The sequence below is a fragment of the Glycine max genome, chromosome 17, assembly GCF_000004515.6.
Source record: "Glycine max cultivar Williams 82 chromosome 17, Glycine_max_v4.0, whole genome shotgun sequence".
Classification (NCBI taxonomy): Eukaryota; Viridiplantae; Streptophyta; class Magnoliopsida; order Fabales; family Fabaceae; genus Glycine; species Glycine max.
In genome coordinates this window covers 1,373,764-1,658,347 of record NC_038253.2, presented here as the reverse complement: position 1 = coordinate 1,658,347, position 284,584 = coordinate 1,373,764, and the positions used below count along the sequence as shown (strand labels likewise).

Sequence of the window (284,584 nt, the reverse complement as noted above, 5' to 3'; positions counted from 1 at the left end):
ATAGTTTTATATAAATGAGAAATGCTGAAAATATATTTGTTGGTTTATTATTTTGATATTATATATCACTCTTATTTGATAAAATTTATTGAAAAATATAAAATTATGTGATCTTATATTTAATCTAATAAATATTTTTTCATTTTTTGTTCACATATTGAATATCTTTCATAATTTTATAATTTTTAATAAATAAAAAAAGTGTGTTAGAAAAAGTTTGTTAAAGGATATATTATTAATACTTTTCTCATATAAATATAGATATTTTTGTTTTAAGTTCTTTGATTTTTTTTTTATCCATGCAAAACCCATACATTGTTATTTATTTATTTTGGTTTTCGCTATATGTTGGTAAATTTAAAATAAAAACAAATCACCATATTTTGCTCGAAAATAAAAAAAGTGCAATATTTATTGAGGCTAAATATAGAGATTATTATATTTTATAATAAGATAAAAAGAAAATTAATATATATATATATATATATATATATATATATATGGTGATACTTTGAGATTCCATCAAGTAACTAAAGGTCTTAATTACGATGATTATTATAAAAAAATAAAAACCAAAACTTACTATAATTTTAAATATATAAAAAAATCACAAAAAAAAAATTAAGACAGAGATATAAAACATTCAACTCTTTTAAATAGAATGCAAAAGCACATAAAATACAATATTTTGTAAGTTATTTTAGTTTCTCACATATATTTTTCTTTGGATGCAATATTGTCTGACACTCAGATACGATTAAATACTAAATATAAACTTTTGTCTCAACATATATTCAAATTTTAGTTCACTGATCCCTTACAAAACTCATACTAACACTTTTAATTTGTTAAAATAAAAATAAAAATCCTTATACTTAAATCAGCAGACATTTGTTATATAACCTAGTTTTTGGTTGATTCTTTCCCTTCGCCGAGCATTAGAGTCTGTCTCCAAATGTTTGATCACTCGGGTATATATAATCAAAATGTCAAATCAATGGCCTTAGTAGCTTAATAATTTTTAGTTGATGTATAAAGTTATGGGGAGCAAGATAAAGAATGTTAGTAATATATTTTTATATTTTTTTTATTCGCTAAAATTTATCTAAGTTTCATTAAATAATTAGTCACAATTTTTAATAATAAGGTAAGATGATATTTTATGTAATAGCAAAAATATATAGTTGAAAAAATATTGTTTAAAATTATATTTGTCCTCGTAATAGTGAAAAAGAACAAGGAAACTATCACAGGGTCCTTATCCAAATGGGTTGGCGGAAGTTGAATTATTGGTCCCTCTTACTATTAGGGTACCTACCACAATTCAGACTTTTAAATAGAAGTTGATGGAGATCATCCTTAACCCTCACCTCACCAAAAACAATAGCTTTCAGCGAAGAAGAAGCGTTTATACCCAATTCTATTAACCGCACATTGATAATTATGCTGCATAATCATAAGTATGTTTTTGAAAACTCAAAATTGTCAATGATGTCTGTCATCTCATCATCCCTTTGCTTTATAGTTAGGGTCCCAACTTGTTTCTCTTCCATCAACTGAGAGCATCTTAACGTTAAACTAAGTTATGTCGATATGTAACATCAAACATGTTATGCCATTTTATCATATTTTTCCAGGAAAAAAAATCATATCAGGAAAATCATTTATCCTATAAGTTTAGTGTAAGAATAAAATAAAATAAATTTTCATGCCGCTACTAAAAAGGTTTGAATCTTTGTTGTGAAGTGAGCCCACGTTTAATTTCATGCGATGTCTTGAACATAATTACTTCCAAAAAAGAAAACTTGTATAAAACCAAAAATTAGTGTAAATAATTTGACAATGTTAACCAATATCAATTACAATTTATCTCAAATATTTATTTTAAAGCAGTTAATATAAAAGTAAATAATTTTTTATATATAACAATTTGTAAGTGAATGGTAATATAAAAAAAATAAATTACAATGAGGGTTGTATTTCTAAGTAGTGTCTCTATAAACTAAAAATCTGACAATTGAATGCACCAACATATGTGTGTTGAAAAACAACTATTTCAAATGGATATGTACGTCTTGAAAAACAAATACAATGAGGGTTGTATTTCTAAGTAGTGTTAAATTTGAAAGAGAAACTTCGCATTAACAACTAAAATTTGTTGTCCGAATGTATTTCAAACAAGAACAAATACAGCACATACAAATTGTTTCTATTAATTAAACATTTTATTATAAATATATATACATCTATTTTATTTTAGTTAATCTTTTAACACTTTTTTCATTACATCCCTAATTTATTTATCACTTTTTTCTTTATCTTTTGTTTATTTTTTTCCTACTCACTTCACCCTAAAATAGGACGTAGGTTTAGTATTTTTCGTTAGTTTAATTAATGAATGTCTTGAGAAACAAATACAATGTATGTTGTATTTCTACTTTCTAGGTAGAGTTTAATTTTCAGTCAAAAAAAGAGTAGAGTTTTTTTTTTTTTTTTTAAAGGAGGTAGAGTTTAATTTGAAAGAGTAGTATACAAGTATTTTATTTCAAGGCTTCATCAAGCCAACAAGGCTTGTCGTTAACATGTGATGACTAAAAAAGTTAAAAACTACTTTTTCTTCCAACAAAACGTTGACCCACTTGCAATCTCAATTCTCAATCAACGCCTCCCCGTTGTATGCCGCAATCTTGGTTTATTTTTTTCTTTCTTAATTTTTTTTTAAGAATCTTAAATATGTTTTTTTATAATTGTAAAATAGTTTATTTTTATTTTATTACTTAAACTATTGTTTTTTATTTTATTATCTAATATTTTTTATGTTTGATTTTAGTATGTGTTGTTTGAAAGAATCCATTAATCAATTATGTGTTATTTTAACTTTAATCAAAATATGCACTTAATAATATAAAAGCTTTGTTTACTTTACATTGACTTTTTTTTTTTGTTGAGAATTTGCTTACATCAATTGTTTAGTTGGATTTTTATTTTTCAGGCCTACTAGTGTTTATCGTTAGCCAGGCTCTGTCTTAAGCCTAATAATACTTGTGCGTAAATTGATGGGCTAACTGGACCTATATATATGGCCGAACCTAGACGGGTATTACTTAATGCATTTCATTATTTATTTTGATGCACCTCAAGTGTATTATAAATTGTCCAATTCATAATGTACTTGTGATGCACCAAAACAAAGACGGGCGTTAAATAATTACCAACTTAGACACATCTTTATACACCAAATAAACCCATGGGCCAACTGGAGCTATATATGTTTAATCTGAAGTACTTTTAAAATCTTTTAAACATTTAGACAAAAAAAAAAAACCATTTGAACTAGAAGAAATAATTGTTTAAACATGTTTTCAGTCAACAAAATATTATCATTTTTTTTATCAAAAAAATATTAATTGTTAGATTTTTATTTTTTTAAAAAAACTACAAATGATGTACATCATTAAACTATGTATGGAGTGTATGGTCAAAGCGGTGCATTTTATTTCTTATTACATTTTTTTATCTTAATGTGGTGTGTATTTTTATCCTAATTTCGAGTGCATATGTGCTTTATTCTTTAAATTTTTCTTCACAAAGACAACCCAAAATTGTTAGTTCATGCTTAAGTTACGTCTGTAAGCCATGAAGTTACGTAATTTATAGAAGAATATTTGTTGTTACTTATCTGTTAAAGATGCAATGGAATTATTGTCATAATTAATTAACAATTCAAACAGCTACACAAACATACATGCGCTAAATCGTTAGCTGTAACAAGAGCAATTGAATTCACTTTGGATACCAAGAAACTTTGAGACGGCTTTAAATTAAACATAGTTTTGGAAAGACATCGAGTTATGATTTCTTTAAATAGATATTTCGCACGTTCTAATGCACAAATGTAGAAGAAAAAAGAAGAATAAATTGACATTAAATTCAACTGATCATATTTCCAAACACACACTCATTTGGTAAAAGCTGATTACTAACTTGTTAAAATATTTTAATAATATTTTTTAAGCTTGATATAGCAGTTAATAAGAATTTGAATTTCCATACTAATTTCTAAAAAAGAATTTCCATACTAAGATTGTGAAATGTCCATTCACGATGCTTAATTGAATCACCTATATTAAAAGTAAAAGTTAAAACGAACAAGATGCTGAGTTACTTCGGCAACAAGGGAACTTAATGTCGTTGAAACCGGAATATGGTCAAAAGGTAGTAACTTTTAACATTTTTGTTTTTGATTCAAGAATTTTACCCCACATGTTTCCTTAAACTTACAATCTAAATCTTGAATTTACACAATATATACCTAGTTGGAGACACGTAGCAAGCAATAAAAAAGCAGCTTTTTCCTTTCTCTTTTCTTTAATACAATTTTAAAGCTTTATTTGACTTCTGAATGTGTAATAATAATAAGACTATATATTGCTGGTTCTTTCGAAATATTGAGATGGAAGTTGGAACTAACGCACGAATGACTTTTGTTCATTGCTAAACCAAGAAAAAAGACACTCACTTGAATTTGTACCATTTCATATATAAAAACTTTGGATCTTGTTCATCTAAAACGAGTAATTCATTTTACAAGATAAAATAAGTAATTGCAATTATTTCTAAGGAAATTAACTGTCAATATTACTTACATAGTTACATTTGCGTGACAAATAATAAAGGTATATATAGGAATATCAATTAATAATTTTCATTAACAATTATTATTATTTACTTTACCCTTATAAATTAAACTAAAAAATCCATACTACATGGCGCTACTCATGTAATAAACAGTAACCAGCTACCTTCATAAAAAAAAAAAAAAAAAAACAATAAGCAGCTACTTGGCTTTCATGAATTGAAATTAAACATACTACTCCGTGATGTTTTACTTTCCTCCCATAGTACTTGTCTAACCTTTACTATAGATTTTTTGTTTTCAAAAATTAAAAACAAACATCACAATCCTAGTATAAAATTGTTAAATAAATATATCATTTTTATTTTATAAATCACGGGAATTTTTCATAGAAGCAATATTGTTTAACCAGATAAAACTATTATGAGTAATAAAATTCTTTTGAATATTTAACATAGTTGAATATCTAAATCTTAAACTTAAAACAATTGATTAATTAAGTTAGAAAATCCCATATCAATTGATGACCCATGTTAAATAAGTATATATTGAAAGCAAAAAAACGTATATATTGATGCAAAATAATTTAATCAAACTAGGATAAACTTTGAAAGTTCACCAAAAAAGGGTAAACTTTGAAGCAATCTGATCTAGTAATAAGATTATAACGGATTTCTGCAAAATCATTTAATTACAAACTTTTTTTTTATAAAAATTACAAACTTTTAAAGTGAGGTTTTTAATTTATATTTAGAGGGGAGAAAATAAAATAAAGAGACCCAACATTTTGTTCATGATTAAAAGAGATCAATGTCATAAATTGACCAACAAATGAGGCCTACATACTCCTTTGAATTCATGTAATTATCTTGACTTACCATCCTTGCTAACCAAAGCCAAAGAAGATTCGTTGTATCATAAACCATATGCCCCAACACCATAATTAACTCAATTTCGTTAATGACAAAATAAAACATTTGGTGGAGGAGGATTTCAAACCAACCACAGAAAACCGAGTATATATTTTGGTGGAGGAATGAGGATGTCCTCATGTCCCTGGCATTCACCAATGAGCCTGGTGGGTCCTGCTCACTCAGCTAGTGCATGTTTGGGGGTTTCCAAAAGTTAAAATATGATTAGGAGTTTTTAAAGGATTGTCTTTTTGCTTATTTAAAGAGGAAAAAGTATTACAACGGGAAGATAATTTTTCTTTCTTTCTTTTTTTCTTGAGTTGTAATGTTTTCCTTTTATCATATCTTAGTTTCTCTGTAAACAATAAAAAAAAATATAAAGTTGATATTTTATAATACTTTAGAGTTTAGGTTTTAATATCTGAAACAAATATTTATGTACCTGCTTGCGATGGTGGTGGACGATTCCCCAACAATCGATTAAACGGGACAAGTATATTGTCGTTTCTAAGTTCGACAGCAATAATGGGATTGTTTCCATAATGAAGTTGCCCCTCTGGAAAGCATAATGGACTCTGTTCTGTATAAACAAACCCTCCGATCCATTCAAGAGGTGGAGAGGAGAATAAAATAGAATCGATAAAAAGAAAGCCAATCGAGGACCCACTCATCTATTGAGATTCTTGTGTTTTTTCTTTTCTTTTCTTTCTTTCATCAAAAGTATTTTCAGAGATTGTTTTCTTTAAGTTATTAAAATTATATACTTGACTAAGAATTAAGCCTTTATCAACAACATATTAAATTCAAAAAACAATCAACAACGTATTTAAATGATTCAGCTAATTATCAATTTTATATCAGACTTTATTAGTTGTCAATTAGTATTCATTTAAAAATTTTAATAACCCAAAGCAATAAGCAGACAATCTAAGGTCCTAATATACTCGTAACTAATCATATCCTACAATCTTTTGTTACAGATACGGGAATATTGTGTGTACTAAAATGTCGTGTACTATGTAGTACTTAAAAAAAAAAATCCTTACCATGGATATTCGTGAATAAAATTTGTTATGCACAAATGATAAATATTTTAAATAGATATATATTATTTATGAATACGGATATTTTTTTATTCATTATTCATTCAATAATGGATAGGACATGAATATCATAATATCTTAATCGTGGATACTCACTACTCATGAAATTATAGCCTATAGATCCTCTCCAATCAAATAAATTTGGAGAGTGTCCAGTTTAAAAAACATGAATTGTTGGTTAAATTGAATGATAAGATTTGGTCATGTGTCCAATTCAAGATCTCTTCCACCCTTTTGCTCGTTCTCTCAACCTCCTCAAACTACCTCTTTAAAGCTTTGGTTTCTTTGTTCTTCTCAAGCGTTTGTCATTCGATTCATCGGTGAAACAAATAAAGAAATAATGTGAGTGATAATAATGGGATGAGAAGGAAATTGTGAAAAAAACATGTGCATAAATAACATGTTCACGGTCTACAATAAAAAAGAAATGCGAATCAAAAGAGAAGGAACAAAAATCAAAATCAAAGCTAGAGGGTGACCTCAGTTGCACTTACAGTGACAGATTCAAAGAACACGAGGTTAACTTAAGCTAGTTTCGGATGGTTATTTGTTTATGGCAATAAAAACAAATTTGCAATCCAAAAATCAAGAAAATGAAGAAAAGTAAAAGCATTATAACGTAACTGGAAATTTTTTGTCCAAATCAAAGTCTAAGATATTGTTCCAGCCAAGTTGTAGTCATCGAAAGTGAAGGTCCTAAAGGTGAAGACTTCGCCCGTGTTGATTCAGTAAAAGAAAAGGATAAAAAAAACAAAAGATTAAGAGTTTTGCTTAGTTTAATGAAATGGTGAATTTTAAAAATTAGATGTCAATGGTTCATTTTAATCTAATGAATGACCCATAATAGTTAAATTGAACACTCTATTGCTAGATTCGGTTGGAGAGGATCTATATCCGAAATTATAAGAGTATCATTTTATCAAAGGAAAGAATCATAATTCCTAAATCTATTTTTGATATTGTTTCAGGTTTCATCCTCATGCTCACATTCACCCTTATATATATAATGTATTTTTTAATTTATTTGTTAAATTTATGCTTTGAGATATTATAATTTTGTTTGTAATTTAAATTTATGTGTATTTAGCTTAAGAGATATTTATCTCATTTAATTCTATTGTATTAATGTTTTTTTTTTTTACTTTTGGTTTTTAAATCATTAGTTTTACTTAAGGTTGAAAATCACTTTTTTTTAAAAAAAATTGAAATATCCATCGATATAAAAAAAATTCATAGATATTTTTCAAAGAGATACTCAACAAATAGTGAGTAAATAACAAGCAAGAATTTTTTCTAACGGACAGGTAGCGAATAACGCATACCCGACTGCCCATTGTCATTTCTAGTACTATGGGTATTTAAATTTTAGCGATTTTAAGGATACATAATTTCTTTTGCATCGAGATCTTGTTGATGGCAATGCACGAATTCATGAGATTTTTATTTTTTTATAGTCTAGCTCCCTTTCATACTTTACTTTTTTACACAAATTCTATTTGATTTCTAAAATATACGCAAAACTTTCTTATTTTATAACTCATACAATTAACCATCAAGTATAAAACTTTGCAAAACTACACTTATTATAACTACAAAAATCATAATAGAAGGTTCAACAATCGTTTAAAATTTGATTTCATAATAAGACATAATTTAATGTTATTGACCCCCTTGGTGAATACAATATTACCTAGCTAATAATAAAACAGTCAATCTTAAAATTAATTCTTATGCCTAAAATATGATTATTAATATTATTTTTTTGAATGGAGTATGCTCATATTATTTCAGAGGATAAAACCTCATAACTTCACAAATATGTTTATTAACATTAAAATAACGTTGCATCCACAGTCTTATTCATATAGTTTTATTCTATACCAAATTACTTATATATTACTCATCATCTTTTTTTATCTTTTTCTATGCGATCATTTCTTTTTATATAATTGCTTATAAAAACTATGCATGGCATTATTAACAGGATAAATTTAAAATAGAAAACATCTGGTCACATACAGCAACGAATATAATTTTCCTAATGCTTCACTGCTGATGTGCCACACGTGCTCAATACGTCAAGTGATGTAAAATAAATAAATAATAAAAATTGTCATCACAGTTACTCATCATGTCATGATGTTCTCACGAGTCACGGCCATGTTCACTGTTCAGTACGGTGCTCTTTATTATATATGAAAATAAAATATTTAAAAATAAAAAAAATAATTTATTGATTAAATGAAAATTAGCACTGTTCATATTACTGTTCATTAAATTATTAATTACATGATAGTTAAATAATATAAGTTAATAAATGAAAAAAAACTCAAACATAAAAAATTGATAATTATATTTTATTTTTAATTATAAAAGTAACTAATTTCCGCCAATTTCATACATATGAAAATATAGGGATTTTGATCACGTTTGATTAGAAGTACAGGAAAATACATTTTTTCCTTTAATAAAATAGTTGAAAATTGTGTACACTAGCTAATAAATTCATAAGAGCCAAATCAATTTTTATTTCAGGTGCACAAATAACGATAAGGAGTGATTTCAATTTTCTCTCTTTTCATAGAAATTATATGCACTTAGTTCGGAAATATATTTCCTTTAAAAAAAAAAAGTTCGGAAATATAAAATACCATGCATGCAAATCGATCACTTGTTGTTTGACATGCATCCATGTATTTAAAAGTTATATCATGCAGGAATATATCGTAATAGGTTACCAGGAATGATGCATACGAAATCATTAGTAATTGAGAATTTAGGTCATTTATATGAAATTTTAAGTTGAAACCACCTCGGAGTCCTATAGAAGAGGGAAACCAAAGATGTTAATTAAGGTGGTTATAAATAAAATAAAAATAAGAAAGAAAGAAAGATCACGACATGCACCTTAAAATAAATAAAAGTTTGAATTTGCTAAATAACTAGTGAGCTAGACAAGTATATATATATATATAATGCATTACTCAAATCTAACCGACAGTAAGTATGTCTGGACTTGTGTTCTGAGTGAGGGGCAATTGAATCCTGGGAGGTTATCCTGTTGGTTAAGTACGAAGAAAATATTCACCAGCAATATCTAGCTAGCCATCCTAATAGGTGCAAGTTTCAAATGGCTTCAAGCTATATAGGATGTCAACTTCAATCACATTCAACAAAAAGTCAAGAAGGTGGTAACCCATGGCTAAATTAACTTTCTAGTTGCGTATTAGTTCAACCTGTCTCGTGCAAATTAGTTTTAAAAAGTTAAAGCCTTGCCAATAAGAACTTTTAAGTGTATTAATTAATTAGTTAATTAATCATTTTTTATTGAAAGTTATTATGAGAGTGCATGTGTTGTTAATATTATTTCCATAAAAAATTATTCTTTGATCAATACTTAATGCTTCGTTCGAAATATAGAAGGAAATAGAAAAAGAGAATTAAAAGTGCAAAAGTGCTAAATTGGATGCATTTTCAGTAATTTGGAATAGAAGAAAAGCACGGAGAAAGAAAAAACCACCCAAGTCCCACACAAACATTTTTCATTCCATAGTAGCTTAAGAAAGTGTAGTCAATAGGCTTTTATATAAATAGAGAGTTAAATTTAATAATAAAAGTCATGATTTTATAAAAACTCCATGACTTTATAAATGATTACTAATATTAAATCTTAATCGTTTATATTTATTCTAAAATTTTATTTTAATTTTTTTACTTGACATAGAAAATATTTTTTCTTGTAAAATATGTTCTATATATATATATATATATGAAAGTTTAACAATCATCACCTTGTTGTTTGAGTTTACAGTTTGAGTTAGATCAGATATTTAAATTATATGATATTAAATTTTATTGTACTAGTTGTTGTTGGATTTATTAAATTACATGTTATTAGACCGTTATCAAATGACTCACAAATTTTTAGTTTTACAAATTTTATATTTTAAATGTTTAATCTTTAATGCAAGTCTAAAAAAATATATTAAAAATCTTACATTGAATAATAATATTATTTAAATAAAAATAATTCTCAACTTATAAATCAATTTTGTAGAATTTTATAAAATTGAGTAAATCTTTAAGACTCAAATGGTAAGAAAACATACATGAACAAAAATACATTTTTTTCACTAGTGATAATATTATATAGTAACTAATGGATCCCATCCCACGTAATCACGTTTGTAGTAACAGATTGTAATACTAGATTTGAAGGATGGAAAGAAAGGGTAACGAAAAAAGTAAAATCCGACAGAATGATGAGGTGGGGCAGGGGTGAAGTGCGAACAAATGTCCCCCTCTTCTACTGGCTTTGGCATGCCAAAAAGCAAGTGCTCCCTACGTTGCAAACCTTCATCATCAACCCTTTCATTTCATCACACACCTATGCCTATCAACACGATTCCGTAAGTATATATATATACATAAATGGTTACCCTTCCCACCTTTCTCTTTCCACTCACACACACAGTACTACTCTCTTCTCCATCGTAAGTCCTAACGAAGCAAAGCAACCATATCTCAGTTCTCAGTTCTCACATGCAACAGTAGTTGGAAATTGGAATGTGAGAAATAGATAGGTGGGGGGAGCACGTGCAAACAATCATTCTTCTGTTTCTTCACTTCTATGGCTGTGGAAGCATTGTATTTGTATGATAAACTAACCACAGTCATGACCTCTGATCATGCTTCCGTCGTCTCAATGAACCTTTTTGTTGCTCTTCTCTGCGCTTGCATCATCATCGGTCATTTGTTGGAGGAGAACCGATGGATCAATGAATCCATCACTGCCCTTCTCATTGTGACTCACTCACTTTCTTTATCTCTATTACTTGCCTTTTCAATATCAAGAACGTGAATTTGAAAGTAGCTAGCATTTTTTTCTTTGCTAGGGTCTCTGTACTGGGGTCTTTATATTGTTTACTACTGGAGGAAAAAGCTCTCATATACTTGTCTTCAGTGAAGATCTTTTCTTCATTTATCTTCTTCCACCCATCATCTTCAATGCCGGGTTAGTTCACTACTCTTGCTTCTTTTTTATTATTTTTCTTATTTAGCTTTCATTTACATGCTAAACTGCATAATATAAGTTGCATTATGATTTGTTGGAAACAATGATTCCAACAGTTTAGGAAAATGAACTCATACTTCAATCAAAATGGATTTAATTGAATGGCTATGCTTGCTTCTCTTAGACTGACTTTAATTTCAATTTATTCTTTAACCGTTCCAGGTTTCAGGTGAAGAAGAAACAATTTTTCCGCAATTTTATGACTATAATGCTCTTTGGTGCAGTTGGTACTTTGATATCATTCTGCATAATATCACTAGGTAATTGAAGTCATCAATTAATGCTTCTTTTATAAATTACATTACAAAGTAGTAACAATTTGTATTTGGTATTCAGTGCCTTTGTGTCCCAATTTGATTATAAATCTTATTTATTTTGAATAGGTGCCATACACTTTTTTCAGAAATTGGACATTGGTTCCCTGAAGATTGGAGATTTTCTAGGTGTGCTTAAATTACCTCCTTCTTTTACAGTAATTTGTTGGACTTAAATGCAAACTTGGAACAATTCCTTCTTCCTTCCTATCTCTACTTACCTGAGTCAATTGAATGCAGCAATTGGAGCAATATTTTCAGCAACAGATTCTGTTTGCACGTTGCAGGTATAGATCTCAAAACAAACACATCAAATTTTTGTTTTAATTTTCCCTTTATTGTACTGAAAATAATGATGTGTATGTGGATGCTTCAGGTTCTTAATCAGGATGAGACTCCCTTACTATATAGCCTGGTCTTTGGGGAGGGGGTAGTAAATGATGCTACCTCCGTAGTTCTCTTCAAAGCAATTCAGAATTTTGACCTTTCTCACATTGACTTAACCACTGCCTTGCAATTATTAGGGAATTTTTTGTATTTATTCATTGCAAGCACTGTGTTGGGAATCTTTGTAAGTTTTCATGCCACTTTCTAATTCTGTCCCTTCTTCTTTTCTGATGTTCTTGCAATTTGCTTAGGATTATTGATATATATTTTTTTGGTATAATTATGTTTTTCAGGCTGGATTGCTCAGTGCATTCATTATTAAGAAGCTCTATTTTGGCAAGTTGATAAGGTTAATTCTAAATTCCATTACTTTTGAATATGCTTAACCACAACAATGAAATATCCCAGTACACTGTTGGCCATTATTCCCTAATTCCTTTACTGACAAATCCCAGGCATTCTACAGACCGTGAGGTTGCTCTCATGGTACTCATGGCATACCTTTCATATATGCTATCTGAAGTAAGAAAATTCTCTGAAACTCGACCCACCACCTTTGTAGTGTAAAAAATTCCAATGCTAACCAATTTATTTCTTTGGCAGCTATTTTCTTTAAGTGCCATTCTGACTGTTTTCTTCTGCGGCATTGTTATGTCTCACTACACGTGGCATAATGTGACAGAGAGTTCAAGAGTGACAACCAAGTACGTGAAATTCTTCAACACATTCATGAGACATGTACAAGATTGCTACTAATGATACTACTTAACTGATTAATTTCCCTGCTGCAGGCATGTTTTTGCCACTTTGTCATTCATTGCTGAAATCTTTATCTTCCTCTATGTGGGGATGGATGCATTAGATATAGAAAAGTGGCGAATTGTAAGTCAAAGGTATAAAGATTTCAAGATGAAATTAAACCGCCTTGAAACTACTTTCTTAGCTGTGAAATTAACATTTTGACGATTTGATGTCTTTATTAGCCCAAGAAAATCAATTGGGGTCAGTTCGTTGCTGTTGGCACTTATCTTAGTGGGAAGAGCTGCATTTGTTTTCCCTTTGTCCTTCTTATCCAACTTGCTTAAGAAGTCTCAATCTGAGAAAATTGAGTTAAAACAACAAGTATGTGCTTTCCTCCCGTTTCCTTGTCAGGGTCTTGAGCTCTTGATAACTGAGGTGTTACATTCCTGCGATGATCTTGTTTCACAGGTAACAATTTGGTGGGCTGGTCTCATGCGTGGTGCTGTCTCTATCGCACTTGCTTACAATCAGGTGAAAGAATCAAACTTCATTGCTTTTAATTCTTCATCTCTTGCCACTTTCAAGTTTTAAATACTGTTTTCTAGAACATTTTCACACTATTCAACAATCAATTTCTCATGAAAAATCTATCAAATTTTGAAATTTGCTTCCAAAACAAGTGTTTTAAAAACAAAAAAACAGCTGAGAGATGTTTTCTCATCATTTTCTTTTGTTTTCATCTTGTTCAACAGCTCCCTCAGCCACACTCTTCTTTCTGTCTTGCACCACCCTCTACTAGCTGGCTAGGCAACTTTGTTTAGTTGTATTTTGAAAACTAAAAGCAGCTTTTAAAATAAAAATCAAACGCGTCCTTAGTCTTTTAGTATTAATAAACTACTTTTTCACACGCAGTTTACCAGGCTGGGCCATACTAAACTGCGGGAGAATGCCATCATGATCACTAGTACCATCACTGTTGTACTCTTCAGCACATTGGTTAGACACTAATCTTCTCTTGATAAGCACGGTTTGTAGTGATTATGCCATGCCCCAGATGTTCAATTATCATACCACTGGTTGCTTGAGGACGAGAAATAATTACATGGTCTGGAACTACTGCCTATTTATATTTCATCTGATCTCCATGTGACACATAGTTGAGTTTTTCAATTTACAAAAAGAAATTAACAAATTCAGCTACGTGACACATAGAAATTGATCAAAACCATGAGGTGGTGGAGCTCCATGCAATAATTTCTCCTCGAGGACAGTGTTGGTATGATCTTGAACCCAAATAAACAATTAGTGATATGATGTTTTCCCAGTGTGATAAAAGTCCCCACTAACTAGACATGGAAAAACAATGTTCGTTGGTGGATTTGGAGAAGTGTCATTTTCTTATTATGTAAAGGAAATGGTTGTTTGATACGTGTAATTCCCCCATGATAACATGGGAAAGTAAAAAAAGCCACCAATAATGGTTTTCGAAATGAATAATGTACAGGCGTTTGGGTTGATGACAAAGCCACTTGTGAGACTATTGCTTCCTTGGTCTAAACACGTAATGAGCTTGCCGTCCCCACCATCGACACCAAAATCATTCACTGTGCCACTTCTTGGCAGTCAAAATGGGCCTCCACCAAGCACCTTGAGGATGCTCCTAAGCTGCATTCCTACTCGTGGAGTTCACCACTATTGGCGCAAGTTTGATGATTCTGTAATGCGACCCGTCTTTGGTGGACGAGGTTTTGTACCCTACGTTCCCGGGTCACCCCTTGAACAAAGTGTTCATCAGTGGCATTGCACTTAATTAGAAGATATATATATATACACACACACACAGATACTGATTGATTATGTGATGGATGGTGTTGTTGTGGTGTAAAATTGGCTTGGCTTTGGTTGTGTGCACTTTTGTCAATAGTTACAACATTTCAACTTCATTACATGATACTAAAAGAGAAGACAAGGTGTTAGGGGAAGAATTTATGTCAACGCAGGGCATTTTTTTTGTCCCCCTCATTTTGTTGACATAGACAGAGGGGGTTGCTTGCTTTGCTTTTTAGTGTTACGTTGTAACTTGATGCTCTGTTAAGGTGATTCGAATTAATTTTGTGTGTATACATGTTATGGATGGGAAATTCTTGACAGTTAATATAGTTTTTGTGTTGCTTGGTTGTATTTATTGTTACAATTTTTTGAAGGATAATTTTGTGGGCTTTGAACTTGGAACACTTGTTTTGCGATCATATACTAAATCATAGTACGATCTTATTTGCTTCTAAGGCACAAGCAATATTATACGAATGATTAAGCTTTCGATGTTTTCCTTGGCATGATTCTTCTCATAACAGTACGCACAGAATGCTGATAGATCTAGCTAGCTATCAGTGCATAGTCACTCAAGTGCCAGTTTTGTATGGTTTTAGCCGCAACAATGGTATACATATATTCTTCTAGAAAGAGATATACCATTATAATTTTTGAGAAAGAAAAAAGTATCCGAATAGTTTGCACAACTTCATGACTCAATCTCACCATAGCAAGAAATTACCAAGGTTTCAAAATAAAGCGCTACTGAACTCATGATGTCATAATTTTAGTAGGTAATTGCAGTGGTACCCGCAAATTTCAGACGGTATCAGCACCCTTCATTGTTTGGAGCAATAACTGTTTGGGCCAATAACGCAGCAATGTGCATGCATATAAAAAAAATACAACATTAAAGTCTATTTTACTTTATATATATTACCCTTATAATGTATGCATGAATAGAGTAAAAAAAAATTTACATTGTAATTCAATCCATTATAATAAATTTATGAACTTTTATAATTATTATCTAAACATTATCACTAATTATTATTTCTAATTTATTGACAAGATAATCTTTTTAACTCTGATAACTAAAAGTGATAAAATAGGTCGAACTAGGACTCACTACATAAAATGTAAGATTTTGGCTTAAAATTTGGAAAATTCAAATAAAATGTCGGTCTTTTTAGTCCAATCCAACATGACCCTGAGTTAAGCCAATAAAAACCCAAAAAAAAAAGACTTTTTGAGGAATTGAATTTCATCGAGCTTTTTTATTTTTATCCGTTCACTATAACATGCAATATGAAAAAAAATCCTAATTTAAGATGATAAATTTATGAAATAAACTAAAATATGAAAAGTAGTAATTATTTTTTGGATATATATATATATATATATATATATATATATATATATATATATATATATATATATATATATATATAATCATTGAATTTCAAGTTATATCCAAATAGTTGATATCTTTCTTATGTAATTATATATATTAACTAATTTAACAACTAATTTTACCAAACTCTTAATTCAATCAATTAATTTATCAGCTCTTAAATTCTAACTTTCAGCTAATTTATGTGCTAGTTTTGCAACGTCTTACGTGTGATTTCCTTTAATAGAAACAGAAACTAGAAATTCAGAAAGGTATTTGGAAGAATATTCTTCCACTGATGTGTCTCTCTCAGGCGGATTCTAAAGGAAACATTTCTAAAAAAGTTAATGAACAGGCCAATGATTTTGAAAGGCTTATCAGAATCAGAATGCTGCTTGTGATACTTCTATTGAAAGGCTTAGTTCACTTCACATGCAATTCCATAGCTTCCCACATCACATATTAACATCTGTCCAGTAAAACCATCACAATAAACAAATGAACCATCCTCTATCTAGTCATTACGGAGAAACCCATGATTTTAGAACGTCTGCCATCAGCTATCCTATACACGCAGTTATCTCCCTTATGGATGAATATAATATCCAACTGCCACACTGATAAGAGCAACCATGCAAACAAACAGAAATGGAAAACCAGCCTGATTTCCTTTCGTATTGATTTGCCTCTTCAACACCTCCTACAAAACATGAAAAAATTGATATCACTAAATAAATAGCTCAATACTTAATTGCATTGATTTAAAGAGACGGGAGATGAAACCCACTGTTGGAATGCAATGCCAATAAGAATCACAATACAATACTATTAATCAGAAAATTTTAAATGATTATCTGTATAAGAACATCCCACAACTGAAAACGCATTTTCATGCGGATCTTTTTTCCATTAGACTTATAACATGGAACATAAAAAAACAAAAACATACCAACTCTTTCTTAAGCAAATCTTTTTCTTGAGTGTTCCTGCGCCTCTCCTCATTCAGCTTCGTGATGGTTACCTCAGCCTGCATAGATTATAATCATATGTTGATTGCTTCCATCTTTGAAGTTTAAAACAAAAAAGTAAAAAAGATGCAACTTCTTAAGGAACTAACTTCAGGTACCATAAGCTGAGACAACATCTTTATGAACTAAACTGACATGGCATAAGCATATTACAACCTTTAGTGCCAACTTATGGAACTAGAATACAGGAAAAAGATGGTAACTTCAATGATACTGAAGACGGTTTGACATTTTTTCTCTTTTTTTTGGCTCTATGAGAACTAAAACAAAATGGTATTATCATATTATTGCCGTGGCCTTATTTTTTATAAAATAGTAACATGGTCAGTTAATCAAATATATTAGACACCTTGAAAACAAACATTATAACTCCATCAATTCCCATTTAAGATAGTAGAGTAATCAAGTTCAGATATTTTGGCAGCAAAATAGTGAGTGAAATATAACAAAGTATAAGTGGAACATGGAGTAGAAAACTCGACATAAAAGTGACTGCAACAAAGTCTAATCTAAATTCATGAGCTCTAACCTCTCTTAGCTTTGAATCCATTACACTAAGTTTTGACTTCAATTCCTCAGATTCATTGGCTAAATTCGACTGCACATCATCTTTTGCTGGCTTCATGTCACCAACATTCTCAGCTTGTCTTGGGACAATATCCTCATCTGCTCTATCCTCCTTCATATCCTGGGCTGGTTCCAAACCTTTAACCTCCTCGGAAACCTGATACGTGGGAATAATAAATGGTATAGATTTATTATATATCAAGCAATGGAACAGAACTTCAAATGCTACCACCATGTTGAACTAAAATTAAAATGTTTCAGATTTACATTAGGGTGGTGGTTATTGGATAGCTGACACACACAATCAAAATTAACATTGTCATGCATAGTATACTACAACTGCAAGTCTACAATATATATCCACAAAAAATAGATACTGTATCTTCATATCAAAGCAAATTGAGAGAAAGAGAGAGATTGAAGTTTGAAAGGGGAATGATGAAGGAGAGGAGCTCACTTTACGAGGGGGAGGTATGTTTTCAACTCCACTGGGCAACCTATCTTTTTGCACATTAATTTCGTTGGATGGATCATGCTTCATATCACCATTTACTGGAAGCAACACCGGAGAAGATGGTGGACTGATGAGGACTACCCGTAGTTTCTTCTCCTCAATAAACTTTCCACTGTCTTTTGCAAACTGTTGAAAGAGAAAAGGTCTAAAATCATTCAACCTACCCAAAAAATAAATATTTTAAAGGAAAAAAAACAGAAACAAGAGAGTTGGACTATTGAATTATATCTTTCTCCTTCCCATATATCCCTGGCATCTCAAAACAGGGAGAAAATAGATAAATAATGAACTCTGATTTATAGACACTCAGAACGACATCTACACCTTTTGAGTATCTGTATTATAAACATACAAAATACAAATTCATCTCATTTTCACCTCATTTTGTTCTTATCTCTTCTTTTTTTTAATTTTAATACATAATATATTAATATTTATCAAATTTTCTTTCTATTTTCTCTTTTTATTTCCTATCTGTCATTCCATTTGAGACCTTTCATCTCTCACTCTCTCTTCCTTATTTCTCTTGTGGTGTCTACATCGAAAGGGATTGTGTACCAAACAATTTGCATAAACAATCAATATAACCTTACCATATCAGAGGTGATGTCATCTTCTGTGGTTCCAACCGGGACAACTGTGCTCTGAATAAGAAATTTGTCTTTACACAGCATATCAGGCGGTGCCATGCGCTGAGCTTGCATAGTAACTGCATCCAACACACACATATAAAAGGACACTAAAAATGTAGAAAGTGCATGCATATATATATGTGTGCGTTAAAATGTTTAATTGAATGCAGTAACGGAAAAATACCAGTAAAATCACATTTATCATTGGGCTTGATGATGCCTATGTTGGGCCTGACGCAATATTTTTTGGGTGAAGTTGTTTTTACCTGCGAGTTGTGTTGTGACATTGGCATTAGATTCATCTGGTTTTGGTTGTTAGATAGAAAAGAAAGGGGAGAATGCAAGAAGGCACCTTAAAGGCAAGAAAGTGATCAGTGTTGTTGGCAAGTTGAACCAAACATGAACTTTGTTTCTTCAATTCAACTGAGAGAGAGAGCACATTGTGATGATGTGATCATGGCAAATCATTGGGAAGAAGAAGAAAGGAGAGAAGAGTGACTTACAGACGAACCGGAGCTCGGCGGGTTCGATATGAAGAAGGTGAGTAGCCATGGGAAAATGAGAAAGTGAAATGCAAAATGCAAAGCCCTAATTGGAGAAGAATGAATGAAATGTAGAGAAAGAGAATGAGAAGGGAAGAAACAAGTGTCGTTGAGTTGTTACTTTGGAATGGGATGGTTGGCGTCGTCGGTTACGCAAGTGGGCCACACACTCACACTCTGCTCCTTTCCCCTTTCTTAATTCTTATATCCATCCTCACACGTCATTTTTTCTTTCATACCATGCTTATCATCCCTCTAAATGTTAACCATCTAACAAATTTATCATCGTTATACTCCTCCTGATTTGATATCAAGAACACTTTCAGGGCACTTAATTAAAAGGAACTTTACTTGTTGTATATATTAAAACTCTTCTTTAACCCAATAGCCTAATACAGAATTACTACAAATAAATAAAAAGTTCTTACATTATAAAAGTGCCATACACTGACTAATAAAAAGCTGTAAAAGCATTAGTCTTATTTTCACTAATATAATCTTTTAATATAAATATAATAATGCTTGTTTATGCTAACATGCATGTGATTTATCATTTTGTTGATATCAAATTCCTATATATATCAGCTTCAATATATATGCAACCACTGACCGCTGTATTCACATTTCACAAAGCCACTGACTTCAAGTGGATCACATGGAGATTTCTTTCCCTCGAAGTTTTTAGTTGTCTTGCTTTCCGTTTAATTAATTTCGTGTTTTTTTTTCATTTATGAGGCAAAAAATCCTATATCAATGCAATTGCTTATTGATATAATACGTGTGTAATCATATAATTAATTTTTAAAATATTTAAGACAACATTAACTGTCAATTAATTTAAAAGGTCACATTACAGATATCAATCGATACTACGTATTTTCCCACAAAGGCATGAGATCACCGTCGTCGGCCACTAAACATTTGAACTTTAGTTGTTACGTTATGAGAAATTAGTTTCTTATTAAATAACTATTATATATAAACTTACTGTATATATAATTAAATTTTATTTAGTATCCATCTTCCATGTAAAAAAAATTCCGGTATTTCTCAATAAAATTACATGTCAAATAAATTATACTCTAGTGATATAATATATCAACTAAATTCATATAATTAAAATATTAAGTATTAAAAAATACTTACCTGGACAACAACTTTTTCCATAAAAAAAAAAGGCAAGATAAATTTAAAATGATATAAAATTTTAAAATAGCGCATAAAATAAGTTATATAGAGAGATACAAATGACTTGAGAAATTAACAACAATATATAAGTTTGGTTTTAAAGAAGAGTTACTTTGGAGATATGACCCCAGGAAGTAAGATGGTGTTCATTCAAAACTTAAATTTGCATGGAGCGAAGGGGAACACGACGAGTCCTACAATGTCAGCCAGAATCACGTTGCTCGAGTGCAGCGCAAGGCGATCGATCATTCCCCACCATTATTATTTACTTTTTCGTGTAAAATCTAAAATATTCATCACATACTCAAGGTAGGCGGAATGAAATTGAGAGTGGCAGAGAAAAAGGAGAAAGGGTTGTTGATATGGAGATTTTGTTTGTTGATTTGAGGAGTGCGTAGGATCTTCCTGAGTTCTTTTCCTGGAATTAAGGAGGAAACAAATTTTGGTAATTCTGTTTGATGCATGTTTAACTTTACCAAACATTTTTAAACAATTTTTGAACCGTCTTAGCATAATAAAATAATAATAAATTTAATGTTACTCTGTTAGTTGATGATAAAATGACTAAAACTTGGTATGGAAATAAGTTAAAAATTTTGACGAGTAAAAGAAAAATTTTGAAAAACCTAAAATATAAAAAAATTATGAACTAAAAACATATTTTATTTTTTGTGTTTACTTTATACACAAAATTTGTTTTTTATTGAAAGAAAAAGAGTTATACGTTGATGATATAAAAAATTTTACACAATCATTTAATTAGTACGTCCATAATTAATTTGAAAAATATATTTTTTTTTATAAAATAAAATAATCATGTTCATAACATGATAAATATAAAAAAATAAAGAAAAAATTTAGAGAAAATAATAATTATAATTATTCATCCCAAAAGGAATAACATATTCATGGATACAAGAGTAACAGAATAGTTTCAACCACAAAGTTATTCATAACAAAACAAAAATATTTTTGCTCAATTTTTTTTTCTTAAGAATCAAACACCAAGAATTTGGCATTTAAAAAGTAATTACCCTTTTTTGTCACTCCTCCTTTTCTTTCGTTAATGGTGGGTACTGATGTAACCGCGTAGTAGAAAATCAGAAACGGAGAAAATAAAAAAGGCAGGGGTAAATTAAATCATGAATAAAGCAGGGAACACAAGCTAGATGCCTCGTTGTTTTTCGTTTATTCGATTTGTAATTTTGTGTACAACATGACAGCTAATCGATTGAATAACAAAAATCTCACAAAGATTATTAATTGATTTCTTTTGATTTTTAGTTATGATTTTAACGACTTTTTTTTTTATTCCACATAATCTTTTACAAAGTAAGTGAATGAGAAATTGAGAATCACAGTATCTCTCTCGCCATATTTGATTTCCATATTTCATGTTTCAATTATATTTCATTTCAATTCTCGCGAAAGATAACATCTTACAAATTGTAGACAAATCATACTTGTTCCAACAAATGTTGTTTAGTGAACAAGCATAAGTTTCTTATCATTTCTTTATTCAGAAGAGATTAAGAGGGGTTGCGCGCGCGTTCATGCGGAGAAACAACCAAATAACATATCAATTAGGTTTGAAGGGGTACGAAATTTCAACATGTGAAAATGAGAATACGAATTTGAATTTCTATAATGCAAATTTGCTGGGGATGTCACATGCATAATTCTCGCACTCCTAACGGCGCATTTACTATAAAAGATCCCACTTGTATCGCTGTCACCCATTTCCCACACATACTCTTCGTGGCTTCCGCCCTTTGCTCTCTTCTTCTTCCACTCTAATCTTATGGCGTCCATCACTGTAACCTCATTCAACCAAACTCATACACTGGTACGTAATTCATTCCAATCCCTTATGTTTTCCTTGTTATTTCTAATTAATTATATTCACTTACCACACTAATCATTTTTTTTTTGTTAGATGAAAAAAACAGGTACCTGGTTGCAGGAATATCTCTAACTCCACAGTTCAGTTTTCCTTTCAATTAAGGGGAGAACTTTTCCATCTGTTACTTTGCGGCGTAGAGTGCCTCGCTTTCAAATTACATGTGCAGTAAGTCTTTCATGATAATAGATAATTATCATATATAAATTTTCATTTTCTGCTGTGATTGGTGCACGTGTTATTGATGTCCTAAATTTTTACAATGTACATTGATCAGGCCAAACCAGAAACTGTAAAGAAGGTGTGTGACATAGTCAAGAAATAACTGGCACTACCAGATGCATCTGCTGTCACCGGAGACTCCAAATTTTATGCACTTGGAGCTGATTCTCTTGACACGGTATTTTCATTTTTATTAATTTTAACTATATATATATATATGAGTTATTATTTTATCATACAAATTTTCACAATACTTATTAATTACTAACTCTCTACAAAGTGTATGCCCCCGTAATTTTTTTACTTTTTTGGTTTTAATTGCTATTAGTTTTAGCCATTCTACTTGTTAGAATTCCACAAACCATATTCTACATTGGATCGATCAAACCATGGCATATTATGAAGACTTTTTTTGGTTTTAATTGCTATTAGTTTATAATAAATTTTAGTGTTATAGAAAATAAATATTTTATTTATCCTATATATTCCGCATGTTAAAATGCTAGTGATATTTTCCCCATCTAAATGAAATAATAAGAAGAATGTAACCTCAAAAAAGAAAAGAAAAGAAGAATGTAGTTGCACTTGCAGGTGTATATTTCCTTTTTCTTTTGGAGTAATATTACACGTCGTGGAGTTCACACGGAAAAGGCCTTGGCACTCGTGTGAAATATAGGGGGCTCTTCTTCTCACTGTTTCACGAGAAAGAAAAGGGGTTTCGTCTTCATAGGCAGCGTGAGAGTTAAGACGAGATTTTACGACTTCTCTTCTCTGTGAGTCTATCTATGTAGGTGCATCTGACCTCGCTTCACTTCTCGGCGTATCCGAGCCTCAGGTAATCCTCTATGATTCTCAAGCCATACCTCTTTCCAATTCAATCTCTCACACCGCAACGCAATTTCAAATCTCGACCTACTTTTTTCCTTTTCGCGAAATTCCTCTGCGTTTTGTTTAGATTCGATGATTGCAAAGCGTGGCCGTGTAGGGTTCAGCTGGCATTTCAAGGTTTTAGGGGATTTTATGTGTTTCGCAGTGTCAACGACGTGTTTGTGTCCCCCCCTCCCGAGAAATTCGTAAATAGGCGCTGTATTTTGGGGTAAGGAACGAAAATGGGGTTATTCTGTACCATGATGGGTTTGGGGATGAAATGAATACCCAGTGTTAGGTTTCGAAGGCTGTAAAGAGTCACTTAACAACAAAAGCCTTTTTCCATGAGGTGAGGTCCGCTACATGGATCACATGTCTGGTATGGGACCATATTGTTTACCATGAGACCTTTCCCCAATGTCCTTTCTTGGGGTAAATTGTATCATTGCTAATTGTAGCTTCTCATAATTAGCGTGAAATGTTAGGTTGACTATCCTGAAATCTCCAGCTGGTCAGAGTTTATCTTGATATCACAATCACGATATTTTGCTTGTGCAGTTCAGAGGAGATGGCCTCTTCACATAATGTTGAATTGGAGGCTGCTAAGTTTCTGCATAAACTTATTCAAGATTCTAAAGATGAACCAGCCAAGCTGGCTACTAAACTCTATGTGGTATGTGTTGTCTTCTCTTAATGAAGCTCTTTAATTGTTCTTTTTCTGCTTATAAAAGAATTGGTTTACTTGTGACTAACTTGATGAATGTTTCAGATACTACAACACATGAAATCAAGTGGGAAGGAGCATTCAATGCCATATCAAGTGATATCAAGGTTAAACGTCTGCAGCTTAGCACTCAAACTCATTCATATGCAGTTATTTAATTTTTTTTTGTTTGTTTAGCCCTGCTCTCTTGAAGTGAGCTAAGATAACAAAATTGAATATCTGATCTGATTGTCTTCATCAGGACACATGGTTACTTTTGAACTCTTCCTTTCATGGTAGTTAAGATATTAACCAGCATTGCCATTTGTGTGATGGAAAATGAAATAATCATGGGACCGGTTTGTTTAATTGCTTCATATTTGGTTTGAACTTTATAGAAAGGTGAATGGTTTTTTTTTCCGTCTCGACAAACAGAAAAGGTTGGATTTATTTAGTTGTTTTGTGTAATTTGGCTTGGGTAATATATGCTTGAAACTGTTGGCTACTTCCCTTGTAAATACATTTATTTGATTGACTTTGCAAATGGATCATAAACTTAATTCTCAAGGTATTTATGAGGCCCATCTTGTGGACCTAGTTTTCATTCTGGTGCCTTAGTGATTGTAATGAAGCTAATACGTGTCATTGTTAGCACTGAAACTTTGTTAGTGTAGGTAATTTGACCCAATATTTGGTTTCATGCACAATGGTGTTTCTTCTGACTTGATGTTGTCTGTTATAGGGCAATGGAGACTGTCATCAACCAACACGGTCTTGATATTGAAGCATTGAAGTCATCACGTCTTCCTTTGACTGGTGGTCCTCAAATAGGTAATTATGCATGTTTACCTAATGCAGAACTGAATATTTGAGATATTTTTTTATGTGATTTTGATTTCATTGTTTGATAATTTATGCAGGATCTTCTTCACAGTCAGTGAATGTAACAAAAGATTCCAGAGTGGGTTTGGCTGAAAATGAGGTGTCCAAAATGGACCCGTTTGCTTCAGGTCGGCCACCGGTTGCCCCAAGTGGTGGAGCGCCTGATTATTATCAAGGATCTGTGGCACAGAGGAGTAGTCAGTCTTTTGATCAAGGAAGTCCATCTAGTTTGGATTCTAGGTCTGCTAACTCTCAGTCACAAGATAGACGTGATACTGCCAATTGGGACAAACAGGTGAGTCAAAAGGATGGCAAGAAAGCTACAACAAAGAGAAAGAGGGGAGATACATCATCACCTGTGGAACTGCATGTTGACAGTCCTTCTCAGCTGGATCCTCGCAATACTGGTGTTAATGCAAGGAAGGGGAAAATAACCAAGGCTGAATCATCAGATGGTCTTCCAGTTAAAAATGGTGAACTAACCAACTTTAACATGACTCCAAATAGTGGTCAAATGGAGAATGTTTCGGCTTTGTCTGGTAGCATGAGGACAATGCTTAGAGCAAACCAAGAAGGCCATCATTTATTGGCAAAACAAACTGATTTGACAAAGGTTGGCAATCCGATGGTGCGAGCACCTAATTCAAAGTATGCAGAAGACACTGAAGTTTCCTCTGCACATATTGCTTCAGGGAAGCAGCAAGGTACTTCCTTACCTTCTACACAATGAGATTAGAGGTCGTATGTAATCAAAATAAAGACAGATTACCATTTTATTCCAATGCATCCATTAATACCTCCATCCATTGGTCCTAGTAAGGAATTTGATGACAGAAATTCCAATGCATCCATTAATACCTCCATCCATTGGTCCTAGTAAGGAATTTGGAGAATTTTCAACCATAAGTTGTTGGAAAAGCCGCCTTAATTGCAGTCTCTATGGGGTTGCCTGAAGTGCAACCTTGAGGGTGGTGGTTTAGTGGTTTAGTTCCACATCAGCTAGTGATATGACCAAAATAGTGTAAATAAGTGAGGGGCAACCCTCACCTTACAAGCCGGTTTTGTAGAGTTGAGTTGGGCTCAAATCCACATTCTAAGATGGTATCATAACCTATCTTAGATCCATTGTTGGGCCACCTTCATTTGACACACGTCAGGTTGGAAGTCTTGGGTGTGAGGGAGTGTTGGAAAAGCTGCCTTAATTGTGGACACCCCTTAGCACGCCTTAGTTGTGACCACTTTGGTGCTTGTCTGAAGTACAACCTTGAGGGTGATGGTTTAGTGGTTTAGTCCCACATCGAGTAGTGATATGACAAAAATAGTGTATATAAATGGGGGACAACCCTCACCTACAAATCGGTTTTGTAGGGTTGAGTTAGACCCAAACCCGCATTTTAAGATAAGTCATGATATGACTTGATCCAACTATGCTCCATGGTTTGTGAACTGCAAACTATTTGGATTAATTTTACTAAAATGCCAATGCCTAATATTTGAGTGTTGAAGTTTGACAACTCCTGGGTTTGAGAACGGCAAACAATTTGAAATATTTATACTAAAATGCTATTGACTAATATTTGACCGGTGAAGTTTGACAAAAGACTTTCTAGAAGAGCTTATGTGTAAATATAATCATTGGAATGGAAAAATTTATTTGTGTAGAGGTTTTCTTTGACATTAGTTTTTATATCAGTCACAGCTGTTACTAAATTATTTTTGAGTATACTTTGCTGTTGGACACTTCACAATGATTAGCTCATTATTGAGAGAACGACTGAGGAAATATCAATTTTACTTAGAATTAGATGTAGTCAAAGCAAAAACAACTATAAATTTGAATTTCTTGTTGACAGTTATTGATAGAAAATAATTCATATTGAATTTCAGGTGCTTATGCAAATGTTCATGGAGGGATGTCGCTTGCAGCTGGTGCATCTTCAATGGTTGAAGCTTTCTCAAATTCAATGCAATATGGTGGTGCAGTTGAGCGTGACAGGGGAAGTTCTACTACTTTATCTGATGGGCATAAAATTGTTCAGGTACTTTCTATTAACTAAATTTTGTCTATGCATTTATCTCTAAGCTCTGCACCCCCCCGCTATACTCATCAAACTTTAAAGTTATTATATTTGTATTTTCTGTTTTGACTATGTGACTTGTATATAGTCACTTGATTATTTGACCAGGTAATTTTATTGACAGGTTGGCAGGCAAAATAGTGGCTCGGAAATGAATATGCTTAGACAAGGTGTTTCTCCTAGAGACACGGGAAAATCCACTGTTCCTGCCATGCCTTTCAAGGAACAACAGTTAAAACAGCTTCGAGCTCAGTGCCTTGTTTTCCTAGCATTTAGGTAGAAAGTTCTGCTATCACCTTTTTGGATTTGTAAAAAATGTACTTGAATAATATTTTGTTGTGAAACTTTGTTGTTCAATGTGCAGAAATGGTCTAGCACCAAAAAAACTACATCTTGAAATTGCACTTGGAACTGCCTTTTCTAGAGAAGGTGACTGGTTTTATATTTATTTTATTTAACATATTAAAGATCTTCATTGACTAACTTATGAGCAATGTGATGGTAATACAGATGGTTCTCGCAAAGATCTAATTGACCTCAAAGGAAAATCACAATCTTTTAATGAACCAGGTAACTCATCTGGGGCCATGATGCCATTTGGAGGTCCCAGCAATGCCAGACAGACGGATAAAAACCTTTTGGGGTCCTCTTCAGTTGGCAAAATTGTGGAGGCTGATTCTTTGTCAAAGGGAACTGAGAGCCCAAGAATGTTGGAGGACAAAGGTAACCTACATGTCACAAAAAGAGGAGAGGTTGATAGACGAATTCAAGAAAGAGTGGCTTCACAAGCTTCCTCAGCCACTTCATGTCAGCAGCAAGATTCTTCAAGTACAAGGGGTGCTTTAGTTGGTAATAATCATTTAGATGATGTTGACATTGGTAATATGCAGGTTGGAAGATCCAACCAATCTTCTGTTGCTGGCCCAAATAACTGGGCCGGTTTTGCTGGTGCTAATGAGGCTTCAAAGGGACCTCCTCAGGTCTCTGCTATTCAACATGAGTTGCCTATAGAAAGAAGAGAGAATATTCCTAGTCAGTTTCAAAATGTTGGTAACAATTGTGGTTCACGGAATCAAAATTCTGTTAATCACTTGTCTTTTTCTTTAAAAGAGCAATGGAAACCTGTTCCAGGGATGGACAGTGATCCTCATGGAGCAACCATGATGAAGGATGGAAATGTAATGATAAAACATGTTTCTCCAGGTAAAAGCCATACTCAATAAAACATGTTATTGCAATCAGTCTCTTTAAAGCATGTTTTTTGCCTTATTTCAAGTGTCAATAATTGATGGCTTTTTGAATATTAATTGGGATTACTCTCAGATGGCTTCAAAACAGTTCCAGTTGATAATGCATCAAAGCATGGCATCTCTTTTGCTACAGAGCAAGATGGGAATGAGAGGTTGGTATCAGCTGATTTTCCACCTTCTCCAAAATATACAATGTCAGAGAGATGGATCATGGATCAGCAGAAAAAGAGGCGTCTACTCGAGCAAAATTGGATGCTAAAACAGCAGAAAACAAAGCAAAGAATGGCTACAAGTTTTCACAAGTTGAAGGTTTGTTTTACTTTCAACTACCACTTTTTCTAGTTTAGTGCATACTATGTTCTCCTTATGCATTCAAATTATTTTTGCACCCCATACATACACAATGTGTTTCTGGTAATGACTACATGCTGCATAAAAATCATTGCCTGAGCTTCATTCCATGTATTGTAGGAAAATGTGAGCTCCTCTGAAGATATTTCTGCTAAGACCAAAAGTGTCATAGAGTTGAAAAAACTTCAACTATTAGAGCTTCAACGTCGTCTCCGGAGGTAATTTGTGCTCCTGTGTGAATAAATGTGTTATTTTCTTCAATTATCAGTTTGACAGTATATTCTCCCTTTGTGGGCAGTGATTTTCTGAATGATTTTTTCAAACCAATTGCAACCGAGATGGAACATTTAAAATCAATTAAGAAACATAGGCATGGTAGGAGGGTCAAACAACTTGAAAGGTTTGAGCAGAAAATGAAGGAAGAGCGTCAGAAGCGGATTCGTGAGAGGCAGAAGGAGTTTTTCAGTGAGATAGAGGTTCACAAGTATGTGCTCTTTCTGTCTATTTTTATTTTCCTTTTCTACCTCTTCAATTTTTCCAATGTATTGTAGTAGATAACTATGAATTGGTGTTCTCCTTAATCCTTTCCTCAAACATGTGCACTATTCCTTGAAATCTAGGGAAAAACTTGATGATGTATTCAAAATCAAGAGGGAACGGTGGAAGGGTTTCAATAGATATGTGAAGGAGTTCCATAAAAGAAAAGAACGTATTCATCGTGAGAAGATTGATAGAATCCAGCGGGAAAAGATTAATTTACTGAAAATAAATGATGTGGAGGGCTATCTTCGAATGGTGCAGGTAGGTTTATTTTCTTATTTTATATAAATAGATACAAGGCTGATGTATTGCATGCTTAATGCAATTTTCAATGGTACATTAGGATGCAAAATCAGATCGTGTAAAGCAACTACTTAAAGAGACCGAGAAGTATCTTCAAAAGCTTGGGTCCAAGCTACAGGAAGCAAAGACTGCAGCAGGACGTTTTGGGCAGGATGTTGATGAGACAGGAAATGTCAGTTTTCTTGAGAATAGCGAAACAGAAAATGTGGATGAAAGTGATCAGGCAAAGGCAAGTTCTCTTCACGCATTTCTTTGTTACGTTTAAATCTTAGGGGGTTGTTTGGTTTGAGAAAACATTTTCTATTTTCTCTTGTTTTCATTTTCAAAATTTTAAAGTTTGAAAAATGTGTTTGGTTAAATTTCTTATTTTCTGTTTTCAGAAAATGAAATTATTAAAAATGTGTTTGGTTTAACTATTTTCAATAAAAAGCTCATGAAATGATTTTAGTATAAATTTTATAAATAATTTTAAAAAAATTATAATATGTTTCCTCAATAATAATTATTAAAATCATTGTACTATTTATTTCTAAGAAAACATATTTTCAAATGAAACATTCAACAACAACAAAGTGATGGATGATGCAGCTTTTCTACTCTGGACATGGTTAAGGAGTTGGGAAAAGGATTTTGGGATAAAACACAACACTGGTCGAGCAATCTTAGATCAGGATTTATGTATTAATGGAGGATAGAACAATATAACAGCAGTAGTAAATATACTCATTACTGTATTCAGCATTTGGTTTCTTCTAAGACTACATTAAGTCTGTTTTGAAACCAACTGTCTGCTCTTTTATTTTGTACACTTTGTACCTCTGGTACTTATATTAATATATAGTTATCTTCGCTGATAAAAAAAAAAATTTCTAAAAAAACATAAAATTAATATTGTATCTGAAGTCTCACAAACAAAACAAATATACACATAATCACTAAATACATATTAGATAAGAATATTTTGAATAACTCAAAAGTAATATTTACTATTTCATATAACAAATAGAAATAATAAAAGTTTACACAGATTTAAAAAATTCTTTTTAAGTTACATTATATAGTAAATAGAAATAATATTTATCGTCTCCCACAATTTAAAAAAATTGAGCAAATTAGGTGTAGAATAAGTGAAAAAAAAGTGAAAAGATATATCCACTACGTTGCAGGAAACAAATTCGAGAAAGTGCAGCAGTGGCACAACTGAAACTGCTGTAACAATATGCGTATGCGAATAATGGAAGTATCAAATATTTACATCCAATTCCACCGCGTTTTCAATATAGTAGCTCCCATTTCCGTGAAAATGCGGAAAACGTTGATTTTTTATTTTCAAAATCCAACTGTTTTTTTTTTAAATATTTTCAATAAATTGTTTTTCAAAATTTGAACCATACATATTTTTAACCCTGTTTTCTATTTTCACTGAAAATGAAAACAGAAAATGGGCAAACCAAACTACCCCTTAAATTGTTCAGTTTGTGACTTATTTGTTCCATTTTTTTTACAGCATTATATGGAAAGCAATGAAAAGTATTACAAGATGGCTCACAGGTATTAGTTCTGCACTTATGTACTCTTTTAAAAAAGGTTTCTTGGTACTGTAAGTTGCTTATCTTGTATTTTTGCTATTAATGAAAGGAAAAGCAGCATAGGATAATGGGGAGTTTACTGGTTTAGTTTTAGTTTCAAAGAATCAAAAGTGTTCATAGTCCATTGGTTCCATTAATCTATAAATATGTATGTGAAATTTCTACTGTGTTGAGTAGTCCCTCTGCTTCATTCTATGATTTTCCCTCCTGCAGTATAAAGGAGAGCATTGCAGAGCAGCCATCTAGTTTGCAAGGCGGGAAATTGAGGGAGTAAGTTAAACATTTGCCTTTTTTATAATGCATGTTATTTAGTTGACTCATATGCTTGTGTCTTGCAATGAATCCAAGTTTTTGTATTGCATTTAGTTGAGCTGTAGGATTTTTTTTTTTAATTATGCATTTTCTTTGTCTCAGTTGGGATTTTATCCTTCTCACTTTACATGCTTTTTTGTCAATTTTCCTAAATCTTGTTTGTCACAAAAGGACTTTGGACTTTCATTCTCTATTATTTTGAATATAAGGACTTATATTCTTTCTGATTGCATGTTTTGTCCTTAGATATCAAATGAATGGCCTGAGGTGGCTGGTTTCCCTATACAACAATCATTTGAATGGAATTCTTGCTGATGAAATGGGACTGGGTAAAACAGTACAGGTATTCAATTTTTGTGAACTGAGGAACATAGTATACTCAGTTGGATTCCTATTTAGTTCCATTGTCTTTGTTAATTAGCATTTTTGGTAGTATGTTATTTGCTGTTTTTATCACTGCTGAATAATTTGTGCTTTTTTTGGGATTTTACGTTTATTACAGTAAATATATACATGCTGAAGATCATTGACCAAATTTTGCAATAAAAATATTAGAAGAACTTTTCTATCTATACAATCCTAATGCCCTTTTTTATAGGTTATTTCTTTAATTTGCTATCTGATGGAGGCAAAAAATGATAGAGGACCGTTTCTCGTGGTTGTGCCCTCTTCAGTTCTACCTGGTTGGGACTCGGAAATAAACTTTTGGGCTCCTGGTGTTCATAAAATTGTCTATGCTGGTCCACCAGAGGAAAGGCGTCGGTTATTCAAGTAATTGGACATCAAGATATCAACCCCCTTCATCTATTTGATGCATATGTCTTGGTGTGTTCCTTATTAGTTTTTTCATATTTTAGGGAAAGGATTGTTCAACAGAAATTCAATGTTCTTTTGACTACGTATGAATATTTGATGAATAAGCATGATAGACCAAAGCTGAGCAAAATACATTGGCATTATATAATAATTGATGAAGGCCACCGCATAAAGAATGCTTCTTGCAAGTTGAATGCTGACTTGAAACACTATCAGAGCTCTCACAGATTGCTGTTAACTGGAACACCTTTACAGGTTTTTTCTTCTTATTTTTGCCATTTAGTTTTTCAAATATACACGTGCTTTTTCTTGGGAATAACTGAGTTTTTTCTTAACCCTTATTGGAGGCTCATGCTATATCCTTTGTTTCACTTTTGCACTTAATTTTATAGCATTAATGCTATATGCTTGCTGGTTTCATTATTTTATAATTTATTTTTATATGCAGAACAATCTTGAAGAACTATGGGCACTACTTAATTTCTTGTTACCAAACATATTCAATTCATCAGAGGACTTCTCTCAATGGTTTAATAAGCCATTTGAGAGTGCTGGAGATAGCTCGCCTGATGAAGTAAGTTTTGGATTATTTCTGTTTATATCTATTAAGTTTACGTAGTCTTGAGTTTTAATTTAAGCCTCATTGATTTTTATGTACTTATTGTGTTATTTTCTATCTATAAATAGGCTTTATTGTCCGAGGAGGAGAATCTCTTGATTATAAATCGTCTGCACCAAGTTTTGAGACCATTTGTACTTAGGAGGCTGAAACACAAGGTTTTTAATACTCAACTTTAAGCTTATTAAAGCATATATTAGCTAATACACAAGGTTTTGTAATTAAAAGTAAAATTAGAAAACATTTTCTTAAACAAAATAGTCCCCTAGCTTGTCTGCCTTAAAGATATATTAGCTTCTGAAATCAATTGTGTTACTGTTCTTGCATTATCAATTTATTTTAGGTTGAAAATGAGTTGCCTGAGAAGATTGAGAGACTAATAAGATGTGAGGCCTCATCATATCAAAAACTTTTGATGAAGAGGGTGGAAGAAAATCTTGGTTCTATTGGCAATTCAAAGGTATCTTTTCTAGTACTTTATTCTGTGTTGAATGATGTTTCTTAACCTTTTGATACTGCACTAAGAATTTATGTCCTTCTATTTTTGTTTTAGATAAAGTAGCTTCCCCGCATAGTCTACATATATATACTTACTCTGCTGGTCTATTTAAAATTTATAATTTTTAGGCTCGATCAGTACACAACTCTGTCATGGAGCTTCGTAATATATGCAATCATCCATATCTCAGTCAGCTTCATGCAGAGGAGGTATATTCCAATCTTATGAATGGTTTTTTTCTGAATGAATGCATTTTGTGAGTGATTTTAACTGCTACTCAGTCAGAAAATGGATTTTAGGAGATTTAAATTACGGTGTGATACCTTTCTTATGTGAAACTGAAAGATTGAAAAATGTAGTGTTCTATTATATAAATTATGAAGCATCATCGCAGGATCATTTTCTAAATATGTAAAAGCTGACAAAGATCATAAACAGTCATACATGGTTGTATAACTTATAAACTACAAAGTAGTTTGCATTTTATTTTGGGTTTCCCTGACATGAGACTCAACCAGGAATTCTGTTGTGACTTGACAAGGAATTTTCTAGGAGATTTGTGGTGGAAGTGGAGGGTTGTATGTATGAAATGGAGACCTGTAGAGTGAGCAAAAAGCTCAGCATGAGTGATTGGAATTATTGTGTTGGAATTAGGTTTTGTGTGTTGAGCGGTGAGTAATGTTCAATGATTGTAAGGAATTGTGCAAATGTAGGCCAATAGTTTGGTGTAGGTTGAACCACATTAACTTTATGTTTATTGCTCTTCTGTCTTCTTCATATTGTATGTTTGCGGATCCAGTTACAATGTAAGGTTTGTGTATAGTTTTTATCACTTTCCAACTTCAATGATGCAGCCTGAAAGTAATAAATTTCTTTGCAGAGTTCATAACTTTCACTTCCAAAATGGGCATGTTATCTGTCTGAAGTAGTCAACTTTGTTTATTTGACTACTAGCAAGCAGTCAAGTTTTATGTGATTATGTATATTTGTTATTCTTGACTTTTGGTTATGCTACAATTTGACTTTTTTACTGCAGGTGGATAACTTCATACCTAAACATTATCTGCCACCAATTATTAGACTTTGTGGGAAGCTTGAGATGTTGGACCGTTTATTGCCAAAATTGAAGGCGACAGATCATCGGGTACGAAACATAGTATATAATTTTTGCTGGATGACTACATTTGACTTATTTCGTGTCGGTAGTGATGTGAGTTGTTATAAGGTTTAATTACTTTTTTGGTCCTCTAATTTCTTTTTTAGGCTCAATTTAGTCATTTTGTTATTAAAATGTTTAATTAGATCCTGTAATCATTAAAATTGGTTCAGTTAGGTCCTTTTATTTTAAAAAATTCAATTAGGTCCCTTACTTATCAGAATGAATTCAGAGAGGGTTTTGTAATCAGGGGGGAATTAGGATTAGGTGCTGGGATGATCTATGTAACCTATACAGTCGGAATTTGGTTCCTTAATTCATGCTGAATAGTTTGCATTAGGGAACCAAACCTCTGCATGGGAGACTAATGTTTGAATATATAAAAGTACCCCTTGTATTGCTTAATATATACTATTATTTTTGCAGATAAAAAAAATGAATTCAATTTGGTCCCATTTAAAACCAAATTTAGTCATATTAACAAAAAAAATTGAAATAGGTGGAAGAAAAATGAGACCAAATTGAACCCATTTTAAAAATATAAAGGACCTAATTGAACATTTTAAAAGTAAAGTGACCTAATTGAATCATTTTTAAAAATTACAATATCTAATCGAAGCTGTTAGCCTGTTAATATTAAGAGGACCAAATTGAACCTAAAAAATAAATTAGAGGACCAAAATAGTAATTAAACCTTGTTATAACTGTGAAGATATTTTGTAAACTTATTTACCATGCAGTTTGTTTTATAAGTTGTTGTCTAGTTGGATAGTTGCTCCTTTGGACGCTGAATGTGTTTACAGTTCATTTTCCCCTTGCTAAATCTATGAAACTAAATTGGTTCTTAATTTAATGAGTATCTTACTAATGATTTATTTTGGAAATTTAACTTTTAATGTCTGATATAATACTGTCAATGCCTTTTCAGGTTCTTTTCTTTTCGACAATGACTAGGCTTTTGGATGTTATGGAGGAATACTTAACTTTGAAACAGTATCGGTACCTCCGGTTGGATGGGCATACATCAGGAGGTGATCGTGGTGCTCTGATTGATCTATTTAACCAACCTGGTTCCCCATATTTTATTTTCTTGCTCAGGTAATTTTAATGTCTACTAGTGTATTAGGTCAATTAAAACATTGAATTGTGGGGATTTTTTTTTTATTTGGGTGGGGGGTTTCCAGGAAATTTGGCTGAATTCCTCCTATTGACATACCTTTATTTGTTAAATTAGGGGACCCTTGTCCAAATTTTAATCTATATTTTATGATTGGCATTACATAATGAATTTTAGGGTCTGTTTGGTTTGAGGAAATGTTTTCTATTTTTTCATTTCTTGTTTTCATTTTCTGAAAACAATGTACATTTTCAAATTTTCATGATCTAGAGGATGTTGATCTTTTTTTGTATTTTCATTTCTTGGTTTGGTAACCATCTTTAGCACCATTACCCAACCCATCACCCAATACCTTGTTACAGTCACTATACTGTAGCCACAGACTTTGTTGCCAAATTAAAACCATCAAAGCCCAGACAACCACTGACTTGCCACCAATTTGAAAGCATCAATGTCATCCCCGACTCCTCACCTTCAAAACCATTGACTCACCATCAAATTAGAAGGATAGTAGTCATCCCCAACTTTGCCATTGTAAACACTGATGTTCCCTCTACCTCATTGACTCCCACTGCCAGTCCTTGTTGGAACCAACCATACTCCTACCAGCTTCCATCCACACCAGCTCCCATGAATCATTGCGTGTGACTGCTAGTAAATGATAAACACCCCATTTGTGGAACCCTCCCTTAAAAGCTAGCTGTTAAAGGGGGGGGGGGGGGAAAGAAACACTTAAATACTTCACTGAGCATCCACACTACTTGGTGTGGGACTTAGGCACCCTATGGAGATAGAAATTAGAGGCAAACCAAATAGACATTTTCTATTCAGACTTATAGAGACTGACTCATCCCCCCCCCCCCCCCCCCCGGCACAAGCACACACATGCAAATGATGGGTGATGCAAGTACTCTTGTTTTAAAAAAGAAGCCTCACATTTACATGGCTTATTTATAACTAAAGGATTGTGATGATTAAACTGAAGCTGATCAGCTGGAAATTCATGAAAATAATGAGAGTTGTAGAGTATCAGAAACATCAACAATTAGGTGTGCATTGCCTTTCTGAATCTGAAATCTGGAAAATTGTCGAGTTGCACCTGTAGCCAAAAATGAATACTAATGTTGAACTGTTGATGAGTGGTAACTTATATAATTGATGTTATGATAATTGCAATCCTGATCCTGCTCCCAGATGCAGTATTTTCAAGATTTCTGTATGCTTAATGTTGAAAAGCCACCGTAACTGCAGTCATCCCTAGCCCGGCTTAATTGTGGACTCTTAGGGTTCTGTCTTAATTGCAGCTTCCAGGGATTGCATTTAGTCCCACATCGCCTAAAGATATGGGCTTAAATAGAGCTTATAAAGCTTGAGCAATCCTTGCCTTACAAGCCAGTTTTGTGGGGTTGAATAAGGCCCTAAGCCAAAATTTTAAGACTTTTCTTGATTTCACTTCTAGATATCTCTTGATGAAAGCCATTTCACTGCTGTAAGTTGGGAATGATTGGATTGAAGTTGTCAAGTGTCTTCCTGTGATTGAAAACTTGCACATAAATGGATACAAGTTAGAAATATTTCTTGCTTTCTTGTAATTGTTTGGAGGGAGTTGGTTTTGAAATTTGTTTGGTTGTTCTTCCCCCACATCTTTTTTCATGATTTTTAGATATAACCACAAGTACTTAGCAAGTCAGACCTAGTTCATTTTGTGTACTTGATAATCTTGAAGTTGTATTATCTTTTTATTGCTGACATTCATCTATTGTCAAAAAAAGCATTCGGGCTGGTGGTGTTGGAGTGAATCTTCAGGCTGCTGACACAGTGATCTTATTTGACACTGACTGGAATCCACAGGCAAAGAATTTTTTTTTTATATGATTTTTCTAAATATTTTTTCTTTTTCTTTTTCTTTTTTGGATTTTGTGGCTAATTGTTATGATCTCTTCATTTGTTGGAATATTTTCAGGTTGATCTGCAAGCTCAAGCAAGGGCTCATAGAATTGGTCAAAAGAGGGATGTTCTTGTTCTTCGGTTTGAAACGGTTAGTGCTTTTCCCTTTAAATTGTGGTTTGTCATGGGTGGGAATTTCATTGATATACTTATATATATGCTACGTTAAAGCAACATGAATGTTTTCTTGGTAAAAAATTGTATTACGAAGAGAATAAGTTTTAAGGAAAGTTTAGCTAGGATGTCTGGTCCATGCCACACTGTTGATTCTTAAACAATTTGCCATATTATCGTTGTGCTCCTTACTCTACAGTGAGAACTAAGAACTGAAATAATATTCAAATCTCACGTCATGTGAAATGCATCTTCTGTACCTGTTGTGTGGTGGTCATAAAATGTGCTTTTTTACAAATTCATAATATGGGAGTCATAATGTCAAATTGTTTTATTAATACTTGATTTGGGAGTTATCTTTTCCCTGTAGAATAGTTTTTAATGCTGTTATGTTATGGACCTTGTGATCCATGTATTGATTGATAGGGATAGCCTGTGGTGATGAGTACTAGAGGTGAACTCAGCTTAATTTTGTACTGCTTTATGCTCAAGATTCTTTGCTGTTAAATATAATTGCTTTGTTTCTTTGGAAAAAACTTCTATTTTGCTCTTTGAAGGCATTGGGAATTTTTCATTTTGTGGTCACGGCATTGATATTTTATCCCTTTATTCTTGGGGAGTGGGTGATGTTTATCTTGCAAAATATGCTGGCCCCTGCATCTAGCTTGTCTGCTTAATTCTTTGGATTGATAGTAGCTTTTTAGGCATTAATGCTATAACTTTAGTACAAATGTAGTTCTATTTTTTCTTATATGCTAAAGTTGCTTCTTCTGCTAAATGTAACAAGGTTCAAACTGTTGAAGAACAAGTCAGGGCTTCGGCTGAGCACAAACTTGGAGTTGCTAATCAGAGCATTACTGCTGGTTTTTTCGACAATAATACAAGGTTGGTGATGCCATGATATTTCACCTTTTGTTTATTACAAACTTTTTGAGTCAGCTCTGAAGTTTCTGTTATCTGTGTTTATTGCAGTGCTGAAGATCGAAGAGAATACTTGGAAGCACTCCTGCGTGAGTGTAAGAAAGAAGAGGCTGCACCTGTTTTGGATGATGATGCTCTAAACGATGTCTTAGCCCGCAGGTTCTTTTTGAAATTATTTTACTATCTGTCTATTATCCACAGCCTGGTATATGTGCTTATTTTCTGTTGATTAATTGGGTTGTTGGACTTTGTATATCTAATGTGTCAATTTGAGAATGTCAACTTGGTGAGTGCAGTAGGAATTAATGGGAATTCTGGAAAGATATGCATTTGACTCTTTACTACTTTCATTTTAATGAATTATAGAAAATGGTTCCTGATGTATTATTGTCATTTCAGCATTCTACCTCCTTCCTACCATTTGGTGCTAAACCTTTTGATTGTTGATAAGATCTTTTAAGTATTACAACTGCTTGTTGGCCCATTGTAATTGTATTTAAAATAACATTATAAATACCTTATAATTAGTTTTTCCCACTTTGGTTATTCTTCCTTCCACCTAAATTTTGTGTTTAAAGAGAAAAAAAAGAGAGTTGACGTGAATTTTGTTTATGTTGGCAGTGAATCAGAGTTGGATATATTTGAGGCTGTTGACAAAAAAAGGAAGGAAGATGAGCTGGTATTCTATTTATGTATTTGCTTAGGCTTTTCATCAGCATACAAACATACATACATAATTAATCAAAACGCACAATGAAGATCGTATGAATACGATTTTGCACTTCTCGACAAATATAATTTGTTTCTTTATTCTAAGCGGTTATTCTATTCTTGGTAATCAAGAACAAGTTCTAATGACAGAAGAATGGATTTTTTTGTTCAACAGAAAAGATGTTGAGTGCTAACATACGCCTAAATTTTGAGTGGGTGTACATTAGCAACCCCATATATTTATAGTATAGTATAATATCTTTTTAAGTGCTCTTTGTGAAGGGGAGAACCTCACTGGAACTCCAAAAAAATTATTGCAGGCTACATGGAAGAAATTGATGCTTGGACAGGCAGCTGATGGTTCCGATATTCCTCAACTTCCTGCTCGTCTGGTCACTGATGAAGACCTGAAACAGTTCTATGAAGCAATGAAGATATCTGATGTGCCTAAGGCTGAGGTAGAATCTAGTGGAGTAAAGAGAAAGGGTGGATATATTGGGGGCCTTGATACTCAACACTATGGCAGGGGAAAACGTGCTAGAGAGGTTTGTCTATGTGTTTTATTCATTTGGACTGTGCGGTAAATTGTATTCCTTGCTTGCTTTTTGTTCTGTATGAGTATGCTCTGCTTCATCGTACCTTCATATTATCAGTTTTCCCCAGGGTTAATGTATAATTGTGATTTACATACATAACATGTGATGTGCGAAAAGCAGAAGAAAATAAAAAGTTAATTGAAAACATACTCACGTACTACCTTGTGTGCTGGATATACTATCTAATTGCTTATCACCATTTTCATACTGCTCAAAGGTACGTTCCTATGAAGAGCAATGGACAGAAGAGGAGTTTGAGAAGATGTGTCAGGTTGAAACTCCAGATTCACCCAACAAAGTAAAAGAAGTGGCAGAAAAGAGTTGTCCAACAAATACTTCCAGCTCTGTGGTATCTACTTCTAACTTACAACCTGTGCCTGTGCCTCCAGCGGTCCCAACATTGCCAGCTGTGGAGAGTTTGCCGGTAGTGGTACAGCAAGTTAAAGAGATAACCCCACCCGCCAAACGTGGTCGGGGAAGACCTAAAAGAATAACTTCAGATAAGTCACCAGCTGTAGTGGTCTCTCCAGTAACTTCTGGAACTGTTGAAGTAGACACACAGTTACAGAAAGGATTTGGGTCTGGACATTTAGCATCGTCAACTCCTGATTCTGTTGCTCATTCTGCTGAAGTTGTAGGTGTGAATGCACCTGTGCAGCAGTCTGACACAGTAGTTTCTCCTAACTCACAGTCTGTCATTCCTATGCCTACTATTCCACCAAATTCTCAGGTAGCTGCTGTTCCTGTTTCTGTACCTATTCAAGCAAGAGGGCAAGGGAGGAAAAGTCATGGTGGGGAAGGGATTAGACGTAGAGGGAAGAAGCAGGTCATGATTTCACCTGCAATCCCTGTTGGTTCTGTTGGTCCTGATCTAAAGGTTAATGATAAATTGGAAGATAAATTGGTCAGTCCTTCAGGTCAAGCTATATCCCAGAGTGAAACTGTTCCCAGCTTTGCTGCAGAGCCCCATCCACCTTCTGCTTCTTTGAGCAGTGGAAAGGATCCTTTGGGTGTTGGGGTTGTTTTGAATTCTCAAGCACCCCCTCCTTTGCCCTCTAATACAACCTTGGTTCAAACTGCACCCACTTATCCGTCCGTACAGATGCTAAGTAAAGGACAAAATCAGAAGTCACAAACTGGAGTTTCCCGTCGTAGGGGAAAGAAACAGGCAACAATATTAGCACCGGTTCCGGATCTTTTACATCAGGATTTACATCAAACTGCTAATTTGCCGATTTCATCAGGCAGTATATCAGGTGAAAAAGCCACTGAATTAAAGAGCTTGCAAGAGAGCAATGTTCAAGAATCAAAATGTGTTGTCCTGGATCAAGCATCACAGAGCGTAGGTGATCAGGATTTAAAATCACTGGGAGGATCAGATGATTCATCCAAACAGACAGTGATCATGTCTTCATGTCAAGATAGTATGATTAAATCTCCAGGTGAGTTGTGCATTGCAGTATTGAAGTTCTTAACACCTTTTCATTTGTATTAGAAAAGATCTTGGATATAAACTCAAGATATTTTTTTTTTTTTTGCAGGACAAGATCTTGACACGGTTAAAAATCCTGATGCTCATGATTCTTCTGTAAAGGTTGTTAAATCTTCTGAAATTACCTCATCGAAAATTGATGAAGTTTGCAATAACTCGGGGAATGAAACTTTACTTGGCACAACAGTGCCTGTTACTGGGGTGATACAGGATCAACATTCAGGTGGTAAAACTCATAATCAAACTGTTGAAATTTCAAAAACCATCCCTTCAGTTGTTGATACTCCAATTAATTCCTTGACTGACAATGAAACTACACAAAGCATCAACAAGTCTTTAGATCCTGTGACTCCAACGATTGTTCCCAGTACATTAACTACTGTTTATCCCACGCCAGGTTCTGAATCTACTCATCCAGGCTTGGCTGAATCCATTCCCACCAAAAGGCAAGGTCGTAAAACTCAAAATAGAGCAGAGCCACCACGGCGTAAGGGAAAAAAATCAGCTGCAGTGTTACCTGTTGTTCCTGATGCTGTTACTGGTCAGGATCCTAAGTTAAGTCATCATGCACAAAATTCACCAGTAGATTCATTGCCGGGGAAAGCCACTGCCAATATCACTCAAACCCAAGCATTGGAGATCCTTTTACCCAGTGGAGTAGTTAGTCATGATTCAAAACGAAAAGAGAGGGCAACCAATTCTACCCAAAATAAGCTACAGAAAGTTGCATCAACAAGGATTGATGGTGCACCTATGTCCACAGATAAGATTTCTGTGCATGATGTTGCACGGGTAATGAAGGAAGTTTTCTCTGGAACTTGCTTACCAAAGCCTAAAGCTCATGATTCTGCTGGGAGTGAAGATAGGAACACACCTGTTGTACCTGTACTGACTAAAGCTGCAGTGGATGTCGCTTCCAATAACCAGAGTTTGGAGGATAGAGCGTGTTCTAATATAGCAGCTACTGGTGCAGCATGCCTTGCTTCAAATGTTCCTGTGAATGTTAGCGAAAAACAACCAGAAATGGCATCCAATATGGATAATTTGGAGGGTAAAGCAAGTTTAGATATGCCAACTACTGGAGAACATAGCCTGACATCAGATGTTAAAGAAAAGGCTGAACAGATGCAACATTCTGTTGAAAGCTCAACCACGAGTTGTAAAATAGCTCTAGATACAACTCTCAATGCTGTCCAAAAGATCGATGGTTCTTCTGAGAGACTTCCAACTGGCTCTGCTCTCAATGATTTAAATATAGATAGTTCTAGCCATCAGATGTGTTCATCTTCAGGTGCTGAACCTCTTGCAGTACTTGATCGTAAGCTTAAAAACCAATCCGACTCTTTAGAGAAGTGTTCAAGATCTTCTCCTCTTGATATTGGTGGCACAGGATGCCCACCAACTCCATTGGAACCAGACAGTTTTAGCAATAATCCTGTAACTAGTCAGGCTGATACCTGCACTCGGAGCCATTCATCCTCAAACAAACCTCCTGATACCACAGAACACATTTCTAATGAAAAATTGGAACCCTTGCAACCATCTTTGAAATCTTCATCTCTTGCTTGTGTTGACGGCTCTGGGTTATTGGTTCAGACTGAAAATTTGGGTGATCAACCACAAGTGATCCCATCATGTTCTGCAACAGATCTTCCTCCAATGGCGATGATAGTTTCTAGTATTTCAGAATATACTGAAGTTAAAAATGAAACTGAGTCTACTTTAAAACCTTCTACTGAACTCTCATCTGATGAGGGGATTGTTGGGTATAAAATTCCTGCTTCTCAGTTGCTGGAGCCCGAGGATCGGATTGCATTTGAACATAATTCTCAAATGGCATTAGAACCCTCCACGAAACAGTGTTTAGAATCTGCTTCTGAAATGAAAGTTCCTGTGAGTCCTAAAGCTGTTGAAGTTCAGAAGCATCCAGATGCACTAGAACCTGCTGATTTGCATGGTACTCCATTGATTGAGAGTTGCCCAAAATCTCTCTGTGAAGAAAAAAGGGATGATAGGGTTTCCAAATGTGAACAGCTTCAGTCTTGTGTTGTTGAACCTATAAATATTGACCCTGTTTCCCAAGAAAATATAGTATTATCCAATCCTATTAACAATCCAAAGACTGATTCTTCCGAGGCTTGCCATATGGAAATGGACACATCAGACAGGTCAGTGTTGCCACAACCTTCTTCTGGTTTGGAAGCTGTAGGGAATGAGTTAGTAGATATTTCTGGTGTTGGCAGTCTTTTAGAGGGAAGTAAATCCGAAGCTGCAGTTCTGCCCCCGTCAACCTTGATAGAAGAACAAAATAGGGGATCAGCTGTAACATGCCCAGTTAGGAGTTCAGAACCTTTGGAGGAGTCAATGGAGAAGGGTGTGGCTAACAACTCTGCAGTTCAGGAGGAAGCAAAAGTTGATAAAGTAGAAACTGATGTTCAAATGGATTCTTCCATTAGTCAGACTTTGCAAGTAAAACATGAAATTTTTCAAGCAAATGTGAATTTGCCCTCCCATCTGATGGCGAAGGAAGAAAACATAGAAGTCTCATCCTCAAGGCCCCTATCTATCAGTTCATCTCCATCACATGAATTGAAGGATTCTGAACTTGAACTAGGTGATAAATATATATCTCCGGTTGGTGATTTTCAGACTGAATCTAAAGATAATATGTTGAAGAGCTTGGATTTAGTTTCATCTCCTTCCGTTAGGAAGGAAGAAGGGATCAGTTCTACATCTGATATTGATGGTTCTGAAGGCCTTTCGATGTCTCTGAATGTTCATCAATTAATAACTGTCCCAGATGCTGTCGAGTCTTCATCGTCCCAAGTGAAAGAGGAAAAAAAGATTGGGGTATCTTCTGACAGTAAATTAGTTGTGAGGTCTGTATCTGAAAATGACATGGAAGGATCTGGTCTTTTGCCAGAAAACCCTGTGCTGGAAATCAATAAAATGTCATCAGATTCCTCAACGATTGTTAGCCACTCTGTGGAGGGTCAAGTGTCATTTGTGAAAGAAGATAATTCAGAAATTAAAATTGGTGATCAAATGGATGCTTCTCATGTCTCTGAGAATGATTTAGAAAGGATTACTTCTAAATGCATGGATGTACCTTCTTGCTTGCAGATGGAGGGAGATAAGGTTGATATGTTGTCTGACAAGGGCCCTCTTTGCAGTTCCCTTGCTTCTAGTGAACCAAGAGATCCTTTGATTGAGAATAGTAGAGATGGCATCGAGGTAAGTTATTTGTACATATTTAGCACATCTTGCTCTGTATTTTTTCTCCAATATTGAACTGACTTCTTTTACGCAGGATTCTGTTGCAAATCCATTACCACAACAGAAATCAAAATGTTCTGAATCTGGGAAGGTTGATGAGATGAAAACATCTGATGTTGTCAGGGTTGATCCAGGACTGAAGTCCAAAATCGCAGATTTTCCTTCTTCCTTAGTGATGGAGCAAGATAAAGCTGCTGCATCATATGATAGCCCACTGGCTGCTGCAGAACCAAAATATTGTTTGACCGGAGAGAATTGTGAAAATGCTAATGAGGTATGGCATTTGGCACCTATTAGTTTATTGGTAGTCACTATCCTTTCAATTTTACTCTTGTATTCATTTCTTCTGTAACCCATTACAAAACCATTAACTTTACAGGAACCAAATCCTTCAGAAGCTGAGATCGGTAATGAAATGAATGCATCTGATGTAGCTGGGGTTAATACACAGCTTTCATCAAGTAGCATTATTGTGCCATCATCTTCCTTGATGACTGAGGATGATAATATTGTGGTGTCATCTGACAATGGTCCACAATGCAGTATGCAAGTACTCAAGGAATCGAAAGATTGTCAGACTGAAGAGGGGAGCTGTAAAGATGCCACTGAGGTTAGTCATTTTACAGCACCTATATTATGTCTACTGCCATGATTCTCCCTTTAACTTCCTTCATGAATGCATTTCTTCAGGGTCCCTCTACAAATCCAGTACTGCTGCAGGAATTAATTATTAATTCTGAAGCTGAGACATGTAATGAAGGCAAGACACAGGTTGGTTACCCCTTTAGACTCTGCGAAAACCTTTTATCTTGGTTTTACAGTCAATAGGTTTGCTTCATTTTTAAGGTAATCAATTCGAACAATTTTTGTTGTATTCTATTTAAAAGTATATTGTGAAAGGGTAAGAAGTTTTTTCTAGTTGAAAGTTAAACAAATTAAAATTTAAGCTATCTGGATGAGTTTATTATGATTGTACACTTATTTGCAACATCCCACTTTGCAAGAATCACGACTGCATTGTTTCTCTTCTGATGCTCTATATATGGAATCAGTATTAGGCATTAGCACATTAGACAAATTGGGAGATGATTTTATATTACACATACAGCTTTCATGGGTTTGTTTGCATTAAAACAATATCTGTGATCTATTGTTTCCATTACTTCTGGCGTGTGATTCCATCTGTGCATCCCAGATTGGTGGGCTATCTGTGGAAGATGTCACAGCATCAGAGGGAAAAAGAGAGGTGGAGACATTGCCTGATGAGGGTCCACAAGGAATATTGGAAGCCCAGGATGGATCAAGAGGACTAGCTGACATTGAGGATGGGACAGATAGTAAAAGCTGTGCTGCTGAGATGGAAAATGTATCTGAAGTCCCAAAGCCCTCAGTATCAGCTGAGAAGGGGGAAGACTTGTCTAAGAAAGGTATAATTGGCAGCCAAGCAAAAAGGCAGGTATCAGAAGAATCTGAAGCTGTTACGGGAGGTGGAATTGATGTTACTCCAGATTGTTTGGCTGTGCCAGAAACGGCAACTAATGATGGGGCTTCATCTTTGTGCTCTTCAGCAGAAGGGAGTGAACATGTGGACAGCTTGTCTGAGAAGGATTTAGTTGGCAACCCTGTAGCAGAACTTGACACTAAAGTATCTGAAGCTGGTGTTTCTGACCAGGAAAATCAAGTAGTGCAAGAAAATGCATTGGAAGATATGGAACATGAGGAGAACTTGTCCGAGACGGGTTTAGTTGGCAACGCCGTAGCAAAACTTAGCACCAATAAATCTGAAGCTGGTGTTAGTAACCAGGAAAAACAAGAAAATGCATTGAAAGACATTGAAAAGTCCCCTCCTTCTGCAGCAGAGGGCTGTTCTTAGAAGATTTTCAGTGCCTGCTCAGAAATACATCAGGAATCAAAAGAATATGAAGTTAAGGATTGAAGAAACATTTTTCAAGAGTCAGGTTGTAAATGGAAAGGCACCTTAAAGAGCTTGGATGAGAAGAGAAAGTGGATGGAAAAGGCCAAGAATATGAAATCAAGTAATAATGAAATCTGACCTTGTATATATTATATTATATGTAGGGATTTTTGTACATATATGTTGTAATTTTCCTTTTTAGTCCTGCTGCTTATCCTATTACTTGATCTTGGCATATGGTTACAGGGTCCAACAGCATCTGTCTAATTATTGGTTATTTTTGCTACCGACGATTTGTTGAAACGGTAACCCATTACATATATTTGAATAGGATATTTCAATGTTAATCATCAAACAAATTATAGTGGAGTTCTCTTTTATTGGGTTGCTGAACAGGCATTACAACAAAGGTTTCTTGAGTGAATTTAATCAAGATACGACTTAGTTCATGGCTTTGAGCGAGGAAATTGTTTGACAAAAATAAGAAAAGATTGTGGCCAAGGTTGTTATCTCCCTTTTCTCTGCGCTATGTAACATAATCTAAAGACGTAAGAAAGAAAATTTAGATATTCAATTAAGAAATTTAAAAGGTGAAAATCTTCTTTAGTTGAATAGTTAATTAAGAATTTTCTTTATTAGATTTGATTTAGCAAATAAGACCAAAAAAATTGTCTTAAAATGAATGTAGCATTACTCTAAATCAAATCAATTATATCTCATTATATTTTTTAATAGTTTCATTGACTATATGTTAATGTAGTAGTTTTTTATATTATCAACTGGAATCACTTTTTGTGCGAATTTTATACTAGTTATTACGAAAATTTTAAAATAGTTATTATTAAACCTTATGATTGAATGATTGTAGAATCATGAGGAATGCTAGCAACATTTTTAAACACTTTTTTTTAATATTTTATATTTAATTGACCGAAATTTATTGAAATCATAAAAATTGTGGTTTTCATATTTAAATTAGGAGATATAAGTGTGATTCACAGAATCTGAAAATTTTTAACAAATTTCAATCAATTAAGAGTATTTAAAAAAGTCTCTAGAATTTCTCTACAATTTTACGCTCTAGCATTTATTGAATGGGTCTCCCTTGAGATTTTAGAATTTTTAATGTATAATGTGTTGAAAAACAACCTATTTCGGTGGGCCTAGAAATGGCCTTGTTTTTAACAAGGGCATTTTTGACCAATATAAAAACACGGGCACCTACGTTTCAGGCTTTCAGCTAGCTATTTGTAAAACGTTGGAATTGCCACCTGCTACGCTACATATTATTAGGTTGGTCTCATAAACGACAAGACGTTTTGGTGTTTGCAGGTAGCGTGAGTAATAGTCAATTGTGGCATAGCTGCTTCGAATGAATGAATGGCATGCGCTCTTATTTGTTCTGTACTACGTCCAAGATCGTAGAGCTAGCACGTTCAGGTCAAATCTCCGATGCTCGCAAACTGTTCGATGAAATACCCCACAAAGACTCTGTTGCTTGGAAAGCCATGCTAACCGCCTATTCCCACGTGGGACTTTACCAACAGAGTCTTAGTCTCTTTGGTAGCATGAGAATCTCCCCTTCCAAACCCGACGACTTCTCATTCTCTGCGGCCTTAAATGCATGCGCTTGCGCCGGTGCATCCCATGTTCGTTTTGGAGCAACCCTACATGCTTTGGTTGCTGTTTCATGACATTCTTGAGAAGGATCTGGTTTCTTGGAATTCAATGTTGTTTGCATTTGGACTGCACGGGAGGGCTAATGAGGCTATATGCTTGTACTGGGAAATGGTGGCGTCTGGTGTGAAACCTGATGAAGTAACCTTCACAGGGCTGTTAATGACTTGCAACCACTTGGGGCTTATAAATGAGGGCTTTGCGTTCTTTCAATCAATGAGTTTGGAATTTGGAGTTTCCCATGGAATGGACCATGTGGCATGCATGGTGGATATGCTTGGTCGCGGTGGATACGTGGCAGAAGCAACAAGTTTAGCTGAGAAGTATTCAAAGACAAGCATAACTAGGAGCAATTCATGCGAGGTTCTACTAGGAGCATGTTATGCACATGGAGATTTAGGAACCGGGCTAAAGAACTTGGAGCCTGAAAAGGAGGCTGCTTATGTATTGTTGTGCAAGTGGGAAGTGGAGGGAAGCAGAGATGGTCCGGAAGGGATTGGTGGATCAAGGGGTGAAGAAGAAAGTGCCTGGTTACCTCTTTTATATCTGGAAACAATGCAGCATATCCCTACATGCCTGACATATCTAAGATACTATACTTTCTTCAATTGGAAATGAGACATACTATATGGCCTATTAATTTTGATATTGAAGTACCTTTTATAGATTAGTGAAGCATATGGGAAAGATAACTTCATGTGCAATTTTTATTGTCTACTTTGGTGCCGCCAAACCTGAGATTAATTTAGAAATTCTTTCAAACGATAAACTACCACCTGGCCTGGCTTTCCCTCGTGGCTGCCAATGAAAAGGACTTAATTCTGTACTAGCACCACATTCTTCAATACAGTATTTTAAGTACACCTGTCATTAGTATTAAGTAAATATTTTTTTTTTGAAAATCACAATTTTTAAAGAACCTCACTCATAATTTATCATTTCCAATATATTTCAATTAATAATAGTTTTGACTCAAATATAAACAAAATTTTCTCATGTAATTTATCACTAAATATAGAATTGTGTTATGAAATTAAAATAAATTCTTGTGATATTTCTTAATTTGAATCAACTATAAGTTTGAATAAGAATATATAGTTGTGTTGTTGACTTGAATGCTTAAATTATGAAAATATTTCTAATTGTAATAACATTGATTAATATGTTTATAAATTTTTATTAATTAAAAATGAAAAAAAATTACATCTCACTAGAAAAAAATGAATGAAGTGTTGTCATATACCATTTTTTTATGAGACGATAACTTTTTAATAAATAATAAAATTGATGGGGTGTATCAGGTGAGAGAATGCTCATAACAAAAATAAATCTAAACCGTAAAATATTATTTAATGATTACTTGACTACTTAAAATATCACATGATTTTGTGATTATATCTTAGTCATTCATTTTTTTGGGATAAAATATTTATATCATTTTATTAATAAGGAAATAATTGATATAACCCTCAATCACATCAAATGATTTAATGAGTGAAAAAACCAATTTGATGAGAAAGTCATTTTTTCACAAGAATGAAAAAAAAAACAATTTGAATACAATCATATGAATGTGATTAAGATTAAAATCAAATAATCACTGAATTATTGTGAATGTATCTTTTTTTTCGATTGTTATAGATAAAAAAAATAAATATACAATCCTACTTTTGAGTTGGGTTGGATTGAAAAGTAATTTGAACTCGAAAAATACAAGTCCAAATTGAAGACCCAACCCAACCATTATAAGAAATGAATATGAGTACGATGATTTACGATGGTGTCTGTCTCTCTCTCTCACTTTCAGAACCGAGAAGTCATAGCCGGTTCGTTTAGTTTCCTCTCCCTCCCTTCCTTCCTTCTTCCCAAAGTCCGTTCAACTCCATCGCTTAACCTTTCACAATCCTTTTTCGGTTAATGCTTGACCAATTTTACGTTATTTTTGTTTTGCATTTACATTTTTGTCTCTTTTACAATGTTAATGCATGTTCAATTTGTTTAGTGCGTTGTCTGACATGAAGCCCAAAACTGATGTTTTGGTAACCGTAACTTTCAGTTTTTTTAAAAAAATTATTTTCTACTTGACACCTTTTGCTTTATTTTTTTTTCTTTTTCAATTTTGTTTTTCCAATTATTTGTTCTCGAAATAATTAGGGTTTTTGTCTGTTATTTGAGTATGTTCACGTTTTGGAGTTTTAGTGTTACTCATTTACTTGAATGTGTTCGTTTGCATGTTTTCATTTGGTGATGATGCCAATGTAGATTCTAAAGATTCACATACAGCAAGGGGTGGTCACGTACAATTTGTGAGATAGGTTTTTATTGTGATTGCACTGCTGCTGTTATAATGGATTCAATGATCCAAACCATCTATACTTGTGTTTCTATTATGTTTAGATGTGTTTGGGATATCAATGATTCCTACATTCTTTTTAAGACTTGAAGTGAATGATTTAGGATCTAATTGTTGCATGTTATTAAAAATATGCAGGGTGAATCTGAAATCGACTTCTGTATACCGATTGGGGGACTGGTGGGATGTTGGATTAAATGTAGCTTCACTTGGCCATAGCATCCACTATAATATTTTCCCATCTGGATCTTTGATGGACTGCAATAAAGAAGAGGCCTTAAGGGCCAAGGACATTGCTGAAAAGAAGATGGAAAACAGGGATTTTGTTGGGGCTCGCAAAATTGCTCTAAAGGCTCAGCAGCTGTACCCTGATCTGGAAAATATAGCTCAAATGCTTGTTGTTTGTGATGTGCACTGCTCTGCTGAGCAGAAATTGTATGGTAATGAGATGGATTGGTATGAAATTCTTCAGGTCGAACAGACAGCTGGTGATGCAATAATTAAGAAGCAATATAGGAAGTTTGCTCTCCAACTTCATCCTGACAAAAACAACTTTGCTGGTGCAGAAGCTGCATTTAAGTTGATTGGGGAAGCTCAAAGAGTGCTTTTGGACAGAGAAAAACGTTCTCTCTTTGACATGAAGCTTAGAGTTCCAATGAACAAACCTGCTATGTCACGTTTTGATTCTACAGTGAGGAACAATGTAAGATCCCACTCTACAAGCTCAAATGCTCGGCAGCAACAGCAGCAATCTAGGCAGCCAGCACAGCAGCAGCAGCAAAATGGTGACCGCCCTACTTTTTGGACGGTCTGCCCATTTTGTTCTGTTAGGTATCAATATTACAAAGAAATTTTAAATAAATCTCTTTGCTGTCAAAATTGCAAAAGGCCCTTTTTTGCATATGAAGTGAATGTACAAAGTACATCATCACCAGCATCTAATTCAACTCAGCAAGCTTCTGACCAGCAGAAAGATGGTTTGAATCATGGTACTTTCAAGATGGGTGCTGGATCTCATGGCAATTCACAGGCTGAGAAGTCCAATATGGGGCCTTATGATAAAAAAAGACCTAGTAATGTCTCTGGAAAACCATATGGAAAGAGGAAGAGGAAGCAGGTGGCTGAATCCAGTGAAGGTTCTGATTCTATGAGAACCAATGATTCTGAAGAAGATATAGTTGCCGGCAAGGATGGTAATTCTGGAGTAGAAAACCATTCAACTTCAAGAGAAGGGCTTCCACGCAGATCTACACGGCAAAAGCATCAAGTTTCCTACAAGGAGAATGTGAAAAACAGTGATAATGGCTTCTTGAAACCACGTGGTGATGGTGAAAGTCATGGTGAGACAACTAAAATAAATGATCAGAATGGTTTAGCTCCTGAACTTAAAGAAGTAAAACAGAAACAACACTTGTATTCTGAAAGAAATGAGGAAACTAAGACAGATAAGGGAAAAGATGCAGTGGGAGGGTCAACACAGATGGATGGAACTTCAGAGCATTCCCCAGATTCAACCTCCAAAGCAGAAAATCATCCAAATGTTTATGTCTATCCTGATGCAGAGTTCAGTGATTTTGACAAGGGCAAGAATAAAGAATGTTTTACTGCTGGGCAGATATGGGCTATTTATGATACATCAGAAGGCATGCCTAGATTCTACGCTTTAATCAGAAAAGTTCTGTCTCCTGGATTCAGGCTGCAGATAATATGGTTTGAACCACATCCAGATTGCAAGGATGAAATCAACTGGGTAAATGAGGAAATGCCTGTTGCTTGTGGGAAATATAAACTTAGTGACATTGACATCACTGAAGATCATCTAATGTTCTCTCATCCCGTTTTGTGTGAAAAAATTAGCCGTAATACTTTTAAAGTGTATCCTAGAAAAGGAGAAACTTGGGCCCTTTTTAAAAATTGGGATATTAAATGGTACATGGATGTGAAATCTCATCAGCTGTATGAATATGAGATTGTTGAAATCTTGACAGATTATGTTGAAGGTGAGGGTGTATATGTTGCATACATGGCTAAGTTGAAAGGTTTTGTAAGTCTCTTCCTTCGAAATATTAATGAAGAAAATAAATCATTTCAAATTCCACCACAGGAATTATTTAGATTCTCTCACAGGGTTCCGTCTTTCAAAATGACTGGTCAGGAAGGAGTGGGTGTACCAGCAGGATCTTATGAACTTGATCCTGGAGCTCTGTCAGTGAATCTTGAAGAGATTGCTGTTCCTGAAACTTCAGATGTGAAGGTTGGTCATAGTTCATCTGGCCTTGTGAATACAAGTCCTTCAGATAGATCAGAACTCCTTATGACATCTGAGGGAGATGCATCTATTCCCAAGGTTAATTTGGAAAGAAGCAATTTGGCAAGAGAGAACAAGGATTCTGTTGATGACAGTGATAATTGTTGTGCCCCTCCAGTATTAAGCTCAGAAACCATCGAAGTTCCAGATACTCAATTCTTCGATTTTGATGCTGGGAGGGCCCTTGAAAAGTTTCAGATTGGTCAGATTTGGGCATTTTACAGTGATGAGGATGGATTGCCAAAATATTATGGTCAGATTAAAAAGATTGCGACAAGCCCGGATCTTGAATTGCATGTTTACTGGCTTACTAGCTGCTGGCTACCAGAGAATACCATTAATTGGGATGACAAAGATATTCTTATTTCCTGTGGCAGATTTGAAGTTAATAAAACAGATGATCTTCTCAGTGTTTATAGTACTACCTCTTGTGTTTCACATCAAGTGCATGCTGATGCTGTTGGTAAGAATAAGAATTATGCCATCTTTCCGAGGAAAGGTGAAGTTTGGGCATTATATAGAAAATGGACAAATAAAATGAAATGTTTTGAGATGGAAAATTGCGAGTATGACATAGTTGAAGTTGTTGAAGAAACTGATCTGTCCATAAATGTTTTAGTTCTGGAGTTTGTTAGTGGGTATACTTCAGTTTTCAGGGGCAAATCAAATGAAGGATCATCAGTCAATCTACGAATACCCAGAGAAGAGTTGCTTAAGTTCTCCCACCAAATCCCAGCTTTCAAACTGACAGAAGAGCATGGCAATCTTAAGGGCTTCTGGGAACTTGATCCAGGTGCACTACCAATGCATTATTATGGCTTGAAATGAAAGGCCATGGGTGACTGAATATCCCTGTGTTTTCTTTTAATTAGATGGAACTAGTGCTAGTAGCAACATTTTGGTATTGTGTTGACTACCCCTAGGAAATGTGAATTGTTAGTGGTAAAGGCTGCGGATTACTAACGGAAGTGAGGTATACAAACAACTCACTACTCATCGGTGCATTTACTATATTATTATATAAATGCAAGTCATATTATCTTCTTCCCTAAGTTAGATATCTTTCTTGTAGAAAAGACTGACTGCCATGTATGCAGCTGGATTTCTCAATGTACTTTGCTGGAACTTTCAGCCATGGCGAATATAAATAACACATCTCCCTCTCAATAAACGTTTTCTTTTCTGCGTTTTTCAATGAATGATGTGAAAAGCAAATCCAATGCACAAAAATGGACTTAGGCTGTCCTTTCTGGAAAAATTTCTCAATGATTATTTATAATAAGAAAACTTGAGGTGCATTAGTTTTAATTTACGAAAGAAATTTGTTTTTTTTATTCATGAGAAGAATTTGATTTATTTTATCTTGTAGTACTTGTTTTACAAGAATTGGAAAACTTATCTAATCTCGGATGAGTCCACTGGGAAGCAACAAAAGTTTTTTTATTTTTTTTCTTAAATATAATTTTTTTTTAATTATCTGAGTTTTATTTAATGAAACTATCTTTAAAATATTTTTTATTTGGTAAGATTCAAAACCTTTTTTTATATATTTGATATCAAATTTCAACAATAGATAACTTAGAAAAAATATTTATTTTTAATTAGATATGATACAATGAAATTAATTAATTTTTTTAGTAAGTATAAAATATGTTTTTTTTATAATCTACACCAGAGGAATAAGATGCTAACACCTATAAAAAAATGTTTGAACTCCAACGTCATGAAAAGCGTCGAAAGGGGGTGGCTACTGGAACTAAAAAAACTATTGATGATGATCCTTGGATCAGAGCCATTCTTTTTGTATCAATTAATAAGATTAATGTTTTATAATACAAAATGGACGGATTCGATTTAAAACCATTCGGGGTCCTAATATTTTGGGAATGGGAATCATTATAAAGTAAAAGTAGCCGCTAATAGAGTCAAAATGTTGCAGACCTGAAAACATTTGAGTCTTTTTTATTCGACTAAAATATGTTTTTAAGTTTTAAAAAATATTATCTAAATTTTACTTTTAATGTTTCCTAATAAATAGAATGTCATATCTTCAACTAATCACTTAATACACAATCATGGTTATTTTGACAGTGATTGGGATGGTTTCAATTGATGATATAAAAAATACAACAAGTTATTGTTTCAACTTTGGTTCAGGTATGTTTTCTTAGAGTTCAAAAAAGCAAGGCATAATGGCTCAAAGCACAGTTGAGGCAGAATATGTGGTAACCACTGTAGCTGTGAATCAAGCTATTTGACTCAGGTGTATACTGCTGATTTACATATGGAACAAAAGGAGCCTACACAGATTCTTGTTGATAATCAAGCAACTATTTTCATTTCAAATAATCTTATTTTTCATAGCATGACTAAGCATTTCAAAATCAAGTTATTTTTTTAAGGGAAGCACAGAGAGAAGGTGAAATCAAACTAATTTACTGCAGAACTGAAGATAAGTACAGATGTCTTAACAAAAGCTCTTCCAAAAGCTAGATTTGAAGCTTTAAGAAATAAATTAGGTGTCTACAACCATTGAGGCAAGAAGGAGATTTGTTGAAACTGTGACTACAATGACGGCATATGTAGATGTTTTAGTTAATTTTTAAAATTTAAAATTGTCTGTTGCTTAGAATCTATTCTTTAGGAGGTATAATTCTGTTTTTTATCATACTAGAAACTGTTTTAATCATGCCTAAAAATAAGAGATTTTCTGTTTTGTATATTTGACTCTAGCTCTATTTAAAGAGCAAATGAATAACAGCTATGCATCCTTCCAAAATATATATGTTCTTCTCTGTTTTTTCATCTAATCTTCAGCAAACTCCAACGAAGAGATGAATCAGCAAAGCAACTAAACTAATGGGAGAAGACCTTATAAACGTGTCGAGGAACCTTCCGAAATATAGCCAACATGAGATCCAAGTAAAGAGGGAGTTGAACCAACACAAAAAATGACACTGGCAAACATGTCACGGCACATATGAGATAAACTGAGGATTTCATTCCATCTTCAATGATGAAGTAATGTCATGCACAAAATGAGACCAACACTGATGCTATAGATGTCCAGAGTGAAGTCATTCCCATGAGAAGCTTCTTTTGTAAGTCCTTTTCTTGGAACCTTGATGTGAGTATTGAAAGAAACAAAACAAGGGCTGTCACTGAGGAGCAAAGTGCCACAAGTGATGCCACAGCAAAGACTTTGAAAGCAGGTTGTTCACTCAACACTGGCACACCAGTTACCTCATTGGCACCACCTGGTATTGCTGCTGAGTTTGTGAATGCAACCGTTTCAACAAGTGCTGCTACTAGTGAGCATGACTCTGAGGTCTTGGACAGCCATTTCCTTCCCTCTCTCACCAGTGGTTCTTGAGTGATGATGAAAACCTGTTTAGCTGTTTGTCCCTTGTTGTAACGTGCATAGAAATTTGGTGCCATGGAATTCTTAACAAGCTGAAAAGGCACAGCAAATATTTTTGAGCAAGGGAAAGTGGAAACTTGACTCATTTATAGTAATTTCAAACTTATTGGTAATGAAGAATATTTACCTTGTACCACTTATATTCCCACTGCATTTGCATGGCAGCACCAGGGACACGCCAAGGCCTATGTTCCCTATACATGGCAGCAAGGTGCAATGCACTGTTACCTTGATTATCTATATGACGAAATGCACTTTCCTTTACCAAATTCCTCTTTGTGAGCAGCTTGTAGACACGAGGCTGCCTGTTCTCTATTGCCAAAAGAACAACATTCTTGTTGTCAGAATCAACATCATGGATGGCCACTGGGAAGGTATCTAGCATCTTCTCCACCATTTTATTCACTCCCATCTAGGCTGCAATTAAAATTGGTGACACACTTCTCTTTTTCTCTATGGCTTTTTTGTTCATGTGACTATCTTTGTTTTCCATATCATTGTCATGCTCAAAAACAAAGGAGTTTTTCCCAGTATAGTCATACTTGTACAAAGAAGCTCTCTCAATCAATTCATCCATCACTAGCTTAGCCCACATGTGTTTCTCCTTCCTTCGTTGGATTTTGCCTATCCAAGATGGTCCTGTACGTACGTGTGTCACTCAATTTAGAGAAGTAGTAAACATAGAAATTGGTTGTTTATATTATATTAGTCCACTAAACCTCATAATTAGTCCATCTCATGTGGATACTTATTGTATGACAATGAAATGATACATGGTGAATTGGTGATGTATGTATGCTTACCCACTCCAAAAAGTATTAGCAAGGCCTTCATCATAATGGTCAGAAATCGGATCAACACTTTTCAATTCGGAGGGAATCGGTAGAGTTTATTTTCTTTCTTTGCTCGCTCTTGCACTGTGTAAAATAAAATAGAATGTGTCAGAAAATGGGTATTGACTATTCAGAACATCCTAAAAGTTGACCATTTTCACTAGCAGCTAGCATGGATGCTGCGTTATAGTAGTACGTGAAAATGAGAAAATAGAAATTGCCTTAGCTTGGAGTATAAATAACAGTTTGCTAAATGCTAATAAAATAGTAATCAATATAATAAATGCAGCACTTAAAATTCCACAATAGTTTATAAACTCTAATTTATGTTTAGAGTCAGAGGGTAGCACTAACATGGTTTTACAAGAGGAAATGAAGGTTTTTACCATAGTTGGTGTGGGATGATTTTGGGAGATTCTCTTCATCATCAGTTCCAGCTTTACTATGTTTTGTACCTATTGCTGTAACCAAGCATAACAGATTGAAGAGTTATACATAGGCTGGCCATGTACTTGAAATAGGTAAAACAAACTGAATATATGAAACAGGATTCACGCACTCATAACTTTAACAGCATTCTTCAACAAATTTAAGAAGCTGAAGCATGTTCTGTAGTTCATTGGATAGTTAAAATGTGTATCTTCTCTATTACTACTTAGGTCCTCTGTTTCTTCCTTCCACTCATCAACAAGCAAACCTGCCATAACCGTTTGTCAAAAATATACGAGAGACTACAAAACTAATGTGTACCATGAAACTCAATCCTCTATGACAGGTAGGTATGATGAAAAATGTAACTCCGTCCGTACTTAAATATAAAACTTAATTTTTTATCTAGTTCACCTCTAAGAAAGTCGATTAATATAGTTAATTTGTTAATAATTTATATTATTTTGTCAAAATTACCCTTAAGTTTCTTGGGGTTCAATCTCTCTTTAATGTGTGTTATTCTTCTTATTTAATCTTTATAAGAGAGAGATTCTTTTAAGACAAATGTTAATCACTATTTATAAAACTTTAGTTAAAGAATTAATTTTTTTTATTGGAATGCACAAATTATGTTATTCGTGACTTTTTTAACCCTCTTTTATGATTTTGATAATAAATACTTTTTTTTCTTTTAATATCTTAACTAATATCCTAAAAACCCCGACTAAACATTAATAACCACTTGGTTTATGTGCATATATACATGTATGTCCAATAAAGCGCCAAACATTGTGTTATTATATGGTTTGCATGCATCTTCAGAAAATTGCGTGCCTGTTAGAGTAAGCTGAAAGAGGAAGCAAAGATATTATATAACAATTGAATCACCTAGGAGGCAAAAGCTAATCAGAATGTGGAATGAACAAGTAAGTGCTGAAAGTATGAAAGATACATAGCAGATTTTTAGTTTTATATATATTTCCTGTACAGTACTCGGAGCTAACTCAGCTAATTAAGAAACATGCAATATGGGTTATATATATCTTTTGTCCCCCGTGAACATTTTCTTTCTATGCAAGATAAGCATTTTCTTGATGTTGAAAGAGATTTGATTCAATATACCTCGACAAGGCCAAAAGGTTAAATGGCAAAAGGCTTCATGTTCTTTTTTCCCTAAGCTAGAAAATCTGATCTTTTGCGGCCAACCAGGGTGTATACACATCCACACCATTTGCTGAAAGGGAGGGATAAATATAACGAGTGATGTAATAAAAAATAAAGAAGAAAATTTTGACTTCAATGAAATAAAATACCAATATATGCTGATCCAAGTAAATTTGAATTCCGTCTCCTTAAATGTAATAATACTTTTTAAAAAAAAAATATAAACAAATGCTTGATATATATACTAATAGATAGATGCTTGATATAAAGTGATTCATCAAAAATTAGATATACGTAATTATCAAAATTATATTAGATAATTTAATGATTAGCTAGATTTTTCAAATATATATTTTGAAAAAAAGTTATTAGTTAGATTAAGTTCAAAACAATAATAAATTTTTAACCACGATGGAGGCAGATATACGAGGACTTAGTTCAATCTTTAAGTCTGATCCTTACCTTTTATAAGCTCAAGGTATAATAATAAATAAGGATCCTAACATGTACATGTATTATATATATATATATATATATATATATATATATATATATATATATATATTACATATAAAATATTTAAATTTTTTACTCGTAAATATATAAAAATATAATATATTGCATATAGGAGTTTAAAATATTTTTAGAAATTAAAATTTTATTATTTTTAATGCTTGAATAGTTTGAAAATTAGAAATTGAAAGAGTTGTCAAAAAGAGTTATTAACAAGAAAATTGAAAATAATTATTTTCTCACATTAAAGTTGTCCGGCCTTTTTTGGGATCGGACCCTCTTTAATCATGATCCTAGCTTGTGTGATCGCTACCCAAAAACAATCCTCAAAGCCGACTTGTCGATCTTCATCGTCACCATTGTAAAAAATAATAATTATTTGACTATGACAGTGGATAATTTTTCTTTGCAGACATCTTACAAACTTCTATTTCATACACATGTGAAAACTCGAACAAGATCAAAAGTAAATACATATCATTTAGTGTTCAAGAACAAACTTTGAAATCTGAACTTACAGGATATGATATGCCTTATTATTGTTTAATGGCAATCTAAAATATATATTTGGGATTCATGGATACCCCACCGCCATGCAGGTCTCCCAAAATAGTCTATCTTCGGATTCATTCACAATAACTTCATCGATCCTTGTTTCTGCTTCATCTTCTAATGCTGCAACTTCATTGCCACAAAATTCAGCAAATTCTTTATCATCTTCACTATCCTTAGGTAGGCCACGAGTACTAGTCGTGTCACAGCTACATGACTCAGCATCATCCTCATTATCATCACTGATAGCTATGCTGCTGGGACACACAGTGAAAAAGCCATAGTCATCTTCAGAATCTGCACTATCCTCAATTAGTAACAAAGCTGACACATCCATAGTACTATTCATTTCTTCTTCACAGCAAAATTTGTCTCTTGTTCTTAACTAGGCATATTTTTTAAGTATGAGGGGCTGCAGCTTATTTTAATTACTCGCTATTGATTTATGGTATTAATGGTAAGCTGGTCATGTATGTATTATTGTTCACAACTATTGGTAGATCTTTTGCTGGCATGCGTCTCTATTGATGTCATTTCTTGTCAAACAAAAAATTGTTGTAATTGGTTGTTGGTTGACATATCCCAAATTGATAGTGGGTTTCATGGTTATCCATACACTTCATTATTTACAAGACTTACATATATCCTTATCGTTTTTTAAGTGCCAATTCTTTCCTTGATTGTGTTTTAATTTAAGATAGAATCTATCCATACGGTGATTACGCTCATTAGATTGGACATTTTCAATGGTGCAATTATGGTAGAGCTGTTTAACTCATTTTTTGTGAATTCCAGAATGTTATATAAGATTTAAGAACTTCAACAAGTTTTCGTAAAAAGTTTAATAATTTCGTGAAACTATGTAAAAAGTAATTATTAAGTTTAATAATTTCGTAAACAATTTTGTTAGGAAATTGCAAATTTCAAATGTACATGTGCTAATGTTCTTGCAAATTTCAAATGTACATGTGCTAATGTTCTTACATGTTTAATTGATGGATAGCTAATGTTCTTACATGTGCTATCATGCAAGGATCTGCCGACGCTTGCTATAGCACACACACACACACAATAATATGCAAGTAAAAATTACCATTTTTTCAAGAGTGGTAGTTAATAACAAAATTCATAGCTCATAAAGAAAAGAACATATAAAATTAATTTGATAATAAAAAATGAAAACTGGGAAAAATAGATTATAAGTTCGAATTTTCTGCTAACAAAATTAACATACTATTGAAAAACGTACCCTTAAAAAATATTTTGTATGAATATGTGATTGAAATAGCTAGGCTTTAGTTTTTGTTTGGAGCCACAGAATAGTGGCCGTCAAAAGAAAGTGAGCAAGTAGATCTATGCCTACGTGCGTTGCTTAGATTTGGAGGGGTTGTGCATTTTTGCAGGATGGATCTGTGTACCCAATATTCCTCTGAAATAGAGCAGTAGTCTTCTCTGAAACACTCTTCACAATGTGCAACTCCAATTGTATGTGCCCCGCAAAATGCATTTTATATACATTTTGTTAAAGAAAGTGTGTACATGTAATAAGAGTGTTATGTCACTGTGAAAGGGATCGAATATTTCTGACACAGATACAAGATCAATTGAGGCCATGGCTGACAAACTGATGGGTCATATGGGCTTCCTAAACGGCTCTGAAGTCCAAGTTATTTTTAATAAAAAAAATTCATCAAACCATCAACTAAATTTTATGACTATTATTTTATTTATTATTATTCAATTTGTATGAAAATTTACCAACCACTTTATCATTATATTATCTTCCATTAATAAAAAAAATCAATGAACTAATTTTCGTATATCGATAGTTTTAAAAGTATTTGCACTTTATAAAATTTTACACCAATAATATTTATCATTTATGCATTTTATTTTCCAAAACGTACTTATTAATTTATACAATACAAACCTATTTTAAAAAAATAATTAAAAGTTGAGTCATATTTTCCCATCATCAATGAGGTAGAAGATATTATATATTCCAAGTGCCCATTTTTCCCCACTGATATCATGTTCTTACCTTAAAAAAAAATTATTTATTTATTAAGCCAATTTGACTTTAGGAAAAAAGCAATATAAATCTTCCGCGTTCATGTGCATATTGGTTGAAAAATATGTTAGATGAAATCCAATGTATATTTTTTCCTTTAACATGAAAATCCAAAGTGTATATAGTTGCAATATCTAAATGATATATCAAGGCTGCTAAAATTCTAAATCAAATATAATATCCCACATTATACAATCAAGCGGAAGCCAAAAAAAAGTAAAAACAAATAAGAAAGAGTAATATTTAATAATATAGTATTTTTAAAAATTATAATTTGAGTAAATAGGTTTTTTCATATTTAAGTAAATAGTCTATGCATTAAAAATATAAAAAAATTTATAATTTATATTTTTTATCTAATTATAAAATGTTATATGTTATAAATTTATTAATTTTTACAATAATTATTATAAAAATCACATCAATAATAATTTTTAATTAATTAGATATATAAAAACATTTGCATGGTACATAAAAATTAAATTATTATAATTTAATTAGAATATACTAAAAAAATTTAAGATATTTATGAATTTAATGTTTATGCAATAATAATATAAAATAATTTTATACTCTCATCCCATCATTATTTAAATCATTTTAAGATAATTATTCTAAAAATCAAGAAACTTATATATCCCACATGATAAATTATAATTGAATGATTGTATAAAAGAAAATTTCTATGTATCATTATTACTTTGCAAACTGAAATGATTGTTTATTGATCAAACAATAAATTTAAAAAATAAAAAGGGTAATATTTAAAAAAAACGTACTAAATTCCGAAAAACTGTGTCCGAAACAGTGATCATAACAAAGGTATCAACCGTCATAACTAACCGTTCCCACGCAACCAACCAAAATAAAATAATCCCTTTCATTGTCTGTTTGCATGACAGTGTTTCAGTTCCATGGGCAAGAACAAAAAAGTTGAACAACAAAACAAAGTAATAATTGTAGAATACAAGGTTTCAATGTACTGCAATGCATGTGAAAGAACTATTGCCAAAGTCATCTCCAAGTGCAAAGGTGCGAATTCATCATCTTCTCTTAATTTATTGTTTATGTGTGTGTGTGTGTGTATAATTGTGTAACTAGTACGCTTTTGTTAGGAGTGGAAAAGTTCATTACCAACATGAACGAACACCAGGTGGTGGTGACGGGTCGGATTGATCCCATGAAAGTATTGGAAAAATTGAAGAAGAAAACGGGAAAGAAAGTGGAGATTGTGTCTAAGATGGATGATCATGAAGAGCCAGACGACGAATCGGATAAACTTGTTATAATGCATCAGTTCGCGCCTGAAAATGATAGTTGCATAAACATCCAAACCATGATGATGTTCAGTGATGAGAACCCAAATGCATGTGCAGTAATGTAGGGGTTTATTAATATTAGATAGTTTCGATTATTCATATCATTCTTTGATATATAATGCTGTATTTGTAAGGTCATCCTCTTCGATCTCTACGACTTTTAGAGTCAAATAAATTAACGCCATATACGTGATACTGTATAAAATCATTTTACTTTTTATCATGTTCATATATGTACCTACATCAAAAAAGATATATATGAAAATCAAGGGAGGCTACTTTTGTCGTCCCATATATTTTTTAGGGAAAGAACTAAAAAGAATTTTGTCGTCCCATTTTTATTCAAACAGAAATAGGTGATTTATCCTTCTTATTTTTTTTTCTTTCACCAAACTCAAACCAAGACTTTATTTTAAAGAAATAAACTCCTTTCTAATTGTACCATATGACATGGTAGTTGACATCTTGATTTGTTTATTTATAGATGTAGCTTTTTTTCTTCTTTTTTTTGTTGGCATTGAAGGATTGGGACACATGTGATGCATTTCATGGGTTGTCCACTTGTCCTCCTCATGTTCTTAATTTACGTGTGCAAAGTTTTAGCCGCGCGCTTCCTACTAAACTAAAAAAGCGCACTAGATTAGCACCAAACTGAACATTAAGCTATATGCACCGCACATTAATTCATAGTGCACTTTGTCATCATGTCATACATATATATCTCGTGAATGCTTTTAAGGTCAAGAAAAACTTCTAGCCTCGGCAAGAATTTATAAATTACCTATTAATAAGAAATTTTTGAATTTGAATCCAAGTTACTCAATTATCGTGAACCAAAAAGGTGACTAAGACAAAAGAATTGTAAAGGATTTCATAGGTATAATGTCAGCATAGAAATATATAATAAATATAACTTACAGACATTATGACTCAAGTACTAGAAACTACAAAGATGAAATAACTAATCTCATGGTCCATTTTGGTCCAGTTTGAAATATGTTAATTACAACTAATTAGACCATTGCAGAATTATCTTTAATATTTATTTGCAAATTATTATGTGTGCTAATGAATTTATCATGTCAATTAAAAAAAACGCCTTTTTTTTAAACTTAATCGGGTTAAGTATAAATAGAGTCCAATCTCTAGAACAGATAAAATAAGAGAAGAGAGGGCAAGACAAGTATGCTTCTTAATTTGTGAGATCCTCATAATATTTCCATCATCTTTGTTTTAGGTGGGGGGGAAGAGAGTTATTTAATTTTATAGGTGACGAAATCTGAAACTTCGATAAGGTCAATTTTATAGGTCAAGCTTTGACTCTGGCAGACATTTATACCAACAAAGACAAAGGCAGTGTTTGTTTGCCATGAACCAATTTCCACAGCAAATTAGCAATGTTTGCTTTCTTCATCTTCACGTCAGATTTCAAATTCAGTTTAGACCATGTCAGAAAGGCTATTCTTTTGCACTTACATAAAAGTTCAGATTTTTCTCCTTTATAACTAGTTGTTTTACCATATGACGACCTGCATCATATACTTCAAAATTTCACAGTATTACATTACTTTTTCATATTATATTACACGTGGTGAATCATGTTATGCATTGTACATCGTGTAAAGTGAAAAATTGAACCCCTTAATATTTCTAAGACATGACCTCTAGTGCCTCTCTTGTTTGTCCTAGTATGTTGAACACTGTTGCTGCTATGTGAGATGGTGTAAGACCGGCTAAAGACAATTGGTCAGCAGGTGATCCATGGTCGATATAACGATCCGGAAGAACTATTGGCCTCCACTGCATAGATGTCATGCAAAGCTTATGAGTTTTGGGCAGCTAGTAAAATGTTCATAGAAAATTCAAAGATGCACAATACTAATAGTTCACAATGAATTTTTTTTTTTGGTTCCTTACCTTCAATTTGCCATCTATAAGGCCATCAAGGGCCATGAACTGAGCAACATGAGAACCAAATCCTCCAATTGATCCTTCTTCAACTGTAATCAAAACCTCATGTGATTTTGCCAGGCTGCGAATCAGGGAACGATCCAGTGGTTTGCAGAAACGTGCATCAGCAACTGTTACACGCAAACCATGATGTTCCACTAAGGAAGCTGCAGCCAAACAGTTCTGAACAGCTGATCCATAGCCCAAGAGAGCCACTCTTTCCCCTTCAATCAATATCCTACCTTTCCCAATCTGATACAATATGATAACAAAAACATCAAATGGATTTGCAAAACTATTCCTAATAGTCTCTACGAGGATGTGTATGGGGATATAATCCTGACTTTACCTCAAGAGGAGTTCCTTTATTTCCAGTTGGTAGTTGAACACCAATGCCATTTCCCCTTGGATATCGGAAACAACTAGGTCGATCATTAATGGCTGCTGCAGTGGCAACCATGTGGAAAAGTTCGGCTTCATCAGAAGGAGCCATCACCACCATGTTAGGCAGGCATGCCATAAATGTGACATCAAAAGAACCACAATGTGTGGGACCATCTGCTCCAACTAATCCAGCCCTGTCCATTGCAAATCTTACAGGCAGCTTCTGCAAATCCACATCATGCACCACCTGTAGAATGGAGATGGAACACATGCTTTCAGAATTGATTTTTAAGTTAATGTTATGGTGGTATATTGATCATGTCTTGACCACTAAAATTCATTGTCTTATCATTTAACAGATCATAGAGCAGAAATTTTTCCTATGTAAGGAGAGGAGTAGTTATCCTACCTGGTCATAAGCCCTCTGCATGAATGATGAGTAAATTGCACAGAAAGGTTTAAGACCTTCACAAGCCAGACCTGCAGCAAATGTAACAGCATGCTGTTCTGCTATCCCCACATCAAAGCATCTTGTTGGGAAACGGCGATGGAAGAGATTCATGCCAGTTCCACCTCCCATAGCAGCATGGATTGCAACAACGTCTTTGTCAGCTTCGGCTTCTGCAATCAAAGCTTCAGCAAAGTATGTTGTATAAGACCGAGTGGTAGCCTTGGATTTGAATTGCTTCCCAGTTGGTGGATCAAACTTGGTAACCCCTGCAAAATCAAACCAAGTCATATGTCCGTGAGGAATACAGCAAGTCAAAGCCTATAGGTAACAAACATTTTTTTTCAGATTATGAAAATTAAAAATTTAGTAATTCTTCCTTTACCATGGTATTTGTCAGCTGCCTTTTCTGCATATGGGTATCCACGGCCTTTTTCAGTGATAACATGGATCAATACAGGACCGGTTGTGTTAGTGCTTTTAACTTCATTGAGAATGGCAACAAGATCATTTATGTTATGACCATCAACAGGACCAATATAGTAGAGTCCAAGCTCTTCAAAAAGTGATGATCCAGAACCACTGATCATGCCACGAGCATACTCGTCAACTTTTGCAGCCAATTCATGCATAGGACCTCCAATTCGTTTAGTAACTCCCTATAAAATATCATTATGTCAAGACTCAGTATCAATAATACTTTGTGGCTGCACATCCCTCGTTGATAAACTCATGAACTTGCATCACTCACCTTGGCAACCTCTCTCAATTCTCTAAGAGGCCTATTTGATTGTAATCTACTGAGAGCGCTACTCAAGGCTCCTACAGGTGGTATGGGTCCGTCAAGAGTAGCAGTTGGTAAAGAGACCTGTTTGTTGTCATTTAGAATAACAATCATGTCAGAATCAAGATATCCAGCATTGTTCATGGCTTCATAAGCTTGGCCTGCTGTCATGGCACCATCACCTATAACAGCAACCACGTTATTCTTTCTTCCCTTCAGATCTCTCCCAACAGCCATTCCTGTTGATTCGATAAAACTTCAAAAGTTAAAGCCAAATCACAAACTCCCAATGTTAAACAGGAAAGAACAAGCCCATAATACCATCTTCCAATTATATCATTCATGTAATATTTTGAATTTAATTTGTATGCACCATTAATGTAAAAGTCTTTACACAGTTAACCAGTCAAAAAACACGATGATAAGTATGAGTTTTAAAAATAATTATTATAAAAGTCAATAAATTTATCCTACATCACAATTTGTAATTAGATGATAGTACATAAACTGTCTTACTCATTTTTTTTATTTAAGCAATTCTTTAATTGAAAGTTGAAAGACAGAGAGCAGACAGAATGAGTACCAAGTCCGGCTGAAATAGTGGTGGAGCTGTGACCAGTGCCAAAACAATCAAATTCACTCTCGGAACGTTTGGTGAAGCCAGACAAGCCATTTGTCTGCCTCATGGTATGCATCTTGTCCCTCCTACCGGTGAGTATCTTATGCGGGTAAGACTGCAAAATTCAAACAAGGTTGTCCAATTTAGAACAAGTAAAGCAAAAGTAGCAGGAAGTTGACAACCAAACCAACCTGGTGACCAACGTCCCAGAGTATCTTGTCCTGAGGGGCATTAAAGACATAGTGGAGTGCAACGGTGAGTTCCACCACACCAAGACTTGAGCCCAAATGGCCCCCAGTTCTAGAAACACTGAAAATAACATCAGAACGCAGTTCATCTGCGAGTTGTTTCAGCTCCTGCATCAATCAATCCTTTGACATAACCATTATATAATATTATAATGTAGATGGGTTTGAGTTAGAGTGAGCAGCGTACATTGGTAGAGAGATTTTTCATATGAATAGGATAGTTGACGGTGTCTAGTAGCGGAGTTGGCGGTCTCTGGGAATAATACTCTCCTCTCTCTCTCTCGGATAGTGATGCATATACCCCACTTGACCTTTTCTTAATCTAAATATATATACACCCATTGACTAATTCAGCAATAAACAAAGGTAGTTATAAAAGAGGAGGCATTGCATTCATAAATGGCAGTAACCTGGTTGAGCCTGTGAGTGTAGGAGAGGAAATGAAGACCCCATTGAGGAAGTGATTTTCGAGGATCAGAAGGTGTTACTCCGACAGTGCGGTATGAAGAGAGTGAGGAGAGATCCATGAGAAGCAGAAAGAAAATAAATTGAAGAACGCAGGAGGGATTGATTTGATTCTACGTTTGCTGCAACAAATAAATAAGAAGCGTGGTGCTGAGTAGTGATGTGATGTGTTGTGTCATTGGGCCATTGGGCCACGCCACCGGAAATCATAAGTGGATAGATTCATTGGATAGACGGATAATGGGTATGCCAATTTCCCATGCCGCGTTTCTACACAACACATCACATCACTCACCGTCCTTCTTTGTTCCTTTCCTCACAATGCACCATTTTTAATGCTTCTTTTCTTATATGTCGTGTGTACGTTCAACTCTTCATATTCTATAAAAGTAAAAAATTATTTGTCTTTTTAATATCTAATTCGATAATAATTGCGCTCTTAAAATATAAAATTTATTTCATAAAAATGTAAAAAAAACGATAAACAAAATCAATCATTAATTTATATTAGTGGAATTAATTTTACATGTTCTTATTAGGTACTCCTACGCTTCCAAAATACTAATATTATACTTAATTTCTTTTATATTATCATAAACATTTCATCACAGTTCTATAAATTACAATTCAAATGATGGATACATAAAATGTAAACAAAGAAAATAAATTAATATATATTGACTAGTATAATTAAAAGAAAAAAAATTTAATGATATATCTTTGATTTATATTTGACATTCACCTATTTTTTTTTTCACTGTGGATCAAGTAGTACCTTCCATCACAACTCCATTCTCAAATCAAATATCAAATTCCAAAGAGACAAGTGTGAAACCACCTGTGCTTTTGATAAAATAAAAAATAAAAACACTTCTTTTGCATTCCAAAAAAAAAAAAAACTAGATTTCGGTTTATTTTTTCCGGCAAGGTGTCTAAAAGAGTCAAACTGAAAATTCTTGTCCACTAGGCAAGGTTGACTACTCTAGTCATCGTGGCTACGTACGAATTATAAAGTTCACTCCACTCACCCAATTAGATTAAACCTATCATAATGTTTGTAATTCGCTTAAATATGACTAAGTTCAACATAAATTAACACTACTTACACCAATAGAGTGTCTAAAATCCCATGCATATGCACGGAAAAAACAAATACAGTTAATCAAGGGGGAAAAAGAGTAAGCAGAATAATGAAGTATTTTCATTTTCTTGCAAGAATAATAATGAAGTATAAAACCAACAAATACATAGTAACATAGGACGATTGATAAATTAAAATTTACTTTTTAACATTATTATGAACAATGACAAGTCATGCACTATTGCCACTTGCTAAACCAGGACATTTGTGCTCTCCAAACTCCCAGCGTAAATAGATAACAAGTTAGAAATTTAGTTTATGATCAAGCTTTTTTTCAAAAAAATTCAAAAGCAGCCTGTTAAAAAAAAACACCATTCAATTACAAATCATCATCATATATATTAAATTTGACTTTGATAATAATCTCTTAAAATGCATGCCAGGACTAATTAATAGTTTAAAATTTTCCTTACAAAGGGTGCATATCTATTAAACTCTTTACTTCCATAAAAACAAAAACTCAAACAAACACATTTAATAAACCTTAAAAATTGATAATCTTATATTTTTATTAAAAAAATGGAAAAAATGTAACTTCAAAACTAAGTGAAATAACTTGAAAGAAAGAAATAAAAATAGAAAACTGCACACTTGAGAACTCCTAAGAAACTTTGGAATAAGAAATACTTTCTATTTTATTTTTAAAACTCTTCCTTTAAACGTTAACTTTGAAGTAGAAACATTTAAGCTTATAACGATGAACCAACCATATAAATAAATATAGAAATAATCCATGAACAAGTATCCGAAAATTTGTAAACTGATGAAAAAGTCTAATCTGAGTCATCCAAAATGACACACCAAGTCAAACTACCTTCTGATGGGGGTGTCTGTCACCTACGGAATACTAATATTAACATCACAGACTTTGCTTAGCTACAATTTTTGTATCTTTCAAAATGTCTGAGTTTTAGCTACAGTATGTGGTCACAGGAAAGACCGAATTAACCACATTCCACATTCCACATTCCAATCTCTGCCTGCTCACAAATCAGCGTGGACTGCAGAAGGAGAAACAACTAATCAAAGACTGATTTCAATTTCAATGAGGCTTAAAATACAAATCCGTGTGTAATTCTACAAGATATCATTTATTCAAACAAAAAAATAGTGTTTGCTTCAAAAATAGAATAGAATAGGCATATTTGAACTTCAAGGCAAACCAATCTAAAAAATACATGTCCGATTTCAGAACATGAATTTCCTGATGAGTGATTAATGTACAACATTCTGACAAAATATTCATTACTAATATACTAACAGCAAACTTTAACTTATAAAAGAGTTAATTATTAGTGTTTAGCCTCAGAAGGAAAGAGAAATGACACTTGTTAGTTTGTTTGTTTAAATGTTTTACATTTAGTACTAAAATCCCCAACTATAAAGTGCTGTAGTCTCCAATATTTGAGATTAAGTACTTAAAAGTTAATGAGTCTGATTCTAAAATCTAAAGTGCAAGGATTAATTAATGATTATATTCATCTCTACTGTTGAGGAGTCTTATTTGTAACTATGTGACCCTACTACCTGATTATATTTCCAGAATTCTAACTGCTTCAAACTCTTAAAGATTGTATTCTGACTAACAGAAATTTGATGTAACTATAATTGGAATTATGCCATATATTCAATCAATAAAAATAAAATTCATACCTGTATGACCGTGAACGAGACCTTGAAGGACTACGATCATTGCCCCTAGGACTCTCGGATCTGCTGGGTGTCTGATCCTTCTTGTCATTAGGACTCCGACCATTCTCCCTAAGACGAGGGGACTTCCTGTAGTCCTTCCCACCACTGGGAGAGAGAGACCTAGAATAAGATCTTGATCGCTCAGGAGAATAATAATCATCCCTACCCCTGCCGTCCCTATATGTCATCACGTCAGTGAGGATTCATCATTATCCAAACCAAAGTTAATAAAAATAGCTAAAACAACACAATTACATATACCACACATTAAAAAGGGAGAGAATACCAACCATAAGCATCTTATAAATCAATAGAGATCTGAATATGTGCAACTACAAGTTTTCAACAGAATACACATAATTAAGCACACAATCACTCAAACCAAAATTTTAATTTGTTTCATAAGTGATAACTAATACTTACTTCCTCTTCAAAATCTAATTAGCCAAAATATGACCTGTACCTGTACCTTTCTTTCCATAGTTTCTGGACAAATATATGACACTTGGATCCAAACACTGAGAGTTATGAATGATGTACTGCAAGATCAGCATCTGGTAACTTCATAGCTCTCTTTGTCCAACTTTCTAAAATCACAACTATCTTTCTTGCACAATGTCATCATATCTCTACCCGTATAAACTTTGGCTTCCATTCTTTGAAGATGTGATTTTCTTTGGCCAACTATAAGCTTTATATTCTTTCTTAACTGGATAGTATACGCAAAACAAGATATTAAACTAAATAAAATCTTCCTCACAGAAATTTTATAAAGGGAATCGGAAAAGAGTACTCATTTGAACCATTTCTTCAGCCACAAACCAAATACCACAAAGTAGGGAAAGCCCATGCCACTGGCACAAAAAGGCAAATTTGATATGGATATTTCTTATGGAGTCTTTGATAGCTACATAAGCAAGTAGCGCATCACTTTAAGCCTCTTTACTCGTTAATCTTTATTAATCCATCTTTAAAGTCTTCCAATTTCACTTTATTATCTGCATAAAGAAGACCATAAGCAGATATCATTCAATTCATTAAAACACATTCAAGGACTGTTGTCAAGGTCAAATGATTGGAAGCCGTTCTAATTGTAAGTAAACCTGCAAAGTATACTCTAGTTGAACAAGGGAATGGCACAATTATCAACATCAACATAAATCAGCTAGTCACTTTGAATGTCTAGCAAAGGACAAGATTGAAAGTTGGCAACAAAACAATATAAATGAAATACATCTATGACTCACACCAAAAGACATTAGTTTCATTCCATTGTGCAGCAACCAGTGTTGTCAAATAGCGGCTATCGCGGCGCTATCATGCTATAGTGTAGCAGGTTTTGGAGAAAACGCAATCGTGATGGCGTCACGGAACCACGTTGGGTCACGGCTGTACATAGTCAGTTTCCGACAAGGATGAATCCGGAGAGAAACTGCATCAACAGCGACGGCAACTGCACATTTAGGGTTCATCGTGCTGACTGCTGAAAGAGGAAACAGGGTCGGAGCAGATGCGGAATTGGGGCAGTTCGGATTGCAGTGGTTTTGGGCTCGCAGAATGCACACAAGGGCCCAACAGTAGCCTTACTTATTGACTTTGTTAAAAGTTAAAATTCATTTTACTTTTTACTCTATTCTTTTTACCTTTACTCATGGACTTGGGCCCAACACTACCATTTCAACTTCAGTTCTACTTCTACTTCACGAGTTTTTTCAAGAGCATTCTAGAACCTCCCATTTCCTCTGATGTAGCCTTCTTCTTCGTCCAGCCTCTGTTTTTTTACAGGTAAGATAACTTTTTTTCTCTTTTGTTTAATACTTCTTTCTTCTTCTTCGTCCAGCATTTTAACTTCTTTCTTCTTCTTCTTCCTCTGTTTTCTTGATGCTGGGGCAGGGGCAGGGGCAGGGGCAGGGGCAGAGCACAATGAATAGATGTTTTCTTGACACTTTTAGCTTTTTTTGATTATATGCCTTATTGGGACTTTTTAGCTAATTAGCTTATTTTAATTATGTGCCTCACTAGGACTTGTTTAGCTAATTAGCTTTCAGCTGTTTATAGCATTTTTTGATTATATTGGGAAAGGGGCAGAGGAGAACGAACATATTTTGTCTTGAACAATTTAACTTTTGAGATAATATTATGTTAATGTTTGCCCAGCTTCTTTTTTTTGCATATAGCATGCTTTTTTTATACATATTTAATTGTTATATATATTCTATTTCAACCGCTATGTGGCTTCCGCTATATTCTATAGCAGATTTTCAGCTTTCTGCTATTTTCTGCGATCCACTATTGACAACACTGGCAGCAACATAAACAGCTTAAAAGTAAGGTACAATGCACCAGCACCATTTACAATAAAAAAGAAGACATCCAGTTCAAAGAGATATTTAAGGTGTGTATGTTACAGATAATGTATTACTCAAAGGCCTAAAACAGATTCAGGTCAGTAAGAATATCATATAATCTTAACTTCAACAGACAAATAAGTTGCAACAGAAACAAGAAATCTATAAAATAATAGTGTGATAAAATCAGCTAGCATCTACCAAACTCCAATTGGATAGTTTTTATTTACACTAAGAAAACAGGAAAAGGGTACAAACAGCAGATCTACTTTCACCACCTACAGCTCTCTGAGCAACTTTGATCATAATTCAACCAAACATCTCATTAATACATCAATCACTTGTGGCGATTAGAAAACTGTCATATTGCAGCTCAAATAAAAACACTCAATGCTAAGAAAATGCACGTATTTTCTTAAGTTCTATAAATAATATTTCAGTACCTAAATACTAGAAAATGTAGCACCACCGTCATTATAGTGAAAACTAGGCATTGATTCATACATAATACCCAAAAATTATGATATTGCTCAGTAATAAAATTTGGAATTTTTCACAATTTAAATTAATTAGCTATTTATTGTGTAAAATTCATACCTTGAATCATCCCTAGCTGGTGATGGAGACCGAGAATATGCTGCAAAAATAACATGTATGATAAACAAGGAATAGCTTCGAGTAGAAAGATTAAAACCCAAAATAAAAACTGAAAATTATTACAATATGAAAATGAAATAGAGATGGGTAGTTAAACTGACAACGATATCGGCGTCGTGGGGATCTAGTATGATTCCTCCTTCTACCACCTCCATATCGACCACTTATAACAAACACAAAAAGAAAGGTTCAATTTTAAAAAGTCCATCGGAGTAGATTTCCAATATTGCAAAATTGAAATCAATTAGCAAATCAAACTAGTCACACCTTCCTCGAGTGTTAACACGCATTTCTTGAGGAGTTTTCCTGTTTTCCTCAGCGAAAACAATCCTTATTTCACGTCCACCAATGATAGTATGATTAAGATGTTGCTTTGCCTCAGCTGCATCTTCACCATATCGATATTTCACAAATCCAAAGCCGCGAGGCTCACTACAAAATCAATTCAATTGAATTTCAAAGTTGTGAAAGCAAAATGCATTTATAAAAAAGCAATGTACGAGATAGGTGAGAGAGCAACAAGCCTAGCAGAAGCAGGTTGTATTGATAGAAAAGCAGAAATTACCCAGTGTAGTAATTTTTAGGTAGATAAACATCCTTCACAGGACCATAGCGCTCAAATGGGATCCTAAGATCCTCAGGCCTGCAATACAAATCGAAAATTTGACTTTGATTTCTTTATTTCCTTCACATTCAATAAACTTAACAGAGTGTGACGAAATAGAAGAAAGAGTTCATCAAGCAAGTACAATGCGATAGTGGAAAGAAGGAAAAAAAGAAAGTGAGAAAGGAGGTGACCTGGCATCAAGGGGAAGATTGCGAACAAGCAAGCCGGAAGGAAGAGGTGAGCGGCGGTCTCTGTAAGACCTGCTGTCACCGTAGCGATCGTCGACATAGCGGTTCCGTCCGCGCGGTGCCGGTGGGCTCCTGCTTCGCCGCCGGGGGCTATAGCTCCTGCTCCGGCTTCGATACCTTCCCATTCTGCCACACGGACAAACCCTAGCTTGCTTTCGGAGAAGACGCACAAGTAAAACCCTAGCCCAAGGGTAGGGAGCGAAGCGATGCGACAAAAGGAAACCACTAGCGTTTGGATTAAAATAACTAAATAAGTGTATTCGACCCGCTCCGGTTTAGTTGACTGACCTCTTGCGGGTCTAATTAAATCCGGGTAATCTTAGCCTTAGGCCCATTCCACGACACTCCCCGCACCGCTTACCAACCTTTTCAAATTTATTGACAAAAATTAATAACCAAAATTATTACAAAATACAAATAACAAATGATTAAACAATTTTTAAAACAATAAATTTTGGACGAAAAATTAGTTATTGAGTAGTATAGAATTAAATTTTTTTAAAAAAAAAAATTGAGATTAAAGAGTGAGAAAGAAATCAAGCAAAACCTTTTTAAATTCATTAAACTTATATTGCATTTTTCAAATACACTTACCTTATAATAAAAATTAATTACAGGATAGATGTTTCAAAACAATCAAGATACATGTTAGGAACCTAAACAGAAGAGGGGAGAGAAAAGCCTAGGAACCTCCAGAGCACAAGAAGGAAGAAATGGAAAAGGAAGTTGTATTTCTTTCTGCCTTTTTCATACAATCATGGCTCAATATATAACCTTCGTTACAGCATTCGAGATGCTACAGAGACACACGCACTACTCCTATAACAGAATTATTCTACCAAGCATATTCCTATTAAATGCTACCCACTCCCTCACTGCCAGCTGGTCTACCTCTAACGGCATTCGATCCTGTAGTGTTTTCGTTCCTATCAATACCATTCAAACCACTAACTTCATAAATTAATAGAAGACCAGTATTTAGATTTTAGATATAAGATTTCTAAAATAATTTATCTTTTAGCCAAACACGTACTATAAATACCACCTCAAACTCGTCATGTTTTTGCATGTCCACTGTGTTAGAGGAGCACAAGGCTGTTGATAATGGAGAAGCCAATTGGATTCAGGGTTTGCAAGATCCCTTCATTCAACATGGGAAGGATGCTGCTGCTGCCTGTAAAGATGTTGAATCTAATACAATAGTGGAAAAGGGATCCATCGGAATGGTTCTGTTTAGCACATTTGTTGCTGTTTGTGGTTCTTTCTCATTTGGAACTTGTGTAAGTATCTTTAAGCTTTCTGAAAATTGTATATGATCGCTAAAACCATGCGAGTCTCTTTATTTTCTAAGTGATAAACAATATACTGAAGTGCGGTGCAAGGCTCAAGAAAGAAAATTTCTGAAAACACTGTGCACTAAATGTCTGTTTCATTTTTTGTGTTTGTTTTCTGGGTAGGGACCAAACCAAAGTTACACTAAAAAATCAAAAGAAAAAAAAAAAGATTGTATCTTTAGCTCAAATTATTATTTTGGCGGGTGGGTTATTCAGCTTCCACTCAAGCAGCTATCAGGGAAGATCTTAATCTATCTCTTGCTGAGGTTAATATTTTTTGTGTTTGTTTTCTGGGTAGGGACCAAACCAAAGTTACACTAAAAAATCAAAAGAAAAAAAAAAAGATTGTATCTTTAGCTCAAATTATTATTTTGGTGGGTGGGCTATTCAGCTTCCACTCAAGCAGCTATCAGGGAAGATCTTAATCTATCTCTTGCTGAGGTTAATATTTTAGTTTCCTCTTCTTATTGACAAATGATTTATACCATATTATCTGAATTAAAGACAACTAATATTGTTTTGCGGGGGATGCAGTTTTCCGTGTTTGGTTCTTTAGTAACAATTGGTACAATGCTTGGGGCTATAACAAGTGGTCGGATTATGGATTTCATTGGCCGGAAAGGGGTATGTGAAATATAAATTCTAGATTAATTTATGCACTTTATAAGGCCTTTCAGTATTCATAAGCCTTGATTTTTATTGAGAAACAGGCAATGAGAATGTCAACAGGATTTTGCATAACAGGATGGCTAGCTGTTTTCTTCTCGAAGGTATTCATCTTCTGCAACAAATTCATCTTTAGAAAAATGTTGGAAAATGGAACTGAGGTTTCACTTGTGTTATTCTATCAACTACAGGATCCTTACTCACTTGACCTGGGAAGATTTTGCACAGGATATGGAATTGGAGTTATCTCATTCGTGGTAAGTGGTAACTAATTATAACAGTATAACCATAAAATTTTGTTTAGTTTTGTTCAAAAAGTTGCTTCTTGATTATAATATTTCAAAGTTGTAAAAAAATACCAAAATGGAACAGGTGCCTGTATATATAGCTGAAATAGCACCCAAAAATCTTCGTGGTGGACTTGCAACAACAAAGCAGGTGGGGGACTAACAAGAATCATCATGTTTGTTTCTTTGACTAAAAGTTAAGTATCATTGAGATGCATTTTGACCTTGACTCTAATTGTTCTGCAGCTTATGATTGTTATTGGAGCATCAATCTCATTCTTATTAGGAAGTTTCTTAAGTTGGAGACAGATAGCTCTAGCAGGTAAGTTATGATATTAGCTTTGATTGTTGCTTTTTAACCAGTTATGGAGGGATAAGGTCTGACACACTGTTGTCTTGGCTTGAACTTTGAAGGGCTTGTGCCTTGCCTTTCGTTGCTGATTGGTTTGCACTTTATCCCAGAGTCTCCCAGATGGCTGGTAAACATTAAGTTAGAATCTAAAACCAAACATTTCCTTTGTTTTCTTCTTCCAAATAAACTAAAAATAATTTTACTTTCAGGCAAAGGTTGACCTCGAGAAAGAATTTCAAGTAGCTTTAAGAAAACTCGGGAAAAGATGTTGATATTTCTCAAGAAGCTGATGAAATTCTTGTACTTCCTAAACTCCCTTAACTGATTGAGCATATTTAAAATGTTCCCTAATCAATTTGACATGCTTAATAAGCTGAGATGACTCTTTTTTGTGAATAGGATTATATTGAAACTCTTCAAAGCCTTCCTAAAACTAAGCTTATGGACCTGTTCCAAAGCAAACATGTGCGATCAATAGTTGTAAGTAACATACTTTTCTAGCAGAAGTTCAATCAGAGCGTGCAAGTAATCAGATGTTTCTAACAGTTTGTAATGATTTCAGATTGGAGTTGGATTAATGGTATGCCAACAATCTGTTGGAATTAATGGAATTGGGTTTTATACAGCCGAGACTTTTGTAGCAGCTGGTAAGTAAGGAAAATCACATACTGATTTTGAAAACTCAAAATAGCTCCTTGTTCTGTCTTATTTATTCCGCTGCTACTTGATTTGCAGGTCTTTCTTCAGGAAAAATTGGTTCCATAGCATATGCTTGTATGCATCTGATCCTTCTACGGATTTCACAGACAATTAATAATCATATATGGTATAATTATATAGCCTCAATTATCGGTTTCAACTTCATCTGATAAAATGAATGCCAGGTTCCATTCACTGTATTGGGAGCCACTTTGATGGATAAGTCTGGAAGAAGACCACTTATAACGGTAGATCTGTTTTTCATGCATTTGAATTTTTAATAGTGCCATCTAAAGAAAGTAAGGGGAGTAAGACGTTTGATGCCTAATAACAAGTGCCTTTATGCATGTAGGCTTCAGCAAGTGGGACATTTTTAGGCTGCTTTATCACTGGAGTTGCTTTCTTTCTCAAGGCAAGCTTTTAATAATAATTTTTTTCTCCAAATATTTAGTGTGAATATCTCAATTCTAAAATTTTGATTTATTATTCCATGGATCAGGATCAGAGCTGATTGCTTGATTGGGTACCAATATTAGCAGTTGCTGGCGTGCTGGTGAGTCTTCTTCTGAAGATGTTGTTGGGGTCATTCAGTAGTTAATTATGTAATCTTTAAACTCAAAGTCCGGTTTAACCTGAAATTCCATCACCTTTTTGGCACTGCTTGTAATCAGATCTACGTAGGGGCGTTTTCAATTGGAATGGGACCGGTTCCTTGGATAATAATCTCTGAGGTACGAGTCATTTGGCAAAACACATTTGAATGGTTTTGAGTACTAATTTTGCATATCTTTATGAACATTCTTTTTTTCCTTTTCCTGTTGATGGTGTTTGATAGGAAAATTCAAGCAATGTTCTAATACTAGTTTTCACATTGCAGATCTTTCCCATACACGTCAAGGGAACTGCAGGAAGCTTGGTGATTTTGGTGAATTGGCTAGGATCTTGGGTAGTTTCATATACTTTCAACTTTCTAATGAGTTGGAGTTCTCCTGGTAAGAAGAGTTTGTTAACATAGTTATTTCAACTTTCCATATGACATTAATAATAATTGGTAGTAACATATATTTCAAATCATTTTGGCCAGGTACTTTATTTTTGTATGCTGGATGTTCTCTTTTGACTATTCTTTTCGTAGCAAAGTTAGTCCCAGAAACCAAAGGAAAAACACTGGAAGAAGTTCAGGCATGCATCAATTCATAGAAGGAAAATAGAGAAACAAAGCTTGGATGGATAAATTCAGCAATTGCCTCCAAATGTTGTTCCCAAATCGCAGCCCGTGCCAAAAGTCCCAGCAGGAGGATCATGTGCAATTACTACTAGTCAAGTTCTTTTAGATTAATTTCGGCAAAAATTTAGTTTTGTCCAGTTTTTTAATGTAGTCATTGTAGTGGTTCACCCAAATGTTTCAATTTAGACAACTAAGAGTTGAGCAAACAAATAAGAATAATTTTCAAATATACTTATAATATCACTTTTCATTATACTTACAAATCAAACTAGTACGTTAAATTAGAAATTTAACTCCTCTAATTTATAATTTTAAATTTAGATAAAACTAAAGTTCTCTTCCATAGGATAAATATTTATTTTATACCCTTAAAATTTATAATTCATAAATATCTTTAAAGATAAAAAAATATAGTTATAATAATGTTATTTTAAATTATTGATATATAGTTATAGATTACCTTTTTTATAAGTTATAATAATAAATAATTACTAGTGACGTGGTAACAAGTATAACAGCAGAAACAGGAAAAGGAGAGAGATAGAGAGGGTTTGTTTTGTTCTTATTGTGTTGTCTAATTGAGAATAGAGAAAGGAATGGGTTCAGCGACATCAAGGATTGTGTTCCGCATTGTGGTGGTGGCGCTTCTGCTTCTTCTTCTCTTCTACATCGGTCGCCCTCTGTATTGGAAAATCTCTGCCACCGTCCACGACATCCGCAACAACAAGCAAACTGTCAGACAAGGTTAGGCTCCTTTCTTCCAAATTCTCTCTCTTTAATTCCCCTTCTCTTTTTTTCCTTCCAATTACCCTTCTTTCTCTACTTCAGGTCTTTCCCAAATCGTCATGGAGGCTCAGAAAACGGTGGGTTGGTATCACGACGAGTCTGACTCAGGGATTCGTGCTAATAACAGAAAGTTGCTTCTTCATAAACCCCTTTCCACAGTTTTTGCTTAGTTAGATAAATACATGTAAGCCAGATTTTCTTTTTTTTTTCCTTTCATGATTCTGTGATTTGCTTATCTGGTTTGTATCTTATACGGACAATAATGAGGTAGACGAATCGAATCTTATTCAATTACATAATGACCATCATATTCTAGATTTAGGGGTTTTCCTCTTTTGTATTTTTAAGTGTTGGGAAGGAAGGGTAATGACGTGTTTGGGTTATAATTTATCCTTTTTCAAGGGGGGGAAAGGGTGAATAATTTGGATTTGGTAATGAATCAATGAAAAAGTTAATCCGTTCAGTCAAATTGTTCATCAAATTGGCATCAGTTATTCACTGACACTGATTGTTTAACTTCGTGTGTGTTATGCACTCAAAGTATTGCAAGATTGTTGATTGAACCTTGGCTTAAAGTTTTAATATTCAGTGTAATCAAACCATCAAACTGTTGCAGTTCTTAAGAGTTACGGAGTTAGTGTGGTTGGATGACTAAAACCAGATTACTGAGAATACCCATGAACTTTATTAGATTGAGACTTCTTAAAGTTCAATAATTTGGGAAGGGAAAGGTTGATTTGGTTCATAGGATTAGGAGTAAGATGGAAATAGGCAAGTCCATCTCATGGACCAATTGTTTCCTTCAGGCTTATGCATTAGAATATCTATTTAGCCTAGGATGAGGTGTTTTTTTTTTTCTTCCTTTAAATGGTTTTCACAATTTTTTGGGTCTCTTCTGCTTCATTCAGATCCTCAAAACTTACATTATAAGTATAGGTTCCTTTCCTTTAGAAGGGAGAAGTATGTCCCAGGATGTAAAAGAGGCTTATACCTTAAGCAGCTTGATGTCAGGGTCTGTTAAATGTGGATATTATCGTTTAGGATTTTTGACAGAGATCTAAGATTCTGTCATCTATTATCACTGCATTACTGGGTTTTTATATTCTGCCTGTGGTGGCATAAATGGAATATGTTTAGCTATCTTGAACGCTGGCTTGGGTTTGGATCTGGTGGCATGCCCAAGGCAATCAAAGTTTGATCTTGTTTAGCCTTCTGCTATGCATTCTTGCATGGTTGGTAGAGGCTGATATGGCTTAGGAGTGCCACCACAAGCTAATTTTCTGATCAATAAATTAAACACGTTGCCAATTTCCCTCCATACGAAACAGAAGCTGACAATGATGATAATCGAGTATAGATTGCTGATGTTGCTGGACTGCTGCAATTATATTGTGTTACTTTATAGGATATACTGACTAACCTTATTTTCTCCCACAAACTAACTACACGTTGTTGGTGGGGGAGACGGGGTTCATGTAAAATACATCATAGTTTAAGGTGAATCCACGAATATGTGGCCCATGATTATCAATATCTGGTTTAGAGAGTTTTTTTTTTTTTTTTTTGTACATACAGACATGTAATTATCAATATCTGGTTAGGCAACCATCTTGCTGTCTTGTTGGTTTTTGTTAGGGAATGGATCATTCATTTCATGTCAAGTTTAACATAAAAATAAAATATACTCGAATGGTGTGCTGATCGAGTTGTGGACAGGAGAATGCTTGAATCTATATAAAACAAAAAAACAAAAAACAAAACCTGGTTTAGATGCATAATGGAAATAGAGGTACGTCAGCAGCTATACTTTTTATGACAATCTTCCTTAGAGATTTACTTTATGATTGGTTAAAATTTATTGAAAATCATTAATTTTGATGAGTTTTACTTCTCATTTATATAAATTAGGAAGAATTATCAAATTAGAAAAACCTATTAACACGTTAGAGAAAATCTTAGAAATAGAGTCTTAGAGAGACAAAGAGTTACTAATATTTCTCATGGAGATATGTTTCCATTATATAATACTAGGGGAAACACATTTCGTGCCTAACTGATTTTTTATGTATTTTTTAAATAAAAAGAAAGATAATGAAAGTTAATGATGGTGTGTGAAGATAATAGTTATTATAGGGATAAAATAGTAATAATGGATGTAGTTATATGGATGAAATGGGTATAAAAATATTTACACCAAAATACTCAATTACCTTTACATATAACTAGGTGAAAAAGAGAGGTACTTTGTGTTTCTATCTTTATTTAAAAAAAAAAAAAAAAAAGTAGTTAAAAAAAGTAGTGATAGTTTTTTTTAGGAAAAAATGACAGTAGTTACATCTTAAAGGTTCATGAAAGAAATAAAAATAGTTATATACAGACATGTAATTCGCTTGTTTACAATTATTAGTGTATTAAATTTTTATTGCTGTCCAAAATAGATACTAGTATTCAGGTCAATAGCTGACCACTCATCAATAAAAATATCTACTTAACATAATTTATAGACTCTCTCCATTATCCAAATATAGATGATTAATGATGATCTCAATAACTTGATTAAATAGAAATATTTTAATCTAAACAAAATATCAATTAATATTTTGTAGTGGATGTACACTAACCTTAAACATCTATTAGTATAGTTTAGTAACAGAGAGTGACGCTCTTGTAAATGCTGCTGTCCATGCAACCCAACCACAGTAGGGGCTTGTTGATCTCCATTAATTGCTTTTTAAAAGAATTAATAGTGAAGTTAATTAGTAAATACTGGAATTTCAATAAATTCTTTACTGATTATTAAAAGATAATTTGAAATTAAACATTGAACTAATTAAGATTTTACAACGAATTACTCTTCGGTAAAAAAAACAACGAATTACTCCTTCATTTAATTATGCACGGAACCCAACGTCAACTATATTTAATCATGCGTGGGACCCAACGTCCAAATATGATCGACACCATCGTTTGCAAAAAGCCTAAACTTAAGTACGTCTCAGTTAGTCAATTTTGACAGCTTCGACTTTGACATACCACCATTTATGGAGCGATGCATAGTTCGTGTCGTGTGTTTGTTTAAGGCGCGTGTCTAATTTGTAAAGTTTTTATATAATCGGAGTAATAGCATATGATCTGGAATATCGTTAAGAAGAATGAATAGTGTTTAAAATACAAAACTATACAGTAAAAAAATAAAAACTATAATGATTAGTTTCTGAAAATCTTCTTTAAAATATGCAATCAAACCCACTGTAAGTTTTTTATTCATGAATAATAATAATAATAATAATAATAATAATAAGAGTGTATATTTAATGTACTGGCAGTTGTGCCCACTGTCCATGTGTATAAAAATGGATCGATTATATTTTGATAACAAAAAATTTAAACACTTAATCAATAATTTTTTTTTCTTTCTATCGTATTACATCATCAATCAAATTAATTATTTATTTTTTATCTCTTTGTTTCCTTTGAAGTTGTACACAACTCAAGGTTATTTCAGAAATGCTTTTCAAAAAACAAAATGTGACATTGGGTCAACAACAATTCTCCTGTATATTTTCTTTTTCTTTTTCTCTTTCTTACTATAGATATAAAATAGCATTGTAAATCCATAAAACATTCTCCTTACCCTAAGAATTATGGAGCCTCCGGAGTTCAATTATGGATCTTCTATGGTATTGAATGGTTTGTATTAATTTACCCATAATTGTTTAAATTTTGTTTACAAAAGAAACTTAATACAGAAGGGTGAATTAGATCCATGCAGTTTCATAAATAAATAAGTGTACAGGACGTAAATGCGGCTGAGCATAATCCTTTTTGCCTGAAAATAGACAGCAAATACCAAAAATTATTATACAAGCGGTTCTATATTTAAATTCCTTAACTATATTTGAAATCCAATTTCTTATTTGTACATAAAGTCATAAGACATTATTTTATTTCCAAATGATTAATTACTGTATTTCTAATTTGGAAAAAAAAAAACAGCAAATGATAGTAATCGATTTCTAGAGAGAATAATAAAATGCTAATATATAGAAATATTTAGGTATTATTAATCTTTCAATTCTTGAATGTGATGATTAGAGTACGAGTCACATGCATCTAATGTCACTTTCACCGGGTTTTTTTTTTTCTCGATGTGGGAGTACATTTTGCGTGTGTGGTGAAAATTGAAGTACCTGCAGTAAGCACGCGAATTATATTTTATTTGTGTATCGTAGCATTCTCATTCTCACATCAGATCTGAGTGCATAGGCGGCGGTAATTTGGTTCCTCCTTATTCAGCAATCTGTTTGGTAATTGGTCACAGTCTCTGCTTAAATATTAATTCTTCTTTCTTTCTTTCTATTACTAAAAATATATTCTCCACGTGAATTTATAGATAGAGAGAGCTTGTTGATGTTTGAACGTTGTTGGCGATGAGGTGTTGGGTAGCAGTAGCAGTTGCAGTAACAGCGTTGATTATTACAGGAGGAGGTAGAGGTTGTGCGCCTCATCGGATTCTTGTGGATACAGATGTTGACACTGACGATTTCTTTGCTCTTCTCTACCTCTTGAAGCTCAACACTTCACAATTTCAATTGGAGGTAAGCCATGCCAATTGCCAATTGCCAATTGCCAATCCTTCAATCAATTAATTCAATATTAACCAATAATACTGTTCTTTCATCTCTTTCTCTCCTCCTCCTTCCTATTAATTTATTATTGTGAATCATTGCTTAGACTTTGAATCTGGTTTAATAGATTTTTAAAAAAATGAAATAAGTTTTTTGTAAGGTACAATTAATTTATACATAAGATAATTTATAGATTTTTTTTAAAAATAATTTCTCTGTTTTTTTATTACTTTATATATAATCTAATTTTAGTTTATAAAAAAGTTCTTTTAATTTCATTAGATAAATTTATACAAAATACAAACTTTATCTCGACTGAGTGAGCTGTGTATTTTAATATTATTAATTACTTCCCAACCAATACAATTGTTCTCTAGCAAATTAAATTGACAAGTTTTTCTTTATTTCTTTCGTTTTTTTTTATCATAAAAGCAATAATAAAAACAAAAGGTGTGTCTTCCCAGTTGTCAATACTCCTCCGTGTGGGCTTGTGTCTCCACGTGCAATGGAAGTCATACATCCCACAAATTGTGGACAAGGAATTACCGAATTACTGCAAATTTTTGGAAATTTAAAATTATAGATAACTCAAATCTTGACATATATTTGTTGGAAATTTAATTAATTTTTTCAGAGATATTGTAACTTATATTATAAATTTTGTAGTTAATTTTATACAACGTAAGCAACATATTTTGGATGAGTTTTAACGAAAAATTAAAAGAAAAATATAAGCGGAAAGCGAAAAAGGTAATATAATATAATGATAGATAAAGGAGAGTAAAAGAGAAAAGCACTCCAACAAAGAAAGATAAAAAGAGATGAAAAGGTAATTAAAAAGTAAGAGACTTTTCTTTTAAAAAAAAAGGTTAAAAAGTTGTAGCCATTAAACCCTAATCTATATATATTAGAAAAATTTATACATAATTTTATCACACGTCACTTTGTTGCTCATTTTCTTTTTCACTAAAAAATTAATGGTGTTTTGGTTATTTTGGTGGAAATATTAGATATTTTGAATGGAAGAGTTTGTTTCTTCCGGGCTGGTTGTGTACCTACCTAGCTAGTTATTAAATTTGGTAACTTGTCTGTACCTAGTTATTAAAAAAAATATGCACAAATTCCTATTTATTTGTTAGAAAATTATTTAAAAAGTGATATACTAAAATATAAAAAGTTATAAATTTGAAGTAAAAGAAAGAAACATTGAGAGTTGAGAGGAAGTATCACGGTAAAATATAGATTTATTGGTTTGGAATTTGGATATTTTATGGTACGTAATAAACCATTTCCGAGTTTGTTTATTAACTAGTTATGGCCACATGCATGTTTGTTCAGGGCATCAGCATCAGTGCAAATGCTTGGACGAGTGCTGGTCATGCTGTTAATCAAATATATGATCTACTTTACATGATGGGTCGAGATGACGTTGCCGTTGGAGTTGGAGGCGAGGGTGGAATACTACAAAATGGTACTATACTCCCTAACGTCGGTGGATATCTTCCAATAATAGAACAGGTATCTATATTCTTGTCCTAAATTATGTAACTTATCTCCAGAGATCTAATTGTTATTAGAATTTATAATGATTGAGAATAAAAATATTAAAAAAAAAGGTTAAATTATTTCGTTCATGATTCTTACTTTGAAAGTGATTTTTGTAGTTATTATAATTTATAGTTTAAAAGTGTTTTTAGTCCTTATAATTTACATTTTAATTATTTTTTAATTTTTGTAATTTAAAAATTATAAAAATTAAAAAAGGTAAAAATCATAAAACTATAAGAATTAAAAAAATTACTTTCAAAATTACATAAACTGAAAGAGAATTAAAATGTAAATTATAAGGACTAAAAAGATTATTTTCAAACTATAAAAATTAAAAAGGAACTATAAGAATCAAATGAAGAATTTAACCAAAAAGAAATATAATAATTATAGATTAATAAATTTAAATTAATAAATAAAACATATTAGAAAAAATATTTAATGATATTAATGTGTGAATTGATTACTGAATCAGGGAATGACAACAGTAGGTGGTTGCAGATACAGGCGGGCCATTCCTGTTGGTCTTGGAGGGCGCTTAGACATCGATGCCAATTATGGCATCAGGAAAGCTTTCCTACCACAGGTACACAGTACAAATATAATTATAATACTGATATATGACCTACTAATTAAGGCAGTGTCTCAAGTTAGTTTGCAAGTTAAATTAACTGAGATAAGTATTTTATGACTAATTTTAACTTTTACCCTTTACAAGAAATGAATTTTCTGTTAAAATAAGCTTTTTTCCATTACCTTGTTATTAATTGCAAGCTTCCCATTTCGTTTACATAACTTTTTCTGTTTAGCTTTATAATTGTACTCTTTTAATATTTTATTGACCTTGAATTCTCTATAGAAGCTTGCTTGTAATTCACTTCATTCATTTGTTTTAATTGTCTATAGCCTAATTACTTACACTCATTTGCTTGCTAAAAATTTATGATGAAAATAGGGAACTAGGAAATACACTCCACTACAGCAGCCAACTGCACAGGAAGTGTTGATTGAAAAAATATCTGCAGGTCCAATAACTCTGCTTGTGATTGGAGCGCATACAAACATTGCAATTTTCCTAATGAATAATCCACACCTAAAGAAAAATGTGGAACATATTTATATAATGGGCGGCGGTGTAAGATCAAGCAACCCAACAGGTTGTTGCCCCAAAAATGCTTCATCTACCTGCGTGCCAAGGCAGTGTGGTGACCGTGGCAATATGTTCACAGATTATAATACTAACCCTTATGCAGAATTTAATATATTTGGAGACCCTTTTGCAGCATACCAGGTCAGACATACATTTCGATATGCATAAAACCAAATCCTTGCTTCAAAAGTAAATTATTAACACACCTTATTAGTTGGTAATCAGATAATTGTGCTATTTTTTTTCTCCAACTTTTTGAGGACATTTTCATTTACTTTTATATATATGATTTTTTTTTAATTTCATTAAATTTAAGATATTGCAAATTGTAAATTGTACATTTATTGTTCTATTTATTGATATTACTTAAGTAATAAATTTCATTTGAAATATCTAACTATATAATAATGCTTACTTTATCCTTGATATCTGCATTCAACTTGGCACCTGTTTATTTGTGTATATTCACGTAGGGGTGGGAATAGGCTAGGTCGGCCTACAAGGGCCTACGACCTGACCTATATAAAGTCTGGCCTGGCTTGACCTATTTAATTAAAAGGTTAGGCTCAGGCTTTTTTAAAAGTCTATTAAATTAAACAGGCCAGGTTTAGACTTATTAAAAAGCCTTATAAGAAGCCTGATAGGGTGACACATATATATATATATATATATATATATATATATATATATATATATATATATATATATTATTTTTTGGATACAATTAATATTATTTTTTAAAAAAACTAGCAGATTTCATTCCTATAATTAAGTAAAATTTTAATTACAAGGTGTGAGTTTCTTTATATTTCTTATTATTTTTATTAGTTTTCTTATTAGGTTTCCTTTATTCTAGAGCAAATAAAAATCATATCCTATCATATCCTACATTTTTATACAAAAATCATATCCTATCATATCCTATTACGTTTCTATACAAAAATCATATCCTATCATATCCTCCTATCTTATAGTGGATATGGAGGAGCTAATAATAAATCACGTTACTCTTATGCACCGATTCTGTTCAAATAGAATGGAGATGTAGGCTTTATTTTTTTATTGTAATAATTAATATGTTGGTTTGGTAGACTTGGATGATACTACCTCAAGTATGAGGTTTTCTTTTGTTTTAGATTATTTTATATCATTTGGTGATTTTTGTTTATATTATTAATATATTTTTAGGACCACCAACTAAATTAACGTTAGATTAAAAATTAAGGCAAATTATATATTAAGGCCTTGTTTAGCCTATTATAGAAGTAGAAGGTGTGTTATTTTATTTTTTTTGGTAAAAATAACTAGGAATATTAAAGATTTAATGTGAAGAAGATTTTTAAATAGGCTACCAGGCCAGACTAGGCTTTTAAAAAGGTCAAGCCGAGCCAAAATAAAAGTCTTTGATAGGCTATAAGCCATGCTCAGGCCTCAAAAATTAATCATAGACTAGGCTCAGGCCTTTTAAAGCCTGGCCTGACCTATTCTCACCCCTATATTTACGGAATTAGTTTTTTTTTATAAATAATTTGAATTTTGAAACACGTTTTAAAAATTTATAATAATTAATTTTTTTTAAAAAAACTCAAATTATTTCAACATGTTTTTAAAAGGTTAGTAAAGTAGCATTTGAAAAAAAGTATTATAAAATTTTTATTTATTTTTAAGTTTATTCAAATACACCTTGAATCAGACAAAAAAATATGTTCATCACAAAAAATAAATATATCCTGATTTTCAGGTGATCCATTCTGGAATTCCTATCACCCTTGTTCCTCTTGATGCAACAAACACAATCCCCATCAACGAACAATTCTTTGATGCATTTGAAAAGAGTCAAGACACATATGAGGCACAGTACATTTTCAAATCCTTGAAAATGGCCCGTGATACTTGGTTTGACAACGAATTCTATTCGGTAATTAATTTCTTTATGAATTTATTTATGCATATTAATTATTTTCTGTTAATAACAATTTAAAATCCACTTTGTTTGATAAGTTACAAAGTAACTAATATTCATAATAACTCATTGGTGGCAGAGTTATTTTATGTGGGACTCTTTCGCAGCTGGTATAGCCGTCTCAATCATGAGTAAGCCCAACAACCAAAAAGGTGAAAATGAATTTGCAGAAATGGAATATATGAACATAACTGTAATCACTTCAAACAAACCATATGGGGTATCTGATGGCTCCAACCCTTTCTTTGATGGCCGAAGAGTTCCTAAATTCAATCTAGAAAAAGGTGGGGTGCATAGTGGCCATGTTCAACAAGGACTTAGAGATCCACTTTGCTTTGTGAATAATGGGAAAGGGAAATGTCAGGTAATTGCTAATTACTTTCCCAACTTTAATTTGTTACGTACACATTCACACCAACATATAGTAAATGTTAACGTGCTATGCATGTACTGCAACATGTTCTATAGGATGGTTACACAGCAGAGGTGAGTGGTCCAGACTCAGTGAGGGTACTTGTTGCCACAAAAGCAAAGCCTAACAAGGATGTTGGGAGCTCACTTGACAGAGAATATTTCATAAGCTTCTTGAATGTATGTTTACTTTTTCAGTATGTTGTTATTCAAACTTCTTGAAGATTAATCCCTTGTACTTTTTTTCTTTATATATATATATATGGCATAAAATGAGCATTTATGTGATAAGTACACTAGAAAATTTGTAAGTGATAAATGTATATGAATCTGACCTTTTGTCTTTTGTCGGGAAAAAAGGTTCTGAAGCATCCACAAAATACTGGGAGGTTCAACTTCACCACACAGTTTCCTTACTACAAAGAAGTAACTTACAAGCCAGATTTTGAAAATAAAACACCGGGGAAACCTGTTGTGTTTGATATGGACATGAGTGCAGGCGATTTTCTGGCTCTATTTTACCTCCTAAAAGTGCCTGTTCAAGTAATCGACCTTAAGGTAATCTTACTTTTCTTTTTTTATTGTTTTATTGATTTACTTGTTGTTCTACATTAAGTCCAATATAGAAACCAAGATAGGAAAGGTACCCAAATGAAAAACTTTTATTGATTTTACACTTTACCTCAATCAGGAAACTTTATACTTTTTAATTTGGGCACTTTAGTTACTTACCACCTTACACTTGACAATCCAAGTTTTATTAAACATACAGCACCTTTAATTCGGGTTCCTTGTACCTTTCACTTTAGGCAATCATTGTGAGCCCTACTGGATGGACTAATTCAGCAACAATAGATGTCATCTATGACTTACTACACATGATGGGTCGTGACGATATCCCAGTTGGTCTAGGAGATGTTTTTGCAATGAACCAGTCAGATCCAATATTCCCACCTGTTGGAGAATGCAAGTATGTAAAAGCCATTCCCCATGGAAGTGGGGGGTTACTGGACTCTGACACTCTTTATGGTCTTGCTCGTGATCTACCGCGCAGTCCAAGAAGGTGATTTTCAGTTACTTTTATGGCTTATTATTATTAAAATCGTGTAAGCTATTCAGAAATGAATTAGACTGGGATTATCTCATAATGAAATTGAAACTATCCACTAGATAAATCTAAAATGCACCACGCCATGTTGGTACACAAAATCTGATAAAAAAATCAACGACTTAGCATCTGTATACGAGTGTTGTTGGTTTAGAACTGTAGAAGTGTTTCCTACCATGAGAACAGATTCATATGCAAAGAAAGTGGCATGAAGACGGAAAAATGTGAAAGAATTATTTCTCTTGAATAGTAGTAGTATTATAATAATATTTCAATTTGTGAAAAGTAACTCTTTTAACTTTATCACTAATAATTGCTACTTATACTTTGTAAAGTATTCCATGCATTCTGTAACTTAGACACCTTGTAACAAGGCTATATATTGGCTTGGTTGCGCTTAAAAATTTCCAGTATTTGTAACCAGCAATTGACAAACACATTATGAACCATTTCAGGTATACAGCAGAGAACTCTGTGAAGTTTGGGGCTCCTCGGGATACAGATCACCCTGAGCTCAGACAACCATTAGCCATGGAAGTTTGGAACTCTGTATTGCAAAGAACTAAACCAAGGTCTAAGATTACAGTATTGACTAATGGACCCTTGACTAATCTGGCAAAGGTTGTATCGGTGAAAAACATACGCTCAAGAATTCAGGTGAGTTATAGTATATCCGCAAGAACAATAATTAAGCTGCTATGTGTGAGGCTTAATTGAGAGTAACCCCAGAAAAAATTTCTAGTCATTTTGGTAAAATTAGCCAAAAGGACACACTTAATTCTGCACTTAAAATTTTGCCTGCAGATGATTAAAATATGCATATTTTACTGATAGCATGGAATAACAATTCCAAATGTTGCAGGAGGTATATGTAGTGGGGGGACACATAAGCAGCAATGTCAATGACAAAGGAGATATCTTTTCAGTTCCTTCGAACCAATATGCAGAATTCAATATGTTCCTGGATCCTTTAGCAGCCAAGATAGTGTTTGAATCAGAAGTTAACATCACACTCATCCCACTCAACACACAGCGCAGAGTAAGATCATTTTCAACCATTATAGGCGAGTTGCGTAGAACACCAAGAACACCCGAGGCTGTATTTTCTGAGCGTCTGCTGTCAAGGCTATACCGTTTAAAGCAAACCCATAACAGATATCAGCATATGGTATGAGTTCCTGTCCACAGCTATTATTTCTTTTTCCCTTGCTTTAAGTCCTCTTTCACATCTTAACTTCAATAGTTATTCTTAAACTTAACTATAACTTGTGACACAAAAAAGGAAAATAACCAACTTTAGAATAATATTAATTAAGAAATTGCATTAGGCAGAACTAGATTAGGATTTCTGCTTTGTTTCTATTATTTAATGGCCTTTGTGTTTGCAGGACACATTCTTGGGGGAAATTCTAGGCGCAGTTGTCTTGGCTGAGAGCCATTCAGGTCTTAATCCAAAATTTGAGGCGAAGGCAGTTAAAGTTTTGGCTGATGGCAATGAATCAAGTGATGGAAAAACTGTGGTAGATGAGAAAGGTGGAAAACTAATGAGAATTTTAAGCAGTGTGGATGCAAAGGCTTATCATAGTTTGTATGCAAAAAAGCTTGGCGATGAGAACCAATCAGCTAAGATAGGCAGCTTTGAGGAACAGCGGAGAAAATGGAGTCATCCTCACATTATAAATTAGAGATCACTTCACTTAGAATGTGATTCATGAATCATTACTCAATTTATGATCCCTTTCATCATCCCGACACTTTATTAGAGCAAGGTTTTCACGTATTCTGGTTGATTCTACTTTTTACATCAATAGCCATTATTTATGGTTTCCACGACTATTTTGTTTTGTTAGTATTAATACTATAAATTATCATCTAAAATGAAATATCCGACGGAGTAATTTCATTGTATTGAAGAAACATTGTTTATTGAAACTTAAAATATTTTCTCAAATGACTGTCATATCTTTCCCCTTCAATTTAGAATTCTAGAGCTGATAAATATATTTAATATTTGACGTTTGATCTCCGAGCATATATACCAATTGTGAAATAACTTGTATAACTTTAAAAATAACCTTTTTTTTTGGAAAAAATAACTTATGTATAAGTTAAAATAATTTTATGGAAAAATTAAATAAGAGAACTTGCATAAATTAATTTATGCATAAGTTAAATTTAGTTTATAGAAAAACCTAATTTCATTCTTTTTAACTTTTCCTTCAATAAACTACGTACTCAAATGATTAAATTTTTCATTTGCTATAGTGTCTAACTTCCCTAAGAGTATATTTTGGCAAATTATTTTAGTTAACTTAACAATTTATTTAATTAGCTAATAAGTATATTTACCAAAAATAAATTATTTAATAAACAGTTTTATCTTATTAATTTATTCCATTTATCCGTGCACTACTTTATGTAATGTTTAAGTTCATAATTTATGACTTTATTTTTTCCCTCAACATTTTAATAAAATTATTTACTCATTTTTTCCAATAATAGTATACTAGTTATGTTTTTTTTTATAAAAATGCTCTTTAACAGTATACTATTTATTTTAGCTATTATATTATTTATTTTAAATTAATAAAAATATTTCTTTTTAAAAATAAAAGTTTGAAATTAATTAAAAATATAAAATTATAACTACTCAAAATATTTTTTATCTATCAAATAGATCTTTTGTTTTATTTTTTAATAATTTAAAATTAATTTTATTCTTATTTCAAATAATTCATAGATCCACTGACCTAAATTGTTTCAACTCAATCAATAATTTCGAATTCAGGTCCATATATGCAGCTACATTTAATATTAAATAAACGAGAAAAGTTTATCATCTGTAATAATTTTAACTAAAAATACATGTGATTTTAAAAATAATAAATCATGTATTCCTCCATTAGGTGTCACTGTGTCATACACGGTAATACCACCGGACACTGGTTTGATTTTGTGAAGCATCATATCTTTTACAGATTCCCCTTTATCTTTGAACTCGAATTTAAAAGAATTTTCTGTTGTCCCTCCCCAGTTTCATATTCCAAAATAAAGTGATTTTATATCTTCACAACACAATCTTCAACCACTATATTTTTTAACCGATGAATTCATGCCAATTAATGACTTATGGTACATTTCCACGTAATGACAACAATGTCACTAGTCTTGGATCTAGCCCCACCGAAACACTTTGCCTGGTCTGGTCTTGCATCACTCACAAGTCTTATAAAAATCACCAACCTTATCCCACTATTATTGTTGAAACTATTTTTAACTTGGCTATATCAATTTAAGGGTTTTAATAAGGTTTATTTTGCTATCCCTAAAGAGTAATCATATTTGTAACGTGCGTTTTCGAAGTTGAAGACTCAAAGAACACAAGTCTTTCCGTGGGAGCGGCTGCTAGTTTAAAATGTGACAACCAAAGGTGTGAATCAGAGATGAAGGAAAGCCATGACTTACACACAGATTTGAAACGGACAAGAGATTTCACCGGCAACCTTAGTAAGATTTGAATGACCAGATCCTGTGGCAGAATCACAGTCTTCTGCATTCTTTGACTGTATCTCTTCATTTTAGGACACTTGATTATCATGTAGCATAATTCTTATATATATATAGAGAGAGAGAGAGGAGTAGAAGACACGATCACTATTGTTCCTTCTCGAGTACTCTTCTCATGCTTTTTTTATTTTTTATTCTTGACTACTTTTCTTGTCTGATCCATCCATCCTTTCATGGAGCGGTGGAGATTTGATCGGGTCAATTGATGGGATTGGTGAATGTGTGCTCTTATGAAACCGTGAAGATTAGGTCAAAATAAGATCTACGAATTGTGGGTTGATCCAACGGTTCAAGATGCAAGTGAGTGTTACTAACAAAGTGTTATGTAAAATCAATTATGTCATCATGCAAAATCGATTATAGGTATAAGTGTTGTCACTTCTCTAGTACTTTTCTGATGCATTTTTATTGTTGACTACTCTTCTTGTCAGACCCATTCATCCCTTCGTGAAGCGGTGGAAATTGGGTCAGGACAATTAATGAGAAAAGTGAATGTGTGTTTTTGTGAAACGGTAGAAATTGGGTTGTGCAATAAGGTCGATAGTATACATAAAGGAGTAGAAGATATTTGTTTACTGTTGATTACTCATCTCATTTAATCCGCCCATCCTTTCATGGAGCAATGGAGATTGGGTCGAGATAATGAATGTGTGTTTTTATGAAACGGTGGAGATTGGATCAATGTGATTAACGATAAAAAGTAGAAGACGCAACCACATTTGTCCCTTCTCTGCCATTTTTCTCATGCTACTCGATGCATATCATAGGATATAGAGGGTTAGGCTGAAAATGTCCGCATTATATTAAGGGTGCTACTGTTGACCCCTACATAATTAATTGCTTTTGGTTCTTACAAAACTTTAAAATAACTGGAAAAGATCAATTCAAATGCTCCAGCACTCTTCCCCCCTGCACACTTCTTCTCCTTATCTCGTGTTAAGTATATAACCGAAACACAATTTTATAGTAATTTTTATTGAAATACACAACAAAATTATATTTTTATTGTATTTTTATTTTTTTATGATTTTTTTATTAATTATAAATGCAAGTTATTTTTTTTAAAATAATTAAATTAATTATGATATATTTATCATTTTTAATAGCACTCAATATTTTTTAATTAAAATTAAATTAATTGGATACAAGTTACCATTTATAAAGGTAATTAAATTAATTATTATAAGAAATGTGATTTCATTGTGTTAAGAGAAGTGCTAAAAAATATAAAAACGAAAACATGATTTTGGTGTAATAAAGCGGGTAAAAAATTGTATAACGACGGAATCATGATTTCATTGTGTATTTTATTCAATAGAATCATAATTCCGTGAGAAGGATAATTCTAAAAAAAAAAAAATTCTCAACCTTTTGATAGGAGCTAAGAGTGATTTGCATGGGATCAATAATAACTCATTTATATTAAAGCTTATAAAATGAGACTCCAACCAAATAAAAGCTCAATTTATACAAGTGTATAGGGCTAAACCCAAGTCAAGACATGATCAAATCGAGTTAAAAGATCCAAAATTAATTAATGTTCAAAATTAAAGTTGAAGCCTACATTTCAATAGTGAGGTTTATTAGACTAAGCCCAAGTTAAGACATGATGAAATCGAGCTAAAAGGTTCAAAACTAATTAATGCTAAAAATTAAAGTTGAAGCCTACATTTCATTGGGCAAGTTTAACTTGCGTCAATCATCGATCCATCTTAGCCCATCTTGTCACCTCTAGTAAAAATTGAATGGAGACGGTAAAGAGTGAAGACCAAGAAGGAAGTAGAGAGAAGGATGAAAAAATGATCAAAATGAACAAAACATCTAAAAATTTAAAGCTAGAAAAACTTTTTTTTATTTACAAATGAGATAAAATGATTTTGAAATTTATTTAAAAACTATTTCAAATCCATTTTATTTAAACTGGTTTTGTTTTGTTTAAGTTTAGAAATAAAAAAATTGGAATAGCCGCTCCAAAAAGTAAGCTTGTAACTGCATTTACCATTACTTGCCACTTAATTTGTAAACATTTTTGCCTGGTGTTGAAAAATACTCCTCTTATTAGTTTCACATTGTAAAGTGAATTACATTTTCTGTTTTTTTAAACATACAAATAGTCATTGCAAATAACTTCCAATTATTATAAGAAATTGAGATAATAAAAAATTAATTTGTATTTGTTATATCGTTTTATACATAGAAAATAACCATAACCATTATAATAATGCAGAATTACTTTACAGTCCAAGAAAAAATAATCAAGAACTAGTTGAAATTTGAAACCCGTGGCAGAGATAACATGTAGTATCTTGGGAAGCATTCAGTAAAATTTCTAACACGACTTGCAGCTTTTCCTACAATAGCCAGGAACGTCTGAAGATCCAATCATATACTCAGGATTTTTAGTGCATTCTCCAAGTGAAGCCCATCTCTCACAGCTTACATGATGATCAGAACAATCACCTCCAGCTCCCACAGTCTTATCAAACGAGTCTACATGAATCCACTTCGTTGCGGACCATTTCTCACCTTCGATTACAGGGCATCCAGCATGGAGACTGCTAGTGTCTGGGGTAGCATTTGTGTGAAGACTGAAGAAAAGAAGTGCGTCCCCTCTATGCGGTTTCACTATACAATGCCACGCAAGAAGAGGAGAACAACAACTTAGCACAAATTGAATGGCAGAAAACATGACATGAAAGTATGATGCAGAGGAAAACCCATAAAAGTAATTACTGATCCAGTTGCTCACCTGCTATTCCTTTCTTGGCACATTCAGAAAGATCACTACTTGTTTCAGTACCTCTGCGACGTGGAGGTTCCTGTAAGCAAAACGAAAATTCAGAAGCAAAATTAGATATTGGTAATAAAAGATAGACACAGAACAAGAAGAAACTAGAGAAGAGGATCTTGAGAATATCATATGGACAAAAGATTGTATCTCACTCACAACCAAAAAATGAATATGTGCAGTGCCAGTGTGCATAATATGTACTTCTACATGTATAGTTAAACCATATACTCCCTGTCCGAGTATCCAGCCAAGGGTTCCCTTAGTCAAACACACAAAACTTTTATCTCCAATTTTTTTTGTTCAGTTTCTAAGGTTTCCATTATTTTGTGTCAGAAATAGAGCATAATATATCAGCATATAGTCAAAATATGAGCAAAAAATCATATGGAAAACAGAATCACTCAATAATTCTGATAAAATATAATATAACAACACTAAATGAACCCAGCTGGACACTAGGGCATTCGATGAAGGAAAGTACATCTTGACAAACTATGACATGATCTTTCAAAGATACACTTCATTTTCTGAGAAAGGCATGCATCAATTACTACTGATTTACTATACAAACCTCGGCAGAAGGGAACACAGTTTCACCACCTTTGGTTACATTAGTGAGATACATGAGAACAGTCGCAATGCGATGTCCACCCCGAGCAATGTTAACTTTATCAGTGAAGTAATCATAATGCGGGTCATATTTCTGGCCATGCTCATACCTCAGTACTTGTATATCTTCCCCATTTTCTGAAATTCAATCACAAAATATAACAAGGACACTGATTAGTGCTTGTTTGTACATATATACACACTTGTGTGTGTTTATAAAAGAATGTGGACCATTTTCATCATTCAACTGGTCATACAGATACACGTTATCAAGGGTATATTAATCTTCTGATCCTGAAATAATGCATCACTTTCAATGTGGATCATCTATTTTAATTTTCTTAATTAAATCATAACAGATTTTTTTTTCTTTTTTTACCAGTTCATCGAATATTGCTAACTTTCTCATTCAGATGAACAACTGAGCGTAGTCATGATTACTTGATTATAATAGAGCAATCTACTTTTTATCTATTACTTCCCTTTTATTAACGAACTTCCTTTTAAAGCCAAGGAAGGCAATTACAAGAACAGCAAGTGATGAATGATGATCACAGAAAATCGTGAAATTTATTTTCATATATTGTGATTTCCCCACACAGGATCATGAGAAATCAAACATTATAGAACTAGAGAAAGCTAATAAACACCAAGTAGTATAATGATCGACTACCAATCGACTAGCAAACAGTGAAAAAGAAAACGCATCTGGAGTAGGAGGAAAGAAAACATTAGTTCATACCAACTTCACAAGAATATCATGATGATTTTCTATATACGGAGTAGTACCTTTTGGAAGAAAGGTCCATGACGAAATCTTGTCCTCAATACCAGAAATAATAGGATCCTATAGATTAAAAAAAAACTCAATAAAAGAAATAATGAAGAATGAACAATTAATTCACAAACAGAGAAAGATAGAGAGGAAAAGACCTTGTTCTTGGAAATGAACATTCCAGAGCTTGTTCGAACATCACTTAACTGGCTCTCTCCAGAGAGATTATCCGCTACGGCAGATCTCTTAAGCTCCGATTTGGCCTAAAGCAACAACCGTAAGTTAAGTTGCTTAACAGAAACAGCCTCATAGTTTTTGCATAGAGGTAGAGATGACTGAATACTCACTAAAGAGATCAAGTGGTCGCATTCCAAATCCGTGAGGAAACCTTCATAAACGAAAGCTCTGCATATATAATAAGGATTTGAAGTTAAAATATGGAATCAGAGAGAAAGAGTGCAAAAGAGAAGAGAGGTTACTACCTTGGCTTCCAGGAAATCTGTTTGACCTTGGAAGGGTTGACGATGGAGCTAGCGGAACCCGCGTAGGAGCCCCACACTTGATGGCATTTCGAGATCAGCAGAAGGAATAGTAGAAACCAAACCCTACTACTCATTTCAGATTCCGATTCCGATTCCGATTGGAACTTGAATTTTCCCGGAAAAATTATTATTCTCTTCTCTTTCTCTTTCTCTTTCTACTCCAAATCCAGGTTGCCGAGCGGGAGGTTGCTTTTTGTTTTCTTACTTTTCTGTGGGACCAGGTTGCTTAACTTAATTTCTTTAATCATTGTCATTAATTTTGAGTAATCATATTCGTATGTACCAAAATATCTACCTCATGTTTTTCAGTTTATTTGATAAACTTGGTTCATAACATATAAAATATATGTGGTTAATTGTATCTGTGGTTAGTTATTATTAAATGTGATTGTCTAATTGAACCGAAAATGAGTTAATTGATTCCATTTTCAATAATGACTAATAAAAATCATACATTTATCTTATTCTAAATTCTGTCATTAATAGAGTAATTATCACATTTAATATATATTAATTTTTTTCATTTTTTTACAAAATCCTTAATTTCTCTCGCATTATTTATTTGTAAAACCTAAAACCTTATAATTATACATACAATATATATTATATATTTTCCTTTATCATACACACCCTATATTATTTTTTATTTATTTTACAACTTATATTTTTATACTTTTAATTAAAAGCTATACTCTATCTATAATATTTTTAATTCACAATTATATTCTTTATCTTCTCTAAAAAAATATAATACTCTTTATCTATAATTTTTAATTAACAATTATAATAAAAATGTTGGAAAAAGATTTAAAAGTATTATACTTTTTGGAAAAAAAAGTACTATACTTAGAAGTCATAAAATAAATAAAATAAAAATAACAAAGGCGTGTGTGATAAAGGAAAATATATAACACATATATTGCATGTATAATTATAAAGTTGAGAAATATTTTACACAAACTAAGGATTCTATAAGAAAAAAGAGAGATAAAAATTAAGGATATATGCATTAAATATGATAATCATTGATGTTAGAATCTAAAATAGAATAAATGTCTAACTTTTATTAGTCATTAAAAATGGGTTAATTAATCTCATGGTGAATTACAGAAACCCTTATTAAATATTTCAATGACTTCATATTACTATTACTATTAATCATATGTGGGTACTTGTGAGTTGTGAAATAAGGTTAATCATATTTATTTATGTAGTCAACAGTATGTAATAATTAATAACCTCATAATACTATTAATCACTTATGATACAAAGTAATTAACGGCGTTTAGTAGTCAATAACCTCGTGACATATTAATCACTTGTAAAATAAAATTAACTTATTTTTTAAATAATTAAAAATATCTAACTAAGTATATTACACACTTCTAAACCAATGCTTTTACCATGCCTGTTAGCAAAACTTAAATATAAAAATGTATTTATTTAGCTATATTTGCACTTGTAAGACTCAACAAAGGTTTTCAAGCGAAGGATAGGCCACAGAAAGAATTTTTCGTTTCAAAAAAGTAAATTAAAAATCATAATTCTCTGTTTGGTAAGATAAATGTCAGGGTTGACAAAATAAATAAATAACAGATGGATCCGAGATCTATCCCACCATACTGTTAACCCATTAAAAAATGAGTTGGGTTATCTTGAGAATGGGTTGAAAATAATAACACACCTTATTTTAAGGTCTATTGACATGTTGACTGGTTAAAAAATTAAAGTAATATCAATTAAACTAAAAAGATATAAATAACGGAATAAATTAAAAGTAAACAAATACTAAGTACCAACGTAACTAACCTCTTACCCATAATGTTAGTATAATTAATTTTTAAGTCATTTCTTTTCATACGGTATGCTTCTAACTTTTTTTAAGTGTTAGGATAAAATGAGGTTGGTTAATGGTTATGAAGTAATCTTTCCTTTATCGATACGACTTGTAGCTGTTGGATAAAGAAGAGAAAGGGGAAAAAAGGAAAAAAGAGAAGAATGAATTACCCTATGCTCAGCATTGAACATTAAAACTAGAGTACCTCCCATCCCTACTGCAAGGAAACCAACTGCAACCTTGTAGTCCTGCCAAGACTGTCATTCGGTTTTCATGTTCAAAAAAAAGTATTGTATTATACAGAGGGGAGAAAAAAAAGTTGCTATAAATAAGGAGACATGCACGATAGTATCCGTTATTACAAATTTGGAAAGAATCTCTTAAGCACAATGTCAATGGAGATTGCGATTAATCAATCCCTCAAATATAGTGTACAGATCCTTGTTTTCAGGCCCAAAAATTTCATCAGCTTTCCGTAGCGTTTCCTGTAATTTTTAAGCAGACAGATATGTATCAATTAACTTTTTTTTGGTAAATTATATGTATCAATTGTGAGAGAAGAGACAAGGCAGGAGGAAATACCTCTTTTGTTTGTTTATGGGAATTCAATTCTTTAACATTAGCCAAGAATGCACCAAATTGCTCATAAGACAAACGGTTCCTAACAATAACAAACAGGAGATAAAAATAGAGGACTCAACTATTTAGCTCAAAAGTTATTTTTCCATAATTTTCAAAGTTTCAAAGATCCCTCACCTGACTTGGCGAAAGAACTCTTTCCCATCCACCCGTGTTCGTCCTATAATACCCAGTAAGAAAATATAAAATGAGGGAAAAAGCTGTAGTCAAATGAAAACATTATTTATAGGGCTGCAATGTTGAAAAATATTAATTAAGCATCTCATTCCTAGAATACATGCAAGATCCAAGAAAATCTACGGATCGATCTAATGAAAACATTTCTAAATACAATGTATTTACACAAGTACGACAACAGCAGAGTTGGAAAAACTCACCAGTTTGTGATCCTGTTCCTGCATCAGAGCTTGATATTGAACCATGAGTTAAGGACATTGAGGAAAACATTGAAGACCTGTCATCATACATGCCTCTTGTGGTTGCAAAGGAAATTGAATGTCGCTGTGGTGATACAGGTTTAGATGTTCTCGTAGGTGATACTGATGCCGACAAACTAGGAGGGGAACCAGGGGGAGTAATCCGAGGGGTGGAACCTTGAGATGCTAAGAGGAGATTCTGTGATACTCTAGGTCTTATGGCTGCAATAATGGAATAGAAAAAAGATACAAGAAAGGTCAGGGTACACATACAAAATTATAGCAGTTCATTTTTCAGCAACATAAAAACAGACACCATACTGTATGGTCTTCGTTAACGCAAAATGAAATGTATGTATATCCATTTCATTACAAGTTATAGTACTCACCATCAGATTCATGATCCTTGGCAAAAGAATTTCCTGTTGAAGAAGATACAGACGGTGGCAATGAAACATCATTATCTGCAATAAAATTAGAATCTCTCAAAGGTGGAAATGAGAAAAGTGCTGCTGAAGGACCTCAACTGTGAGGGTCTATGTGCAAGACCAGGAGGGGGAGGGTTATGAAAGGTGAAAGCTACAGTCCGTACTAAAAATAGAAAGGTTTCCTTCCATTCATCTCCCTATGACCCTATCACTCTCTCCCCCCTCTTCCAAATAGAACCTGAATTGTTTCCGTTCGTGTTCTGTACATCAAATTTAAACAATTTATTGAGGTCAGATTGATTAAAATCATCAAATGGTTTACTTACACAGCTTATGCATTGGATTGTCAGACAACATTAATGACAGAACCAGACTAACAACACAATAAACCATTTTCACTCTTTATTGATCCTCTCAATTTCTTTAGCAGCGTGACAATAATGTGTTGTCCAAATAGGGAAAGATGCAAACAACTCCTATGCAAGATTTGTGACCACCTGCATAGGAAATGTTGTACAGGAAAAACTGTGTTGTTTTCCCTCAAAACATGGCACTATCATGGTCACCAAGGAAAAGGAGAGGATCCAAATCTTAACAGTTAATCGATAACCATTGCCATTATTAAGAGTTTAAACCACTGGAAACACAATATGTGCCAGTGCAGACATCCAAATAATAAGATGCAGACTACATATTCAAAGGATAAAAGTGTTGTATTTAACGATATTTCAGAGTCTTTGGCCAGCAGTTTTCTGAAGTGTATGTATATAGTCCTTACGATAAGGAAATGAGCTTGCAATTATTTGAAGTTGCTACATTGCCTGTAAGTCTATACTGCCAAATAGAACTAAAACTTATTGCAGGAATAAAATAAAGGTTTAAATATCTTTTTAGTCCTTGTAATTTAAAAAAAAGAAAATCATCCTTGTAAATTTTTTATTATTATTTTTAGTCCTTAAAAAAATGTTATCTAAAGCGTTATAGGGACTGAAAAAAAAAACGTAATTTGTAAGGACTAAAAACAAAAAAATAATTTTACAAGAACAACAAATAAATCAAACAAAACTTATAAGAATTAAGAAAATGCAATATACATAGTGCACAAAGAATCAACAGAAATGCAATGTTGTAGAGGTAGATACCATACAAGTTAAAAGTACCTCCAATCTGCGACGTGGAAGTCAAACTTGCTTGACTCTGTATTTTAGCAACAATGTCTGGAGCTGCTCCCTGAGCCAGATATTAGTAAAAGCCAAATGTTCCATAAGTAAATACCCTTAGAAACAGAAAATAGCACAAGGTAGTAGTATCATAAATAATTCAATTCATACAAGACAATGGCTATAATTCAGTACGATATGATGAAGGCATTGATGGGTTAAACTAGTCAATGACACTCACACCAGAATACCGAAGTCTCCTAATCAAATTGAAAGTAAAAAGTAAACCAACACAGAACTTACAGAGTTATCATCCTCCTCCTGAAGTGATTGCATAAGCGTCTTTCTGAAAACCTCCAACTGCATACATACATATATTTACACAAAGTAAGTCCAAAACAACTAAATTTAACAATCCGGCCCTCACTTCATCTACAAATGGGTTACAATCGAAATTGAGTATTTAGAATAACTAAATTACCTTGGAGACATCTCGATTGAGCTTTTTGACGGTGTTGGAAAGCGAAGCATTCTCCTGGAGCAAGCTCTCCTATGACCACAACCACCAAAATATAGTATTATATTATGAATAAGAGAGAGAGAGAGAGAGAGAGAGAGAGATGATTGGAACCTTATCTTGTTCGGTTTGGAGGAGTTTGTCGGCGATTTGGGAGAGGGAAGCGTCGAGGGAGTCGAGCTGAGATTGAAGGTCGGCGATGAGGTTGTCTTTGTCGGCGATCTGGGCGCGAAGCGAGGACAGCTCTGATTCGAGGGTGTTGACACGTGTCGATAGAGCAATGGAAGTGATCTTGCGAGCCACATCGAGCTGCTGGAAGGGATCGGACGGTAGCACTTGCACCACCTCCTCGGGAAGATCAAAGTTTGTCGGCGTACCACCCGATTCCGCCGCCATAGCGTGTTACCTTCCCTTCCCTTTCTCTTTTAATAATACTATTCTTATTATTATATGGTATCGGTAGTTACTAAATTTTTCTTTTTGTTTTCCTCCTTCTTTCGAGTTCTTTTTGTTTATTTTATCTTTGCAGATTGTTGATTTGGTGGTAGAAGAATTGTCTCATCACATGGATGGGGTGTTCTATATAGTTTTTTATTTCCCCTTTAATAATGAAGTTTTTTATATTCTTTAATTTGATGTCAAAATATGTGGCTTTGCAAGGTTCGAGGATGGATAGGATTGGATTCGGAGAAGAGACAAAGGAGATTACTGATTTGCTGGCTTATTACATCTGTCACCTTTGACTCAAAATAATGAAAATATGGGATGACAAAAGAGTTAGTACTACTAATTTGATTATCGTCCATAAACATAAAGAGTTGGATTGGGTAAATGTAGATGAAAGAAAGTTATAAGTGTTCTCCATCTTTTTCCTACTACAATTGGATCACGCCCATCGTAAGCACCGCAATTTTGCACGACATGGGTCTTGAACATTATTTTAAGGTGGGCTGGGCTAAAGTTTTGGTAGGCACCATGATCCCTAACCTAACTATTTCATGCCTGTTAAATATTTAATACATACTTTGACCTAAATAACTATTTAATGCATATCAAAAAATAGATATATACAAACTTTCAACTTTGGTTTGTCACCTGGAAATTTAGACAAAAAAATATATATTTCTCTTCATGTATTTGAGAGTCAAATTCTTCGTCCATTCGACTTATTGATATGGTTAAATGATAGTTATAATTCAATGCATGACATACATCTTAAATGATACGCGTTGGGTTTACTTCAAAAACTACACCACAAAAGATAATTAGTGAGTACTGCTACAACCATAACTTTAAGGCGAGTATTTGGAAGAAAAAAAAAAGCTCAATGAATTAATATCATGGTAGTAGCTAGTTTGCTGATCTTGGCGTCCCTAGCAAGTGCGTGTGGTGTGAAACCAACTAGATTCCTTCATTTCATGGTGGAACTTTTGCAGGTACATGTGGTGTCTAACGATCTACATTATTTCATATAATGGTAGCAATTTTGAAAGCTGCGTGCTATGAAGTAGTACAATTCTAAACCATACAATTAGTGTTTCTTATCCTAGAATGGAGAGTCATAAAATGTTTTTTGACCTGTTAAAATAGGTTGGGTTTGATGAGTTAGGTTGTTTAACCTGCTAAAAACAATATGGATTCGAAAGTTTAGAAGCCAACAAAATTTAGTCCTATTTAACTCACTTCAATTCTATCAGTTGGTTGCTCTTTTTAAAGTTAACTTAAAAAAATTAACTTTAAAACCTATTATTTTGATTTAAACATACTCACTAAATTTGGAAAGATTCGAAATTAGTTTAATGAAATATGAAAATAAATAAAGAAGTTTAACATTTTGGATGTGCACATATATATTTGATTTAGCGGGTAATGGGAAGTTGAAAAGTTATTTTATTAAATTAAAAATATTTAATAAAATTAGTTATTGAAGTAGTTGAATAAAAGTGAAAGAAAATATAAGAAAATAGAAACTAATTTTTTTAATATTTTAAAAAATACTAGAAACTATCCATAAATTATTAAAAAAATTATATCAAATAGTCAAATAACTATTTTAATTAGTAAAAAAAATTAAAAATTAACTAAAATGTTTTCTCAGCATATCCTGAATAAATGAGACATTAAAATAGGATTTTTTTTTTAGCAAATATTACAAGATTGATTTTCATAAAGACGTATATTTAATTAATTTTAATTTTAATTAAAAGTCAAAAGTATCATGTTTTTGTGTTAGGTCAACCGAATCTGAACTCTGAAGTAGCTCATCAAACAGAAACGTCAAAAAAGGCAACTAAGTCCCAACTTCAGAGACTCTCTTTTTATTGGTCAGGAACTTCAGTCTTCCTTTGCGCGCAAGTAACTTCCATGATTCTTCAACTAGACTCTGATTGTTTATTGCAGCAACATTTTTTTTTTTGTCTGGGAGGGTGTTTCCACTACTCCTTTCCAAATAGTTTTATTTATTATTTTTTTTAGGGAGGTTGTGGATATGAACCCAAAAGTATGAGGTATATTCAGCATGTCTATAATTTTTTTAATCAAGGAAAAATTCAGCATGTCTATAATTTTTTTAATCAAGGAAAAAGGAGACATGGGACAAAAGCATACTAGATTTCTTCCCACTGTTTTCTTTTTCTTTTTTGTTACTTTTTTAGTGGAAAATTATTGAAAGGAATCAGTCCACCGGTGGGTGCAGGGAATTACGTATACTATTTACTTGTATAAAAAACACGGAGTTAATAACAACTTTTATGTGTAAAAGTTAACAGATTTTATAGTAATAATAATAATAATTGATTTGATTATGAGTTCAATGATCAAGTATTAATGTTTGACAATGTCATTTTTTTCTCTCTAAAATGTGTTATTATCCATGTTCTCTCTCCCATTTCTCTCACCCTTATATAATTATATTATAAAAATGTGATGTTTGATTTTTATTCAACAATATAAAAATTATTATTATTTATTTGATTTTAAAAGCGATCGTGAAAATGAAAAAGAAAATATAAAAATAAATTAAATAAGAATAGAAAACTTTGCTTTCAATAAATAATTGAAAATGATAGATATTTATTGACACTAAAATAGTTAGTTATGAGATGTTACGATAAAATGAGTTGAAAAATCAACTGAAAGTTCGAGATTTAGTTAGAAGTTTAAAAAATTAGTTGGTAGTTAAATTTTTTTAAGTCAATTTATGAAATCACAAGCGTTATATAAAATTAACTATTAAAATAATTAAAAAATATAAATTGATATATTAAAAAATTTAATAAAAAAATGAATAAATATTTTAAAGATAAAAATAAAATAAAATATAAAAAACTAAAAACTAATATTTTAAAAAATGTTACTTCAAGTAACGTTTAAAGAAATGTTAGAAATTACTTTAAAAGATTATTTATTGAACAATTAAATAATTTTTTTAGATAATAAAAAAATGAAAAATTAATTAAAAAATATATTGTCAAATATAATTTTAATAGGCAAAAAATATCAATTTAGGATTAACCGACATTACAACCACTATTTTAGCTAACAAGAATGATAAAGGGAAAATGTGTAAAAATAATTGAATAGAGCTCGTTATTTGAATGTGTAAAAGCCTCAAGAATAGTGAGATGCGATGATCAAAAGGATTGACAATTAAAACCTTATAAACCATGATCTCCTAGATCCTGGAGATAGTGATTAGGAGTCCAATATGCTATGTAACCATTCTTATTCCTAGAAAAAAAGAGTTATGATGATGTAAAACAAGTCTACGACCTTCAGAAATTAAATTATCCTACTTGCTCAATTTTATAATTTCTTTTATTGTTCTTATTGTCTTTAAATATACATTTTTTACTTTCAAGCACTTTACTTTAGCCATTCATAACATTCCAAAGCCATAAATTTGTTTAGGAGTAGTTTAATATAAAAATCTAAAAAATACATATGCTTAAAAACTTTTTGGAATAAACCAAAAATCCATTCAAATAAAAAAAAAACATAGTCTCTTCTTTCAAATAATAGCTAAAAAAACCGGCTTATGTTAGTTGACATTACAAGTAATAAGATTTCACAACAACAATTTATATAATATAAAATTATTTGTGTTATATATCAACCATCGAACATAATGATGAATAAAAATAAAAATAAAAATTATATTGCGACTCAATTAGTCATATACACAGTTTGCTTATGTTATCCCTTGTATTGCAACAAATGCACCCAAGTAAATTAATTGAAAAAACAGACATGTATAGTTTTTTTTAACAGGCACAAGATTAACGACTGTAAATTCATTGAAAAATCACATACGGACACCCAATATACTAATAGGCACATAGTGAGAAAAACATAAATTTTATAGATAATATGATTTGACATAAAAAATAAAAAATATTTATTAGGTATTTAAAAAACATGAATATTCATATATTATCACTCAAATTCATTTTAGTTAAGTCATAATTGTCATACACGTATTAAGTTTAAATGATTAATTAATTATATCATAACTAACTTACACTATGTCTCAATTAACGTTGCAAATTTAAAAAAAAAAAAAACTTACGCTATCTCTAAGAAAATACAAAGATCCAACTTGGAAAATTGCATTGAAGATAATCACTCAAAAGATTTCTCAATACAACGAGTACAAGAGAACTTTTAACGAATCTTTATGTGTTCAGTAAACGATTTGAACAGGTATACATGAAAGAAAAAAAAAAGAGACAACCTTATTCAATAATTTTAAATGAGCTGAATAAGTCTAAGAGTGAATATGGAATGAATATAACTTTATGATAAAATGGACCTAGATTCTATGAAAATCTGCAAAAATATTCGCAAGCAAAGAGAATGATTATTTATTTATTGAGATTACGAATAAGATGAATATTTATCCATATTTTTTTGTAAAAATAAGTACGGGCACAGTTATTATAGTATCCATCCTGCCTTGTCCCACTCTGCCCCGCACATATGATATATACTATATATTTATGTAATTAAAAATATGATATTGAAGTATATAATTTATATTATATTTATACTTTTATGTAAAAATTAGTTGTATTTTTATAATTCAATTGATATTTTAAAGTCATATTTCATGGTTTCCAATTAAAGTATTGATGTTATAATTGAGATTATTGGACTAAGAATGTGTCATATTAATTTTATTTTATGTAAGTATTTTTAAGTTAGAATGGTGAAATACAACTATGATTTTTATGATTTTTGTATGTAAATTTCATGTTAGCATTTTTATATTAAAGTCAATACTATCCTTATACTTTTAAATAATATTTTGATTTTTGATTGACTTGCAAATCTCGAATATTAATGATATTAGGTTTAACATATATTATATTATATTTATTTCACTTTATTTAATAATATTAAATTATTATTTATTTTTATGTATAAATTTATGACTTTGTTAATAGGTCTTGGAGAAGATTATCATCACATGTTGTTTAATTGAAAATTTTGTTAAGTAATTAGAAAATTATCTTGAAGAATCTTTATGCCGAATAATTTTCTATGTAATGTAGTTTATTTATAAATTTAGATTAATATTTTATGTTTGTCTGCATTAATATTATACGTAGATATTTTTAATGTTATTATAGTTTGTTTTAATATTATGTGTAAATATTTTTAATGTTATATTTAAATTATTTAAGAGTGAATTTTTAATTTATTTATTAATTTTTTAATTTATTAACTTTATGCATAAATAAAATATAAGTCACGAATGCGGTTATATAAGCATATACGTACCCAATAGATATGGAATGAAAATTAAAATTATTATCCCTATAGATATAAAATCGAAATATGCATATTTTTAAAAAAATATGAATATATAAACAATTACTATACATCCCTACCCATCTTATCTATTATGATCACTACAACGTAACTCTTGTTGGTAAGATGAAATATCAAATCACTCGTAACATTACAGTGTTAAATACAAAATGCAGGATAATACATCAAATACGTGCATTACATGATGACTGGTTCAAATATGTTTTCATCTGAACGCTGACGACAGTTAATCTTTTTTATAATTATAATAAAAATCGATTAAGATTTTGTTTCAGAGGAAAAGTTGATCAAGATAGAAGCTGGGCCAAACGTCCGCGCGTAACGATGAAATGCTCGACTAAACTAGCTAACATAATAAGAAAGTTATCTTTAATTATTTTTATTTTTTTATCGGTCAATATTAATTAATAATTTTTATATTCACCAAATTTATTTTATTAGTTTTTGGTGATCAAAATTTAAATTTATAATTTTTTATGAAATCAGTCTTATAATCTTTAACTGTTTTAATTGGTAAGAATTAAAAACAATCATTAAAAAATTTACAACAAATTATAAATTAATTAATAATTAACTTGTAAAATAATTAAATTAAAAAATCAATAAAAAAATATCATATTAATTATAACATTTTTACAACTCTTTTTTTACTCTCGGTGCATTTATTTATCTTTTTACTTAGTTTTTTCTCTAACATTATAATTTTGCTTTTAGTTTTTAATCAACTAGTTGTTTACTAAACAAAAGTGACAAAAGTTTAAAATTAACTAAAAAGGTTAAAAGATATGATTACCCGAAAATAAATATGTTTTTAATATTATTTTGCATTTCTTAGTCAGTTTAATAATTAATATTGTCAAACACTTTTAATTCTCTAAATTAATTAGAAACTTCTAAAATATAATTTAATTATTATTTTTAATTCTCAACTAATTTTTAACTAATTTCTTTAACGCCCAAGATAATACATAAAAGTAAGGGTAAATATCCCTTTCAAGTTTCAACCCTTATTTTCTTTTTTTTTCCTACTATTTTGCATGGCCATTTTAGTTCTTATCCCTTGAAAAATAAGATTTTCTTTTGATTTTGTTGATTATAATAATTAATAATTGATTGAACGAATAAAAATTAGAGCATGTCTTAAGTTAAAAAACAAACGGGTGTGGGCGTGTGACCAAGAAACAGGCAACTTCATATGATATGCTCTAGAAAAACTATAAGAAATATTCAAGGTTCGGTATTTGGAAAGAACAAGCCACGTGATCTATACAAAATCGTTGCCTATATTATTTTTCATTTTATATTAATTATATTTGAGTAGATTGTACCGCTTTCAATTATTATTAGCTCCAAGGAATAATTAATTACCTTAATTAAGCATTTTGAGTCTCGCAGGGTACCAGGCAAGTTGCAACTTTTGAGGTGAGGGACAACTGGGAAATGAAAAGTATTAGTGCGCTCTAACTCACAGGATAATTGGGATTTCGCCATTATCACTCTGATAAAGTTGCTTTCAAATCATGGCAAAAAAAGAAAACAATATGCGAAAATTTCTTCTGAAGTTTAATAGAATTAATCAAGTTGTTGAACATAATTAGAGTATGAATTTAAATTAATTAAAATTTAACATTAAAACATTTCTTAAGATAAAAAAAAGTCTGTATCTGAAGTCACTTAAATATTTGAAAGCCAAACATGCAGTCTCTTGTGTTAGTTTAACAGACAGGTTTCGTAATACGTTTAACAGAAAAAAGATTTTATTAAAAAAATTGCAGGTAAAATTGATAAATTAAAAAAATAAAAAATTCTGGATTTTTCTTCTTCTTGAAAATAAATTTTATAATTAAAATAAAAGTAAATATTTGATGTACTGATTTTTTTATTTGATAATCCGTGACCTGGTTTTAACTTTAGAAAACTGTTGAGTGCCACCAGACAATTTTCCATTGCGCAGGTGTCGTTTTCCTTCTTTTATACTAAGCCAAAGTAGCTTTCTTTTTTGGTACAGGGCCCAGTTTTTTCTTTTTTTGTTCTTTTAGTAAAATAAATTGGTGAATAATAACTGAGAAAAAGAAAAAGGAATATTTTAGTAGGCAACATGAGGCAAGTAAATAATCTAGGCGGAAGAGGACAACTAACCTGACGACGTTACCAATAGCAATTAGCTAAAGCTGGAAGGAAAAAAAAGAAATCATGGTCTCCTCACCAAGGAGTAACAGTCGCCGTTTACAAACGAAGAGCTAGTCTGGTCAGCCAACAACACCTGTCTCTCTTCTCTCTCTTGATTTATTTCACGCGTCATTTTGGTTTATTGCTAGGTCGGTGGCAATCCTACCCCACCCTTGTCTCCTTTCTCATACGCTATATATCAACCCCTTGCTCCAATTCACTACCACCTACCACACCATACTGTGTTTTATTCTTCTCTCCCTCCTTCATTTTCATTTACTTCTCTGGAGGTATATAACTATTATTCTTTTTTTTTTTTTAAACATAAAAATTGTTTAAATCTTTTGCCATGGGAACCCAGATTTTGCGGCCTCAGGACTGTTTCGTAGAACGAATCATGTCTCCTCCCGCTGACTTTTCCCGGCGGAGGAGTTCCGGTAACTACTGTAATTATTATTACCACAGCAACCATGTTGCCACTTCCAGGTCGTGCCGGAAGCCGGTTGCCCGACCCGATAAAAAGAAACGGGTTGTTCCGGCTTCTGGCATGCCGCTGGTGGCGGAGACCTCGGCGGCGGTGTTTAGGAGACCGAGCAGTGATGATTCCAGGGTGGCGAGGAGCAATGGTTTGGAGAAGGTGACGATTCTACGGAGGGGCCAGTCGCTCGATTCGGCTGTGAAGAGCGACGTGTACGCCGGATCGGCGTTCGCTGTGTCTCCGTCGCCGGAAGCGCTTCCTCTGCCGTCTTTTTCGACGAAGAAGCAGGCCTCGGCGGCGGTTGATGACTCCGCCACGCGAGATCTGAGGCGTCTGCTCCGGCTCGAATGAAAACGAGTCGGGTTGCTGTCCCGGATTTGGATCGGGTCGGACCCCGACAAATGATCCATATTACAGTCTCTCTTTCTCACCTTATTATTATCCAGAATATTCTCTTTCTCGTCTTCTCTCCGTAACCGTTAACTTTAAGCCCGTCCCGGTTTGAAGTTCTGACCCGATTGTGATTTTTTTAAACGAAAGGGTGGATGATCTGAACTAGGGGGTGAAATGTTTAAAGGTTTGGAGTAGCGTTTGAAGCCGTGAGGCTTTGATGATGTAACATGTAACTTGTAACATATTTCTAGGGTTGCTTATTAAAACATTAAAATAAATTTTAGTTTTTGTAGTTCAAAGGGGTGGGAAAAAAAATTGAGTAAGAAGGGGGGATAACTAGAGGAGGAACTGGAACGTAGTTTTGTAAAATCCAGAAAGTGTTTGAATTTTGTGTGGGTTGGGCTTTCAGTTTCAGCCATGAACAGTGTGAAGTGATCAACAAGTGAATGGTTCTTGTTCTGTTGTGAATTTGCCAGCTTCTTGTACGCTATTTTTGTAAAGTGGAGTAAATTATTAACTCGGGGAGATTTCAGCAGATTTAATTTATGGGAGAATTTAAAATTTTAAAAAATTTTAAATTTTAGGAATTTTAAATTGAAATTTTTTTATTTTTAAAATTATATATTTGAATAAAACAAATTAAACTTATGAGGTGAAAAAAAAGAAAATATGATTGATATCTTTTTTATTCTTAAGAAGAGAATTTTAATTTTTTAATTTTTAAAAGAAAATTGAAATTTAATATTTTAGTTGTTTAAAATTTTATTTTAAAATTTTAAATTCTTTTCAAGAAAACATCCAAACAATAAATATTCTGTGTTAAATTACTCTCTTTTGTTAAAATTCTTTATTCAAATGCATTTTAAGTTTTTTCTTGTTTTGCAAGGGCATCTGGAGAAGAATAAACAAATGCTTTTCGTAATTTTTATTCGGAATTACTTTTCGTAAATTTGAAATATAGGTCAATTAATATTTGCATAATATATATAAAAATAAAATAATAATATGTAGTGTATCTAGGCATCTTACGTCAAGAATCATGAAGTGAGATGTTACATTATCATGTGAGAATATTTTGTTATATTTTTATATTACTAATAATGTTTTGATCTTAAACTTTAATTAAAATCGATTAATTATTATAGACATTTCATTTTATGTTTGTTTATTTAATGCAGTAATATGTGGTATCGATAGTATATAATTTTTTAATATTAAAGAAATTATTTTTCTAAGTATGAGATGTCCAAATTTTAGTTATAGATATAATAATACTTTTTCTATTTGACAAAATTTATGAATGAAGACAAGTTTACTGATTATATTTTATTTATTTATCAACATATGGTTATTTTAGTTCATATATAATAAATATGGACAAACTAAAGTTGAAAGGTAAACTGTATTCTTGAGGAATCAAGACTAAATAGTTCAGAGTTAATAGTTTAAGAGATATATATTTGAGAAAAATAAAATGTTCTGACAAACTTAAACCTTATCACACTATATATCTGTGGTCGAAAAAAATTGCGGGTTGTGGCGTTTGTAAGATCGCCGCTAAAATCATCGTGTGATTAATCTCTGATTAGTTTCGTAAGTCAGAAACAAGTAATTAATTTATTTTCATATAGTAGTTCGCATAGGTCAAGTAGTAACACTTGTGAAGAAAATTTGAGTTTCAATCTTGAATTGAGAATTAATGCAATGGTCAGATTGAAGTTTGTAGAGATACTTAGCAGTTTTGTCGGAAAGTCAAAGATAGTAATTAGAGTCAATAAAAATAATAATTTATTTTCTTGGTAAATAAACAACCCGACAAATCACAAGTAAGGAAGCAATCTAAAGGTTACTCGAATTGATAAGTTATTGACCCATAATTGGGCTTTGAGGGGAGCCATGTATTGGAAGAATTTATGGATCATAATACCTGAAAACAAATGCCTCAAGCAAGGCCCAAAAGGAATTATGTCAAGCCTAGTGGATAAGATCGACACTGAAATGTCATGGAGTGTATGAGGGAGAAGCAATGTTATCGGTGAACAATGAAAACTGTTTTGTTTTTAGCACTTCATGTTGTCTGAATTTATAGTTTTTTTTTTAAATGTGTAGACAAGATGTATTTTTCATCAAAGTCAATTATGATAAGGAGACAAAAATTATTATGGCCGGAAAAACTTTTTTTTTATAGAGTATTTAAAATATTATATATCAAGATTCAATTTTGAAGTCATTAAGTTAAACTAACTCCATACTAATTGATTTATGGGCTCACTGGTTAGTAAGTATTTTATCTCGAATTTATATAAAAAAAATCTTATGTTTTAGTTTCAAATATAAAGTAAATTTAAATTAATTTTATCTTATTTGAGGAAATCATTTCAAATATATTCTTCATTTAATTAAGATCTTCTTTTTAATGATTTTTTTTTCTTGATATCAAGATTGCATGAAGGATAATTTTTTGGTAATACATGAAGGATAATTTTTAAAAAAATATCATTTTCAGATTAAATTAATACAAATAAATGACATTAGTTAATTTTTTAAATTAGGGTGATTTTTTAAATTTGATTTCAAGACCGGGAAAATACTTGTTTTTTGAGAAGCGTTATATGTAATTCCACTTTTGGGTGAGAGAAAGTGGAAAATATTGAGACCTTCACACCTCTAATTTCTTGTCATTCTCTGTTATTATTTTGTTTGTTTTTCTCTTCATTATTGGAGCCAGGAGGAGGTTCCTCTCCCTCTAGGAAGAAATTACCAAACTCATACGGGCAAAATGGTCAATTCAAGCAGTTAGCTTTATTTCAAACTCCATTTATGAAGATAGCAAAAGAGAGGAAACTTGAAGGAAGCTCACAAAAAAGAAAAAAAGACGCGGACTGGTCACCCATTTTCATCAGGTTTCCTTTTCTTCTATTGTGTTTAGTTTTTCTCTTCACTTTCACACGTGAATCGTCATTTTCTCCATTTTTATTGGATTTGTCATTTGAAGTTTGAACACTTTCTTACTCAAATTTCATCGTCGACGGTAATCAGTGATACCTACCCACCTTATTTAAGTGAAGCCAATAAATAGTCTCATGTGTTAGTCTAAATTAAATAGTCAGGTTTAATATATCGCTCAAGAGACAATTAATACTATTTTTTTTATGAGTAAGACAATACAAATTTTATCACAAGAGAATTTACAAACTTGAGGAAAGATATATTTGTTTTAAAAGGAAAAACAACCACCTTTAATGTGTCTGTTACTGTAAATGCCAATTAATACTCTTCGTATGTGTAATTTTTATTTGACTTAGTGTGTGTGTACGTGTGTTTTTTCCTTGTCAGACTTTTCATTTTGAAAACGTTTGGACTCGTTCAACGAGCATGACATAGAATAATAATGCAATTAACTGTATGTAATAAAAGGTCTTGGTCTTTTTTAAGCTTAATTAATTATGGAGAAGTTTCAAAGCTCACAAATGCAACTTACTATAATAAAAGATCTTGGTCTTTTTAAGCCATTTTGCGTAGAAATAAGCCAATTCCTGCTTCTTTATAAAGATCAAAACGTACAAGCAGCAGGCAGAGCAAGAAAAAAAAAAACACAAGCGAATACACTAAATTGTGTGTGACAAAGACGACATTTCAACTAGAAAAACAGAAAAGCAAAAAAAATGGCCGCAGACAATCCAACTAGAAAAACAAATAGTACCAGCAAAAACGGAGGTAAAGGCGTGACAAACACGACATTCTCAGCATTTGGCAGCCTCATAAAGCTGCTCCCTACAGGCACTGTCTTCGTGTTCCAATTCCTAAACCCCGTTGTGACTAACAGCGGTGAATGCAACGCCACCAACAAGTGGCTCAGCAGCATTGTTCTCGTTGCATGCGGGTTGAGTTGCGCATTTTCTTCCTTCACCGATAGCTACATAGGCAGCGACAACCAGAGGCATTACGGCATCGTAACCCCCAAGGGACTGTGGCCTTTTTCCGAACCAGAAAAGTCCAAGTCCGTTGACAAACTCTGGTTGGGTGACTTCGTGCGTGCTGCGTTATCGTTGTTAGTGTTCGCGGTGTTGGGGCTGTTGGACACCAACACTGTGCACTGCTTCTACCCCGGCTTTGAGGTTACTCAGAAAAGTCTGCTTCAGGTGCTCCCCACGGCTATTGGGGTTTTTGCAGGTGGGGTTTTCATGATTTTCCCCGACAAGCGAAATGGAATTGGATACCCTTTGAATTCTAATTCTGATTCTAATCACACCTCTAATATATCTGATGAAACCGCCCCGATTGACAATGCTTAGTGATATTATCCTTTCTTTTCATAAACAAAATAGTTTGTTCCTTTTTGTTGTTTTTTTTGGTAATTAATGTTGCTGCAGAAACTTGGGCCTCTGAAAATAATTTACCTGCTCGGCATGAAATGTCGTTGTAGTAGTCTTTTCTATTTCTTATAACCGTAAAGTGAAGAATCGTCTTTTGCTTTGCAGCCACTTTGGCTATGATAATTAACTACTGCTTATTGGTTGAAACTTGGGTTGGCGTTGTGTGTTTGTCCTGCTTGCTTTGCAGCGACTTGGACTGTGTATTGCTGTTTATTTCATAGCAGGTTAATCTGTTTCAGATTTAGGAACATTCCAAGGGGAAAATTTCCTCTCTAATACTCCTCCGTCTATCAAAACTCTTTTAATTAATTTGTATTTCTTAAAAAAATAATTATTACATTAAATTTATTAATTATTTATATTAATATTTTAAATTTATCCTTTTATTCTCTTTGTTCACTTAGTTATTTCTTATTAATATTTAGAGAAAAAAATAGCAAAATAAGGTTATGTAGAGAATAAAATAATTAATGTATCTATAAATTATAATTTTTTAATAAAAAATGATAAACAATTTTTTAAAAAAAGTCTTATAATAAAAAATGAACGAAATACTACTAAAGGAACCATTTGGGAGAGGAGGAAAAATGAAAAAGAAAATAAATTGAAATAATTTTTTTAAATTTAAAGTAGAATATAAATGTGTAAATTTTACATTATTTTACTGCTCATTTCTCTTCTTTTAGATTCTCTTCCTCTCCAAATAAACATACCCTAAATTTAGCAAAAAGTCTTTATCTTACGAAAAAAAAACATACCCTAAATTTGTAGTAAGAAAGAAAAATACTCAAAGTCTATGTGTGGGCACCAATATGAGAGAAAGAGTCGCGAGTAATAATTGATGGACAGTATTAATGCTTGTAGGCTCTTGGTGTTCACACATTCGAGGGTGGATGACTACCGATCGTTCGTTGGTTGATTCAACGATTCTAGCCTATTTACGCTTACACGCTCGATACTAGAGAGTACTGTGTACAGTACCCTTTGTTTGTTGACTAGGTCAATGCCTTTATTACCGCGTCATGGTCCAACTCTGCTCGTTAGTAATCCATTCTCCCCTGTATAATGGTAATGATTGTCCAAAGAATTCCATTATAACATTAACGTACTTGGTACTCAATAATATTGATTTATGAAGAGTTAAAAGGAAGATTACTAAGTAGGGGAAGACAACCTCAACAAGAACCCCTAAAATCCAACAAAGAAGGTAGATTACACTTATCTCAATTGAGTACTTTTGGGTTAGGTCTTATAAATCTGAGATGAAACTTAATTAATTACAAGAACAATTTCAAATTGGAGTGAATGGGTGAAGAGAAAGATAGAAAGAAAAGAATAAAGATAAAAAAAGAAAGTAATAGATGATGTGATTAAAATAAAAAGAAAAATAAGATGGAAAAAAAAAAAAGTGCATGAATGTGATTTAAAAAGTGGACTGGTCATTAACACCCCTTCTTCGAAGAAAAATTGAGATTTATATATATTTAACTTAACCTAACTGAAATTGTATGATTTTCTATTCTGGCTATTAACTAACCTAATTTGTTTGAAGCTTAAATCGTCATGGAACTAATATACGAGATCTGGTTGTTTCATGCTTCAGTTCAAAACTAATAAGAAAATGGCAGAAAATATTCAAGGAGTGGAGATTTTCTCAGGAACTAATTACTTCAATCAATGGATTAATTAAAGTTTAATTGAAATTGGCTGACAATTATATCCTTGAATGCAATGGTACTTACCTTGATACATATTAGTTTTCCTTTATGATACTGCAGCGTGACTGAACTTGGAGATATTAAACAGTACTGATAAAATGATCACACAGTGACTTGTTTTAATCTTACAAGACAAATTTTCATTTCTTGAACTTCTTAATATTTATAAAAGAATATTTCTTGAGATGAAAACAAAACCTAGTCGCTGATTAGCTGCGGATTTTAAAGATCATCATCATATGAGGCACTTGAAAATTGAACAAAAGAGGAGTGATTAAAACTTTTCAAGTCTCGTTTAAAAAATTGTCGAGTTTAGACTGATTAAATATCAAATAGTTAAGATTCTAATAATTTTATAAATTGTTATGTATATTATTATATTTTTAATTTTAAGTTTTTAATCAATAATTACATTAAATATATTATTATGTAACTTCAAGTCATGTTTCTCACTTATATAGTTTATCTCAGCATTATCTTTATTCAATATGAGAGTTCAACATGTCTTATTATAAGTGTGAGTCTTGGAAGAAGACAAAAAAAAAAAAAAAAGATAACAAGAAAAGTAAACGATAATTTAAATGTAAAAAGATGGAATTAGAATATAATGATGTTGAAGACTTAGTATATCAAAATTATCTATGATATAATGTAAAATATTTTCTCAATTTGTAAGACTTTTTTATTAGTTTATCTTTAATTAATTTATGTCTACGTTAATTTTAATTTATAGAGAAATTTATTTTATTTTTACATTTTCTTTTCTTTTCTTATAAGTGCTTTTGAATGCAAGTCAAACTATCCTCACACTTAAGCCATACTCCATCGCTGCTATACGACCTCAATCAGCATCAAAGACTCGAACGCAAATTCACGCAATTTAGAAACATGTCCTTTCTCTTTCTGTACCCAAAACGAAGCCATAACCTAGTCTTAGATCTCACACACTATGATTGTATAGGGTATTACTAGTAGTTCATGGCCGAAGTTTTGTGGAGGTGGAAAAAGAGAAGTGGTTGAAATAATAATGTTAAACTTATGACATATATATAGTTATAATGATGCTAAATATATACTATCTTGTACGCTACTTCCATTAAGTTAAAAGATAGATGGAACTGGAAGTGATAGTGAGGAAAATATATAATTAACGTGTAGAAGCAAAAGAATTAAGTAGAAGGATAAATAAAGTTAAATTGATGACAAAGAGATATTTTGTTTTTAAATGAAAAACAACACTTAATTACTGTTTTAGTCATTGAATTTGAAGAATGTTTTTTTTCCCAGAAATTTAAAATTACCTTTGTAGTCCTTGAATTTTGATAATACTTTTTTAATTCCTAACATAATAAATTGACATTTTATGATAATTTTTATCATTTTGTGACAGTTTTTAATATTTTGTGATAGTTTTAAAATGTAAATTCAAGTGGTTGAAAAATAAAAATTAATTTATAACAATTAAAAATTATCACAAAGTAATAATTTATTATTCCAAAAAACTAAAAAGAATAATTTATCAAAATTCTGCAACAAAAAATAGTTTTAAATTTTCGAGACTAAAATAAATACACACCCAAAATTCAGAAACTAAAATAATAATTAAGCTTTATTTAAAATTAATTTTGATACCTTAGATCAATTTTTATACTTATTTTTAAATTTGTTAAAACTAGTTTAACAAGTAAATGAATTGATTTTTCAAATTAAATCATAATACTAATTTATTTTGAATTTCCATTTTAAAATTATTACAAAGTGCTAAAATAATTATCATAAAGTACTAAAAATAAACATAAAATGTCAATTTATTATGTTAGAGACTAAAAAATAATTTATCAAAATTGAAAGACTAAAAAAATTACCAATTAAATTCTTTGCGTGAGCGTGATTTTCGTTAGACTTTTTTGTGTGTGCTTTTATCTGGTCTGATTTTATATTTTTTATTTTTGGAATCGTTCAATAGGCGTGACATTGCATAATGCGATTTGCTATAATAAAAATTCTTTGAAAACAATGCAGAAGAAGGTTCAAAGGTACCGAATGCCTGAATCATTCAAATACAATGAGAAATGAAGCCATTTTACTTAGAATCGAGCAAGTCCCCTATCTCTTCTTTTATTTTTTATTTGTTACACCAACTCCGTATTTGTGTACACAAGCGAATAATACGCGTATGTGCATGTGTACCTGGAAATCTGCAACTGACAGACTCAAGTTTGGAGATTTCGTGCATGCCGTTTTATCCTTGTTAGTGTTTGCGGTATTAGGGCTATTGGATACCAACACTCAGAGGCTTCTGCTTCAGGTGTTGCCCACAGTTATTGGGGTATTAGCGGCTGGACACTTCGTTATTTCCCCCACTAATCGTCATGGAATTCGATACCCTTTAACTTCTGATTCTAACACCACCTCCCCAAAACTCAATGATACCGCACCTCCACAAATTCTGAACGACACTGTTTGGCATTACTTTTTTTTTCTGGTAATGATGTTGTTGGCTTATAGCAACTTGCGCCTTCGAAAATATTGGCGCATGCTGCTACTGCTTGCTATGTATGTACCTGCATCAGCATGGTATGAAATGTTATAGTACTAGGCTTTTTCTATTGCCTGCAAAGTCAAGAATGATCTTTTGCTTTTCTGCGGTGGGACTTGGACTTAGACAGCTCTGTTTATCGATTAAAACTGGGCCGGTCTTGTTAATCATTTTGTGTAGCTAGGGTAGCGCTGCTCAAAAAACCATTTTTTTAAAAAAATAACCAAATTAATAACTAGTTATATAAAAGTACTCATAAAATCATAACCAATTTTATAGAAATAGTTATTTCAAATAATTTATTTTTATTTATCTATAACCAGTTATATAACTTATTTTAGATATAACTTATTATATGATTTATTTGTAAAAATAATAACTAGTTATACCATATTATAACTAGTTATTATTATAGTATTTTCTTAGGATTATAGCACATTTTATTAAGATGAAAGGGTGTCATTGAAGGTAATTATATCATATTACACTAACAAAGAAATCTGGTGAGGATAGTCCTCTATCCAGTATTGTTCATGAAAGTTAAAGAAGCTAGTCCACTACCATATTTCCTGCTTATTTGGTGAATAATAGGGGAAGTTGATAACCTCTATGATTGATGTCAAACACATTCATTGAGGAGACAATTATAATCATTATAACCACTTATAATCTCATTATTTAAATAATCAAACCATGAGCACTCCTATGTGTAGCCAACTTTTTGTATACTAATATTATATAAATATGTAAATCATTTGATCGAAACTTTTTTTAATAATCAATATTTTGAGGAATAATGAGGGATTTGAATCCAACTTAATTATCATCCCACGATAGTAATAACCTCATTTAAATAATGTACAAAAAATACAAATTGATAATTTAGCTACCACGAAAAGGTAAACTGTAGTACTTTAAAACATGCTGGCTAACCAACCACAAGTGATTCTAATAAGACCCAGCTTCTAGAGTCGACATTGAGGAAGTCTTATATATATGAAATAATATTTACACTTGAAATAAGTTTTTCTCAATTCACTTTACTCTGTATCTTGATTGCATCACTCTAATTATCCAATACTTCCTCTCTTTTCTCTTTCTCTCCTAAATTCTAAAATTTGTTGTATAAAATTTAGGTGAGTAGAATTATCCATCACAGTAAGCCAGAAATACTGATTCTTGAGATACATTATTTTTTCATTATTACTTTTTTTTATTAATCCTGAGATATATTATAAAAAGGTATCACTGAGTATGGTGAATAATTTTCACAGAAACTATAGAAGTCAATAATACAGGTAGAGAAAGTGAGAGACTGAAATATCCATACCTAGCAGGAGGACAAATTTATCATTTAAGCTGCTTTGATAATCATCATCAGTAAAGCAAATGGCAGTACCGTGTTGATGTTACAAGAACAATATTGGCTTTAACAACTTCATGCCCTGTCACGGGTGGCAATTGCAGCAAACTCACTGATAAGTTACAATATAAACACCTAATCTCAGTAGCAACCTTCCCCCGGCTAATAGCTCTTTTTCAAATGGTACATACATATATAAAGCCAGCCCATGTAATAATCAGTAATCAGTTTTCTTCCAATCCCCAATAAGTAGAGAAGTTATTCGTTATCCTCTGTTGCAACTTAAGCATTTAAGCCCTCAACCTACGATCCCAAAGATCAATTAATCATTACTGTAAAGTAATCACACATTTTCCATCAACCATCAACAAATAATGCATCAAGGAGGTTTGAAGATGAATTGCCACTCTCAGTCTCATCAAAGAAACCATTGGCAGCATTTTCTCTTCTAGCTTTCCGCTCTTCAATGATAGAATCCTCTGTTTCAGTGCAGTAATTACGTCCACCCTGTTTTACGGGTCTCTCAGCCACAACAAATTTATTTCCATCACGAGATCTCTCAGTAAAACCTGCCCAAACTGGCAAAAATAAAAAAAGAATTTAGAAACTACAGTACTATGCAGAACTAAATATCATAACGAAAATCAGTTAGATTGTGTAACAAAAGGCACTTCGGATACTTTAGTTGATTTAATTGCCTTGCTGTCTGTGTTTCTTTGTCAGAAGCAAATGTTTAGAGTTGGAATGAACCTTCCATAAAGATGGTGAAATATAATTTTCCAAAAGCTTACGGTAACTAAAAAAATAGGCACGGGAAGTACCACTGAAGCAATCATTTTGTGAGAGTCATCAGAAGATGTATATTACAATAGTTAAACCGGTCTCTAATACAATTGTCTTGATTTTAAATTTCAGTCCCAATAAAGAAAATTGTAAAATTTAGTTTCTATACAATTTTTTGTAGTGGTTTATCACCCAGAAATTTTTCGTAGCCATTTTATACTGCAGGAAAGTTTTCCCCATATTAGCGAAGGGGACCAGAACTTAGTTAGACATGCATAAACTTGCAGATTCTCATATAGAGACTAAAACTTAAAATGGGAAAAGAAATATAAGGATGAAATAAATAGTTTAACCTACTAATGGAAATAGGGTTGGCATAAGCAGCAAAGAAGGGCAAATAATAAATAAAATAAGCCAATCCTTATTTTAATACAGACTAATGAGGGGGAAAAGGAACCTCCGAAATGATGGAGAACAATGGAAGCAGCTACAGTAACATTCAAGGAAGCAGTGCCACCGCCATATTGAGGGATATAGACGAAAAAGTCGCATATCTCAATTTCCTTAGGAGAAAGACCAGTGCCCTACAGAGAAATTAAAAAGTGAGAGTAGAAGAGTAAAGAGTGGAATTAGAAATTGAAGCAAAAGAGTAAGAGAAAGAGGCGTACCTCGTTGCCGAGTAGGAATGCAGTGCTCTTAGTAAAAGGGTGTTGATTTACGGGGAGAGAATCGGTTGTGATCTCAACGCCGCAAATATCAAAGTCTTTGTCTTTGAGGAATTTGCGAGCGTCTTGGAGGGAGTGGAAGTGTCGAAATCGGAGGTGGGAGGAGGACCCATGGCTCCCGAAACAGTTGAAATCTCTTCGACCAACGAGGATGAGTTCTGATACGCCGAACGCGGTGGCACTGCGAGCAAGTGTTCCCACGTTGTGCCTCTTTGCTATGTTGTGCACCACCACGAAGCTCTCCCACCCCATTATTTTCTCAGTTTCAAACGCCGCTGTAGTTGCCCAGGGTTCGAAACGGCACAGACTAAATTGAAATTACTAGATGGGCCCAATTGCCCCGCCTCCCCTCAGGCCCAATTATATTGTACCCAACCCAACCCAGTCCAGAAATATTCCCGTGTTTCATTCTTTTCTACGTTCAATCGCATTCAAGCACATACATACGTGTTAAATTAAACGGCATATGCTAAAGCAGCTATTTCAACTTCTTCTTCGTACAAGAATCTTCTATCTTTTAAAGATTTTATTGTGATAAAATACAACATGTACAAGAATCTGTCTTATTTTATGACGAGACACGGTATAAGAGAAACATTTGCATGTACACCATGTTTTCTCTTTTTTATTAACAAACATTTGCAAATTAATTTTCCTTTGCTTTCACTTTTACAATTATATGTTATGAGTTCCATTTCTGATGTATACGGGCTTATGATGAACCAGAGTTATTTACGGTTGTCGAGAGTCAATAATCCTCTCACATGCCATTCATTGGTAACTGCCTCTTAAACTGCAACTTGAGCTGCTGCAAGCCTAGCTATTGGAACCCTGCAAAAGAGTCCTCGGAGTTTCAGTTTGTCAATGGAAATTGCTATATTTTCATTTTCAGATGACGTTGAACTGAAAATCTGACCTAAAAGGAGAACATGAAACATAGTCAAGTCCAATTTCAGCAAAAAATGCAACCGAAGAAGGCTCCCCGCCATGCTCTCCGCATATTCCAACCTGATAATCAATTTAATGTTTTAACACCATATTTGATTTTGTAAGAATAACTTTGATGTGTAACAAAAAAAATTAATTTAAATTTCTACTGGTAACTGCTACTTACCTTTAAGTTTGGCCTAGCAGCACGACCCTTTTCTGTGCATATCTTGATGAGTTGACCCACACCTTTTTGGTCAAGTACCTGCAATTGTTGTCAACAATTCAAATTCAGCAAGCGTCCTTCATATAATGACCAAATGATCAGAGAAACATTATGCAACTAACCTCGAATGGATCATGCTGCAGAATCCCACCAGATAGGTATATAGGAAGAAATTTGCCAACATCATCTCTACTATATCCAAACGTCATTTGAGTAAGGTCATTGGTTCCAAACGAAAAGAACTCTGCTTCCTTTGCAATCTAGATTAACCGAATATAAAATTAAAAAGAATAAATAACAAGAGCGAAATGGGAAAAGAAGACTATTTTTCTTTGTCACATCCTTAAATATTTTGTTAGAGTTTAAGAGTGAATCTTCAAGACATTAGGATACAAATGTTACCTCATCTGCAACTAGTGCAGCCCTTGGAACTTCAATCATAGTTCCAACCTTATAGCTTAAAGAAGAACCCATCTCAGACAACACTTTATCAGCAACATTCCTTATTAAATTCACTTGATGCCTTAATTCCTGCCAATTAAAAATTCGGGGGCTTATATCATGTAGTCCTAACATCAAAGTGGCTTCATTAAGATCAAAACCTAAAATAGTGATTCACATCGTAATTCAAGAGACATATAGTTAAGGAAAAAGGGATACAAGGCAATGATTATTTTCCTCATAAATTATATATGCATAAATGATCAGATACATGTGAAGCAAATTAAAGGACAAAAAACAAGAGAAGAAATAAGCAATAAAAAGGACCAGACCTGAGGTGTACCGATAAGTGGAACCATTATCTCTGGATGAACTGTAATGCCATGGTTACTCACTGAAACAGCAGCCTGAAAGATTGCACGGGCCTGCATCTCAGTCAGTTCTGGGTATGATATTCCCAACCTATTCAAAGAATTTCAATTGCCAAACATGAGGAAATGGCAACCAAACACTAATTATAAATTTATAATTTATCTGTCAGAACACAAACATCATGAGATGGGTCAAACCTGCAGCCACGAAAACCAAGCATGGGATTCACTTCTGATAGTTTTTCTATCCTTGAGAAGATTTCTTCTTCTTTCATTCCTGTGTCAGAAGTTAGTTCCCTGACAATGTGTTCAAGGTCACCCTCTGGAAGAAATTCATGAAGTGGAGGATCTAACAATCGGATTGTTACTGGCAGACCATCCATTGCACGAAAGATCCCCTCAAAATCTGATCTTTGATAAGGTAGCAACAGGTCCAGTGCAGCTTTTCTCTGCTCCGGTGTAACTGCCATTATCATCATTCTCACAGCCTTTATCCTCTCGTCTGAAGCAAAAAACTACAACACACCAAAACATGCAAAAAAAATCATATAATTTGCAACTACTCTGTGTTAATTATTAAAAAAAGGAATGAAAAAGTTCATTTAAGTGTCATGCTCATGCATATGACTAGACAGGTGTTCCAGTGAATGTGTGTTCTTGCTTTTGGATTCCTTGGAGAAAGGTTAAATGAAATTCATTAATTCAATATTTAGCTTATAAGGATGATATCTTTTATTTTATCTTGTGCTCCACATATTTTTTTAAGGAGAACATCGCTGAACTATGTTATTACAGCAAAATCACAATTTAAGAACAATGTATTCACTATCCACATTTCTCATTGATATAACAAGGAGTTGAATGTTTATTTGTACCATATGTTCTGTCCTGCAAAGTCCAATTCCTTGGGCACCATTTTGTCTAGCTGTTACTGCATCTTCAGGTGTGTCAGCATTCGCCATAACCTGACAGACAACATGAGAGAGAATTTATAGAAAACAAGTTTTCTTTTATTCAACTCAACTTCTGCAGCAGATAAAGAACATGCAGCACCTTCAGATGCCTTATTTCATCAGCCCAAGACATGAAAATTTCCAAATCATCACTTAGAGCCGGAGGAGAAAGTGGCTGCTTTCCCAGTATCACCTCACCTGTAGATCCATTCAGTGAGATCCATTCTCCTTCTCCTATCACCTTATCCCCAACTACAAACACCTACATTATCAATTAAGAATATACATAATCACAACATGAAGATCTTTTATTAGTATGTATACTAAATAAATGGAAAATCCAAGTTTACCTTCTCAGCATCATTTACAAGGATGTCAGAGCAACCAGACACACAACACTTTCCCCATCCACGGGCTACAACAGCAGCATGAGATGTCATACCACCTCTAGCTGTCAAGATTCCAGTAGCTGCATGCATACCCCCAACATCCTCTGGACTAGTCTCATTCCTCACCTTCAGCAGTTCAAGAGTGCATTAGCATTTAATGATTGCTAATGCGAACCCAACCATGAATGATACTAAATCATGGACAGCATTTACTTCCAAACCATAAAAACTCCTATCTTATGCAAAGAACTTTTCACCTAAGTCAACTCTGGATTTTCCCAGCTAAAAGAGGACAGGTAGATTATCAAGAAAGGGAACAAAAAGATAAGAAAATTAATTATAAAGGGAAAAATGGACTACCAAGATGACACTCTTTCCTTGTGCATGCCATTCTTCAGCATCATCAGCAGTGAATACAACCTGCCCTACTGCGGCTCCAGGGGATGCAGGCAAACCAACGGCGATCACTTTATCCTTGTAAGTAGATGGATCCTCAAACTAACCAAATATACTTAGAGCAGTCAAGACATTTGAATCTGATAAGTTCGTGGAGAAATATAAATGGAAAATAAAGTTACATATTGATTAAACACATAATGTATGTGGTTCTGATCACTAATATTTTATATTTTTTCTCTAGTCTTGTTTATCCTTCTAAATACAATTGTGCAAGTTAGTTAATGCTCTCAAATTGTTTCCGTTAATGCATTATATATATATATATATATATATATATCAGTTTTGTTAACATCAACCCTTAGAACTGATTTTAAGCACATGAAGTATTAAGCTTTTATGGGAAAAGAAAGCATTCATTACAATACAAAACTGTAATGAAGACTTTCTTTTCTAATAAAAAATTATTGATTTATATGCTTAAAATGAACTCTTAGAACCAATGTCAACATTTCCTTTTGTACAAAAGGAAGTCATATACCTGTGGGTGGAGAAGTTGATCAAGATGCTGTGGCTCTACCATCTTGATTGCAGAACGAATATCAACAAGCCCCTCATTAACCATATCTACAGCTATTTTGAATGCACCTTTACCAGTACGTTTTCCGCTTCGACATTGCAACATCCACAACCTATTTTCTTGGACAGTGAATTCGATATCCTAAAATATAATAGCAATTTCAGAAGCTTTGCCTATCGGTCTATTTGTACAAATAGTATAAACTATAAAAGCAGAAAAATATATACTATGATTGAAATTTACCATCATATCCTTGTAATGTTTCTCTAGAATTTCACAGTTCCCCTCAAGTTCCTTATAAGCATCTGGCATGCAAGATTTCATGACCTCCAAATCTTCAGGTGTCCTGATTCCAGCAACTACATCCTCTCCCTAACAAAAACAATTCGGCATTTATTTGTAGAAACATCAACATCAAAAGTAATTGATAACATTCATAGCATAGATTAACAGAGATGACAATGACAAGGAAGAAAAATAACTAGTAAATCATATGTAACCTGAGCATTAATTAGAAATTCGCCATAAAGTTTGTTTTCACCAGTGCTTGGATTTCTAGTGAAAAGGACGCCAGTTCCGGAAGTGTTCCCCATGTTACCAAACACCATGGACTGAATGTTTACAGCAGTTCCCTTTAGCCCAGTTATTTGATTAATGCTCCGATACTTAATAGCCCTTGGGCTATCCCAAGAATTAAAAACAGCTTTAACAGCCAGTTCTAACTGCTTCTTTGGATCTGTAATTGGTAAAAGAATAAGAAAGACAACAAGATATATATTTGTTCTTATAAACAATTTGGTCAAGAGAGTGAACATGGATCAATGGCTAGGACGACTAGAAAGTAAACAAAACGTGAAGAAGTTGGTGTATTGCTTTCAGCACCTGAGGGAAACTTTTCTCCTCTGGCTTCAAGGTAGACATTCTTGTACTGCTCAACTAGATCTTTGAGATCATAAGTTGTTAGATCAGTGTCAAGTTTAACACCTTTTGTATGCTTTAGCTTTTCTAACTTCTCCTCAAATAACGAGTGTGGAATGTCCATAACCTCAATGTAACATAAAAGAACAGTTAGAACAAAAGCAATGGAAGACAACTATTTTAGTTTGGTTTTCTACTTCTAGAAATAGATACTAACATATTTCGTTGAATGAGGGATTCTAGTTTTTCAATTTGGATAGTTTGTTTCTAAAGAAATGTTGACAACCTACAAAAGTAAGCAAACACAAGCAATGCATAGGGTGTAAAAGAACCACTTACAACATCTCCAAACATGTCTAAGAAACGTCTATAAGAATCATAAGCAAACCGCTCTCCACTTTTTGCTGCCAACCCAGCAACCACTTCATCATTCAATCCTAAGTTGAGAACTGTGTCCATCATCCCAGGCATGGAAATCTTGTAAATGTAAGGGAAACAAGTAAGTTTATACTATAAACATGTTATACACACCACATAAGAAATCAAATGTAAATCAAATCAAAGTACACCTATAAATAGAATTGAATGTTTCAACAACCATAACAAGTGAATTTCCTCACCTACAACTCAAATTATCTTACTATGAACGAAGATCAAAAGAAAAGGTTGCTAAGTACTTAAATTGAGCTGAATCAATGCTAGCAACAATGGAAGTTCATTTTCTTGCATGGTTTTTCCATCATTGGAAACTGATGGCAATGTCAAAATAAGCAGTATGGTTATTACCATTTTTCTGTATGCCCTTACTAAACGTGACTCCAAATTCCAAAGGTGATCCTAGTTTGAGGCAATTAACAAGAACACAGAACAAAACAAAACCAAATATAAAATCCTCTTACCGCAGCACCAGAGCGCACAGAGAGGAGAAGAGGTTTTAAAGGATTCCCAAGAATGGCTCCCATTTCATTCTCTACAAATTGCAAGCCTTCAAGTACCTCCTCCCACAAGCCATCTGGTAGCTTCTTTCCATTTTGTTGATACTCTTGGCATGCTTCTGTTGATATAGTGAGTCCAGGAGGCACAGATAAGCCAATGGTTGCCATTTCTGCAAGGTTGGCTCCCTTTCCTCCCAACTGTATTTAGCACACATGCAATTGTTCATCAATTCAAAGGGAAAATGTAGGCCACACTCACATGAAAAGCAGACAACCTTATTTAGCTTAACATGTGTAAATGTTTTATCATGTCAGAAGAATAATAAAATTCTAATGAACAAGAACATAACAAAGAGAAAATAATTTGAGTTTCCATGTTGTTCTTTTTTAAAAATGTGAAAAGACAAAGAATGCTTACCAAGGACTTCATGGCCTTGTTTCCTTCACTTCTACCTTTGCCAAAAGTGAATACCCGCTGTTTAAACAAAAGCAGAGAAGTTACGGTACAAATGCTGTTGGGAAATCATAGTTCCAGATCACTCTTATAACTATTTATACTTACAGTAACATATGCAAATTTTAAAACAATGGTGGCAAGTTGACTTTTAAAAATGTGATATAACCTCATTAAAAAGTTTCAACTTAGAGCTATGTTCACTGGATGTGTTAATTCATAGCTAACGCCTAACAGGATGTGACTTGTGAGGAAGGGGGAGGGGGCAATTTCTCTTTTATTATGATATATATCATTGTTTAATTCTTTACATGCATTTAAATAAACAACTTGATTAATCTCTTATTTTATGACAGTTTATTCATAAATTTGGTTATAAAGTTTATTATTTATCAGAGTCATTCTAAATTTGATGAATAATTTATCAGGTTTAAATTGTTGAAGATTTTATTATTTTATTTCTATTTTTTGGTCCATTTTTATTTAATTTATATTCAATAAAAATGTAAATATTAAATTGAGAAACCTCCTTTGAATTCTTGGTCCACTTAAATTTTCTTGGTGATGCGAACCGACTTCGGCCTTATTAACAACCTTTGGGCCTCACAATATATTTTGAGGTCTGAGATACTTTTCGTGGTCCAAAGACAAGCTTGTTTTTTTTGTTTTTTTTTTTTATTGAGGTGTCTTGTCAACAACTTTGAACAAAACAAAAATCTAATGAATGATGACCCAAGTTGAGCCATGCGCCCATGCTTCGAATTGGCACAAATAGTTCTCCTAAGCTTTTTTTAGCAGTGAATACTGAATGACATTTTTTTAATCATAGTTTTATAACGAAGTAAGCATATTTTGACATATTATTATCATATGTATGTGATAGTAGTTAATACATAAGCAATTACTATTCGTTTTATACCTTAAGAAAACATCTTGGTTACTTAGATTTGAATCCTTCCAAACTCTGAGGACACTCGTTTACATGACCATTAAAAGCAATACAATCATGGTGTTTAGCGTAAATAATGAATGGGTATACCTTTTTGGTGGTTGGTGGTGTTGCTGGGGTAAGGATGGCCTGGCCACGTATTGGAGGCTGATATGATCTCCTACTACCTCTCTTCCATGTGTTTGATTTTGATCTAAGATGCAACTGCCACTGCACTCTTGTGCTTCTCCTCCCTACAATTTCGCTCTGCTTCTTCAAAACCATGCTATTCTTGCACACATCCGCTGTGCTCCTTATGAATATGCCTTTCACTATGGAAGACATCTCTTATCTGTCTTCCTGCTGCTATACACTAAAACAATCACACCAATACATTCATTCTTCTTCTTCTTCTTCTTCTTTTTTTATTCACTCAACAATTTTTGGTTTCATGCATACAACATCAAAGTTTAGTTGTGATTATTCATATTCACATATATAAGCAAAATCATCATATCAGATTAGATATTCATATTCACTTCATCAGAACACATGCGCGGTTTTTCAATTAACTTAATCCCTGCCTCCCCACCCATAAAAGAAGAAAAAATAATCAAAAACAAGGGAGAGAAAAAAAATATTAGTAACTTTGAGCAAGCCATATTTTCCTTCTTGATCGATCAAAACAAATGACGAAATAAAAAAGATTTACCAATAACTAAGAAGGGGTAACAGATTGTCAATAAGTCACTTAGCTGCATAGTGATTATTCAATCAAATTCAAATACCTGAAGATAGAAAATAACGAGAAAGAAGAGCTTTGTTAATAGTTAATATACAGTGCAGCTTCTCAAAATGGAAATGGTAGTTGTACTTTTCCCTCCCTGTTTTCTCTATGTTTTATTTTTATTATATTTCAATGTTTTAATAGGCAAATATGAAATGGGTATGATGAGAAATGAGTGGACGAAAATACGGTTATGGAACAAAGTCGTCTTCATAACTTAACTTTTGACTTCCGAATGCTTATTTGTTAGATTATGTTATTCATACAATAATTTTTAACTTTTATTTATTTATTATTATTATTATTTATCACATCACTCGCCTTCTTTCTAATAATTGGTTTTTCTTAAAATTAATTTGAAGTTATATGATTTTTGTTTAAATAAATGAATTTGTGAATTTTTTTATAAAAAAAAAACTTAAAGTTGTTTTAATTAACTCGCACTCAATTTCTTAATATATTTTATTTTATGAAAATGAACTTTTTAACATGAAATTAAATATATAAAAATTTACCTAAAATTAATATAACTCTATAAAATTTAATATGAAACACAAAACACACTTGTGTTCCCTTTAGATCTTTCTGGTGATTATAAGAAAAAAAATTATAAAAATTTGTTCAATGAAAACAGTTTGTCTTTGTTATTATGTGAAGAAGAAGAAAGGAGAGGAGCTTTTGTTCTTTTCGGAATTGCCAAGTTTGCCCTTTGTCTTTCTGCAGGATAAGGGTACGTGGCACACAAATCGAAGCACAGGATAAAGGTACCCATCTGTTCCTTGCCCGTAATGAAATGAAACTCTTGTTGTGTGTTTTAAGTGCGTGCCGGGAGAATTACAAAGAAGAAAAAAATAAAAAAGAAAGAAAGGAGAAAATACAAGATGCCGAAGTTTTTCTTTATTAAATACAAAATCAAAAAAGTATTGAAGATATTTTATATAAAATAATGAATAAAATGTGGCTTGAAGAATTCTCATGTAACATGTCGTAGTGAGGAATCTTCTAGATAGTTATCGAACTTATCTTTAATCCCCCCCCCCCCCCCCAAAAAAAAAAATATTCACATCTATTTATCTAATTTTATTAAAGGCCAAACGAAAATTTTTTCACAGAAAAAAACTTGGCATAAGAAATACCAAAGATTAGAGTCAGAAATACAACATCTATTTAATGAAACTTTTTAGCCTTTAACTATTGTATAATTTACAGAAATACTACTGAGAGAGTATAATGATAATGAGTATTGTGGGGATTTCACTATCAATTTTAGGTCGATAATATCAACGATGATGACTGAAAAGTGTTATGGGGACCCAAGAAGCTCAAGTGGAATATACTTTGGATTCAAGTACAGGATGACACGTGGCTAAGACTGAAGACACAGAAAAACACGACTTTTTTTGGAGATGGAAAAGCATAACTACTACTAGTCTATTACCATCCTTTATTTTGGGAATCTTATCTTCTATAGTGTTTTATCATTTTAATTTATATACATTATTAAGCTAAAATATTTTTAAATACTTGGATATTTCTAAGCATTACCATATATGCTATTAGATGATGGTATAAAAAGTATTTACACACATTCTAATTGAAGTAAACGATCAGATATTAATTCTTAATAGCCATCCGTACAAAATGTTTTACACAAAAAAATGTATATAAATCAAACTCTTTATTTATTCTTATAAAATTATGTGTTTTTATTATAATTGTGTTTATTTGCTTTCCATTTACTTATGTATTTTTTACATCCTAAAAATTGAAGATAAACATTAAAAGATTTACAATAATTTATATACTTTGTTCAATTCAATTGCTAAATTAGTGAGTTAGATGTCACTTTTTTAAAAAAGAAAAAAAATAAAGAATATTTCATTTGTAATGTGATTTTAATGTACACAATTATTTTTTTTGCTGGTTCATGATATAAAAAAATGCACCGTTACCAAAGCAATCACCGAATAAATTTTGTCAAATTTTAATAGAAAAATTAAACAAACATTTTTAAAACTTTAAGTACTGATGTGTACTTTAGATTTTTAATTTATATTTGAGTTTTGCTAATTAGTTTCCTAAGGTTAAGGACTTAAAAGAGAATTTTTTTTATTAAAAATCATATAGAAAAGCATTTAAAAATAATAGAAGAGTACATTTTTGTACATTCCACTAAAATACTTTTACTTTTTTAACTGTACACTGATTAGCATTTATCTTTATAATTTTGAAAAGAAAAGAAAAAGTCACTTGCTAGTCATGTGATCAAGTTTCTCACAGACTGATTTTAACGGGAGGAAAATTTGCTCATGTAAGAAATCTGAAGAATCAAAATACAGGATTTTTTCTTTAACGTTTAGAGATTAAGTCAAACATGATTCTTAACTTTAGAGTGATCATTACATTTTTCCCATGATTTTGTTGCTTCAATAAAATATTACATGGCACATGTGATTGGTTACTTATGTTCGTCGTCGCGTGGATGTGTATCGTGTTCACAAGGATTGATGTTGATGATAACAAGTTGCGCATTCTATTCAGGTTCCACACGTTTTCGATCATTGACAAAGGAAGATACTTAGATATCTTCATTCTATTCACATACTTCAACTGTTCGTAATGGAGCTGAGCAGTTTTGACCCTCTTACGAGAAGAAGAAAAAAAATACTAAGAGGGTCATCATGGGAAGCTGACCATTACATACTATCAAACCAGCCAAGAAGACAAATGCAACTTCAACAAAACAAATTCTGAAAAACATCAAAACAGCAGAAGAAAATGGCAGCACCAACCTTGCCATTGAAGTAAAGTAATGCGTCTCAGCTCAAGAAGCATGACATGAATGCATTATTCATAGCATGAATCCCATAGACATTATTATTATTATTATTAAAAAATGCCTAACTCACTCAAGCAAATAAATAAATCAATAGCGTGGAAAGCGCACAGCAATACGCTGTTGGATAGGGCTCCTGCAAGAAGGACAATCTTGCATACCCTGCTTCTCATGGAGCTCATTACATGGTGTGCAAACAACCTGATGAGCACATGGGAGGAATACAACAGACATCTCCTCTGAAAGACACATCACACATTCTCGTTCCCGTTTTACACTGCCAGTTGCTGAGTGGTCAATGACTAGTTCTGAGATGAAAGAAGCCCAGGGTTCCTTCTGAGCAGTGCCATTTTTTATGTCCAAGAATTTTCTGGCATAGCATCCATCAATGCCCATCCTCAGTGTAGCAATTTTTGAAGAGTCAGTCTTCAGTCTTAGTTGGGAAATTTCCTTTTCAAGTTTTTGGATGTCGTCTCTGTAACTTTGCAGATTCCTCTCTGCTTTTAATTTGATCGCATCCTCCTTGGACTTTCCTGATTCCTCAATTTGTTCTCTTTCCTTTCTTATAGAACTGGCCTGCAGGATAAGTTCTTCCTTTGCCTTTGCTTCCTGCTGCCATCTACCCTGTGATATTTTCCCTTAACAATGAGAACAGACCCAGTAACATATCTCATTTAGCACCTATGTTAGATACAAGAATGGTTGCATTTGTGGAATCTCACAAGTGGAGCACGTGTATCATGGATTAAAAGTTTATTAAGTTTCTTGTTGGTGGATACAAGATTACCAAGTACCATAACTGTTTTATCATGTTTCTGTTCAGTACAACTATATTCATGTTAGTTCTGATGATGTCAAAGGTTTAAGGAGAGTTGCAACTACAAGACGGATAGAAGCTTCAAAGAAAAACAAAATAATAAAAGTGTAGGGGAACAAAGCAAAGTTTGAGTCATCATAGAGTCTGAGCAACTGTTTATAAAATAGATCATCAAATGAACATTAATGCCTTGGGGGTTAGTTCATGACTTTTAAAAAGGTGATAAGCTAATATTATTATTACCATGGTCATGGGTATTAGCTAACACTCTTGGCAAGGAGGAAATTGGTTTGAGACCCATATCATTTAACATACAGGCACGGTCCATTTGTTCTACGTTAGAATCAATTGATCATATCATAGATTCATAGTCAAGTGATGCATAGAAATGGACAACAAGTACTAGTGTCAAGAGCATACCAATCCATTTATTTTATTCCGAGAATAAAATGGGAGTGAAGACTGAATACCAATAAATGCCCCAGTCAAGAGAGTTGATCAGACAGTTTAGCCCAGAAAAACTCTCAAGGTGAAATCATTAAAAGGAATTTAAACCTAAGCAGTCTCTCTAAAGAACTGAGTTTTGACACAAAAACAATGACATTGATCCATGTAACTGACCCATCTAGTGAAAACAGGTTTTATTTGTAGTTGTAATTGTAGCAATAAAATGAGAGTGGAAGAGCTAAGAAACTTTACATAACGAACTACTCACTCGTCATAACTTCCGATTTGATAAGATCATAAGAATACACCATGAGACCAAATGCCTTTAAAAAAAACAAATACCATGAGACCAAACTAACCTGAGCCATATTACATTGGTATAGATATCAAGTGGGTGCTTACAAGATATAAAGAAACATGAGAAAGAAGTTGGAATAAACTTAAAATAGCATACCTCAACTTGCTCCTGTTGCACTCTAGCTTGTTCTAATTCATGCAGCAGCTGAGCCAATTTTTGTTTTTCAATCGTTAGCTCTTCCTTAAAGAAGGATTTCTGCTTTTCCCATGACTGAAACTTTATTTGTGCCTTCTTTTCCCTCCTTGAGACCTCTTGACAGCTTGCAGCGGTTTCTGTGGCATGTATCTTAGCAGCCTCCATCTCTTTCCTCAATGCAGCCTTCTCCACTTCGAGCTTCCGGACAGCGGCATTAGCTCGCTCTACCTGCCCACTAACTTTACACAGGGCATTTTCCATCTCAGAAAGCTTCTTCAAGGTATTTTCCTCTAGAGATTGCTTCTCTTTTTTTAGACGTTCAACTTCCTCTTTCTCTTGCCTTAGTGTCTGAAGCTCAGCCTTTTCCTTACTCAGACGACAAGCAGCTTGCATAACCTTCTGATTGGCCCACTCTGTCCATTCTTGAAGCTGATTTTGCAGCTCCTGAACCCTTGGAAACAGTTTTAAAAGCATCTCATCCTTTCCATCCTGTGGTATCCACTGCCTTGGGGACTTAATATTATTATACGGTATTCCCATATAACTACTATTAGGTGCTTCATTATTACTGCAGACAGATTCCGTAGAAGGCTTGATTTTTGAAGACAATGAGAGAGAAAGATCTGTATTGGTAGCTGATAATGAAGCTGGACAACTGAATAAAGGTATAGTATGTGCTGCATTTATTGCAAATGAAGTATTGGTTGATCTACAAACAGCATTAGAAGAATCCACCGGGCTAAATGCAGTGGAGGTAGAAGTCCCAGCATTACTGGAGAAGTTAACATTAATATTGTCTTGAGTAGTATCAATGCCCATTGCCTTACTTATCTGTAAGGATGCACTCTTTAAGTTTATGGTAGAAGATTCTGACACAGATTTAAGTTTTTTATCCAAGACTAAACCACTCAGGCCATTAACCTTTCCTCCTCTTGAAGATCCTTTTAATTCATAAGTACGAAATTTTTTTTCTACGTGAAATGACTTGTGTCGAAGAACGTAGTCTCTCATGGTGCTACCAGAATGAACCTTTCTAACTGTTCCACGCTTTTCTTCCATCAGGCCAGATTGAGATGTTCCTGCAGCACTGAATGCTTTATTAATGCACTCAGATCCACAACTGGCGCCCTCCTTCTCTGAGGTTCCACCAATAATTTGAGAATTCAAGTTGTTCACAACAGGAATTCCAGTCACAAAGGGTTTCTTTGATTGAGAATAATGAGAACCTGCAGGAATTGATTTACTGGGACTTAGAAGACTCAGTTCAGGACATTTGGTTTCTGCTTTTGATTGTGGTTCTGCTTGGCTAGAAGAACCAGCACTAGTAGTATTATCATTACCTAAACTACTTAATGGGTTACAGTCCATTGCACAAGCATGTGACACATTCATGTCACAAATTAACAAACACCACATTGCATCCCCAACACTGAAGAATGGCCTAACCTCCTGAAGAACACAAACTAATTCAGCCAAGACATACTTCTCAAGCTGCACTAGATCTTCAAAATAGTGCTCTCGTAATGTATCAATCTCTTGGGCATTTCTAAGAAATGCTAAAGTATTATCAACAATATTAGACAAAGTATCTTTACATCCATAACAGATGCCAGGTCTTAAAATGGCCTTAGTGGCAACTTCTTCAGTGTAGCCACATGCTACAATTTTTTTAATTGCACTCTTGAGAATGATGTCCAAGTTAGTCAGGACAAGTTCTTCCAGCTGGGCTTCTGTGAGATCGCTCCAATCTGCATCGTTAATTTCATCTGTCTCAGGTTTGTCCTTAGATTGACTAGGCCCGACCTCAGATGTTCCAGGACTATACAATCCAAGGCCAAGTTTCAGTCCATCAGAATGATCTTGGCTAAGACCACACAGGTCACAAGCAGCGACTTGCCTGTGACCTGGGGTTATTTCAAACTTCTCAGCAGAGAATTCATAACTGAGGCACTCGAGTTGAGGTGCAGGAATAAACTTATTTGGCTCCCCTAGAGGTGGATCAGCTCTGAATTTTCGCTTATTCCTACTTCCTTTTTCTTGAGAAGAAACTGAAGGAGACATTTGACTGCTACAACTGGCAAGCAAAGAAATTATTTTAGCTGCAATCCAAAAATAAGAAGAAAAATAGAGGATGAACACACTTGTTAAGTTTTATCTTGCATCTATTCACAAACATCCATTATTTACTTATTCCAGAATCAAATTCCATGAATTTGAAAACAAAAATATGTATATGTGAATAACATTGATGAGGAAAATTCAGAAAAGAGTGCAAATATTGTTCTCCTAAATGAATGAAATTTGCAATAAACTGTATTATGTGGCATTGCAGATTGGCATGCATTTAATCACCTATGAATTTCAGTATTGCCACAAGCAATATTAAACGTCCTGAATGGTCCAGATAAAGGAGGAAAAGCAATGAATAAATTAATCAACTACCCGAAAACATATATGCAGTAATCTCAGCGAAAGGAGCATACCCGGTTGAAAAAATAGGAAATTGAAAGCACCCAAATGAATCGCAATACATATCAATACTCAAAACACATCCACGGATCACAAAAGTAATGAAAACAAAACGTTTCAAATATTATAATAGCAAACGGAGCAACTGATACGCAGAAGATCCCAGATACAAGACTTGTAATCAGTATTAGATGATCGATACGTACCCGATTGGAGCAATTTTTCCAATAACCAAAGATACGATCGACGTAGAAAATTGGAGAATCAGAAAGAAAATTCACACTTTTTTTGTCGTCGTTTTTTTCTCCTTTATTTATTTGTTTGTTTATCTTTCTGCAGATGCTGAGGCTTGGGAGCTTGGAGGCTTTAAGCATTGAACGTCTCTCTTCCTCCCGAATAATAATAATAATAATAATAATAAATGGTAATTTTGGGCTGAACGTATTTCTAATTCTCAATCTCATGTACCCATCAGCCAGATGCCTATCTTACCTTTATGCACTCCTAATTTACTAGTATCGTTAAAAAAAATGTTGTATAAATTGTTATGAGATTCAAAAGTAAATAATACACCAATAAATATTATTAGTAAGAAATTAATTCATATTTCATGAAAATATGAGTTTAATCTTAATGCATGTGAAAATTTTATTAGTGAGTAATTTATAAGTACTCTTGTAATAAATATAAATAAATAAAACCTTGAAAGTTTAAACAAAGATTGAGATGAATATTGAAGTGACGAAGATAAAATCTAAAGTATAAAAGCACTCAAAGAAAATAATGTTTCTTCATCAATTCAATCTAATGTAAATTACAGAAAATAAATCAAATATCATGAAACAAAAGAAATAAAAACTGATTTTTTAAAATTAAATCTAATTTTGAAACTAACCCAATTTAATTTAGACTCTACCTATTTTTTCCCTTAACCTTATTTCTATTTTACACCTTATTATTTTAATATTCTTTGTAAGTTCTAAGTTTGATTTTTTTTTTTTGTCTCTTGATCTCTTTTATTATACTAACTTATGTTTTATATTTTTTTTTTACATCTTTTCAAATTACTCTACCTACTTTTTTGTCTCTTGTTTTTATATTAGAAGATAAGTTTTAACTGTCTCTTGTTTTATATTAGAAGATAAGTTTTAATAAAAATGAATAAGAGATAAAATATGATACGATGTCTTTAATAAAGCCGTAAAATAAATTATAACAAAAATAAATTTGTAACTTAAAAACACTAATTATAAAAATACTTTGAAATATTTTTTTCATGGTGTATTATTAGGGGTGGAAATGAGTCGAGCAGTTTGTCAAGGATCTTTGGTTCAGGCCTATGTAAGGTTCGACTCGGCTCGACTTGTTTATTATAAAAGTCAAGTTGAAGCTTTTTAAAACGTCTGTTTAGATAAAAAAAAAAGTCAAGCCCAAACTATAAAAAAAACTTGTTAAACTTGATAAGCCGGTCTGTTTAACTAACAATAATAATAATAATAATAACTTTATTTTATCAAATCTTATCTTATTCAGATTTTATTCCATCTAGATTTTATTTTATCTAGATTTTATTCCATCTAGATTTTATTTCGTCCAGATTTTATTTCATCCCATCTTATTTTTATCTTATCTAGATTTTATTTTATTTTATTTATGAGCTTGAACTTAACATAGATCGGTAAGCTTTGGGGTTGAGGACTTAATCCATACATTTTTTTAATATTATGCTCTTTTTATTTTCTTTTGATATACTTTATGCTTTAAGGACTTGAATTCAATATAATTTTGTTTATCAATTATTTTTGGATTTGTACATTACTTGTACGAAATTTTATAAGTTTATTTTTTTAGTTAGTATTTCACTAGGTTTTAAAATAATTAATTAATCAAAGACGTCTTTAAGCAAGTTTTTAAATAGACTCGGGCCAAGCCAGACTTTTATGTAAGCCGAGTCGAACCTTAAAAAAAAAAAAAAGGCTATGACAGGTAATGAGTAAAACTCAAGCCTTACATATTCAACTCAAGCCTTATATATTCAACTCCCTAGTAAAGTTTGGCTTGACTCATTTCCATTCCTATGTATTATATAGTTTATTTACTAATATCTAGAATTTGCTTTAATTACTTGTGTTGAATTGAATTTGAAATCAAAACTAATTAGACGGGGAAAAAACATAGCATTTAATCAAATGATGACTTTTCTCTCAAACAATCCAATCCAATGCACTGTTGATAGTTCCATAGTGAATGAAACACAGTCCTGTGGTCAGCAGATGAAAATATACTTACCAGTCATTTCATTTTTTTCCCCACATTTAACGAAGTCCTGAGCATAACAGATGAAAATAAACTACAAGTCTTATCGGCTATTGTCTCAACCCGTGATCCAGTCATGAATTTAAAGTAAGGACGCGTAATTACTCTGTTTTTTGTCAATATGAAATTAATCTTGAAATTCTATCAATCAATAATCCAGACAAAGGTTGGATCCAGCATCTACATGATAATGAGGGCAATGAATTTAAATGCTGAGTAGCATCTGTCTGCCTCCAAAGTTGACCAGCGACCATCCTATGAGTTTCTTCCAGGATTCAATGCAAATGATAGTCACAATTCAATCTCGTTTTATTTCAAGCTCATCATTGATTCCCTTCCGAAGATCAAATATGTAGAGTGGAGGTGCAATGGCGTCACAGGAAGATGAGCACAAGTGTTCTCCTCTGTGATTTTTTACCAAATACCAACTGTGATTTTTAAATTCTGAACAAATTCTTTTTGCTGCCAAGATAATGCACCTCAAACTGGCAAGTTGGCAGCCTAAAATGTAGGGACCAGTAAATATACAACAGTAATGCACAATGCTCAGGAAGATGGAACGTGGAAATATACCACTTGGTAGAAACTGCAAAGAGACTTGGTGAAGCTTCAGTAAAGCCTCTCTCTTCAATCACTATAAAGAAAAGGGGGGGGGGGGGGGAGAAGAAGTAATTATATAGGTCATGATCAAATGATTAATATAAAACAAATCAACAGTGTTCTTGAGATTGATATCATACTCATTCAATTGGTCTTGGACATGCTGGAGAGTGAACCTCTATGACTGCACTCGTCACTGAAGCCGCATCCTGACCGGAGTGCAAATCAGAGAAACTGGTTCTGACTGAACAATAAACATTAGATCCAGGGGTAGCAGATATCTCAGGAGTTCCTGTCCTGAAATTCATTACAGTACCACCATTGATCTCATCTGATCCAACTCCAGATGTACCTGACTACAGCATTGGACTAACAATTAGATAAACAAGTCATTCAATGAAGATAAACGTATTTATTGAACCATCAGTAGCAAAATTTAGATTTTACATCTTGTGAGAAGACCAATGCGTGATTTTACAAAAAAAAGGTTTTTCATAAAGTCTAATGGTGTCAATTAATCAATTCATAACTGACCCCGCTTTATGTATTGAGAGTTTGTTGTTATTATTTTTCAAGGGATAAGATGATCATATAATATTACAAATTTAAAATCTATAAACAAACTAGAATGAAAAGCAAATGAAACTAAAGGAATATAAAGAATCCATACATTAGAAAGACCTTTGATCTGAACAATGATGATTGTTATATCATCTGTTCTGTTCTCAAGTTCCAACCATAGTTTATACGACTTCTCTGCAATAGCTGCACATGCATCATGAGGATCCATATAGCTTGCTGCCTACACCATAAAATAAATCACAGATTTTTCAAAAAGGGGAATCTTATCAAAGTTACAAGCTTATCTATGGTGCTGCAAGTTTGATCAGCAGCAAGCACCAAAATTTGAAGTTTCTCTACTGAACAACTAACTTACTATTACAAGGATTGTGTAAACACTTGGGATGCAAAAGAACTATTCCAATTAGCATTTTTTTACCATGAACCGTATAAAGTTCACATAATTATGACAGTTAATATATATAGTAAGTGGAAAAACCTAACTAAAGCATGTGAAGTGAGCTTAAGCGATACACCACACTCCTATATGATCAACTAGTGGGCCAGTAATTTTTCTTATGCTTTCTATTTCAATTATATTTGTGTAGACATGTGGAAAATGAAGGAATTAAAATATAATATTATAATAGCACTTCATTAGATAAGCCACAAACACAACTTCCACACAAACTAACATAAATTTGTTCAGATTTTCAAGTCAGTCTTTAATTGCAACTTGTATACCTATAACAGATAACATCATTATTTCCATCAACAGAAGTGGATGATAGATTCTGTATTCATTACAACTTAAGTTAAATTAAATCATTCAATCAGTTAGTTAAACCAGTGAAAACATTATCACACAATAAAAGAGCAAGGAGAAAAAAAACTAAGAAAGAAAACAGGTAGCAAGTCATACCATATCAACAACAGTTTGGCTTGTCAGGAATTCAAATATGCCATCACTTGCCACAACAAAGAAAAGATGATTAGGTGTAAGCTGAACCGCTTTCACCTCCGGAATAGCAATGACACCAACAGTCTCCGCCAAACTATCCCCTATACTCCTTGTAAATGCAGTTCCAGGATACATCCCATTAGGAACCCACAATCTAGGAGGATCACCACCCCAACTCTCTTCATCACCCCAATGCTGGATATCTGGATCCTTTAGCCCTTCCACTTGATCAACACTCAACACCCTTGCCCCACAAAGTTTCACTCTCTGATATTCATCTCTCCGAAATGGCGTCTGGTCAGAGGACAAGTCCTGGGCAACAATGTGATTGCCATCCTTAACGGCCAGCACCGCTCTTGAATCACCAACATTAGCAACATAAAGAGTGTCACCAATAACAAGCACCGTAATCGCGGTGGTGCCACTCATAGAATCATCAATCTCACTAGTACTACGCAATTCTTGATTCGTTGCCACGAATGCAGAATTGTAAGCCTGAGCAGGGTCCTCCAACAATGCAGGGTCATTTGACAACTTCTCTACCAACCTATCCTTAACGAAATTGGAACACTGGCTACCAAATTGGCCATGCCCATCATAGACACCAAAGAAATGGACATTGGGGTTACTTTGGAGTTGTGTAGTAATGCAGAAACTATCTTGGTTTTCTTTATCAGGTGAGTCAGGGTAGTACCCCCGCTGAGTGAGAAAAGTGTATTCCAAAATGAAGTTGTGGGAAGGAACAGGAACATGCTTCAATGACCGCTGAGCGAGCACGTTCTTCCTGTGGCCATTAATGAAGTCAAGTTCTCGGTAATCCCTAGAACCATCATCTGATGAAGAACTGTCACCACAGCAACACTTGCCATGGACACAACCCATCTTGGAAACAACAACGACAACAACAACAACAGAAAGCACTCACTGAAGCAGTTCAAAGAGTAATAATGTTTAGGTAAGAACTACAGTGTTAGATGCTTCCGGAACTCCTCCACAACGTGGGAAACAGATTTTGAGGATAGTTCGTTCACAAAACCTAGAGACATAGTCAGGATTTTGAGCAGGGAATTGTCTTGTGCGATTGGTGTGGAGAAAAGAAGTCTAAAGGGAGAAGTCCAGCAAGAAGGTTTAATTTTAGCATTTTAGACGCAGAAAAATGTGTGATGGGGTTATCGAAAAGGAGAAAAAGAATCGTGCTTTTCGTTGGGTGCAGAGAAGGGGGGAGCATCGGATGCAAAAGGAAGAGTCCAAAGACAAGTTTACAAAAAGAGATTGAGAGGGACAGAGAGGAATTGAATTGAGATTCTATTCTTCTACTCTATGGGTATGGCTGCGTTTGCTTCAGTGCCCCCACCCTCCATGAAACTTTGCACAATCAATTTTTAATTAATTATCAAAGACCAGAAAGGGACAACGCTCATTTTTCTTAACATATTAAATAATACCCTGCAGCAGTTATGAGTTTTCATTGTAAAATTTATATCAAGAGATATAGGTCTAAGAAGGTAAAAAAAGATTTTTTTTTCCAGAAAAAGGATTATACGGAAAAAAAATTATACACTGACATTTACTGCGTTTAAAAAATTTCATCTAATCGTAACTCATCATAAAAAGAATGAATGAGAGATATAATAAAAAGGTAAGAAAAGTAAAAATTAAAAAATCTCAATAATTATAATAATAATATATTTGTTTGAATCGTTTTCATAATATTTTGGGCTGAATTTAATACGGAACATGAATTTGCTCAAATTAAAAAAGTAAATTATAATGAAAATACAAATTGCAATAGTAGTTTATACACTAATCTAATAATAAATTATTAATTAGCATTTAGATGTGTGAAATTTAGGAGATTTATTTTTTTATGCATTGAGCGCGTGATGGACCCTGGATATAATGGGTTAGTTTCTGGGTGGATTTTTGGAGGGTTCTTAATTTTCACACTGATGAACTTGGACCAATCCAAAAAAGTTTTTGACTTGGCCCTTATAATTTATAAACAAAAGAACATTGACTAGAAAATTAACCAAACCATTGCATATCCAATGAAGTGTTTGTTTTGTTGAGAAAAAATAGAAAGGATTTTGTTTTTTAAATGGATCTCACATTTTTTTTCCTCTAGATCTTAATTTAAATCTTTTTTTCTTAATTTTCTTTAATTCTTTTTTCTTCCACACAATTAAACTTGTCCTAAAATTGGAAGTGAAGTATACAATCTCAAATTTGACTGTTTTACAAATTAACATCACAAGCTTTAAAATATTCTCAATTAATTCTAAAAATTACACATGAGTACTTTACTAACAATTCACTCGTCTAGTCATGATTAAAGGTTTATAGAGTAATGTGTTGTAATTTTTTTTTTCAGAGGTCACATGTATTTTCATGGGAAACAATCCTTCTTGGATTATTCTGACATTTCCTTTGTATGATATGGGTATTGTCTATTAAATTATTGGCCAAAATTTTTATTTTATATATTTTTCATCTTTAAAAAATAAATAACTGAAATTCAAACATAATTATATATAATACATAACAAAAAAGACAAATAATATTAAAATTAAAATTTAGAATATTTCATTTATATTATAAATAAATAAAATTTTAACATATTTAGTATAATACATAATAATAAGTTAATGTATAAGATTATGAACATAATCATATAATACGTTAAATGAATATAAAATTATTAAAATGTTTAATATTGAATTAATATTTTATATCATTAATAAATTTTTGGTTATTTATTTAATGTATGATATATACTATCCATTAATTAGTATTAATATAAATACATATCAATTTAAATACAAAATTATTAATTATATACAATATAATTGATAGGATCGAGTTTAAATATTATGTTAACAATATAATATTTTTTATATTGTCACACAATCATAAATTATCATATATAATAAAATTAATGACCTTTATAATAGTTACTTTAAAATTATATAAAAATTAAACTCATAATTATATTAATACATAAGTAATTTAAAAAAATGAATCAAATAAAATCAGACCCAAAAATTATAATTGTTAAAAGAGTTTTTTTTTGTTTTTTTATTTATTTTTAATATATATTTTTTAACATGGTCAATCAACTGTTGTAAAAAGAATATTATCAATCAATTAAAAATCACTATAACTATAAATTTTAAAACAATTATTATAAAATTCAATAATTATATCATACATAACAATCTATGCAACAAAAAAAATACATAATTCCTGTTTGAATAATAATGTAAAAGAATAATGGTAGATTATAGAATGCAGCATTTAAATTATATACCGTCAATTCATTGAATTGTATTTGTGCTTTCAGGCTTTCATTGAGTAACTTCAAACTTGTATATTATACCAAACAGGTATACTTATGAAACTTTTTCGTAGGATCTCCTAGTTTATAAAAGGGGAACCATGAATTTGGAGCATATTATTGTGGTTTCTGTACTTGTCTCCTACTTTTATTATCTACTTGCCTTCTATATGGCATGCAATTATGGCGACATGCACTTTAAGTTTCATAACGCTCAGGAAATGCCACCACCATCACACCAACCTTTGTTACGTGCTAGATCTTAAATCTACACAATGCATACGTAGCTCTGTTAACTTCTTCAAATTCCTCAGAATATAATAAAATGTCTTTATTTATGTATGTAATGAGGAACATTTTCTAAAAATACAGACACCCACCCGGCTTCTATAATATTATTTGTTTGAGATTTTATTGAACCTTGCTGATCTTATGCTTGTGCACTTGTATAATGACAAAAGCCATAAAAAAAATTAAAAAAAAAAGTGATACGATATGACAACGCAACTTTATCACGTATAATTCTGGTAATGCCACATGCACCTATGCTCTTTTTGATTGCTGAGATCCCAGAACATAGCGTAGCAGAGCAAATAGAAATGATAAATATACACACTTATATTAGTTAATAAAAAAATGTAGCAAAAAAAGTGTGATTTTGTTCTTTAATACTCTACAAACAAAACATAAAAGACAAGAGAGGTAGACGGAAAAAGGGGAGGGAAGGAAAGAAAAGAAAAAAAAGGTTGAATATAAGCTGAAACAAGAGCACTTTTACACCCACTACACATCTCCAAAAATCTTAGGCGTGACAAGCCTAAGTGGGGTGCATTATCATGATCATCCCAGTATCCCAACCCTTTTTTGATTATATTCCAAAGATGAATGAATCCCTCCTCCATCTCCATCCTCCTCTACTTACCACCCACTTCTATCAGTCAATCCCACATTCATCATCTTTCACAACCAATCGCATTCTGTCACGTCACCACCCCCTACAATTTTCAACTAACTCTAACTTCCTACCTATTATATCTTTCTTTTTCACCGCCGCCGCCACCGTCGCTCTGCTTTATTTTAATTTCTCCGGCTTTAAACACTTTTCCGGCGAGAAGTGAACGTTTGAAACACAACGGTACCCGCGTTAGGGAATTGGTCCATTGCCCAACTCCTACATTTGAAGCCGAGAGGCTCCACCGCGCTTGCCATCTCCGTCCACATGACGTCGTTGCTGCTGAAGCCATTGCACGTGGTCGATATGGACATAGTCCCAGGACGGAAAATCTGAACCACCTTCATCAATACGTGTCCTATGTTGCCGTTGTCGACGGAGCCCACACACTCGAAGCTCGCGTAGCTGAAACCGTCCTCTGGAGTCACGTGGATGGTGGAGTACCAGTCCCCGTCCATGCCATTCATCGAATACCCACATGGGTCGAACGCAAAGTCGCATATAAGTGCGTCCGGGTTTATTTCGTTTATTCCGGTGAGCTCCGTCATCTCCTTCCCGGCAGAGTCTCCGGATTTCTCGTCGTCCGGTCGCCGGAAAAACTTGCGGGCCAGGATGGGGTCCAGCTCGGTCATGCAGATCTCCATGGTGAATAATAACTCATTGTCATGATCATAAGGCATGGGAGAGTGGGTGTGTGTGTGTGTGTTGTCATTGGCAGTGAAAACGTGCCATGAGTGAGAGGAGGATTTGGAGGGCATGATGGAGGCTTTTCTGAAGCAGAGGCTTGAAGGTATTGTGTCTTGCAAGTAGGTGACTTCGTCCTTGAAGCTGGTGTGAGGGAAAGGTTGTGCTTTGGGGAAGATGAAGCTTCCTCTGGTGTAGCGGCAAGAGGAGAGGGTGAGGCCTAAGTGGTGATCAGCGTAGTGGATCAAGGGAAGAATGGATTTCAGAAGTTGGGTTGTGCCACAAGTTTTGATGATGATCTTTGTTGGGTAAACAAAGAGGCTTGATTCTGATAACACGTAGGCATCAAAGTATGAGTTTCCAACTGCTGAAACCACAGTGCATTGGACAGCTTCAAGGACTTGTTCTATTGAGTCGAACTCAAGCTTCCTTAGACCAAGTGGGAACATGGCTGGATCATCACCAAAGAAATGAAGCTCCAATCTTTTCTCAAACCCTTCAAAACCAGAGACAGCCATTTGGAATTTTGGAATTTTGGATGTGTGTGTGTGTGTGTGTGTTAGGACTAGCTAAGAGGAAGGGGATGTAACAGGGGAAAGAAAAGATACTATATGATAAGGAAGTAGTTTGAGAGAGGGAGGTTGAGGTTGAGGTTAAGGTGAGAGAAAGGATTGGGGGGTCAATGGGATTTATAGGTGTGTGCGAATCAGAATGAGAGTGTGTAGGATGTAGTAGTGACTAGTGAGGGTGTTTGGAAGAAAGCATGCGGATGATGGAACCAAGAATCATGATTGTAGGCATAATGAAGTGAATAGGATGATGATGTGCTACAATTTGTTAAGTTTTTTTAGTGCAATCTTCTCTTCCATCCGGGAAAGCAACAGGCAACGGAATTTAAGCCCACGCTTACCATTTTTTTGCTCCTTTGTCACTCACTATTACTATTCTATCTCTCTATTCTCCACTAACCTCTCTCACTGTTCTAGATTTCTAGTTCTCCCTCTAGCTAGTTACCAATAGTACTTAGTAACAGTGCCTTTTCTGTCTTTTCTTTCTCCCAAATAGATTTAGGATTCAATTAAAATTATTTAAAGATGCTCAATCATCACTTCAAACAGTTCTCCAACTTACTTGCTCATGATATGTTAGTCTAACATTATTACCAATTAACTGTCTTTTTAGTGGTTTAAGAAAAAAGTTAACGTTTTAAAGATCGATTTTTTTTGTACATTTTGGGCTTTCGGGTGTGTAAAGTTAGTTCTCTTTCTTGTTATTAAGAATTTTATCTAGGGAGGAAATTTAATTAAATTTGAAGGTTAGGGTGGGGGGGGGAGCTGTTTTGACGATAATAATTGGTTGAAGTGATGCAGGGAAATGTCAGGCCAAGCATAACTGCATTGAAACCACATGATAAAATTCTTTTCAAAATGACAAAGCAAATTTAGTAAGTGTTCTAGATCGTGGTCATTCAAAGGAATTTGGATTCATGAGTCAAAATTCAGCATTCAAACATAACTATTTGAATGATAGTTCCAATAAAATTGAAACATAATCATAAACTAGAGCTAGATGTTGTATTGTTGTTCTGCAGGACAATAATTATTGGCTCTGTTGAGGTAATAGATCATTCTAATTAGAGCTACATTACTAGCAGAAGAGGTTAAAAACACAGCAAAACTCTGTTAAATTGCAACCAAAAAGTGAAATTGGAAATAAAAGTACCAATCACTTGGGGAGTTTGTTTGATATGAGCACACCCTAGCTAGTACCGATAAATATAATGGCTACTGCATAATGGAAAGGTGAAAACATCTCAGATGATGGAGACAACATTGTCTATTCCCAGGAGAGCAGGCGTCAATTAACAAAAAACTTGACGTGCCCAAAATGTCATCCATATTTGGGGTTAGAATTATAATTATTATTATTATTATGCAGAAGATAAAAAAAAAAAAAAAAAGGAAAGGAGAGAAAAAAGAAGAAGAAAAAAAAACAAAAGGAATCAGGCGTGGCATGCAAATAATGAGAATATCCTTGAATGAGGGAGGCCCGTACGTGAAATGAAAAGGCACTCACATCATTTTTATTCTTCATGCAATTTCATGTAGCTAAGTGGCATTATCATTATTTTATCTATTTTATCAACTTGTTTTTTGTATTTATCAAGCATGCATGCAACCATATCAGCATCGAAATTTAAAAAAAGGATTCTCTGTATCCTCCAAGTGATCGATTTCAAAAAGCGTGAGATATAGAAAACAATTGATGTTCTTTAATTTTTTTTTAAAATATTCTGGTGACTTATGAATTATGATAATATACCATGGGATACATCTGATTCTAACAGTTTTATTTTTAATTCTTATTGTTTTCTGTTGGACATAGCTTACAAACGCTGTTCAGTTTGCAATTTTTTTTTCTTTTTCTGACCAACCCTATTCAATTATAATAACTCTCTTCCAAAAAACCGGGCCTTAAGTTGATTTGGATCATAATGTTTAACTAGTTTGATTAGGGAGGAACAGTAATTGCGAAGTAAAAGGGAGTAATTAGTACTTTTATGGTCTTTTAGAGGAAGTTTTGCTAGCCGGTCTCAGCCTATACCTAAAACTATCTTCCTCATCATGTAAGTGGTCTCCTTAACTTCCAATTTAAGAGTATTGTCAAGATTATAGTATCAATTATTCAGCATAATCACTATCACAGAAGCCTCCCCTCAATTAGTGTAAAGATAAGTACGTAGCAAGAGTTAATTATTTTAAAAAGAAAAGAAAATATACATAAAGCTTGTACACTGGAACCAAATGGTAGGAGGGGAATGAATAAACAAAACTTGACGGTAAAAAGGAGTAGAGAAAGGTTGGGGGAAGGCAAGGCAATGATGAAAATTTGTGAGTTCAGAATCAAAATTCAGTTTTGAGAGGTAGAAATGATGCAGAATGTATGGCCACATGAATAAAATTTATGGGTGTGGCTGGCAGCCTCCATTATGACCACAATCCACCTCTTGGTAATGCACGCGCACCACCAAACTCAAACACTAGTATCTCCTAAGCCCACACTTTCACACACTGTCACTCTCACACGCAAGGTAGCCAACCCCAACATACCAACACTCACTAACACAAGTCACACACGCTTTACAATTTTGCATATACAGTCACTCCCTCGCAACATCCCCGCATCACAATAGAAAAGAAAAGAAAATGGTCAACCAAGTTGCCGAATCATATCTTTCTTTAAAACTCTCAAACAAACAACCCACCTTTTTACATAAAAAAGTTTCATGCCGAATATCTTAGACCTCAGAATTAATTGTTGGCGAGGAGGACTTTGGTAATTTAAAGAGACATAGAAAAGGATATGTCAAAAACAAAAAAGAGTTAAAAGTTGGAGAGTTGAAACTCGAAACAAAACCTCCTTAATCCAAAAATTTGACCCCACTAAAAATAGTCACACCTTTTCTAAAGCTCAGCAAGCTTGAATGCCACGTCCTCCTCCACATCACCCCATCCTACAACTAATTCTCAATTCTCATTCCTTAGCCCAAATCATCCTAATAATACAAACCCCAAACCCATGATTGGTCCCACTAATTGCCCCCCGACAAGCACCATGGATGGTCCCATAGGACTACACATCATCTAGTGTGTGTCCAACTTCATGGAACACCGGGGCCCATCTTTGTTTCAAGTGTTAATTAGATTTGGGAGACATGTGGTCCCCACCATGCCCTAAGCTGCGAGACAGTGGCATTAGTTGGCAAGGCGCAAGCGGGCTTAAGCCGCCATAGTTGCTAGCACGCGTAGATTTTGGCACACATGCGGCGAATTGGCACACAAACGGGTTCGTATATAGTACTAGTATATGTCTATATGGGTTTGGGAATTATTTTTTGAGTGTGCAAAAGCATAACTAATGAGCATCACAGAAGTGCTACTGTATCATGCGCACAAATATTGGCAAAAATGCTTGCCAGGGTGCCCACCATGCTGCAACCCAAAATTCGGAAAGGGTTCCCTTATCATGTTTTTAATATGAGTTAGTGCCAGAGACTTAAGAAGCCATGAAAGTTGTATTCATGTTTATCTTTGTATCTAGGCACATTCTTCTCAAGCTTTCGAGGAGTCAAGATCATTGGATAGATAGAGTTTCATTAGTGTGGGTCTGTCTGATAGGTCTTATTCCTTTCCATTGACTTTTCCCAATTGTTGTATAAAAGAAAAGAAAAACATCATGTGTGTGTAGTGCAGGATAAACAGGACTTTAATCCCGTGCACTTAGTGGTACAACCAATTGGACGAAAACGAACAAATTGAATTTTCTATGCCCAAAACATTCCCGATAGACATTAGATATTGCTTCCTCTTTATTTTTTTATTCTTTTCATTATGTCCCAGGTGTCAGTTGTGACTTGTGACAATTGTGATCAAAGTAGGCTTTTGATGATTGTATGAACATGCTTAAGGAAATTTTTGGGAAAATCAGCCATGCAAATATAAAATAAAGAGGCCTCATCCGAAGCAGAGTTGGATTGGCTTGTTTTTTTTTTAATAATTTATTAAAGAAGTATGAACTTAATTAGAGGAGACAATATAATGGTCCATATTGTATTGAAAAAGGACATTTATAAATTTAAAAAAAGGGTAACAGTAGTAAATACTAGTAACCGATCAAAAATTAAAAAAAGAAAGTAAATACTAGTAATCTAGAACTACAAAAGATGGCTCCCACAAGAATCATTCCTCATAGGTGTGCTTAAGATTTTTTTTAAGCAAACAAGACATTCTCTGAACTTTTAAGTGGCCGATCTCTTAGGAAGTCCCACGATAACGATAACAAAAATAGAGAGAGAGACCATGGTCCCTTACCACAAGCCAAGGTGACCAAATTATTGTAGTTCTTTTGTAAGGAATAATAATGTGATACCTCGAGCCCTGCCAATGCCAGGGCTAAATCTATCTCGAAATATGAACATAACCATACAAATAGAGAGAGAGAGAGAGAGAGAGAGAGAGATACACCATATGATAAATCCCCCCCTCCCACACACGCCACATCATTCCTCTCGTGCTTTAACCTAACCAAACCTCTCTTATTTTGAATACAAATGCATGTTTTTATCTTCTTTTTTTTTCTTGCAAAATTCGAATCTCTCTTGATTGCTTCACCCCAAGCATCATTCTGCTGCGTGACCCTCACTGCCTTCCCTGTACGCTTCTCTCTCTCTCTCTCCTCCTTGTCCTGTTGTCTGCTCTGTCCTTCATATTGGTTTACTTTCCCGTACAATACAAGTATGCTATACAGAGGAGTCATACCCAATCATGGCCTCTTTCACCTCACTGCACACTCAAATTCATGTGCTAGATATGTTTAGATTTCCCAAGTTTTCTTCCATAAAAATAATTCTGCAATTTAAGGAAAATCTTACTCCACTTTTGATTACAGAAGTAATTACAATTAACAAAATCCACTAAGCAATATTTGAGGTGGCAGCAGCAAGAGGATATAGTGGCCATATGAGGGGTTGACGTGGCGCTTACATGGGACATGACATGACATCACATGTTACCATGACAAAACCACACGGCCTTGCAGATGGGAGACTTTGTATGTGAAGTGGGTGGAGACCGGAGAAGCTTCGAATGTTGTCATGCTTGTGTCTTTGGTTTGACCTTTGTGATTGGAGTTGTAACCGTTTAAGTACAGAGAGAGGCAGAGGAAGCATTTTTTTGGAGTTGCTATAGAGACAAGGAAGTGTGTGGCCCTCGTGCTGAAAGGATACAAATCTTGCACAGCCATTTCATGGTGTCTACGATATTGGAATGGAGGTCATGGATGTAACTATTTCAATTTTCAAGTGGTTGGTAGGAGTAGGACCTTGCCACTACCACTTCACAAGGTTGATCTTCATGCTTTTACTATAAAGGAGAGAGTTTATATTGCAACTTTGTTGTTTAGTGGCTACATTGTGCTGTGTTTGTATTCTCCTGAGTTCTGAGTTCTGATCATGATTTGAACTTGCTGCAACTTGATCAGGGTATTTATTTTTTATTTACCACAATGATAATCAATCAATGCAGACTTAATCACATTTAAGGTTTCTCATTCCTTATCAAAAGTGTATTGTGTATGGTCATTTTTCACAAACTCTTTATTATCAATTGAGGTACACTTATTAGGTGAGATTTAGGAAATTTGATAAATCTATCTTATTTAATGCAATTCATAAAAATATGGAGGAAAAATGTTTTTTTATTGAAAAAAAAACTTATATACAATTGTTTAAGTGTTTTTGATGTTTTTTTTTCCACCATGACATTTTGAATTATTTAACGACTTTATTAGTGACTAGTTTTTACCAAAAAAATTAATTGATTATTTTTAATAAAATATCTTATATCAATCATATTTTTTTATTCTTAAAACTCAAACAACATAAGACATTAGGGGAATCAAGAAATCAGTCCTCCCATACTAACAACTTATTAGTTTTTGGTGTTATTTTCTAACTGCACTGAAATTTTAATGTAAAAAGTTATTAGGAGAATTATGAAAATAAAACTTCAACTCAACAAGAGAACAATATTCAAAGCACAATTGCATCTAAATTTTTCTTAAAAGTATAATAAAAAATAAAAAAAATATTTTATTAAATTCAAATTTTAAAATGGTTCTAATCTTTCTTAAATTTATTCACACACGCATATATAATTTTATTTATAAAATTAATATTATATTCGTGCTTGTATAATTTTATATTTATGAAGTACAATAGATATATTTTCATGATTTTATTTTCAAAATTATATCTTATTCTTTTGATGCATTCTAAAGTCTTATACTTGTATATATGCTTGTCGTGTTTTTGTTATGTTTCTCTATCATCCACACATACTCTTACATTTTATGTCATTAAAGCATAGGACTTTAGATCGTCTTTTAACCTAACAAAAGTCATTACCACAAAATTACAATTTACCTTGAATATCCAATAATAAATTTTAGATAGAAAATAATATTTTATTCTTCAAAGTTTAAGATGTGGTTCAATAAAGGTGATAAAATAGGTCAAACTAGTCGGCAAGGGCGGTCACAAGCTTAAATGAGGGGGGAACAATAATAAAAAAACAAAATACATGTATATCATGAAAAATATTGATAAGTCCATGTTTCAAAACATTAATTACAATAATATTTTATCAAATCAAAACATAGAACGACTTTTTTGCATATTACAAAAGTCATCTATAATTGAATCTATATTAAATTTTTTAGTAATTTCTTTAATATATACTAGCAAACAATGCATCAATAATTCATCTTCCATTTTCTGACAGTCTAATGATATTTTGAGAAATAAAAACTCTTCTGATTATAAGAAAAATAAATTTTAATAGTTATAAATTATCAAAGCTCAAGAAAAATAATAACTGACTATACAATAACTAGAAGCTTTTAAGCAATTATTGCTATAGTATGAAGATTTCATGTTTGAAGCAAAATAGGTTATAAAGAACAATGCAATTCGATTACTCAATTTGACCTATGAAATCACGCAAAGCTTTTGTGTTAATTAGTTGCATTGTAGCGTTTAGAGTAATTGTTTGAACAACAACTAAAAAAAAATAATTGTTTGATCAATTTCAATAAACGTCAAGAGAGAAAAAAAAAGAGAGTTCGATATTAGGTTTGATAAAAAGTCTTCTAATACACTATTTATTATTAATTAAATTTCTTAAAAACTGATTTTGAGCTATAAACATAATGAGGGATCTTGTGTATGTATGTTGGAACTGAGCTTGATTATCCTGTATTGAGATTCTAGGAATAAAACTTCTCGATGCATGAATTCTATAAGATTTTTTATTTTTGCACTTAATGTTTGAATTTAATTATCTTGATAGAGCCATATTAGAGTAAATCTCCTCTTTCAGCGGCGAGCCGAGAAAGCGCAATAGACACACAATCACCCATGGACGGGAAGGTACAAATAAAATACATGCATGCAACAGCGAAAGCATAACTAGTCCGCTTCTTCAATACACATAAATTAATAAAGTAATTATTAACTTGCATGTTGAATTTGACTCCAATGACAATTGCTCAAATAAATTATTTTGGATAATAGTCATTTTTCATTCCTTAATATATGGAGTGTTGATAAAAGAAAATTTGAAAAATAAAAATTTAAATTTTAATCTCCGAACTTAAAAAAGTGTAAAATATTTATTTACCTGTTAACTTTTATCCATTAACATTAATGAAAGAACATGTGTCAAAGTTATACATATTTAGGAACAAAAATAACTATTTATCCAAAATATAATTTAATTTTCATCTTTCTCCCTTACCCAAAATATGACACTTAAACAAAATATGAGACTCAAACAAAAATACATAACCATAAGTCATTCCATACAAAAAAATGAAACCAAACTTTTGTCACTATCTAATGTTGTCACAATATAAATTTCAGAACACCAGACAAATTATATTTATTAATCAATATTATGTTATGCTTATTATTATGTTTATTCTAACTTATGTTTGATTTTCTATTTTTTAAGTATTTATTGTAATATAATGCTTGCAATAATTAAAAAAGAGGAGAAGATGAAGATTAAATTATATTTTGAGTGAATAGTCATTTTTGTCCTTGAATATGTAGGACACTGACAAATTTGTCCCTGAATGTATCACATGGCCTTTTTCATTAACGGTAACATATGAAAGTTAATGTATAAATGAATTTGTTTTACTTTTATTGTTTTCAGGGATTAAAATTTGAATATTCATATTTCAGTGATAAATTTGTCGGTGCTCTGCACATTTAGGTACAAAAATACTATTTGTCCAATTATTTTTCCAACTGTATTTGTATAATAAAAAATAAAATAAAGTGAATAAATTGATACTACTTTTATTACTTTATTCTTTTAATTTTATATAATATTAAAAATGAAAAAAGTTATAGAATATTTTTAAAGTATAAAAATACATACATGGTAATTATGATTTATAGAAACTTAAGTATTTTGGATTTTATTTGTCATGACATTATGTATTTTATAAAAGCTTATGATATTTTTCTTTGGCTTAAATGTAATTTAGATCTCCTATTTTTTAAAATCCATAAATTTAGTTTCTTTATTTTAAAATGAAAACAATTAGTCCTTATATTTTTAAAAAATTATAGATTTAATACCTCTATTTTAAATAGAGACATTTAGTTTTTACTTTTGTAAAATTTATGATTTTGATCATTTCAAAATATTGATGGGTTAGAGACTAATCTGATGAGACCAAATTTAATGATATGACATAAAATTATTTATTTGATCCATATTATAAGCAACTTTAAAATCTTAATAGTCAATACTTTTTATTTTTATTTTTGGTGTAAGTTTATTTTATCAATTTTAATCATTTTAAGATGTCGTTTTTCCAATTTCGTTTTTGTAAAATATTCTATTTATTTTTTCTCTTGTAAATTTGTGTTTTTAAAATTTTGGTTCATGTAATATTTTTTTTAAAATTTGACCTTGAGAAGAATCAAAATTGAAAAAAATACAAACAAACAAATTAAAAATAAGTAAAATATCTTATAAAAATTAAAATTAAAAATACGCAAAATTACAAGAACTAAAATTAATAAAATACTTATAAAAACCAATGAAAAAACACTGATCTAAAATCAAAAAAACATCTTTAAACTTATTTGTATCTTGGGGCTATTATAACTTAGAAGGAACTTTCGTCTCTTGCATTGCAGTGCAAATAACAATCCTTCATTTTTTTTTTCATATTTTAATTTTATGCTTAACTTACTTTTTTTTCTTTTCTTTTTAAAGGGTGAATATGAGAGATAAGAGGGAAAGAATGAGAAAATAATAGATGTAAGGAAAAAACATAAAAAATAAAATAAGTATAAAATTTTGGAAGTGAAAAATTAAAGTGATTTTGTGTGTGTGCAAATAAAGTAGTAGTCAGTATTGTGTCTTACTATGTTTCCTCCGGAATACTGCGCGCAGACAATATTCAGCAATCAGCAGCCTTAGGGGAGTCAACAATTGACGAATTGAAAATTGGAGGATCCCTTGTTTTAGTCTGTGATGCAGACCAAGACCTTTTAAATTGTAAAAAGAGTATTCCAAGAAAAGAAAAGAGTTATTTAAGAGATTTGAGGTGCAGGTTTCTAAAATAGTCCATCCCAAGTCAAAGATAGCCCCGAGAGTTGCTCCCATCCTCAGAATTTGTATCTCATTCATCTGATCCCCAACGCAATGACTCATTCATTTCCCTCTCTAAATTCATATCATATCATATCTTGTTCGCTATATTCTCTCTGACACCCCCCGGAGGATTGTGTTGAGGACAAACACAACAACAAACATATAACATTCCGACAGGATGGTCTTTCGGAGCTCCACCTCCCTAATTGGCCTCCTGTCCCTCCTCTTCCTCCTCTCCGTCTCCTCCGCCATTCGCCTCGGCCTTGTCCGCCGTCCTTCCCCGGAGCTCCCTCTCTTCCGGGAGGCCCCTGCCTTCCGCAACGGCGAGGACTGCGGCTCCTCGCCTTCCGCCACCATTAACGTAGCCATGACCCTGGATACTAACTATCTTCGTGGCACCATGGCCGCGGTGCTCTCCATGCTTCAACATTCAACGTGTCCCGAGAACCTGGCCTTCCACTTCCTCTCCTCCCATGACGACCCTCCCGAACTCTTCTCCAGCATTTTGTCTACCTTCCCTTACCTCAAGATGAAGATTTACCCGTTTGACTCCAACAGGGTCCGCGGCAAGATATCCAAGTCCATTCGACAGGCCTTGGACCAGCCCCTGAATTACGCCAGAATATACCTGGCCGATACCATACCAGAAAACGTGAAACGTGTGATATATTTGGACTCTGACCTGGTGGTGGTTGACGACATAGCCAAGCTTTATGGTGTTGATATGAAAGGAAAAGTCGTGGCTGCGCCGGAATATTGTCATGCAAACTTCACGCTGTATTTCACGGATAATTTTTGGTCGGACCCGGTTCTTGCCAAGACGTTCAGGGGAAGGAAGCCGTGCTATTTCAACACGGGGGTGATGGTGATGGACGTGGACACGTGGAGGAAGGAGAGGTACACGGAGAAGGTGGAGGAGTGGATGGCGGTGCAGAAACAGCAGAAGAGGATCTATCATTTGGGGTCTCTTCCGCCGTTTCTGTTGGTTTTGGCGGGGAACATAAAAGCGGTTGATCATAGATGGAACCAGCATGGTTTGGGTGGAGATAACTTCGAAGGAAAATGTAGAAGCCTGCACCCTGGGCCCATTAGTTTGTTGCATTGGAGTGGGAAGGGTAAACCCTGGTTGAGATTAGATTCTAGGAAGCCATGCATAGTGGACCATCTATGGGCTCCTTATGATCTATATCGATCCTCTAGACACTTTTTTGAAGAATAGAACCAACCATCCATATATAAACCAGGGGATTCAAGTATTTCTTTCAATCAGAGAGAGAGAGATCGAGAGAGAGGGGTGCTGCCGGATAATATCATCATTATTTTTTTTTCAGTTTTCTAACTCAAATTTGGCTGACCAGAAAGGAACCAGCTAAAACCTCCATCATCGTAGGAAGCAGTGGAGTTGTAAATTCATTTTTTTTCCTTTCTTTGGTTCAGTATTCTTTTATTCTTTTTTTTTTTTTTGGTTCGTATTGATCTTAGAAGCATCACAATAATATACAAATTATGCTGATTAGTGTAAAACTCAGAAAATTGTGTATTGGTTGGGTTAATGCTAACAGTTCAACTTTTTGCAAAACAGTACGTCCGTACCCAATTTTGGTGTGATATGATTCACTGTAATTTCATCTTAGAAGCATCACAATATAAAATTATGCTGATTAGTCTGTAAATATATATTATGACATTTCTTCATTTTTATGTAGCACCGAGTTTTATTTTGGGAGTCATAAGCTGGTTAAGTGATTGGAGGAGGAACATAAGAATTGAAGTGATAAGATGGACGTAGTCATGGATTCAAATCTTTCTGCTAACATAACATACAATTGCTACGCCGATAAAAAAAAAAATTTATTTTGCCGCATGAAAACCCGTGGCTCTGGCTGATGGCGTAGCTTGCCAAGTCTTGTTAGGTCCCATTGTTCCAATTTAGATTTTATCTGATCATACTAACAGGTTTCAAGTTCCTCTGCTTCTTAGTGCACAGGATCAGTTCGCGAGCAGTATAAAAAAATTTATGGGGGAGAGATGTTGTACGCAGCCTTACCCTTGCATATGCAAAGAGGCTGTTTCCGGATTCGAATCCATGACCAACAAGTCACCAAAGCACAACTTTACCGCTACATCAGGCTCGCCCTCATATACAAGTTCAAGTTCGCGAGCAGTATACTCCAATCAAATATATAATCAGGTAATGCACAAGTTCCATGTTATAGGTCATTATACTGTGAGTATAACATTGATAAGTGGACAGTTCAGTGTTACAAACACTCTTTTCCTTTTTATAATCATTATGTTAAAAGTTGTAACAAAGATAGACATTCGATATCATAAATATCTTTTCTTAACCATGATTAATTTTTATCAAGTAATTTAACAAATTATCTCAAGTAGAATGTTTCATTTCAATCACATTTATTCATCCACATGCAAGACTCCAATTTGGCATTTTGTTTGAAAAATTTGATCTAATATTCTATTCAAACTAACCACATGTTGATAAACACCTATTTAGTATTTATTTCTTTCTGTTTCTTTTCTTACCATGTCATATAACTTGGATTTAAATAATTGTTGGTTCCGGTAAATTAGCACTTTTTTCATTTTCATTTCAGCAAATTATATTTTTTTTCTTCATTTTAGTCTTTTTAAAATATGTTTATTTTATTTTTCATCCTAAAAGTGTTTTAGATAACATTTTGGATAATAAAAAAATGTTTTGAACGGTAAAAAAATTTATCTAAAACACTTTATGGACGAAAAAAAGACAAACACATTAAAAGAAAAATTGTAGCAACAAAAATGAAAAAAATATAAAATTACAAAGAAAAAATATAACTAAGCCTCCAACTTATTATATCAATTATATGCAATGAGTGTTCACAAAGCATTATTCTTATCTATATCGATCCTATGACTGGCTTAGGTGGGGTTGATTATGCTTTATATATATAAAACCGTTGTCTAAAGTCATTTAAAGAACTATATTTTAAAAGAAAAGAAGGAAAAAAACAATTTAATAACATTGTTTAAAATAATTTTAAGAACTAGAAAGAACCCAAAAAGTTTACTTTGAAAATTTCTAAGAATGTTTTACAAGTATAATTGCATAAAGCTCGTTTGATTTAGGAATTTTTATTTTATAAATGATTTTTTATGTAGTTTTTTTTTACTTCATTGGAATAATAAAAAGAAAGATTACAGGGAGCTATCCCTCAACATGAGGGTAGAAGTAGTTGGGGAAGGGTCTTCCTACAAATGAAACCAATTAAATAATTATAACTGATTTGAACAAGTCAATTTTTTTAACAGCTTTTAAAAATAAAAATATCAAGTGATTTTGGTAGATTTTATTAATATAAAATAAAATTTTGTATATTTGAATAAGTTTTAGGATGCAACTTAGGAATGGAAACATTACAGACGTTGGTAGACTTGAACCTGACTTTCGTTAAAAAGATAAAAGAGTTTAACCTATTGTTTGTGATAGGCTTTGTTTGAAGATTTGGTTTAAAAGCTTGACATGATTAAAATCTAGGGTGACAGGCTTATTGACTTGAATAAACCGTTTAATATTACACGAAACACTTGAATTATTTAATTTTAAGGATGTTTTTGGAATAAAAATTAAATTTATAATATTATTAATTAAAATTAATTAATTTAACTGTTTTATTCGTTTTCCGTGGATTAGATATTTAATTTGTTTATTGTATATAAGATAGAAGGAGGATTTTTTATATAGATAACTTTTTAATAAATATTAAATTAGGCTACATCCCAGAAGGAGCTGGCAGGCTTTCGGTCTGTTTGACCCTTAGTTGCAAGAGGTGTTCCCTGCCTACCAAACTCAAAAAAAACATTTTGTAATTATACCAAGACCAAGAGACTTTAATATGCACTTTGACGTGATTACTTTCCAATCAACCAAGTTCTAAGTTGAATATGCTAAGACTAGGATCCAATTATCAACCAAGTGGAATATGCCAGGACAAAGTAGATGTAGTTTTGGTCAGAGAATTAAGGTGATGATGATTCTAATGAAGTGTTTCTTTCTAAGAAATAGTACATCAGAATAGGTCATGCGATTAGTAGTGTTTTTTTCTAAGAAATAGCGCATCAGAATAGGTCAACTTGGCATGAAAAAGTGTATATTAATGGCCAAATCAAATATTTTAAATCACTAAAAAAGTAAAACTGGAACCAAGGACAGATTCCCATTGTACATAAATGGGAAATGAAAAAATACGCTGCAGCAATACATTCAAAGATCGAACTATTTTAAGAAAACATGGATGCATGAAATTTTCTCAAAAGATACAACAGTTTTTCCACGAGTACTTTTGTCATGCATGCTTTCATCCACCGACACTTTCAAGAAGGGAGAAACAGGACTATCTCCAAGGAAATACATCACAGAGCAGAAGTTACATTCCAGATTCAATTGCATTATCCACAAAAAAATAGCAGCCCTTGTGAGGAGACAGACAACTGAAATGACTATAAATTCAGTCGGAATATCATCTTTTAAGAAACCAAAGGTAAAGAGGAGGTATTATAGACATCAATCATCTCATTTGTTTGATGAAAAAATCTTAGTGAAAATTTCTGCAATACACAAGAAATATATAAAAATTAACTTGCAGACAATCCTAAAGGGTTCGGCCAAGTCACAAATATGAAAGCTACTTTCTTAATACATCAATGGTGTTTCACTTGTTTTGGTTATATGGTATCAGTTGAAGCATCCCAGAAAGTTTTACCATACGATATCTCTGACAAGAATAATTTGCAATGATTTCTCAAGAGAAGCACAAATCAAATCTAGCTGTGACTTTGTGAGAGCATTGTAGAAAGAAATGAACGAATATAAATATAAAGTTGTTCACCATATATTTTCCAAATGACACGACATGGAATTTATCAGATTTAGGCACAAGGTTTATCAAATTAAAATGCCACAACAAATGACATGAAATTTCTCAGCAAACCTCTAAGCTAAGATTTCAACAAATTTGAGACAAACTCAAGGCGTGGTAATGTTCAGGCTTTTGGACTCATCACAACCGCAATATATTCTTGTGGAAATCTAGGGTGAACCACCAACCAAGTGGTGAACAGGTGGAAAACTTTGCTGAAGTTTGTTGAAAGTGGTCCATGGATGAGGAAGTTTGTTATCAGCCGTTGGATATATAGTATTTAAATGTGAACGGTAAAAAAGATTGGACTGTCATTTGATGGTGACGTATTTCTTTGTTTATTTATTAAATTAATAAGAAATATGAAATGACGTTTTTGCCTCAAGCTTGAAAGACTGTGTTGTCCCTCCTTGAATGTTTAAGAATTCGGCAACCCATTTTCCTCCTTATGGCGCCACCACTTCCTTCCTTCAGATCCGCACGCGGGCCACCCAACCACGACTCCATCAGTTGCACCGTCACCTCCTCCGCCGCAGATCCGCGCCCGCCACCCAACTACTACTCCGTCAGTTGCGCCGCCACCTCCTCTACGATTGCTCTGTACCTTCCTCAGCCAACGGATCTGCCCAAAAAAGTAACTTCCACCGACAATCACACCCTCAACTACGGAATCGCCGCACGACCCAGTTCTTCCTGGCGCAAACAAAAGAACACAACGACAACAAAGATTGAGTTTTTTTATTATTTTTAATCAGCCCTTAAACCTGCAACTCTATTCACAGGGCACAGATGTCATTTTCGTTCTTTTTAAAAGGGTGTAATAGTAACTTCAATTTTTCCAAATAAAATATAATAACAAACAATTTAATATTTTAATCAGTTTTACGATATTTTTCTACTTCACCATGACCACTTCATTGATTCTTCACCTTAGAAGCACCCATATTTTCATTGCCACCCTGAGTTTGAGGGATGAATGGTAGATATACTACTGACTCTATGTGACTGTTAGTTTACTATTAGTTTCTGTTATTGGTTTCCATATATAACTCTAATAGTTGGTAGTTGCTCTCCCATTGTTGGGTAAGAGCCTGATCAACTAGCTGAGCAAGCAATTTGTCTCTACATATCCTATTATGTAATCTTCTTTTTTGTTATGTTCATTCTGAAAATAATATCAGAATTCTTGTCAATGAACCTCTCTACTTTCTAGATTTCTCAAGTTTCTTCAAACATTGTTTTGAAGAAAGGGCCCAATGCACCAAATAAATAATAAAACTAATCATGCAACCATTAACAATAAGAGTGAAAGTAGACTGAGCGCTCGACCTGCGGATCGTCCAACTTAACCCAACTACATTTTAACAAGTTGGGTTAGGCATTAGATACGGTGAATTTTATCAAGTGTACCAATTATAATTGGTTTGGTAACAAGGTTCATAAGCTTCAAACATAATGAATTCGGTCCTATCCAACTAAAATAATATATATAATAAAAATAAAAAATAAAATTTTATGATCAGCAGTTAATTTTGATTTCACTCAACAAGACAATTATTTTTTTAAAAATTTCCGTAGTATTTTTTTAATTGCGACTATCCAATTCAACCCAATCAAACATAATTGAATTGGGTTGCATATTAAGATTAAACTCAAGTCAACTTGAACTACTTACCCCGATAATGTTTAACCTTTTTTCACAGCTTTATTTTTCTCTGCTCCAAAAGACAACAAATATTAACCAGTTCAAAAAACGAAATCCGGCCAACTTTGAAATTCCACAGATGTCTGAAATTTCTCACATGTTCTCCACGTATTCTGCATTCGTAGCTGAGTGATCAATTACAATAAAATAAATGTCAATTTTTATCATCAGTTAGCAACACACTTAAAGAGAGAAATTTGTAATAGATGAATTCTAATATACTATATTACTACATGGCATAGTACATTTATTTCATTTACCGTCCACATGTTATAATACGCCATCCCGCCACCAAATTCATAAACCCTGCAAATCGAACACTGCCAACACATGCCAAGAAGAATAGTGTTGAGCAGAACGATTGAACGAAGGTGGCAACAAGCAGGTAATAGATGTCAGGTTCCAGTGAGAGAGAGGGCGCGGAGGAGAGAAGCCAAGATGACTATGTCTCATGTTATGTTATTGTCCAATAATACAGGATGTCCATCCTTTGTTCTCCGTGTTTTTCTTTGCTTTGGGAACAAAGAGGTAAAAAGCAGAACAAGAACAACTCAGTCATGTTTTTTAATTTATAAAACTGAAAAGTATATATTTTAGAAGCTTCACAGGACACGGTTATGAAACGAGTTTTTTTGTTTGTTTAAAAACAAAATAAAGTTTCGAAAACAATAAACAAACAGGTCCTTAGAGAAGAACAAAACAATTGTAATCAAATCAAAACTATCTTTTAAATTATGACCGCACAAGACAGATCAATTTACAGAAAACTCCATAAAGCTTTTGTTGTTGTCATATTACACTTATACCCTTCTTTTGACACAGAATTCTTTTCATGTTGTATAAAAAAACTCCATTAGGCTTTTGTTGTAGTACATAAAATATCCTTCCTTATTACATTTTTTTTTGTAACGTTCCTTATTACATTTTAAGTGTGAGAAAATTAGATTATTCAATAAATCGATTATAATTAGAATTAATTTTTGTGTGGGTAAATTTTTTAAAAAGTGATTTATGATACAATAGAAAGATAATTAATCTCACTGGTGGTTACAAAACACATTATGAGAGCTGGAAATTTCAATACCGTTGATCTGCAAAGGTATAAGCGAATCATGATAGGAAGTGTTCACTCCCCAGAAATTATCTCGAACGTTACAACTTTTTTTTTTCTGTTTGCTCCATGATTACAAGATAGTGGTTGAGCACATGCATATTTTCAACAAATAGTATTTCCTTAAACTAGCATGTTTGTTTCACACTAAAAAGTGTTAAAGAAGAAAGAGGAGCAAGCAGAAAAGAAAAGACAAAAAGCGTGCAGTTCTTAAGTTTTGGGTATATAGGGGAAGGTAGATAGAAAAGAGGGACAATTAAAAAGCTCCCTTGGGCTAAAGTCCATCAGAGCAGAGAAAATCAATTGAGACTGTAATTATGTTTGAAATGTGCATCGCTAAAACACACAGACACAAATTCAATGAGTAGCTCATAAAATTAGGAGTCAATGGAGAAAACCTTGTTTAGTCGTACAGATTCAGAGACTGTGGATGAATAAAAAAGTCCTCGTCAGCTAAAATCAAATTGAAGAACTCGTCGGCGTTATCTTCCTTAACAATAGTTTCAAACAAAAGCAGTGTATCATTGTTTTCATTTTAAAATAGGCATTAGGACCAAATCGGAATTGGAAGGAAAAAAGAGGAACAAGAAGAAGCCCAATGTCTATTTTAAAAATGAAAATAGCAAAGCACTGTTTCCATTCGAAATGGAATGTACTGAAAAGGAAGGCAAAGCGGTCTTGAATTTGATTTCAAGTGAAGAGGACAACTGCGCCTCATCTTCTTCATCTTCTTCTTCTCCCACAAACCTAAAACTCTTCTCTTTTCTTTCAGATCTAATATAAATTTGTGTTCCTTCGTTCGGCTTCTTGATTTTCAGATCCACATAACACCAAAATAAATAGGCTTCATATCACGTCAGCCCTAGTTTTTCAGCCTTGTTTTCGTCTTTTCGACCTAGCTTCAACTTAGTTTTAGATAAATAAATACTACATAGTTTTAAACTTATATTTTATTTTTTGATATAAATTTTTTAGTCTCTAAAATTTAATAAGTGATTTTTTTAATTTTTTAAGTTTAGATCTTAAATACCAAAAGGCTCCTCTGGTTAAATTTTTTTAAATCTTTTAGTTAAAATTTTTTAATAACAAAAACATTTTAAGAATTAAAATATAAACTTTAACTACTAAATAATATTAAGAACTACAAAGAATAAATTTAAAAATCAACAAGGATTAAATTGATAATTAAACCCAAATTTTGTTTTGGTTCCTATATTCTCTCTTCCTAAATATAAATATAAGATTTTTTTTTAACTTCCTTCAAGAAAGTTTATTTATATAATTAGGAACAATAAATTTATTAATAATTTATATTATTTTACTAAAATTATTCTTAAGTTTATTGACACTCGTAATCAATCTCTTTCACTTAATTATTTTCACACTTAATTAGTTAATATGTGTTAATCTTCTTATTCAATCATTATAAAATAGATAATGTATTTATCTTTTAAATATATAGCATTTATTATAAACTAATAAAAAATATTTGAGTAAAAAATAATTAATGCAAGAGACAATGTAAAAAGAGTATTATAAAAAGAAACAAATAAAAGAAAGTCTTACATTTACAAAGAGAGTGACATAGGGAGTATATAAGATCATTTTTATTTTATTGTTTGTCCTTTTTTTATAAGGCATTCTTTAAATTCTTTGGTAAATTAATTATTTGTCTTTTATAATACCCTTATTTAATTACACTTTCTTTTATTAGGACTGGATAATAAAAGAAGTCACATTAATTAATTAGGTTGAGCAATAATTAATTATAGAGAAATAATGGATGGTATTGAAAGAGTAGCTAGACAAATTTAATATAATTAATTAAATTAATTATTTTTCTTAACGGATATGAATGGGTTGAAATGATCTTGTATAAGAACAAATACGGGTAAACCCAAGATTTAACAACTAGGGTGCCAAATATGAAAATTATAATTCATCTTAAAAATATATTAACTAGCATTAAAATTTATACTATGGATTCATAATGATGTGATTTTAAAATTCATCTAAGAACATATAGTAAAAAAATATATTTATGGAAATAAATTAAATATTTTTTAAAAGACTCAAAATTATAAATGACAATCACTAATTTCATATATCACCAAGAACCCTGATGAATTTTAGTCAAAATTGATATTATTGTTAGGCATTTTTTTAAACAAAAAATCTTATTATGTTCAACAAATCTACTAAATTATAATAAATTATGTTGTTCACAAAATTTTCTTTTACAAAAATAGTAGCCACCAACATTGAAGAATAATTTACTTTCATATAGTTGAATAGAAGATTTTATTTTGTCATGGTTGAAAAATGGAAGAAGAAAAATATTGTATCATGAAAAAGGTTACAACTTTATGGTAGATATTTGATAACACACTCTTGCACTTGACAACTAGTAAAAGCATGGTGGAACCTCTCAAACATGAATAAGAAGAATAAAGACAAAGATGAAAAAATAGAATATAAATAAGTGATAATTAGAAGATAGAATATTTCTTAAAAATTAACTTATCAATTTCTTATATGGTGTTAGTGATTAAGTTTCAGTTGTTGAGAAAGGATAATAAATAATCTTTAATTCTCAAATTATTTATAACTTTTAAAATAATAACAACATATTAAGTGTTAGAAATAAAATTATATAATACTCAAATATTTAATCTAAAATAAGAAAAATACAATTATATCTACAATAAATACTATAGAAGAATGTAATATTTTGTTAAAAAGTAGAATAAATAAATAAGACTTTAATGAATTCTTTTTATGTAGTATTTAAATGGTATTATTTACATAATTAAGCCTTTTTTATAAAAAAAAAATAATTAAACTTATATTATTTACATAATAAAAAACCTAAATAAAAATAATATATATATATATATATATATATATATATACTTTAAAGAAATAAAAATTCAGCATACATCGGTCCATCCCTGGGGACGAAGGTACCTGCATTCTTATTTATAAGATTAGAATTCAAAATATTATTTATTTTTATTTATAAGACTCAAAGTAAAAGTAGTGTTTATTTTTTAATGTACTTTCTATCCTAGATAATTTTGTTCCAGATGAATAAAATTATTGTAAATAATAATATTTTTTAAGTATTTAATGTAATTATATATCCAAGATTCTATTAATTACAATGTTAATTTAAAAAAATATATAAATTGAGGATAAATTTGTTATTATAAATTAAATTAATTATTTTTCTTAATTCATGAGATATTTATGTGCAACACGTGTTGGATGCAGGACATAGCACATTGAGTCGGTTTATTTTAACTTTTTTAGATAATATATTATTTTTCCTTTAGAAGTTTTGTTTTAAAATAAAATTTTAAAAAGTTTTGAAAGTTATTTCAAAAATTCATTTTGAGTAGATTATAAAAAGCTAAAATAATAATTAATTTTTACAATAAAAGCCTTTTTTTTGGGTACAGAAATAAAAACATTTTTTAAAGTTGTTTATAAAAAACATTCAAAATAAAATATTCTTTTATACATTGAAATTTATTTTTCAGAAAAAACATTTAAACAAACACTATTATATTTAATTTTTATAAAATAATTACTTTTTCAACAATAAAAAAGTAATTATTTAATAATGCTTTTCTAAAATTTTAAATACAGTATATCATTATATTATATAAAATTATCATGATAATTTTCATTAAATTTTTAATAATAAAACGGTTATCATTATTTAAACTTCCATGAAAACAAACATGATAAATTTCTTAAAACTTTATAAAATTATTTTGATAACACTTTTTAAAAAATAATTTTATTATATTTTAAACCTTTAATAATTAATTTAATAACTAAAATTTATAAGAAATTTATGTAATTACATTAAAAATTGAATTAAAAGATTTTATCAACCGAAATTTTTTTCTTTATTATTATTCAACAATGATTTGTTCTTAATAGACAGGCAATAAATTTTAATACAAATAAAAAAAATCTACTAATAGAAGATACCTACCTATAATTCAAATTCAAACCCTACCGAAACGTTAGTCCCTCAAAATCATAACGTGAATTTCATAACGTGGGCGAAAAAACTATTAAGCAATACAATTTTATTTCCGATACTAACCATGAATGCCTCAATTGGAATAATAAAAACGTATTTCCTATTTTGTGCTCCCAAATCATAGCTAAGGAATAAAAAAAAACACTTAACAAAAATGCTATGCTTCTATGGTAAACTTTACAACAAATGAAATGTGCAAATGTTTGGCAACGAATCCCGTCACTAATTACAATACCAAAAACATTTCTTATTTTCTAAATTAGCCACTAGGGAGCAAGATTCAATCATGTGTCTCCACAATACTTGGCAACGAATAAAAAACATCATTCCAGAGTTTTCTTGCCATCAGATATCTGATGGTGTTCCCGTCACATTTAGATATCCCTCGGTGGCCATTCATACTTCACCTTTTTATTGTGGCAACATGTGGGCACTTACCAAGAGTATTCCACAGAATGTAGTCCCCAGAAGTAACCTGGTTATGACCAGAAATAATAAAAGACATGAAAAGATATCATTGACACTGAAACTGAAAGGAGCAGAAAATTTTAGGAAATTTGTCTTATTCAGTAGGGTTCGCTTGAAGTATGAATCACTGATCCTACACAAACAAATACCTGAGTTGAAAACTCCATAGGTGCTTTTACAGCTGGATAGATGCTCACCTACAAAATATGCAAATTATCAGATAGACAACATACGGAATAGGAAGAGAGTTTCAAAGCATAGAGAATTCAGCATGGTCGATCAGTCCTCTTCTTGATATATATCCTTTGAAGTAAAAATTAGAGATTCCGTGGAGTAAAGAGGACAAGTACGATAAATAAACTACAAGAAATGGCTGTGCAACAACCAAAAGACATGGAAACATAAGTTTATAATCCATTGTACTAAAATAGCATAAATTTGAGATACTGAATCAATATTATATGAATCTAAATTGTTTATCTAAAAAGAAATGTCGGCCAAAATAGATTGGTAAACTCACAGATTTAGGATCAACGGCAACTCCAGATACTGATGCCCCAACAATCTTGAACGATACCTATAATAATGAAAATATTAATATAGGAAGATCTAATCTTTATGGAATTAAAGACTTTAACATACTTTCAAGATATGTAGTATTGTAATCTAATCGAATACATATTCATCGAATTTACTAATTTTGTATATATTCAATCCATGCAAAGATAGTTTAAGCAGCATAAACAATGTCTATTTTCTCAAAAGTTTTGATAGAACACAGCTCAAGTGCATATTTATTACATGAAAAGCTTAACTGACCAACCAAAATAGTAATTAACTAGGATCAGTGCATTTGATAACTACTAAGTATACGCTAATTTGATAGTCAATTTGGATTAATGAGTGGGTATAATTTCTTACTTTATTATTGTTTTTAATGAAATAATGAAGAAATTAACATCTTTGTTATTTTTTATTAGCAAAATTCAAAAGAAGAAGATTTCAAGTGATTTAGAAGAAAAATTGATGCAAAAACTGAAAGAAAAAACCTTGAAGAAAAATTGAAAGAATTGAAAAGCCAACTTAGGGAGCAAGACAGACCCAACGCGCACTCTCGCTCAACGCACAACACACACTAAGCGCGAAAAAGACCCACAACCCACACACTGGGTCTATCCCTTAGGGGAAACCCTCTCTCTCTTAGTCATTCCCCTTTTGGCTTGTTACTAGTCATCTATCACTATCTTCTATTAACCTTTGAAGTGTAAAGTTTCTCATGACTATGAGAGGCTAAACCCCCTCAGTTGGAGCCTAGCAGCCAAAGCCCCCTTGTAATGTAAAGACTCTTCTTATCTATTAATGCAATTTCAATTTCTATTGTTCTCTCTTGGTTTTCATTGTTATTGTGTGATTTGACCATCCATGCATATGTTTTTAGGGATTATTCATTGGAAAATGATAATGTCTAACGAACTGAAAAAAAACATCTCAACATTGCATTTCTAGGGATAGAGTTACTTTGTTGTGCCTCTGCATACATCTTTGTACTTAATGTTGTTTATTATCCCATCTTTGCAAAGGGATTTGGGAGAGAGAATACATAAATTAGGCTCTTCAGCATGAGGAATCCGGGTTGAGCACATTAGTAGATGTGGGTGGAGATTGAGAAAGCATTTAACAGAGAAAACCATGAATCTTGCATCAAGGGTAGTTAGCCATACTAGGCCTCAACATTATCACATTCTGAACTCATCTTTTGCATTTAAGCTATTGTTTAATTTTCTTGTTATCTTTTCCTTTTGTCCTTTTAACTTCAAATTTCACATTTACAATTTGTTGTCTCTGTCTCCTTCTCTTTCATTTCATTGTTTAATAATTGGATTTGCATCACTTACTTAAGTACAACCAAAGTTTCTGTGGATTCGACACTTGGACTTCCATTTTAATCTTTACTACTTGTGATAAAATTGATACATTTTTCAATCTGTTAACAACATTCAATCTAAAGCACATAAAAGTATAACCAGCTAAAAAGAAGCCAACCACACACACCGGGGGGCATGAACTAATTGATAATTATTAATTGGTAAACATGGTAAGATTATGAATGAAATTCAAAACATCAAGGAGTGCCAAGACTGGCATAAAAAGCTAACAGAGAAAAAAATACTTCAACAGATAAAAAAATAAAAAATAATAAACGAGTAAACTATTACATAAGATAGCACTAGATTATACAATATGCCAACAGCTATTTGCTTTGGGATATTAGAGAAGAAACCAAATTCTTAAATGCCTAATATTCCTATGGTGATCAGATCACATAGGAGAAATTATAAACTTCAAATACTGAAGGCTGGATAAATCTTGTAACAAATTCAACAGATAGAATATTTAGGAAATTGGAAAAATTGTTCAAAATATGTTAGAATGTTAACATTATTAGTGTGCAAGAAGTCTAGTTATGTTAGAGGTCCAACTATTTGTATCTGGCCTTAGTGGCCTACAATATTAGTAGAAATAGGAATATTGGGTCAACATTTTTGCATTATCACAGCAGCAGAGTTATTCGAAGTCCTATTAGTGAAATATATTCCTTTTTTTTTTCTATTCACCATCTAATCCCTAAATTTCAGCAGTAAGAATCTGATTATATGACATAACCAAAAGCATCAACTGATAAAAAACCAACAGAAAAAACAAAGCAAACTTCAGTCAATAAAAAAAATACAAATTTATAAAATATTAAGAGATAAAGTAGATGTCTTACTAAAAGATAAAAAATAAGAACAGAAAGGCACATACTTTAGCATAATTGTATGCCTGCCAGCAAAATGGCTCCTCTAAATCGACTGGAGGAAGACCCTTGTTCATTTTCCCCATCAAATGTTCTTCATTAACCATGTTACTAGCATTTTCTGCCTCATTATCACTATCCTCGTCAGCAGTGATTCCAAAGGATGACCTAGAGGAAGACAACCTTTGGGTTTGCCAAGGTGCAAACTTAACTGTTCCAGGGAAAGTCACTTCAATACTTTTTCCAGTAAGCCCTCGGCCACTTGTCACAATTTTCCATTCAACAGAGTGCTCTGAAGTTGAAACTGTTCCCACAGAAGGAGTCCCATCCAAAGATACAATCCTCCTCCTAGGAAAGGGCATAGTCACAGTACAGAATTCCATTGTCAAAGGAGCCTTATATCCTTCCATTAAATGCAACTTGAATAGAAATGCACCTTTATCCTCAGAAACCATTGACAACTGATAGAATCCCTTTATGGGGGGTCCAAGGGCATAAGCTGCCTGATAACGCATCAACACAAAATTACCTAATGGCGGAGAAAACATCACTCCTTGCTTATCCAAACCTTGATCTGAAACTTGAGCACAAGGATGATACGATAAAACTTCAAGGTTTGCTGTGTTCAATCCAGCCAAGTGAAATGACACATCTGGCAACCCTTCCAAGTCAGCTCGACAATTTATTTGACCAGAAACTGATATAGTATCCGGAATCTCATCTCTATCATACAGAGCAGCATGAATAATCTCATGAATTGTAAACAACATTCTCTGCTTTCCTTTGTATAAATATGGTTTCCAAGCTGGCTGCTTCTGGTCCGCAGGAGGCAAATCTGTTGCCGAAAAGCCGTTGGTCTTTATGGTAATAATATTGGAATAATTAAGGTCCAAGGGTGTGCCTGTACAAAAGTATACATTAATAAAATAAATTTACAAGCAATGCGTAACTGACAGTTTACTTGAAAATCCACTGCAAAAATATGAGATGAAAAATACCATAATAAAAGGTACCAACCAAAGGGCATTGAACTACTGATAAATGTTCTGAGTGCATCTTTATCCAATAACCTAGACCCCATTTTTGGAGCATCTGCTGTAACTGATCCTGGTACAGCTGCACTAGAAGGGGAGGAAGAAGCAACAGGTGGGGCCACAGGTTTTGCCCTGGAAGAGATGCCTATACTACCAGTGAGTGAATCAAACAGCCCTCCAACAGAGGGAGCTGCACTTACAATCACTTCAGGTTCTACTGTGTCGCCAGTAATTATGTCACCAATGGCATGCGCTATCATAAATGCCCTGTGAAATAGCATGGGATATATGATTAAAAGTACATACTACAAAGTAAGACCCCAGTACCATCACTACTGCAAACAAGCTCTCTTGGGAGCAATGGCAGTGCAAATGCAATTAATTCCGTAAATAAATAAACAAAATACATAGAAGGTACTTTAAGTGCAATGTAAGGAGGATTAATGGTTAGGGGCTTTCTATATTCCCAAACAATACAGCAAGCGTATATGCAAAATAAATGAAAACTGAAGCTATATTCTCCCCCTCTACCCCAACCTTAAAGGGAAAGGAGTCCAATGCCAATACAAACTGAACAAAACCTCATTCTACATAGCATTCTGTAGCAAAATGAGGTAATATTCTCGTACATGTTTTCAAAATCTCTTCCACGTCGAGTTACCCAAAAAATAAATGAGCAATCCAATTAAAAACAAAATTATAATACTAATAACAGCTAACCAATCTAAACCTACAAGTAAGAGATAATTTTCTTGTTAGGTATGATTCCCAAATGTTAGTGGCATTTACAAGTAACTTAGCATACCCTGTTACTGATGGAAGATCCAGTAAGAGGGAAGACAGGCCGTCATCCATACCAAGAGCAGCTCCACAATCAGGTCTTTTACACAACCTTGCATATGCATTTAAATGGATAGGCTCAACCAATGGCAGAATAAGAATACTGTAAAGGCCCTTTGTGTGCAAGATTAAAGGCCACAATAGATTCTTATTTTCCTCCCCTTCTCTGCTAATGTAAAGACCGATGATATGGCGAGTAATGGGATCATCCACCCAAGAATCCGATCCCAGAGTTGAGTTACTCTTTCGTATGCCAAATCCTCGTGCAGATCCCTCCCTAAACAGAAGCAGGAAAGTCACCACGAAAAAACTTTCAAAAGACAAAGGTTCCTTAACTCATCAGATAATTATTAATCAAACATCGAGGAGAAATAAAAAAATATTGAAATCAAAACAAAAAAAAGTGAGTGGAAATGATTTGGTCGTGGGATCTGTAAACGCTTTTGGCCTATTAAAAATGAAATTGAAAGCAGAAATGTGAGAAAGTAAAGTAAACAAAACAAACCTATGCTTTCGGTCGAGAAAAGCATCAGCGAGGTCGGAGTCAGTGGGTAAGGAAGAGAAGATTTGATGGGTATCATTGTGGGCGTTTGAGTTGCAAGCAGCTCGCCAACGCTTCTCTACCACCGGAAACCTCCTAATGAGTAATAATAATAATAAGTTTGAGTTGTTGAGGGAAAAAGGAAGGAGAAGGAGAAGGAGAAGAAGGTACCGGGAAAAAACGACGCCGTCAAGGTTGTTGAGAATCCATATTGCTCTGATGCTACATCCACTGGGCATGGCTGCTACTCCGATCATTCCTCCATAACGCACCGCTCCTCTATGATGGATTCAAATTATCTTTTCCCAATTCAATTCTCTGTTTTATTTAACTACGAAAAATCTTTTATTCACAGTGATTGGGCTGTTATCTATTTCTCTATCTTTTTTCATAGAAATCTATTTCTCTATTTTATGATGCTGTGTTATGATTTTTCTTAGTTTTAAACATATTTTTATTCATTACAATTAGTATTTTTTTAATTTTTCGTTTTTGCAAGATTATTTTTTGGTTTTATTTTAGTTTTTACAAATTATATTGATTTTATTTTTAGTCTTTAAAGTATTTTAAATAATGTTTTGAATAACAAAAGAAAATATTATCTAAAGTCTTATACATGTGAAAAATAAAATAAATAATTTGTAATGACTAAAAATAAAATAAAAAATTAAATTATAAAAACTAAAAAAAATTTAAGTCTTTTTTACTATTATAATTAGGGCTTATATAACCATAAGATTAATATTCGATTCGAAGTTACCATACATTTTAAACTTTTCATCCTTCTAAGTATGTGTTTTTCAAGAATTAAATTCAATATTTTTCTCATAAATTTAAAGTATATTGTTAATTAAGTTATATTTATTAAGTGAATTTATATATAAATAAATTGTATATTTTATAAAATAAAGTTACCGTTGTTAATTTTAAAAATATGCTGTAAATACAAATTTTGAAATTGTATTAATGTTAATAGTTATAAAATTTATTTTCTAAAATACTATTTATTTTAGATTAATAAAATAAAATATCTAAATTAATTAACAATGTTATGATATATCTTTAAATGTAAAGTATGTTTATTTATTGTGCATTAAACTTCTCTAAATCTACTCAATTTAAGATGTTATTTTATGTTCGATACCCTATGTATAATTACAAATATATTAAAAAAATTAAGCATTGAAGTTTATTTATTAGTCGTAATTACTGAAATTAATGAAATGATCATAGATATTAACATGGAGTTTTATATCTTCATAAGTTTTTGTATAAAGCATATTCATATGTTATAAAAACATTGAATCAATTATTAGTCATTTTAATCTTTAAAAAAATCTTTAAATTGTCAAAAAATCAGTCATTTTAATCTTTGAAGAAAAAGTCACCTATGATTTATTTATTTATTTTCCATGATATAGTAGAGCAGCTGCCTCTGTAATAAGATAACGAACTGCATTCCCAGTTTCCCACATTCAACTGAATGAAACAGAAGAGATAAAAGAACAGAGACCCCGAACGCAGGGTGGTGCCGATTACAGAAATAAATAAATTATAAAGAACAACAAAAGTCTTATCTCACTAAGCGAGATGGGTTACACGGATAAATGAATTATAAAGAACAGAAGGAAATAAATAAACATCACAAATTGTTTTTTTCACCAAATATTTATGACCTGCATAGAACAATTTGCAACAATCTCTATATGATAAGATAAACTATATTCGAGTAACAGTGTGGCTCAGGTTGCAGTGACCTTCTCGTTATACCAGAAAGAAAACTGACTTGCTCATGTAAGTCATCTGATAAACTGCAGTGTCTGGATGGGGTAAGGGGGCAGGAATTGGAGGGGTGACAGGAGCAACAGAAAGGGAAGACATTACAGAAACCATGCACAAATCCCTACTTCAACAAAGAATCCAAGTTCCAAGCAAAGAACAAGATCTCTCGAACAATTGTGGCTTTTTACTTGGAGCAATAAGATATAAACAAAGTAGTTTTGCTTAATAAGATTTCTCCCTAACGTGTTAAATCAATATGAGGGTCCTAATACTTTTTTTATATCTACCTATAGACCATGCTATTATAAACAACATTTATTTATCTAAACCATTGCTTTCTGCACTCTTGATACTCATGTTACAACTCCTATAAAGCCAGGCACCCTACTTTGCCTCATCTTTCATACCCATAAGATTAGATTGAGAGTTGCCGGCAGCTTTTTGTATATTCACAAATCAAACAGAAAAAGGCTCAAGGTCATATATATATAAATGTATATGGTCTAAAGGTCCACACACAAGCAGGCAATTACAGAGCCAGCTCGTCGCTTTGTCCGTTGGCTAACCTTCCACTTCTCAACCAGGACTTTCTTCATGTTGGGACAGCTAGAAACAACGGTGGCCACCCCAGCTGAAGTTATACCTGAGCAATAAACCATTTGACAAGACTCCAACAATGTGCAACTTTTCACAAGATGTGTCAGTCCAACATCAGTAATTTGACGGCAGTGTGAAAGCACAATTTCTTTAAGCAATGTGCAGTGTTCTCCCAACTCAGCCATTGCCATATCACCCAGATTCTGAAATTATAATGAGAAATGTAATCAAACAAGACAGGGAAAGTAGAATGAAAAGCAAATAAAGTTTCGCAAGGTTATAGTTATTAGAAGGTTGACTAATTTAGAGATTCTCCACAACTAATTTTCGTATGTATAAAGAAAATATGAAATACTAAGCTCTTCCATATAGATATTACATGATTACGTAATGTATTTCAGAAAACTGTTTACAGCAGACATGGTTTAAAAAAAGGTTTGTGACTGCAATTTCAGCCACAATGTCAAGACTTTGACTCATCACAACCGCAATTGTGGTTGCATTTGTCCACAACATCAAGGATTGCAACAAAACTACGACCGCAATTTAAACCCTTGACAGGTAACATCCATACTAATATATATGCCACAAGCAAAAGGTTGATGGCAAGATATATGGGGAATATATATGCAGTCTCTAACCATGTGAATATATGTGATGTACGATATTAAGTGAAACAACAATGACAAAATCAGGAAACCATGCCATACAATTAAAAGAGAAAAAACATGGAAAACTAAAAAACTAATGTGCTTTTGGTATACAAAATGAGAGACATAGAAAGGTACGTACCTGCAGTACACTCACGTCTAAGTAACAGAGTTGAGGACAACCCCTTGCGATGGCTATCACTCCAGCATCTCCAATTTGGTGACAACCACTAACATTCAGATAATGAAGGGAACAGCCCTCAGCTATTGCAGTAAGAGCCCCGTCTCCCACCCTAGCAATTTGATAACAAACATTAAAACAGACATTCTGAACAATTAACAATATTTAGTATGTTCTGAATAATCCAGAGTTCAGAAATTTCTCATCAACAGAAAAAAAAAATTACAGAAGATAAAAAAGAACTAAAAGTCTCTCTCTCTCTCTCACACACACACACATATTCTTCATAGGAGAGTATAAAATCAGTGAATAAGAAATGAAATTAAAGAACTAAAACTCTCTCTCTCTCTATATATATAATATATAATATATTCTTCGCAGAAGAGTATAAAAGAAATGAATAAGATTTTACCTATCGCAGAATCGAATGCTAAGATCTGTTAGTGACTTACAATGCTTGCCAACAGCAATGAGTCCCTTGTTCCCAATCTAGTAACAACAAAAGGAGAGCAAGCAATAAGCATAAAAGACTCTATCCTAAAAATGTTAATTAATCAACCATATAAAGTAGGTTACATCACTTATATACCAGTCTATAACAGGGATCTATCATTGACATTCATTTTCAATTACTACCCTTCCAATTTTCTTAGGAGGGAAAAAGAAAGTATATAATGCAACAATATCATAGTCGTTATGATGGACATAGAGTTAAAAATGAGTAAATAATGAAAAACAGTTAGCTAAGATGCAAAACAGTCAAGGATAGTATGTTGTCTTAAAATTTATTTTTAAAAAAAGGAAACAGTACATTAATTAGCTTGTACAATTAATTGATTATAATCTGTCTTGGGAGTTGGAACCCAAAAAAATGGTGACATTCATGCCAGTTTCATAAAAACTACAAAATCCTGAAGATTTGTTACCTTGTAACAACGACGAATATGAAGCTTCTTTAGATTCCTGCAGCCATTAGCTATACTACACATGGCATCATCTCCGATGCTTGAGCAATCTACCAAGTGAAGAACTTGCAAGAATTTGCACCCCTTTCCCACCTCAAGAAGGCTAACATCACCTATTCTATGGCAGTAAAGCAATGCTAACTCAGTGAGATACCTGTACGTAATAAAAAGCTGGGATTAGCACCATATTGGAAGACCAATGGAAATAATTCATCATTTTTGCAACTAGTGCCATCAAGGATAACCCGAATATCAGGAGCTAACATTCCCATGTAGGTGAAAGGTTCACAGCATGAATTCATCTGCCAGATTTAGCAATTTCTTCAAAACCGGAAATCGGTGATCGACAAAGAAAAAATGAATGATGAGATGATGAATTGATTGAAGTGCATGCAAGATTAATAGTTAAATGCACAAAATCCTACAGTTCAAGACAAATTTTTAATTTTAGCAAGCTGTTTAAAACAATTTTGCATATTACTCGTTTACACCAATTTCAAAAGCGTGTCATTTGAAGAATTTACCGCTGTGCATTAATGTGACCCTGATAGAAGCCCCAACAAAACCCACATCAAAGTCATTAGAAGCAGTTCACTCTCTTTTATATTAGTGAGGTAACGAGAGGTTCATTTTTTGTTTATATTAGGAATGCTTGATTGCAAGTGTATATACTGTGTTTTTCACTTTTTAGTTTAAATTACATTTTGTGCTTTTATGTTTTTACACTAGGAAGCCTAAATGTGTAATATCATTATTCCACTAAATTTACTGAAAAGTTACATGCGTGTTAAAACAATCCTTCATCAACCAGAACAAGCAGAAACAGACCTTGGTGGAGCATCAAGAAACACATGCTATGGCCAAACAATTGTCTTGGCACATTCACCTTACAAAACAAAACTTCTACTTGCTGTGATGCTTTATTGAGTGACCATTTAAAGAGAGACCAAATGCATTAATATGATTCTAGGGAAACTTTCAACCTGATAAATTACTAGGCATCCACTAAGTTAGATGCATACACTATTCATAACATTTCCGCATGTAATTTAGCTTAAAGAAAAACATACTGGCAAGATCTCCCAATGTATTCTAGCCCCAAAGTTCCAATGTTGTGACATCCATTGACTTCAAGATGTGTAAGTTCCTTGCAACCATTAGCAATTGCTTCCAAACCCTTATCACTTATGAAATAGCAATCAATCAAAGTCAAATTCTTTAACTTCTTACATCCATTCCCAATGCCACGCAACCCCCTGGATATAAGACATTATTATAAAAGAATTACTGAATAAAGCAAAAAAATCTTGAAAGAATTATAAAGGGTGTGCATAATATATGATCAGACACATATGACAATAGTTTATGCTCCCGTGTGTGCAACAATCATATTGCAGTTTAGACAAGGATTTTCAATTAGGACTAAGTTCAATGAGTCTAAAAATGAATTTGAAGGAGAGCAACTCACTTATCAGTAAATCTCTGAAAACTGTATAGTGCCAGTAACTCCAGAGACAGACAGTTAGCGCCTACAGCTTGCAAAGCATCATCTGTAACATTAATACATTGCAGCTTTAGAACCTTCAAAGTTGGACATCCTTGTGCCACAGCAAGCAGCCCTTTATTGTGGATGCACTCAGAGTCCAACGACAAGGTCTCAAGGGACCTGCAATGTGACCCTACAGCCTCCATTGAGATATCAGTTATCTTGGCACAAGCTGCCACACCAAGAGATTTCAACGACTTCCCCACACCTAAGGCTAATTCAACCAGACCAGTATCAGTCAATCCTTCGCAGAATCGCAGATTCAAGTCTTCAAGCTGCTTGCAACACTGTCCAACAGCAGCCAGACCTTGATCCCCAACATAACAACCCTACAAGATAAATCTCAGGAATGCTAAGGCAAACAATGCATAACTAAATATCAGTGGTGATTAATTAAGCTTACTTGTAAGTCCAAGGCTTTGAGAGAAGTGCATTTCCGAGCTAGGGATGTCAAACCATCGCTAGAGACGTTGGAACACCAGATTAAGCCCAATTTGTGGAGCTTGGGGAAGCCTTCGCCAAGAGCAGATAGACCAGCATCTGATAAACAGAGAGAATCGAGATCGCCCTCTTCGTCGTTCGGGCGTCTTTTCCCCTGGAAAAAAATGAAAATGAAAATGAAATTCAAATTCAAATTCAAATTGAGATGTAAGAATGGGAGGAGATTGATCGGACGGACGAGGTGGAGGGGAATGGAAAGGCGTTCGTCGATGTAGAGATTTCTGATATTGGAGAAACGGGAGGGGAGACGGTGGAGGAAGAGGTGGGTGGCGCCGATTCGGAGGGTTGTTCGGGTTCGGCGCTCGAGGCGGAACCAGCGGCGGCAAACGAGGGAGCAAGCGTCGCGGGTGGACTTGGAGTGGAGGCGGGAGAAGATTTCAACGATTAACTCGTCGGGAAAGCAGGAATTGATCCAATCGTGGCCTCGCATTGCGTGAGAGGATGGATATGTTAGAGAAAGGGGTGTTTTTTGGTTTTGTAATTCATTCACAAGAGAATAATAGAATGCAGCAAATACAACGGCCTTAAAATTGCCCTGCTCCACTCCAATCTGCCCTGCTCCACATTCCTTCGGGTTTCACTCTAACCAACACCATGTGCTAAATACACCATCAAATATTGTCAAATTATCCCCATTTTACATAGGCGATTTTGACCATCAAAAATCACCTTAAGAACCCCTAAACATGAGAATATCAATTTTGCTATCTCGGATTTCAAGTGATAAACAAACTCAAGCAATCAAATACTCAACATATATCTAGCCATATGGCTTCTCACCTGACATCTAATCAACCTAACAACTTTTGTGACCAAAATATTTTTATATCCAAGGACTCCTACCTCAACTAAGATTTTGGCTTAACTTATTTTTATATTAGATTCTTATTTCAACATTAGAATGTTTTGTGGTGTCACAATCAAAGTAACATTTGTTATTAGTCTCAATTAAATAATTTTCGAAAAGACTAATACAAAATCAACATACTGAAATGAAAAAATAAATATATTAGCACAATTAAGGCAAAAAAAAAAATATTAAGAACACAAATAAAAATTTATTAATTTATCATGGATTCAAAATATTTAAGTCTTTTTAAAATTTTAGAAACCTACAACTAAAAATTACGGACCCTATGGGGTGGTTTTTTATTTTCTAAGTTTTCAAATAAGAAGAACCCAATCATAGCTCAAGTACTCTCGCCACCAGTCCACCACTAATGTCTGAATCTTCACTGCCATTAGACCATAAACACAACCCATTAATTGCTACTGCCATGACTATGGGCTCAATAAAAATTGACACTACTGGGGACCTGGTTTCAAACAAAATGGTCACACTATCAATAAAAAAAAAACTGTCACTGCTTGGACACAAGTTCATCATGAAAGCCCTTGTTGCTAGAGAAGAAATAGAACCGCTGCCAGAGATGGAGACCCGTTGTGACCAATCATCGACGCCCATTACTTTCTTTCCCCCTTTCTTCCTTCATTCTCTCTCCTATCCTTTTCATCAACGGCGACTCCGCCATGGGTGCATGACGTGGCCAACAAGCTTAACATTCCAAGGTTGACCTTCAACAAGTTCATGAAACCACCGTTGTTAACAACTTTGTTGAACTCGACGGGATGGAAGCATCGGGTCAGGAGTTCATATGGGTGGTTCCAGAGAAGAAAAGGGCTACCGAGAGGAACACAGAGAAGATGATGATTATCAGGGAGTGGTGTTGGAATTTTCTTTTCTTTTTGCACATTTTGTTTTTCTTTTCTGGTTTTTGTACATAGTCCATTTTTTGTCCACATTCTAACCATGTTTAGCAACAATTCATGATCTTTTTTTAATATCTTAAATATACCCATGTTCACCATTGTTGAGTTGTTGAGTTTTGTGATGGATAAAACTCTATAAATAGAATTATCTGCTATTAGAACTCTTTAGATAAAACACATCATTTAGTTTGAATGAGTGAAGGTTTAGAAAACTAAAACTGTAAAAGCTGAAAAAGGTCTATAACAAAGTCATCTTTGCCTCTATTTTGCTTTTGTTTTGGCAAGCATACCTTGTTTTGTTTTATTGAGATGTGAACATTCTGTTTTTGAAGGTTTTAATTCATAAAGATAAAAAATCATATTGGAATTGATTTTCTTTTTTATATGTGATTTAAGATGACATCAGATTTCCATTCAGGTTTATGAGGCCGCAACCTGGTCAAAATAACTAATGTTGGATTAGATGAACCACATGGAAAAATGTTACAATTTTCAGTTCTTTTTCTATTTTTCGGTTGCTATTTTTATGGGAAGCAAATTTCCGTACAAAGTTTCTTTTCAATGTGAATTAATTATTCATCTCCTAGTACCATTTTTCATTTATATTCACCGTGGTTATTTACTACGAAATAAAACCCAAGCCTGAACCGTGACATATATACATTGAGATGTGGGAGTCCAAGACTGCCTTTGGGTTGATAAAAAAAGACTGAATTTGGTGGTATTACAATTTGCTGATTGGCTAAAAATGTAAGAAACATATATAGTTCCAAGTGTTTATGTAAAACATATAACGTAGTATATATATATTTCTAACTGATTAACAATGTAAATTAAAAATAATATTTATACTAACATTAAATGAAAATTAAATTCTTTATTTTTAAATATAAAATGATTATATTATATTAGACACTATATTTATATTTATATCTTTTTTTTATTTTGTTTCATTTTTTATATATATGAACTTGAAAAAAAAAACTTCCAAACCTAAGAAAATAGCACACATTGTTTTTAAAGAACGAAAGGTTATGACTTTTTATTCATAAGTAAAGCAAGAATACAACCATCATTCATGTCCCATAAGAATTCAAAAATTTTTGATTGTTAACATTTTGATTGTTAACATGAAATCGTGAAACTCTTGTTAACTTATTCAAGAATTCAAAAATTGTCCCATAAGAATTATGAAAAGAAAATTTTATTGTAACTATCATTCATGTCTCCTTAAAAAAAATAACTATCATTCATGTCCAAGTCAAAAAAGAAAAAGATTATCTCATCCAGGTCCGCAAGTTGGATTTATTGAAGGATAACAAGTTCCTTACCTTATATTGGTCTGAGAAACAATTTATGTAAATATTCTAATTAAATTTTTCTATTCAAAGGCCGAAAGTTGTAGGATATAGCCAACAACATAACTCGTATATTTGTCGCAGAGGTGTCACGATCTATGTACCTTAAAATATTTCCACAAAACAATGAAATTACCAGAAAAATGTAAGAAGAATTCCCACAATGTATATATCACACTTATATCCAACAGTAAACATACAATTTTCCTTGTCACCACTGTCGAGGAATAGGGTATCTTCGAATATTTCCTACTTATTTAGTGAGGCTACAAAGGAGGTAGTTCCCATATGGGTTAATATATTCAAAAAACCAATTTACAATGAGTAGTTTAAAAAAGGCTGAAATATATACTGAAATACTACTAATTTGATCTTTCTATGTGTAATTCCATATTAACCTTATGAAACTTTTTTATATTTTACAGTAATTTATATATAAATTTCAAAAGTTTAAAAGTAATTTTTATAAAAGAACTAAATGTTTTCTTGTAAAAATAAGTTAAAAATATTAAGTATTAAAATTACAAATAAATATAATTATAGGTGAACCCAATGTAAGGAATAAGTATATCAAATAATCTAGATAGAGTGACTGAGGCCCCAATGTAACCGTCATAGGTGAACCCTTTTGACCAGGTTGTTAGCGTCGCAGACAATATAACCAAAGAAAATCATAACCCAAAAGGAGCATTGGTGAAAGAGGGGAGAAACCATCTACAAGAGAGGACAACAGGCCTACAGACAAAACTTGCAAATATCCATCCACAAACTCATGCTACAGCCGACAATAACCAAGGCATATTCCCCAAAGACACACACACAAATATAATGATGCTTTATTGGGTGATGATTTTCATAATAGATTTTAGGGAAATTAATCATGCGAATAAATTTTTATAAGATTTCTGCTGCTAGACTCCTGTAGTTAATGGGCGTTGGCCAGTTTCTCATACCCAATTGCATATATTCACTTAATATTTATTTTTTGCTTCGAAGCACTTGAGCATTTAGTTTTCCCCATACCATCTCATTAGAACATTCCACGTCATTCCATAGTCCAGCCGCCAATATGGGGACTTTTATCAAAAGGGTTAATTTTTTTTTTTAAGAAAAAATCATTTAAGGATTAATTTTAAATTATTGTTGAAAATGGGATAAATCTTAATGCAATTTACAATTCACCCCAAATAAATAAAAAAATAAAAATTATACCTTTTAGTAAAAGTTCCGCCCATATGTGAGACCTAAACCACAATTCAATAAAGAACAGCACGCATAAGTAGGTGTATTAAATATTAATGTCTCTTTTAAAATTGTATAAGAAATGAAGTTGACAATTTATTGGTTTAAAAAAATTAGGCTTCCCTTTCCTTGTACATTCAGACATTTTTACTATCTGGTTTTAAAGAGAATAAAAAAGGAAAATGCAACATTGAGTTGAGATTATAATAATTGAAGTTGTCTATAAATAACAGTGCTTGAACGTGACAAGGACAAGGGCTGATATCGGTGTCAAAATAGAGTAATTTGAGGTCTTTCTTGCTTACCACGTACAATATGGGTGCTACTTACCTCGGAGAACGGCCACTGAAACTTCACTTCATTCCCTACCCTGCACCTGGCCATATGATCCCTCTCTGCGACATATCCACACTCTTCGCCTCAAGCGGCCACGAAGTTACCATCATCACCACTCCCTCCAACGCCCAAATCCTTCACAAATCCATCCCTCCCCACCGCCGCCTCCACCTTCACACCGTTCCCTTCCCTTCCAATGAAGTGGGCCTCCCGGAGGGCATTGAAAACCTCTCCGCAGTCTCCGACCTAGTAAACGCTGCCAAGGTCCACCAAGCCACCGCCCTCCTCCGCTGCCCCATCGAGCAATTCGTGGAGCACCACCTACCCGATTGCATCATCGCTGACTTTCTGTTCCCATGGGTGGATGACGTGGCCAACAAGCTTAACATCCCCAGACTGGCCTTCAACGGTTTCTCTCTCTTTGCCGTCTGCGCCATTGACAAGTTACAGTCTAACAATACTAACTCTGAGGAATATTCCTCTTTCATTCCGAATCTTCCGCATCCTATCACGTTAAACGCAACACCACCGAAGATATTGACCGAGTTCATGAAGCCACTGCTGGAAACAGAGCTCAAAAGCTACGGCTTAATCGTCAACGACTTTGCGGAACTCGGAGGAGAAGAGTACATCGAGCACTATGAGCAAACCACGGGTCACAAGGCGTGGCATATTGGGCCAGCGTCTCTTATGTGCAAAAGAAGCCTTGAAGAGAAAGCGGAGAGGGGACAGAAGAGTGTGGTGGGAGCGGACGAGTGCATGAGATGGCTCAACGGGAAGAGAGTGAAATCGGTGGTGTACATATGCTTTGGGAGCATGTGTCATTTCCAGGATAAACAACTATACGAGATTGCAAGCGGGATGGAAGCATCAGGGCATGACTTCATATGGGTGGTTCCAGAGAAGAAAGGGAAAAAGGAGGAGAAATGGCTACCGAAGGGGTTTGAAGAGAGAAATGCAGAGAAGGGGATGATTATAAAGGGGTGGGCACCGCAGGTGGTTATACTGGGGCACCCGGCAATTGGGGCGTTCCTGACGCACTGCGGGTGGAACTCGACGGTGGAGGCAGTTAGCGCTGGAGTTCCAATGATCACGTGGCCGGTGCATGACGAACAGTTCTACAACGAGAAGCTGATAACTGAGGTGAGTGGGATTGGGGTGGAGGTGGGGGCCAAGGAATGGAGCATCCTTGGCTTTGGGGAGAGGAAACACTTAGTGCCAAGAAATTCCATAGAGAAGGCTGTCCGGAGGTTGATGGACGGTGGTGATGAAGCTCTCGCAATCAGACGTCGTACCAATCACTATTCGATCATGGCTGCACGTGCTGTTCAAGAAGGTGGATCATCTCACACCAACTTCAAAGCCCTCATTCATCATCTCAAGCTATTCAGGGACCGTAAGTCGCTTCATCAATAGCATCACCACATTTTCATTTCAATAAATATCAGATCAAACCCATTATGTAATGTAAAAATATATATTTTACTACAAAATGAAACCCATGCGAATACTATAGTAACGCCTTATTGGGTGATGATTTTCATAATAGATTGCACGATATAATCATTGTTATATCTGGGTTCCCGGCATAGTGCCATAGTGCATACAATATCAAGGAGGCAGACGCATCGTCATTTATGTACCTTACAATATTTCCAATAAAAAAGAAGTACCATATAATATTAAAATTAGAAGATAGTTCAACAAAAAAAAAAATTGAAATAACCAGATCAATTAATGTAAGAAGAATTCCGATAATGGATATAGCACACTTATTATCCAACAGTAAACATACAATTTCCCTTGTCACCACTGTCGAGGAATAGGGTATCTTCGAATATTTTGTATAAAGAACTAATTGTGTGGGTTGGATTTTAAATTTTAAGAATTTTAAATACTTCCATTGAAATTCTTTTAAAATTTTGTGTTTGGATAAAAAAAAGTTAAAATTACGAGGGTGAAAAAAAAATGAATGAAAAAAAATATAATTAATGTGCTAGTTATACGTGTTCCTCTATGTTCGCAGGCCTGAACGATATTTCATTTCAAGACGCTATTTCTCACTAGAAAGAAATTGAAATTCTCGATTTCAAGTTGTTTAAAATTCTGTTTTAAAATTTCAAAATTTTAAATTCTTCACGATAAACATCCAAACAATGAAATCTAGATTGCAAAAATTCAAATTCTCCTGGAGTCATTTGATATTTTTGTTTTATTTTTTTTATATATTCTCGGTTACTTACGAAGCAAATCCACCTGGATTGGATATGCCCGAAGACAAACACTACAGACATCTCAATATTCTCATCATGTATACCACCCAACCCAAACTGATTTCTCTCAATCCCTTCTCATATACTTTTAAATTAAATATGAAAAAAATAATAAAAAAAGTTTGATTAATCTGATTGCATGTCTAACTATTTTACAATTTTAATTAGATCTTTAAATCTGTATTTTTTAATTAATCCTTAACGTAGAGACCTAATTAAAAAATAATTAAAAATTTAAGAATTTAATAATAAATCATAGATCTAATTAAAAATTTAGTAAATAATCAGTCCACATAATAATTAAACGTAAAACGAAATACTTATGACTTGAGGCGATTTCATTCTCATCTCACTTCTCAAATTCTCTTCACCTTTTGTCCGTTCATGTCCTTCCTTTTCTCCTACAGCAAACAATAAAAATTCAAAGTCATAAAAGAAAAATTCAAAGTGTTAAGTTAAAAAAATTTACAACTTTAAAGACATGAATAAAATAAAAAATTAAACTGAAATAATAAAAATTACAAGTTCAATTAAAAAAAATAACAAATGTTACTATTTTCTTTTACTATCGTAACATCTATTACGACTTATATCTTCTCTTTAGTAATAATTTAAAATCACTTCAAATGTAAAAAATCAAATTGTTTTCACTTTTTGGTAAAAGTTCCTCGCTCTAAAAATTTTCCAAAAAAAAAACAACCGAAAAAAGAGAATAGATATAATTTTTTTATTTATAAAATATCCAAATTTCCTCTAAAATTTGTAATTTAATCAAATAATTAGAAATATTTCATTTATAAAATCTTTAATTCAAAATTAAATAATTACACTTTCTGCATTTATATATGTTAACTTATGGCAAACGTACTAATTTTATTACAAGTAGTAAATATTAAAATAAAAGTCCAAGTGTCGAATTCACATGTGAGAATTTGGTTGTATAATGTAAACTTAATTATTAAACAATGAGAAAAAATATAAGAGAAAAAAAATTGTAAGTGTGAAAATTGGGGGTAAAAAAAAGAAGAAGAAAGATAACAAAAAAAAAAGAAATAATAGTTTAAATACGAAAAGATGAAGTTAGAATACAATAATCTTTGATTTCTCGCACGAAAGATCTAGTTTATTTATCATTTTCCCCCAAATTTTTATGCAAGGACAATAATAACAAACCACATTAAGATAAGAAATGCAAAAATTATTGTAGGAAAAACAAATGTCAATCTATTTCTAATAATAAATTTATTTAGATACCTTTTCCGAGTTTTTTAGAAAATAATTATTTTTCAATTCATTATCCTTTAAACATTATATGGATAATCACACCATAATGACAAAAAAACACATAAAAGAATAATAGAAACAGAATTGCACTAAATAGATAATAGGAAAGAATTACAAGAGTTTGGCTTCTAGACTCTCAACAAAAGGGGTTTAGCTTCTTATAGTGATGATAGGCTTTACATTTCAGGGCTAATAGAAGAAGAGACGGGATGACTAATAGCTAAAAAAAAGTGAAATAACTAAGGATGAGAGTTTCTCCTAAAGGATAGACTCAGACTTTGGATAACTCTGAGACTCTGTGTATTTTCCTTATGTTTCATACTTCTTTTATAGGTCTGAGGTAACTTACTTTTCACGCTAACCTCGTGCTAAGTGCAGACTTTCGTGCTAAGTGCGTATCTGGGCTTCCTCGTGGACTTTCTCGCGCTAAGTTTGGGTTGCGCTCTGAGTGAGACTGCACTCCAAGCATGAACTTGCCCACTAAGCGAGAGTGTGCGCTAAGCCTAAACTTGTCCGCTAAGCAAGGGTGCACGCTAAGCCTGTATTGCTTGCTGTTCAATCCTTTTTCAATGTTTTTTCTTTCAGATTTTTTATTAATTTCCTTTAAAGTGCTGAAAATCTTTTTCTTTTGACTTATGCTAATAAAAAATTATAAAAATATTAATTTATTTGTTATTTTATTAAAATCGATAATAAAGTGAATAAATTATTATCATTATTAATCAAAATTGACTATTAAATTAACTCAAATTTCACAATTATAAATATATTTTTCTCCAATTATATTTTAAAAATATAAATTTAGAACTAAACATGAAATATATATATTTTCCAACAAATGAAAATTGAAACATAAAATTAGTTTGAATCTCATGTAACCATAAGCTCACCACAAACAAACAAGTTTAATCTCACTAAATCCGAAGTACAATTTAAGACACCAAAACATAATATAATAGTTTAAAAAAAATAGTACCTGCATTGGCAAAAAGACAATGACTTTTCCGCAAAAAGTAGTCCTTGAAAGAAATGACTTTTCTAAGCCTTCCATATATGCCATGAATTTCTGCAAAGTAACAAAGATCACAGATTGTTAACTACCACTAAAAACATAATTTTACTATAGTAATTCCTAAAGATATGATGCTAACTATAATAAATGTTCACATAAAAAAAAAAAAACTAGTTTGAATCTCACTAATATAACCATATACCAAATTGAATCTCTCTCTCTTTTTTTTCTTTTCTTTTTACTTTATCAAGTCTACCGAATTGAATCTCACTAATATAACCAATGTATACCAAATTAAATCTCACAGGATACAAAGTAAAATTTAAGACACCAAAATACAAGACAATAATTTGAAAGCTAAATTTAGAAAATAGCCCCTTCAATAACAAATAATCCCTGCATCATCAAAAATAGTTGCCACTTGAATGTCACAACTGAAGCTCATCTATCATTGTTGTTGCATGATGAGAAAACAGGAAAGATATTAATATAACCAAAAACACAAAAACAGCTATCTATAAACAGATGGTAAAATTTACACAGACCATGATAATCTGCTTTTTACCAACATTTATATAATATTAGCTTTCCCTTAGCCATCTATGACCCAATTATTTTCCATAAATCTCCATTTTATATTCAAATATGTATTAATATGAATCAAACAAGAACAACAGTAGGAGATTCAATGCCAGTAATGCACATCAATGCCTTCCATATATATTATCAGTGCAGACGTAACAATCATGCCAGAGGCAGAATACAAAACTACCTTAGTAAATAAAAGATAGTCTTAGGAGTGATGTAGTAGGTTAGATAAATCATATGAACTATGGCAGAGCATGGTTTATGGTCTCTACAATCCGAAACGGCCTTTGCAAAATCATTTGTCATTTATAAACTTGAACTTTAAATCATTTTTAGATAAAATACGTGTTTTTTTCTTTAAGTAATTTCCGAAATTTATTGATATTTTTTTTATAGATATATGAATTGTATCACTGTACATATAAAATCAACATATGTTAGTTAAAATTAGATGAAAAAATGTTACATAAAAAATATAATATTTAAATTTAGGGTAACATTTTCATGAACATAATCATTTTAATCTTATTAGTTCAATATTAACCATATTTGTCATACTCTAATTTTATCTGGATTAAAAAAAAAGTAAAAAAAAAAACAGAGAAAACAAAAAAATAAAGAAAAGAAAAAAGAGATAAAAAAGAAAAGAAAAAAAGAAGAAAGAAAACGTAATAGAAAAAAAAACGTAAAGAAATGAGAAGAGAAAAAAAAAGAAAACGTATAAAAAATGAAAAGAAAAAAAGAAAGAAAGAAAAAGAAGGAAAAAAAGAAAGAAAACGTAAAAAAAAAGTGGAAAATAAGTAAGAAGCAAAAAAAAAAAAAGGAAACAAGAAAACGTAAAAGAGAGAAAAAAATGAAAAAGAAAAAAAAAGAAGAAAAAGTCTAAAATTTTAGAAAAAATAATAACTAATAAAAGAAAAAAAATACATTTTATAATCTATTAAACTCTTAAAGAGAATTGATTAGATCATGAGACAACATAAGATAAAAGTAAAAAGAAAAAGGAATAGCATGGAGGTGAAGGGAGAGACCCCTCTACCTGTTCCCCCTCCTCTCCCAATTCCAAGGTTCCTCCCTCTTCTCCACCCATATAAAAAAATAGCTCATCCCTTCTCTCATTGCAGACGCACCTTTCTACGCAGCAGCATTCTTTCAAGAACTCAAACAGTAACCTCTTACTTTTTTTTTTCTTTTTTCGAATTTATTAAGAATAATGCGCCATTGAGCAAAGGGGTTTTATTTGTTTGTTCGAAAGCCACCATTGTCGGGGCTTGATTTGAAGTTGTGTGACATTATTATTAAAGCTTTGCAGCATCAAACAATTGATGTTTACAACTTGTTTTTATTACATGCACCTTTTTCTTTTCGTTTTGGGCGTGGTCGGTTTTAGCAAAATCTGAAACAAAATAGAAACGTTCTTCACACCAGGTCTTTCATACATGCACCCCTTTTTTGTTCTGGGCCTAGTTTGAAATAAAATGAACACAACTATTTACACCACTTTTTTCTAACACATGCACCTTTTTCATTTTGGACACAATCTATTTATTTTGTAAAATTTAAAACAAAATAAAATGAATGGTTACACCTTCTTCTTTATATGTGCATTTCTGTCACTTAGAATGGTGACTAGACTCACCATGTCAGTACTCTATCAATTGACTAATTCCAAATGAATCCTTTGACTTTGAAAATCATTTTTTTTTTAGCACACTTAATTTAAAGGTAACGTCTTCATGACCAAAGTGTGGGATATTAATATTTTCTTCGTGTGTAAACAACTTCTGAATCTTTTTTCTCAAATCATAGACTATTTTTTTTTTTGATATTTTTCTTAAATAAAGGTTGAACACGACTCCCAAAGTTTTTTATTTCTTGGAAAACAATTTTTTATTTATTTCACCATCCTATTATAACTACGACAATATCATTTAAATTTTTGAATTCTAATACCATCCAAAATGATAGCGAGTTTCACGCTTACGCATCCTACATAACTGGGTAATTTTTTTAAAAATGCGACTTCAAGTTGGGCTTTAAAATACAATGTCATAATTTTTTAAAAATAAAATATAAAATATTTTGAGTCATATTTGAAACATAATTTCAGTATTTTTTAAATGTAAAATACTTGAAATTGTGTTTCAAATTACAATTTCAATATTAAAAAAAAAATTACAGTTTTAGATCATATTTTAAAAGACGACTTTTTTTTATATGAAGTGGTGATTTAAAATAAGTTTATTCATATTTTATAATATTTTCAAAATTTATTTACTTTTTATAATTTTTTTTTAAAAATTACCCTAGTTATGTAAATTTGCTCGGTGGGAAGCTTTAGCTTGAGTCATACCGTAACCTTGTCCGCTACAATGGGTTGCTGAAAATAAAATCTAGTTCTCTTATCGTTTTCAACCTCATTTACAAAAAAACAAAAAAGTATATATATAAGCGTGAAATTGGTGTGTTAGCCATGGATCTTCAACAACGACCACTGAAACTTCACTTTTATTCCTTACCTGTCACAGGGGCATTTGATCCCTCTCTGCAACATAGCAACACTCTTCGCCTCACGCGGGCAGCACGTGACGGTGATTACCACTCCCTCCTACGCCCAAATCCTTCGCAAATCCAGCCCTTGGAGGCTGTTACTGCTGGGGTTCCGATGAGAGATGCATGGGATTGGGGTGGAGGTGGGTGCCACAGAGTGGCTTGGCATTAGTTATGGGGAGAGGGAGAAGCTGGTGAATGGTGAGCAGAGATAGCATTCAGAGGTTGATGGACGATTCCGATGAAGCTCACAACATCAGAAGCCGCTCAAAAGGCAAAACAGGCTCTTCAGGAAGGACAAAGAAATGTAATCCAGTTGTAAAATTCTGTTCGTATTTTGAGTTTTTTAAAGACATTTTTGTTCTTTGTGTAATTTAATTACTATTTTGCCCATTGAGATAGAAAGAGAATTGTACTCGTTAATATTTATATATTTAAATTATTTTTTTAGTGAATTTAAATTAATATTTTTAACCTAATTCCTCTACAGTACTAATTGGCCGTATCCTCCTTGAGTCTTTTTCAAGATTTGGGATTTTTTTTATTCTCTTTGTACCCCTTTCCCTTTTTTAAATAATTTTTGTTAATTTTTTTGGGTTTGGGCTCCTAATTTAGGGATTTGCGGGGGGGTTTTACCGAGTGAATAGAATTAATAATTGGATCCTTTGACCTTTGAATACCGGCAACCTCATCATCCACCCGATCCCCATTGCCCATCTTCACTTTCAGCTTCTGTTCTCTTTTGGGAAAATTAAAAATTCTAATCCAGATTTGATAGCAGAGAGAGAAGGACACGCAACAATCGGATGAAAGGGAATTACAACAACCACTAAATCAAAAAACTAACTCTTTAATCATTTGTCAGTCATTCTAATTAATGATTTATGTTAACAAAAGGTCGAGATACTAAGACAATTTTATGTTCATGACTATTTATATTTAAAATAGTTAAGGGGTAAAACAATACAAAAACAACTGTCTATTAAAATATATTTAACTGTCCATTATAATATTCATAAATCCAACGGTCAATAAATTATTTTTTATTACCTCACCACCCAACACAAATTTGATTCGTTGACCATCCTAGCCTACGCCTACTCTAAATTGTTAATGTAGACACAGTCTCCATTGATTCTAGAAACAAAGGCGTCATTAGCCAACTTACATGTTTTGTCTTGTCCTCCTGTTTTAAAAAATATTAGCTTTCATTCACATAGAATTCAACAACAAAAAATATTTGATAAAATCTAACAAAAAAAAAATTTGAATTTTGGTTTATATTTTTAATTCTAAAAATTTCTTATTAGCAAGCCACCACAGTTACATCTATCAAAAAACAACTAAAAGGATTATTGAAATTAATTCAATATGGAAGAAAAAAAAAATCTGTTGATAAATGAATTCCAAATTGACTCATTCAAATTTCTTGGGTTTACTTTGTTTAATTAACTGTTTTTCCACCTAATTCCATATGTGGAAGAAACGAATTCTCCTAACTTCACCTTTTCTGTAAGTCAGTCTGTAACATGCATCAATAAAATGGACAAGTGTCTTTAACACAAGAACTTCAGTGTTTATCACATATGGATGGAGCGAAGGTGGATCGATCAACGACAAGAACCATGGTTTATCAAAACTTGTTTCCAAAAAAGTTTCAAGTATAAAGTAGCATGCAAAGGAAAAAAGCTGAAGGCAAAAGAGTTTTCTGTTCTGTTTTATCAAAATGGACTTGAAAGAACAGCCACTAAAACTTTACTTCATTCCATACCTGGCAGCGGGTCACATGATCCCTCTATGCGACATAGCCCAATTCTTCGCCTCACGTGGCCACCACGTGACCATCATCACCACCCCTTCCAACGCCCAAATCCTTCACCAGTCCAAAAACTTGCGCGTCCACACCTTCGAGTTCCCTTCTCAAGAAGCAGGCCTCCCTGACGGCGTCGAAAACATATTCACCGTCACCGACCTCGAAAAATTCTACAGAATCTACGTCGCCGCCACCATACTGCTCCGCGAACCCATCGAGAGTTTCGTGGAGCGGGACCCACCGGACTGCATAGTCGCCGATTTCATGTACTACTGGGTGGATGACTTGGCAAACAGGCTCCGCATCCCTAGGCTGGTCTTCAACGGATTCTCCCTCTTCGCCATTTGCGCCATGGAGTCCGTCAAAACGCACCGCATCGATGGTCCCTTCGTCATTCCAGATTTCCCTCACCACATCACCATCAACTCAGCCCCACCCAAGGACGCGCGTGATTTCTTGGAACCCCTTCTCACGGTGGCGCTCAAGAGCAACGGTTTCATCATCAACAACTTCGCCGAGCTTGACGGTGAAGAGTACCTCCGCCACTACGAGAAAACCACGGGCCACAGGGCCTGGCACCTTGGCCCAGCGTCCCTCGTTCGCAGAACCGCTCTGGAGAAAGCAGAGAGGGGCCAGAAGAGCGTGGTGAGTGCGAACGAGTGCCTGAGTTGGCTCGACTCCAAGCGAGACAACTCGGTGGTGTACATAAGTTTTGGGACCCTCTGCTATTTTCCGGATAAACAGCTTTACGAGATTGCATGCGGGATGGAAGCATCGGGTTATGAATTCATATGGGTGGTTCCGGAGAAGAAAGGGAAGGAAGACGAGAGCGAGGAAGAGAAGGAGAAGTGGCTGCCAGAGGGTTTTGAAGAGAGGAAGAAGGGGATGATTATCAAGGGGTGGGCCCCACAGGTGCTGATTCTGGAGCACCCTGCTGTCGGTGCGTTTTTGACGCATTGTGGGTGGAACTCCACGGTGGAGGCGGTGAGTGCTGGGGTTCCCATGATTACGTGGCCGGTGCACAGCGATCAGTTCTACAACGAGAAGTTAATAACACAGGTGCGGGGTATTGGGGTGGAGGTGGGTGTAGAGGAGTGGACCCTCAGTGCTTATTTCCAGAGTCAGAAGCTGGTGGGAAGAGATCGCATAGAGAAGGCTGTGAGGAGGCTCATGGACGGTGCTGCTGAGGCTCAGCAAATCAGACGCCAAGCACTAAACTTTCAGAAAACGGCTGCAAATGCTGTTCAAGAGGGTGGCTCATCATACAATAACTTAACCTCCCTCATTCATTATCTTAAACAATTCAGAGACCGTAAATCTTAAAATTACAAGGCTTTTCTATATTAATAGTTATTGGAAATAAACTGGATTTTTAAATCCATTATTCTCATAAATAATGAATAAATATTGTATATATTTCTTCATAAATTTTTCTCTTGACAATTTTTTCTGTTTATTTATGATTGTGATTGAGAAGAGATGAGATAGAATACTTATTTGTTTGATTCCTTTTTAATTATTACTTCCATCAAGTAATAATTACTTGTAAAAAAATTTCCTATTTAATTCAATTATAATTTAGTTCTTAATTATTAATTATTTATTTATTAGTCCTTACATAAATCAAATGTCTTTGAAACATTAATTCTAACATTCTTCCACTTGAGTCATATAATATTATTAAACATTATGGACTAAATAAATAAATAGATTAAACTAACATAATACACATTAAAATGACTAAATTATTTTATATATTAGGTATATCATAATTTCAATATTAAGAATAAAAACTAATTCGAGTCATAACGATTGTATATCACTTAATCAATATAGTCATTTTTACGTAGTACAAATTAAATTTTCCCTTAATATAATCCTTAGTTAGGAATATATAATTGGTCTAACATAATGTTTTTATTAAAGGCAAAAACTAGTAATATTACTCTAATACAGATATACATCCAAACACAGAGTACAGGTAATTTAAAACATATCATAAATGAGCTTAGAATGTATCTAAATACACAAGATAAATTATGCTTCATGATCATTAATAATAATAATAGCAATAATACACATACTTTCAGTATATTTTATAGATATCTTGAACGTTAATTCCTTTATTAAAAGGTCATCTATCATAAGGTTTGTAATAATATATTATATTTATACCCTTTATTTCTAAACTTCTTCTTTCACAACAAAATATTTTAATTTTATATGCTCCCTTAGAGTACTCGTGGTTATTAGAAAAATATTGATGCTGAGTTATAGCAATACATTTTGAATGGCTTACCAATCATGCACCCTTCTTAGCTCCTAAATTTTTGCAAAAAAATATCGCTGTAACTTCACCACCTTGTAATTGGCGGCCAGTTTGTAAATCAGATTTCAATATGGAATTGAGTTACGTGTAATATTATATGGGATTAAAAAAATTACAAAATCATTCTTATTTTCATAAACCAATAAAATTAATCAGTCCTTGAATAGTGGGTGCAACATCTGAACCGTTCATATCAACTATGGCACGGTGCCAAAGTTTTTTCAACTGTGACACCCTAGCCATCGTCCTTGAACTATTGGTTTAAAAGATTGTTTAATTATCCAAATAGATCGGCAACTCAATCAAACTTGCTATTTGGGGTCAAAAGGTTTACTGTGATTTAGCTGACTTGGTTTGTTCACATTAAGAATGGTGGCGGCTAGAAAATAAGCCAGAGTGCTATTCGACACAGCCATGTGGCAACTTCCTACTGTTCGATAGTCCCTATATTTTTCCTATAGTCAATGGCCTGGAAAGTAACATCATGTGCTGTTGATGAAACAAAAACTCAAATAAATTGTCAAATCCAGAGTTGCTGACTTAAATTTCATCAAGTATATATAAAGTTGCTTAAGATAGTGGTGTGATATTTGAACATCAAAAAAAATATTATAAAAATAATTCAAGTCCCACGACTAAAACTAATCTTACATTAAAATATATAAATGAGAGACAACTCTTATTCCTTAAATTAATTTTTGGAGTTGAATTAGATCTCTAACATTATAAACTCTTAGATGGTATTAGAGTCCTATTTTCAACAAAATATTAACATTTAATAAATATTTTTTATTTTTTTTTCTATTACATTATATAATGGATCTTTTCAATTAAATATGTTTTCTTTTATCTTATTTTTCTCAAGGTATATACACTTTTTCAATGTTTAAAAATTAATTTCTATTAAATCATCATGTTTGAAATTAGTCACTTTCTTAATATATGTATATATGGTTTGTACTTTTTTTTAATCACTTAATTAAAAATTTTGGCTTTTCCATAGGATTATAAGACTAATTTAAAATTTAATCATATTTAAATTTTTTATTCATTTCCAATATTATGTAAGAATCAAACTTAAGTATATATTTTCTCAAAAATTTAACTACTTTGATTGGGTCATAAGACTTATATTTTGACAATGTTTAAAATTATTAAAGTACATATATTTATTTTAAAAACTTACTTGTATTAGATAAATCACACCTCTCGACTTAAATTTTGTTTTTGTGAAGGAATTTTTTAAATATAACATATTGTCTATGAACAAAATCTTTCATATTTGATAATAAAATCCAACATATATATTTTTTTTAGACATGATCGAGTTCGTTTCTTACTATTAGACTATTGACACCTCGATCCACAGTTGTTTAGGAATTCAGATCCTCTCCTACCGTATACGGCACAAGTATAACTAGATTTTGTAAATTAATAATCGTAAATTAAATACGAATACGATAATTCTTAAGTGAATGTTGTATAAGCGTCAGTATCTATTGTTGGTTGTATTTTTTCCATTTGGAGCACTATGCTACAGCAAAATATTCTCTTGTATAAAACAGTACTAGTATGAGGAAGACAAATGCAATTAAGAGTTATATTATCTTCTGAAGCGTGAGGGCGATGGAGGAAAGAAAGCCACTCAAACTCTACTTCATTCATTTCCTAGCAGCGGGTCACATGATCCCTCTCTGCGACATGGCCACACTCTTCTCCACTCGCGGCCACCACGTCACCATCATCACCACCCCCTCCAACGCCCAAATCCTCCGCAAATCCCTCCCCTCCCACCCTCTCCTCCGCCTCCACACCGTTCAGTTCCCCTCCCATGAGGTGGGTCTTCCCGACGGCATCGAAAACATCTCCGCCGTCTCCGACTTGGACAGCCTCGGCAAGGTGTTCAGTGCCACCGCCATGCTCCAACCCCCCATCGAGGACTTCGTGGAGCAGCAGCCACCCGATTGCATCGTCGCCGACTTTCTCTTCCCCTGGGTGGATGACTTGGCCAAAAAGCTTCGCATCCCCAGACTTGCCTTCAACGGCTTCTCCCTCTTCACCATCTGCGCCATACACTCCTCCTCCGAGTCTTCCGATTCTCCCATCATTCAGAGTCTCCCTCACCCCATCACCCTCAACGCAACACCGCCAAAGGAATTGACCAAATTCCTTGAAACCGTGCTGGAGACAGAGCTCAAAAGCTATGGCCTCATCGTCAACAGCTTTACGGAACTCGATGGAGAAGAGTACACCCGCTACTACGAGAAAACCACGGGCCACAAGGCTTGGCATCTTGGCCCTGCCTCTCTAATAGGCAGAACCGCTCAAGAGAAAGCAGAGAGGGGACAGAAGAGCGTGGTGAGTATGCACGAGTGTGTGGCTTGGCTTGACTCAAAGAGAGAAAACTCGGTCGTCTACATATGCTTCGGAAGCCTTTGCTATTTCCAGGATAAACAACTATACGAGATAGCATGCGGGATCCAAGCATCGGGACATGATTTCATATGGGTGGTTCCGGAGAAGAAAGGGAAAGAGCATGAGAAGGAGGAAGAGAAGGAGAAGTGGCTGCCCAAGGGTTTTGAAGAGACAAATGAAGACAAGGGGATGATTATAAGGGGATGGGCCCCACAGATGATTATACTTGGGCACCCGGCCATTGGTGCCTTCCTCACGCACTGCGGCTGGAACTCGACGGTGGAGGCGGTGAGTGCGGGGATTCCGATGCTGACTTGGCCTGTGCATGGAGAACAGTTTTACAACGAAAAGCTGATAACAGAGGTTAGGGGGATTGGGGTGGAGGTTGGAGCTGTGGAGTGGACCCCCATTGGGATTGGTGATAGACTCAACTTGGTCACCAGAGATCATATTCAGAAGGGTGTCAGACGCTTGATGGACGCTTCTGATGAAGCTCTAGAAATTAGACGGCGAGCAAAAGACTTTGCCCAAAAGGCCAGACAAGCTGTTCTAGAAGGAGGTTCATCTCACAACAATTTAACGGCCCTGATTCATCATCTTATACTTCTCAGGCACGCCAGGCTTCTCGCTTAATCAAATACTCATTAATATATGTATTTTTCGCATTTAGTTGCTTCTTCAATGGTCATAAATGCATCCACATTGATAAGGAAAACCTAAAAAAATAAACTGGTATATGATTACTGATTGATTGTAACACGTATTTTTCATTAATCAGAAAAGAAACATACGTATTTTTCTTTGTTACCAAAGTCTCTTACGTCAATGACACAATTTCTAAGTTTGTTGCCCTGCTCGTTAATATATTTGGCTGCGTTGACCCCGTCTAGTCAGTCGGGACATTCAAATCTTACTATGATTTACTTCGATGTTGATGTTTTATAAATATTTAAATGGAAAAATTAAAAAATTACACAAAATTATACTAGTACGTACTGGGTAAGGACTTCAATAGTTATATAGATTGCTTTACTCAAATGCAAAATGTTTTGCTAAATTTTTCATTCAAGTATTGTCTTTCTTTTTATTTCCTACGGTGATACTTGTTTGAGCTCGCAAAAAGCATGTGTGGTCTTGGGCAGATACCTATCTATTGCTATATTTGCACCGTAGCTACTTTGGTGAGTTCAAAGCTTTGAATATTTAGATATACTCAATAGTCAATTTTCTCAACTCTCTTTGTCTATAAGCAGTTAAGCACATTAAGGCAACAGGTTTTCTCTCTTTTCTCCTAAGAAACACAAAGCAAAAAGTATCTTTCGATCAGTTTTAAGAAGAAACACAGTTCACCAGTAACCCGAGATGACCTTTCTTTCAAATTACTGTGTTGTTTGTGCTATCTGCTAGTAATGGTTGCCTCTTTCTCAGATATTAATAAAATTAATGATAAAAACAATAAAAATTTGTTGGCATGTTCCAACCCCCATTGCCTAACAACTGTGGTTATTGGGACTTTTACCCCCATACGAGGAGGATGAAAATAAGGTGTATTCCTCCCATTTGCTTATCCACATTCTGGTCTATTTCACTTGCCTGATATCATTTTAACAGGTGTCAGAACCAGACCAGAAAAGTAAAATAATAAGGTTGATGTGCAACACTTGTTATTCTATATGTTGCTGAGTTTGTCTACATTTCTTTCTTTCTCTTAAACCTTTGGCTACTGAAATGTCTTCTGGCTTTTCAAACATTTAGCATGGAAAAGTGGATGATGAGGAAGCTCACAGGCATGATGAGCCTTAATTAGTGACCTAAGAAAGTCCATTCCCTATCTTGTCTCAACAAGGATATTCTGATGTATTTAGCTTTGTTCTGATCTAGGATAACATTACTGTTTTTTCCAGAGATACTATGTTTATTCCTACTTTTATCACGTTCTGGGATCAGTTTTGTTTTCTTGGGTTTAATTATCTTCCCTTACTTTTTCAGTACTCATATCAGTATTAGCAGACCACAAGTAGATAAGACATCCTAGATTCAAATTTGTAGTATATAAGATAAACTAGATCGTCGACTCTTGCGTTGCAAGGGCTTGTTGTAAGAGGCATTTTACAAAAATATATATTATGTTCATATAATGATGTATAATTTTATAGTGAAATGCAGCAATCATAATTTTTATTTCATCATAATTAAAATAATTTAAAAATTGTCAAATCATAAAAATTGAATTTTTTTTAGAAAGATAACTTGTCAGATATATTTATTTAAGATGTGCAATCATGTATGATGTGCATAGATTTCATGCAGAATTATGAGTTGTTTCCATAAATAGCATGACTAATTAACGAAAGCCTCATCCTTTGATTGCGGAGATAATGAGTAACCAACAAAATAGATATGCATTGTCATTGTTTGAAACACGAAAACATAAACTTCTGGCATTAATATTTGGAGAAGATTCTTGCTTTATATATATTAAGATTAAGATAGGAACAATAAAGAAAGACAAGGAGATATATAACACAGCCAACCTTCTGGTTAGTAACCAAGTACAAGCAAGAAAAGCTCCTGATATTTAGAAAATCTGAACTATCCCCTTTAACAACCACTAAAAGCCCTTTATTTCTTGAACAAAATTGGATCAATTTGAAAATCTTATTTTATTTTTCTGGTCTGGTGCTGGCACCTGTTAAATAATATTAAGCAATGGATCAAAGTCTTTTAAGTAAAGGGTAAAATAGATCAGACTGTGTATAAGCAAATGGGAAACTGAATTTTGTTTTAAGAAAATAGTTTCAAAGATTAAATTAAAAAAAGGTCACTTAACATTTTGTGGTAGATAGCGACATGGTTAAAGGAAAATATTAAGTGACCTTTTTTAATTTAATCTTTGAAACTATTTTAAAAAAAAAAAATCAGTTTCCCATTTGTTTATACACACTCTGATCTATTTTACCCATTACTTAAAGAGTCTGATATCCATTGCTTGATATCATTTAACAGATGCCAGAACCAGACCAGAAAAATAAAATAATAAGGTTGATGTACAACACTTGTTATTCTATATTGCTGAATTTTTCTAGATTTCTTTGTTGCTATTGTACCTTTGGCAATTGAAATGTCTTCCGGCTTTTCAAACATTAGGATGGAGAAGTCAGAAGTGGACGATGGTGAAGCTCAAAGACATGATGAACTTTGCGACGTAAGAAAGTTCATTCCTAATTCTTTCTCAGCAAGCATATTCTAATGTCTGATATAGCTTTGCCCTTTTCTAATATAACATTCCTGTTTTTACTGAGAGTTAGAAGTTAGAACTAAACATGGTTTATTCCTACATTTGTCAGACTCTGATCTGTTTTGTTTTCTCTTGGGTTTATCTTACCTTACCTAATTACCTTTTCAGTACTATGACACTGACACTAACTAATCATTACCGTACGTATAGCAGCTCACAAGTAGATTAAACTTCCTAGAATTAAATTTGAAGTAATAAATAGGAGCAAAAAAGAAAGACAAGGAGATCTATAACACAGCAACAGAGAGCCAACCTTTCTGGTTGGTAACCAAGTACAAGTGGAGGAAGAAAAGCTTCTGCTATTAAAAAAATCTGATCCATCCACTGTAACAACCACTAACAGCCCTTTTTTCCTTGAAGTACTAAAATTGGATCAATTTGAAAATCCTATTCTTGTTCCCTAATGATTTCATGCGAGAGTTGTGTTAGTAATCTTCAGGCTGCAGTACCTCAAGCAATATTTTATTTGGGATGACCAAATACATAATATATCACAAAAGAAAATTTTCTTTTATATATCTTTTATTATTTTAAAATTTTATACGTTAAGAAAAATAATCACTTTATAAATTCATAATTTTGATAATCATTTAATACATAGAATCACATAAGTAGAGCGATTTTATCTGTAAATTAAAATTTTGTAAACACCTACACAAAACTTTCACACTAATTGGAAGAGTGATTCTGATTGTACTAAAATCAACACAACTAAAAAAAGATTGCAAGTTAATTACATTATAATACATTTACATGAAAAAAAAAACTAATTCCTCTCAACTTGACTCGGAGAAACTTCCCACGAGGCATCACGTTCTTAGCTCTCATAACATACTATCTCGTGGAGTCATATCCTTTGTTGAAGTAAATATAGTCTTTTAAGTGGCAGTGCTAAAATTTTCGGTGTAGTTCCTTTTCGACTTTGCCCTACTGAACAGATCTTGGCCTTGCCTCTCCGCACATTCTATTATCTAAGTAATAAATCAATATATAACTTAAATTACTAACTATATTAACCTCTATTCAAATTTTGACGGCTGTTCTTTTTTAAGATTTTTTTGGTCTTTTTTGTCAAAAACAAATATTTTTATAACAATGATAAATTTTCTTAGATGAATGCATTAGAAATGTATTGAAATAAATTTTATTTTAAAAATATTTATTAAAAAATAAATTCAACTAATATTGTAAATAAAATGTTTCTAAATTTTTTTATTACATAAAAAATCTTCAATTATGCCAGACAAAAAACACAAACCCGTGCAGTCTACCTGAACCTATCTTGTCTTTGACGAAAAATATGTACTTTGATTAGATGTAAACATTATCTGATTTTTTAAATAAATATTTGGTTGGATATATATCTATTTGCATGTCCTTACTTATTATATGATATTTTATTTAAATAAATGTATTTTTAGGTTTTTTATCAACTCATATTAGCTGTTAGTTTTGTTAAAATGTTAATATTATTAACAAATAAATTTTTAATAATTTAATATAAAATAATTAATTTTTACATAATACATAATAAATATAAATTCTATTAAAATGGAAACGGATAGGAACATGAATATTGGTCTCCAATTTTCAAATATCCTATAATAGTTCATGACTTGACTTGCTTAAAAAATCAGGATTTGAATGAATTACTTTATCTGTTTGAATACTTTTATTATTTTTTAGAGAATATAAATAACTAATTATTTTATCTTAATATAAAAATATTTTTTAAAACAAATATATTTCAAATATGCATGAAAATGAAAGTAACTCGTGTAAACAGAAGGATATCATACTAGTTTTTACTTATATTTCAATCCAAAAGTAAAACTGTGTAAGTGTGAACTTGAAAGTAATAGTAAGTCCCCAATCTATAATAACTAATAAGTATTCAGTTATAAATAAATAAACATCAGAAAAAAGGATCATTTTAATTTTTAACGTAATACTACAAAAAATAATTTTGATTGTTTATAGTAGTATTAAAAAAACCTTTTCACATACACGTATGAAACGGAATTTGTAGTAGTAAATACTGGTAGGTGAAGAGCATCTAAAAAACGATAAATTGAGCTTCGATTCTCATCCCCAGATGACAGGACAGGTTCCGGTACGCTACAGGGTCCTATAATAAAGCAATGCAATCTGAGTGAGTGGCTGTTAAGTTCAGAATCAGAGTTGTCTAGCACGATGATATGGAGTCACTCAAACTCAAAGTCTACTTCATCCATTACCTTGCAGCAGGTCATGATGACATGCATGATCCCTGAAGTTGATGCTGGAGTCACAGCTCAAGAAGCAAGTTGGTGAGCGGAGATAGTATTGAGAAGGCTGTGAGGCGGTTGATGGACGGTGGTGATGAAGCTCTAGAAATCAGACGGCGTGCAGAAGAGTTTGTAAGAAAGGCCAGAGAAGCTGTTGGAGAAGGGGCTTCATCCTACAACAATTTACCGAACCTGATTGATGATCTTCTGCGGCTGAAGGACACCAAGGCTTCAGCTTCTCCGCTAGTTAATTATTAAATGGAAAATGCTATTCATATATCCATTTTTGGCATTTAGTCTGTGTCTAGCTTTCTGGTTCTTCATTGGTGATAATTATAGGCCTCTAAATGCAATGGACCAAATAGATGGTGAAGAAAGGCCCAAAAGGCTATAAACAATTTATTTTTATTAGATATTTAATATTATTATGTATTTTCTTTTAATTTTGAATTTCCTAAACTAGATGTTGACCCATGGATGCATGGTTGGTTGATGCTCTTTTCCTCTTGGTTTCTTTTTTTTTTTTTTTTGGTTGGAGACTTTTTAACATTGTGTAGCAATTGTTAAAGGGATATGAAGGAAGAATATTAATCTTTATGCTTTATCATTTCCCTCTTAATTTTATTAATGGTAGTTTTGTAGCTTCATCTACATGCATCGACAGAGATAAGGGGAAAAAAGAAGTTGGAGCTACCCATGATTTCTTCCTACTTTTATCACGGTTTGATCAATGCTGTTTTGATGCTATATAGCATATCGGTATGCATGTGTTAGCAGATCACAAGTAGATTAGACATCCTACAATCAAATTTGTAGTATATAAGAGAAATTAATAGGAGCAAAAGAGAGGCTAGGAGATCTATAACCCAACCAAAGAGATCGAGCCGATTTTCTGGTTAGTAACCAGGAAGAAAAGCTCGTTATTAAGAAATTAAAATCTGAACATATATGCTTTCAAGTGTTCATTGATTTTGCATATATTAGAGCAATTTATATTATATTGTTATTGATGCTTTGGTGAGAAAAAGGTTTTGCTAGCAGTTGCTTAGAAAGTACCTAAAAATCTTATATTATATCATATCAGTGTGGTTTATTTAAGGAACAATTAAATACCTGAATTTCACACCTTCATATACGTGGTATTTCATATAAAGTATTTTCTTTGAATTTAAATTTCATTTTAAAAATTATTCTTATTGCTAGATCATGTCATAAAAAGGTCTAATTCAAGAGTATTAAAACATAAAAAAAGTCATTATTTGAGGAATATTCAAACATATATTTAAACATTTTTTATTATAAATTTAGTTATGTAAAATAAATACTGTATTTTTTTAACTGGATAGCCAAATCGGTGTCAAGTTCAAGTAAACTTCTCATTGATATAATAATAAGCAATACATATCAAATCATTATTCTTGCACATGCAATAAGCAGATCGCATTTCACATTATCCAAGGAACACATCTAGTTGTAGCACTCGAAGCACACTAATATAATGGAAATGGCTGGCTAGCTAGTTTTACTTGGGGCAACCAGGCCATTGGACATCCGGGGGAGAAAGTGTTTTAAGAACCGGATTCCTCTCGAAGAAATTGGTTGGCCTGAGCTCGAATGCAGTGCTCAATAATGGCATTATGGGGAAGTCTTCCTGTGCTGGAACATGATGAATTCCCACAACGTGCCACAGCACAATGTCCTTGTTGTTAATGTCTCTATTCCTGCAATCATTTTCAATTAAAATATAATAAAGTCAGTGTGTAAGTTGTTGAGTTCAATCATACATATATATCTGATCAATTAAGACACTAAAAACTAATTTGAAAGTTTAAAAATAACTAAAAAATAATTGATCATCATATATACTTTTTGGTCCAAACGGCTAAAGTATCATCTCCATGGCTGTGATCAACGTAGAGTCCACCAGCCCACTTCTCAGTCCTATTGTATGGAGTGACCCACACATTGAAATTGGTAAAAGCGCCACGTATTTGTGGATAATCGTCATCTGTGAGAAGAGGATGAGCTGGGATTGCTGGAATCAAACGGTATCCCACATCATTTCCAACAGAGGTTTTCTTGTTAGGATTCACCACTGAAAGCTCACCAGGGCTCAACCCAAGTATTATCTTTGCATCATTTTCAGTCTTGGCAGTTTCAACCTCAGTTGTCCAATAGCTTTTCCTCTTCGAACTTCCATCTGTCACTCTTACAGTCTTCAAACTTGTCTTCTCAAAAGAGTTGGCAACACCATCAATGTCAAGGTCAAGATGGTAAATGTAGAAGTGGTCGTGGTAAACACCAATGCTGTTTGCCGACACCAAGATACCATGTTGATCGCTCTTGATCTCACTCTTGTGCTTAATATCCACTCCCTTAATTTCCAATATACCCGAGAGAGCAATCTGTATTTGAATATATATGTTCAAGGATTAATTAGAGGAGTAGTAATATAATTAGAGACTAGACAAAGCATTTTAATTTTAAAAATTAGATTTTTAATCATCTGTGCTCTCGGGTAAACACATTCAAGCATGCACGCATGCACAGTTCAAATGGCATGCGAGGCAAAGTCCCTCGGGGTTCGTACGTGAATCACGTGGTGTCTATACATTGTACATGATCAACTACAGAAATAATGGATCCTAGTGGACCGTCTATTTTCTTAATAAAATAACATTTCGTAAAGAATAATCAAGACAGTAAATATACCGTTTTTTTAAATGTTTAAATAATAGTAAGATCGATTATAACATTTGTTATTTGTGCTATGGCTTCAATTAATAGATTAAATTTGTTATCCCAACGTGCTATATACATTATAGGAAATTATAATTATACATACCGAGGGTTTGATTGAGCCACTTGTTTTAAACTCCCAATCAATGATGTTATCGTAGTTGCCCACGGTAACAACAGTTCTTACCACTAAGTTGACTTCCGTTCTCGTTTCTTCGAACTGTCAAAAGCCAACACGTAAAATTAATTATTTAAAATCAAAATAATTAATAATACTAGAAAAAAGACAAATGTGTTACTAGCTATCTAGTAAGGAGGATCAGTATTATTAATAATACTACAAAAAAGACACGTACCGATTCATTGGGAATGCCTGTTTCGGTGTGACGCCACATGATGCTGCCATATTGTTCAAAGACACAGATTGCGTTCTTGATGAGTAACGGAGTACCATCAGCAGCGTGAACATATGTATCTAGGAACTGAGCATTCGATGGGCAATCACGGTTGGGCACCAATGAGACCGTGGAGAGACCAAACCCAAACTCTCCAGCATCAAAGAAAGTCTTATAGTAAAAATCATCTGTTGGGTCTTGGTATGGCACAAACAGCTCAGAAATGTAACCTTTGTATAACACTCTACGAGATTTGTGCTTCTCCAAATCATAAATGGATGCCAGTGATATTACAATTCCGGCACGTGGATCAAATCCAATATGGAACTTCCAGTTGGCCCAACTGATCGATCAACAAATTAACGAAATAATAAATACTTGCATGCATAAATAAAGAACATTAATTAGTTACGTAGCTAAGTAGTAAGTACCTAATACTGTGTCCGTTGATTTGGAAGCCTGGACCCTGTGGTTGATGGGTTGCTAGACTATGTTGTCTTGGACCGAATGGTGGGTTCTGATGTGAAAAGCGGTATTCAGTGTTGTCGGCAGTTGGTACTGGTATAATGCCACCGTCGTGATACTGAACGATCTTCATGAGTTCAAGGTCAACCACCATTGTGAGTCCACTGATAGGCCTCACCCAGATATTGGGGCTGCTTTCTTTCATGAAGCATTCCACTCTCACTGTCCTTCTGTCCTTGGTTTCTCCAAACCACCCCATTGTGAATGTGGAACACACCACCTCAGAGAGGTTCAGCCCTCTCTTGTTCACTGACTCAATGAATGGACCGTATTTCAGTGGCAGCTCTATGGCAACGACTTGTTCATCAACGGAAAGGGTAGGGAAGCCATTCCCGGAGTGAATATTGTCGGAGACAATGCGCCTTGCCTTTAGATCAATTAAGATCTCGTGGGTTTGGCTGTTGATTATAACAATGGCCAAGGCTTTGCGAGGGACAGTTATAACAGTTGGTTTGATGGATTCCCATTTGAGGATGGCATCCTTTTCAGGTTCGTCGAGTCCAATGTAGTGGAAGCTCAACCTGTTACTTGAGCTTGGGTACTTGTTTTGGACTATGGTTTGGACAAGACTTATCTCTTGTTTGGTTAAAGGGTCTAGTGGATGTTGAAAATGCAGTGGTGTTACAGACACAACTGCTTGCAAGGACAAGAGTATGAGAGCAGAGAAAAGCATAAGCTTCACCATGGAGGTAGCCATGATATATGAGATCTCAAGCCCTAGCTGGCTTTGCTGTGTGGAGTGGAAGCTCTCCCTTCAGCCCTTAAATACACACTGCCTCCCATTCTATATTATTTTAACCAATAATTTATACCAATTATATCAAACAGAACTTCTCGTGTTCAGTCCATTAAAATCACAACACGTGAATAATTTATGTTTTGCCACTTTTTAAGCCGATAAAATTTGTCTTCCGTATGAAATCATCTGCTACGTTAAATTAATTTTTTTGGGAATTTTTAAACAATTTGAAAAAAAACTGCGTGACAACTGTTTTTGAGAAAAAAAATATAACAATATGTTGGTGAGAGTTGTATATATTTTAAACGAACACTTAATTTTTACTTCAGTGACTTAAATTTCTTTCGAAATTGCTATGAAATAATTTATTATATGCATTGTATTTTGGATAGTACACCATATTTGAATGGGGTTAACTTATTAGCTATTGTTATATGACGACTAATTCTCAGAAGAAGAAGAAATGATGAGTCGACTAATAATTTGTCGTGATAATGTTTAAATAAGGATCCAGATCAATTTTTTAGATTTAAAAATTATTTATGATGAACTACTCAAAAACTTCTAGAATTAGGAAAATAAAATAATTATAGTTAAATAAATTATATCAATATAAAAATATTATGAAATTACATTATTTTAAGTTAATACTGCAATTCTTATAATTTAGTGTTTTTTTTAAACAATAGTATGCCTTAAAACAACGTATAATATTAATATTGAGTTAGACTATCTCCAAATATAACCCGTAGCTAACCCTAAAATTATATTTGATTTAATTTGTATATTTTCCAAATCAAATATAATTAATTATTAGATATATAAAATTGATCTAATAATTGGGAATAAAAATTAAAAAGTGTAAAAAAAGGAAGGAGAGAGAATGTCACGGATTCAAATCTCTACTCACATTTTTTACAAACTAATATATGTCAATAAAAAATAGATTTTTTTTTACTTATTATACAACAAAATATATAATTAAGGGAGAAAAAGAAAATAAAAGAATATAAATGTGAATTTAAAATATAATAAATTATAAGAAGGAGGAGAGAGATTTTGTATAAATTATTGTAAGTGTATTATTTCTAAAAAAATATATAATCAACTATCAAATAGGTTTAGATTATTACTTTCATTTAATAATTAATAATTGATAGAAGACATTTTTTCAGCAAAAAAAAAACTCTTTGTTTCTATTAAATTTAAATAATATAACTATTAAATATTTTAGTATTATTTCAATGATAATGCTTGTCAAATTTTAAGTCAATTAGATTATTATATTGAGATTATATTTTAGTTAATATACACTTATATTTTTAAAATAAATATTAAACATTAAAAAAATCGTTTGATAGTTTCTTTTAGTGAAAACGTTTGATAGTTAATATTTTGTAAATACTTAGACTTAATACAATCTATAAATAAAAAAAATCGAACGATTAAATAGATAAAACTCAATATTTATGAAAAGTTATTGAAGAAAATAACTCTATTACAAACTACTACTCGAATACAAATTATTGTTAAATAACTTAATTCCTACCATAAACGATAATGAGTATAAATTATCAGGGTTTAGTTTTATTTAATAAATATAATTTATAATAATAATAAGTAATAGTAATTCACAGCATGCTAAGAATTTCTAGTGATTCGTATATTCCTTCGCGTATCGATTTTTGAGTCAAATTGGAAATTGATAACATACTAATTAATCAATAAATGCTGAACATGTTGCTATTATGTCAAAATTAGTTCCGATTATAAAATTATTATTGGACATGTTGTATATTTTTACTCCTATCTGCTCAGTGATGAACCACGAGGGGATTTTTTTATTGATAAATTGCTACTCATGGTGAATAATGGAACATAATTTAGATCGAGACCACATGATTTCTCTGAAAAATAGAGGCAAAATATTTGCTCATTGCACGAAATTATATACTGCCGGCCGGTATTATCGATCGCATCCAGACTCGATCTTATAGAAAATATTTGATTTTCGCCGCAGCCATACCAGAAAAAGAAAAGAGTCTATTATTCTAAAGTGCGAGTTGTGTGTTTCAGAAGATAAACTATAAAATTCACTATTTGGGGTTTCTTTATATAATTAGGAAGTATTTGGGGTTTCTATTTGACGCATATGCACCCAGCTTCTCCCCTTCACACTGGTCTATTCATTTTTTTTATATAAGTCTTAGATAGGACTATGACATTCTATGGTTGGGCATCGATCCTAGCTTCTTGTGAAAGTTGCAATAATCACCTTCAGAGCTAGACTTTGTACGTTATTAATAACTATTTAAATTTGAATTGAAATATCATTTTACCCATTGCATTTAACATTAAAATGTCACATTTACCTCTATAAATCCTCTTTACAAATATTATGTTGGATAATTTATTTAAGTTAATTTTTAATTTTTTTTAGTAGAAAAACTTATTTAATTATTCAATAAATAAGCTTTTTTAACCAACAAATTGTGTACATGAAAAATAATTATAACTTAGTGCCACGTTAATTTTTGAAGGAAACAAAAGTACAATCGATCGATCTTAAAGCATATAATTGAGTCATATTGACTTATTGAGTTTAAATATTTGGTTAAATTATAAATTTCATCTTTTGATTTTATAAATTCATGATTTCAATTCGTTTGTTAGATTATTAAGTAATAATTAATAATTGTGATTAATAGAGTTAATAAGTTAATTACAAATTATTATTTTTTACCAAAATTAAATATAAATTAATTAAAAATTACTAATTATTTTAAAATTTTAAGTTATAACTAACGTGTCAATTCTACTAATCACATGTTAGTTAATAATCCAATCCAGGAATCAAAATTATTAATTTATACAAATAAGAAATCAAATTTACAATTAAAAATTAATTAAGAAAATCAAAATTGTAAATTTAGAAAACTATAAATACCAAAATTACAATTGTATATAAGGTCAAACTAATTTACTTATAGGAATAGATATATAATTTTATTAATATAATAAATATTAGAATTTAATGTATATGTACAATTTTAGAGTGTCACCTAATCATAAATTACTATTTGAAATACTTTAATATAATTATTTTATAAATTAATAAATTTATAATACATAATAAATTATCATGAAATATTTTTATATCAGTATATAATTTTTTTTCCTCTGAACATTATATTAAATATTTAATTGGTGTTCTACCAGAAGGAGAGATCTAGAAAACTATTTGATTATGATGCACGTGTTATTTAATTTAATGTAAATCATACGGGACCTTTTTTTAATGCAAATGATACTTGAACAGGCTGGATATGATAAATGGGATAATATTGTCTAAAATTTTGATTGGGGTTTCCACGAATAAAAGAGTCGATTTTCTATTTTTCTAGTATATCGTAATTATCGTTAGCCTTTTCTATCCGCAATACTTGACTGTCCAACCAAGTCTGATCTGTTTAAGACGATTCGTACACATGCTCAAAATCTAATAATTCACACTAATTAAATAATTATTTCCTTCCAACTCAAATATAAACAAAAAAATTTATTTCATATTAACTAAAAAATAATTAACCTCTTTTAATTTTAATTAAAATATATTTTTCTAAAATTTCTTTCATTCAAACTTATAACTAGAATAAAAAAATTAATCATTATTAAATAAAGAGTGTTTTACAGATAATATAATCAAATATGATAAAAATTAGTTAAATTTATTTATATGTAGGATTAACTAAATTCTTAGTTGATAAATTTTAATAATTTAATTTTTAGTCTTTAAATAAAAGTTTTTTTAATTAGTTTTAATCTTTAATCTTTTCTTTCATAACTTATTTTACCAACCATTTGTTCCCTAAATGGTGATGTTGTGATCTTAATGACTGCCCTGTGTTGTTTTTTTAATTATTCAATGGAGTTTAAAGTTTTGTTCAAAAATTAAAAATCGATATTTTACAAAGTTTAGAAACGTATTGAAATTGTTAATATTTATTATATTTTAAAATAGTCCAGAAAATTTACAGCGCATAATTCACTCAGAAACATACTAAAAATGTTTAACTCAATTGGTTGTAAACATGTTGTACCTGAGTTAGATTTCTATAAATAAATTAAAAAAAAATCTCTAATTCTTAAATGAATTAATCTCTAATTTTTTTATCGAGATAAAAAAGACCCTGCATTAAAATAAAAAAGAAGAGAGATTATATTTTCAATACAACAAGTAACAAGCAATCCAATCCAATATGGAATATATTACAGGTTTGATCAGACAGTGCCAACTAATTTTGATAGCAGTATAGCACGCTTTTGAGTTTTTGATTCGACAAAGATATCATATAACTCAATCCAATTATGGGAGCGTTCTACGAATTTTACGTTGAACAGTGTTACAATCTTGAAAGAATAGATTAGGTGTATGTAAGATGCCTACAATATAAGTGGTTTTTCTGTTGTGTTTGGTGTGGTTAAGGGCTAACTTTGCGATGAGGAAAATAGGAAACAACCTTCTACAACACTGCCTTTGTTTGGGTTTAAAATACAACATCATCTTAAACACACTCAAATACCAACCTTGTCAAGCTAATCAAATAAATTAACCAAAATCTTAACTTAATCAACTCAATTAATCATCCTCAACACACTGGCATTTCATAAAATTTGAACGTGTTTTCGTTACTTTCCCCGTAGTTGGTGCGAGATTTGGGACTCGGAAAACAAATCGCAAGTCAAATTGCAACTCAAACCCAAAACAAATCGAAGCCCAAATCTGTAACTAATCGCAGTCCATATCTGAAACAAATTGAAATCCAAATCTGCAAAATCTATAACAAATCGCAATCCAAATCTGCAAAATCTATAACAAATCTGGAACAAGGGAGTTTGCGATTTAGTGTTTAGGGTAAGCAAAATGCTCTAATCCCTATATCAGCGGTCTCACATTGAAAGATTTAGGGTGTTTTACCATATTTCTCAATTTCAAATCCAACTGCCTTTTATTTTTGGTGCACCAGTGGACAACCTAATCATTTGGAATTTGCCTCCAAAAATTTAAAAACCTATTTACTATTAAAGATGTCCATATTTACAGTTTTTGTTAGAACTATTCTTAAAATTGTTGAAAATTATTGTCTTACTCTTTTTTTTATCTAATTAACTTCTTTTTATCTCCACTAATGACCTTTTTTAAATTTAATCTTTGAAACAAATTTTTTTTAAAAAAAAAAATTAATTTCCCACAAGAAAAGCAAAGCTCAGTAAACAAAAGTATCATATTCTTTTATGAAGTTACAGGAAATCAAGAATGAAATCTATATGATATTAACTGGCAGCATCCTCTCAGGGGCTCAGGCCTCAGGCATTGATGTCATGTTACCAAATAATTATTTTTAAAAGATTAAAATATATATTTTTCCTATAAATATTAAAATATTTGAAATTTATTCCTTTAAAATTTTTATAATTTTTAAAATCAAAGTTTGACTAAATTTGTTGGTCGTATAGCATCCTTGACCGTTTGACTATTCTACCATTCTTTATAATTTGTATCGGTTCATTTTTTGAAAAAAAAATTGTTTCTATTTATTTACTTATTTATTTAATATTTAAAGATAAGATTAATTATTATCTTATAAATTATTTAATTTAAATCTAATTTTTAAATTCTTACAATGTGTGATAAGGTTATGCATTGATATTTACGCATAAATCATAATGTGTGATAAAGTTATTAAATATTAAATTTATAGAGATTTAGTTTTTTAAAGTATTTTACGGAATGTACTGGGCATTTGGTCTAGTGGTATGATTCTCGCTTTGGGTGCGAGAGGTCCCGAGTTCGATTCTCGGAATGCCCCATTTTTTTTTTCTGAAAAAGTATATTTATAAGTTTCCTCAAATGAAACTAAAGTATATAGTTACAATTAAATATTTTTATCGTACATGAATGAATGAAACAACTCTGTGCAAAGAAAGAGTTACAATTAATTCTGCAGTCATAGAGGATAATTTTCCTGAAAGATAGTATTCGTATAAGCCTGCACCAGCTGAAACTCATACTCTTCCTCCCATTCTCTGCGCAACAACTTCTGAAACTCCAACATGGATAACTCCCGTGCATAATAGTTGTGTTGCGCTTACAATGATCGTGATCGTTTCTAAGGTGCGCTGGAAAAAAAATGGGAAAAATGATGAATATTACGAGTTAATTCAGTATATGCTAAACCGTTATTAAATGACAATATAATATGTGTTTTTGGCAGTGAATTGAAATTCTAGCTAGCATTGAAGGAAAGCTTACCAGGTTGGAGTCTGTCCAGCCAAGTTCAATCTCTTTGCATGCAAATCTGCAACAAAAGAACGTAGTAGCCATAATGCATTTATTCTCTCTTGTTAGAATGGTAGAAATTTGATTCAATAGAAAGCAAAATGGGTGATAAGGCTAGATATATATAGCTAGCTCACCCCATGGCTAGTAGAGTGAGTGCCCATGTAGTCAATGAAGACATGGCTGCTGCATGTAAGTTGGGAGCATTCCACTGGAAAATGTTTTGCAATCCAGTGAGTGAGGTGGTGAATCCCACAACACCAGCAACCAGAGACAAAATTACGAAAAAACCAGTTGTCATGTTTCCCATTGGGAAATATATTGGAAATATGCGAGCCGGAATGGACAAAACAGATGCTGCAAAGTCAATAAAACAACACACACAGTTCAATTAAGTTGAAACCAACCAACACACATTTTTTTTTCTTCTATTGATAAAGCACTCCAATTAATTACCTGTTTCGCCAGACCTTTGAATCCCATGATTCACTGCCCAAGAAGCAATTACAAGCACAATGAAGTACAGCACTAGATTCAGTGCCAAGAGGATAGAGGCTACTGATTTGGATCCTGAAGCCATGGCCCTTTAACTTCAATTCAAACACCAAAAAATTACTAACGTGGAACCTTAACTTATTTGTCCTTGTGATGAGCTTGGAGGCCAACATATATATAAACCGAGACAAATTCTCGATCCCCATTATATCACCAGAATATTGCTGGAAAAGGTTGTCCAGCAATATGGTTCTTCTTTGCTCTTACCATTGAAAAGAACTTTCTTCCATGCAAAGAAATGCCTTGTATTCTTTGATCATTATTTGGTTTGCCTCGTGAAGGGGAAATGAATTTTTTTCATATATTCTATGAGCATATTGCAGCATAGAATTAACAGGGCAAAAACTTTCTCTCTAGCTTTATGCCATTATAATCATCAGAGATCAAATCAAAAGTTACAATAACCTATGTCCATCATAGAGTCTATAGATTCTACGTCTTATTAAGTTGAGCTTGAGCAAAAGGTCGTAATTGAAATTTTTCAACGCGTGCTACTTTACAAAATGTTACCGTCAGTTAATTTGACAAAATAAAAATAAAAATCCGCAGGAATAGAGAATACTAGTACTACATTCGAAATTTTTTCCTCCTCGAGTAAGATGTGATTGTGAGCACATGTACACGTAACACGCACAGAAATAAAGGGGTAGCCAAAGAATTAGATGACAGAGAACAAATGGAGAAATGGGTGAAACCGTAACACCACGATATCGTTATGTAAATAAAAAAATCTTTAATTAAAGGATAAACATAAATATACTAGGTTTAAAATATCAAATAAAGGAAAGACCCTAATAACCAGAATTTTAATAATATTATGTATGGTTTAAATAAGTAAAAACAATTATAATGAAAATTAGGATAAAGATTAATCGATAACAGCGCATACTTGCTGGCTTTCTTCCCCCCTCCTATTTTCAGTTCATTTTTCATTTTTGGTTGTCATGCCTTTGGGTCGTGTAGAGGTGTATTTGTTTTCAGTTGTGGAGATCTATTGTGTCATACTAATGGATCTGGCCTATGGGCATACCTTTGTGCTATGACTCAGCTTTCCTATTTTTATTATTAAATGAAATTCACTTTGCAAACAAAAAAACTATTATACTTTTACATAATTTTGTTATTGATAAATATTAGTTATTAATTGTTAATTTTTTATTGGTAGAGAAAATCGAATCCACAACTTTTTTTCTCTCTCCCTTCTCCTTTTATCAACCAACCAACATTATAACTCCTATAAAAAATTTATCTTTAACCAGAGTTATGTTTTGTTAACAAAAGATCAAAATACAAAATTCTGATTTTTTTTCATGGTGAAGTTAGGTATCTCTCTCAATCTCTTCCTCCTCTCACCTAATAAAAACCCGAGTCAAATGACATCTAAGGCTTAAAAAATAAGTCTTCTCAAGAGTGCTTTGTATACTTACCAATATTGCACTCACATTAAGAATAAAATTTGCTGGACTCAACACCCATCAATACTATATATATGAGAAAGATAAAAAGAAAGATATTTATTTTTTATTAATTTCATTTTTACATTAATATGTGCATTATTTAGTCATTTGTAAAATTCTTATTTGCTTCATTAATGAGGTAGTATTATAAATTCTTAAATATTTTTTAAAATTTTATTTTTTTATATTTTACTTAATTTTAATAATATAAGTGAAATGCACATAATATACTTATTTAATTTGTATTAATAAATCATTATATATGTGTTAAAGACTGCTTTATATTTACCAAAATAAATTTTCTTTTCGAAAATGGGGCTTAAAGAAAACTATGGATGTATCAAAATGAAAACATTTAAATTATTGGACTAAATGGGCCACAACTTTTTTTCTTAAGGTCCACGCAAGTTGTGTTTTTGAATCTTCTTTTTCTTTCACCTTAGACAGATCCTAAGACCTTTTTTTTTCCTGAAAGATCCTAAAACTATTTTTAACAACCTACAGATGATAAATTACTAATCGAAATTGCCTCTTGTCCGTCAAGGAATGAAACAAGTCTTTCATTAAATTTGTAAGGATTTATTAACCAGTATTCTAAGGATATTAATAAATAAAAGTTTTTTTTATTAAAAATACGTTAGAATTATATAAAAACGATAAAATAAATCAATATTTTTTTAATATAACTTTTTTACTTTGTACTCTTTAATTAGTAAGAGTACTTATTAACGTTCCTTAATTTGTAAAATGAATAAATATATATTCAAATTTTAAAAAAATGGAATTTTCGATGGGTTAAACGAATTTATTCTCATCACTCTAATCCCAATGAACCAAAAGTATATATTTTTTAATAGTAAAAAAAATAAAAATAGCGCGCCATAACAATTTAGTCTATGCTGCGGAACTATGGAGAGTAATGGATGGTCGTATTCAGGGGCGGACCCATGAAGGAAGGAGGGGGTCTTGGCGCTCCTGATCTTTTTTACAATTTTAAAAAAATAATATATTAGTATTATATTTATTTATTTTAGAGAAATTGATTTTTTATTAATAAAATAAATCTACTTTAATAATAAATACTATATTTTCTTAAAAAAATATTATGTAATTATTTTTATCTCTTAACATTGTTTTTTAAATTATAAAATCAATAGTAATTATTTTTAAGAAATTTTATATCAATATATTTTATCAAATTTAGTTATTATATAATCAGTTTTTATCTTTTAACTTTTTAAAATTATAAAATTAATGATAATTTTATCTCTTTTAAGAAACTTGGATTTAAATATTATATTTAATTAAATTTTAGTTATATAATTGTTAAACTTTATTTTTTTGCAAATGAAGAAGTTATATTTTTTTAAAAATCTTATATAAACAATAACTAATAAAAAAACATATAAACAAGTATCATTGTATTGATAGAAATTATTGTAATTTGCAAACTATTAAAATGCATAATCATACTTTAATCATGAGATGTGATATTCATAATATTATCAAAGTCGGAAAGACATCGCATCGTATAAAAGAATTTTTTTAAATTTATTTCATATTTCATATTTTCATATCGAATGTTTGTTAGTATATATTGAAAAATTATTAATTATTAATTGTTTTTGTGACATATAAAAAAATGTTATGTGTTTCTTTTTGTGATAAGACATTATATGTTTTGATAGATTATTAATATAATTTGAAACATTAAATTATAAATATTTTGTATAAAATTTAATAACATATAATTATTGGATGTATTTTTTATTTTTTTTTGTGATTGACCTCCCCTCTTCGCCCCTATTCACGATTGCGTGCCTGAACACTTTTTTCAAGCAGGATCCTATAATCCATACCCATAATTGGGATTGGGAACGATCACTAATGTTTTGTCTCTCTAACGCAACTTTTTTTACAATCTTATTCCAGTTACGTAGTAATAGAGAAATCCCTCTTTTCTATGGCTAAAATTTGATTTCGATAACATGAAAGATGGATGGCTCAAGCTCATCTTATAATTATGTGCTCAAAGAATTTGCTACTTGACAAATTACTTTTCCTACTGACAAACTTGTTGCCTGTCGTGCTTTCATAGTTTTCTCAACTTTCAATAAATTTTAACTACTAAAAAAATTAATAAAAAGTGTGTTAACAAACATTTTTTACATCATTTATCGTCAAAGATTTTAGCAACATAATTTATTATCTTTCTATTTTTCTTCTTTTACTTTTCAGACTTTATCTCTCTCTCCCTTTTTTTCTTACTTGTTTATGTTTATTTCTCTTCTTATTTCTTGACTATATGTTACTTTTAATCCATCTATATTTTAGTATATTCAATTTTAAAAATTTTATTTTAATTCTTTATATTTTTTATACATTGTTTTAATCATTCTTTGACTTAATTTATTTTATATTTTTTCTTATTTTGATACATTTATGATTATTAAAATATTGATTTAAGACAAAAACATCTATTAATCCGGATCAAAGACTTTATATGACTTTAAGAATTGATAGTTAACTTAGGATAGGAATTTCTTAGGATCAAAGTTGAGAAAAATTGATAATAATGAATCATAATCTTTGGTCTCTTTAAATATCACTCAAAATTCTCGTTAATCTTATTTTACTTTTTTAAAAATTAAAATCACAAAATAATTTGATCACTTATTAATTTACTCTAACTATTTAGTTTAATAATTTTGATTATTTGGGAACACAATTGATTTGTAGGATTTGATATCCAAACTTTTAGTTTATTGTTACTATTGCATAGAATACATTTGTCTTTGTGCAAACCTTTTTTATGCATAAGATAACATGTATTAATTATCAAATTTATTAATTAATATACATATTATTAATTGATGCATATTATTGTATACTAACTAGTATATATTGTTTATATTAGAAGTAGTATATTTATTATTAATTATAATTGTATATTATTAATATTATTTTTTTCAAAAAATAATATTATTACATATATAATTAAAGCAATTTGAGGGGAGGGGGGCTAAAGGCCCTAACTGCCCCTATCCGTCACTGATTTGGAGTGTTGTTCATTATGCGACAATGCGCATCCCTGTATAGTTCCAACAACTACTTGCAAAGATATCTCCTAAATCCTTTTTGAATGACAACTCAAACTTTCACTTAAAACATTCATTCATAATCAAATAAGGGGGGAGTAAAGTTGTAATATCATTGATTTTCAACTTTTGGTCTACTTTCACATTACGACATTTCACGCGGTAATACTACACTCAATATTTTTGTTGGTCAGAATTCTCCATCATTTAGAACCTTATGCATGTAGTCCCTCGACAATTAGCTTTATCTATTGACTGACCCTACAAATCAATACGAAACTTTTCAACGTGTTTTGTCCTCACTTACATGTTTTTAAGAAACTTTTTTTAAATGTCACCCATCTCATATTCACTCTAAGTCAACACATGCTTAAGTGTGAAGTTTTTAAGTGACGAGTTACCGAAAAGTAGATACATCTTATAGTATCAATTACTTCCTTTAAGTTATCATCAATTGTATAACCCGGTATCTATACAACCTCTTAATTCCTCTCATTTAGGTGTGATTCGATCGAGATGCTACATGCCTACTAATTTCTGCTTAATTCGTTCTCGAAACACACTATACTAGAAGAGAGATATACTCTGATACCAATTAAAAACTTGTAGAGTGGATAAGGATGAAATCACCTTTGCCAAAACATTAACAACCTATTATGCTTGTCTCCTAACAAGACTAAAGCTAAAAATTTAAGTTTGTTGACTTTGCTTCCCTAAATTTAAATTTATTTTTCTTAGTCCCTCAATTCCAAAAAAACTTTTTTTTAGTCATTTTTATTGATTTTTGACACTTTAAATACATAATTTATGACAAATTTTATTGCAGGAGGGAGAATCAAAGAAAATATTTTTAAAAAATTGAGAGACAAAAAACAAATTTAAATTTAAGAAACAAAAAATAACAATAACTTAAATTTAAAGGATTAAAAATATATTTAAGTCTTAAAAAAATAAAACATAATTCTTATTGCATTCGACTAATCAACCAATGTCTTAATCAAAATATTAATATCAATTAAAAACATTTAATATAGAATACTTAAAACCATTTAAAAGAACACAACAAGAACTTCATATATTTTAAATATAACAGACATTTTATTATATATTTTATATTTCTACTTTCTTAACTTATATTTATTGACACTTGTGACCACCGTTACATTTAAATATTTAATCTATCTTTTAATTTAATGACTTGCTAACACTGTGACAGAACCAAAAACCAGTGCAAGTGGAAGGTGGAAGCATGTCGTGGTGGGTAATATCAAATTTAGTGGCACCAAGAAAAATCGTGGAATGGTGGGTAACACTTAAACATCAACATGAACTCAAGAAGTGTGGTGTGATGAGAAAGGTCTTCGTTCATTATCAATTATTAATTTACTATCTATTACTTACCGATTGATGGAAATCAGCAGTGTAGTTTATTTGTAATATATATTGTTCGGAAGGCTCCAAATGTGGTGGACGAAGCAGGCGGTTTCCGCAACGACGGTGGTTTTCGATAAGTCACAAGATCTGTATATACCTTATTATATATATTTCATCTTCAAATTCAAATACACGTTTAATATGCATAATTTTGTTGACAATTAAGAAAATTTTACATAATGAAAAAATTGAACACTAATGTTTCTGTTAAATAGATAATTTTTATTTATGTGAACATTAACGAAATCTTGTAGTACTGTATTAATTTTTTGAGTTTTTTTAATAAGTATATGATATATTTTTTTATACTTTTAATGTTAATTAAATAATTCAATATTTTTTATTTATGAAGAAAACAATTCAATAAGTTATACCTAAATATAAAAAATAATTTGGTATATTTTAATTTATTAAATATAAAAATAATTCAAAAAATTAGTTAAATGTGAAATAAAGAATGAAAAATGAGGAGGTGATGAAATGATTCCGAATCTCAGAGGTGCAAATGGGTGCGCACAAGTGGAAGATGGCGACCTGTGAGGGCGATCCACTCGGCAACCACTTTTTACTTTTTAAGTAGCAGTCAGACCCAGACGTCGACCAGCCTTCCTTTCCTTTGCTTCTCAACAAGCCAAACATTTTTCTTACTTTATTCAAAATAAACATTATATTATTCTACAATATTGTTAACTACAGTTAATAAGTTACCAAATTATCTTTTATTGAAAATTATAATAGTGTGTGAGTAGTGTTTTTTTTTTTGTTTTTATATAAAAATTCTTTATTTCTAAGACATTTGTTAATATGTATCAGAACAACTAAAGTATACACATGTTTTTGATATATTCTTTAATTACAATTAGAATTTTGCACCAATAATTTATACAATCAAACTTTACATTAATAATTAACATTTTTTTTCAAAATAAACTAAAATAACTTTACCCCATTTGATTCTTCATTTTTTTACACCATTTGATTCACACTCTCCATAATAATTTACAGATTATATACCACAAACTAATGGAAAAATATTTAAATATAAATTTTGAAACATGTTTTTATAAAATTAACAAATTAATCATACGTCGGATACATAATTGAATAAATGAAAATATGACTTTTTATATTAATAGTGCATTTTAATTATATTTTTAATAAAATTATTATACTGTTACCAATTTACTGCTACATATAGTTTAATTTTATATTAGTAATGCATTCTAATTATACACTTACTATTTTTTTATATTATTACCAATTTACTATTTTTTATAAACAATCTACTGTTGTATACAGTTTATTTTTATTTTTTATATTAAACGGGGCTAAAGTCCAAAAAATTTAATTTATTAAAATCATTGTTGGTAAACTTGAAAAAAGACCATGCAAAAGAAAGAAAGAAAAATGTAATTAATCTGTGACGTGCGTGATTACTTTTTCAGTTTTTAAGAAAAGCACAAGTTGGAGACACACAGACCCACCACAAGCCATAGAACCAAAGGGCTCTCTCCTTCTCCCCATGTTTTCTCTTCTTTACTTCTTTGTCTGATAAAACTGTCATCAACCTCCTCCTCTTCCCACTCTCTCTCTCTTTCTTCCCCCCTCTTTTTTTTATTCTTCTTTTTTCCCTTGCAAATATTTTATAAAATTGATATGTGTTGAAGGCATATTTGCTTAAGAGCTGAACCACATCATCGTCTTGAACGTTTGAATCTATGGAACAGCTTGTCAACTTCATCATCCGGCCACCAAGGTATCATTTTTTCTCCTCCCCACTCTCGCATCCTTTTCCTTCAAACACCTTTTCGAATCAAAATATTCTCCTTTTCTCTTTCTAAAATTCCCAGATGGGTATCTGCTTCTTCTTGGTGTTGTTCAGTTGGAACGTGATGTAATTCGATTTGAAGTTTTGATTTTTAGCTTTTCCAAAGCCTAACTCAGCTTGGGTTGGCGAAATTGAAATTTAGTTTCGTTGTCAATCTCCTCCTCAATTCCTCTTTTTCAAAAGGGGAAAACTAGAACAGATGCAAGTAGATTCAGAATTTCACTTCCTTAGCCTCTTTTCTTAAAGCATGTTTTTTTTTTTTGGAGCTTTCACATCATGTTAATTTGGCTTACTGTTTGTTTGGTTGGAAAATTGAGATCTATTTTTAAGCTACCTCGGGGGAAGTTCTTTGTTACCTCATATTCGGGTGTTAGATTTTCATTCTTCCACCTAAAATGAAGTCTTATTTAAACACTTTTTATTTTTGTAATGGATTCTTTCTTTTTGTGTTCTTAAAAATTGGATGCATCTGTCATGTAACTTTACGTAGTATTGCTATGATAACGACTCTTAGATAGACATTTAAACTCTTACTTATCTGAACACACATCTAACATTAGTTGTTGGATGGTTATTTATGCCTAATATTAAATTTCTTATTGTTTTTTGAATTTTTTTATTCTGAAAGTGAGATCTATAAAGTTCATGCTTCCTAGAAAAAGAAATAGAAAAGGAATGGATACATTGCTTTGAATATATAGGTATGCTCAAAAGTAATAATGAAAGGGTACGCATCCTTCGAATTTTGAGGTATTGGTAGAAAGCCCAGTTGCAATATAGGCCTTGAGATAGCATTATGCTTGCTATACACTTGTATGCAGTATGCTTGTCACATAATAGCTACAAACTTGTACTTGAAGTCATCTATCTGCAATTATGGCCTCAAGTCATCAGTACATGGCTAGCTGATTTATTTGCACTATTATTGTTTCAAATTTAACTTCAACTTTAAATTATTGTGATCATATCTTTATTTTGGATGCAGAGCTGAATATGACCCCAAAAGTGATTTATTGGATCAGGAGTTCATGCTGAAAGGAAAATGGTATCAACGGAAGGATGTAGAGGTAATTTAAAAAAAGTATAAGTCAGTGCATTAGCAAAATTATTTTGAGCATTGGCTATGTGGAAATGCATTTGAAGATGAATTTATCTTATTTTATAGTGTTTCAGTAACAGATTAATGAATCTAACGTCCAATCACTGTCTTCATTGTCTTTTCTTAATATTTTTTTTATCGAATTCCTAAGTGATCACCGTCATTAGACAACATTAATGTTAGACGAGAGATCCATTACACAGGCCACCATTACCTTCAATGAAGATTATGAACCTGTAAAATTGGTGCAGAGCAACTAAATTTGATATTGACAGATACCTAGGAAGACATGTCAATAATATGCTTGAACATGATTCTAATTGCAAAGCTGTTGCTTTTATGTTGAAAGAAATACAGTTTTCATAATTTGTTTCATCCCTCAGTTTTTTTATTTCTCTTCTGGAAACCTGCCACTAGAAGTGTTTCTTACCTATAATATCAGCATTATTACATGAATACATGTGTTAGTTAACATTTAAAAAGTGAAACTACAGTAGGATGAGAAAAATATTGGAATCAAATTTCTATTTTTGAAGAATTATTTTTCAACTGAACTTGTATATTTTATGTAGAATACTTCTAAGTAATTTTCATACATAAAGTGTATGTATGTGATGTTCTAAAACTTTTCCTTGTTGATTTCACTTTTTCCCCATCATAGCAATTTTTTTTTTCAATTAAGTCATGCTTTATCTCTTTTTGTTGACAACCTGCATGGTCAGCCTGTCATGTAAGATTTGATATTCTGCAGATAAAAAACAGTCGGGGTGATGTTCTTCAATGCAGCCATTACTTGCCTATAGTCAGCCCTGAAGGAAAGCCTCTGCCGTGTGTAATATATTGTCATGGAAATAGGTGATTGTGGGATGTTGCTTTTTTATGTTAGCAAGAGGCTGTTGTTTGAAACAGTTCCACTGAAACTTTTCTTCAGAAAATTTTAGACTCTCTCCTTCCAAGATTGTGTGTTTTCCTTTTTTTACTGTGCACCATAGTGTATGTATGGTGTTGCATAGTTTATAGATTTCAATTTGTGCTGAATGGGTGAAATTTTTATATGACAGCGGATGTAGGGCTGATGCTAGTGAAGCTGCTATAATTTTACTTCCCTCAAACATTACAGTTTTTACTCTGGATTTTTCTGGCTCTGGAATTTCTGGAGGGGAGCATGTCACTCTAGGCTGGAATGAAGTAAGTGCTTTTTCAATAACCTCTTAAAAAAATCATATTTTACTGTTTTATCATTTATATAGCTTAGTCTTATTGATGTGTCATTTATCTGTCCTTTTCCCATAATTAATACGAGTAAATGTGTGAAGGACGTTAAATAAAGAGGTATTTGACAAGTTCAAAGTTCTATTCTTTCCTTATGTGATCTTGCATGCAGATTAGAAACAATACACACTAGGGAACCTCATCTAAAGATAGCTTCAACAACTTGCATACTGTTATTTTTGTGAATTCGATCCAAAATTATTAGTCCAAGTTTGCATGCACATTACTACTACTTGCTTTGTTGTCATTCTTCATTATAAATGATTGTTTGTTTGATATTGTTGTCTATTTTCAGAAGGATGATCTGAAGGCTGTCGTCAACTATTTGCGGGATGATGGAAATGTCTCTTTAATTGGCTTGTGGGGTCGCTCAATGGGAGCTGTAACCAGGTAGGTTTTCATCATCACCCACTTTTTGCTTTAAACTTGCTTTTGGAACGAGGTTTAGGAAAGGTTTTCTGGTAAAAATGGGACTGTGTAGTACTGTAGCAAGATACTATAATTTGTTCATATTACAGCTCAGATATCGTGATTGTAACCCACAAAAAATAAATATCTAAATTCTTCCTTGAACTTTCTTATATTATTGCTTGCAGCTGTAATAATTTTTTTTTACTTGCATTAGCTAATTATATTAATATATTTTTATATTTTCAGTAAGATCTTACAATCTAATAATCTATGTTACAATCACACAATTTATGATCTTTTTTCCCTCTGCTGATCTTAGTTAAGATCTTGATTTTGACAATCTTGAGTGACCGAAATGGCTTGGGAGAGGAGATTTTCTATTATTATTGATGTTTTTGAAAACCACGTCAGTTATTGAACTGATGTAGGTGTTGATTCAGGCTTAATTAGTGGTTGAATATGCGATCATTAAACATGTAAAATCATAAGTAGCCAATATAGGTAAAATTTTAAATTAATATAAAAGGATCATATTGTGTTCCCTAATAGATAAAAAATCAATATGACTACTAAAAAACTAAATAATAGCAATCCATATACATGGACCTTTTACTCATCTCAAAATGTTTTTGATTATATAAAAAATAAAATGAAAAACTGGTTGAAACCAGTTTTGGACTGGTGTGACCAATTCTTCATTGTTTTTCTGCTTGTCTGGTTTTCTCGATTGTCTTGATTGACTGGTAGCCTAACTAGTTCTCCAGTTTTTTTGGTCATATCAGCTTGTTTAGTCCCTCTCTTTTTATTAATGAACATTATCATTCTTGAATAATAGATTGTGTATAACACTGTTTTTATCCTGAGAGTGAATGATCTCTGATAATATATTCATGTGTGTGATTGAACTAGGAAAATAGTTAGCTGTTCTGTATTTGTGTAGACTTGTAGAAACTAGAACGTTCCCTGTCCCCCTGGCATGAAAAAACCCATGTATATGTTTGTTCCCCTCTGATTTGAATGGTTCTCCTTGTTAAGTGCACTCAATATAACTACTCTGATTATATAGCCATTCAAACATACCATTTTAGCTAATGCATATGTTTTTTTTTCTGAACAATTAATGATTTTATTACTTGCAGCCTTATGTATGGAGCTGAGGATCCTTCAATTGCAGGGATGGTTTTAGACAGTCCCTTTTCTGATTTGGTTGATTTGATGATGGAACTTGTAGATACATATAAAGTTCGTCTGCCAAAGTTTACTGTGAGTATATTATATTACTTCTTGGCTGAAAATGAGAATACTTTTTATATTGAAATAATCTATCTAAAATTTGGAATTTTAGTCTAATATTTTTTTGCTCTTTTCTTGGAGGTTATTGGAACTATTTTCAGCTTATGCCAGTTTGCCTCAATGATATATGACATGATATAAATAATTTTGGTCGGAAATTACATATTAATATCATTGAACTTCCCTGTCTACCCACTCTGAAATTTAATAGCTCTTCTTCATGACCTGTTATCATGTCCAAAAATTGTTTTGTTGCATTTGTATCTTGATGGGAACTGATTTTTACTGATAAGAAACAATGGAGTATAGCTCCTTACTATTGGGGAAATCCCTCTTAAGTTTACATAGCGTGGATCATTGGTTTTGTGTCTCTGTAGTTTACACAATTCTGAATATCCCCCTTGTTCTTAAATCTTAAGTATAGGAACCAAAGTGCTCCTGCTCCACTCATCTGATATCTTCTTAAATCTCAAAATCTTGTTAAATAACTTAGTGAGCCAAATGATACCTTGTTCTGTTCTTATTATAAGAATAAATTCTTAGTGCCATCACTTACTGTTATGCTGATTTTGTTTCATTTTTCTTGTTGCAGGTGAAGTTTGCAATCCAGTACATGCGAAGAGCGATCCAAAAGAAGGCAAAATTTGACATAACGGACCTCAATACAATTAAGGTTTTTTCATCCTTTTATTATTGTTATTGTTTGTTTAACTTTTATTTTGTGATAGGAGTTTTGTAATGAAAGGAATTTGTACTACTTGCTTGATTGTATAAAATGGTTAATTAGTTAGTTTGACAGAAAAAACTGATAAGCTATTACTGCTTTGTTTTTTGTCATCATTTTTCAATACAAGTTAAAGTTCCATCTGTACCTGAGCTTAGTTAACAAATGTTTTTTGCTTTTTAGTTTGAATTTGTAGAAATTATATAAATGCATAAAATTTCCTTTTGCTGGCAATAGATAGCATAAACTTATTAATCTCCAAGTTAATACATAATTTAGTCAGTAATTCATAAATATATTGCTGAAAATTTTTGGTTAAATTTTTTGTAAATTAAATTGATTAATTGTTATGATCATAGGTGGAGAAACTTTTGCTAGTGAATAAATGAAAGTACTAGTTTGATTCAAATAGTACAAAGTTTCAACTAGTTAAGAAAATGTTATTTGAAGGATCTATTTTGGTAATAAGTGGAGCGCCATCTTCTTGTCCTTCTTACTTTTTAATCGCTAAACCCAAGAGTTGTTGAATTCTAATCATAATTAGTTAAATGAGTATATTTTCAATTTTTTGGGTGCTAATGACTGAACTTGTGGAACACAGTACAATTGATTGAATACTGGCTAAGTACTAATAATTTGTGCCCCTTACACTCTGGGGCCACAGGCAACACTAGAGTGTGTATGGATTTCTGTTGGAAACCCCCAAATGGAAATCCAAACACATACTAGGTGTTTGCAGGATCCGATTTTTGTCCAGATAATGATGCAAAACAAACAGAAAGAAAATAATGTCGACAATTGTTTTGTTGTCCTCTTGAGCATATATGTCTTCATGTGGCATTCAAAAGCATAGAAATATCTAGAAAACAAATATTCTGAAATGGATGCAAATTTTATTGAAAATATCTGGGTGAGAAAACAATAAAAAAATATTCCTATTGGTTTTAAACATTTTTATACTCTCCATCATGTTCATTCATTATTTGTTTGCATCATAGGTGGCAAAATCTTGTTTTGTTCCAGCTCTACTAGGCCATGCCATTGATGATGATTTTATACAGCCCCATCACTCTGATCGAATATTTGAGGCTTACATGGTAAGTATGTTTAAAAATCCCCCCCGCCCCCTCCTTTTTTTTCTTAACTACAAATTGATTTACATAACTCAACTTTTGGAGTTAGGCTAAATGCATATTCGGATCAGCTTATTTTAGTTTTTTTTTCCTGCTTCCTAAGAGGACTTTAAAAAATGTGAATATTTCTTTGATATTAATCTCAATATGTCTTTAAAGCATGCTTGATGCTTTTGAAATTTTAAAAATCTCTTCCAGGCAGGATGCACATTGTGTCACCTATTCTCTAATTATAATCTATGCTATTGCATTTGCTCTTTTTTGTTTTTATCTAGGAAGTCTTCATGCCCTATTATTTGGATCTTTAATATTGCTGTCCATGCTTTGTAGGGAGACAAAAACATAATTAAATTTGACGGAGATCACAATTCTCCTCGTCCTCAGTTTTACTTTGATTCCATAAACATCTTTTTTCACAATGTTTTGCAACCTCCGGAAGATGAGGTTGGGGAATCATTTTTTGACCCCATGAATGATTACTTTGGTAAGGTAAAATCAGCAATGCTTCTCATGGTTCCACTTTGATCAAATTTCAATAGTCCATCTTGTACATCTCTAAGAATTGACTGTTTTTCCTCAGGATGTTTGGAGATCTGTGCACGAATTAGGCTACAGCAATGAATCATCATCTAAAAACAAAGGCATGACTCAAGTACCTAGTTTCTCTTAACTATTTCTGCTATATTGATTTGTATGAGGATCTGCACTTAGTACCTTCACTTTTTGTAAATATCTTACATGTTTCTTTGTTAGATGCAGAACCATCAACAAGCAGCACGATAAATGCCATTGAGCAGGTCCGTTCAAGACGACCAATGAGTAGGATGGAGGTTTGCATTTATTAGCTCTTAATTTACTGTTAGAATAACATGCAAATAGGTTTGGCTGAGGAAATGTACCCTCTATTTTGAAAAATGTTAAAATATAATTTTGGTTCTATATGTGATATTCATTCTTAATTTGGTTCTTTTGTTAAAGAAGTTGTGAGTGATCCATGTTTGGTATAGCAACAAGTTTTATGTTAGTTACTGCCACTGAGAGCCTAACACAACCCTCTTCCTTTACCCCGGACTTGGAATTGGCTATGAAACCATCAACAGTTTCTTATATGAAATAGTTTTTTAATTTAGTCCTTGTACAAATAATTGTTTTCAATTTTGTTTTACCATTTGGGGTTATAACCAGATTGAAAATGAATATCATGTATAGGGAGCAGAAATTTATATTTATCCCTGTACGTGATAATCATTTTTAATTGGGCACAAACTCAGTTTGTTATAACGACCATAGATGACATGGCAGATATGGCATTGAAAATGTTCATATTGGGAATAAGTTAACATTTGTTTTTTGTAGGAACTGAATTGAAAATGAGTATAATGTCCAAGGACCCAAAACATTTTTTAATCATTAAAAGATAGGATGATGATCCTCTCATGTTAGCAAAGAATGTGACAATGTCATGTCATGCCACGAGAAAGAAAAACACAACAATTATAATAGGGTCCACCATTATTTATATATAGGACCCATTGATTTTATTTTTGTCTTTCTCTCTCATAACTTGACCTTATGATGCTCCTTACTAGCATTAGATGATCCTGAACCTAAAAGATATTTTTGCACAAGAGTACTCAAGTTGAATATTATACTTAGATGATTGCATTTTGCAAATGTTAGAGGAGAGTGCTATGTGGTTTGTTAAAATCTGGTGTGTTAATACCTGCCAAATGGCTTTTGCATGACCATCAAAGATGTGGTTGTTTGAGCTGCATGATGATTTTGACTTTGTTTGAATTCTTTAATTGGCATGGCTTTTATTATTATTATTTTTTTAAGTAATATTAATATACTGTTTGACATTTCTCAGGTTCCATCTGATATTTCTTCGAAAGATGAACATCGTGAACATGAGGTATATCCCTTTCACTATTTTCACTTTCTTTGTAATGAAATATTTTCCCCCATTCTTCATATGCATTGTAATTTTTTTCGTGTAAACTATATGCTTGTATGGCTATAGTAGCTATCACACACCAAGTGGAACATTGGTTGGTGGTAACTCAGTAAGTATCTAAACTAACGAAAAAAAAGTGATTGGAATCCCTTGGTTTTCTGTCTCAATGTGAAAATTCTAGTAATTGCCATTTCTAAATAAGTAATGATACCATGACACAACCAAGAGTGTCCCACAAAAATACATACCCATCTCCAGGCCAACGGATCTGACACACTGCTGAGATTCAACGGAATACAGAGAGGCATGTTTTCAGTATCAAAAGCTTTTGTGTCAACAGTATTACTCTTTCTAAATTGTTCATTGAATCGGTGATTGGTTTTAGGGAAATATACTATGAACTAATGATTTTATCCTTTTTTTTGTTACATGGGTTTCATGGAATGTTTTATTTTATTTTTTTATTTTATGATATATTGGAATACTTTAGTAAAAATACAAGTGATGAGTGGCATGTAATACATGTGAATGGGACTTGCTGGCCTGGTATCCATTTTTCTCTTCATGAATTCTCAATACTAAGGCATAGACCTGCCTTTAACATGTGCTACCTACTTCTAAGAAAATGCTTTTTCATTTTAAAAGTTTATGGTAAGTTCTTATCTAATTTTAATACTAAAAAATGCGGGAATTTGTGTTTAAATAATTTTTTGGTACCAATACCGTGGTGTTAGACACACGAAAAAATGGAAAGGGCTGCCTGGGTCTATTTTATTCTCTGTTCCATCCTTTTAGTGGAATTAAAATATAATACGTTTTCAACCTTATGTCGTCTTTTCTTCTATTTTTAAAATACTCCAAAGATTAAGCAAATACAAATGTTTTGTTCCACTTGTTCAAACCTTTGCAACAAACGCAACTTACATGCTACAATTTTTCTTTTTACTGCATGGTGAATGCCCACTACTTGTGTATCTGCACTACCTAGGCAAGACAGAGCCAGTACCTAAGCTTCAAAAATGTAATTTATGTAAATATCTACCTTTAGGGATAGTGAAATAATAAATAAGGCAGAAAGAGGTATAATCAAAGCATGAGAAAAGGAGATCAAACAGAGAAAGGAACTATAGTCTCACTCTTACATTTTGCATGGCATTCTTGCAAAGCAGGAGAAGTGCGGCAATATTTCCCCATCATCATCATCAATGATAAGCTTTGAATTGTCAAATGGTGATCCCTTTGGGTCCCATGTTCCAGCCACATTGGAAGATGATCAGTATGTAGAATATCAACTAGATGACCTTGCAGGTTTTCCATCTACTGCAGAGGAGGAAGAAAGAGTGAGCCAACTTGATAACTTCTACATAATCAAAATACTTGATGACAAATTTTGGATTTTATTCATGTTTGATTTATCCATGCTATTCAGATGTTCATGGAAGCAGTGATGGAGTCACTGAAGGACCTGGAAGTACGAAATCCAAATGCAGAACAACCAACAAGTAGTGTTAGTTCTGTGTATGTAGATGCTGTAGAGCCGTCTGATAAAGATGCTTCTTCAGGAGAGATTTCGAGACCGGTGGAGACAGAATCTTCCTCACTCAAACACACCACAGAGTCAAAATTCAAAACCACTTCCTCGACATCAGAAGAATTTGAGCCATTGAACGGTGAGTCAAATTCCATTTCAGTGAAACATTCCCAAAATGTGGTGTCGGAGCCAAGTCCAGTACCAAGTGTTTCATTAGAAGGACCAGCACATCTGCAGCTGCAGCCACCACCATCGGCACCTACTGACACATCATCAGTAACTGAGTCCAGCAATACAAGTGGTTCTGCTAGTAGCGATAGTTCTGCTAGTTTACAAAGTTCATCAGAGACTGATGTATCACATAACACGAAAGCCACAGTAACTGTTGTTAGGAATCCCGCAGGCCATGTCATGGATGGCTTAATGCGTCGATGGGATTTCAATTTTTTCAAGAACAAATAGTCACAACCGATGATCAGATGAGAGATTCTCATGTATACATTGTTTTTGTAACTACAAGAAAACAAAAATCATAGTTTGTACCAAAGAAAATAGGTTGCTCGTGTGTAAATTTTGTATGTTTAGATTCTCAACTAACAAATCATCCAATATTCTTTGACTGTAAGTGAGAATTGTCATATTTTGTTGTTTTTATGAACGATGTCTACACCATTGTACGCATCATTTGAACAAAGGTTCTCGTCTTTCGTTCCCTTTATTTGCCGAAGCTAAGCTTATATACATGATGCACTTGCCAGGATGCTATGCTTGTATTTGTATCCTAGTGTGGATGGAAATGTATTCCCTACATTTAATTGTTTCATTATTTTAGGAACATCGTCGGTTCATATATTGAAAATAATAAATGTTCCATTATCGTAAAAAATTATATTATTATCAAATGCTATGTAATCATATTATCTATTTTTGTTGACTATTAATACGTATTACGGTTTAGTCTATTTTAATATAAATGAATCTTTTAGGGACATTTTTTATGACATCTTCTATTGGCTTTTTCATAAGATGATGTATAAAGACTTGGAATGAAGTTTCAAAATCGAGTAGTCATTCGTTTTTTTAAATTAAATTAATTTGTAAGTCTCTAATTTTTTTTTTAAATAGATCTCTGTTTTAAAAGTTTGTAAATATGTCTCTAAACTTATAAACTATTTTTAATTGAGTCCTGACTAGGGTTTTGTTAGGGTTCTGTCAAGTATAAAGATTTAATGGAAAATTTTCAAATAATTTAAAAATCAATTTGCTAATTTAATTATTTAGTAAATTCTTAAATTATTTTAGGATTTTTTTTATCAAATCCTATTATTGATGAAACCTTAACGAAATTTAGAGATTTAATTAAAAATAAATCGAAAACTAAGAAACTTAATTAAAAAGTTTTAAAATATAAACATATTTAAGATTTTTCAAACAATTCAAAGACTTCCAAATTAATTTACGAGTAGGACAAAGATTTGCTTTCAGAGAGGGGGCAGAACAGTTTGTGCAAAAGTGGTATTCTGAAGTAAATGTCTAGGATAGAGTGTACAAATTTTCTTGAGAATTAATTTTTAAATAAATTGTGAACAGGGACTGAGAACTGCATTAACGGAGTTGGAGGCTTCTGTGATGCCATTGACATTTATCGAATTGATTCCATTTGATCTTTTTCTGTTTTTTGTACGAGGACAAGAATTAAATTAGGTGGGCAGTTCATGATGCAGAATTTTCTAAGATTGCTATATCATTTTTTTCTTGTCAGATGTTTTGATGTAAAAATTTTATTAGCTGCCTTAACTATAGCGCCAAAGCATTTGGTCATATGTAACTGGAAACCTTGGTTGAGCGAAGAAAAGCCCCAGATTTTGTGACTTATGAGTTTGGTCTAAATGTAGACGTAAAATGGAGCCTTCAAAAGTAAAGTAACTACTTTATATTAAAAGAAATTGAAGCAGGAAGCACATCAGAAGAAAAAATCCAATAATTTATTTCAACGTTGAATCTGAAAAATTAATGAATAAATTATTGAGTTAGGCCATCTTTTGAGACGCTGCAAACATGTATGCCTTTAGGAGAATATACAACAGTTTAGTGTATCCACACACCTGCAAGTTGCAACATTAGTCTCTCTAGGCCAACATGGATAACTGATTTTGTGTTAATAGTACTATGGTCGATAGTTTAACTATCTTCCATCAATTTCAATGCCATCTCAACCAGTGACTGAGTTGTTAGAGTGTGCCGGTTCAGTCCAACAGTGCCAGAGAAAACATTAAAGCTTTCAAGTTCTGATGTGGTCTCTAAGACACCCTCCAACACCTCCTCCATTCCCAGACCCTTAAAGGTTTCTATGTTTTCTGCTTTGTCTTTCATCATCCAAATAGCCAGCTCTATTACGAACCTCCTTATCCTTGGAATCTTAGTTGGGGGATACTGGTATTTCTTGAGAATCTGAACTAATTTGTTTGCAAGTTCAGCCTCAGTAATTCCAGCTTCTTCAAATACAATGCTTGATTCATGAGAGGTCATGTATCTGAAAACATTTGCTGCTAGTCCAATCATCACCTCTTGTATCTTGTTGTCTTCTGACATGATCGCCCGAAGTATCTGGAGGGTTGACAAATGATAAGAAAAGATCAAGATTTTCTTATGTTTTTCATCTGTGTAATTTTTACTAGATAGAAACGTAATACAAAGGCCCTATTTTAATTAAACTTTTCCCAGAAATTAAAATTAACTTGTACACTTCAATTCTCATAAAAACTTTCTCATTTAACTTCGCTAAAAGTTGAAGTGCATAAATTAATTATAATTTATGGAAAAATTTTGACTCTTTTTTCATTCAGAAACTACTTATAGAAAGAAATTTATCCGACCAAAGTAAAAACTCGCATGCTATTATCTAAAAAATTATAATGGTAAGAGTAACACTTACTATGGGTGCTGCAGTTGTTACCCCCTTTAGCTGGATGAACCATTCTGATCCACTATAGGTGCATAAATTTCTTAGAATTCTAGCTGCATTGACACGGAGCAATGGATCTTTCAATGCTTCAGCGAGCTTTTCTAGTACTTTCAACTTTAAAATTCGATGGCAGTTACTCTTGCTTTCTAAAGCCAGCATTGCAAGGGCCTCACCAGCAACAATTTTTACATGTTTCTGATTTTCTGGTATGTTGTGTTTGAAAAATATGTTGAACAATTCTTTAAGTACTCCACCTGTACCCCCTATTCTTTCCGTTGCATCCTCTTCCAATGCCAGACTGGTTAAAATTTCTATGCAAAGTTTCTGTAGAAGAGGATGCTTCTCTCCATGCCTTAAAATATCTCTAATATTGCTGATGGTGAAAACTATCTCCGCAATCTCTCTTCGAAGATGTTTCCCAGTGGTGCCAACTGTGCTAGCCAGCATCTTCACCAGTTGCAGAGATCTCTTCAGTGTCAGAACTTGGGATGGAGTAACATTTTCACTCTTTAGCAACCACTCTTCAGCATGTGTGAAGTCTATGATCTTTGGAAGGAGGCCCCTTGTGTTTCCAATCTTTCCACAGTTGTCAAGGTCACGTGCAAGTTTTTTCAGTATGAGGAGTCCCAAGTGGTTAAAAGTCCAGAACCCATAATTTTGGTGATCAAATACAAGTTTCTTTTCACCAATCTCATCAGCTGCAGGAATCACACTCCTATTAGTTTGTAAAAGAGATGATATTGATTCCATAGCTCCCGGTATTCCGGCTATGCGGAGAGAGTTCTGCTTCTTGCCAGCTAGTTTTGACAAAATCTCAGCAGCTGAGAGCCTAATCTCTTCGTCCTTGAAGTCTGTCCAATTCAACATCTCAACTAGTCTCTCCACCATTGATATGTCAATTCCAATCTTTTGAAGGGTGTCATCACAAAATCTTTCACTGATTGAAAACTGCCTAAGAATCCTTGCTCCAATGAGCTGCTCATCAGGGGAGTTAGAAGCCAACAAGTCCATAGAAAAACCTACCATATCCATTTTCAAGCCATCAAATATGCTTCCATTGACACATCTTGAATAGGCATCATAGAAGAGCCTTCTAGTGGACACCATTCCTGATGGCCCCAACTCACACTCCTTGTTGACCTCTTCCAACAGTTTACAATAGCTGACTTGCCATTCCCAATAGGCCTTTTCCATTAGGAACAACAAAGCTTCCGAAAGAGCCAAGGCATAGAAGATAGAGAGAGCAGATTTGCGGTTCCTCTTGTCAGTGTCCCCCTTTGCCACCTCTCCATAATCATGCTTGACGAGCTTTATTAACGAGAGAACCACACAAGCCGTTGCAGAAAGAAGCTGAAGCCAATAGAGAAGTCTACTGACATGCCTCGAAAGGAAAAACCATTTAGCATATGGTAGGAGTGGAACATCTGAGCTAACCCACATCCTAGTTCGTGTCCTTGTTGGGGTAGTATCTGTTGAAACATATTGGTGGTGATGGTTCTGCCAAAAAAAAAAAAAAAAACAGAAATATCAAAGACAAAAATATTAATGGCAATAGTCTTGTAACAAAGAAGAAACAGTAAGAAAAAAAACGCGCAAGTCTTCAAGGCGTATGTACGTGAGTTTTAGATAATCTCTATACAAATTGAATGCAACAGGATGTAGTGACGAATCTCCTTCAAGATATAATCAAGTCCATTGATATAATTTGCAAACCCATAATCAAATTTTATGGTGGATTATATTTTTTCATAAATAGACACATGTTTTCATGAAAAGATACAACTTTGAAAATCTCTCTCAGTACCTTTGTACTGGGAGTTACAAGTACCTCAGTGATGGACCATGTGGCTTGGTGCTGCCATTCAAGTTCATGACTCCTGCTGAAAATCCTGGTTCCTTCAACTACAAGTATGATGGTGATGAACCAGAAGTCGGTTTTTTCTAAGGTGATGGCGAAACCGCCGAGAAGGACAACGGTTGCCCAAATGAAGCCGAGAGTTCCCAACCCGGTTGCTGCTTTTTCAAGCACCGCAAGCTGAAGAGCGAAAAGGGTGAGCTTCTTTTCTGGTGCTGAGGTTGTTGAAGACACAGAATTGGCAGTGCTATTATTACTGTCCAGCTTGTCTATGCTGCTGAGTCCACGAGGCTCAAACATGGTGGTGCCTATGCTGATGGTTTCGCTGAGCCTCATCCTTTGTAGTTCATCAACTTGTACATGAATGCTTCCCTCTCCTTCCATTAATGTAACTAGTCTTAAGTAGCTACCTGCAATGCAACTAGTGTGATATCTAATAAGGTTGAAAATATGTGATTGTGTTATATCTCTGATGATGTCTGGTGAAGGTTGAAGAGAAAGATGAGTTTTTATATACAAGCTAGAACAAGAATGAGAATGGCAAACTTAGGGGGCACGCTTATGATGGGGGAAAGAGTAACGTCAAGCTTCTCTTTCCGCCGATTTTCGAAGAAGTCGCTTCACCGACTAACTTGCTCAAAGGGTTAACTTGTCTCTCTATTGTAAACGTTGCTTTCTTTCTTCTTTTTTTTCCTGAAAATTTCTTGTTAGAATTAGAAATCAAATCAAGCTAAGTCTAGCAAGTCCTGGCTATATCAAGTTACTCTTTGACTGATCAGTTTCATTTACTTCTCTTTACTCTGATTGTTTAAAATTTCTGGGAGGGAATAAAACTATGAGTAAAATAGAATAGAAATTAGAATTTTCAGTGACTTGGTTATTACTGAAATTAGAACGGAGAAGACTGTTTCTATGTGTTACTGTTGCGCCACGTTTTGTTAAGGGTATAGTTCCACTGAAATTTATTTCCACACATTATTATAGACCTAATTTGGCACTAAGGTGCAGGAAAAAAATACCAATACATACGTGTACATTATACAACTCTCGTTCATCTCATTTTGTCTGAAATTTAAAATTTTGGAACATGAACTAAGAAATGTTTTAGATTTTAGGAAAAATATTATATATTTATATTAATTAGATTTTTTCTTATTTTCAATTTTTTTCTTCTAATTTCACAATAAATGGTTATGGATATAACAAGAAAAAATTATTTAAATACATCATTAATATTATAAAATGGTAATTAACATAGAATGAAAAAATTATTTAAATACATCATTAATATTATAAAATGGTAAAAAACTACTTTCAGTTCTAGTGTTCTACACTTTGAAATCCTACGATGCGTCTATATCTCAACCCATAACCGTTGGCTAGAATTAATGAAATGAATGACAACATGATGTGTACTTTGCCACCTAATAGTCTTATCTTATCACGAAACATTTATTGGATAAAACATTAGCAATAGCTTATAGACAATTAGACACTATTCACAAAAAAGAAGACGACAATTAGACATATACAAGTTTCTGGTCAGCATATGATTGTGATTATATTATTAACCAGCGGAAATGTACTAACACATTACACATGTTCCTTCATACAATACATCATCCTTTAATTAAGTGACATTTGACTGTTTCCCAAGCGAGTCTCTTCCTTTCAAGGAACCTAATCTAATACGCGTTCACTAGCATTTTGTTAATAGCACTGCCGAATTTCTTGTTTATGGATTGCAAGTTACATGAATCTGGTTGTGTCATGGCTTCCGTGCATAAACCTTGGAGTATGCGGATGGATATATCATCATTCTGATGTGATTCAAACTATAAATAAACATGACGAAATTTAGAAGTATCCTATAACAAGTGTCTTTTAATTAAAACTAGAATTTAATTTTGATAACTGTATTGTTCTTTTTACTAAAAAGTTTAAATAAATTGAGTTTCAAAGATTCAAAAAACATTTGTAAAAATACTTATAATAAATTATTCATTCAAAATTTTCACATCAATAAGGAAATAGAAATTAAATCTATATCATCGTGAGATATGAGTTGATTCTTACTAATTAGATTAACTTTTAACTTTGTTTACTCAATATGTGTATTACAAAGATTGACATTAAAAATTTGTGTCAAATATTAAAATAATTTTATTTATTTATTAAAATAGCTAAGTTTTGTCAAGGGTTAGTTCTGGCTTATTAATTACATCGTTCATGCCTGCTAACCACAATTAACACCAGACATGGGAATATCCGTTGTGATCATTCAATATTCATCCCGATTGTAATTGTACTTGCAACATACTAACATTGAGCCTTAAGCATTCAACTCTATAGAAAACATAAACTGCAATAGTGTAATGTTTTAGTTGTCATTGCTAAGTAATCAATTGGAGTGGGTCACACACCAACTGGCATATGGTCTAATAATTGGTGAGAATTTATTTATATTTATAATAAAGTTTTATTGTTCCTGGAATGAAAGGGAAGTAGAGAGACAGTTCAGTCTGCATCACTGAATTGATTTTGATTTCCACCTCACCAATTCTTCTATTTTCTTTCCGGGAAAGTTTCCGTCTCACAAGTTTCCAAAATGCATAAGAAAAAAGAGAGAAGAAAATGAAAACAAAAGGAAAGAAGAAAAGAAAGAAAAAAGAGGAGAAAATATACACATAATTTAATATTTTTCACTCTGTTTGGTCAAGGAAAGAAATAAGGAAAAAAAAAAGATGAATAAAAAAAATGAAAAAAGTGTGCATGCACTACAATTCCTCGTGAAATTTGTTCATATATAATAATATACACTAGCATACACATCTTGTAATAGTTCTTCCATGTTGAGTTGGGGAGAAAATTCTTCTCTAAATCTGTGAATTATGCTATTGCTACCGGTCTTATTCTTCGTGAGGTTAATGGATATTGAAGAGTTTGTTACTTTGGTAAGTAGCAACATTTGGGTTATATTTTGTTAGGTGAAAATCCGCTGATGATTGATCAGTATGTGGTTTTCGCAATAGTCTTTTCTAGATTTTTTTCCCTTCTTGTATTTTCAATGAGGAACAAGTTCAGCTGTGATGCAAACAGATGGATTTGAACATGTAAAAGAAAGCTTCCCCTCTACTATTGCAGAATTGCTTCAATACACGGCTTAACGCCTATGATTGGTGAGCATTCCATGAAGGATTCGGTTTACTCTACTGATGATTCTTACTTCGATTGGAGGAGGGTAAAAATCAAGAATATAGTGCTAGAGAGAAAGAAAGAAAAAAGGTCATAGAATTTAGAATATTTTGGGCGATTAACAACAATTCTATATGTAATGTGGCACTAATGTATCATTTTACTTTACAACTTATATATTATTTCATGCTGTATATAATTTTGTTAAACTGATCAATGGTTCAGAATATTTTCCATTCCAACAATTGAAGAGTATCTAACACTTTTCACTTGCTTTTAGCATAATGTGGGATCTGAGAGTTAAGTGCAAAATGTGTTCGACATTCCACTGATTCCACTATAAAATTGGCAGTTCAATGACTTGAGTTGAAAATGATATTTTTACGTATTTCTCAGTAACAACGAGGAAAATAAAATATGTTGTTTGTCCTAATATATCCTCTGCCAATTTAGACCTTATTCTCTTTTTTTTAGTGTGAAATGAATTAAAATAAGCCATGTACAGCTGACAAAAGGTACCATGAGTGAAGAATATTTACTGCCAGAATACACTTGTTATGGCAAAGTAAGAAAGACTATCCCTTCCCACGCTAGTAAAAAACTAAAAAAGAAAAGGTCAAGATTGGAAGAGAGCCAGCTGACTCAACCTGACCTGAAGAAACTAAAAATTGTGGGCCAAATAAAAGACAAGACAAAAACTACGAGAGCAAAATCCCCAATGATTGCCAGTAGCTTGTTCACATGAGATTTCGCAAGTGTAAAAATCGGAAGCAACTAAAAAAATTTGTAAGTCTTATCCAGGATCCTAAAGACATTTATAAAACATTATTAATATACTCCCACAATTTTCAATGCTTCACAGCATAATTTCTAATAAAAGCTTTCTATTTATTGATTCCTTAACTATTTGACCATAATAAAATTTGTATTCTAAATAAACTTCAGAGACATTACAGAAAAAGAAGTGATTGACTACAAGCCAGTAGGTTATAAAACGTCAATCCTGTTATGGATGGTGCCCAAAATATGAAGGCAAGGCAATGACTTATATTCTGCAAGAGAACGGCACAAATATGTAGCAGCAGCAGCACTGCCTTCATTTCATGCTTTTCAGATCATTTGTTCTCTGTTATTAACGAACTAGACAGCAAGATAATCATTATTGCACCATGTTGAACCTTGCAAATTTCAAATTGGTGGAGCGAATTGCAGAATCTAATAACACATCAGCTAGAGACTTCTTTAGATTTTAATCCTTTTAGTCTCCCGTCATTCAACATTGTCGATGCTATGGCCACTCATATCTTTGTTCAACTCATATGATTGAGCTGGGTTCCGTGTAGGACAAGAAACCTGATATGATGGCACAAAGCAGTTGCAGGCCACAAATTCAGCATTTTCAAAATCAATACCAATTACCACCAGGTCCCCCTTGAGCAGCAGCAACAACTTTTCGTGCTATGTACTGAGGCTTAGTCTGAAGTCCATTAGCACCTTCAATCCCCTCTTCCACCTTCTCACTTTTACAGCTTGGGTTTCGTCTTGGATATGAACTGCTTGGAGCAGCATACTGGGCTGAAACAGACGGATTTCTACCCATCTTCCGCTGCTCAGCAACAGCTGGAAAGTGAGGCAAACCAACTTGATTGATTTCCGATACTAACCAATTTCATCTTGATGTAATTTATGCTTCCATTGTGGGATTATGACAAATGCGGAAAGGACCAGTTGGAGGAATCTGAGAAATTGTAGCCATTGAAAGTGTTGAAGTATTCGGAGCCTGCTTTTAATTTGATTTGCTTAGGGACAAGCAAAGTTTTAATTTGGGGGATTTTGATAACTGCTAAATAATTGTATTTTGATGATAGAAAATAAGGCAAAATTGTCTTTAAAAATAATTATTTAGCAGTTATTTGGGCTTAAATATTAAAGAATTGATGTTTTGTTGAATTTTGGCTGCAGATATAAAAACTGGAGGTGTAACAAGCAAAAAGGCTAGAAAAATTGAAGAAAAGAAGAAAATCTGAAGCAAGCCCAGTCCAATACGCGCGCTGAGCGCGCGTTACGCGCTAAGCCCGCGATCTAACAGAAGCGCGCGCTAAGCCTGCAACACACGCGCTAAGCGCGCGATCTACACGCGCTGAGCGAGGGGGTGTCGCGCTGAGCGCGCCTACGAAGGCCCAAAGCCCACTTTAGCAGCTATAAATAGAGAGCCAGTCTAAGGGACAGAGACACCACGACAGAACCCCCTCTCCTAGGGGTTTCATTTATTCCCTTTCTTTCTTTCACCCCTTTCTCATTGTAAAGCCCTCAATGGCCATGAGTGGCTAAACCCTTAGTTAGGGTCTGGCAGGCCTAGAAGCCAATGTGATGTATGATGTACTCTTCACTATTTATCAATGCAATACCAGGTTTTTCTTTCCTATTTTCTTTTCTGTTTTTACCTTGCATACTCATCTTTATATTCTGTTAGGGGTTAGATGCTCGGGAGAGGGTAACTTCTAAATAAGATTTAAAGAAGATATGCATGCATTAGTTTTAGGGGTTAGACGCTCGGAAGAGGATAACTTCTAATAGAACAAGAAGAAAAGATATCATAATAAAATCATTGCTAGGCATAGAGTGGTTGCATTATGCCCATGCGTCAAAGCAAACATCTAGAATTAGAACTTCATGCATTTTATCTATTGAGTCTTTGCAAAGGCATTTGGGGGATAGATAGGTAAAATAGGCTTGTCATCGTGAGGCATCAGGGGCAAGTAAATGAATAGATGTGGGTGGGATAAAATCACCTGAATTGATAAAGAAAAAATCATAAACTCATACATCCTAGGCAGATAAGGCAAGTCAGTTCCTAACACTATTTTATCTTGAATTTATCTTTTATCTAAATCTTTTTTTTTATCTTTTATCTTTTTCTTTATCTTTTAATTTTATCTTTAATTCTTTTATCTTATCTTTTCTTTTCTCTTCTAAGTTTATCTTTAAATATCTTATCTTTTCTTTACTTTATCTTCTATCTTTCTTTATCTTTTATTTTAAATTCTTATCTCTTGCTTTTAAATTGGATTTGCATTAATCTAAGTACAAACAAAGTCCCTGTGGATTCGACACTCGGACTTCCGAGAACTTTACTACTTGTAACGATTTGGTACACTTGCCAATGAGTTAACAGGCATTCTCTATGAAATCCAAAACCTGTAATATCACCATATTTTATAACCCATTCTACATCCAATTCTCTGGATCCAGCTCCTCTAAAGTGAGTAACTAATTTATAGGTAAAGAAGTAATTTCAATAGTTGATGAAAAATCAACAGTCAATGTTTCAAGCACAAACACATGCATAACAAATCATGGATGTGTTCATGTGTGCCTAACACAGGATATTATGCCAAAAGATAAATCATCAAAAAGAATCTTAAAAAATCCATTGCTCTATCTCATTAATACAAGTCCTGCTGCTTTCATCCATTCACACATAATTCCCATCATGTGACAGAAGCAAGAACAAGTTCACACAACCAGAAACATAATTCTTATTGGTTCAAAGAATGATGAACCAAATGTAACAAGCCTCAACAATGAGCACAACACTCTTTGAAGATAATTCCTGTCATGCACATATGAGAGGCAGGAAAGAAAAAAGAAAGGGGGGAATGGAGAAGCAGCAAAGTACATACTACGATCAGTCATCACACCTTGAATATTTTGAGGAGCTTGTAAAGGAAGCCTGGCCATTGGGATACCACCAGTCCTGTCCATGGCTGGCTTCTCAACTTCTTTGATGCTACACCTGGAGATATCATCTGCAACCTCAGCCATATTTGGTCTTGAGTTATCTGAATACAACACACATGACCTGCATTTAAAGTCTCAAATCAGCACAGTTGGTGCAGTTCAAGAGAAGATGAATGGGTGTGCTGACAAGATAAAAGAGCAATAGCTAAAGAAAAAAGCCACATTATCCAGAAACATTTAGCAAAATTAGAATACCTGGGTAATGATGCATGTTGCCTCTCGGGTGGAGTAACAGTTCCACCTTTTCCATAATGCTCCTCAAGATATGCAAATTGCTTCTTGAAGTGATCCACCGCACTATTTGAAATGTGTTAGGATAAAAAAAAAGAAGTTGAATTGATATACTATATAAAGTAGGATAGAAAATTTATGACTATAAAAACATGAAATTGCAGTTAGAAGAAAGGGAAAATGCAGAAACCAGAAGTGGAGAAGAAGAAATCCTCCAAACACCTATATATGAAATTAGTTAAAGGGTAGAACAAAAATGTTGACCAAATGTTATTATTTGATAACAGTATCAGGAGAAATACCAAACAATGTTGAATTGATAGATCCCATCAAGTGTTCAAACTCATGCAAAAGAATGAGAAGTGAAACAGAAATTTTGGTTCAGATTTGGACAATAGTACCTTGGATACATGAATCCTGTTGGCTCGGCTCCCTCTAGATGTTCTTTTAACATCTTCGGATGGTACTCCAGAATCTCTCGGTATATAAGCTCTCGCACGTCTTCCTTTGTTATCCTATGTCTCTCGAATTCAAATTCTATCTTGGTAACTGGCTGGGCAGAAGGCTCTCTCTCAACCTTGGCCAAGCCTTTAAAATAAGAATCTGCTAGAGCCTAATTATATCATACACAATATTCCCATTAAAACTAAACATGATGTGTGGAAAGTCAATAGCAGATGGATGGAAATTCAACCTCTTCAGCAGTAGGTCGATCCTTAGGTTCAAATGCCAGCATTCTTTGTAACACACGAAGAGCAAGGGGGTCTACATTAGGAAACTTTTGGGAGAAAGGAACTGGCTTCTTCTTACGCATGCTACTCAAGTATCTCCGAGCTTTCTCATTCCGTACCTGTTAATATACTCCCAAGGTTATATTAAGTAACAAAATAAAGGACACAAATTTGCTAGCAGGATTGGCAAATGAACAACAGACCCTAGCAATGGCTTCAGGAGACGGTGTTCCAAGAAAATCAGTCATGAGGTCCAATTGATGGACAACATTCTTCCCTGGGAAAAGAGGTTTTCCAGTTAAAAGTTCTGCAAAAATGCAGCCAATGCTCCATATGTCTATAGCTGGGGTATACTGAAAGAAAAAAGATTATAACAACATTGATTATCCATCTTCATTTCACAAACACTAGCAACCATTTTTTTTATTTGACTACAAAGTAAGCAGTAACTATCCAATAATGATGTAAAAAACCAAACATTTTCAACTGCAACATATTAGCATATGAAACAAATGATAATAGGCATGGTTAGAGGGATAAAATAACTCAGTCTCGACACAGGTTCTTTTGTATGTTTAACTTTAACTCTTATAAGTTGTTAACAGCAGTTAAGAAAAAGCTGTGTGCCCAAGCTTTTAGATTGCAAGCTGTGCTAAGTATGAGAAAAAGAGAGCAGTCATCCAGGATAAATTGGTAACAGATATTGAACCTTGGAGAAAAAGGATCCACACAATTCAGGAGCTCTATACCACCTTGTTGCAACATAATCCTGCAAGGAAACAAGTGGGCATAAACAATGCATGATGACGAGAGGAGAGCTATGTTGAAGGTGAGTATTTTGGAGGCAAAAGATTCTTACTGTCCAAAATATAGCAGTTGGTGTATCATTGAAAGCCACTCTGGCAAGACCGAAGTCACAAATCTTCAGTTTGCAGTCAGCATTTGCTAAAATATTTTTTGGCTTTAGATCTCGGTGAAAAACATTTGCTACAAACCCATTAAAAAGTTTAAAATCAGCCACAATGATCATGTGATTTAATAATTAGCTCTTATAATAAAACATTAACTATGAAAAAGCTGCCTTAGGAATCTAAAAATAAAAACTAGCTAAATATAGTGATCATAACCTCGGTGTATATACTTCAAGCCTCGAAGAAGCTGATAGAGAAAAAACTGATAATGCTCTGGAGTCAAATCATCATTTGCTTTGATGACCTGATGTAAATCAGATTCCATACGTTCAAAAACAACATATATATCTTTGAACTCCCTTCTAGAAGGAGGTAACAAAATATGCTTGATCTCCACAATATCAGGATGGCGTAAGAGTCTAAGAAGCTTGATCTCACGAAGAATGCGCGTGGCATCAGAAACATGTTCAAATATGTCATTGATTTTCTTTATTGCAACCTTTTCTCCGGTGTGTGTATCATATGCAGAGCAAACAACACCATAGCTTCCTTTACCTATTACTTCCTCTATTTTGTATCTACTCCCTTCACCGTATTCTGTAAAGAAGTCTATATCTACAGATGACTACATAAACATAACAAATTATATTTTGTAATATACCAAGCAAAGCCAAAATCATGATTTAAATGAGCTGCAACACATATATGAGGCTCCATATACACAAGATATGGAGGAAATGAATGAGGTTCCATATATTTTATACAAGAAGTTGCAATCTCAGCATCTAAAGTTTGCGTCTATCCACAGAGAAGAATAAAGCTACCTAAAAACATCTAGAAAATGAATATCACTGTAGTAAATTTATACATAAGTTTCAATAAAATCACTCATGGTATGTTACACTCGTTTCTCTAACAATAATGAATATCCTCTTTTCTAGAGCTTTTAAATCCAATATTTTGAATTTTTTTGGTACAGTAATATTTTGAGTTTGCTAAAGTAAAATTGAATTTATAACGATAAAAAGAAAATGAAGCAAATAGAAGCTCTATTTGTTGCATGCAGCTTTCCACAAAACTATTCATGAAAGCACAAATTCAAGTACCCAGTCAAATTGTAAGGAAAAAGTCAAAAGAAAGCTAAAACTGACTACATAACAAAACACAAGAGACTTATTCTGGTTGTACTAACAAATATCTAAATTATTGTAGAGGGATTCTTAAATTTAGGTAAAATTGAAAAATACAAATTAAAATAAAAATTGTTTAAAATTATAGAATATATGCATAATTCATTCAGATAAAATTTAAAAATTTAAATTAAAAGGGAAAATATTTAAAATTATAAATTTGATATGCATAATTTATTCAAATAAGATTGAATTTAAAAATTCAGAGAGAGAGAGAGAGAGAGAGAGAGTCAGAGAAGTTAGGAAAAACAAGTCACATTTTAAGAGAGTAAACTAAGAGATTAAGCCGAGAGAATGCATTCTAACTTAATTAAATTTAAATTATATACATTTATGAAAGCGTGAAAATATCCACTGAATCTTGTTGATGAAAACTTGGTGTTTAATTAGCCAAATAAACAGGGAAAATAGATAATAAGAAAGCGACAGGGAATTAATTATTAACTAAGCAACATAATTTCTTTGTAACTGTTAAGACTCATAAGAGGAAGAAAAAGTGAATTGAACGTGTTACCCTTAAAAAGAAAGTTTCAACAATAACATGAACAAAGTCTTGTCTCACTTGGTGAGATCAGCTCAGACAATGTCATTGGTATTGGCCAAAAACAAAACTCTCCCTATTGTCTTATAACCGGTATGAAGGTAAAGAGAGTTGTGTTAGACCTCGTTAGGCAATATAAAACATTTCAAAACCAAAAAACAAAAGCTCTGGCTAGGGTGGGAGATAAGGAAAGTTAGAGCAGAAAAAAAAATTGATAGGCGATTTCCAGTGAATAAGCCATGTATAATGTATTTGATGGAGAGAGAATTAAAGAGATTTTCTCACTCACAAGTGTAAGGATTCTAATTTATTATATAATAATGAATAAAGTATTCCCCATGCTGTTTCATGAAAAAGGTTTCCTGGTTGTTGTAATGTTTAAACTGACATGAACAGTGAAACATTTTTTTTCAAAGTATCCATTGCAATGGTCTGCGTTCAGTAGATAGGGTAGAAACCAAAATGGTTAACAGTCAAAATGAAAAACTTTCTGCAGGACCTCTTGTCTTATGTGCAATACAGTCAACATAGAAAGAGATGTAAAAAAGAAAAAAGGTATGCAGTGCCAGGGATTGGCTTTTAACTTAGTCGAATGGTATTGAGTGAATTGTGTGATCCGTGTAGCTGACTTCACTTAGTGGGATAAAGTTTTGTTGTTGTTATTGTTGCATGTAGTGCCAGGGACCAGGCAATGCTAGAAGGTATGAAAGAACAAAATCTCAATACTAAGAGTACAAATTACAAAACAAGGAGCAATCACTGTCTTCAATGCCCACCTAAAATACTCCCAGCAATATCAGCCAACTCTGCAAATTATGCTACATAAACACAAATCTACACAAAAGAGTGCACATATGTTGATCGAGTAACTTTACCTTTTTTCTCTGATCATGAGGCATCTTGGAATTTAAGCATAAAACTCGTCAATGATCCAACAACCCCCTCAACAGCAACTCGATTCAGATCACCAAACTTTCCAGTTAATTTAAAATGGCAATAGAATCCCCGGATCGCGAGAGGGTGATAAAAAATGCAATAATAAAACAAGTGCAAAAAATAAAAATGGATAAACTAAGGAGGGAAAAAAAGTAAAGAACTTTAGAGCTCAACAATAAGAAGACAGACCCAGTAAACTTTGGAGACTAAAATAGCAACCGCGATTGTAACAAAGGAACGTAAACTACACTACAGAGCACTGTATAAGAGACGGAGAATTCGGAAGAGGAAACAAGAACAACAGAGACAATTTGGCGGAAGTACCAAAATGAATCTGTAAATGCCCCAGTTGCAGATCACGTTGGATAACGAGTTATTCTAATCAACTAAGCTGGGAATCAGCGGAAAAAACTAATCTTGTGGCGATGATCACTAACGGGGCAAAAGGGAATGAATAAAAAATAGTAAACAGAGACAGAAAAAAAAGAAGGAAATGGTGGTGGGATTTGAGAGCCGAATAAGATTCGTTTTGTTGTTGTGGAGAAAGCTGGGAATTGAAGAAGCGGATTCTAGAGATTAGAATGGAGAATTGAGAGTGCGAAAAAGGAAGGCTTTTGGATCTCAAAGAGAAAATCGGAGAGCCGGAGAGAACATGTAATGTAGTTGAAGTTGAAGAAGAAGGGTGTGGTGTGGTGTAGTGTGTTAAGCTCAGAAACAGAGACGCGCATAATAAAGGGAACGAGACTGGGAAATAATTATTTTAGTTATTATAATTCGAAGATGACTGATTTAAAATGACGCATAATAAAAGGACGTATTTGCCACTCTTTCTTTTTTCCTCGTTCTACCATTTTTTTTAAAGTAAATCATTTTTAAAAAAATATTAAAATATGTTTATAATATCACACCAAACTCTTGCATCAACTAACACTAGATTAACTAGTAACCATCAGATTTAAGCAGTAAATATATAGTTACGTTAATCTCCACCAAAGTATATTGCAAAAATCATATTTAGAGTAATTTATATTGACTTAAGTAATGTTAGCATTTTCTTATAAATCTTCATAATATTTTATGAAAAAAGTATTAAATAAAAAGCAAACACATTTAATATTTGAAAAACTTTAAGAACATTAAAAATATATCTAACAAGTAATATAGTTAAAAAAAGTTATAAGAAATCAACAAAAAAATTATAAGAAAAAATAGAATTATTTATATTGACTTTTACACTGTTATTCAATATTATTTCCTTTGTTATTATTTTTTTTTTTTGTGAAGATTTCTTTTGCTTGTTGTAAGACTTAAATTAAAAGTGGTATTTTTTTGCTACCAAGTAATTGAGTTTTATCACTTATTAATAAGAATGGAGATAGTAATTTTTAATAATATTATTATTGAATTTCGTAATCTGTTCGTAATTTCTTTATTACATTGAAATTTGTTCTTGAATAAGGCATTGTGTGGAAGAGAGATTGGGCGAATTCATGGTTGATACTTGATAGTAACTGGAATATATGGTTTGTCCTTTTGGTCATAGTTTTGGAAAACTATCTAAACACAATAGTAAATTCAAGTCTTTATAGGTCGTGCCAAACTCTTAAATTTTAGAAAAAAAAATCGAGCTAATTTAGTCCAACTCAATAGGTCAAATGAACCAAAGTAAACCAATGAAATGTAGGAGGAAAAACTAATTTGTCTCATTATTATTTTTAGCTTAATTAAAAATTTTATCACATAATTTCTCAAATTTTATTATTTAAATTTTATTTTCATAAATTTTATCACTAAACTTTTATCATTTAACAAATTTTATCATCTAACTTTTTTAAAAAAAATTACAATTCAACTTTTATCATTTTATAAAATTTACCATTCAACTTTTTAATATTTTTACATTATTTGTAATAATATATCCTCCATTAAAAAAAAAACAGATGTCGTATTTATCAGCAAAAGACAAAAACAGTGTAACCCTACACAGAAATCTTATATACTATTTGAATTTTCTATCAGAATTAAATATAAAATCTCCCGAACCAAATAAGATCAAGCAAATCGTAGTAGCGTTCTTGAAGTTACGCCATATATACAAGGTTCACATTATGCAGGGTGCCGTCGATGATGACACCCAAAACCTTTCAAATCTTTTTTCAGCCGAACACCCATGATCCATGTCCCATGCACCTTGAAAAAATTATATTTGTTTCAGTTCCCAACTTGCGGGAGATATTATATCTCCAACTTTTAGTTAAGGCCAGAAGATAAAAAGGGAGAAAATAATGTGTTCAAAGTTGAAACCTCAATATTTGTTTCATCTATTTGTTCTTTTGAAAGAAGCTAAACTAAAAAATATACAAAAGAGGTCCAAATGTTCCTTTCCAGCATAGTCGTTATAGATGTGAGCTGTGGGTAGAAAGGCTTCGCATTTTCAAATAGACAGGCAGACAAGTTCTCATGTGACGCTTGTTAGAATTTTCTTCTAAAGATAAGAAGACAGCAGTTTTGTATTCCTTCCTCATATGCACTTGTAGACAACATACAGTTGGGTGCTGCCTTCAACCGAAGACCAAACAATCTGGTTGTCCACCGATCCTTCCTCCATTATATCCATTGATTCTGGGCGATATTTGACCATAGCCAGATAGACAAAAATGAACAGAAGTAAAAGATGCTACAATGGCTAATAGGAAAATACCATTTCACCCCAGTCTGTTTCTTTTCCATGACCTGCTTTTTATCACAGCTTGTTTTAAAATTGGAAAAATTGATTTTGAAGTGTTGAACTTAATAAAAATTGTATGTCCAAGTTAATTTTAGACATGAATTTTATATTAAAATGTGTTCTAGATTTAACTCAAAGTCAGATAAGGATCAGCAAGTCAGAATCTCATTTCACTTACCGACTAGGTGGACTACTATCTATTATGATTATGAATTTGACTTATGCCAGACCTAGCACAACCAAACGTCATATATAAGCGTCAACTAGACTTCATGTGACCATAAACCACCGACTTAGGAGATTCTTATTCTAGAGTTGGCTCAACCCAAGCCCAATTAGGCCCAACATTTCCAAAATAATCACAAACAACCAGTCCGACAACTAAGGGATAATTCAAAGACCCTGATTCTCCCGTTAGAAGATAATTGGATTATCTCAACTGATCTTATCAATCCTATACCAGACATGACCCTATAAAGGTATGATTTCTATCTTAACCACAGGTGATCTAAACTAATTGACGGAAATAATCTAAAATCATGATTTATTTACAAAACATAAAATATGCCATAATGGATTATAAATAAAGAATTACATAAGTTCAATATAGAAAGTAATCCCGAGTCCCGACCCATTATGGCATATTAGATCCATCACAATTTAGATCCGTTCATCTCATAATTTCACAAGAAAGCCAAAAAATCTGTTCACCCAGTAGCATAGATAGATATACAGAGGACATATGAACTGTTAAATCACTGGCTAATGGAAAATGATGTTCTAATATAGATCCAATTTGGCATGGAAGACAGGGTTGATAATATTCACTTCACGACATGTTGTCATTTAGCTTAGACATCACCATTAATGGTAACATTGTATCCAGAATTCAGTTCATATAAAATTTGGGTACATATCAAGCCAGCAATGCAATAAATTCGCTATTAAGGCTAAGCTAAAAATCCTGTAAGAGATTGGAAGGATATAAATTGCAAACAATAAAACGGCAATAACATCATGATGAAATAAATTTAAACAAAACATATTAATGAAATAGCAGTTTCATCATTCTGCCTATTACTTTTCTATGCAATATAAAACCAGAAGAATCCATAAGCCATAATACAACAGCAGCATCAAAAAATAGTGAAGACATCCAAAAATATTTCACCATCTAATTTTTCTTGTTCGCTATTGTTAGTCGTCTGCTTCAGCTTGCTGGCCATCAGAAGGGAGTGAAAGTAGAGAATCTGTATACACAGCCATACAGTGTGCAGAATTGCCCCTTGTCATTACATTTCAGCAATGTAGTTGCAGGTTGGCCATCTCTTCCAAGAATATCACCACAACAATGGTCTTAGTCCAAGGTGACTGCACTTTTGTATTCTTTCATCACCCACATTTTTTTCTGAATGGTTCTTCATCACAGCAATCCACCAATTGCCCTAAAAAAAACAAAGTTTAAAGCTGGCATACACAAAATTAACAGGCAGAGAGATATCTGAGAAACTCGTTTGGTTAAATCAAAGGCAGCAATAACATGTTTTGATACATCTTGACGTGAAGCCAATCAATGAAGGACACCGTTGAAGACCAACCCAAAGTCCAAAACCACACGATCAGAGCAGCCCTGGTAAGACAAATGGATAGGCTCAATTTCTTTCCAAGCATTAGCTCTGAGTGAGAAATACTCCAAACAGATTACACGCGCTCATCTAGGTTGAAGTTGTAGGATTTTTATTTGTAGATGCTTGAACCAGCGAGTAGTCATCGGTTGATGGGTCATATCCAAAACCATATCCACCCATATTATTGGAAATAGGTGACCAATCTACAAATTTATGAAGTCCTGTAGATGGATTGAAGATGAAAGAGCTTCGATTGTAGTCCAAAAGTAAAAAATCCCTACAGGAACCTACGAATCTGTCACCAACATGTATTGGGGCAGAAAGCTTTAATGTAACATAATCAGAATAATCGTAAAATGATGCATTGATGTCTATGGATAGGATTTCAGGAACAGAAGAGTCTGTGATGCGAGAAAGCCATGACTTACACAGTCTTGAAACGGATAAGAGACTTCAGCGGCAACCTCATGATCAATTCCCACGGCAGAAACACCGGCTTCTTCCTTCTCATTTTAGGGTGCATAATCTGATTTGAATTCCATATATATTGCCGTGTCCCACTCTATTAAAAATTAATACTACTATATATATATTTTTAATAACTGCGCGTTAATATTTTTTTTTTGGATTTACTATATAATAATTTAGTAGATGATATTATAGTATAGGTTAAATTAATTTTTTATTCTCTAATTTATTTTTTAATTCAATTCCATTCTCTAATTTTATTGAAATTTAAAAGATCAAATCAAACTTAAATAATAAATTAAAAAAAACTAATTTAACCTATATTATATTTATAATAACTAGGAGAACAAAAGGTGGATGTGTCGTGTCTTTCTCTCTATTATATAAAGACAAGAATAAAAGTTAAATAAGATATGAAAAATAATGGTAGTTACTTAATAGAAATAAAGAATAAAAGTATTTTATTCTCTTTTATTCTTTTTTTTTTTCGCATATAAAAGAATAAAAGTGTTTAATAAAAAGTAAATACTAAAATGGGATACTGTCGTTATAACTGTTATAGATATTATTTATTTGGGTTAATTGAAAGAGTAGGATTTTTTTTTCTTTTTTTGGAAAGATGAGCTAAGGAATTGTAAAGAGATAGGAATCGAAAGAGTAAATACTAAAAGAGTAGGAAGTCATCTAGTAACTCAACTAACAACAAGGAGAGGAGATCCTATATTCCGTTTTCAACTTTAATGATTCCATGACCACACTTCAAGCTTGTTCTTCATGCCCAAGTGATGCCACTTACGATTTTATGCTTAGCATGGCTGCATGGGTACTAAAACTTTCATGACTTATGAAAGTGCAACACCAATTTGAATTAGAAAGTCTGACAAATCCTCTTCTTATTTCTTACACTATTTTTCTTATTGCAAGGTTAATATTCAATCAGTAGCCATTGGCAATTTTGAAGCATACCCAAGAAAATGAGTTAATGATGGCTTGTGTCATGCTTTCATGTCAAACTAACCTCATTTCCTTCTTCATATACACTAATGTGTTCCTGGAGACGAAGCCATATATAGATTGATAATTAAATTCCTTAATCCTTATTACCTTGAAAAGTCCATCTTTTCTCAAGTACGTTTATTATACAACAAAGGACAATTGGTAACCTTGGAAATTCAGCAAGTTAATAAGATACAGGCTGATGATAGTTCATTTGCTCTTTGAACTAAAGCCAAAATAATTGTTCATCAATTTACTAATTAATGACTTTGATTCGCTTTACTTATTATTTTATTATTTTCTTATGACTGGAATAAAAAAAACAATTTCAAAATCAAAATATTAATCAATATGATTTTATTATATTGACAATTCCAGAAAGGCTGTCAAAGCTCCGAGTGAACCCAAATAGGCCAATGTACTTGGATCTACCGAATTATAAGAATGCCCACGGGCGTATAAGAATATCTTGCTGGCTATTCCTTATTCTTGATAGCACCGGAAAGAGAGATTCCGGAATTAAAAATTTATTCATAAAGCGTTATTGAAATAATTTATAATATTATTGTCTAAATTTAAAATTGAGACAATTTTAAATCATATCATCATTTATTTTAACAAATGTATTATTACTGTAATTTAAAATATTTTACTTTAAAATTCAATTTCATTTAGTTTCACATTATTTTTATATTTAAATATAAATACCAAAAAATAGTTATCAAAACCGCGGGACAAGGACATTATTTCTGATATTTGTAAATATAGGTAGATTATACTATTTTAATTTTTAGTTTTTTCATATGTTCTATTATTTAATTTTAAATAAACAATTATATATAAGTTATTTTAAAACATTTATTATATATATAAATATTAAAATTCGAATATACTTCTAACGTGTATCTAATAAATTGATTTGTACTTTAATATCAACGAAATGATTTAGCTCAACTCATTACTACACATGACAACGGGGTGGGGATAAGAATATCTGATTTTAGTTGTGGAAAAAAAATTGTAAAAAAATTATATTGAAAATCTGATTTTAAAAAAAATTGATTGTTACAAATTTATTTTTAACTACTTGTATTTGCAGCGCATTTGTCTACAAAAATCATCAAAAAAAAATCTTAAATTATGTAAAAATTAACAAGAAATTAATAAAATTTTAATAATTTTATCATCGGGACGGATACGGAAATGAGTATGGATATGGGATGGATAGTAACATCCCCGCCCCCCACCCCAATTAAAAAAGTTGGATAATTCCCGAACACGTACCCGGTCAACTCGAGTATTTCTCGTCAAAATCGGGATGAGTTTAGATAGATACGCACGGGTATGAGTTTCATTGTCATGTCTCCTCAATAGCTCTTTCAATCTATCATTTTCAACATCTCAAGTTTTAACTTAAATTTAAATAATTTTTTTTAAAATTATTAATTAAAAATAATAATGTATTATCACATAAATAATTTATCATTAAAATATAATTATATGTTAAAATTTTATTTATTACAGATTTTAATTATAATATAACTTATATATTGAGAGTTATAATTAAGTCTATTTATTAAACCAATGAGCATTATGAATAGTTAAATATATGTTAAGTCTCTTTGATTTTTCTATAATAGAATTATTTAAATAGTTTGCTTTTTTATACATAATTGCTGATTTAAAATATGTTCATTATGTATTGTAAAATATATGTTAAGTTGTATACTTATTTTGTTTTTTTGAATTATTAAGATATATTACATTAATAAATCGATTGGACCAATCTTATCCCATTATTGGGTTATGAACGGATCAAATTTGGATTCAAATGAATTACTACACCGAAATTTCAAACCAAATAAAGTAAAGATAAACTGGTTCCAACTCGCTAACTTCTAATCATAGTTATTTCATCTCTAATAGAAGAACTACGAATAGTCAAATACATTTTATGAACACGAGTATCTTTACAAGCTTTAATCCTTTTGTCAATTAATCTTAGTTTAGGGTATCATCATACTTGAACATCCTCACCCTTCTTAAAAGATATGTTTTGCAAATATCAAACCAAATGAGCATTATGTATAAAAAAATGTAAGACGAGAGAAATATAAATTGGATATAAAAAAAGAAGAGTGGGAGTCTAAAAAAGTCTCACAAGTTTGAGTAAAAATGGACGTAACATCTCCACTATACTAAAAAGTTACGTAAAACCTATCAAAATTTGCATATGTAACTAAAGACTTTTTGTAAGTGATAACAAAACATAATTCAATACAACTAAATTTTGTTGTCATCCTTTAAAAAAATTGAAGTCACAATTTATTTTATTCTAATTAAAAGTCTTCATTAAATACTAAAATTATAAAAAATAACTTTTAAAGTACTTTTCTAATCCAAAAAATACATCTACTTAGCCCCAACCCCAGGGCCCGGGGGTTAACTCATTTGACCCACCACCACAGGTAAATGTAGAACTCGGTTTCCTCGGACAATTGACCATACTGCTGCGGCAAGCCGTGTAAAAAATGAAAAATAAAATAAAATCACTGAAAAAAAAATGTTGAACGCAAAAAAAAAAAAAAAAAACAGAACTAGTAGGTTTTAAAGAGATGAAAAAAAAAATCAAAATCAATCGCCACCGAAAATGTACATTCTTATGGCTAGAAATCACTTTTCTGCTTAGGCTAAGCAGCACAAACTAATTGATGTGAAACGTGAATGTTAAATGCGTGTCATTTAGAAATTCAAACTAATTCACTGTTTTTAATTATCTACAAAAATAGGGTTTCATAGGACTACAGAGCCTAGCTCCAAAGAATGGAAATAGCTAGAAAAATTCCTTTTAATATCAAATTGGAATCACAGCATAATTAATAGTAGTTTTTGAACATGAAATTTTTCTGAAAGCCAAAATCAACTAATTTCAGAATTCAATCTATCAAATGCAATATCAAACTATAACTCGTCCACACCATCTCAAACATAGCTATGCTCCCAGATTCTAATCAAAGTTCTTACCATTGAAAACAACTTTGCCAGTACATATAGGAAAACTAACGATAAAGAAAAAAGAAAAGTAATAGTTACCAACTTGGTTTTGCAAACAAAATAAAGAACATCACAAAACAGGTCCTGCTATGATTGATACTACTAGGGGGCTAGCATTATCCTCCATTACAACCGATGAATCTCAAAATTGAAATCCCTGACATCCTTGATAAAAATTAAACTAGTAGAAGAAGCCCAATACCTTACCACCAACATTTTTCCTCCTAGCCTCTTCATGATCCATGATGCCAGCAGAGGTAGTCAATACAATATACCCAAACTGCATAATTACCATAAATCAAAATGTAAGGGATAGGTGGAGGAACCATTTGTATTCAACATAACAGAGTAAACTATCAATATAGTTCAATGGTTAATCTGATGATAGCGAGTTAATTTCATGGCACCACTGCAAATTAATCAACCTTAGTATATATAAGCAATCAGAGCCTTGACCAATCTAACTCAATCCTTACATAAAAAATTTCACAACATAGAAGTAATACAATCACCACAAGAAAGAAAAAACCCTTTTATATGAAGGAACATAGTTCTGAATTAATTTACTGATGTTAACAAAATGGTAACACAAATATGCTCTTATTCCATGGCACTATACAAACATACGACCTCACCTCATGGCATGTTTAAAGTTCATAGAAACATGCATTTGCACACATAGAGAACATGGGATCATCAGGCAATTACAAAGAAAATATATTTTTCACACCATAGAAGTAATACAATCATTTTATATGAAGGACCACAGTTTGAATTAATTTACTGATCTTAACCAAATGGCAACACAAATAAGCTCTTATTCCATGAAAACGCAAAACCTCATCTCATGGGATGTTTAAAGTTCATAGAAACATGCATCTGAACACAGCAACAAAAGGGTATAAAGGAAAAGGGGGGGAAAAGCAGTTTAACTTACCTGTCTTGAGGGGAGAAGCCTAGCAGTCCAACCTTCAATCTCTTTGACGCCCACATCAAAACGGGGACTAATAACCCCACACTTGTTCAGTCTACCGTTCAATTCAACCACGATTTTACCAGCCCTGTGGTCATCAACATACTCAAACTCTCCGATGTATCCTACACATAAATCATCCGAACACAACAGCATTTTTCAATACACAAACTAAATAAAAATAAATAATAAAATCAAAACTTTGATTACTAAGAGATATACCGTGCTTTTGCATCACCAAAAGGAATTTGATAATGACTTTGGAGGATGGCCTAATCATGACTTGGCGCTTTCCCCTTTTCTCAGCATTGTACATGCTCTTCAGAGCATCGTTCAGCACACTAACCCTCACCATGGTGACTCACTGAGACGCAAATTTCAATTAGAATCAATCAGATTATTATTATAGCGGCGTAAGTGAACTAAATCACACACTCCGAATGGAACCAATTTATGAGGATCGAGAGAATAATGTTAATCTTACCGACAGAGAAGAGAAGAGAAGAGAAGCCTCAGGGTAGCTGCGCCAGTGCTTTTCCGTTCAGAACGACAATGATGAAAACACGCAAATAAGTAGACTCACGACTCTGTATTTAGGGTTTAGGAGCTTCACAGCCTCTTCTTGGGCCCTATTTGGGCCTGAACTTGCTGCTTTGTCCTGGGCCATCTCGTAGGCCTTCTTATATTGCATCTCTTAGGTAGGACATTAAACTAAACAAAAATCAAATAAATTCTTAAAATTTTTAGCTGTTTCATCTAAATTTCTTTTTTTTCTTTTTAAGAATTTCATCTAAATTTTGAAGAAAACGTAATTCTGTTGTAGTAAGGGAAAGCGTACAAAACTCGACAGAAACATGTTTTTATTGTGTAATTTTTTTTATTCTTTTTTTATACTCAATGGTATTTGTTAAAAAAAACTATAGAAATAAGTTACATTTTTTACTTCAATGAATTTTAATACAAATTATATTAGTTACGACACACAACCATGAGACAGACAAAAGTTTCAAATCTAACTATATATAGTCTCAAATTTAAAACATAACAGGCCACAACAATCAAAGGCTAGAACAAAAAGTTTGCATGCCTAGATTTTTATGCTTCTATTTGTGTAAATTTCTTATTATTTTCACACATAACAGGCTACAACAATCAAAGGATCAGCATATTTTCTGCAAACTAGCTGCACAAGTGAAAATGGATAAACACAAAGTATTTGCAATTTAGAGTGTGGTGAAACCAAAGGGGGAGTACAGTCTAATGCGGGAGGATATATATATATATATAAAGGAAAATGGAAGTATTTTAGCAATTGGGAAGAGTGTAAACAGCAATTGCCTCCATTGAGTACTTCTTCATGCTTGCTGTTTTGTGTTGGGCCAGCTTAAAGGCCTTCTTATATTGCCTTAGGACCTATTCCTTAGCTTTTGCTTGGTCAATTGTGATTTTGAGTCTCCTATATCTCCTCTGTGTAAATCTGAGTTATTGCTTTATAACAAGTTAGTGAGTGCCCAAAATGAAGAGACACAGTCACATAGGAAAATACAGAACGCAAAAGATTGTGGTGCATGATCTGATATGAGAGAAAGCCATGACTTACACACGCATTGAAATCTAAGTTAAATATGTGTGTAAGTCATGGCATTATCTCATATCTAATCCTGACTTTGCAATATCTCATTTTAAACTAGCTGCCACACACACACAGAGACTTTATGTTCATACTCCGGACATGGATCCTCTCCGGTTAAATAAAACTGGAGAGTGTGCAGCTTACAGATCTAACCATTTATGCTTTTTTTTTTCATACTTTATACATTAAATTGATCAAATATTAAAATAACTAACAGCTGAGATTTCAAAACTGCAGAGGATATTTTTCCTGTTTGCTCCTGAAATGCTATCCATAGACTTCAATGCACCCCTTCACGATGATTCTGCTCTTGCTTCCTTAAAGCTCACCATTCTTCTTCCCAATACTTATTAAGTTATTATTATAAGTTTGCTGCATTAAAGCTCGACTTTATGTTTGACAGTACTTATTATTAAAATGTTCGTATCATAAAGTGTTATGTGTTAACAAAGCTATATATTGGTCACCTATTCAGTCATCCACTATTTGTGAGAAAATGGGGGCCTTTGGGAATTGGGAGGTGCAGGCCCTTGAAGTTCTGCAGGTTAAACAGTTTTCTTTATGTAACTTGAATCCAGTTTCTATCAGTTTGGCATAGAAAGGTTCATCTTTTAAAGAATCAGTTACTAACATGTTACTACATCTAAATTCTCTGTGTCTTGAGTGATCATGTAATTTTTTATCCAAATCCAAGAGAGTTACAATGACTACTATTATAAGACGATGATTGACTTTCTTTTCAATGGTAGTTATACTAAAATTTGATCCCTTTCGCCAGCAGGATGACTGGAATGGTGCAAGAAGCCACACCAATTTCAGTTTTTTTTTTCTTGCCTTAATTTGGAAACATGAATCATGATAGCCGGAGTCTCAGTAACTTATTTAATTAGTAAGTTGATGAACAATCATCTGGCTTTAGCACAAAGAGCAAATGAAGCATTCCTGAATTACCAAGGTAATGAATCGTCCTTTTCTGTACAGTATACTTGCAGTAGTGTTTATACTAGGCAATAAAGAAAGTAATTTTCAACCTATTGCTTTGTCACCAGGAAAAAAATAAAGTATATGGAGAAGGAAATGAGATAAGTTTTACATGAAAACATGACACAGCCAACATTAACACATCTTCTTGGGTGGGTATGCTTTGAAATTGTTAATGCTATACTGATTTAATTAGAGTAAGAATTAAGAAGAGGATTTGTCAAACATTCTGATTCAAATTGGTGTTGTATTTTCGTAAGTAGTGAAACTGTCCAATATTATTAGAAGAACAATTTTTAATTTCAAAGATAATTCTGCAAAATGAAATCAGATTACAATGTAAAATCCTTAAAATATAATTCCTTACTAATCACAGTCCCAAGATATAAAAAATATAATTCTAATGTTACATTAATATCAATTGCACCAATAAGGAGGTTTTGCATGTGTTGGTTCATCTCGCCATTTCTTTGTAATGTAAACCTTACAAATTTATGAACTCAGTATTGTTGCTATTTCTTCCATGAATATTGCAGTGGGAGTATCAAGTAAGTCTTAGCTTAGGTATTGAAGTTGGAGCATATGAATTTATACCTGGGATGATTCTCTCACCCTTTTGTTTTATATTTAAAACATACAAAATTTTGAACTCAGTTTTCTTGCTATTTCTTCTATGTACATTGCAGTGGGGTGCCAAATTGGTCCTAGCTTAGGTATTGAAGTCAGTGATCATGTATCCTTTAGGTAGTTCTTCTACTTACTTTTGGTTTACACATATAGCTTTGGAGCATTTGATACTAAGAGGTCCATCTTTTCAAGAATTGGTAATTAACGTGTTACAACAGCTTAGTTCTTGAAAGGTTTCTGGTTTATCATTATATCTTGTTTTTGTTTATGGCTTAGTTTTTTGTGTGGTTCTTATGTGGATTTTAAGAAGTTGGTTTGTACTAAGTTTGATATGATGCTAATTTTTTGTGTTTTCCTGAGAATGTTCTTTATGTGTGTTTGCTGGTTGAGAGATCAAGAGGATGCCTTGTAACTTCTCTTTTGTTTGCTCCCCCCACCCATTGGACATCTCCTGTCCAATTGTAGCCTACATTTCATTCAGAATCTGTCATCTGCTTTCCCAATGTCGACATGCCATTGATTTTTCCTTGTAGCTGCCCGACTAATGACTCAAGATTTGATTGTCATTGTTGTATAAGTTTTATTTTTCTTAGACGAAATGACTCCACTTGCAAGGTGCTTCCGATTTGTTTGTATTTGACATATTTTTCTGTTTGCATTCATAGGTGTAATTTGATGTTACGATCTGAAAGAAGCTTCTTGCAGTTGGAAACATGAATTTAATTTAAAAGAAAAGAAAAGCACATCCATCGATCTGCTAGTTGTTCCCATTTCCACAATACATTTTTCTTGCCAAAACAAGATCGAAATAGCAAGACTAAGTAAAGGAAAGAAAAATGGAAATCTACAAAAACCGTAGGGGTACAGTTCCGAGATCAAAAGGAGCACAATCTGTCTTCAATTATTGAAAGCGTGTGATCCACCGTTGTGTCATTTAAGTGAGACTTCACCAGTGGATCAAACATCACATAAGAAGATTTCTCACTTTAAATGTTTATCAAACCAACCTATCATGATTTGATGAGCCTTATCTGCAGCCTTCACGGCACTTGGATCTTTAGGGTCGTACCTCACTGTCCATCCGTGTGAGACGTTAGGAAATATTTCTACATAACTATCAATCTGCACAAAACAAAAATTGGTACACAAGTGATCGGGTACAACAGAGATTTGAGAAAATGTCCCCATTAATGACCATAAAAAGAAAGTACTTCGACAAATACAGCATGGGGATAACTAAAAAGTGTTAAATTAATTGCCAATTCTGATTAGTCCGGTGCACAATTATACATGTGAAAGCGAAGTTTTTCCTAAGCATGGATTGCAAGAAAAAAAGTGTAAAAGCTAGTCATACTTGTATGTCTGAAAAACAAAACAATGACTCCCAAAAATGAGAGTAATGGTAATACCCTGGCAATTAGTGGACGTTTACCAGAATGGAGTGTTAAAAAAAAAAGAGGCTCAAAACCAATTTATCAGACCTACAATTAGAGCCTTAGTGGAATGAAAAACCTAAGTGGAAACAGCTACAATGCAGTACATGAGTACACAAGATAACTCACATTTTGATCTTAAACAAGTTCCGGTTCATATATATGTTTGTTCCGATGAGGTTGAGGAAGAGAGATTAGAGATGTTGTTAGGGTAAGTAGTATTCAATACATGATTTTCTGTAGCTTAGTGTATTTGCACGTTTGTACATTCCACAACAATTTGAACAGGGGAGGAATCTGAATCTAAAAAGGACTTGATATGGATTCTAAAAAAAAAAAAATATATATATATATATATATATATATATATATATATTACTGTGTGTGATTACCAATTACAACAAAATGATAGCATAAGCAAATCATCAAGGTAATATAAAATGACAGTACACAATCACAAAAAGAAAAAGATTCATCTGACCTCAGGTTTAGCCTTTAGGATTTCTTCCCATTGTTTTACAAGCGTTGGAGGACAAGCAACTTTGTCGTTCTCAGCTCCAAGTATAGCAATTGGAATCTTAACACCTGAAAGTATGATTAATAATTAACTGTTAGAATACAAATATCTCAGTTACTGCTTTAAGAAATCCGCTTGTGATTGCTTCTTCTACATCTTTATTCAACCATTCTACATCTTTATTGTTTATAACTTGATGATGAAAATAGATTTTTGCTAACAAGCTCTAGGTATTGCTAAGCATGAAGACAAATGACTATTTAGGAACAGATGAACCTCTTGCATTAAAACATGTTTAAATTGATGCATGACAATTGACAAGAAGCTCTGACATAATCATAGTATTTTTTTTCCTTAGAAGATACTATGGGAACCCTACACAAAGAATATGTAAATTAAAAAATAATCTAAACATTGAAAATTCATTCCACGGACATCATCTACTCCGATATCTGATGGATGTAATAGCACACAGAAGCTTGGATTTGTGTGGAATTTCCAAGGTTGGTAACGGTCTTAGCTGAGAGAAAAAAGAAAACATATTACATTCTGTGAGTTTATACCTAATGTTAGCTGAAATTGCAACGCAAAGGAGAGGAGATAAAGAACACCAAATAGGTGGAAGGCACTCACCGCCCCAACAAAAACCAGCAGCTCCAATAGCAGTGACACCTTTACTTTTTAAGGCTTCAATAACAGGTTTTGCAACTTCAATACCTTTTTCCTAAAAATATAATATGTATGCATCAGAATGTATTAACAATTTACAAACAAGTCATATTTTTTATACATCTGAAACAACTCATAATACAACTGAAGCCAAACATCTGAATCCTCTTCCAATCAGATAAGAAAAATCAAATAAGGACACCAAGATTGAATTTTGAAAAAACGAAACATAATTTTTTTCTTGCTAAATCACTCATAAACAGCCAAGTATTATTAAGAAAGATAAGAATTAACCGGATTATGATCTTTTAGCCAAACACTTTCGGCCTTTTCACATTCTCAGGATCATAGGGTTCCCCATTGAAGAAGTCAGGAACCACGACATAATACCCAGTAGCTGCAACCTTGTCTGCAATATTCCTTCACAATATATATAACAAAAGAGTATTATTTATCAGGAGAATACTTTGCATTTAATTAGTATCATAAAGAGAGAAAAATATAATAGGCAAAGACAGCAATTCAGCAGAATGAAGCAGCCAATTCTCTAGGTGTATAACATACCAAAACATAAATAAAATTGTAGGAGAAAACAAGATATCCCAATAGAAAAAAAAAAAGTAACTACATAAAAAATGCACCATCTTTGGAGATTAAAAATCTAGTTAGGATCTAACATTCTATATACAGTCTAAGACATTTGTTTTGAATGAACCACGACTTAATTAATTACACTTACGTGTAGCTTTCAGTCATTCCCCTACCAAAAATTAAAAATCTATCACCGCTAGCTGAAACACATGAGTTAGCTGATGGTTTACAGAGGGCAAATTGGTTCAAATTTAAAAGTTAAGGGACAACAATATATCTTTTAAAAGATAAAGGACCTAAAGTATGTTTTAGCCAACTTTTAAATTCTCGTAAGCCTGTATATGATTGAACAATAGTATCCAAGGAAACATGGATTTCGCATCCACTACCTTAATTCTTTCCTTGAAACTAGCATGTAACTGTGCGTTGCCCACGGATCCTTCGGCTGGGCAAGCGCCTAGGTAATGTGTTATAAGATTCAATAAAAGAAATATTTTCTAAATTGAGAGCATAACATAACATAAACAAGATTTAAATAGGAGTAAATAAATTATAAATTTGATATACATATTTATCTCGGTTGATTAGACAAATATGTGAGATGTCTTGGATTCTTACATATATATATATATATATATTCTTTTTTATAAATTTAAGTATTAAAAAAATTGGTATCATACAAATTATATTAATTACATTGGAGAATTAATTCGTAGATAAGCATGAAAATAGTAACACGCACAGATGATGTTTTTGTTGATCAAAATGTTGTCTCCTAATGATTCAAATTAATTGTGTGCTAATTAAATAATGCATATAACATTTTATATAGTAAATAACAATGTAAATATTTAACGTCGTCGTTTAAGAGATTAGTGGTGTTTGATAGTATGACATCACACATTTTTGGATTTTCCCCTATTTCGTGCTAAATTTGTGTTAACGTGACAGTTAAAGATTTAATCCAAATCATATAATATTAACAGTATATATATGTTGGTTGATTGAAGTCCCAAAATACAATTTAAAATGTTTAGATAATATACCTTGCTTATATTAAACTTAATTTACTTAAACATGGATTGCATAACTTTTTGGTTATATTTGGATACTCTGTGGCCATGTACACAGAGTCTCTACTTTCACTCCCTCATCGTCACAGAGAGCGAGCCAGCCAAAAAAGCCGAGGAGTTATGTTGTGACATATTTTTTTATACCTACCTATACTATTTTATTGTTAATCATCTTATATTAGGATATATGAATTTTTCTGGTATACTAGAGCATGAAAAAGTAATAGAAAAAATTATGAAATGTCTATTTTATCATTATGTTCTGTTCTATAATTATTCCATCAGGAGGTTATTACCGTGTTATATTTTGCAATTATCTATCCAATCTTTCACATGCTTTTAGCCTTAATTGTGAATTCATTACAATTGCTAGCATGGTATATAGCCAAATTTTAAATTGGGACAACCATTCGATAGCTGACAACAACACTATTGATATGAACGGGGATATGACGACGTTACCAACTTTCCACTGAAGGTGATGCCTAATTTAGTCTAAGTTATATGACACCATTTTGTGAAGTCAATATTATTAATCTTGGGTTCCATGCCAAATTAAAGGTGTTTAGTTTTATATTCCTGTCTTGATTAATTCAAAAATTACCATTACTTTGATAAAGTATATAATCAGTACTCTTTTACGCCATATATTTCCAGTATTGGCATAATGTGAAGTAGCCAAGCAGTGCACCAGAGGCAGAAATTAGTCTACCTATCTTAGCAAGCTGAAATTCTGCACTAAATACTTACTGATAAACTTAAAGTTATTAGTCTTTTTAATTTCCTTTTGTAATGACTTATTTATTAAAGAATACGAATTTTTTGGTTTGATTGTGTCTATAGGTATGGGGAAAGCATACTGTGTGGGTTCTAAATTCCAATCTTGCATTAATAATTAGGCATGCTATGCATGTGGCTGTTCATCTCTCACCATTTCTTTCCTACGTGTTTATGGACTAAATTTTTTCCATGAATACTACACTGGGAGTATCAAATTGGTTCTAGCTTAGGTATTAAGGTTGGAGCTAGCATTATACAAGAGGTCCATCTTTTAAAATAATTGGTTATTAATGTGTTACTGCAGCTTGATATATTCTTAATTAATAGGTTTCTGGTTCAGCATTAAATATTGTTTATGGCTTTATTATATGCATTTTTAGAAGATGTTGTGTACTAAGCTTGTTATGTTGATAATTGTGTGTTGTGCTTTCTATCTCCTCCTTGACTCTTTCCTCCTCTTCCTGTGGGGAGGTTGTGTTAAAGGTGGAACATAATAAACCCGAAGTAAAACCTTTGTTCTTGCTTTCTTTTTATGAAAAGTTAAACCTTTTTTTTTCTAGTATCTCTTAGTTTTAAGATATAAATTTTATTTCAGCATTTTTAACACAAATGTATGAGAAACTGGTGGCTTTGATTGTAACTTAAAAATTTGCTAATTCGATCTTGTGCAAACACCCACAACAACAAAAACCACTACGTTACATTACATTGCAACACATTACATGTAATGTCAAGTGGGTAGATGAAGTCATGGCAGTGCAAGGCAAGAGCATTCAAAGACGTGTACAACCCAAAGCAAAGATGCTGGGACGTGCAAAGGAAAGTGCAAAGTTGATGTGCTCTAGGGTTTGTTACACTAAAAAGATAAAACACATTATGTACTTACAATTTATGTTCTATAAGTTAATCAATTAACTTGATTTAAAGGAATAAAATTCTATGCTTTTATTATGAAGGACCCGTCAAGCCCAATGTAGGTTAAAAGTAGTCGTATAAATAAAAAAAATAAATTTTCTCACGACAAGTTTTAACATAACAAGGTCCTACTAAAATCTTATATTTATCATTATCTTGACCAAATATAATTCATGAAATAGACCCTTCTAAGTAATGTAATATGCTGGGGTGTTGTAAGAGATCATTATGGCGGCTTGTGCTTGCAACCTGGGGAGATGTTCAGTGGTTCAGGCCGAGCTTGGTTTGGGTGATCTATCATGGGATCATATCAGACTCATTAAGGATAAAGGCATCCCAGGGCAAGTATTGATTGAAACACAAGGGTTGCTACAAAAATCACTCGTGCTATTCGTTCTCATATTTTTAGAGAGACCAATCAAGTGGCCGAGACAGGCTTGATAAACATGATGGACTCGAGGTGGCTGAGGGAGTTCTCGTCGTCGACTCTCCTCCTCCGCTCCTGGCAGACCTTGCTGTTGTTTTCTTCTTTCCTTGGTTTTAGCCCCCTCACGTACCAACAAAAAAAGTAATGTAACTTCATGCCACTTTATTCCTAAAATGGTCAAGTTGCATGGTGGGAGAGGAAATCAGTTAATTAAATGTCAAAATACAAATCTCAAATATCTCTTAATTATATAAAAAAATCAAAAGTTATACTTACAAAAAATATAAATATTATATATACAAAATATGAATATGATACTAGAAAAGAGTATATATCCTATTCTTGTGTATATGGGTTATTGGTGAGTCTCATGAGACAATAAATCTATTTGTTTCAGTTTTAATTTTTTTCCGACGGACTGACCGTAACATTATTTTTTTCTTTCCAAAAACTATTCACTAAAAATTGTAAATTCATAATCTTGAGAAATACATTACGATGAAACAAACAATATACTTATACGGTAGGATTCATTGATATTTCCATGCTAATCCTCAATCCACTTTCCTTCCACGTTCAAATTCCAAATAATATCATTTTTTCTTCGTCTGTATAAATATTTTAAATATACGATCGAGCTTTGTTACACTAGTTATAAAGTGGTAAGAGTGGCAAAATAAATCAACTCGACTTTCTTTGAACTTGTAAACAACATAGATTGACCTGGGTTAGTTTAAAAATCTCAATTCAAAGTTAGGTTACAAATTGGATTAAGTTGACTTGCCATAATTTAAAAAAAAAAAAAAGAAGTTACAAAAGAGTGGCTCGTGGGCTGACCCACCTAACAAATGAAAAATAAAAATATATAATTTATTCAACATAATCATAATAATAGATAAAAGAAGGATTAATATAAAAATAAAAATCAGGAGTTAGATTGAACTCATTTTAAGAGTGAGTGAATTGAAAATCTTAACCTGACTGGCCACGTTAACGAATTAAATAGACTAGTCCAACAAATTGAATTCATTTTAATATGTCACCTCATATAAGTTGATTACAATAAGTAAAAAAAGAAAAAAAGAGGCAATTCAACAGGCTGATCCAATTTAACATGCCTTCAATCTGTCAAAACACATGTTGAATAGTAAATTCAAATTTTTCATGTGACTCGACTCATTTAACTGGTTATAACAAGCCAATCCAATGGGTTGAACCCATTTTGATACACAACCTTAAAGCATATACTCTAATTAATTGCTTAAAATAATTCACTTTGAGAGTACACATGTAACAACAATTTTATTTTATTTAACTAAAACTCAAATTATAGTTCACTTGTACCTAACAATTTAGTTAAACAAGTTAACTACATTTGAATTTCACCTTTTTTTAGTGAAAGGGTTGGTGAATGAGAAAAGGTAAATCTTGGTGACTTCGGTGGCATAGATAACTGATTTCCCTCACTATCATAAAAAATTGCACCAGGAAATTGTAGCGGTTGACATTTCTCACCCATCAATATGGTCTTCTTCCATAAGCATCGATCATCCTTTTGGTGCCTTATTTTCTTCCACGCGTATTGCATTGACTTGTTGATTTTCTTTGTGATCTTGTTTGAAATGGTTGATGGCTCCTCTTGACACTTTGTTTTGAAGCACATGTTTAGGTTGGTTGCTTCGATGATTTTCTTTTTTATCTTTTGAGGTGATAAATTGGAGAAAATTGATTGATTAGAGACAGCTTGGTTTTGTTCTAATACTATCTTACTATCTTTTGCACGGAAAAGTACAACACAGGTGAAATGGATGAAGAATATTTTTGGTGCACTCAAATGGTTGTTGTAACAACTCATACTGTTCATCTTTGTCAAGATGATTGTCCTCAAACTAATAAGAGTGATAACGTGAAGTGAGCCAACATACATTTTATACATACAACTTTGATTCATATGTCAGTGGTTGGTGAAAAAAAATATATATTTACCAATTCATTTTACATGTCACTTTATTTTAGAAGAGTAAAATTTCAAAGTACGGAATAAAATTAATTTTTTTTACTGTTATAACTGTGAATTATTTATCAGGTGAGTAAATAATTTCTAAAAAAATATGATAGTCAAGTATACTCAAACCAACCAAATATATTGGTACACAATAAAATTATATATCTTTTTACAGCAAATAAGATCTTATTTAAATATTGTTTTTATCTCTTTCATAATAAATTTTACTCCCTTCATTCTTCATTCTTAATTATAAGATCCTAATTAATATTATAATTAGGGATGCAGGAAGGAATAAAATAAGGTCACCTATTTAATGCCATTAATGAAAAAGATAAAACTTAAGGTTGAAATGAATGGTCAATAGTAGTCATTAATTAAGGTCATTTATACACATATTATATAATAAAGATACCTTACAAATTCATTAATATATTTAATTTTTTTGAAAATAATTAATAACGTCATTAAATGCATTAACAATTTAATTAAACAAATGAAACGGTGAAAATTAAACAAACAAGTGTATTATTATTACTATTATATTATTATTATTATTATTATTGTTTTAGGGACTACAGGAACAATATTTTACAAATTCAAAGAATAAAAAAATTCCGATAGTCAATTTTTAATGAGTCTTTCTTCTTTTAAGTCATATTTTTTTTTCATTCTACTCAAATTAAGATTTTAAGATTTTAGTGCATATATATAACTTCAATTAGACTCAAACTAACCAAATATTAGTACACAATAAAAATTTATTTTTCATACAGCAAATAAATTTTTATTTAAATCTTGTTTCTATCACTTTCACGGTAAATATTACTAAAATAAAGTTACATATTTAATGTCATCAATCAAAAAGATAAAAATGTAAGATTAAATAAGAATTATCAATAGTAGTCATTAATTGAGGTCATTTAAGGCACACATATTATATAATAAAGATACATTAATATATCTAATTTTCGTGAAAATAATTAACAATATCATTAAATGCATTAAAAATTTAATCAAAAAATGAAATGGTGAAAATTAAACAAACAAATGTATTATTATTACTATTATATTATTATTACTTTTATTCTTATTTCGTGGACTACAATTTCACAGACCATGTAATCAATCTTTAACGAATCTTTTCTCTTTTGTGTTACTTTGTTTTCTTTTATAATACTCAAACTAAGATTTTACTGAACAGATATAAGTTTAATTCCAGTCAAACTAATCAAATATTGATACACAATTAAATGATATTTTTTTACAGTAAATATTTTTTTAAAATCTTATTTTTATCTCTTTCACTATAAATATTACTAAAATAATATAATCTATTTAATGTCATCAATGAAAAAATAAATAAAACAAAAGATTGAATATGAGCTATCAATAGTAGTCATTAATTAATTAAGATCATTTAAGACACACATATTATATAATGAAGATACCTTACAAATTCATTAATATATTTAATTTTCTTAAAAATAATTAATAATATCATTAATGCATTAAAATTTTAATTAAAAAATGAAAAGGTAAAAATCAATCCAACAAATGTATTATTATTACTATTACATTATTTTTATTTTTATTCTTATTTTCTGGACTAAAAGAACAATATTTCACAAATTTAAAGAACAAAAAGAAATCACTTGGTCAATCTTTAACGGCTTTTTTCTATTTTATTGACTTTTTTATTTACAATACTCGAATTAAGAATTTATCTAAGAGATATAAGTTGAATTCCATTCAAACTAACCAAATATTAGTACACAATAAAATTATATTGTTCTACACTTGTCAAAAAATTTATTTAATTTTTTTATATCTCTTTCACAATAAATATTATTAAAATAAGGTTCTCTATTTAATGTCATGAATGAAAAACATAAAACGTAAAATTTAATATCAACTATTAATAATAGTCATTAATTAAGATCATTTAAGACACGCATATTATATAATAAAGATACCTTACAAATTCATTAATATATTTAATTTTCTTAAAAATAATTAAAAATATCATTAAATGCATTAAAAAAATTTAATTAAAAAATGAAACGGTGAATATTAAACAAACAAATGCATTATTATTATGATTATATAATTATTATTATTTGTATTCTTATTTCCTTGACTACATAACAATATTTCACAAATTCAAAGAATAAAAAAAAAATCTAGGTGTCAGTCTTTAATGAGTCTTTTTCTTTTTAATTATATTTTTTTATTCACAAGATTAAAAATAAAATTTTATTAAAAAATATAAATTCAATTCCACTCAAATTAACCAAATATTGACACACGACAAAATATATTTTTTTACAAAAAAATAAAATTTTCTTTAAATCTTGTTTGTATCTCTTTCCCAATAAATACTTATAAAATAAGATCACATATTTAATGTCATCAATGAAAAAGATAAAACGGAAAGTTAAATATGAACTTCAATGGTAGTAATTAAAGTCATTCAAGGCATATATTGAATAATTATTTTCCTGATTATGATATTAGTTCAAAGTTACCTCTGAGACCATCAACATATAACACAAGTATTTTTCTTCCACTTATTTTATATCTAATGGTCAAATTCAAATATTATATCACTTGATTAATGAATATGAGTGACTAGCATTAATACATATTACTATATAATAAAAACATCTTACAAACTCATTAATATATTTAATTTTCTTGAAAATAATTAATAATATCATTAAAGACACCTTACAAATCCATTAATATATATATTTTTTAAAATTAATAATATCATTAAATGCATTAAAAATTTTAATTAAAAAAATGAAAAATAAACAAACAAATGTATTATTATTATTATTATTTTGTACTGCAGGAACTATATTTCACGAATTCAAAGAATAAAATGAAAAATTAGTTGTTAAATTATCCGTATCTTATATTTTTTTAATATTAAATATTTTATTTCCTGGAAATAAAAGGAAGGAAGATGCATAAATAATTTAATAAATAAAATATTATAATTTACAATTTTGTATGATTAAAAGAAATTATGCTTTAATATATATGATAAATCCATGCTAAACTATATCTTATTTTATTATTGCATAATTAGTTTTTTTTAATTAAGTTGTTTCCTTAAAATTATTATTTTTGTTTCTTCTCTCCTCTCTCTATGACTTATGCAACACAATAATAATTACGTACCCTGAAAAAAAAAAAATGAAGAGAGGCAGGCGCAAAGAAGAGAGGCAGGCCCAAAAGCATGAGAAGGTGATTCTGCCACAGGAAATGGTAAATCAAATTCTGTTGAGGTTGCCGGTGAAGTCTCTTCTCCAGTTCAAAACCGTGTGTAAGTCATGGCTTTCTCACATTTCCGATCCACACTTTGCAATTTCACATTTTGATCTAGCTGCAGCACGCACAGAGAGGATTGCGCTGTTAGTGCCTTTTGATCGTGAATTCCTATCCATAGACTTCGATGCGTCTCTTGCTTCTAATGCACTAAACCTCGACCCTCTTCTAGCCTCAAAATCTTTTTCTCTTGTGATCCTGGGTTCCTGTAGGGGTTTTCTACTCTTGATCTGTGGTCATAGGCTCTACGTATGGAATCCATCTACAGGTCTCTACAAAATTCTAGTTTGGTCACCTATTATCACTTCCGATCGCGAGTTCGAGATTACAACTTTTCTTCGTGGTTTTGGGTATGACCCACTACAGATGACTACTTGGTTGTTCTAGCCTCCTACAACCGAAATTTTCCGCAAGATGAACTTGTAACCCACTTCGAGTATTTCTCACTTAGAGCTAATACTTGGAAAGCAACTGACGGTACAGGTTTCTCTTACAAGCAATGCTACTATTATAATGACAACCAAATCGGATGCTTCTCCAACAATGCTCTTCATTGGTTGGCTTTTCGTTTCGATGAATCGTTGAATGTTATTGTTGCCTTTGATTTAACGAAAAAAGTGTTTTGGAGATCCCTCTGCCCGTTCTTTTGGAGTTCGGAAACCTTAACTTTGTATTTTGAGGGTACTTGGGGAATTGTTCTGTCTATGTGCTGTGGGGCTGGACCGATCAGTAGATATGGATGATGAAAGAATACAATGTGCAGTCATCTTGGACCAAGACTGTTGTCGTGTCTGCTGAAGACGTTATTTATGGTAGGTACTTCTTCCCAATCTGCATTACAGCAAGTGGTGATATTGTCGGAAAAGATCTCGGAACTGGATTGGTTAAATGTAGTGGCAAGGGACACCTGCGAGAACATCGGTCTTATTTTAATGGTCAATGTGGATATGAAGTGGCCCTGTATACAGAGTCTCTACTTTCACTCCCTTGTGATAGCAAGCCGAGCAAACAAGCGGAAGAAGATGACAAACAATAGCAAACTAGAAGAATTGAGGGTAATTTTGTTTTATGATTATTCCATCATGATGCTGTTACCGTGTTATTGTTTGCAATTTATATCTTTCCACACTTTCAGACTTTTTTATTAGCCTAGCCATAATTGTGACTGCATTGCTAGCATGATATGTAGCCAAATTTTGAATTGGGACAAGCAATTGATGGTTGATAACAGTATATTGATAAGAACTGGATTCAATGTTACCAACTTATTATTAATGGTGATGTCTGATTTAGTCTGAAGCTACATGACAACATTTTGTGAAGTCAATATTATCAGATCTTGGATTCCTTGCCAAATAAAAGGTGTTTAGATTTATATTTGTGTCTTGATTAATTTATAAAATTACTCTTCTACTACACCATATATTTGCATGAATATGAAGTAGACAAGCAGTGTACCAGAGGTGGGATTACTCTACTTATTTTAGCAGGCTGAAATGCTATGTTAATACATGCCGATAAAATTAAAGTAACAAGTCTTTTGCCTTTTGTAACAACAAATTTATTAAGGAATATGATTTTTCTGGTTAGATTGTGTGTCTTTTGGCTTAGGGTAAGTATATTATGTTAATTCTAAATTCTAATATTGCATTAGTATCAATGGCCTATTGCACCATTAGGGAGGTTATGCACGTGTTGGTTCTTCTTTCATCATTTCTTTCCATTTTAAAGCTTTTGTTGCTGTTTCTTCCGTGAATACTGCAATGGAAGTATCAAGGTGGTCTTAGCTTAGATATTGAAGTTGGAGAATTTGATACAGAAAGATCTACCTTTCAAAAGTGGTTATTGATGTGTTACAACAGATTTATTCTTAATTAATAGGTTTCTGGTTCAGCATTATATCTTGTTTATGGCTTTTGTTTTTGCATGGTTCTTATTATATGCATTTTAAGTTGGTGTGTACTTAGCTTGTTATGTTTGTAATGGTGTGTGTTTACCTCAGAATGCACACCCATTCCTTCAAGTAGTAATATAATTGTCAACAAATAGTCGTTGTTTGTATCTCTTCCTTGACTCTTTCCTCTTCTTCCTTAGGCTTGGTGTGTGCTTGATTGAGAGATCAAGAGGATATCTTGAAACTTCTCTTTTGTTTTTCTCCCCCCACCCTGTGGACATTTCCTGTCTAATTGTAGCCTGCATTTCATTCAGAATCTGTCATCTGCTAGAACTATTATTCCCAATGTCATCAATGGATCCTTGTAGCAGCCCTTGACTAATGACTCAAGATTTGGTTGTCATTGTTGTATAAGCTTTATTTTTCTAAGCTGAAATGACTGACTCTTCAAACTTTGGTTTTTAACTGTGCCAAATGGCGTCCTTTGATCCATGTAACCGACCTCACCTAGTGAGATAAGACTTTGTTGTTGTAGTGGTTGAAATGACTGACTCTATTTGTAAGGTGCTTCCAACTTGTTTATATTTATCATTATTCTGCTTGCATTTGTAGGTGAAATCGGGTTGTGATCTAAGTGTTAGAAGAGGTGTTCAGTGATAGTTAGAGTCATTCAAAGGCATGCTACTTTCCCCCTCATGATCTGGACGTGGCATATGGAAGACATTAGAGAATGGCGTAGTAAATATCTTTTAAAATGGTTGTCAATGTAAGAAAGAACAAGAATTTTTTACCGAGTAGGCAAGATGTAATAAAATAAAATCCCCAAAATCTGGAAGGAGTGGCTGAGAAACTAGAGTACAAATGATTGCGCATATATATATATATATATATATATATATATGCCTTTTATGCAAATGGTATTGAACCAGATACCCTTTTATCAAATGTGGTAGAAAGTGTCAAGGAAAACAAAAATATCTTACTGATTATTAATGTTACAGTGGATTGTTTCTTAATTAATAGGTTTCTGGTTTAGCATTATATCTTATGGCCTTAACTTTTCTGTGGTTCTTATTATATGCATTTTAAGAAGTTAGTGTGTACTAAGCTTGTTTTGTTGGTAACTGTGTGTGTTTGCCTCCGAATGCACACCATTCACTTGAAGTGGTAATATAAATTCTAAGTGTCGTTGTTTATATCTTTTCCTTGATTCTTTCCACTTCTTCTTCTGGTGGTTACCTCGGAATGCACACCATTTACTTGAAGTGGTAATATAAATTGTAAACAAATTGTCGTTGTTTATATCTTTTCCTTGATTCTTTCCACTTCTTCTTCTGGTGGTTAATTTAAGGGCGTTCCTATGCGTACCTAGCAAAATTGCTTGTACACTCAACAATTGTGGGTGATTCTCGTTTTGTCCTTCCGTAAAATTGATACGGATTGGGTTAATCCGTAAGTCTCATTAAGATTGATTAATCCGTAAGTCTCATGCAGATTGGTCAATCCGTATGAATAGACCAATTATGTTACAAAATAAAAAATGTCGGACCAGACACAAGACCAGATGCAATAACACCCGCTTTTTCTTGCAACCTTGTCTGCAAGCTCCCTTCACAATATATAATATATAACGATAGTATTACTTATCAGGGGAACACATTAGATTTAGTATCATAGAGAGGCACAGGGAAAATATGAAAAGAGAACAAATCAGCAGAATGAAGCAGTTAGTTCTCTAGGTGTGTAACATACCAAAACATAAATAAAACTGTAAGAGAAAAAGAGAAATCCCAATAGAAAAAGTAATTATATAAAAAATGCACCATCTTTGAAGATTAAAAATGTAGCTATGATCTAACATTTTATATACAATCTATGACATTTCTTTTTCATGAACCACGACTCAATTAACTACAATTACATTTAGCTTTTGATCATTTCCCTCCCAAAATTAAAAATCTATCACCGCTAGCTGAAGCACATGAGCTGATGGTTTACAGAGGACAAATTGGTTCAGTTAAAATATTCTTTTTGACAAACTTCTAAATTCTCATAAGCCTATATATGAATGAACATCAGTATCCAAGGAAACATGGATTTGCTCGAGCAGATAAACAAAAGATAAAAAATTTAGTAAATCAAGCATGAAAGTAAACATGAGAATTAACCATACCTAAAAAGTGTTGCATTGATTCCTGCAGGACAAATTGAGCATGTGAAGTTAAAACAAGATACGTTGGTTAAAGGTAATAATAATAACTCTTAAAGAAGCAATTGATGCTCCAGCATTTCAAAAACCCTAGCTCCTCATAGCGATCCTCAAATCAAAATAGCAATTTCAATGAGTGTAACTGATAAGTGATAGATAAGCGTCAGCAAAACCCAAAGGAAAGAAACCACAGATACACCAAATTATTTTCTTGTTTCTATTTATAAATAAAATACCGAATCATACAAGGAATCAATCACAAGAGTAACCATTAACGATGGCCTAAGTCACAGTTTTCTGTTGCTAACGAGAAACAGAACTCAGTTAAGACGTTTTCTGTTTTTAAGAACAACAAAAAAATCTCCATTTTCTTAATCATTTAAAATAAAATACTAAACAAAAAGTTCAGTGCTTGGAAAAACAAAAAATATAACCCTTTCCTTTTATTTTAAAATATTAATAAATAAAGATATATAATAAAATGATATTTTGATCCCATGAATTAAAGATAAATACAAGACTTTACAATAACTCAAAGATGTTGATCTTACTCAACCGAAGTTAGATCCGTTGGTATATAATAAAATGATGTAAGTTTATCCCAAAAATGTTTTTAATACTTTGAAGGTAAATATTAGTTAAAAAAAAGTTGAATGAATGAATACCAAAAATATCAGAGGCCAAAAAACAGACAAGCATGGAGAGGGGAGATGGGGAACCACTGAGATCATATTATGAATCTTAATGTTTTTCAAATCAGTCAATTTTTTTTTTAAAAAAAAATATGAGTTTTACTAACCAGTAATCTAAAAATATTAGTTAAAAAATCAATAAATAAGTTTTAATGAGTGCTACTATTTAGTACGACAAGTCACTGCAAGAATTACATGAAATAAAACATCCAATGGTTGTGATTTGTTTCAAAACAAATGCTAATTCAAATATTAATTAAATAAAAAAGAGAAATTGACGAAAGGCATTGTTCGTGTGTTTTGAATGAAAATCGTTTCGTACCTTTAAGTATTTTTCTTTTTTTATAAAATAAATACCAGAGAAATTATGGTGATATGTTGGCAATACCTTTCAAATTATGGTGATACGTTAGCAGTTTCTTTCTGGAAAAAATATATTTTCAATTTCTTTAGTGTTTTAAAGATACTCGTTGAGATTTTTTAATTTTTTTTAAACATAAATGTATGATTGATTGTGATTTGAATTTGATTTCTATTAAATGAATAAATACGCAAAATGAAAAGATTGTATTAAAAGAAAATAATATATACCAAGGGAGTCGGTCGTTGATTCCTTTAGATATAAAAAAAGAGAAAAAATAATATATAAATTGACAGTTTGACACTGTCATATAAATCAATTTTTTTCCAAAACATAAATAAAAAATTAATTAAATACCAAAACATACATATTTCCCCATTATTTATCAAAATATACATGTTTATTATTCATAGTGTAAATTCAGGTTGGATATCAGAATTTATACTCATTTTCCCAAAAAAATTACGAAAATCCATTGAAAATTCGGATTCTTTCAACCTCAATTCTCAACGTGAAATTTTTTTTAAAGAAAAATTAATTTTTTTAATAGATTTAATAATAATATAAATAAAGAAAACTAATAAAATTAGAGAATATTATGATATAATTTTTTAGTTACTAAATAGGTACTTAAATAAATTACAAATTTAAGGCATGTGAATTTTTATGAAGTTTAATTTTTATTTCATTGATGTTTTTTTTTCTTATGTAAATTAATAAAAAAATAAGAAAATTAATTAGTAGTCTTAAAAATAAATTAAAAAATTAAATTGATAAGAAACACGTAAATAAATAATTATATTTGAGATAATTGAGATGAGGGACAGAGAGACATACATAATAAAACGAGAATAATAGAACGTACTAATAAATATAATTAAAATACGAAAATGACAAACCTAGTTATAGTTTGAAAGATGTAGTGTAACACACTTTATATTATTTTAAAATCTATTAAGAAATTAATTTTCTTAATTTTTTTTAAAAAAATTCACTTTGAGAATTCAGGTCGGAGAGACCCAAATTCTCACCGGATTTTTACAAAATTTTTGAAAAAAGAAAAATACAATGTAAATTCGGATTTCCCTAACCCGAATTTATATTATGAATGGTAAATATGTATGTTTTAGTAAATAATGGAAAAATATGTATGTTTTAATATTTAATTAATTTTTTATGTATGTTTGGGAAAAAAATTCTCATATAAATACTAACCATTTCAAAGAAGAAGAAAAATGAAAAATCAATCAATCATGCATAAGCATGGGCCAATAATGGGGACTCTAGAAATTCTAGTTCAGTGAGAAAGGGTATTTTTCATGGCTTAATGCTCATTTAGGATAGGGGCACTGACTGCTCAGATGCTTAATGAAGGGTGCAGAGGAAGAGGGTGGGAGAGGAAG

General features: G+C 32.6%; 28 protein-coding genes, 3 long non-coding RNA genes, 3 other non-coding genes and 3 pseudogenes across 53 annotated transcripts; 14 read left to right on the top strand and 23 right to left on the bottom strand.

Annotated features, from left to right (window-relative positions):
* Window positions 1-10,970: 10,970 nt before the first annotated feature.
* On the top strand, window positions 10,971-15,403 carry LOC100791224 (sodium/hydrogen exchanger 2). 2 transcript variants are annotated; one of them, XM_006600273.4, is made up of 14 exons: window positions 10,971-11,454; window positions 11,546-11,664; window positions 11,887-11,984; window positions 12,108-12,167; window positions 12,279-12,325; window positions 12,415-12,609; window positions 12,719-12,774; window positions 12,881-12,947; window positions 13,029-13,129; window positions 13,217-13,318; window positions 13,409-13,547; window positions 13,635-13,697; window positions 14,079-14,162; window positions 14,671-15,402. In XM_006600273.4, exons 1-14 carry the CDS (start codon window positions 11,281-11,283, stop codon window positions 14,974-14,976), a joined length of 1,611 nt encoding a protein of 536 aa, XP_006600336.1. In that variant the 5' UTR covers window positions 10,971-11,280; the 3' UTR covers window positions 14,977-15,402. The 2 variants fall into 2 exon arrangements, with proteins under 2 accessions (XP_006600336.1, XP_040867212.1); XM_041011278.1 differs by lacking the exon at window positions 14,079-14,162 and having other exon boundaries at window positions 11,008-11,454; window positions 14,671-15,403.
* A 1,146-nt stretch (window positions 15,404-16,549) lies between these two features.
* Window positions 16,550-19,826, bottom strand: LOC100801987 (vesicle-associated protein 2-2-like). Its single transcript, NM_001254380.3, has 8 exons — window positions 19,616-19,826; window positions 19,465-19,535; window positions 19,297-19,378; window positions 19,074-19,189; window positions 18,424-18,606; window positions 17,929-18,123; window positions 17,321-17,398; window positions 16,550-17,071 (listed from the first exon to the last, which is right to left on the bottom strand). Exons 1-8 carry the CDS (start codon window positions 19,662-19,664, stop codon window positions 16,958-16,960), a joined length of 888 nt encoding a protein of 295 aa, NP_001241309.1. The 5' UTR covers window positions 19,665-19,826; the 3' UTR covers window positions 16,550-16,957.
* Window positions 19,827-23,594: 3,768 nt separating this feature from the next.
* Window positions 23,595-47,365, top strand: LOC100790172 (chromatin structure-remodeling complex protein SYD). 4 transcript variants are annotated; one of them, XM_014769528.3, is made up of 37 exons: window positions 23,595-23,799; window positions 24,395-24,504; window positions 24,601-24,662; window positions 25,277-25,365; window positions 25,455-26,120; window positions 27,304-27,455; window positions 27,619-27,770; window positions 27,859-27,923; window positions 28,005-28,697; window positions 28,818-29,053; window positions 29,216-29,313; window positions 29,394-29,579; window positions 29,716-29,896; window positions 29,979-30,167; window positions 31,446-31,489; window positions 31,741-31,797; window positions 32,086-32,182; window positions 32,438-32,610; window positions 32,697-32,910; window positions 33,104-33,229; window positions 33,343-33,432; window positions 33,618-33,734; window positions 33,902-33,982; window positions 34,810-34,917; window positions 35,858-36,027; window positions 37,819-37,897; window positions 38,010-38,084; window positions 38,895-38,992; window positions 39,080-39,187; window positions 39,650-39,707; window positions 40,060-40,284; window positions 40,553-41,777; window positions 41,877-45,061; window positions 45,138-45,377; window positions 45,483-45,713; window positions 45,794-45,874; window positions 46,299-47,365. In XM_014769528.3, the coding sequence occupies exons 2-37, from the start codon at window positions 24,400-24,402 to the stop codon at window positions 46,974-46,976; spliced, it is 10,434 nt and encodes a 3,477-aa protein (XP_014625014.1). In that variant the 5' UTR covers window positions 23,595-23,799; window positions 24,395-24,399; the 3' UTR covers window positions 46,977-47,365. The 4 variants fall into 4 exon arrangements, with proteins under 4 accessions (XP_014625014.1, XP_006600335.1, XP_014625015.1 ...); XM_006600272.4 differs by having other exon boundaries at window positions 24,390-24,504; window positions 28,065-28,697; XM_014769529.3 differs by having other exon boundaries at window positions 24,390-24,504; window positions 45,168-45,377.
* A 3,027-nt stretch (window positions 47,366-50,392) lies between these two features.
* LOC100789112 (uncharacterized) lies at window positions 50,393-54,523 on the top strand. Of its 5 annotated transcripts, XM_014770057.3 has the most exons (3): window positions 50,507-50,521; window positions 50,958-51,001; window positions 51,187-54,523. In XM_014770057.3, exon 3 carries the CDS (start codon window positions 51,302-51,304, stop codon window positions 54,182-54,184), a length of 2,883 nt encoding a protein of 960 aa, XP_014625543.1. In that variant the 5' UTR covers window positions 50,507-50,521; window positions 50,958-51,001; window positions 51,187-51,301; the 3' UTR covers window positions 54,185-54,523. The 5 variants fall into 5 exon arrangements, with proteins under 5 accessions (XP_006600331.1, XP_006600332.1, XP_014625542.1 ...); XM_006600268.4 differs by lacking the exon at window positions 50,958-51,001 and having other exon boundaries at window positions 50,393-50,521; XM_006600269.4 differs by lacking the exon at window positions 50,958-51,001 and having other exon boundaries at window positions 50,469-50,608.
* Window positions 54,524-55,983: 1,460 nt separating this feature from the next.
* On the bottom strand, window positions 55,984-58,314 carry LOC100791753 (uncharacterized; annotated as a pseudogene).
* A 6,883-nt stretch (window positions 58,315-65,197) lies between these two features.
* On the bottom strand, window positions 65,198-68,960 carry LOC100789279 (probable 1-deoxy-D-xylulose-5-phosphate synthase, chloroplastic). Its single transcript, XM_003550081.5, has 10 exons — window positions 68,502-68,960; window positions 68,279-68,413; window positions 68,035-68,199; window positions 67,808-67,958; window positions 67,192-67,463; window positions 66,826-67,099; window positions 66,402-66,709; window positions 65,958-66,239; window positions 65,576-65,860; window positions 65,198-65,458 (listed from the first exon to the last, which is right to left on the bottom strand). Exons 1-10 carry the CDS (start codon window positions 68,616-68,618, stop codon window positions 65,309-65,311), a joined length of 2,139 nt encoding a protein of 712 aa, XP_003550129.1. The 5' UTR covers window positions 68,619-68,960; the 3' UTR covers window positions 65,198-65,308.
* Window positions 68,961-70,389: 1,429 nt separating this feature from the next.
* LOC100788749 (serine/arginine-rich SC35-like splicing factor SCL28) lies at window positions 70,390-75,609 on the bottom strand. Of its 2 annotated transcripts, none has more exons than XM_014769821.3 (7): window positions 75,193-75,609; window positions 74,960-75,037; window positions 74,662-74,826; window positions 74,496-74,557; window positions 74,335-74,374; window positions 71,351-71,566; window positions 70,390-70,698 (listed from the first exon to the last, which is right to left on the bottom strand). In XM_014769821.3, the coding sequence occupies exons 1-7, from the start codon at window positions 75,372-75,374 to the stop codon at window positions 70,689-70,691; spliced, it is 753 nt and encodes a 250-aa protein (XP_014625307.1). In that variant the 5' UTR covers window positions 75,375-75,609; the 3' UTR covers window positions 70,390-70,688. The 2 variants fall into 2 exon arrangements, with proteins under 2 accessions (XP_014625307.1, XP_014625308.1); XM_014769822.3 differs by having other exon boundaries at window positions 71,351-71,557.
* A 290-nt stretch (window positions 75,610-75,899) lies between these two features.
* Window positions 75,900-80,410, top strand: LOC100786256 (sugar transporter ERD6-like 16; annotated as a pseudogene).
* Window positions 80,411-84,692: 4,282 nt separating this feature from the next.
* Window positions 84,693-93,360, top strand: LOC100788041 (uncharacterized). The gene is made up of 13 exons (XM_003550475.5): window positions 84,693-84,908; window positions 84,995-85,199; window positions 86,568-86,747; window positions 87,253-87,363; window positions 87,733-88,068; window positions 89,669-89,845; window positions 89,970-90,254; window positions 90,359-90,481; window positions 90,662-90,859; window positions 91,111-91,364; window positions 91,865-92,066; window positions 92,272-92,577; window positions 92,798-93,360. The coding sequence occupies exons 2-13, from the start codon at window positions 85,032-85,034 to the stop codon at window positions 93,092-93,094; spliced, it is 2,637 nt and encodes an 878-aa protein (XP_003550523.2). The 5' UTR covers window positions 84,693-84,908; window positions 84,995-85,031; the 3' UTR covers window positions 93,095-93,360.
* A 3,769-nt stretch (window positions 93,361-97,129) lies between these two features.
* On the bottom strand, window positions 97,130-99,850 carry LOC100783075 (prolyl 4-hydroxylase subunit alpha-2-like). Its single transcript, NM_001254556.2, has 7 exons — window positions 99,634-99,850; window positions 99,499-99,556; window positions 99,310-99,414; window positions 99,166-99,223; window positions 98,339-98,514; window positions 97,726-97,795; window positions 97,130-97,601 (listed from the first exon to the last, which is right to left on the bottom strand). Exons 1-7 carry the CDS (start codon window positions 99,765-99,767, stop codon window positions 97,306-97,308), a joined length of 897 nt encoding a protein of 298 aa, NP_001241485.1. The 5' UTR covers window positions 99,768-99,850; the 3' UTR covers window positions 97,130-97,305.
* Window positions 99,804-105,311, bottom strand: LOC100787515 (uncharacterized protein At4g15545). 4 transcript variants are annotated; one of them, XR_005889392.1, is made up of 11 exons: window positions 104,805-105,311; window positions 104,655-104,723; window positions 104,477-104,533; window positions 104,174-104,243; window positions 102,975-103,049; window positions 102,547-102,807; window positions 102,287-102,329; window positions 102,113-102,191; window positions 101,893-102,015; window positions 101,701-101,787; window positions 99,804-99,902 (listed from the first exon to the last, which is right to left on the bottom strand). XR_005889392.1 is itself a non-coding variant. In XM_041011275.1 (10 exons), exons 1-9 carry the CDS (start codon window positions 105,084-105,086, stop codon window positions 101,923-101,925), a joined length of 1,029 nt encoding a protein of 342 aa, XP_040867209.1. In that variant the 5' UTR covers window positions 105,087-105,311; the 3' UTR covers window positions 101,611-101,787; window positions 101,893-101,922. The 4 variants fall into 4 exon arrangements, 2 of the variants coding, with proteins under 2 accessions (XP_040867209.1, XP_040867211.1); XR_005889393.1 differs by having other exon boundaries at window positions 101,701-101,778; XM_041011275.1 differs by lacking the exon at window positions 99,804-99,902 and having other exon boundaries at window positions 101,611-101,787.
* Window positions 105,312-112,836: 7,525 nt separating this feature from the next.
* LOC100780376 (uncharacterized) lies at window positions 112,837-114,030 on the top strand. The gene has a single exon (XM_003550065.5). The coding sequence runs from the start codon at window positions 113,041-113,043 to the stop codon at window positions 113,518-113,520; it is 480 nt and encodes a 159-aa protein (XP_003550113.1). The 5' UTR covers window positions 112,837-113,040; the 3' UTR covers window positions 113,521-114,030.
* Window positions 114,031-116,209: 2,179 nt separating this feature from the next.
* Window positions 116,210-118,085, top strand: LOC100786973 (protein DMP2). The gene has a single exon (XM_014769790.3). The coding sequence runs from the start codon at window positions 117,228-117,230 to the stop codon at window positions 117,855-117,857; it is 630 nt and encodes a 209-aa protein (XP_014625276.1). The 5' UTR covers window positions 116,210-117,227; the 3' UTR covers window positions 117,858-118,085.
* Window positions 118,086-123,865: 5,780 nt separating this feature from the next.
* Window positions 123,866-125,345, bottom strand: LOC100305780 (uncharacterized). The gene is given in 3 exon segments (NM_001249639.2): window positions 123,866-124,136; window positions 124,799-124,925; window positions 125,010-125,345. Coding segments are annotated over 3 exon segments (657 nt in total). The 5' UTR covers window positions 125,319-125,345; the 3' UTR covers window positions 123,866-123,915.
* A 232-nt stretch (window positions 125,346-125,577) lies between these two features.
* On the bottom strand, window positions 125,578-133,524 carry LOC100786435 (pyruvate, phosphate dikinase, chloroplastic). Of its 2 annotated transcripts, none has more exons than XM_006600266.3 (20): window positions 133,373-133,524; window positions 132,696-132,957; window positions 131,621-131,677; window positions 131,167-131,400; window positions 130,607-130,744; window positions 130,232-130,394; window positions 129,850-130,085; window positions 129,593-129,721; window positions 129,311-129,490; window positions 128,734-128,871; window positions 128,335-128,499; window positions 128,085-128,246; window positions 127,907-127,996; window positions 127,230-127,546; window positions 126,993-127,122; window positions 126,622-126,750; window positions 126,342-126,479; window positions 126,181-126,258; window positions 125,983-126,074; window positions 125,578-125,897 (listed from the first exon to the last, which is right to left on the bottom strand). In XM_006600266.3, the coding sequence occupies exons 2-20, from the start codon at window positions 132,927-132,929 to the stop codon at window positions 125,855-125,857; spliced, it is 2,853 nt and encodes a 950-aa protein (XP_006600329.1). In that variant the 5' UTR covers window positions 132,930-132,957; window positions 133,373-133,524; the 3' UTR covers window positions 125,578-125,854. The 2 variants fall into 2 exon arrangements, with proteins under 2 accessions (XP_006600329.1, XP_003550521.1); XM_003550473.5 differs by having other exon boundaries at window positions 132,696-132,947; window positions 133,373-133,499.
* A 2,615-nt stretch (window positions 133,525-136,139) lies between these two features.
* LOC100785921 (putative E3 ubiquitin-protein ligase RF298) lies at window positions 136,140-140,895 on the bottom strand. 3 transcript variants are annotated; one of them, XM_006600264.4, is made up of 3 exons: window positions 140,640-140,895; window positions 137,926-140,038; window positions 136,140-136,831 (listed from the first exon to the last, which is right to left on the bottom strand). In XM_006600264.4, the coding sequence occupies exons 2-3, from the start codon at window positions 140,023-140,025 to the stop codon at window positions 136,298-136,300; spliced, it is 2,634 nt and encodes an 877-aa protein (XP_006600327.1). In that variant the 5' UTR covers window positions 140,026-140,038; window positions 140,640-140,895; the 3' UTR covers window positions 136,140-136,297. The 3 variants fall into 3 exon arrangements, with proteins under 3 accessions (XP_006600327.1, XP_006600328.1, XP_040867194.1); XM_006600265.4 differs by having other exon boundaries at window positions 136,140-136,845; window positions 140,640-140,865; XM_041011260.1 differs by lacking the exon at window positions 136,140-136,831 and adding an exon at window positions 136,853-137,794 and having other exon boundaries at window positions 140,640-140,865.
* Window positions 140,896-142,802: 1,907 nt separating this feature from the next.
* LOC100785383 (probable protein phosphatase 2C 35) lies at window positions 142,803-146,277 on the bottom strand. 2 transcript variants are annotated; one of them, XM_041011268.1, is made up of 4 exons: window positions 144,833-146,277; window positions 144,020-144,151; window positions 143,490-143,705; window positions 142,803-143,383 (listed from the first exon to the last, which is right to left on the bottom strand). In XM_041011268.1, the coding sequence occupies exons 1-3, from the start codon at window positions 145,751-145,753 to the stop codon at window positions 143,490-143,492; spliced, it is 1,269 nt and encodes a 422-aa protein (XP_040867202.1). In that variant the 5' UTR covers window positions 145,754-146,277; the 3' UTR covers window positions 142,803-143,383. The 2 variants fall into 2 exon arrangements, with proteins under 2 accessions (XP_040867202.1, XP_006600326.1); XM_006600263.4 differs by lacking the exon at window positions 142,803-143,383 and having other exon boundaries at window positions 143,506-143,701; window positions 144,833-146,271.
* A 2,333-nt stretch (window positions 146,278-148,610) lies between these two features.
* Window positions 148,611-150,937, bottom strand: LOC100784853 (S-adenosylmethionine decarboxylase proenzyme 4). The gene has a single exon (XM_003550470.5). The coding sequence runs from the start codon at window positions 150,357-150,359 to the stop codon at window positions 149,298-149,300; it is 1,062 nt and encodes a 353-aa protein (XP_003550518.1). The 5' UTR covers window positions 150,360-150,937; the 3' UTR covers window positions 148,611-149,297.
* A 9,268-nt stretch (window positions 150,938-160,205) lies between these two features.
* LOC100784320 (probable galacturonosyltransferase-like 4) lies at window positions 160,206-161,503 on the top strand. Its single transcript, XM_003550469.5, has one exon. The coding sequence runs from the start codon at window positions 160,255-160,257 to the stop codon at window positions 161,293-161,295; it is 1,041 nt and encodes a 346-aa protein (XP_003550517.3). The 5' UTR covers window positions 160,206-160,254; the 3' UTR covers window positions 161,296-161,503.
* Window positions 161,504-164,946: 3,443 nt separating this feature from the next.
* LOC121173853 (uncharacterized) lies at window positions 164,947-168,690 on the bottom strand. 2 transcript variants are annotated; one of them, XR_005889390.1, is made up of 4 exons: window positions 168,210-168,690; window positions 166,961-167,212; window positions 166,671-166,825; window positions 164,947-165,688 (listed from the first exon to the last, which is right to left on the bottom strand). It is a non-coding gene; the product is annotated as an uncharacterized lncRNA (long non-coding RNA). The 2 variants fall into 2 exon arrangements; XR_005889391.1 differs by having other exon boundaries at window positions 164,947-167,212.
* MIR1514B (microRNA MIR1514b) lies at window positions 168,331-168,439 on the bottom strand. Its single transcript, NR_048623.1, has one exon. It is a non-coding gene; the product is annotated as a microRNA MIR1514b (primary transcript).
* Window positions 168,691-172,013: 3,323 nt separating the features above from the next.
* Window positions 172,014-177,904, bottom strand: LOC100813540 (AP-5 complex subunit mu). Its single transcript, XM_003550042.5, has 8 exons — window positions 177,720-177,904; window positions 177,513-177,644; window positions 176,973-177,284; window positions 176,151-176,434; window positions 175,142-176,034; window positions 172,857-172,913; window positions 172,486-172,533; window positions 172,014-172,343 (listed from the first exon to the last, which is right to left on the bottom strand). The coding sequence occupies exons 1-8, from the start codon at window positions 177,803-177,805 to the stop codon at window positions 172,272-172,274; spliced, it is 1,884 nt and encodes a 627-aa protein (XP_003550090.1). The 5' UTR covers window positions 177,806-177,904; the 3' UTR covers window positions 172,014-172,271.
* A 1,590-nt stretch (window positions 177,905-179,494) lies between these two features.
* LOC100812999 (F-box/LRR-repeat protein 4) lies at window positions 179,495-185,549 on the bottom strand. Of its 2 annotated transcripts, XM_003550041.5 has the most exons (8): window positions 183,949-185,537; window positions 183,673-183,864; window positions 183,192-183,598; window positions 182,794-182,979; window positions 181,685-181,877; window positions 181,171-181,247; window positions 180,720-180,870; window positions 179,495-180,130 (listed from the first exon to the last, which is right to left on the bottom strand). In XM_003550041.5, the coding sequence occupies exons 1-8, from the start codon at window positions 184,198-184,200 to the stop codon at window positions 179,834-179,836; spliced, it is 1,755 nt and encodes a 584-aa protein (XP_003550089.1). In that variant the 5' UTR covers window positions 184,201-185,537; the 3' UTR covers window positions 179,495-179,833. The 2 variants fall into 2 exon arrangements, with proteins under 2 accessions (XP_003550089.1, XP_006600324.1); XM_006600261.4 differs by having other exon boundaries at window positions 183,673-185,549.
* A 2,788-nt stretch (window positions 185,550-188,337) lies between these two features.
* On the top strand, window positions 188,338-190,048 carry LOC100783791 (scopoletin glucosyltransferase). The gene has a single exon (XM_041011266.1). It carries the CDS (start codon window positions 188,456-188,458, stop codon window positions 189,890-189,892), a length of 1,437 nt encoding a protein of 478 aa, XP_040867200.1. The 5' UTR covers window positions 188,338-188,455; the 3' UTR covers window positions 189,893-190,048.
* Window positions 190,049-190,990: 942 nt separating this feature from the next.
* LOC102659483 (uncharacterized) lies at window positions 190,991-196,497 on the bottom strand. The gene is made up of 3 exons (XR_418961.4): window positions 196,153-196,497; window positions 193,010-193,099; window positions 190,991-191,150 (listed from the first exon to the last, which is right to left on the bottom strand). It is a non-coding gene; the product is annotated as an uncharacterized lncRNA (long non-coding RNA).
* Window positions 196,498-197,466: 969 nt separating this feature from the next.
* On the top strand, window positions 197,467-199,581 carry LOC100783255 (UDP-glucose flavonoid 3-O-glucosyltransferase 7). Its single transcript, XM_003550468.5, has one exon. The coding sequence runs from the start codon at window positions 197,910-197,912 to the stop codon at window positions 199,317-199,319; it is 1,410 nt and encodes a 469-aa protein (XP_003550516.1). The 5' UTR covers window positions 197,467-197,909; the 3' UTR covers window positions 199,320-199,581.
* A 2,124-nt stretch (window positions 199,582-201,705) lies between these two features.
* On the top strand, window positions 201,706-203,547 carry LOC100782720 (UDP-glucose flavonoid 3-O-glucosyltransferase 7). Its single transcript, XM_006600260.4, has one exon. The coding sequence runs from the start codon at window positions 201,952-201,954 to the stop codon at window positions 203,371-203,373; it is 1,422 nt and encodes a 473-aa protein (XP_006600323.2). The 5' UTR covers window positions 201,706-201,951; the 3' UTR covers window positions 203,374-203,547.
* Window positions 203,548-209,656: 6,109 nt separating this feature from the next.
* DAO (copper amino oxidase) lies at window positions 209,657-212,692 on the bottom strand. The gene is made up of 5 exons (NM_001250282.2): window positions 211,871-212,692; window positions 211,401-211,782; window positions 211,151-211,264; window positions 210,172-210,710; window positions 209,657-210,026 (listed from the first exon to the last, which is right to left on the bottom strand). The coding sequence occupies exons 1-5, from the start codon at window positions 212,659-212,661 to the stop codon at window positions 209,828-209,830; spliced, it is 2,025 nt and encodes a 674-aa protein (NP_001237211.2). The 5' UTR covers window positions 212,662-212,692; the 3' UTR covers window positions 209,657-209,827.
* A 5,781-nt stretch (window positions 212,693-218,473) lies between these two features.
* LOC100808359 (membrane protein PM19L) lies at window positions 218,474-219,755 on the bottom strand. The gene is made up of 4 exons (XM_003550032.4): window positions 219,500-219,755; window positions 219,181-219,400; window positions 219,017-219,062; window positions 218,474-218,883 (listed from the first exon to the last, which is right to left on the bottom strand). The coding sequence occupies exons 1-4, from the start codon at window positions 219,621-219,623 to the stop codon at window positions 218,770-218,772; spliced, it is 504 nt and encodes a 167-aa protein (XP_003550080.1). The 5' UTR covers window positions 219,624-219,755; the 3' UTR covers window positions 218,474-218,769.
* TRNAP-UGG (transfer RNA proline (anticodon UGG)) lies at window positions 218,502-218,573 on the top strand. The gene has a single exon. It is a non-coding gene; the product is annotated as a tRNA-Pro (tRNA).
* Window positions 219,756-227,019: 7,264 nt separating the features above from the next.
* On the top strand, window positions 227,020-237,529 carry LOC100807823 (uncharacterized). 2 transcript variants are annotated; one of them, XM_006600259.4, is made up of 14 exons: window positions 227,020-227,343; window positions 228,401-228,482; window positions 229,266-229,369; window positions 229,576-229,702; window positions 230,082-230,176; window positions 231,337-231,460; window positions 232,083-232,163; window positions 233,213-233,311; window positions 233,678-233,836; window positions 233,928-233,988; window positions 234,107-234,177; window positions 235,218-235,262; window positions 236,474-236,644; window positions 236,734-237,529. In XM_006600259.4, the coding sequence occupies exons 1-14, from the start codon at window positions 227,306-227,308 to the stop codon at window positions 237,295-237,297; spliced, it is 1,821 nt and encodes a 606-aa protein (XP_006600322.1). In that variant the 5' UTR covers window positions 227,020-227,305; the 3' UTR covers window positions 237,298-237,529. The 2 variants fall into 2 exon arrangements, with proteins under 2 accessions (XP_006600322.1, XP_006600321.1); XM_006600258.4 differs by having other exon boundaries at window positions 227,050-227,343; window positions 234,101-234,177.
* A 1,272-nt stretch (window positions 237,530-238,801) lies between these two features.
* LOC100782185 (uncharacterized) lies at window positions 238,802-242,384 on the bottom strand. The gene is made up of 3 exons (XM_006600257.4): window positions 241,629-242,384; window positions 239,771-241,297; window positions 238,802-239,442 (listed from the first exon to the last, which is right to left on the bottom strand). The coding sequence occupies exons 1-3, from the start codon at window positions 242,037-242,039 to the stop codon at window positions 239,017-239,019; spliced, it is 2,364 nt and encodes a 787-aa protein (XP_006600320.1). The 5' UTR covers window positions 242,040-242,384; the 3' UTR covers window positions 238,802-239,016.
* Window positions 242,385-245,553: 3,169 nt separating this feature from the next.
* LOC100781650 (mitogen-activated protein kinase 15) lies at window positions 245,554-253,934 on the bottom strand. Its single transcript, XM_014769892.3, has 11 exons — window positions 253,131-253,934; window positions 250,741-251,149; window positions 250,473-250,600; window positions 250,323-250,382; window positions 249,817-249,966; window positions 249,577-249,732; window positions 249,284-249,495; window positions 248,847-248,948; window positions 248,537-248,712; window positions 247,038-247,049; window positions 245,554-246,509 (listed from the first exon to the last, which is right to left on the bottom strand). Exons 1-11 carry the CDS (start codon window positions 253,152-253,154, stop codon window positions 246,256-246,258), a joined length of 1,683 nt encoding a protein of 560 aa, XP_014625378.1. The 5' UTR covers window positions 253,155-253,934; the 3' UTR covers window positions 245,554-246,255.
* A 3,011-nt stretch (window positions 253,935-256,945) lies between these two features.
* Window positions 256,946-258,100, bottom strand: LOC106796768 (uncharacterized). The gene is made up of 2 exons (XR_003265160.2): window positions 257,472-258,100; window positions 256,946-257,364 (listed from the first exon to the last, which is right to left on the bottom strand). It is a non-coding gene; the product is annotated as an uncharacterized lncRNA (long non-coding RNA).
* A 3,918-nt stretch (window positions 258,101-262,018) lies between these two features.
* LOC100305645 (putative ribosomal protein S15) lies at window positions 262,019-263,592 on the bottom strand. Its single transcript, NM_001251536.2, has 4 exons — window positions 263,523-263,592; window positions 263,261-263,402; window positions 263,003-263,163; window positions 262,019-262,345 (listed from the first exon to the last, which is right to left on the bottom strand). The coding sequence occupies exons 2-4, from the start codon at window positions 263,391-263,393 to the stop codon at window positions 262,247-262,249; spliced, it is 393 nt and encodes a 130-aa protein (NP_001238465.1). The 5' UTR covers window positions 263,394-263,402; window positions 263,523-263,592; the 3' UTR covers window positions 262,019-262,246.
* Window positions 263,593-264,608: 1,016 nt separating this feature from the next.
* Window positions 264,609-264,699, top strand: MIR1513C (microRNA MIR1513c). The gene has a single exon (NR_048899.1). It is a non-coding gene; the product is annotated as a microRNA MIR1513c (primary transcript).
* Window positions 264,700-266,989: 2,290 nt separating this feature from the next.
* On the bottom strand, window positions 266,990-269,654 carry LOC102669703 (endo-1,3;1,4-beta-D-glucanase-like; annotated as a pseudogene).
* Window positions 269,655-284,584: the final 14,930 nt, after the last annotated feature.

What these genes read in the sequence shown, in the direction of transcription:
- LOC100791224 (XM_006600273.4), top strand. Translation starts at nt 11,281, where the DNA reads ATGGCTGTGGAAGCATTGTATTTGTATGATAAACTAACCACAGTCATG. An exon ending in ATTCTGTTTGCACGTTGCAG is followed by an intron (nt 12,326 to 12,414) that starts GTATAGATCTCA and finishes TGGATGCTTCAG; the next exon opens with GTTCTTAATCAGGATGAGAC. An exon ending in AGTTCAAGAGTGACAACCAA is followed by an intron (nt 13,130 to 13,216) that starts GTACGTGAAATT and finishes TCCCTGCTGCAG; the next exon opens with GCATGTTTTTGCCACTTTGT.
- LOC100801987 (NM_001254380.3), bottom strand. Translation starts at nt 19,664, where the DNA reads ATGGCTACTCACCTTCTTCATATCGAACCCGCCGAGCTCCGGTTCGTC. An exon ending in ATCACTTTCTTGCCTTTAAG is followed by an intron (nt 19,379 to 19,464) that starts GTGCCTTCTTGC and finishes CACAACTCGCAG; the next exon opens with GTAAAAACAACTTCACCCAA. An exon ending in TGATAAATGTGATTTTACTG is followed by an intron (nt 19,190 to 19,296) that starts GTATTTTTCCGT and finishes TGTTGGATGCAG; the next exon opens with TTACTATGCAAGCTCAGCGC.
- LOC100790172 (XM_014769528.3), top strand. Translation starts at nt 24,400, where the DNA reads ATGGCCTCTTCACATAATGTTGAATTGGAGGCTGCTAAGTTTCTGCAT. An exon ending in CTTGTTTTCCTAGCATTTAG is followed by an intron (nt 27,771 to 27,858) that starts GTAGAAAGTTCT and finishes TTCAATGTGCAG; the next exon opens with AAATGGTCTAGCACCAAAAA. An exon ending in AACTGCCTTTTCTAGAGAAG is followed by an intron (nt 27,924 to 28,004) that starts GTGACTGGTTTT and finishes ATGGTAATACAG; the next exon opens with ATGGTTCTCGCAAAGATCTA.
- LOC100789112 (XM_006600268.4), top strand. Translation starts at nt 50,448, where the DNA reads ATGAATATGAGTACGATGATTTACGATGGTGTCTGTCTCTCTCTCTCA. An exon ending in GAACCGAGAAGTCATAGCCG is followed by an intron (nt 50,522 to 51,186) that starts GTTCGTTTAGTT and finishes AAAAATATGCAG; the next exon opens with GGTGAATCTGAAATCGACTT.
- LOC100789279 (XM_003550081.5), bottom strand. Translation starts at nt 68,618, where the DNA reads ATGGATCTCTCCTCACTCTCTTCATACCGCACTGTCGGAGTAACACCT. An exon ending in TCTGGGACGTTGGTCACCAG is followed by an intron (nt 67,959 to 68,034) that starts GTTGGTTTGGTT and finishes TGAATTTTGCAG; the next exon opens with TCTTACCCGCATAAGATACT. An exon ending in ATAAAGGAACTCCTCTTGAG is followed by an intron (nt 65,861 to 65,957) that starts GTAAAGTCAGGA and finishes ATATTGTATCAG; the next exon opens with ATTGGGAAAGGTAGGATATT.
- LOC100788749 (XM_014769821.3), bottom strand. Translation starts at nt 75,374, where the DNA reads ATGGGAAGGTATCGAAGCCGGAGCAGGAGCTATAGCCCCCGGCGGCGA. An exon ending in CCTAAAAATTACTACACTGG is followed by an intron (nt 74,827 to 74,959) that starts GTAATTTCTGCT and finishes TTGATTTTGTAG; the next exon opens with TGAGCCTCGCGGCTTTGGAT. An exon ending in CCCACGACGCCGATATCGTT is followed by an intron (nt 74,375 to 74,495) that starts GTCAGTTTAACT and finishes TTATTTTTGCAG; the next exon opens with CATATTCTCGGTCTCCATCA.
- LOC100788041 (XM_003550475.5), top strand. Translation starts at nt 85,032, where the DNA reads ATGAGGTGTTGGGTAGCAGTAGCAGTTGCAGTAACAGCGTTGATTATT. An exon ending in GGAAAGCTTTCCTACCACAG is followed by an intron (nt 87,364 to 87,732) that starts GTACACAGTACA and finishes TGATGAAAATAG; the next exon opens with GGAACTAGGAAATACACTCC. An exon ending in TTGACAACGAATTCTATTCG is followed by an intron (nt 89,846 to 89,969) that starts GTAATTAATTTC and finishes CATTGGTGGCAG; the next exon opens with AGTTATTTTATGTGGGACTC.
- LOC100783075 (NM_001254556.2), bottom strand. Translation starts at nt 99,767, where the DNA reads ATGAGTAGTAGGGTTTGGTTTCTACTATTCCTTCTGCTGATCTCGAAA. An exon ending in CAGATTTCCTGGAAGCCAAG is followed by an intron (nt 99,557 to 99,633) that starts GTAGTAACCTCT and finishes TTATATATGCAG; the next exon opens with AGCTTTCGTTTATGAAGGTT. An exon ending in GCGACCACTTGATCTCTTTA is followed by an intron (nt 99,415 to 99,498) that starts GTGAGTATTCAG and finishes TTGTTGCTTTAG; the next exon opens with GCCAAATCGGAGCTTAAGAG.
- LOC100787515 (XM_041011275.1), bottom strand. Translation starts at nt 105,086, where the DNA reads ATGGCGGCGGAATCGGGTGGTACGCCGACAAACTTTGATCTTCCCGAG. An exon ending in TCCAAACCGAACAAGATAAG is followed by an intron (nt 104,724 to 104,804) that starts GTTCCAATCATC and finishes TTGTGGTCATAG; the next exon opens with GAGAGCTTGCTCCAGGAGAA. An exon ending in TCAATCGAGATGTCTCCAAG is followed by an intron (nt 104,534 to 104,654) that starts GTAATTTAGTTA and finishes GTATGTATGCAG; the next exon opens with TTGGAGGTTTTCAGAAAGAC.
- LOC100780376 (XM_003550065.5), top strand. Translation starts at nt 113,041, where the DNA reads ATGGGAACCCAGATTTTGCGGCCTCAGGACTGTTTCGTAGAACGAATC.
- LOC100786973 (XM_014769790.3), top strand. Translation starts at nt 117,228, where the DNA reads ATGGCCGCAGACAATCCAACTAGAAAAACAAATAGTACCAGCAAAAAC.
- LOC100786435 (XM_006600266.3), bottom strand. Translation starts at nt 132,929, where the DNA reads ATGTCTTCCATAGTGAAAGGCATATTCATAAGGAGCACAGCGGATGTG. An exon ending in TTGTAAATGATGCTGAGAAG is followed by an intron (nt 128,247 to 128,334) that starts GTAAACTTGGAT and finishes TTGATAATGTAG; the next exon opens with GTGTTTGTAGTTGGGGATAA. An exon ending in CTTGGTTTTCGTGGCTGCAG is followed by an intron (nt 127,123 to 127,229) that starts GTTTGACCCATC and finishes TTCTTTGAATAG; the next exon opens with GTTGGGAATATCATACCCAG.
- LOC100785921 (XM_006600264.4), bottom strand. Translation starts at nt 140,025, where the DNA reads ATGTCTCCTTCAGTTTCTTCTCAAGAAAAAGGAAGTAGGAATAAGCGA. An exon ending in TGCAACAGGAGCAAGTTGAG is followed by an intron (nt 136,832 to 137,925) that starts GTATGCTATTTT and finishes AAAATATCACAG; the next exon opens with GGTAGATGGCAGCAGGAAGC.
- LOC100785383 (XM_041011268.1), bottom strand. Translation starts at nt 145,753, where the DNA reads ATGGGTTGTGTCCATGGCAAGTGTTGCTGTGGTGACAGTTCTTCATCA. An exon ending in GCCAAACTGTTGTTGATATG is followed by an intron (nt 144,152 to 144,832) that starts GTATGACTTGCT and finishes TTTATGGTGTAG; the next exon opens with GCAGCAAGCTATATGGATCC. An exon ending in AGATCAAAGGTCTTTCTAAT is followed by an intron (nt 143,706 to 144,019) that starts GTATGGATTCTT and finishes CCAATGCTGTAG; the next exon opens with TCAGGTACATCTGGAGTTGG.
- LOC100784853 (XM_003550470.5), bottom strand. Translation starts at nt 150,359, where the DNA reads ATGGCTGTCTCTGGTTTTGAAGGGTTTGAGAAAAGATTGGAGCTTCAT.
- LOC100784320 (XM_003550469.5), top strand. Translation starts at nt 160,255, where the DNA reads ATGGTCTTTCGGAGCTCCACCTCCCTAATTGGCCTCCTGTCCCTCCTC.
- LOC100813540 (XM_003550042.5), bottom strand. Translation starts at nt 177,805, where the DNA reads ATGATCGGAGTAGCAGCCATGCCCAGTGGATGTAGCATCAGAGCAATA. An exon ending in TTTCTCGACCGAAAGCATAG is followed by an intron (nt 177,285 to 177,512) that starts GTTTGTTTTGTT and finishes GCTTCTGTTTAG; the next exon opens with GGAGGGATCTGCACGAGGAT. An exon ending in TTGCCGTTGATCCTAAATCT is followed by an intron (nt 172,534 to 172,856) that starts GTGAGTTTACCA and finishes CATATTTTGTAG; the next exon opens with GTGAGCATCTATCCAGCTGT.
- LOC100812999 (XM_006600261.4), bottom strand. Translation starts at nt 184,200, where the DNA reads ATGCGAGGCCACGATTGGATCAATTCCTGCTTTCCCGACGAGTTAATC. An exon ending in TCAAAGCCTTGGACTTACAA is followed by an intron (nt 183,599 to 183,672) that starts GTAAGCTTAATT and finishes TTTATCTTGTAG; the next exon opens with GGTTGTTATGTTGGGGATCA. An exon ending in AGCATTCGATTCTGCGATAG is followed by an intron (nt 180,871 to 181,170) that starts GTAAAATCTTAT and finishes TCAAATTGCTAG; the next exon opens with GGTGGGAGACGGGGCTCTTA.
- LOC100783791 (XM_041011266.1), top strand. Translation starts at nt 188,456, where the DNA reads ATGGGTGCTACTTACCTCGGAGAACGGCCACTGAAACTTCACTTCATT.
- LOC100783255 (XM_003550468.5), top strand. Translation starts at nt 197,910, where the DNA reads ATGGACTTGAAAGAACAGCCACTAAAACTTTACTTCATTCCATACCTG.
- LOC100782720 (XM_006600260.4), top strand. Translation starts at nt 201,952, where the DNA reads ATGGAGGAAAGAAAGCCACTCAAACTCTACTTCATTCATTTCCTAGCA.
- DAO (NM_001250282.2), bottom strand. Translation starts at nt 212,661, where the DNA reads ATGGCTACCTCCATGGTGAAGCTTATGCTTTTCTCTGCTCTCATACTC. An exon ending in ATCAACGGACACAGTATTAG is followed by an intron (nt 211,783 to 211,870) that starts GTACTTACTACT and finishes TTGATCGATCAG; the next exon opens with TTGGGCCAACTGGAAGTTCC. An exon ending in CAGGCATTCCCAATGAATCG is followed by an intron (nt 211,265 to 211,400) that starts GTACGTGTCTTT and finishes GGCTTTTGACAG; the next exon opens with TTCGAAGAAACGAGAACGGA.
- LOC100808359 (XM_003550032.4), bottom strand. Translation starts at nt 219,623, where the DNA reads ATGGCTTCAGGATCCAAATCAGTAGCCTCTATCCTCTTGGCACTGAAT. An exon ending in TCAAAGGTCTGGCGAAACAG is followed by an intron (nt 219,401 to 219,499) that starts GTAATTAATTGG and finishes TTGACTTTGCAG; the next exon opens with CATCTGTTTTGTCCATTCCG. An exon ending in CTCACTCTACTAGCCATGGG is followed by an intron (nt 219,063 to 219,180) that starts GTGAGCTAGCTA and finishes CTTTTGTTGCAG; the next exon opens with ATTTGCATGCAAAGAGATTG.
- LOC100807823 (XM_006600258.4), top strand. Translation starts at nt 227,306, where the DNA reads ATGGAACAGCTTGTCAACTTCATCATCCGGCCACCAAG. An exon ending in TTCGTCTGCCAAAGTTTACT is followed by an intron (nt 231,461 to 232,082) that starts GTGAGTATATTA and finishes TTCTTGTTGCAG; the next exon opens with GTGAAGTTTGCAATCCAGTA. An exon ending in TGAATGATTACTTTGGTAAG is followed by an intron (nt 233,837 to 233,927) that starts GTAAAATCAGCA and finishes GTTTTTCCTCAG; the next exon opens with GATGTTTGGAGATCTGTGCA.
- LOC100782185 (XM_006600257.4), bottom strand. Translation starts at nt 242,039, where the DNA reads ATGGAAGGAGAGGGAAGCATTCATGTACAAGTTGATGAACTACAAAGG. An exon ending in CCACATGGTCCATCACTGAG is followed by an intron (nt 241,298 to 241,628) that starts GTACTTGTAACT and finishes TTTTTTTGGCAG; the next exon opens with AACCATCACCACCAATATGT. An exon ending in TAACAACTGCAGCACCCATA is followed by an intron (nt 239,443 to 239,770) that starts GTAAGTGTTACT and finishes TCAACCCTCCAG; the next exon opens with ATACTTCGGGCGATCATGTC.
- LOC100781650 (XM_014769892.3), bottom strand. Translation starts at nt 253,154, where the DNA reads ATGCCTCATGATCAGAGAAAAAAG. An exon ending in CTCCTGAAGCCATTGCTAGG is followed by an intron (nt 249,733 to 249,816) that starts GTCTGTTGTTCA and finishes GTATATTAACAG; the next exon opens with GTACGGAATGAGAAAGCTCG. An exon ending in ATCGACCTACTGCTGAAGAG is followed by an intron (nt 249,496 to 249,576) that starts GTTGAATTTCCA and finishes TGATATAATTAG; the next exon opens with GCTCTAGCAGATTCTTATTT.
- LOC100305645 (NM_001251536.2), bottom strand. Translation starts at nt 263,393, where the DNA reads ATGGTGAGGGTTAGTGTGCTGAACGATGCTCTGAAGAGCATGTACAAT. An exon ending in TTTGGTGATGCAAAAGCACG is followed by an intron (nt 263,164 to 263,260) that starts GTATATCTCTTA and finishes ATTTATGTGTAG; the next exon opens with GATACATCGGAGAGTTTGAG. An exon ending in GGCTTCTCCCCTCAAGACAG is followed by an intron (nt 262,346 to 263,002) that starts GTAAGTTAAACT and finishes GTAATTATGCAG; the next exon opens with TTTGGGTATATTGTATTGAC.